Source organism: Hypanus sabinus, chromosome 10 (genome assembly GCF_030144855.1).
Source record: "Hypanus sabinus isolate sHypSab1 chromosome 10, sHypSab1.hap1, whole genome shotgun sequence".
Taxonomy (NCBI): domain Eukaryota; kingdom Metazoa; phylum Chordata; class Chondrichthyes; order Myliobatiformes; family Dasyatidae; genus Hypanus; species Hypanus sabinus.
In genome coordinates this window covers 57,387,368-57,675,725 of record NC_082715.1, presented here as the reverse complement: position 1 = coordinate 57,675,725, position 288,358 = coordinate 57,387,368, and the positions used below count along the sequence as shown (strand labels likewise).

The 288,358-nt window shown below is 39.7% G+C and overlaps 3 protein-coding genes across 5 annotated transcripts in view; 1 reads left to right on the top strand and 2 right to left on the bottom strand.

The window, feature by feature from the left end:
* odc1 (ornithine decarboxylase 1) overlaps positions 1 to 8,359 on the bottom strand; it is an 8,547-nt gene extending 188 nt beyond the window's left edge. Inside the window, exons 1-12 of the mRNA XM_059981889.1 lie at positions 8,203 to 8,359; positions 7,376 to 7,522; positions 7,151 to 7,287; positions 6,805 to 6,978; positions 6,546 to 6,718; positions 5,642 to 5,776; positions 5,198 to 5,279; positions 4,983 to 5,066; positions 4,746 to 4,908; positions 3,198 to 3,313; positions 1,017 to 1,231; positions 1 to 219 (exon numbers count right to left, since the gene is read on the bottom strand). The exon at positions 1 to 219 is cut by the window's left edge and continues 188 nt beyond it. Coding sequence (XP_059837872.1) covers positions 75 to 219; positions 1,017 to 1,231; positions 3,198 to 3,313; positions 4,746 to 4,908; positions 4,983 to 5,066; positions 5,198 to 5,279; positions 5,642 to 5,776; positions 6,546 to 6,718; positions 6,805 to 6,978; positions 7,151 to 7,252 — 1,389 coding nt within the window. The 5' untranslated portion in view covers positions 7,253 to 7,287; positions 7,376 to 7,522; positions 8,203 to 8,359 and the 3' untranslated portion in view covers positions 1 to 74. The remainder of the gene's footprint in view (positions 220 to 1,016; positions 1,232 to 3,197; positions 3,314 to 4,745; positions 4,909 to 4,982; positions 5,067 to 5,197; positions 5,280 to 5,641; positions 5,777 to 6,545; positions 6,719 to 6,804; positions 6,979 to 7,150; positions 7,288 to 7,375; positions 7,523 to 8,202) is intronic.
* A 41,869-nt stretch (positions 8,360 to 50,228) lies between these two features.
* Positions 50,229 to 167,468, bottom strand: nol10 (nucleolar protein 10). The gene is made up of 21 exons (XM_059981885.1): positions 167,331 to 167,468; positions 156,353 to 156,398; positions 146,229 to 146,327; positions 143,592 to 143,669; positions 135,741 to 135,778; positions 135,228 to 135,364; positions 130,763 to 130,828; positions 127,892 to 127,952; positions 118,949 to 119,034; positions 97,669 to 97,747; positions 93,120 to 93,269; positions 83,322 to 83,388; positions 77,227 to 77,279; positions 76,433 to 76,559; positions 74,376 to 74,455; positions 74,028 to 74,126; positions 73,461 to 73,541; positions 66,258 to 66,431; positions 64,118 to 64,353; positions 60,739 to 60,841; positions 50,229 to 50,631 (listed from the first exon to the last, which is right to left on the bottom strand). The coding sequence occupies exons 1-21, from the start codon at positions 167,394 to 167,396 to the stop codon at positions 50,521 to 50,523; spliced, it is 2,037 nt and encodes a 678-aa protein (XP_059837868.1). The 5' UTR covers positions 167,397 to 167,468; the 3' UTR covers positions 50,229 to 50,520.
* A 49-nt stretch (positions 167,469 to 167,517) lies between these two features.
* Positions 167,518 to 237,787, top strand: LOC132400671 (V-type proton ATPase subunit C 1-A-like). 3 transcript variants are annotated; one of them, XM_059981886.1, is made up of 14 exons: positions 167,518 to 167,654; positions 167,897 to 168,061; positions 168,620 to 168,782; positions 169,056 to 169,123; positions 174,564 to 174,649; positions 180,382 to 180,476; positions 185,687 to 185,778; positions 190,611 to 190,709; positions 190,807 to 190,875; positions 207,399 to 207,491; positions 208,850 to 208,943; positions 211,805 to 211,902; positions 214,138 to 214,267; positions 237,240 to 237,787. In XM_059981886.1, exons 3-14 carry the CDS (start codon positions 168,654 to 168,656, stop codon positions 237,333 to 237,335), a joined length of 1,149 nt encoding a protein of 382 aa, XP_059837869.1. In that variant the 5' UTR covers positions 167,518 to 167,654; positions 167,897 to 168,061; positions 168,620 to 168,653; the 3' UTR covers positions 237,336 to 237,787. The 3 variants fall into 3 exon arrangements, with proteins under 3 accessions (XP_059837869.1, XP_059837871.1, XP_059837870.1); XM_059981888.1 differs by lacking the exon at positions 214,138 to 214,267; XM_059981887.1 differs by lacking the exon at positions 167,897 to 168,061 and having other exon boundaries at positions 167,522 to 167,654.
* The last annotated feature ends 50,571 nt before the right edge of the window (positions 237,788 to 288,358 follow it).

Sequence of the window (288,358 nt, the reverse complement as noted above, 5' to 3'; positions counted from 1 at the left end):
GCCAGTCATTTAATATTTTACCCCACCCTTCTTGTACAGTTGCCAATGGCCTGAGTAACCCTTATATCAATAGTTCAGACATTAATTCTTGCTGATGTAGAACAGGAACAAATCAGCTCTAAACCACTTTCCCAGGCACAGGATGCCATTCGAGTATTAGCAGCATGATCCTCAGCTTGATTGGGAAAACCATTCTCCTCAATCTGCTGCATTAACTGCCTATAAAAGAAAAGCAGATTAGACCAAAGTATATTCAACAATTCACTGAAAACAACAAAAGCAATTTCATATATGGAGGATGCACTTGGCTTGAGGGTTCTAACACTTGTCAGTATCTCTGAAGATCTATCCTGGACTCAACATTCTGATGCAATTACAATTAAAGCACACCTATATTTCCATTAGGAGTTTTAGATTAGGCATATCACCAAAGACTAGCAAATTTCTACAGATGTTCTGTTCAGATTATTCTAACTGGTTGCTTCATTGTCTGGAATGGAGGGCCCACTGCACAGGAGTAGAAAAATTATGGGCTCGATCATGGGCAGAGGTCTCTCCAAACGTACATGACACTTTCAAAAATCAGTGCTTCAAAAAGGTGGCATTCATCATTAAGGACCCATCATCTAGTACATGCCCTCTTCTGATTGCTACCAAAGAGGTGGTGCAGGAGCCTGAAGACATGCTTGATGTTTTAGGACAATGAACAAACAAACACATGAACACCACCTCACTATTTTTGGCTGATTTTACACTAAGATATTGAGACATGAACTTTTGTATTGCACTGTACTGCTGCAGCAAAACAAATTTCACACCATACCAATGATATTAAAACTGACTCTATAAATCAAATTTGACTTTCGCTCACAAGTTGACTTTTTTTGTTCAGGACTGCCATTTGAAGTAAGCAGTGAATTATAAGGGTGATTACAACAACAGATAATGAATATCAATCTATACAAATCTTCACACTTAAACTGATCGACTAAAGTTTCAAAACTCAAATACTGTACCAGGCTGGCCTTGACATAACATAGTAGACTTGGGGCCTTTGAAATCCATTGAATGTTGAAGCAGCAGCAACTGTGTAAGCTCCCATATTCTCATACACCATCCAGTCACCAACTTGCAACTCTGGCATACTACAACGTTCAACAATACGATCAAGACCATCACAAGTTGGACCCCAAATACTAGTGGAGTACAGCCTCTCATCAGATTTTTGTTTCTGGAATGGAAAAAAAGGCCATTTAGGAATGAAATTTAAATTTGGAAGATACCAGGCAAATGAAAAGTTACGGTGTGTATTTAAATTTTCCATAAGGATGTAAAACAAAAAAAATACACCAAATTACAGACAGCCAAGACGACCAAAATAGCACAGGTATAGTTCTAAATAATTGCTTCTAAATTAAACAATTTAAATGAAATTATATTTTTAAATGAATCCTACCAGAGATCAGTGTGCTGCTTTAAAAAGGAACAGATTGATTACTTAGAAGCTAGCTAGATAAAGTAAGTTATTTAGCCAGCTAGAATGAATGTGTTATGAAAGTGTGTCTGATGACTGAACTGAGGCAGTGGCAAGGCCAAGTGTATTTGATACAGTCTACATACAATTTTACAAAGCACTTGACAAAGTTGGAATGTTATATAAGCAACAATCTGTTGGAACAACTGGGGGTGAAGAGGAATTAATGTTTCAAGTCAAAGTCATCAGTGCCGAGTTCCTCCAGCAGATTGTTTGTTGCTCCAGATTCCAGCATCTAGATAATCTGTGTCTCCACAAAGTTTTGTAAGACTGATTAAAAAGCAAAACTGACAAAGGGAAATTTGGATCCTAACATTATTCATGAGATAAAGAATATTTGACTAAAGGCCAAATGCAAAGGAGTTCTTTGGCCCATCAGACCACGCTGTTGATACCATTTATATGCATCATATTTACAAATTCTATCTGCAGTCTTGCACAGCATGGCAATTCAAGTGTACACACAGATACCCTAATGTTGGGACTTGTTGCTGCCACCATCTTTCCTACCCAGACTGCAATAACCTTCTGGGTGTGGGGGGGGGGGGGGTAAATTTTAAAAAAATGTCCCCTCACATCCCCAGTATGGCTTCCAGGAGCCTAGTCAAAGGCCAATACTTCAGATGAAAATACAGGACTTAGAAAAGTAGTTTGCAAACAATCCCAAAAAAATGCCAGTATAATTAAAGGGTGGGAACAATCTGTTTCAAGTCATATCAAAGTAAAAGGCAAAAAAAAGGCAAACAAATTGAACTCCAAGGTGAAGTTGCATATTTGAATGGAAATACAAGGACCTGGCATTACACAATGTGGGATACTGAATAGTGCAGAAGTCTCAGGGGTAAGTATTTACAGGGACTATACAGTGAACAAGTGTATTTTTCTTCAAAATTACTCAATTGCTTCAAATATAGTTAGGTACAGCCAGAGCCTAGGTCATTACATTATCGGTATTTCCAGGAATCTCTCAACCTGCAGTATTTAAGAATGTTAGCCAAGTGAAATTAACACTGGCATTCTAGTTATTAAAGCAACAAAAAAGTGAAGATCTAAAATCAAGGTGAAAGGAATTATCTCCCGCACCCCCCCCCCCCCCCACAACTCCCAGGCCAAAACTAAGAAATATATTTAAATAAATTAATAAAGGAGTTACTTGAGTTATTAATTTGGGACAGAAAGAAAGCGTAGAAACAAACCGATGAAGAGTTTGGATATGGAAACTGCTAAAATTGTGTGAAATGAAAGAGAGCCAAATAACCTTGTGGTCCGTTCACTACAAGAAATACAATTTGTAAATGATACTGCAGTCATTTTTAAGACCATAAGGTATAGGAGCAGAATTAGGCCTTTTGGCACAGAGTCTACTCCGCCATATTTTCCTCTCAGCTCCAATCTCCTGCCTTCTCCCTATATTCCCTCATGCCCTGACCAATCAAGAATACAGAATTTTTAAGTGTCATGAGGACTTCTTTTTAATAAAGCGCAGAAGCAACAGGAAGTCTTAATTAAAGAAATTACAAGGCCTAAACAGAGTAAATTGGAAAGATATACATCTCTTAGAAGGAGTCAACAGACTAAATGATCTGTCATAAATTTACAAAAGATATACAATTCCAGTTAGCTGATATTTGAAATAAGCATTAGCAGCTTATTAAAAACTCACCCTAAGGAGAAGTGGCTTTACATGAGCATGATCATACAGTATGCAGTTGAATGATCCATAGACCCCATCATTTATGTAGTACATAATGGTTCTGTCATTTTCACCCTCATCTTCACCTTAAAGAAGATAAAGTACATGTTACTCACAAGTCAGTCAGTCTGTTATCTTGATATTTCTTAAATGTCAACCCAGCTTCAACAACCCTCTAAATCAGTGGTTTCCCATCTGGGGTCCATGGACCCCTCAGTTAATGGTAAAGGTCCATGGCATAAAAAATAGATTTGGAACCCCTGTTCTAAATGGATTGCAGGTGCCGGCTACTCTTCACATATCCCTCTGAACCTCTTTAACAACCACTCCCCCCCCGCCCCCATAGACAGCACTTCCTCTAGTTTCATCCATCTCTTATATCAGGAAAAGGTTTCTAGCAGTCCACCCTAAATATATTCATTAACCTTATATACCCCAATCCACTCCAGCAACTGTCCCTAATAAGCCCTAGTTGCTCTTTTGTCTTCAGATTGACACTTAATATCCTATATTGTCTCTGTCATCTCACTCTGACATCTCAAACAATGACGAGGTGGCCTACAGCGAAGTCATCTCTCTGACAATTGACAGCATCCTAACTGGCTGCATCATTGCCTGGTAATGGGTACTGAACTTCCCTCAATTGCAGGATTCTACAGAGAATGGCGCAGACAGCCCAGTGCATCTGTAGTTGTGAACTTCCCATGGTTCGGGACATTTACAAGAACAGGTTTAAAGGACATTTAAAGGGCTCATAGGATCATTGGGGATCCGAGTCACCCTAACCACAATCTATTCCAGCTGCCACCATCCAGGACAACGGTACTGCAGGACCAACAGGCTCCAGGACAGCTTCTTCCACCAGGCCATCAGACTGCTGAACTTGGGCTGATTTGAGTTTGCTCTATATTACATTGACTGTTCCATTTATTATAAATTACTATCATTGCACATTTAGAAAGTGATGTAACGCAAAGATTTTTACTCCTCATGTGTGTGAAGGATGTAAGAAATAAAAGTCAATTCAATCCTTTGTATCTCTTTGATTTCCAAATCTCTATCTTAAGCACCTCCCTAGACAGGCCTTCCTCATCATTTCTTTTCTTCCTTTTCATCCAACCTTCAACATCCACCAATCGAGGGTTCCTTACAGTTGTTACTCCTAGCTTTTATTCCCTAGAGCTTGTTGGCCTTAAACACTTCCGTAGTGGAAAGGATTCAGAAAAAAATTACAAGTGTGGATCTAACCTGCACGTACGTGTTCCCAATCTACTTTGCCAGGTCCTCTCAAAAGAGAGAAAATGAAACTGAATTGGCCTTTCTCATTCCAATACTCCCCCACTATTCTTTCAAATCAATATTCTATATTTCCATGTTAAGCATTAATTTTAATCTATATAAAATTATACATACATCACATTACAAAAAGCTCCAATTAAGCTTTAAATTCCTGTGATGCTTACTAACTTGTCTGCCTGCCAGACTTGAAAATTTTTTTATCAAGGCGCATGTACCTACCATCAGAGCTGTGCTGTTCTGTAGAGACCACCTTTTTGGCAATGATGTTTGCACAAAGTGTGTAGGCAGATGCTACATAAAAACGTCCAGGCTCAGCAATGATGCTTACTCCACAGTCAGTTGGGAAATACTTATCCAGTGCAGAATTGACAACAGCTCCAATCTAAAACAGAATTACATTATTTACCTCCTACTTTAAGCAAATTCACTTTGAAACCAAATTGATACATATCTCACCTCTTCAAATTTGAGCTTTGTGTCCTCTGAACCAGGAAATCCACCACCAATATCAAGCAAGTACATCTTGAAACCAAACTCTACCTAGAAAAATAATAACGAACTTAAATAGCAAGCATACAAACCAAATTACAATTTGTATCAAATGACATTGAACAAACACTCAATTCCAGTACAATGAAGACAGCATAAATTGGTGAAATTAAAATACCTACCCCTATATCAAAAACAAAGCGAGCATCCGCAATAGCCTGGGCATATGTTTGTGCGTCTGTACAGCCGCTTCCCACATGAAAGCTTTCACAGGGGAGAGAAAAAAAAAGTCCATGCAAGTCAGTACCTAACAAAGGCAATAGATTACAATAATGTGATAGGATGCATTTTTAATCCCAATGCAATAATGGAATGAAGTTACCTGGTTTATTACTTTAAAAGTTTAACTGCATACTCTAGGTGTAAAATGTCTTCAGATGCTAAACGTACACTGTACTAAATACACTTACTGTTATTTGGCCAGATTAAAGGTTTTTATTCACTGTTAAAACATTCCACATTCATAGGGCCACATACTTACAAGATATTAAAATTTGCAATTCTAGAAGTGCTGCATCCATGCAATGTAAATTTTACCAACCAGTACAATGCAAGATCCAATTTACCTTACTCCAATAACATCAATATTCAGTTCTTTGGCACGTTCAAGAAGCAGTCTACTCGTTTTAAGTGTCGCTCCAAACTTCACACTCAAGCGGCAGATAGCCTTGGAATCGTCAGTGGCAATGCGCAGAACTAGCCTAAGGAAAGAGGTGGTAGATAAATTTTTATGCCAGGACTTTGTCATTTTTTTTTATTAGCAATGACAATGTAACAGACTAAGGAAAATTCAATACTCAGCAAGGGCAATCAAAGAAAACCTAAAATTGAACAACTTGCTCAGAAAATATTCCAAGTATTAAAACTGTCAGCAAAAACAAAATACATTTAAGTTTTTCTGTAAAAAACCAAGCTAAGTTTAAAAATAAGCACTTTTTTCTTCAACAAAAATGTCTTATGCAGTGTTCCCAAAAAATTTAATTCACTCATTTGAAGTCAAGTGGTTTTCAGGCAATAAACTGAATTCTAACGCAAAGATCATCACATATAATATGTTCAACAATATTTGTCATTCCACATAATTCCACCAAGTTATATCTCCTCAATAATTCCTCCAAGATCAAATTTTGGACTTGGGATGAGTAGTACAGCAAATAGTAATAATTAGCATAAACAACAGTTATTGGAACATTTACAAGGTTTTGTATTTGCATTTTAAAAATACAACTTTTACACATCTCTCCTACCCAAGCCGATTTAACAGCAATTTCAGCTGTGCCTGCACAATATTCCATTTTTAAAGTAAACCTCATTAACGCTGTTTGTCCTTGTCATATTCACTTCAGTATTTCCAAAATTCATGAAAACAAGATTGTTAAAAATTATTTAAGCATTTAAATCCATCAATTTTCACCCATTTACCCAGAAATGTGAACCAAATAAGATTTATGAAGTATGTAATTAACCTACTTTGCACTTGGATGACATCTTGCTACTTTCATCAGTTCTACTTCACTGTCAAATGTCATCTTTTGTACTCCATGTGTGGCAGCATATTTGATCTGAGACAATTGCTTGCATGGATTTGCATAGATTATTTTCTCCACTGGAACACCAAGGCTCTGTATCAATTGAATTTCCATCTGTAAAGTACAGATCTTACTTTAATGAACTGAACATAATCAAGGCAGCAACTAAACTAGAATAACGTACATTAGTACTTGCATACCTTACTAGCACAATCAAATCCAGCACCTAAAGTGGCAAGAGTTTTAACTACAGCCTTATCATCATTGCATTTGACAGCATAAAATGGAGTCACACGAGGAAGAACTCTGTGCCATCGTAGGTGCTTCTTAACAATGTCACCCAAGTCCGCAACATAAAAAGCATCTTTGTCATCCTAGAAAGATTAAAGATACATGGTCACATTATTATACTAATCAAAAAACAAGGGAACATCAAATTGAGAGAAAAAAAATTGTTAGGATGTCAAACCACAAGAATAGTTCTGGCATTTACAAAGAACCCAAATAGGTAAAATATCATGAACTGGTGGTGACTGTAATACTTACAGACTGTGAAACTTCATTTATCTTGCTTTCCAAAATGTCTCTGGCACTGAATCCTTCTTCAAGGAAGGCAAAGTCAAATTCAGCATTACTGAAGTCATTCATTGTGAGATGTGCAGGATTTCACAATATGCAACAAACTAAAATCAAATCAGAAACGAGATAAATTAGGTAAATTAACAAAATTTAACATTCCATAAAATACAACCGCCACGCACTTATACTTACATGGACAAGTAAGAGATGGAATCTATTTAAAAGTACTACTCAGCTGTCTCGCCAAGGTGGCTTTCCAACCGAATTAAATCCTCGAAGATACAACGCAAGGTCTGGGCTCTCTGGGTAGCCGTGGAATACCTTTGTGCCTTGTTCGCTCTGAAACAAAATTATGTTAAGATGGTCACCAAGTAAATTCAAATCCAGGCGACGTTCACGTCCTTCTTTGTGCACTGCGTTAGTGCACTCCCATACACAAATTCAGAGCTGCACTTGTGTGCCACAATCACAAAAAGTCGCAACTGCAGCAACACGTACAACACTGCACCAGTGCATGCGGCAATATCGGCCAAAAAGCAATTTGTTCATCAGAACCGCACACCACCCTCCCCCCCAACCAGCCGCCAGAGCGGCTCTCTGTCCCCCGCCGCGCACAACCATCCGGGCCACCGCCTCACTGACACATCCGTGGACTCATGAAGCGAAGCCGCGACTCCACGTAGGCCACAGGGGCCCGAGAACACCCAGCACCACCACTTCCCGTCCGTCCAAGCAGCGCTGCTGAGGCCGCTTACTGCCTTTCTCAAACATAGAGCGCAAACGATACCTCAGGCCGGGATCGGCGGGCAGCTCCCCAACTCCCAGCGGCTACTTCATCAACTCTTCTCGAACAACTCGGAATTTTAAATAAGATATTCCCGGTCATTATTTTTGAAGCGCACTTTTTATCCTAAAAAGGCTTTTTTCCGCCCAGCTTGTTGTAACACGTGGCAGCTGACAGATTTACATTAAAAACACGGATAAACGGGAAAAAAACATTAAAAAGTGGGAAGAAATACCTTAAAAAACATTTACGAAGACTGTGTCCATCGAAGAAAATAATTTGAAAAAAAAAGGAAGTTTCCCTCCCTAACCGTGCCACACGTCACGAAGAGAGAGAATAAAGCCGGCTGTACCCGGCCGGCCCCTTTTATACGGAGACCGTTGCTAGGCGACAAGTCCAGCGCAAACCGGTCCTGATCGGTTTGCGCTTGTCGGCACTTAATGGAGCATGTGCGAGACTTACAGGCGAAAGATGACGTGTCACCGTGATTGACATTTCCCTGCAACAAAGATGGATCCGCAATGTCACCTGAAACCGGTTCTCCGGTTTCGTCACGAAAGTTACAATTACATATTGGGCCATTTAAGTCAGCTGTTGAAATGATAGCGGGCTCTGGGTGGTGACGAGAATGAACGAAAGGTTTCAGCAGTCATTGTATTCCAATATAGATACACACTACATGTATCTTGATCATAATTTGCATATAATTGCCGAAATCTCCATCGCAAATACCAATCGTCAGCCAATTTAAGAAACAGTTGAGAGTGGATAATACTGAAGAGCTCCAAAATTAGCTGTACCTGTGGCCTAGTTGTATCAGTACAGCAAAAATACACACCTACCCAACAAAGTGGTAAGTTGTCCTGTTCACAAAAATCAGGACAATTCCACTCTGGCTAATCATTGCCAAGTTAATATACGCTCAATCATCAGTGAAATCAGAATCAGTCTTTAATCACCAAGTACCTGTACACATACAAGGAATTTACTTCTGGCAGATGTTGTCTCTCTGCTCATAACAGATGATAAATATAAATGTCAGAAACTTTCACTGAGATAAATTATTCCAATTCTTATTGCTAGAATTCCTTAGGGTAGTGTCCTAGGCCTAACTACCTTCAGTTGTTTCATCAAAGATGATTGCAACAGTGGTTCACAACTCAGCAAATGGTCACAATGGCCTCAAGCAATAACTATCCCCAACAGAGAATAACATTATGACGTCCCACCCCTTGTTATTCAGTGGCATTGCTGTCACTGCAAACAAGAAAGGTGACATGGAGCAAACACGAGGTAATCTGCAGATGCTGGAAATTCAAACAACACACACAAAATGCTGGTGGAACACAGCAGGCCAGGCAGCATCTCTAAGGAGAAGCACTGTCGACGTTTCAGGCCAAGACCCTTCGTTCTTATAGATGCTGCCTGGCCTGCTGTGTTCCTCCAGCATTTTTTGAAGGTGACATGGAGTTGTTGTCCAAACAACATGAGATTTATTGAAACTGGTGTGCACACAGAGACTATGTCTCCAATTACCTGATTACTTAAACACAAATTATGTCACCTCTCGGCATACATGGTTATACAAAGACTTAGTTAGCTAAGTTTTGACTGTGATGTTTTTTCAGATTACATCACTGCACAGATGTAATTAACAGGAAAATTAGGTGTCCATTGCAGAATAAAGCACTTGCAGTGTCACTGCAAATCTAAATTTTGTCCACAACAATAGTGGTATGTTGTAACATAATCATCACATGTCTGCACCTTGGTGTAGTTATAGCTGTATCCCATCTCTCTAGTGTTGAACCTTATCAGAGGTTCATCAGCACAAGCTACCTTCTATTTTACAAACACAAGAGATTCTGCAGATGCTGGAAATCCTTAACCAGCACACACACAATGCTGGAGGAACTCAGTAAATCAAGTAGGATCCATGGAGGGGAATAAACATTTATGTTTGAGGCAGAAAAGAGTCCCTCACATTATTGACCCTCAAGCAACGCAAGAGAAAAATCAGACACACCCTTGGCATTGTCACTCCTGAATTAGTCAAAATCAGATGTAAATACTTTTAAGAATGCAGATTTTTTTGGTTAATGAGATGAGTTTGACCTATAAATAGAACCCCTGAATTAAATCTGCAAGTTAAAAATTTCCATGGTATGTCACAGGGACCCTGATTAGATTTTGATAAATACCCAGAAAACAGATTTCATACAATAGAGGGCTATATAATTATTTTTCATATATACCAAAGGTAATAAAGTTCAACTCAATCCCATTACTTAAGTTACTAAATCGTACTGAATAGTCTCAAATGGACAGGTAACTGGTTCTAAGAAATGGCATTGGGCCTCCTCTATTGTTGTGATAAGGCCTCGCTCAGGAGGGAAGAGCAACAGCTTATAACACCTCTGGGTAGCCTCCAACCCAAAGGCATGAACTTTGATTTCTCAAACTTCTGGTAATGACCCCCCACCCATTCCCCATTTCCATTCCCCCTTCTCACCTTATCTCCTTACCTGCCCATCACCTCCCACTGGTGCTCCATACCCTTCCCTTTCCTCCATGGCCTCTGTGCTCTCCTATTAGATTCCTCTTTCTCCAGCCCTGTATCTCGTTCACCAATTGTCTTCCCAGCTCTTTACTTTGCTCCTCCCCCCTCCTCGTTTCACCTATCACCTACTAGCTTGTACTTCTTCTTCCCCTCCCCACAACTTCTTGCTCTGACCTCTTTTTGTGTCTGTACAACTACATATCAAATAAATAAGAGCAGTCACTCAGAGGGGACATAAACATGTATATTCACTTTGCAGAGAGAGCAAAAGTTCAATGTGCATGGATAAGTTATCAGTCAACAAGTAGTGCTAAGTGGAGTCACTGCACCAAAAGAAATAGATCCAAACATTACACTTCCTTCCCCTTTAGATTAATATAACATAAAACTGTATGTGTACAAAGCATTCAATTTCCCTTTAACAAACCATATTCAAATGAACATACTTTCACAATAACAGTGTTTTGTGATTTTTCTCTTTGTAAATAATAGTCCATAACTAACTTCACTATACTAAAGATTTGCATGATATTCTGTTTCTTTCAGGATAGCGCCTTCAGACCTGTCACACATCAGTGATCTTGAAGCAAAATGCAATCGGACATTCAAATCTATCTTTCATAGGTGTGACAAAATGCCGTAAGGGGACGCATCACATGCCAATCTGATGGGCAGAGATGAGACATAATAGGTAAGCAATTCATCAGATGTTATTACTTGCAAACACAAGGAAATCTGCAAATGCTGGAAATTCAAGCAACATACACAAAATGCTGGTGGAACACAGCAGGCCAGGTAGCATCTATAGCGAGAAGCACTGTTGACGTTTTGGGCCAAGATCCTTCGTCAGGACTAACTGAAAGGAAAGGTAGTAAGAGATTTGAAAGTAGGAGGGGGAGGGGGAAATGCAAAATGATAGGAGAAGACTGGAGGGGGTGGGGTGAAGCTGAGAGCTGGAAAGGTGATTGGCAAAAGGGATACAGAGCTGGAGAAGGGAAAGGATCATGGGATGGGAGGCCTAGGGAGAAAGAAAGGGGGAGGGGAGAATGAGAGGGAGATGGAGAACAGGCAGAGTGATGGTCAGAGAGAGAGAGAGAGAGAGAAAAAGAGGGAGGGAAACTAAATATATCAGGGATGGGATAAGAAGGGGAGGAGGGGCATTAACGGAAGTTAGAGAAGTCAATGTTCATGCCATCAGGTTAGAGGCTACCTAGCCGGTATATAAGGTGTTGTTCCTCCAACCTGAGTGTGGCTTCATCTTGACAGTAGAGGAGGCCATGGATAGACATATCAGAATGGGAATGGGACGAGGAATTAAATGTGGGGCCACTGGGAGATCCTGCTTTCTCTGGCGGACAGAGTGTAGGTGTTCAGCGAAACGGTCTCCCAGTCTGTGTCGAGTCTCACCAATATATAAAAGGCCACACCGGGAGCACTGGACGCAGTATACTACACCAGCCGACTCACAGGTGAAGTGTCCCATTCCCATTCTGAGATGTCTATCCATGGCCTCCTCTACTGTCAAGATTCAGGTTCGTCCTTGGTGCCAATTTGTTGCGTCTGTGCTTGTGTATGTTGTGCCCGCATATCATATAAATTAAAAGGCATACACACAGAGGAGAAATTAACCACTATATTCACTTTGTAGAGAGACTGACAAAACAATGCACACGCGTAAGTTATCAGTCAATAATTATTGATAAGGGGGAGTCATTGCGTTCAAAGAAATAGATCCATACATTACATTTCTCGACTCTCTTTTTCAGTCCTGATGAAAGGTCTTGACCCAAAACATCGACTGTTTTCCATGGATGCTGCCTGGCCTGCTGAGTTCCTCCAGCAATTTATGCGCGTTACTTGGATTTCCAGCATCTGCAGATTTTCTCTTGTTTGGAAACAACTTTCTTATATTCAAATCTCATTTTTTTATTCCCATAAAGAAGGAGGTCATTCAGTCTATTGCATCTATGCTGGCTCTCAGCAGAATCCCATCACTCCTGTTCACTGACTTTTCTGCTGATCATCTAGTCTCTCCTACATTGCTATTGACTCCATTCTGATTCTCCTACTACACATCTACACTATTTAACTTACCAGCCAGCTCCTCTATGGGATGTGGGAACAAAGTGGTACGGTATATCTAAGGGGAATATACACAGTCACAGAGAAACTGTGCAAACTCCTCACAGGAAGTATATTGAAACTTATGCATTTTAAAAGTTAATTTCTTTCTGCTTTCTAGGAGCAATAATTATATTTTTTTGTAATATAATAACATGTTCGACATTTACTAACAAAACACATTTAAAAGGGGCAAAGCATAGGCATTAATGAAATTGAAAGATTAAAGTCAGAAGGATGTTGAAAACTGGTATAATAGATAAAATTACATAAATGCAAATGTCAAAGTAAATGTTATGATCAAGGTACAGATAACGTCACCATATGCAGCCCTGACATTCATTTTCTTGCGGGCATACTCAACAAATCCATACTCAATAAAACTGACAGAACCAATGAAAGACTGCACCAACGTAGGTGCTCAACCAGTGTACAATAGATAACAAATGACAAATACAGAAAGATATTAATAATAGTAATAAATAAACAATAAATATTGAGAACATAAGGTGAAGAATCCTTGAAAGTGAGTCCATAGGGAAAATTTCAATGATGGGCAAGCGAAGTTGAGTGAAGTTGTCCCTTCTGATTCAAGGGCCTGTTGTCTGAGGGATTCCCTGAACCTAGTGGTTTGAGTTCTGAGGCTCTTGTACCTTTTTCCTGATGGCAGCAGTGAGAAGAGAGCATGTCTTGTGGGGTGGGTGTCCCTGATGATGGATGCTGCTTTCCTGCAACAACGCTTCATGTAGATGTACTCAGTGGTGAAAAGAGCTTTACCTGTGATGGACTGGGCTGTCTTCATTACATTTTGTAGGATTTTCCATTCAAGGGCATTGGTGTTTCCATACTAAGCTGTGATGTAGGCAGACAATATACTCTCCACTACACATCTATAGAAGTTTGTTTACGTTTTAGACGTCATGCCAAATCTTCACAAATTCCTAAGGAAGTAGAGACACTGCTGTGCTTTCTTCATAATTTCACTTACTTGCTGCGCCCAGGACAGGTCCTCCAAAATAATAACACTGCGGAATTTAAAGTTGTTGATCCTCTCCATCTCTGATTGTCCAATGAGCACTGGCTCATGGACCTCTGATTTCCTCCTCCTGAAGTCAATGATCAGCTCCTTGCTCTTGTTGACATTGAGTAAGAGGTTGAGCAGAAATTTAAAAAATACTATAAAAACAGAAATTGCAAAGTAATGTCAGATGCTTTAGATGTAACCTCCTGAGATAAATTGTCTAGAGCACAGCAAGACGTTTGGAATGACATTCAAGTAGTTCTGAGGACATAGATAATGATGAATCTGAATAAGTTACACTCTTTTAAAGAAGCTTTAATCTGTAATGAATATACTAGTCATTGATTCTACAATAGTATAGTGTTGATATATACACTATATAAAATAGGTAGTTTAAAAGTCATCTACTTTCATGAGCCTGCAATTAACAAATGTACAGTGAAGGAAAATCAAAGCATCCCTGATGTTGTGAATCTGAAATAGATTTAGTACTGAAAATAGATCTGGTGAAATGACATTGACCTGAGCTATTGAAACAGTTTGATGATGCCTGACCTTTTTGGAGGTGACAATTCTTTAGAACACGGTTGTGCCCTTTGGCCTAAGGAGTGGTCAGCTGTGAAACAGCAGAATGGTGTTCCTTACTTAGATTCTCTGTAATTACATTTTTATTGGATGGACTTAGATCCTTGTTCTGTCTGTGAGGGTGACTAAGGAAGTGAGTCATACCATGTAATCTGAATCCTGTGTTTCCATTGGCTGCCTCACTGGGTGCTACCTGGCTTTGGGAGGACTATCTTCTCTCTCTCTGGCTCTCCCTGATCAGCAATACATTGCTGCTGTCTTGAGCAGCCCCTCAATGTGTTAACTGGCTACAAAGGTCATTCACATCTTCATATAATCTTACTAAATAGGCTCCAGTAATTTCTATTCAATTTCTGTCGTCTCGTGTTCTACTGCTCTCCTTGCCCTGTGTCTATATTCCTTTGATTAATAATCCAAATAAAATGGGTGAAGTAAGACATACTAAATGCAATTTCTCATGCAAAAAAATTACATCTCTTTGAAAAAGTCTCAAACCCCAGTTGAAACCAAACTGTTGTGTCTCAATCTCACGAGTTTGGCGGGACCAGAGAGTGTCTTCCCGAGACTTGTGCAGCCAAGGAAACCAGGGGACTTCATAGTAAAGCAAAACCCACCATCTAGAACACTGTGTCCAAAACCTGTCACAGAAGCTCTCATGCATTACATTTAGATAGGTAAATTTGGAACAGAAAATTAATACCAGCAATGGTGACCATGAAACAAACTTCTGGATTGTTGTAAAAAGTCTATCTGGTTATCTTCTAAGCTTTAGAGAAAAAAAATCCACCATTCTTACCCAATTTGCGACAACCAACCTACAGAAAAATGATTAACCATTGATTGTCTTCTAAAATGGCTCACTAAGGGCTCATAGTTGTAGTAGAAAGTTGTACCATGCGCTACAACAGTTATAGACAGATTAACATCACATCTCCGAAGCAATTAAGCAATTAACGTTGACTTTGTCAGTGATATTCGCAACCTGTGAATGAATGAAAACAAACCATCGAGAGCCGTTTTATCAATGAGTCTTTGTGAAGTGAGTTTGATGATATGCTAAATAAATTTTTGTCTGAGTAAATTGTCATCTGCCCTAGCATGAGAAATTGGCACCAAGAATTCTTTTTTGGCATTGGAGCATTTGGTTGTTAACAACAAATCTAAGGACAGACCCAAATTAACTTCTCTTCTTAGTGAAAATGCTCCTGCGCCAGAAAGCACTACATAAAAACTATAAGAACTAAGAGAAAGCCACTTAGTTTCTTGCTCTTGCTCCGCAATTCAATAAGATCATGGCTGATTTGCATTTTACCTCAAAGCCACTTTCCTGTATTAAGCCCATGTCCCTCAATTTCTTTAAAACCAAAAATTGCCAGCTTCTTCCTTAAGTCATAATTAAAATCATAATATTCAAGTCAAGTCATGTTTCACAATTGGTGAGTAGAGTTCGATCCTTTTCTTCTCTCCCAATGGTTACAAGGAATCACTACATCCATTCACTGATTATTTTGGTGCAATGGGTTAAGTATGTTTCTGCTTTGCCAATTGAGTGTTAAGTATTTGGTAGTTAAGTATGCTAAGATATTTACTCCATTGAACCAAATTGCCTTGTGAATATCTCCTGCAAGTTGCCTCATATGTGGAAGCTGGATAGTCTTGTTTTTAATTGAAGTTTTGTGAATGGGACACCCTTTCTTGTTTTGCAGACTGTTTGCACATATTCACTGAGTTAAAGAAATCTATGAGGCACAGGAAGCCTGGTTATTTCATAAATCAATTAATTAAGTGGCATCATACCAAAGCAAAACAAAAAAAAATAGAGTGATTTTAAATGTAGAAGTTAAAGTCAAATGTTGTTGTTGTTCAGAGGGACCTGGATATCCTTGTAAATATATCGTAGAAAGTTAAATCAAATATTAAAATGAGGCAGAACCTGCAATTAGGGAAGCAAATAGTATGTTGGAATTTTTGGCAAAATGGTGAAAGTGTTTTACTGAAATCATATTTTTCTGAAATTATTGAAATCACTCTTTTTTTCCAGTCCTGCAGAAAGGTCTCATCCCAAACCATCAAGTGTTTACTTTTTTCCACAGATGCTGCCTGGTCTGCTGAGTTCCTCCAGCTTTGTGTGTGTGTGTTGTTTTGGATTTCCAGCATCTCCAGATGTTCTCGTCATATAGTAAGCACCCTGATGACACTGCACTTAGCATGTTTGTAGAGGACTTCTACCTCTCTAAGGAAAAGTATCCCTCAATTGAGGGAATGGAACAGTTCACCAAGGTGGTTCCTGGGAGGAAGGAGAGGAATTATAATACAAGCAGAAAATAGGGGCCATACTGTCAAGAAAATGTACTGTAGAGAGCATTCTGACAGGCTGCATCACTGTCTGGTATGGGGTTAGGGGGGGGGCTAATGCACAGGACCGAAAGAAGTTGCAGAAGGTCATAAATTTAGTTGGCTCCATCTTGGGTACTAGCCTAGAAAGTACCCAGGACATTTTCAGGGAGCGGTGTCTCAGAAATGCAGCATCCATTATTAAGGACCCCCAGCACCCAGGACATGCCCTTTTCTCACTGTCACCATCAGGTAGGGGGTACAGAAGCCCGAAGCGATTCAGGAACAGGTTGCTCCCCTCTGCCATCTGATTCCTAAATGGATATTGAACCTGTGAACATTACCTCATTTTTTAAAATATATATTATTTCTGTTTTTGCACAATTTAAATCTCTTTGATATATGTATGCTGTAATTGATTTACTTAATTATTTTTACTTTTTCCCTTTCTATATTATCATGTATTGCATTGAATTGCTGCTGCTATGTTAACAAAGTTCACAACACATGACATTGATAATAAACCTGATTCTGAAATTCGAAGAATGATAATACAAAAGGGTTTAAAAGGGTACATACAGGGATGATGTTTCCTCTGGCTGGAGTGGCCAGAATAAATGTCCAAAAATAAACGGTTGGCCATTTAGAATTGAAAAGGAAAGACTTTTTTCACCCAGAGGAGAATGAACTTTTGAAAAGTATTTTGGAGGTTCAGTTGCTACCAAAAGGAGATTGATAGATTTTTGGATATTAATAGTTTCAAGGAATATGGGAATAATGCAGGAGATTGAAGATTAGATACAAGATCTGCCTTGCTGATTTGAATAGCCAACTCCTGCTTTTACTTCTTATGCTCTTCTGCACCTTTGGTTCTGGCCATTTGAAAGCCATTAATACAAAGAAAGTAATGAGGAGTTGAAATTGTGACAGTCTGATAGTGCTCAGTACGATAGGTAGTTATTCTGTATGACTTACATGGATGATACAAATCCATAAGAGATTTTGCTTTTGTTTCTTCACAGAGTTGCAACTTGAACAATGTCTAATTCCAATTACTGAACAATTTTTAGCTTACTGACATCTACTTACTCTGTAGAGTATCATAAAAGTGACAGTAAATGCAACATCATTCAATTCAGGGAGCAGGTACAGGAGTCTGAAGACCCACACTCAACAATTTAGGAACAGTTTCATCTCCTCTGCCATCAGAGACCTGAATGGCCCATTAACACCATCTTTTATTCTGGTTGTTTTTACATTATTTTTGTAATCTATAGATTTTTATGACTTTGCACTGTACTACCGTTTTACAATTTTCACGTCATATGTCAACGATAAGTCTGATTTTGATTCACGATGTTTTTGAAGAGATGGACTAAAATTTCATTCTAGCTGCATCTGGAATGTTATTTTTACATAAACTAGTCTCTCTAGGGTATGCAAAGCTTTAAATTGACTAATTTAGAAGCGGGGACAAACACGGAGTTTTGCTTCAGTGATTGCCTCAATTTAGCACCTTTGTTCTCACTCTTGCTTGTTTGAAGCAGAGATTCATTTAGGGACAATCTTCAGCATATCCCGAGTGCTGAAGTAAGAGTTTCTTACAGCACATTTTTTTTTTATAGCTGTGTTACATTTTCACACTGTGGGTAATAGTTAAAGATCAAACTTCCAACATGATCATTCACCAGTTTTAGGTAGATATCTGAATTAAGGCCATTATCTACAAATAAACTTTTCAGCAGTTTATATCTGACTAGTGCTATGAAATGTTTGTTGAAAATGACTTAAAGGCAAGACTTTCAGCTTTGGGGCAGGCATATACTAGATGATAGTACATTAGCCTTCACATTCAGATTCATTTACTTATCACATGTAGTTCAAAACATACAGTGAGATAAGTTGTTTGTGTTAAACCTAAGGATGTGCTAGGGGCAGCCTGCAAGTTTTGCCAACAATTAGGCATCAATGTAGCATGCTTGCAATGATCAACAGAACAACACAATGTTCAACAACAACAAAACAACAAGCAAAACAAGCCCCTATCCTCCCTCCCACCCACTCACACACATAGACAAGCCTCCACCCCGAGGACAGGCAGTCTCCACACAGCCTCTAATTGACTCATTGACATTGAGCTTCCAGCTTCCCCAGTGGACCCACAGACCTATGGTTTTGGCCATTGAACCTTGACTTCTGGACTTGCCGACTTCAGTCTTTGACCTTTGAGCTTCGATCTTTGGTCATCAATCCCAGGACTTGTTGATGACAATGTCCAATGGAATAACAATAAATGCTTATAATGGGCATTATAATAACATAGTATATTTTGTATTCGAAAGATAACCAATTGATATTTTTGGATGCTTTTCACAGACATTAAAAAAAACACTTTTCCTTAAATATTTTGCTTCTCTCCTTTGATGTAATCCTTTTTACTTTCACCTCTTTATGCTTGTCTTTTTCTTTCCTTCCCTTTGTCTGTTTGTCTCTAGTAAACTTGGGCTACTATACATTTTTATCCCAAATTGTTGCCATGGACGCAGCTCAGAACTGATAATTTTAGTAGCAGGAAGAATCAAAGAACAAAGACTGGATTTATTACAGGCCCCACTGGGGCTGGTGCTCATGTTGGAACAAGAGGACAGAATACCAAAGTCTATGTTGTTGGGTTCTAAAGGACGTTAATTTGAGAATTGAGATCAGCAGTGGAGAGCAAGTATCCCCAGAGGAAGTGAAAAATCACAGGTAGGAGATCAGAACTGGCTGAAATGTCATCATATCACCATCCAAATGAACTGCAGGTATGATATTGTGGCCATTACTGAGACGTGGCTGAAGGATGCATGTCTCTGGGAGCTGAACGTCCAAGGATACACGGAGTATCGGAAGGATAGGCAGGTAGGTAGAGGGAATGGCACGGCTTTAATGGTAAGAAATGATATTAAATCATTAGAAAGAGTTGACATGGGATCAGAAGGTTCAGAATCTTTATGGGTTGAGCTAAGAAATCGCAGGAGTAAAAGGACCCTAATGGCAGTTATATACAGGCCTCCAAACAGCTACAGTGGTGTGGACTACACATTACAACAGGAAATAGAAAAAGCTTGCCAGAAGGGCTGTGTTACGATAATTGTAGGGGATTTTAACATGTGAGTGGATTGGGAAAATCAGGTCGGCACTGGATCTCAAGAGAGAGAATTTGTAGAATGTCTATGAGATGGCTTTTTAGAACAGTTTGTTGTTGAGCCCACTAGGGGATCGGCTGTACTGGATTGGGTATTGTGTAATGAACCAGAGGTGATTAGAGAGATTAACATGAAGGAACCCTGAGGAGAGTGATCACAACATGATTGAGTTCACTGTGAAATTTGAGAAAGAGAGGCCGAAATCCGATGTGTCATTATTTCAGTGGAGTAAAGGAAATTACAGTGGCATGAGAGAGGAACTGGCCAAGGTTGACTGGAAAGGGACACTAGCGGGAAGGATGGCAGAGCAGCAGTGGCTGGAGTTTATGCGAGAAGTGAGGAAGGTGCAAGACAGATATATTCCAAAAGAGAAGAAATTTTCGAATGGAAAAAGGATGCAACCATGGCTGGCAAGAGAAGTCAAAGCCGAAGTAAAAGCAAAGCAGAGGGCATACAAGGAAGCAAAAATTAGTGGGAAGACAGAGGATTAGGAAGTTTTTAAAAGCTTACAAAAGGAAACTAAGGTGGTCATTAAGAGGGAAAAGATGAACTATGAAAGGAAGCTAGCAAATAATATCAAGGAGGACACTAAAAGCTTTTCCATGTATACAAAGAGTAAAAGACAGGTGAGAGTAGATATAGGACCAATAGAAAATGATGCTGGAGAAATTGTAATGGGAGATAAGGAGATGGCGGAGGAACTGAACGAGTATTTTGTATCAGTCTTCACTGAGGAAGACATCAGCAATATACCAGACATTCAAGGGTGTCAGGGAAGAGAAATATGCACAGTCACAATTACAACAGAGAAAGTACTCAGGAAGCTGAATAGTCTAAGGGTACATAAATCTCTTGGACCAGATGGAATGCACCCTCGTGTTCTGAAGGAAGTAGCAGTGGAGATTGCGGGGGCATCTTTCAAAAGTCGATAGATTCTGGCCTGGTTCCAGAGGACTGGAAGATTGCAAATATCACTCTGCTATTTAAGAAGGGGGCAAGGAAGCAAAAAGGATATTATAGACCTGTTAGCTTGACATCAGTGGTTGGGAAGTTGTTGGAGTCGATTGTCAAGGATGAGGTTACGGAGTACCCGGAGGCATATGACAAGATAGGCAGAACTCAGCATAGTTTCCTTAAAGGAAAATCCTGCCTGAGAAAACCTAGTGCAATTTTTTGAGGAAATTACAACTAGGCTAGACAAGGGAGATGCAGTGGATGTTGTGTATTTGGATTTTCAGAAGGCCTTTGACAAGGTGCTGCACATAAACAAGATAAGAGCCCATGGAAGTATGGGAAAGTTACATACGTGGATAGAGCATTGGTTGATTGGCAGGAAACAGAGAGTGGGAATAAAGGATCCCATTCTGGTTGGCTGCTGGTTACCAGTGGTGTTCCACAGGGGTCCGTGTTGGGGCCACTTCTTTTTACGTTGTATATCAACGATTTGGATTATGGAATAGAAGGCTTTGTGGCTAAGTTTGCTGATGATATAAAGATAGGTGAAGGGGCCGTTAGTGCTGAGGAAACCGAGTCTGCAGAGAGACTTGGATAGATTGGAGGAATGGGCAAAGAAGTGGCAAATGAATTACAATGTCGGAAAGTGTACGGTCATGCACTTTGGTAGAAGAAATAAAAGGCAGACTATTATCTAAATGGGGAGAGAATTCAAAGTACTCGTGCAGGATACTCTTAAGGTTAACCTCCAGGTTGAGTCAGTGGTGAAGAAGGCGAATGCAATGTTGGCATTCATTTCTACAGAAATAGAGTATAGGAGCAGGGATGTGATGTTGAGGCTCTATAAGGCACTGGTAAGACCTCACTTGGAATACTGTGAGCAGTTTTGGGCTCCTTATTTAAGAAAGGATGTGCTGACATTGGAGAGGGTTCAGAGAAGATCCACTAGAATGATTCCGGGAATGAGAGGGTTAACATATGAGGAATGTTTGCCCGCTCTTGGACTGTACTCCTTGGAGTTTAGAAGAATGAGGGGGGAACCTCATATAAACATTTCGAATGTTGAACGGCATGGACAGAGTGGATGTGGAAAAGTTGTTTCCCATGGTGGGGGAGTCTAGTACGAGAGGGCATGACTTGAGGATTGCAGGGCACCCATTCAGAACAGAAATGCGAAAAAATTTTTTTAGTCAGAGGGTGGTGAATCTATGGAATTTGTTGCCACGGGCAGCAGTGGAGGCCAAGCCATTGGGTGTATTTAAGGCGGAGATTGATAGATATCTAAGTAGTCAGGGCATCAAAGGTTATGGTGAGAAGGTGGGGGAATGGGACTTAAGGGGAGATTGGATCAGCTCATGATGAAATGGCGGAGCAGACTCCATGGGCCAAATGGCCGACTTCTGCTCCTTTGTCTTATGGTCTAAATCTCGCAATGAATTATTCCCTACTTATCATCTGGTAAGTACTAAACTAATGGTTATGTGGTTATCTGTTGTCAGGACATGGATTGAGAAACGTACTTATACATCCTAAAGTGAGGCCAAGAGAAAGACAGAGATGCCCTGGCATTTCCTAGTGCCAAAAAAAAGTGTAACATTATGCATTTGGGGCACAGACTCTGAGCTACAGATGACTTGTTCTGTTTCCTGAAGATAATGATTAATCACCGCTTCCTGGACAAAGATTGTAGACCATGATAAAGACATTTAATGAAATGAGTTTTGATCACATAAAATTTTTAACGTCACCCAACTCCCATCTGGCTTTGCCCATCTGGTAGGTAGAAATCCACAACCATTGATATTTCTATATTATTTGATGCCTTTTCAATCCCTGACCTACTTTAGAATCGTCCCTCTTTCATTTCTACCATCCTATACATTCCTGATTTTAACTTTCTCCAGTTAGTTTCAGTAGCTTTCGTGTCAAGTTGTTGAATTATATTTATAAACCTCTACCTCTGAATCCGTCTGCCTTTCCTCAAGAGTACCCCTTACCTAAAGTTTTTGCTCATCTTCCTGATATTTTTTCTGTATTTTAATATCAAAACACTCTTGTTAAGCACCCTGGGATGTGGTACGACATGAAAGATGGAAGGAGAAAATTAACTACTTGTGGTTTTTGTTCCAGACTTTTACCTTGTCATTGTCGGAACCATCTGATGAGAAAGCAACAATGCAAGAAGTATGGTAGGAAAGGCAGATAATAATGCTAAAGATGAGGTAGCTGGTTTACAAAGGGAGGCAACGCGTAGTGAGGAGAGGTTGCTGACAGGGCTAAATTGCAGTCAACAGGATGAGTTGCAATGGAAAAGGTGGGCAAAATTGAAAAGCAAGAATACAGGACTGAAGGCATATTTGAATGCACATAGTATACAGAATAAGGTAGAGGAACTTGCAGCACAGTTGCAGATTGGCAGGTATGATGTTGTCATCATCACTTAATTATGGCTGAAAAATGATTGTAGTTGAGAGTTTAATGTCTGAGGATACACACTGTATCCAAAGGATAGGCAGGAAGGCAGTGTTGCTCTGTTGGTGAAAAATGAAATCAAATTATTAGAAAGAGGTGACAGAGGAACAGAAGGTATTGAATCATTGTAGAGCTAAGGAACAAGAAGGATAAAAAGACCATCGATCCCAGGGGGTCACGGGTTTGTGCCTCTGGTGGTCTGTGTCCTCTCCAGGGTGCAAGCCTGGATGGGAAGATTTGAAGAACCGGCTGTTGCCCATGCAGTGGGTTCCCCCTCTCCATGTCACTGATGTAGTCCAAGGGAAGGGCAAGGGCTGTTACAGCTTGGAACCAGTGTCATCGCAGAGGTTGCCAGAGTGAAGTTGTAAACAACATCAAACTGCCTTAGGGACCCCAGCTCCGGATCTCTTCCTCGGGGTTTACTCCCGAAGCCTTTCCCATGGGTGGGTATGGCCACAGGGCAGCGGAGGTTTAAAATCAGAGTTTTCCTTTTCTTAGATGTGCTGCCGTTCAAGGCTGACGACCCCCACTGCCCGAAGCAACTAGTTTTGAGGCACCAGTTGTCCACCTTTTTCCCTTCTCTTGTCAGTAGGAACAGTTCCGCCAAGCCTGGTAGCTGAGACACACGTGAAGGTCAAGAGTTGCACTTGCCTGTCAGAGGCTGTTAGAGTCACACGCCATTTGGAGCACTTTGTAGGTAGTGAGAGCTTATCCCCACTACCACCCCCTGGCTATGACAACCTTAGGAACCAACAGGAGACAGGAAATGCATACCAAAAGGGCAATGTTACAATTGTCACGGGGGATTTTATTAAGCACTACCCACTACACTACCACACTAGATGCGTCGCAACAACCATTTTGACAACATGTATATAATGTTAATAGAAATGAGACATCCTCGAACCAGGGTACAAAGCACAGCAGTACACATAATACACATAGCATATGATAACTTATGAAGGTAAGGATACCATCTTCAGGTGAATCACACATAAATAACAAACTAAACTGTATTAATATTAAATATTGTAAGGTACAGAACAGATTAACCAGTGACACTTCGAAGAGAGTTCAGAAGACTAATGGTCTGGCGGAGGCAACTGTTTCTCATTCTAATTATTCTTGTTTTCATGCCGAGTCTCTTACCTGATGGTAGAAAGTCAAAGAGGATGCTGAATGGATGGGTGGGATACTAAGGACCCACATATGTTCCTGATAAATGTCCCCAGTGGATGGTAGGGAGACCCTTATGGTTCACTCTGTTGTTCTCACTGTGCTTGGTAGGGACCTCTGGTCCAATGCTCAACTGCTCCCATACCAGATGTAAAGGCCAAGTCTTTATGTGCATTTTAGGCAGTGATTGATGGATTCTTGATTGGTCATGTCATGAAGGGTACAGAGAGAAGGCAGAAGATTGGGGCTGAGAGGAAAATTGGATCAGCCATGACGAGCAGACTCGATGGGCCAAATGGCCTAATTCTGCTCCTATATTTTATAGTTTTGTCGTTTAAGACTTCAGGAGGTAGAAAGCCGCTTGTCCATGTTGGTTCCCATAACAGCTGAACTGCAAACCATGTTCCGTTCTGAGGCCTACACAAAACTACAGGAAGAACAGCATCTACATCTACAGCATCACTGAGTTTTAACCCACAGAAAAGAACTAATCAGGAAGTAAATTAAGAATATTATTCTGGGATGTGAGGGGCACAACGGGGTATGGTAAACATGACATGTTAGGAAACCTTTAGAAACACTGCTTGACATAGACCTTAATTGTTTAATCTGCTCCGTGGTGCAAAGAGTACTAGTACTGTTAATTGAGACTAGTATGATATTCTCCCAAGGATTATTTCCTTAATGGAGAACGTCTATGTGTGACTTTGTTTAACGTGGGGAAGTTGATGCATGGGCAGCCGCCACGTGGCCTGGACAGGTTGGGGTCAGGATCCAGCAGCATGGCATGCGAGACGACTGGGGACCCTTCACCGATGCAGTCTTCCTCCGCTTTCACTGTCATTCTGATGCGTCATCATCTTTTGCCAGCTCCACCTTGGTCCTGATTGAATCACTCTGTGTGGATCCTCCTCCTTGACCTTATCACCATGGGTGACCCAACCAGAAGTTAAGCATCGTTCTCGGGATCTCAGGAACTCACAAGCCTCTCCACTATGACGGGATGACAATCCTTCAGAAGGTGCAAACAGTAAAGGCTGATTTATACTTGTGCGTATGGGCTACGCCGCAGCCCTGATTTTCACTTCTGCATCATTCTATGCTGTAGCAAGCATGCATTGGTGTGCGCCAGAATGCTAGTTGGCAGTGGGGATTCAATGCCACTGTGTTGAGTTTCTTCGCATTTCAAACGTTTTTGCATGTCGGCAGGTAGATTTGATGATTTAGTTAATCTACTTCGTATTGGTATATGCACGGCCTACAGACAGGGCGGAGAAGAAGCAACCAGAAATGCGTAGGAGGAAATGTGATGCTACCGAGCGGACCAATCACAGCTGCTGCGGCCTGCGTCACCATGACGTGTGAATAACTTTTCTAGAGAGGTGCATGTCACCCTACAGCGTAGGGTACAGCGTAGGTATGGCATAGGATATGCAATACTTATGGCGTAGATGTGACGCACAAGTATAAATCAGCCTTTAGCAACCTGAGACTTCTCATACAATTATGGGAACAATCAGATTTGATCACAATCAGTTCATTCTAAATTGAAATCCAATTTGTAGGAGAGTATTTCTCATTAACTGCAGTTAAGCACATAACCAAATATGTTAACAATTCTTGGAAAAATAAACTGATTATTTCCAGAATACAATTACAAATCAGCAACATTTTTTCAGATGATACATTTAAAATGTCCGGACCCCTTGCTTACAAAATGTAGATTAACCAGGACAACTGGATCTTTTAGGAATAGGATCAATAACAATTATTAAGTTAGTTTACCAAAATATGGGTTGAAGGAAAGACAATTGAAATGAAGTGTCAATTACCCATATATCTACCTGAATGGAGAGTGAGGTTTTAGGTGTTGTCTGAATTACTTGCTATCCTTAATATATTCAAACTAGAATATTTCTTTTAAGTCTCGCTCATTCAAGCAAAGAAATTTGTCACAAATTATTATTTGTCTGTCAACCTGTGGGAACAAGAGGAAGAGTCAAGCAGAAACTTCTGAACCATCATTATTGGCTTTATAGATTGTGGCTCATCAAGTATATATTGAAGTCCTTTCTTAATTGTTATTTAATTGTTATACTCTCTACTGCTCTTTCAAGCAGTCAGCTTTAGACTCTTGCTATCATCTGGAAAAAAAAAGTAATTTTTCAGCTATCATTTAATTGCTCTGAATTACTTTAGATTAATGACCTAATTATTAACTTCTCTGGTGAAGGAAGTAGGTTTTTAATAGCTTCTCTGCCTATGCTTCTTTACTTTTATGTACTCAGTTCAGTATCCAATTGTTCTTTGTTCCAAAGAAAACCACTTCAACGCATGTAACCTGTTCCTTCTCTCCAGTAATAAATCTCCTCACATCATGCGTGTTAAACCATAAAACCTGTATCCCAACTAGAACTACATGCAGCATTCTACTTATGGTCTGAACAGTATCTAAAATACCCTCTATGCCATGATTAATAATCTCATTTGCTCAATTAAGAATTCTCTTAAGCCCCTCAAAAAAAAATCAATTATATAGCAAAGACAAATCTTTCTTCAACAAATACACACTGAATTTCCTTGTTTAAACCCCTCCTTTATAAAGTAAGATCCTCCAAGAGGACCACAACCTTGTCACGGTGTAGAGGCTTGCGTGCCTCAGTGACCTGGAGAAATGTGTTGGTTGGACTCAGGGATTTATGTTTTGGCTCATGGTAAGGTCACCCATGCCAAACAGGTCAAAGAGTAGAAGACAGACCCCTGGTCCTCCAGGGTTGAGGGTTCAGCTCGGGGCTAACAACTCTGACTGTTCAAACAAAACTGTTACGGAAAGCGTAATGACGAATCCTTCAACATTTGTGTGTGACAGTATTCCCGAGTCTCCACCCGGGACTTGCACGGCTGACAGGAGAGAAAACAGAGAGGAAGCTACTGGCACAACGAAGGAAGCCCTAAACAGCAGCCAAGATGGAGGAATTTTCATTGCTGCCCTACACAGCAGTGATGTAACATGAAGTAAGTAAGTTGTAAACGAAGACTGGTATCACTTCAAAATTATTTTCGAATAATTCCGTGAAAATCTTGGTGATTCTCTGCCCAGGGAAGCAGTTGAGGCTTCTTCACTAAATACATTTAAGATACAGTTAGATAAGTTTTTACATAGTAGGGGAATTAAGGGTTATGGGGAAAAGGCAGGTAGATGGAGCTGAGTTTACAGACAGATCAGCCATAATCTTATTGAATGGCTGGGCAGGCTCAATGGGCCAGATGGCCTACTCCTGCTCCTATTTCTTATGTTCTTATGTTAGAATTATCCAGCAACTCCGTAATCTCTTTTTAAACAAAGTTAGCAATCCACTAGCTCTCCAGTCCCAGATCGAAACAGGACTGGAAAATAATGATCAGAGAGAAAAAAAGTTATTTACTCCTTTGTCTTAGGATACATATCACCTAGACCTAGAGATTTATCCACATTCAAAGATTCAAGTGCCTTTTATATTTCCTCTTCGCTTTCGTGTTCTTCAATATTTTATATTCCAATAGCTACAGACTTATTCCCCTTTTGACTTCAGCAGGGATTGCAAAGCTTGCTGGAAAGTAGGGATGAAAGTACAGTAATTACATAATTTTAAAATGATTTTGATTTTCTTTGATGATTTGAATTATTTGGATTTAAGTGACATTGATAAAAAAGCATTTTAAAATATTTTGTAATGTATCTAAAGGTTAGAGACTGTTGCAAACCTTTACACTTTAACAATTGGATGCTAATATATTTGATGTCCTTTCTTTGTTGTTCTCATTTTAGTTTTACTATTTCACTGGTTATACTCCTATACGCTTTGTGCAATACTGACCTCTAACAAAGACTGCAGATGCTAAAATCCAGAGAAAGAACAATCTGCTGGAGGAACTCATTATTCAAATAGTAACTCAATACTATTTGATTCAATCTGTCATGGAAAGAACTTTCAGAGTTTGTCCCCTAGAAATTCCAGCAAGCTTTGCAATCCCTGCTGAAGTCAAAAGGGAAATCATATAGTGAATTCTTGGAAAATGAGCATAACACAATGGTACTTTGTCAACATAAATCTTAACATGAAACACAATAGATTCTATTACTCACCAAGACACGTTAGGCATCTTTTGAAGCTCACTGAATGCTCCTCTGCAGTAACACTGAATGCCAACAATGAGAAGTAATGGTTGTTACACCTTTGCAGTTGGCCCAGGACCTAAACAAGTTTGACCAAGAGCTTGCAAAATCCAGACTGCTGAGCTGCAGGCTCCTACTATGGATTCCTTACTTACTTGTCAGTAACATGAAAAATGAATGCTGGGTTACTATCTTGCTGGCTGATCTCTTGGATCCTGGAAAGGGAAGTAAGAACATCAAGAGTGGTCATGCAGGACTATTAGGAGCCAGAAAGATCCTTCAGATCCTCCCAGTTTCACACAGAGGTGAGGAAATATTTAAAATGGCTTTGATGGAGTCTTCTGTGGTTAGGATAAGGTCAGTTAGGCTGCTAAGTAACCACCCAATCAAGAGGATTTGGCATCACTTTTCTGCAGGGATAACAGATGAAGAAAAACGGAGTTAAAGTTTCAATTTGACAACCTATCATCTGTAGTCTGGGCAGCATCTATAGAGATAGAGCTACAGAGTATTTTCGGCATTTTCTGTTTTGGCTTCAATTTTCTACAATGTCTATTTTTTTACTTCAGAAACTGAATTCTCAAATGCTTGTAAAACAGGCATAATACCTCTGATTTAGAGAATACAAAGGGGACCAACACCTGTTCTAAAGTATTACTGATCACTTTTATAGAGATCTGTATGACAAATGGTCTGAAAGGATTGAATGCGGAGGGTAGACTTTTCATGGACTCTCATTAGTGGAAGATAAAAACTGGTAGGTTTAAGGTATTCTTCAAGAGCAACCTACCATTGGGGGCATTGTCGAAGGCCATGTAGAGAACATCTACTGCACCGCCCTCATCTACCCTTTTTGATACATCTTCAAAAAAACTCAAAGCCTCATCAAGCACAACTCTCCCCCAGCAAAGCCACTCTGAATCATGTTTGCTAATGACACAGGAGGAAGCCATTTGCCTCATTGAGTATATGCCAGTTCCTAGCACATCCTATCTCCTGCAGGCTATTTTCTCTCACATATCCAATAACGCCACTCTGAATCCACTGCCACCCACTTACAGTAGTTGTAAGTTAGAGTTGCCAATTAACCTATCACTGCATCTTTGGGATGTTGGAGGAAACTGGATCACCTACAAGAAACAGATATTGGGAGAGCGTGTACACAGCATCCAAGATCAGGAAGCCATGAAGCAGCAGTAGCACCAACTCATACATCAACCATTGGTCATATATTGGAATCATTTTAGTGATTCTAATTATAAATTTTATTGACTCCTATCTGGAAGTATTTTATACAACCCCTCTGCCTGCTCCCTCAACCCTCTGCTCTTCAGTACCTCAGTCATATGACCTCTCTGTGTGAGCTAAAGAGTACCTATGCAGCCAATGAAAGTGCCCACAGTGTGCGGCTGAATAATTACCTCCAAGAAGGACAAACACAAGCAAATCTGCAGATGCTGGAAAACCAAGCAACACACACAAAATGCTGGAGGAACTTAGCAGGCCAGGCAGCATCTGAGGAAAAGAGTAAACAGTTAACATTTTGGGCCGAGACCCTTCATCAGGACTGGAAAAAAAGATAAGTCAGAGCAAGACTTAGGTGGGGGGAAGTGAGGAAGAAGTACAAGGTGGTAGGTGATAGGTAAAACTGGGAGGGGGGAGAGATGAAGTAAAGAGCTGGGAATTTGATTTGTGAAAGAGATAAAGGACCGGAGAAGGCAGAATCTGAAAGGAGAGGGTAGAGGCCATGGAAGAAAGGGAATGGAGAAGACCACCGGAGGGAGGTGATGGATAGGTAAGGAGATAAGGTGAGAAAGGGAAATGGAAATGGGGTAATGATGAAAGGCGTTGCAATTACAGAAGTTTGAGAAATCAATCCTCATGCCATCAGGCTGGAGGATACTCAGATGAAATAGAAGGCGTTGCTCCTCCAACTGGAGATGGCCTCATCACGGCACTCCGAGAAGGCCCTGCTATTTTGTTGGTGTCCCTTGTAATTGTAATAAAACACACAGCTCCAAGTGGAACACATCGTTTGAAGCTGATACATTGCATTGCATATACAACCAGGGAAAGAAGTCTGAAATGAACATAGTCTACACTGAAATGTAAATTTGAGGTTGGATCAACACATACAAAATGCTGGTGGAACACAGCAGACCAGGCAGCATCTATAAGGAGAAGCACTGTTGACGTTTCGGGCTGAGACCCTTCGTCAGGACTAACTGAAAGGAAAGATGGTAAGAGATTTGAAAGTAGCAGGGGGAGGGGAAAATGCAAAATGATAGGAGAAGACCGGAGGGGGTGGGGTGAAGCTGAGAGCTGGAAAGGTGATTGCAAAAGGGATACAGAGCTGGAGAAGGGAAAGGATCATGGGACGGGAGGCCTAGGAAGAAAGAAAGGGGGAGGGGAGCACCAGAGGGAGATGGAGAACCGGCAGAGTGATGGGCAGAGAGAGAGAGAAAAAAAAGGAGGGGAAACCCCCCCAACAAAACCTAAATATATCAGGGATGGGGTAAGAAGGGAGGAGGTTATAATTAATAATAATAATAATAATTTATAATTAAAATCACCGCCATTCAGGTCTATACCTGCCCTTACACTTCCTCCCTCGCTACCACTCAGCGCCCCAGGCAGTCCTTCCAGGTGAGGCGACACTTCACTTGTGATTCGGCCGGTGTGGCCTTTTATATATTGGTGAGACTCGACACAGACTGGGAGACCTTTTCGCTGAACACTTACGCTCTGTCCACCAGAGAAAGCAGGATCTCCCAGTGGCCACACATTTCAATTCCATGTCCCATTCCCATTCTGATATGTCTATCCATGGCCTCCTCTACTGTCAAGATGAAGCCTCACTCAGGTTGGAGGAACAATACCTTATATACTGGCTGGGTAGCCTCCAACCTGATGGCATGAACATTGACTTCTCTAACTTCCGTTAATGCCCCTCCTCCCCTTCTTACCCCATCCCTGATGTATTTTGTTTTTTTTCTCCCCCTCCTTTTTTTTTCTCTCTTTCTGCCCATCACTCTGCCTGTTCTCCATCTCCCTCTGGTGCTCCCCTCCCCCTTTCTTTCTCCCTAGGCCTCCCGTCCCATGATCCTTTCCCTTCTCCAGCTCTGAATCCCTTTTGCAAATCATCTTTCCAGCTTTCAGCATCACCCCACCCCCTCCGGTCTTCTCCTATCATTTCACATTTTCTCCTCCCCCGCTACTTTCAAATCCCTTACAGTTATCCCTTACAGTAGTTTCCTTTCAGTTAGTCCTGACGAAGGGCTTTGGCCCGAAACATTGACAATGCTTCTCCCTATAGATGCTGCCTGGCCTGCTGCATTCCACCAGCATTTTGTGTGTGTTGCTTGAATTTCCAGCATCTGCAGATTTCCTCGTGTTTGAGGTTGGATGGTTGACTCTATGTCTGAGAGTGTGCCTGGAGAAGAAAGATTCAATTTTAGTGTCATGTTACTACCAGAACAATTTTACAAAGGGCTTCTGTGCATGACCTGAAATGAACTCCCATTGGAGTCCTTTGTTTAAATACTCTTTGTACTGCACTAATTATACTGTAAAATGTATAATCCTCAGCATCAACAAGTGAACATTTGCTGTCTTAGATTTCAGTTTGTTCTCATTTCATAAATACAATCTCATTTTCATGACTTTCTGTGAACTGTCAAGCTTACCCAAAATAGTTCATGCAGTATTTTTTACTAAAATAGTTTTAACAGTCTCCTTTGATGATGTGATCTTTAGGGTACTTTTAAAACAATGGTCATAAAACATCAGACAAAATGTCAGAGGCTAATTACAAAATGGAGATGCAAATAACTCCAGGGTAAGTTGCAATAAGTCATTTGTTTTCAGATCACAAGTTTCGGATGAATTGTTTAGAGTCTAAGTTAACTTTAACTAAATACCATTTACAATTAAAAGTGAATGGCTTCCCCCGCCAAACATGCAGAAGTTGCAGAGCAAATTTTCTGAACAAGGAAGCAAAACAAAACATTTTAAAGTATAGTTGCTCCAGGAATGAGTTATTCTGGGAAAGGACAAAAGGAAGCTTTGTAGGTACTATGGTACTAAAACATTCTAATTTAAAAGTAAGGTTTTAGCCTGCAATCTGGGAGGCTAATTGCTGATTACATTACAAGTTGAACATTTCTATGAGTCTTAAAATGGAATCCTACACATTTAAGTCTGGGAGCACTGACTGGGAGCAATTTTCTGGGCATGATAAATGCAGCCTGCATTTACCACAAAAGTATAGAATCCACTAATTGATCAGTAGCAAGCAATCTGCTGGAGGAATTCAACAGATCAAGCAGAAATGGAAGGGAGGGGTGGGGGAGAGAAGTGGGAGAAGAAATTGTCAATATTTCAGGTCGAACCCCTAAGTCACATTTTTTCCTTTCCCAAAAGTGGTTTATTCATTGGTTGCAGTATCACATCATTACAGATCTGCAGCATTCCATGATTTAGACTGTTTACTATAAACAGTTTCAAATTATAATTCAGGGTCATCTTTACCCTGAATGAACTGGAGGCCCTGAAATTCATGGTCCCAGAGATTCATCCCTGTAACAGTGGATATACCACATGCTCCTTCGCCAGGGACACACGGGCACAAACAGAACCCTAGAGTAGGAATCAATGAGCTTGGGCAGAACCCTCGACTACCTGCTGCCCAGACCCATGAATAACCACCATGGGCCAGCCCAAGAGCAAGGTGACCAGAAAACCTCCCACTGAACCACTTACTTCTGAACGCAGTCAGGAAGCTTGGGCTAAAGTGCAGACAAAACCTGAAGAGCAGCCCGCTCAGATACTCAAATAGAGGCTGCACCTTCTCATACTCCATACATGCATGGTATACTGCATCAGGTTTGTCTCTCCACTGATTGACCATGTTTCTGGGAAAAATAAGGAAGATGCAGGACATGTGTATTCCAAAAGTGAAGAAATACTTGAAAGGCAAAATAGTATAACCATGGCTGATGAGGGAAGTCAAAGCTAATGTAAAAACAAAAGAGATGGCATGCAACAAAGCAAAAATTAGTGGGAAGATAGAGGATTGGAAAGTTTTTAAAAACCTACAGAGAGCAACTAAAAGAATCATTAGAACAGAAAAGATGAAATATGAACGCAAGCTAGCAAATAATATCAAAGTGGATAGTAAAAGCTTTTTCAAGTATGTAAAAAATAAAAAAAGAGATGAGAGTGGATATGGGACTGCAAGAAAATGAGGAAGGAGAAATAATAACTGGGGACAAGGAGATAGCAGATGAATTAAATGAGTATTTTGCATCAGTCTTCACTGTGGAAGACACTAGCAGTGTGCCAGTTGTTGTAGTGTGTGAAGTAAGTGAAGTGGGTGCAGTTACTATTACAAGAGAGAAGGTACTCAAAAAGCTGAAAGACTAAGAGGTACATAAGTCACATGACCAGATGAACTGCACTCTAGGGTTCTCAAAGAGGAAGCGTTAGATATTGTGGAGGCATTAGAAATGATCTTTCAAAAATCATTAGACTCTGGCCTGGTGCTAGAGGATTGGAAAATTGCAAATATCACCACTCTTTAAGAAAGAAGGAAGGCAGCAGAAAGGAAATTATAGACCACTTAGCTTGACCTCAGTGGTTGGTAAGACGTTAGAGTCAATTGTTAAAGACAAGGTGACACAGGACAAGATAGTACAAAATCAGCATGGCTTCCTTCAGAGAAAATCTTGCCTGATGAACCTGTTGGAATGTTTTGAGGAGATTTCAAGTAGGATAGATAAAGGGGATGCAGTGGATGTTGTATATTTGGACTTTCAGAAGGCCTTTGACAAGGTGCCACACATGAGGCTGCTTACTAACTTAAGAGCCTGAGGTATTACAGGGAAGTTACTAATATGGTTAGAACATTGGCTGATTGTTAGGATGCAGTGAGTGGGAATAAAAGGATAAAAACACAAAATGCTGGCAGAACTCAGCAGGCCAAACAGCATCTATGGGAGGAGGTAGTGATGATGTTTTGGGCCGAAACCCTTCATCAGGAGGGTTATTCCGACGGGAATAAAAGGATCCTTGTCTGGTTGGCTGGCAGTGACTAGTGGTGTTCTGTAGAGGTCGGTGTTGGGACCACTTCTTTTTATGCTTTATATAAATGATTTAGATGATTAAATAAATGGCTTTGTTGCCAAGTTTGCAGATGATACGAAGATTGGTGGAAGGGCAGGTAGTGTTGAGGAAACAGGTAGGATGCAGGACTTAGATTAGGAGAATATGCAAGAAAATGGCAAATGAAATACAATGTTGAAAAATACATGGTCATACACTTTGGTAGTAGAAATAAATGTGCAAACTATTTTCTAAATGGGGAGAAAATCCAAAAATCTGAGATGCATAAGGGACTAGGGAGTCCTTGTGCAGAACACCTTAACTTGCAGGTTGAGTCGGTGGTGAGGAAGGCAAATGCAATGTTAGAATTCACTTCAAGAGGTCTAGAATACAGGAGCAGGAGTCTGATGCTGAGGCTTTATAAGGCACTGGTGAGGCCTTGCATTGAGTATTGTGTACAATCTGGGCTCCTCATCTTAGAAGAAATGTACTGGCATTGGAGCGGGGCCAAAGGAGGTTCACAAGGATGATTCCAGGAATGAAAGGGTTATCATACGAGGAACATTTGATGGCTCTGGGTCTGTACTCGCTGGAATTTAGAAGGATGAGGGAAGATCTCAGTGAAACCTTTCGGATGTTGAATGGACTAGACTGAGTAGATGTGGAAAGGATGCTTCCCATGATGGGAGAATCTAGGACAAGAGGGCACAGATTCAGGAGAGATGGGCATCCATTCAAAACAGAGGTGCGGAGAAATGTCTTTAGCCAGAGGCTGGTGAATTTGTAGAATTTGTTGCCACATGCATTTGTGGAGGTCAGGTCGTTAGGTGTATTTAAGGCAGAGATTGATAGGTTCTTGATTGGATATGGCATTAAAAGTTGTGGGGAGAAGGCCGGTAAATGGGGTTGAGGAGGAGAAAAAAGGATCAGCCATGATTAAATGGCAGAGCAGACTCTATGGGCGTAATGGCCTATTTCTGTTCTTATGTCTTATGTTTCAGTTTGTTTCAAGGACTGAGACACCAAAGAAGCTACTGGAGGGATTTCCATGTGGCAAAGCACAAATCTCTCAATGAATTGCTTAAAGTATTTAAAACAATAACCAGACTCAGCAATAGTCCAAAATAATGTATAATGTAGTTTTTAATCTACAGTAAGCCCAATGGCACCAACGTGACAAATTTGCCTAATCCGTGTGTCTTTGGAATGAGGGCGGAAACTGGAGCACCCAAAGGAAATTCATGGAGTCACGTAGAGAACGTACAAGATCCTTACAGAGAGTGGTGGAATTGAACCTGGGTCACTGGCGTTATGAGAGCACTACGTTAACTGCTATACTACTGTGCCACCATTTAGTTTTGCAACACTGTCAAAAATATTACAATATTGTAATTCCCTTCATTGATCTAACTGGTTCTCTGAAGATTCATATATGGGACCAGAGTCACTATATTTAGCTAATTTTTAGACATCAATACACCACTAAATAATTAAAGCCCTATTGGTTTCTGCTGCTATCTGGCAAAATAGAATCCGCCACTTTCATTTACAACTACCAATCTGCAGTTTTCTTGATCCATTTTCTAATGAGCAACCAATATCTCCAATTTTTCCCTATATTTGTTGATGCTATTAACAACTCTCCCCTCTCAGTACTCTTTTCAAACCTGCCATCATTCATATTCTCAAGAAAGCAACCCTTGAAACTTGCATACTTTGTAAATCCATCCCATGCCTCTCCTTCCTCTCTGGAGTCCTTAAATGTATCACAGCCTCGAAAACTTGTGCTCATTTTTGTTGGACTTCCTTGTTTGAATCCTTTCAAGTAGGTTTACTGCCTCTTATGTGGCATCCAAACACATCTTGTCAAGGTCACCGTTTAGATCCTGGGTGACTGCATTTAATGTCCCTTTCTTCCTGTGAGACAATGGCCTGGTCTCTGGTGCTTCCCCAAGACTATCTGACTAGTGAGACCACACACATCTGGCTCTGGACTGAGCCAGAGAACCATTATGCATGGCTTCCCACTGTTCCTTCTCGACACCCGCATAAACATCGTTACCTCTGGTGAATGTCCAAAGATCTGCCATCTAAAAGCTGCTTACAGTAACTTTATCCAAAACCACATCTCCAGTTTCCATAGAAACACTGATACACAACCCAGCAATAGTTTGCATCAGATCTTGTTAACCTGGTTGCTCTATCTGGTTGCTTGTGGTTTCTCCATGCATCTAAAGTGAAATCAGAGGGTTTAATTTGCAAGACTGCGGTATTAAAGACAATGGCAGCACTGTCTAGCTGGCAATGGGACCTTTGGCAGCACAGTAAAGAGGCATCATCCTGAAATGCCTTTGAAAGCTATTTAAACTGACACAACCCATTCTCAGTTGAGTCAACTACAAAAGTTGTTGAATAACTTTTACTCATTTTTTAATATCTTTTCTCCAAAAATCCATTGTTTCAAAACAAATACAAGTCTTATTGGGATGTGAGAGACTATTCTACAAGATTTGGACTATTCATGAGCAATATTGTTTAAATGAGTAAGCTCCAGCAGTTCCATCTGGAACAAGCCAGCGAGATCGGATCCAGTGTCGATTTCCTCATGTACACTTAGAAAAGCGAACACCATGTCTCTTGCTGTATCCAAGTAGCCTGAAAATATCCATTACAGGAAGAACAGAGATTCTTTTGTTTCTCTGTTGGCAAGATCACAGCTATCACTTTCAGCCCTTTTGCCTCAAACTCCGTTCCTCAATCATTTCTCATATGGAAAATAATCTGAAAATGAACAATTTGACAATCATACCAATGGGATATGACATTCAGACTAGATCTTTATCATTACAGCCTGTTTCCAACGCTAGCATTTCCTGATCTTCACGATTGCTTCCGTTCATTTGCTGATCATCATCTTGTCAGACCTTTGGTACCTATAAATGATTATTCCAAAGCACCTCTGGGTAACTCCCTTTTTTTTTCAGCAAAACTCTTATCAGATATTTTTCACTATGACTCCTGCATTGGATCACAGTTAAATAAACCTGTGAATTTAAAATTCTCATCTTTGCTTTCAAATTCCTTTGTGGCTTGGCTTCTCTTTATGTCTAATCCCCTTTAGCTTTAACCTTCTATGTTACCTGCCCTTTACCCTTGCCCTCTTAAACATCCCCATACTTGATCATTTTTATCAATAGCTGTTACATAATCAGCAGCCAAGCTCTGGATATCCGCATACTATTAAGTGCTTTTCCTCCACTAAAATAGTACATAACCTCTCTTTTTGAATAAGATGCTGATCAGCTACTGTACCTTAATCTCTTATATAGCTTGAAATCAAACTTTGCCATACAATGTCACTGTAAAACACTTGGAGAGTTTTATTACCTTAAAGTTACTGCACAATCAAAAATTGTGATCAAGGTGGAAGCAGCATCTGGACCCAATCATAACATAGTAATGAAGTGTCCAGTCATGACCTCTTTACAAACGATGACTCATACAAGGTTAATTCTTCTAGATTTTCTTTTAAAAAAAAACCCGGTCAGATCTATCAAACAAAATGATTATCAACAGATCATGGAGAGAAATACTGTACCTCACTAAATATATCCTCTTATGAAGACGAAACTCCATTTCTGTTGGCTCCCCTTTTGAGCCACGGTTTTTGGCCAAGATTCTTTCTCCAGGTCTTCTCTTCCTATAACCTTGAAAATTCTACCTGGATTCCTCCTTCAGCTCTCTTTTGCTGGAAGCAGATAGTCTGACATGGACTGTCTCGAAACTTCAACTCCTCTCAGACTGCTCAGGCATACAGGAGTGAGATAGATCGGGTAGTTGAGTGGTGTCAACAGCAGCAACCTTGCACTCGATATCAATAAGACCTAAGCACTGATTGTGGACTTCAGATGAGGGAACACCCACCAGTCCTCAACAAGGGATCAGAAGTGGAAAGGGTGAGCAATTTCAAGTTTCTAGGTGTCAACATTTCTGAGCATCTATACTGGGGCTAACATATTGATGCAGTTACAAATAAGGCACGACACCAGGTATATTTCATTAGGAGCTTGAAAAGATTTAGTGTGTCACCAATGACATTCGCAAATTTCTACAGATGTTCAAAGGAGAGGATTCTAACTGGCTGCATCACCATCTGGTATGGAAGAGCCACTGTGCAGGATCAAAATATGGTATAAACTCAGTCAGCACTAGCCTTCCCAGCATCCAGGACACCTTCAGGGAGAGATGCCTCAAAAAAAAAGGCGGGATCCTTTTTTTAAAAAATAACTCACCTCATTCTACCTAGGCCACAAACTTATCAATCACCTCTGCTGAGAACACTTTCTGGAGGTCCAAGATCTGTATGCTCCACAACTGTTGGACCAAGTGTGTAAATGTAGGAGGGGACTATGTTGAAAAATAAATGTGCTAGGTTTTCTAAAATTGACTCCTTCTATCTTAGGCCACAAACTTATCAATCACCCCTCGTACATATTGTAATTTAGTTTTTTATTATGTATCGCAATGTACTGTTGCCATGTAACAATGCATTTCATGACATTTGCCAGTGATTAAACCTGATTCTGATTCCCTCGAGACTCACGGATCTAAACCCAAATTTGTCTTTGAAGTTGCTGATTAAGCGTCATTTGGCGATCTGATTACAATACAAGCAGAGGAAAACACAAAACACAAAGGCTCTTAAAACTTTGTCTCTTTTTGATTCCAATATCACTATTTCCTAACTCAGTAATAAGTTCTTCTCACCTCACTATGTTTCCTTTTCTGCTTTCTACCTCCCAGATCCACTGCTATGTTGTGCCAATGCTTCACAAGAAGGGTTTGCCTTCTGGACTCCTTTTTTGGGTCTTTTCTTACACTAACAATTTTTCCTATTTGAATCCTTTTTTCACCCCTAGTCTCTTCCCACACACATTCATGACATGCTACTTTTCTGCTTTTGGGCTGGATTATTTTGATAAAGGACATCTAAATTCTGCATTTCACCAGAAAGGCCTGATACTGCTTGGCCTCTTTCATCCACCACTTCTCCACCGGAGTGTGTTTGTTGTTACAACAAACAAGTTTGATGTTTGCCTCCTCTGAAAAGTTGCTCCTGTGAGAGCATGTATAGTTATGTCTTATTTTTGTTGGATATGAAACATCCTTTGTACATTGTTATCCAAATTACTTCCTTTGCATGCTGAAGTTCAAGGTCATTGTCATACATACCCAGATGTACCCCAAGCCCTCCTTGGTCAGGATCGAACATAGATGTTGCTGTCTAGGTGTGCAAGCCTGGGCAGTACAATATGGAGAGCAAGCTCACCCTCTCCAAGCATCCAATGAACCCAAAGGAACAGCAAAGACTGATAGAGTTCTGCACCAGCTACACACAAATTGCCAGTCAGCATTGAACTCAATGTTAGGACTCCAGCTCTGATGTTTTTCCCTTGGGGTTTACTCCTGAAGCCTACCGCTTGAGTGTGTGTAGCCACAAGGCAGCGGAGATTTGAGATCAAAATTTTCCTTCTTGAGCTGCCAGCCATGGCTGATGAACCCCATCTGCACGAAGCGACTAGTTTTAAGGTGCCAGTAACCCACTTTTTCCCATTCTCCTATCAGTCAAAATAGTTCCACTGGGCTTAGTGGCTAAGCCACGTGTGAAGACCAGGAGCTGGACTTGGTTGTCAGAGGCTATTTGAGGTGCACACTATTGGGAGCACCTCTGGTTATAACAATCTTATTGAACCTCCCAGTGTATAAATGATATGAAAATTATAACTTTTCAGCAGCATCACAACACATTACAATCATGACAAACATATATTAACAAACTAAAATTATTATAAATTATACATATTTACACAACAAGTAACATATTGGCATTAGCCCAAGTTGAGAAAGAGAGGAAAAAATACAGACCAAAGTAGTGTTAGGGGTTTTCGGGCCAGTTCAAGAACCTGATGAAAGTGGGGAAGAAACTTTTGTTGATTGTTTGGGGTATGGGACTGCAAACTCCTCAACCTCTTTCCTGATAGCAGTATTGAGAAGAGCGCATGGTTTGGTTGACAGGGGTCCCTGATGATGGGAGTCACTATCTGAGACATTGCCTCTTGTAAATATCCTCGATGATGAGGAGAGCTGTACCTATGATAGAACTAGTCAAGTCCACCACTTTCTATACCCTCTTGGATCCCTGTGCATTGGAGTTGACCTGCCTGGATACACCAGTCAGATGCTTTCCATCTGTAGAACTTTGTCAGGGTCTTAGAGCATAATAAGAACACTTGGCCTTGTCAAGCCTGATCTACCATTCAATAAGATCATGGCTGATCTGGCAATGGACTCATCTCCACCTGCTTACCTTTACCCCATAACCTTTAATCCCCCTACTATGCAAAAATCTATCTAACCTTGTCTTATTTATATTTACTGCAGTAGCCTCCACTGCTGCCTTAGGCAGAGACTTCCACAGATTCACCACTCTCAGAGTTCCTCCTCATCTCTGTCCTAAATCTACTTCTCTGAATCTTGAGACCACGTGTCCTAGTTCTAGTCTCACCTACCAGTGGAAACAACTTTCCTGCCTCTATCTTATCTATTCCTTTCATAATTTTATGTTTCTTTAAGATCTCCTCTCATTCTTCTGAATTCCAGTGAGTACAGTCCCAGGTGATTCAATCTTCTCTCCTCATAGTCTAACTCTCTCATCTCTGGAATCAAACTGGTGAACCTCCTCTGCATCGCCTTCACAGCCAGTATATCCTTCCTCAAGTAAGGAGACCAAAACTGCAAACAGTACTCCAGGTGTGGCCTCACCAGTACCCTGTACAGTTGCAACATAACCTTCCTGCACAAATCCCTCTGCAATAGCATATTGCAATTTTTAATGATTTAAATAATAATCTGCTCTTTCATTTTTCCTTCCAAAGTGGATGACCTTGCATTTACCAACATTGTACACCATCTGCCAAATCCTTGCCCACTCACCTAACCTATCTATATCTCTCTGCACACTCTCCATATCTTCTGTAAAATTTTCTTTTCCACTTAATTTAGTATCATCAAACTTAGATACACTACACTTGGTCCCCCTTCCAGATCGTTAATGTATATTGTGAACAGTTGCAGGCCCATCACCAACCCTTACGGCACACCGCTCACCAATAATTGCCAACCAGAGTAACACCCATATATCCCAACTCTCTGCTTTCTATTAGTTAATTCTTATACATCATCCCCAACTCTATGAATCCTTATCTTATGGATAAGTCTTTTATACAATACCTTATTATTGAATGCCTTCTGGAAATCCAAGTAAATAATGTCCATCTGTTCCCCTCTATCCATTGCGCTCATTATATCTTCAAAGAACTCCAGTAAGCTTGTCAAACAGGACCTGCCTTTGCTGAATCCATACTGTGTCTGCCTCATGGATCTATTTCTTTCCAGATGCCTCGCTATTTATTCTTTAATGATAGCTTCAAGCATTTTCCCAATTACAGATGTTAAACTAACTGGCCTATAGTTACCTACCTTTTGCCTACATCCTGTTTTGAACAGTGGTTTTTCATTCGTTGTCTTGTAATCCACTGGGACCTGCCCAGAGTCCAGAGAATTTTGTAAATTATCACCAAAGCCTCTACTATAGCTTCTGCCATTTCTTTTGGTACCCTGACGTGCATTCCATCAGAATGAGGGGACTTACCTATCTTCAGGCCCAAAAATTTGTTCAGCACTATCTCTTTAAATGAAAGCTATTGTATCATGGTCCTCACCTCCCACCGCATCTATAACATCTCTCTTTGGTATGGTAGACGTGTCCTCCACCATTACAAAATAATCAAAGTCTCTGCCGGTTCCTCATTACCCAATATCAATACCCCCTCCTCATCCTCCAAGGGACCTACGTTCAGTTTAGTCACCCTTTTCCACTTTATATAATTGTAAAAACTTCTACAATCCATTTTTATATTTTGTGCTAGTTTATTTTTATAATCTACCCTCCCTTTCTTCAGTGACATGTTAAAACTGCTCAAACTTCTAATGAAGTAGAGATGCTGGGCCAGCTTCTTCATGGTTGAACCTATTGCTGGGCCAGGATAGAACCTCAGATGTTGACACCAAGAGTTTGAAGTTGCTCACCCTATTTTACTGCAAAACTTTCAATGAAGACTGCTACTTGGTACTTGCCTTCCTTTTCCTAAAGTGCCCAAGCATTTTCTTGGTTTTGCTGACATTGAACACAAGTTGTTGTTCCAACATCATTTGTTCAGCTGACCCCCTATCGTACATCTATCAGCTTCATCATCACGATCTGTGATTTTGCCAACAACAGTGATCCATGAATTTGTGATTAGTGTTGAGTTGATCTAATATAAATTTCATTTTGGTTTAAATTTCTATCCCCTTAAAGATGGGCGCCATGGAAGTGTACCAGCTAGCATGACACTATAACAGCTTGGGGTGTTGGAGTTCAAAGTCCAATTCCGAAGTTCTGTGTAAGAAATTTGTATAACCGTTAGACATAGGAGCAGAATTGCATCGATCATGGCTGATCCATGTTTGTTAAATCCCCATTCTCATGACTTCTCCCCATAAGCTTTCACACCCTGGCTAATCAAGAACTTATCAACTTCCGCCTTAAATATACCCAGTGACCTGACATCCACAGCTGCCAGTGGCAAAGAATTTCACAGATTCACCACCATCTGGCGAAAGGAATTACTCATCTTCTATCTAAATGGATATCCCTCTATTCTTAGACACCCCACCACAGGAAAAATCCTCTTCAATCCACTCTATCTAGACCTTTAAACATTTAATCAGTTCCATTGGGATCTCCCCTCATTCTTCTAAACTCTACAGAGTACAGACACAGAGACATCAATCAACATATGATGGGCCTTTTATTCCAGGAATCATTCACGTGAACCACCTCTGAATCCTTGCCAATGTCAGCACATACTTTCTTAAGGGGCCCAAAATTTCACAATACTCCAAGTGAGGCCTCATCAGTGCGTTATAAAGTCTCAACATCATATCTTTGCTTTTGTATTCTAGTTCCCACGAAACAAATGCTAACATTGCATTTGCCTTCCTCATGACCAAGTCAACCTGCAAATAAGCCCTTAGGAAATCCTGCATGAGGATTCCAAGTAGCTTTGCACTTTGGATTTTTGTATTTTCTCTCCACTTAGAAAATGGTTTATGCTTTTGTTCTATCAACCAAAGTGCATGACCATACACTCACCAATACTGTATTCATCAGAGGAGCAGAGGTGGAGAGGGTCAATAACTTTAAACTCCTGTGTGTCACTTGGTCATGGGATGCCAAAACCTCTTCAACATCATCTTCATCAACGTCCACAAACCCAGCCTCCTTAGCCAAACTCACTATGTCCTTACTTCATTCACCACAATCAAAATGCTTAATTATGTCTAGTTTTACTAGTGTAACACCCTGACGCGCTCTTTTAGGCTTTTCTGATACCTTAGAATTCATCTTGTTAACGGGTGCACAAAATAAATCGACATAAAGCACAGATGCTCACAGGTACGTGTTTAAGCAATGCCGGCTAGAATGCAGTTCCGGGAGAGGAGCTTGGCTGCTTGGCAAGCAAGCTGCCTTTATTCACGTGCTGCCTTTTCTCGCGCACTGCCTTTTTTTTTGTAACAATGAAAACACCTTGTTAGTGAACACAGGAAACTAATGTAGGTCTTTTGTAACAGCGAGGTGTTGTAAAGCAAACATTCGAAAAACTGGGGACACCTGTACTCATACTTTTTCTGGAGTCCTCACAGCAAATGATGTCACTTTAAGGACTCTTTATCTTGTTATTTCATAATCTCATTATTTATTGCTATTTATTTTTGCATTTGCACATTTTGTTGTTCATTGAACCTGGCTCTAGTTCAATAGACTTGCTGAGGAAAAATAATCTCAGGGTTTTATGTGGTGACATGTTTGTACTCTGATAATAAATTTTACTTTGAATTTTAAGTGCCATTTGCAATTTTTCGGTTGTTCAGAACCACTATCCTTATTCAGTTTGTCTGCCACTTCATTGTTCCCCCAAAACTACCTCTCCAGCACCATTTTCCAGTGGTCCAGTATCTACTCTCACTTCTCTTTTACTCTTTATATATCTGGTAAAAATGTTGGTATCCACTTTGATATTGTTCAGTCACTTACCTCCAAATTTAATCTTTTCCCTTCCTATGGCTTCTGCTGGTTTTTAAAAAGTTTTCCAATCCTTTAACTTCCTAGTAATATTTACTGTATTATATGTACTCCCTTTTGCTTTTATGGTGGCTTTGACTTCACTTGTGGGCCACAGTTGTGCCATCCTGCCTGTAGAATACTGCTTCTTCTTTGGGCTGTATCTATTTTGTGCCTTCTGAATTGCTCCCAGAAACTCATGCCATTACTATTCTGCAGTCATCGCTGCTAGTTTCCCCTATCAACTTTATCAACTCCTCTCTCATGCCTCTGTAATTCCCTTTACTCTGCTGTAATACTGATACATCTGACTTCAACTCGCGCTCAAATTGCAGGATGAATTTTATCATATTATAATCACTGGCTCCTGAGGGTTCCTTCACCTTAAGCTCCCTAATCAAATCTGGTTCATTGCACAAAACCCAATCCTAAATAGTCTTTCTCCTAGTGAGCTCAACCACAAGCTGCTCTATAAAGCAATCTTGTAGCATTCTACACATTCCCTCTCTTGGGATCCAGCACCAATCTGATATTCCTATTTTACATGCATGTTGAAATCTCCTATTACTATCTTAACATTGCACTTTTGAATGCATTTTCTATCTCCCGTTGTAATTTGTAATCCTCATTCCGGTTACTTTTTGGAAGCCTGTATATAACACCCATCAGAGTCTTTTCACCCTTGCAGTTTCTTAACTCAACCCAAAAGGATTCTACATTTCCGATCCTATGTCATCTCCTAATTTGATTTCATTTTCTTACAGAGCCATGCCATTCCCTGTCCTTAACTATCTGTCCTTTTGATACAATGTGTATCCATAGATGTTATACTCACAACTATACTCTTCTTTCAGTCATGACTCAGTGAAGTCCACATCATACCTACCAATCGCTAACTGCACTACAAGATCATCCACTTTATTCTGTATACTGTGTGCATTCAAATACGCCTTTAGTTCTGCATCCGTCACAATTTTCGATTTTGTCCTGTTTTTACACTACAACTCATCCCACTGGTTGCAATTTTGCCCTATCATTTGTCTGTCCTCCTTCAGTCTCAAGACACACTCCCTCAGCCTGTAAACCAACAGACATATCACCCCAGTTCCTCTACCAAACTGGTTTAAGCTCTCTCCAACATCTCTAGCAAACCTGCCCATGTTCCTCCCCATGAATGCTCAAGTTTCCCTTGGGTCTACTGCTTTCCTCCCAGATTCCAAAATGCTCTGGATAGCAGCATCCATCATCAAGGACTCCCAAGAGCCAGACTATGCTCACTTCTTCACTGCGGCCATTGGGAAGCAAGTACAGGAGCCTTAGATCCCACACCACCATGTTCAGGAAGAGTTATTATCCTTCAATAATCAGGCTCCTGCACCAGTGGGGATAACTTCACTCACCTCAAAACAGAACTATTCCATAACCTAAGGCCTTACTTGTTTATTTTTATTTTTGCAATTGCATAGTTTGTATTCTTATGCACATTGATTGTTTAGCCATCTTCCTTTGTGTGCTGTTTTTAATTTATTTATTGACATCTACTGTGAATGCCATAAAAGAAATTGAATCACAGAGCACTATATGGTGACATATAGCTACTCTGGTAATAAATTTAACTTTGAACTTGTACTGCTGTTAGAAACAAAATGTTAGTTAGGGAGAGGGAAAGGCAACTTGAGAACAAAGTAGAGAATTTGTGTTTGGAGGTAGCTCAAGTGGGCGAGATACTAAATGACTGCTTATATTGGTATTCACAAAGACATGGAGAATAGTGAAATCAGGGAGAGGTATGCTTACGCATGCTGATATCAAGGTGATGGTGTTGGTTCTCTTGAAGAACATTAAGCTGGATGTCCCTAGGGCTGCTGGGATATATCAAATCTACTGTGCGAGGTTCATGTTTTAAGATATATCTATCCATTCTCTTTAGCCACATTGCGTACTGGAGAATTAACTAACCAGTTCCTTTGTTTAAAAAGGGAAAAATGGATAGCACAAAATTACATCAACAGTATGAAAAATACTGGTGAAAATCGGGTATCGGATGTCCCCTAACCTGGAAAAAGATAGACTTATTCAGGATCGTCAGGATGACATTTATGCAGGAGAGGTCATATCTTACAAAATCGATTTGAGGAAGTGACAGTGATGATTGATGAGTAAGGCACTGGATGTTGGATCTTACCGAAGGCCCTTCAAATGGTAGGCTGATCGCTTATAGAATATAGGATCTGTGGTGACTTCATAGATTGGATTTGAAATAGGTTTGACTAGAAATCAAGAAGGTAGTGGTGGAAGGGTGTTATTCTGATTGGAGGTCGGCAACTAGTGATGCTCCACTGCTGTAACGCATGGTTATTTGAGTTAGTTACCTTCCTGTCAGCTTGAATGAGTCTGGCCATTCTCCTATGAGCTCTCTCATTTTTACCCACAGAACTGTCAATCACTGGATTTTTGTTTGTTTTTCCACACTATTGTCTATAAAAACTGGAGACTGTTGTGCATAAAAATACCAGGACATCAGCAGTTGCTGAGGAACTGAAAAATGCATGGTCATGCACTTTGGCAGTAAAAATAAATGGGCAGACTGTTTTCTAAATGGGGGAAAAATCCTAAAGGTTGACTTGCAGGTTGAGTCGGTGGTGAGGAAGGAAAATGCAATTTTAGCATTAATTTCCAGAAGTCTGGAGCATAAGAGCAGGGATATGATGCTGAGGCTTTATAAGGCTCAGATGAGGCCTCACTTCGAGTATTGTGAACCATTTTGGGCTCCTTACCTAAGAAAAGCTGGGCTGGCATTACAGAGGGTTCAGAGGAGACTCACAAGGCTGATTCCAGAATGAAAGGGTTATCGTATGAAGAATGTTTGATGGTTTTAAGCCTGTACTTACTGGAATTTAGAAGGATTGGGGGTGGGGGGGGGGGGGGTCCTCATTGAAACCTTTCAAATGTTGGAAGGCCTAGACAGAGTGGATGTGGAAAGGATGTTTCCCATGGTGGGGAGTCTAAGACAGGAGGGCACAATCTCAGGATATAGAGGCATCCATTTTAAACAAATATGGAGAAATTTCTTTAGCCACAGAGTGGTGAATTTGTGGAAACTGTTACCACAGGCAGCTGTGGAGGCCAGGTCGCTGGGTATATTTAAGGTGGAGATTGATAAATTCTTGATTGACCACAGCAAAAGTTATAGGGAGAAGGCTGGGGAATGTGGCTTAGGCGGGGAAAAAGGATCAGCCATGACTGAATGGCAGAGCAGACTCAATGGGCCAAAAGCCCTAATTTTGCTATGTCCTATGGTTTTATGGAAACCACCCTGTCTGGCACCAACAATCACTCCATGGTCAAAGTCACTTAGATCATATTTCTTTCTCATTTTGATATTTGGTCTGAACAACAACTGAACCATGCCTGCATCCTTTTGGCTTTGAGTTGTTGCCATGTGATTGGCTGATTAGACCTTATCGGAATGCTTGGGGCTATAAGTGTTTTGGTTTTCAGAATATACAACTAGATAGCTTGGGATTGCCATCATTTCTGGCTCTCAATTTATGTGCTACTGGTAAGCAGTCTTTATCTTAACACCTGTTCTTCACACATATGTACTCAGCAGTAAAAATTATTACATACTATTAATATAATGTGTGCAGGGTAACAAAAGCAGTACGGCAGCATCAGGAGAATACCCGAATTAGCCGTTGATCAACAGCAAACTACAGCAAGCTTTCAGTCATCACCTGCGATGCCATGTTTTGATTAAAAGGTTACAGTACCCTGTATTTGTATTTTACTTTTTTTAAAAAAAAGGTTTTATTAAGGTTTAAAATTAATCAGCATATTTTGGTTTTAGATTTTTATCAGCAACGATCTTGGCAAACTCAATGAATTTCTCTGCTGCCTCATGAACACCCCAGAAACTTAAAAATAGCACGTCTTTTCTTAAATTTCTGTAACCAGTGTCAGAATACAAGGATGACACTTTGGAACAGAGATGAGGAGGAACTTCTTTAATCAGAGGGTGGTGAATCTGTGGAATTCATTGCCACAGACCATTATGGAAGCCAAGTCGTTGGGTATATTTAAAGCAGAGAATAGGGTTGAGAAGGATAATAAATCACCATGATAGAATGATGGAGCAGACTTGATGGGCCAAATGGCCTAATTTTGCTACTATGTCTTATTGACTTATGGTCAAATAAACAAGAGGGAAGTTGTTTTTAAAATTCAGGAACAGATTATGGGCAAGCAAAAGATTCAGCCGACAACCAGTAAAAGATTTGGTCAGGGAAAGTTTAGACATCATATACACACTGAGTAACACCAATGCATGTTACGAAAGCTATGCAAACCATGCAAGAGGTGGCCCAGACTAGGCTGCCACTTTGCCCCAAAGAGAGCACTTCTGACTAACAGGAAATACAGCTTTGCCATCAGTTCCTATCTCAGGGACATAATAGGTTACAGATTAGTATTGGTATACAGAGCTATTGCCAGTGTTCAGTATTGCAGTTACTAATAAAATTACTCATAGAGCACATCAGGAACTGTAGGATTATAAAAAACAAACTGCAACCACTTAAGTTTTCTAATTCTGCCTACCAGCATGAAGTGGACAGAAGGGCAAAAAGTAGAAAGTAATATAGAAACAATAAAAAAGGGACAAAAAACATTTAAATGGCTCCTTCAACAACTCAGTTTCCCCTGCACCCATCTTTGCCCTGCCTATAGCTCCATTCACCCAGCTAACACACAGAGTTTACCTAGTTTCCCCACCCTCCCCACTCTGCAATATAGCTGTAACTGCTGATCACATCTCACTTAATGGTTTCCATTCTTAAGTCTCTTGATTAACCCATTCCAGCACCAGCTTTGTGTTCCTGCTTATCTTTTTCAACAACAGTCTCCAGTCTTTACACATTTCCCTCCCCATCTTGCTCCATTTGCACCCCCCACCCCGCTGTGTTTGCCTCCATCTATCGTTCAGTTGTCAATGTCTCCTGACTCTACTCTGTCCCTCCCCTATTTGGCACAACCCACTGAACATCTTAATACTCCTCCTCAATTCACCAAACACCTTAAAATCCTTTCTCATCGCTTGGATCACTCATGACAAGATCACTCATCCTGTCTCATCTTTAGACAGGCCACCATTGAGAATTCCTTTCCTCACAAAGGTGCTGTTTGACCTGCTGGGGTCCTCCAGAAGATTGTTCGTTGCTCCTGAATTTCTATACATATAAATTTATTTCCCTAGAACAAAAAACACTTAACTTAAAATAATGCTGAACAATGAAACACCAGTTACCATTTGCTTGTGGAAAATACTGATGTAGAGGGGAAAAGCACACACTGCTGAATAATCAAACGTAGACAAATATTCTGTATTTTTGTTAGAAAATCCTCTTCTGATAAATATACACAGTAGTCTGTATAATACAGAATGTTATGCAAAAATACAAATGTCCAAAGTCCCACACACAAGTTCCTTCAAGTTGTCTAATCTGAAGTAGCAGATGGAACAAATTCTTGCCCAGTCACTGGAAACATCTCTAGTTGCTGTTTTCTGTTTCACTGATGCTTTGAATACAGTTTTTAGAAACACCTGGAACTCAGTTACTTTGAGGGGAATAAAATGAAAATACAATGCTGTTTAGAAGAATTACTTCCTTTTCAATGCTTTGCCTCGAAGATGTCCTGCTGAACGCCTCAGCCGTCTTCTCTCTTCACGATGCTGCTTCTCAGCCTCATGTCGCTTCTTTTGTTGTTCAGACTATAAAGTAAAGGTTGAGAAATTTAAATAACTTGCATATCTACAGCCTATGCAGAAAAGCTTCAAAAATAATTTCATGCTGAGGATAGAACAGATAGAATAGAAAGAAAAGCAAGAGGATTAAACTGAAGCAACTTGCATATTGGTGAGGTTTTTGTAAATACACTCCATCTACCTCTGGCAGCTAATAAAGTGACCATTGAGTGTATGTCTGTGGTCTTCTGCTGCTATGACCCATCCACTTCAAGGATAGAAGTGTTGTGCATTCAGAGATGCTCTTCTACATACCATTGTTGTAACTAGTGGTCATTTGAGTTACTGTTACCTTTCTGTTGAATCAGTCTGGCTATTCTCCTCTGACCTCTCATTAACAAGGTGTTTTTGCCCATAGAACTATTGCTCATTGGACATGTTTTGTTTTTGCACCATTCTCTGTAAAATTTGGGGACTCCTGTGCATGAAAAATCACAGGAGATCAAAAGTTTCTAAGGTACTAAAACCACCTTGTCTGCACCAACAATTATTTCATGGTCAAAGTCATTTAGATCATATTTCTTCCCCATTCTGATGTTTAGTTTGAAGAACAACTAAACCTCTTGACCATGTCTACATAGCTTTTTTTTAAAAAACTTTTTTTATTGTTTTCAAATAATTACAGAAATAAAAGAAAAAAAAATATATATATACACACCCTTCCCCCCTCCCCCCTAACATCCCTATAGAAAAAAAAGAGTGCCTGGATATCGGAAGATCCCCACATGCTCCAAGGAGTTCATAGTAACTTTAGTATATATATTTATTTCTTTCCCCAAATAACCAAATATTTCATCTTCGGAGCACCTATATATTTAATCCTGTCTTTTGTAAATAAGGGCGCCAAATTTTCAAAAATGTTTCATATTTATCTCTTAAATTATAAATAATTTTTTCAAGTGGAATATAGCCATAAGTTTCCTTCTTCCAACGATCTATACTTAAGTATGTATCCGATTTCCAAGTAACTGCAATAGCCTTTTTGGCTACTGCCAGTGCAATTTTTATAAATTCTTTCTGATACTTATTCAATTTGGGTTTCGGTTTTATCCCTTCAATATTGCCTAGTAAAAATAATATTGGATTATGTGGAAGTTGTGTTCCAATAATTATTTCCAAAAAAACTCTTAAATTTGTCCAAAAAGGTTGAATTTTAGAACAAGACCAAGTAGAATGTAAAAAAGTACTGATTTCTTGGTTACATCGGAAACATTGATCGGATAAATTTGGGTTTAATTAATTTATTTTTTGTGGTGTAATATATCATTGATGTAAAAAATTATTTTGCACTAATCTTAACCGGACATTTATTGTATTTGTCATACTATCAAGACATAGTCTTGACCAATTTATTTCTTCAATTTTAATATTCAAGTCACTTTCCCATTTTTGTCTTGACTTATGGACTCCTTGTTTTATTGCCCGTTTTTGAATCAAGTTATACATACAAGAGATAAATTTTTTAATCTTTCCTTTTTGAATTAAAGTTTCTATTTCATTAGATTTCTGCAATAACATTGTTTGACCTAATTTTTCTCTTAAATAAGCCCTTAGTTGGAAGTAACAAAAGAGAGTGTTGTTTGATACTTCATATTTTTTCTTTAATTGATCAAATGACATTAATATACCTCCTTCAAAACAATCTCCTATATATCTAATCCCTGTTTGAAACCAATTATATAAAAGTTGATTATCCATTGTAAAAGGAATGTCTATTTTGAGTTAAAGACCTCTTTGCTAATAAAGAGTTCTTTGTCTCATCATCAACATTTATCTTATTCCATAAGTCAATCAAATGTTTTAATATAGGAGATTCTTTCTTTTCCCGTATCCATTTAGTTTCCCATTTATATATAAAATCTTCCGGTGTATTTTCTCCTATTTTATCTAGTTCTATTCTAATCCATGCCGGTCTATCTTTCTCAAAAAAATGATGCAATAAATCTAAGTTGATTTGCTTTATAATAATTCTTAAAATTTTGCAAGTTGTAACCCTCCTAGATCAAATTTCCATTCAATTTTTCCAACGATATTCTTGACATCTTACCTTTCCAAAGAAACTTCCTCACATATTTGTTTAACTCTTGAAAAAACTTCTGGGGTAGTTGTATTGGTAGTGATTGAAATAAGTATTGTAGCCTAGGGAATATATTCATTTTTATGGTATTTACTCTACCTACTAATGCTATTGATAATACCATCCATTTATCAAGATCTTCTTGAATTTTTTTCAGTAATGGTAAGTAATCTAATTTATATAAGTTCTTTATATCATTATCAACTCTTATACCTAAATATTTTATACCATTTGCCGGCCATCCAAATTGAGTTATTAATCGACATTGACTATAATCTCCTTTAGTAAGAGGTAAAATTTCACTTTTATCCCAATTTATTTTATAACCTGATATTTTCCCATATTCTAATCTATAGGATAATTTACACAATGAGTGCAATGGGTTTGTTAAATAAAGCAGAACATCAGCAGCAAATAAGTTAATCTTGTATTCTTCCTGATTAACTGAAACCCTTAATATCTGGGTCCATTCTAATTAATTCAGCTAATGCTTCTATCGCCAACACGAATAAAGCAGATGATAATGGACAACCTTGACTAGTTGACCTTGTTAACTGAAATGGTGTTGAAATTTGACCATTTGTCACTACTTTAGCTTTGGGATTAGTATTTAAGGTTTTAATCCATTTTATAAAAGATACTCCTAATCCATATTTTTCCAATACTTTAAATAAAAAATCCCATTCCAATCTATCAAATGCTTTTTCTGCATCTAAATCAACTGCCACACTCATTTCCTCCCTCTTTTGCGCCAAATGAATTATACTAAATAACTGAGTTACATTATCTGCCGATTGTCTATTTTTAATAAATCCTGTTTGATCCATATGTACTAATTTTGGTAAGTATTTAGATAATCTGTTAGATAAGATTTTTGCTATTATTTTATAATCAGTGTTTAATAAAGAAATAGGTCTATATGATGCTGGCTTTAAAAGATCTCTATCTTTTTTTGGCAATACTATTAAAATAGCTGTCGAAAAAGATTCTGGAAGTTTATGCGTTCTTTCTGCTTGATGTATTAACTCCATAAAAGGAGGAATTAATAAATCTTTAGACTTTTTATAAAAGTCAGACGGAAAACCATCTTCTCCTGGAGATTTATTACTTTGAAGTGATCCTAGGGCTTCTTCGACCTCTTTCAATGTAAAAGGCATATCTAATCCCTTCTGTTCTTCCGTATTTAATTTTGGAAGAGTTATTTGTGATAAAAACCTTTCTATCTTGACATTATCATTTTGTGATTCTGATTTATACAACTCAGAATAAAAATTTCATTCATTTCTAAAGGTTTATAAGTAATTTTATTTACTCTTGTTCGAATTGCATTTAGTGTTTTATAAGTCTGGTCTGTTTTTAACTGCCATGCAAGGACCTTATGTGATCTTTCACCTAGTTCATAATATCTCTGTTTAGTTCTCATAATTGCTTTTTCTGTTCGATATGTCTGGAGTGTATTATATTGTAACTTCTTATTAATAAGTTGTCTTCGTTTTTCTTCTGTCATATTTCTTTTTCTTTTTCTAATTTTGTAATCTCTTTTTCCAATTGATCTATTTTTATCATTTATTCCTTCTTAATTTTAGAAGTATAACTTATTATCTGACCTCTCAAATATGCCTTCATTTCTTCCCACAATATAAATTTATCATCAACTGAATGTGAATTTGTATCTAAAAAGAACTGAATCTACTTTTTCATAAAATCACAAAAATCTTGACGTTTTAGTAATATTGAATTAAATCTCCATCTATAAATTGATTCCTCTTTATCTGTCATTGTCATTATCAAAGGAGAATGATCTGACAATAATCTCACTTTATATTCCACATTTTTCACTCTATCTTGAATATTCGTTGATAATAGGAAAAAAATCTATCCTTGAATATGTTTTATGTCTATTTGAATAAAATGAATAATCTCTTTCTTTTGGATTAATTCTTCTCCATATATCAATCAAATTTAAGTCTTTCATCAATGAGAGAGTTAATTTTACTACTTTTGATTTTATGACAACCTTTGTTGATCTATCTAAAACTGGATCTAGACAAAAGTTAAAATCTCCACCTATTAGTATTTTGTCATGTGCGTTAGCCAAATTCAAAAAGACCTCTTGTATAAATTTTACATAATTTTCATTTGGTGCATAAATATTCATAAGAGTCCATAGTTCTGAAAAAATTTGACAATGTATAATTACATATCTCCCTGCTGAATCAATTAATCCATTTTGTATTTTAATTGGTAAATTTTTATTAACCAAAATTGCAACTCCTCTCGCCTTTGAATTAAATGAAGCTGCAATAACATTTCCAACTCAGTCTCTTTTTAATTTCTGATGTTCTATGTCTGTTAAATGTGTTTCTTGTAAAAAAGCTATATCTGTTTTCACTTTTTTAATGTATGTTAAAATTCTTTTTCTTTATACAGGTCCATTAAGCCCATTAACATTAAAACTTAAAAAATTCAGTAAATTAGCCATTATTTTTAATTATGTTACTCCAATCTATAATAATACCTAATCTTTCAACTTTCGTGGTATCTTGGGAAATCTTTTTAAAATTCTCCATGTTGCTATGTGTCCCCACCGATCATCCAGGCAGAAAGATAGAAGAAAAATAGAGTATAAAGAAAAAAACAAAATACCCCCCTACTAATGTTGTGAAAAAAGAGAACACAACATTACCCCCCTCTGTTGTACGGGTCATGGCGATCGCCATGATTACACATGCGAATCCCGCAGTAACCGATCCAAAGCTCCCCAGCCCCCCCCCCGCAACATAAAAAAGTATATATGTAAAAAAAGAAAAAAAAATACTATTCTCAATTAGTATTTCTGAAATTTTGCTTTTCTCCCCTGTATCATCCTTAAATGTCCATCACTTCTGTTCACTGTCTCTATCTTCATCTTTAATCCATTACGCTTGGAAGTCTCTATGTGTAATTAGTGAATAAATGGAAGTTTTTGTGTGAACTCCTCTGCTTCTTGATAATCGGTAAAAAATCTTCTTTTTCCCTCCTCCAAAAAAATTATCAGTGTTGCTGGGTGACACATTATAAATTTATAACCCTTTTCTCATAAGACTTTTTTCGCTGGGTTAAATTCCTTCTTTCTCTTCAAAAGGTTATAACTTATATCAGGATAAAAAAGAACTGCCTTTCCTGCTATCATCAATGGCTCGTTTCTCTTTTGGGCAGCCGCTTTCAGGATCTTTTCTTTATCTTGGTATCTTAAGCATTTTATCAAAATTGATCGTGGATTTTGATCAGCTTGAGGTCTTGACCTTAAGGCTCTATGAGCCCTTTCAATCTCAATTAGAGTTTCTCCTTCCATTTCCAATTTTTCAGGGATCCATTCTTGAAAAAAATTTATTGGATCTTCTCCTTCTATATCTTCTTTAAGTCCAACGATTTTAATATTGTTTCGTCTACTAAAATTTTCAAGCTTATCAATTTTTTCCATAAACTGTTTTCTTTCTGATGTCCAGGCAGTAGTATCATCTTCCATTTTGTTCATTCTTTCACCCATGTCTTCCGTTGTAGTTTCCAAATCTATAATTCTCTTTTCCATTTTTTCCTGTCTTTTTGTCATTTTATCAAACCTAATCTCCAAATGTCATTTTTCTTTTCTTTTAATGCGCCCAATTTACGCATTATTTGCATCAAAGTCTTTTCTATATTTCCAGAAAAACTTTTACCCCCATCTTTGTCTGATTTTTCCAGAGAATCTAACTCTTTCAGTCGTAACTGGGATTTGTAGTTCTGGTTGCTCTCGTTTGCGCATGCTCCTTCCTTCATGTTTGCGCAGTTCTCATTGGTCTTTTTCTTTAGGATTGATCGATGTTGCCGCAGTTTCCTGTTCTGTATCACCGGAGGTGAAATGTACCTGAGCCCGCTGTTCTTTGGCAGAAGTGGGCCTTCATTCTGTTCCAACTTGCATTGACTTCACGGTAGTAGCTTTCTTCATCTTCTGTTTGTGAGGCATAACTTGAAACAATCCGGAGTAGTTTATAAGTAACTTTTAGAAAGTATTGACTAACTTTTCTTCACTTAAACATTAATTTATTGATTTTTTACAGGAGAGCTAGGTTCCAGCGTCTTGATCCTACGTCATCACGTGACGTCCCCTGTCTACATAGCTTTAAGCATTGAATTGCTGCCACATGATTGGCTAATTAAATATTTGCATTAATGAGGTGCACAGATGTAACTTAAAAAAAAGTGGTCAGAGTTAACTAAGAAAGCTTTCTTGGGGATAGAAATAGTGATCAAGTGACCTCCAAAAATGAACAGTGTACAATGCAAACTACTGTGGATGCCAAAAGTTTGGATTAAGAATGAAAAATGCCAGAAATGTTCAGCAAATCCAATTCCACTACAATCTATGCAAGTTTTGAGGAGCAATCTTAATCCAATTAACAATCCAATTTTGTTGATATTATGCACACTGCTTTTACTAAGTAGCATCTATGGCAAATGAAAGAGAATGTTCCAGCAAATTTGATAGTTAAGTTTACAATTACCCAATATTCAATTATAATTTAATTGACACCAAATAGAAAATTTCTGTTTATAGCATTTAACCTTGCTAGATACATATCCATTTTACTTCTCAGCTGATGATTTCCACAACTTCTGCTGTTGAAAATTTAACTTTTTCAACCTGGTACTTTAAGCAAACTTTTATCATTTTTTCATGCAGGATAGCAAATAAAAAAAAAGGATGCACACTTTCATTATCAAACTGTTAAGGTGGTTTTTGTCCAAAAGATCTGGGGAAAAAAATCCTTCATTCAAATAGGGATCAAAAATTCCTTCACACAATGTACTTTGTGTACTACATGGCCAAATTTTCATTTGAAATATAGTAATACCTTTACCTCCCCACCCCTCTGTTTTCTGCAGGATCGCCCACCCCCCCCATAATTTCCTTATCTATTCATCTCTCCCCAACAATCTCCTTCTTGGCACTTGTCTCTGCAAGCGCTCTAAGTGCTACATCTACTCATTGAGCTCCTTGCTCATTAGAGGTCGACGTGGTAGGGAAATTCTAGGCAGTTTCTAGAGTAGGTTACATGGTCGGCACAACATTGTGGGCCGAAGGGCCTGTAATGTGTTGTAGATTCCTATGTTTCCATTCAGAGCTCCAAACAGTTCTTCCAGGTATGGCAAAACTTCCCCTCCAAGTCTGCTGGGGTAATCTATTATGTCCAGTACTCTCAATGCGGCGTCTTCCATATTGGTGAGACCTGTTGCAAACTGGGGCGACTGCTTTGCCAAGCACCTCCACTCCATCTGCCACAAGCAGAACTTCCTGGTGGCCAAGCCATTTAATTCCAATTCCCATTCCAACATGTCCGTCCTTGGCCTCCTCTCGTGCCAAGATTGTGCTCAGGGTGGAGGAGCAACACCCTATATTCTGTCTGGGTAGGCTCCAACCTAATGGCATGAATAAAGATTTTTCCTTCCAGTTAAAAAAAACACCTCCTATATTCCCCATTCTAACCTTTTACTTCTCCTCACCTGCCTATCACTTTCCTCAGGTTGTCTCCTCCTTCCCTTTCTCCTGTGATCCACCCTCCTCTCCTATCAGATTCCTTCTTCTCCAGCCCTTGACCTTTCCCTTCCACTGGTCTTCACTTATCACCTTCCAGCTAGCCTCCTTCCCCTCCCCCCACCTTTTCCTTCTGGAGTCTTCCGCTTTCCTTCTTAGCCCTGAAGAAGGGTCTCAGCCCAAAATGCCAACTGTTTATTCATTTCCATAGGTCAGGTTGCCTGACCTGCTGAGTCCCTCAAGCATTTTGTGTGTATTGCTTATAATAATATTGATGCCTGGTGACTTTCATGAAGCACAGTGTTTTGTTATTGGTGCAGCATTCTTTTGCACAAAGTCTTGGTCCCATTCGCAAAGCAGGTGTCAACTAGGAAGTGAAGATCTGGATGCATTTCAATTGTAATTAAAATAAACCAACACGGATGTCACAGAACTGTGCTGTATTTCAAGTAGGTCCTAATTTCAACACACTAATTACCTTCTCCACTACCCTGCACCTTTCTGTTGTCCTGAATATTCCTGCATGTGTGAGGCCTCCCTTTTCTTCTACTCATCCCTATGTTCTGAAGTTTTAATTAACGATGAAATGCCAACTAATTTGTAGTCTGATACTAACTTGTAACCTGATCATGTCTTGAGAGCAATTTAATTTTTTTTTAAGACAACATTCTCCATATTTAAGAAGAAAGCCAAGATGAAATTAAACCAAGTCCCTATATCTATATACAACTAGAAAGCTCAGGACTTTTATTTTTAGAATAAGACTACTTAACACATAGTCTATTTTGCACTTTCACTCATGCCTGAAGAAATCTAATGAAATTAAATTCAAAGTTCTAGCTTTGAAACAATCTCAAATCATACAGGTACTTTTCTCATTCTCAAACCTCTGTAGAATTATAAATGGAAATGAAAATCTAGCATTTGCAGTTTACAACCAGCTTTCAATCACTAGCTACAAATACAATTACTCTCAAACTTAGGACATCTTTCTTCATGTTCAATATTTTTCAAATAGTCTATTTTAGAAGATGGCCTTAACTTAATTAGAATAATTGATATTCAAAGTTTTAATTAAAAAAAAAACTGCCCAACAGAATGTTTGCTTCTTTGCTGTATAGCATCAGGACCAAATGTCAAACATGCAACAAACCTTCACTGCTATCCAATATGGCAAATCATTTTAACCATTCTTCCATTGGTCTAGTCCAATTGTACTTCCCATTTCTACACCAGCTATAGATTTTATGCTATTCTGATAAGCATTGTAACTCTTCAAACTGTAAAATTGATGTAACCTGGATTAGGGAACTCAATATTACTTGGGTTGCTTTAAAGATACGTTCGAACATTTAACAGGTTTGTCTCCAATGCTGAAGCAGTAATCATGCAGACTACCTGGATCTCCCATTGGAGATTCGAGATTCCTCCAAAGGTGTTATACAAACCATTTAATCATCCCGCTGCTCTATCAGGCATGGCAACAGGTTACCTACAAGAACTTCATTAGAGTACTGAACCAAAACTTAAAACAAATAGAACATGTGCCAAAAAGCACAAACATTTCCCCAATTTCCAAATAACCATTCTGGAATCTGAGGATGTTGAGTTTGGATGGTGCTCTTGAGATGTGTTTTGTAGATGCAAACATAATGCACCCATGCAGGTAGGAATAGTTTATAATGATTTTTTTTGAGATGTCAGGGCTCTGATGAATGGAGGAGTTTACCAGATGTTGGGAGAGGAGTCTTAAAAGGTTACAAAAGCTTAAGAAACATGGTAGATTATTGTTAAGTGTTTTAGAAATCACATACAAGAGTCTAAGAGGTAGAAATTAATCCCCAAACTGAAACAAAGTACAAAGCGCAGTTGTTACTTAGTTGAATGTTTAACAGAAGCAAACAAGGATCTTGTTATTGTTCAGTGAGACAGTACCAAGGGATTACAAATTAACATGATTGAAGAATAAAAATGTGGTATGATTAGTTTTCTAAACAGATTTTTAACAATTGGGATTCCAGGTCATAATCAATGGAAGCAGTATGCATAATCTCAAAGAATAATAGAAGCAGTCTATGACAGAATTAGACTCGGTGGTTTATTTGAAGAACATATACCTAGGCTTGGTAATATTGCATACATGGTAATTCTGTATCAACAGGGATTGACCACTGTACAGAGTACAGTCACTGAAATTTTCAAAATGGACCGATTAAATAAAATGCACATATTAAGAAAATTACAACTAAATCATAGTATTTCTCTCTGTGAATAAACACTACCTCATCTATTTAAGAGTTTTCCAGGTGAAGATTGTAACTTGAGTGCCACGCAACAGGATACAAGTTTCCAATAATCTCAAAAGTTTTTTTATCCATATTGATTCACTTTATACACCCACAAGTATTCCAAATTTATAATAAAGACGCTGGAATTAACTTACCTTTTTAAGGGCAAATGTTAACTGTTTACTGCCTACAGTGGTGTCAGACAAATGGAGTGTTCCAGACTTTTCTTCCTGTTTCAACCGATCTTCAAGAGTCGTTCTGTACAGTAAAATACATAAAAATGGTGATACTGCAGATGTGTTATTGAATTACAAAACCCTTGCTCCTGACATTGCCCAACAACTATTGCTCAATTTTAATTTCCTTTGGGAATGTACTACTTTCTTAAACTGTTGCATTCCTCAGTGAAGTAACTCTAACAGCCCAATGCAATTTACTACAATGACTGGCTTGTTGAATCATTTCAGAAAACATCATAATCAGGCTAGAAAGGATAATGACCCTAACAGTAATTTTATTCTGTTACTGATACTTAGTTCTTAAGCAAAATTCATATAATTAGCATATTGAAATAAAACCTTAAACCACCCTCTCCCATACTGTAGTAACATTAGTTCAGTGTGACAGAGCACTTGGTTTATGCACTCTTTACACACGCACATTATCTCAAACATTGCCTTGTTGTTCAGCTGTCATTGCAGTGAGCGTACGCACTTCAACGTCTTCCCCAATATACCCACTGCTTTCCATCCACATTGCTACATACAGAGTCAGACATCCATGTTTAGTTCAATTCTAAACTGAGCTGATGCGCTCTGTTTGGCTTAATGGTGCCTCTTCCACCATACACGGTGGAATACTCTATTTCTTTAGTAATGGGGATGTATAAATGTATATATGTTGTTTGTACACTGTATTTAAGGTAGGTACTTATGTTGATTTTGTAATATGATTGTAACTACATTGTGGGGTGCATCACATTATATAATTCATGGGGAGTTTTAAGTTCACTTTGTCCTCAGTAAGGGAGAGAGATGGGGGGCTACAAAGAGTTCACACTGGACAACAGTAAGTATGGAGCTATTATGTTTTGCTGTAGATATATTTTTGTAAATATTGGCATTTTTCTTTTCACTATTTTCTCTAAATTTTGCAAGTTTCATTTTTGACACACCTAATATACACACTGGCAGTAAAGTGCTAAGTGATCCCAGCTACTTTTTACTTTGGTCATAACCCATGTATTTAACATTCATATCATAATTGCAAAGGGACTGAACTACCATCTTGTAGTCTCCTCTTCTGCCACGATGAGGCCACTCTTGGTGGATGAGCAATACTTTATATTCCGTCTGGGTAGCCTCCAGCCTGATGACATGAATATCCACTTCCTTCTGGTTAACCCTCCCCCTTTCTTCTTCACTATTCTCATCTATCACCTCCCCTAGTGCCTCTTCTCCTTCCCCTTCTCTTATGGTCCACTCCCTCCCATCTTGGATCCTTCATCTACCTTTCCCACCCAGCTTCACCCATTACTTTCTAGCTATCCTTATTCCTCTCCCCCCCCCCCCCCCCACCTTTTTATTCTGGTATCTTCCCCTTTCTTTTCCAGTCCTGAAGGAAGGATTTGGCCCAAAACATCGACTGTTTGTTCATTTCCATGGATTCATTTCCTTGACCTGCTGAGTTTCTCCAGTATTTTGTGTATGTTACCTTGTGTAGAACAGCTATGATGAGGATGACCAACAGTGTTCATGACCAACATATCTTCACAAATGCTTCTGTCTCTGTCATTACGGATCAGCTCTGAAAGCAGTGGCTCATGATGAGACAGACCAACACTGCAGATGCTACATAAAGTCACTTTGCAGTAAAGTCAAGAAACTGAGCAATATGGCTTTTTCATCAAAACAAAAATTCATAAGTGTACACTTCCTGAGAGTGTAATGGAACCTTTGAGAAATGAGATCCCTTGCCTTTCGACATGGCAAACAGTTGCTCTTATAGAAGACTGGTCTGAAATCAACAAACCAGGAGTGATTAAGTATTTGCACCCATGTCGTTTAAAACCACACTAACCACACAGAGAAAGGGTAGACACTGACATACCACAATTGAAAGTAGATTATATTACTTGATTTTTTCAAAGTAATTAAAATGGCAAGGGAATTGGCTGGGATCATGGTAGTCCACTATAATTTTAATTGTTCATTTCACAAACTTCAAATTACAAAAACAAACTTTCTTAGAGCAGCATCTTCCACGTGCTCATCATTCAAGTCAACAAGTTAACTCAAAGTCTTATAGGCAAATTGGCTGCAAGATTTCACAAAGCAAGGGCCAACAATCAGGAAAAGAGATGAAGAACAATTTGTTACTTACCAGGCCATAAGATTTTAACATTGCTTGGACAGATAAAGTGCTCATCAAAAAATAACATCTGATGAAACAAGTCACCTCAATCCTAACTAATCAGCATAGCCAAAACAATTCAAATAACTTAGCAAAAATGATATTCTTTTAACTGCTTAAAGTACTGAAATGCAACTTTTAAATGAGAGAATTTTTGTCTACTTGTCCCATACTTGGGAAAGGGAGATTAACATGCCTCACAGGAAAATAGTTAGACTTTAAAATCTTGGCCTATTCAATAGGATCCTTGTTAACTTTATTTCAGATTTTCAATAATTGCAGCTATTTGATACTTATGTCCAATTTTGTGACACGCTCCCCTACTTTGTCACTCAAACCTTGTTATCCCAGACACACACAATTAAAAATAAAATTACAACCAACCTTATCAATTCTTTCAAAGCTCTAAAATCAGATTTCAATAACCTTCCATTTTCCAATGATTACCAAGAAAGCTTATGTAACTAGATTTCTAAGGCTAAAAAATGGCTTTGCTGTAATGGGTTTCTGTAGCTGGAATGTTTGGGTTATAACTGCAGATAAGGGGGGAATTAACCAATAGAGAATTGTTATGCTATCCTGTATATGTGAGCTGAGCTGGAACTTGCGGTCTTTTTGTTGGAGGCGAGTGAAGAAGACGGACGTGTGTGGAGTGGACAGCAGACCCAGGGCAGCAGATACTGGGCGGTTCGTATGGTGGACGAAGGCTCGGAAGGTTGTTGTGGATGGAACAGGAGGCGTGAGCTCCAATGTATTAAATATTATGTGCACAAGATTGATAAACTTACTGGTTTGGTGCCTTTATTTTATCTGTTTCTACTAACCCATCACTAAGAAATCATTATAAAGTTGTAATCATTTACTCGCCTTTGGTGTGTTGTTTGATATTTCGTGTTGCCAGCTTGTACTGGGGTGCATCACACCGTATCTACACTGAAAATGTTAGCGGGGTTGATGGGGGTTCACCCTAGGCGAATGTGAGTGAATTAGGGGCATACCCTCTCCTCAATGAAACCCCAGTAACATTCTATCAAATTTCATAAATCGAATACCAGAGAAATGGGTATTATGCATGCCATCAGAAAGGTCAAAGTTATTTAGTGAAATAGACGCAACACTCACTTGAGCAGCTTTTGTTTACGGGCAGTGTCTTGAAAACTTCTGAACTCTTCTCCAGCTTTGATCTCAAAGAATTTTGGTTTTGAATGAACTTGCTGATTACTTTCCATTAGTCTCAATTTTTGCTCTTCGCGCAACAATCTGTGCTGTTTCTGGACCTCTTCAACCCAGCCACGGTCATCATCGGAACTTTCAGAACTATCTGCATCACTGGGTTTTCCTTCCAGCTCTTCGTCTTCCTATAATATCATAATACCACAATAAAACTTCTGAAAATGTCCAAGATGATTATTCTTATTCTTTGAAGAATTGGCACAATTACTGTAATTGTGAATAATTAAAAGTATTCACAGATTTTAACTGGTAGAGGATGGGGACAATTACATTCAACACAGGTCAAGGCTTTGATTTTCTAGATATAAATTTAAATGTGTATTCTAATGAATACTTAATAGAAAACAAGGTCCTTGTACTCAGTTTGGAATGTGCTTCCTCAAAAGGAGAGTTCAAATAGTTGTTGAATGATCTAAATACGGAGATAAATAGGCATTTGATACAGGGTTAAAGCTATTGTTGGCAAATGGCATTTGAACAAACCATGATATTATTAATTGGCAGTACAGACTTGGGGGCATGTTGCTAGTCTTGCTTCTATGTTTTTAGATTTTTTTTTATATAGTTTCAAAACTTGCAGACAGTACATGTTGGTAGCAACCCTGGAAAATGTAACTTAATAATGAGAAGTATAAAGTAACATTTTATTCCGAAGAATGATAAAAAGCAATACGATTTTAAGGACATAATTCAAAAAGGAGCAGAACAGAAAACTAGACAACTGCATGAATGAATTGAAGGCAGCAGGTTAGACTAAGAAAGCATTATTAAAACCATACTAATTCCTAAGCTCATATTATAAGTAAAGGGTACAAAAATGAGGTATATATGAAGAGCATTGGTTTCACCGCAACTGGAGTACTTTATCCATTTCCCTCCTCCAAGAATGACACAAACATTTTGGAGAGGGCACACAAAAGATTTTCCTGAATGATTTCATGAGTAAGGGAGTCACATTATAAGAAAAGGCCTGGAAAAATAGCAGTTTTCCCTACAGCGGTGAAGTTTGAAAGAAATAAAATCAGGTATTCAGAAGAATAGCAGGTCTGAACAGAAACAGACAGGAAGATACTATTCCAACTGGAAAGGCTGAGAACTAAAGGACACAGAATTAAGTGGCTGGAAGTAAGAACCTAAGGTAGTTTATGGAATATATACTATATGCAGTGTGTAATCAGCATCTGGTACGTATTGAATAAAGGGACAATGGAGACAAATTCAACAGTGACTTTGAAAAGGAATTGAGTGAGCACCAAAGGAAAAAATAGCAAGGGCCATAAAGAATGGATAGGTCAGTGATACCACCTCTATTACTCTTGCTGAGAGATGGCACAGGATCAATGACTAAATGGCTTCCTTAATTGCGGGATATATTCGTAATCATAAATATTTCTTTGGTTTTGCTCAAAAAGCTGACGTTTTTCTCCCTCTTCACAGTTTAATAATTGGTGAATTGATAACACATTCCCCATCTCCATTCAAGGTTCACCTTCAGCATTTTTTGCACTTGACCCAATAACAAAAAAGCATCAAATAAATGCAAGATTTAAAAATTATCTGCTGTCTGGACAGTAAATCTAACGTATTAACTAGTTAGATAACCCCGCTTAACTAAATATAGTTTTAAATACAAAAGTCATAAAATATGTACAAAACTTAACTTCAGATAAATTAAAACATGTCAAAATTTGAAGTAATTACCAAGTTCTTTTTTTGAAAACTGATGTATTTGTACTAATTAATGTATGTTGGATAAAGACAATTTTTTGCACCTTCTTCGGGCTTTTAGAAAAACATTGCTGATTTCACACAATTATAACTGACAACAAGCTGGTTTTCAACTGTACTGACACTCAGCAATGTACTTTCATTTCAAAAAGGGATGAAACTTCTGCCTCAGAAAAAAACCTCTGTCCCAGCCACCTTCCATAATGCATTTTTGTCACTGCAACCATTTAAAGGCACGCTTTAACATACTTTTAGAGCTCTGTAGCACAAGGTATTGCCCTTATTTCAATCAATATATTACCTGCACTGTCTCCATATGCTCCTGTAGCCGCTTAAGTTTTTTCTTTCTTTTTTCAGAGGCTTTGGACACAATTGGATTTATGAGCCTGAATTCTTCACTGGTTTCATCCACTTGAAAGTCTGGATTTTCAAACATGACTGTGAATCGGTCATCCCGCAGAATGTTAGGTAGATTCTAACAAATAAAAAGGGGGAAAGATGAAGTTTTTCTTGCAAACCATAACACATCATTTTAAAAAAAGGTAAATGACAAATCTATATATATTTATGTTGCTGGAAAATAAATCAGCATTCCCCATGTTGTTTAAAATCATGTATCAAAATAACAAAATGACAGACATACTTATTGATCCCGAGGGAAATTGGGTTTCATTACAGTCGCACCAACCAAGAATAGGTAGAAATACAGCAACATAAAAACCACAAATAATTAAATAATAAGTAAATTATGCCAAGTGGAAATTAGTCCAGGACCAGTCTATTGGCTCAGGGCGTCTGACACTCCAAGGGAGGAGTTGTAAAGTTTGATGGCCACAGGCAGAAATTCAAGCAATAGCTTGAAAAATCCATCATACAGAAATGACAATGAGTGTATTTCAAAGTTAATTCTGTAATTTCTTTCAAATTACTGCCTCTGTTTTGCTGATCAGATAGGTCTGTTCCTTACTATTTAGCTGAAATCAGAAATGAATCATCCATTTTAACACAATTGCCAAACTTTTACCTTTTTGTTTGAAGGACATATTGCACATAAATGTGTTCTATAGTTTCCATATATTTGTTCCAATTTAACCTAAGATTCATGTACTCAAAATACTTGATTTATAAACCAAAGTATGAATTCAGGAAGTCATACTGAAATTCAATGTTCAACTACAGTTCAGTTTGTAAAACAGGCCTCATTCTTTCAACTTTAAGAGACAATTGTACATTTTAGAAGTAACTGCAAATTACTTGTTCTGCTTATTTATGTAGGGAGAATTTTGAAATGTAGGAAGCTCTTTGAAGGATGGCATATTTATTGAGGTTAATTGCTAATCACATTATTGAATAGGTAACACGATTCTTTCACACAAGTAATAATGTATGTTAACTGATAATTGAAAACCATTAAAACTTTTACATTTAAAAAGGATGATCTACCAGTTCACTGGAAACTTGCTCTGCAGCCTTTTGCTCAGTTCCTACTATATTTGCATGAATTTGAAATTTACCAGGGATTGAAACATAACCTGGTAGGCCGGTGAGCCTTATGAAATTATTGGAGAGGCAGGAACTGATTAGGATAGTTAGCATGACCTTGGGAAGGGGAAAGCTTGCTCACTAATTGTATTTATTTTTTGGGAAGGTCACAAAGGAGATTGATGAAGGTAGGATGATAGTGCAATATGTACTACAGAATGCCATTTGAGAACTTCCTGCATTCATCACCCAGTTATTCAGAAACCCTGATGGTTGGCATCTGGCTAACCAGGTGCTACTTGTTGCACTCCCTTCAATCATCATCCTCCACCATCCACTTCTCCACCATCATCATCCTGAATGCAGTCTACATCTCACCTCCAAGCAGATATCAAGTGAGCACTTGAGGAACTAAGTGCTGTGATAAACAAGAATGAAACAGCATAATCCAATCCCTTTAACATAATGGCAGGAAGATTTAATTAAGCTAGCCTAAAGAGAATATGGAGAGCTAGGCAGAAAGCTGAGAAACAGGACCTCCAGGGTAGTAATTTCTGGAATGCTACCTGGGCCTCGTGCCAGTGAGAGTAGGCACAGAATGATTTGGCAGATATATGTGTGGTCCTAAAGTTGGTGCAAGGGGCAGGGCTTGGGGTTCTTGGATCATTGGGATCTCTTCTAGGGGAGGCATGACCTGTACAAAAGTGATGGGTTGCACCTGAACCCAAGGGGGACCAATATTCTTGTGGGCAGGTTTGTTAGAGCCGTTTGGGAGGGTTTAAACTAATTTGGCAGAGGAGGGAACTGGAGTGAAGGGACTAAGGATAGGAGGGATGGTTTAAAAAAAAAATCAAAGATAGTGTTCAGTCAAACTGTCAGGAAGGCAAGCAGATGCTAGGACAAAATTGCAGCCAGCAGGGGTGAGTATCAGTGCATTAGGGATGCAGAATCAAAAAGGGTAGCAAATACAGTACACAATGTGTTATATCTCAATACACAGAGTACAAGAAATAAGGTGGATGATCTGAATCATGGCTGAAGGATGGCTGTAATTGGGAGCTGAACGTCCAAGGTTATACATTGTATCGGAGGTACAGGAAAGTAGGTAGAGGAGGTGGGGTGGCTCTGCTGGTAAAGGATGGTTAAAAAAAAAATCAGTAGAAAGATGTGACATATGATCAGATGTTGAATCCTTGTGTGTTGAGTTAAGAAACTGCAAGGGTAAAGGACCATGATGGTAATTATATACAGGTCTCTGAACAGTAACTGGGAAGTGGGCCACAGATTACAATGGGAAATAGAACAGTCAAAAGGGCAATGTTATAATCGTCCTGGGAGATTTTAAACATGCAGGTCAACTGGGATAATCAATTTGGTAATGGATCTCAAATAGAGTCAGTTATGTTGAATGCCTATAAGATGGCTTTTTAAAGCAGCTCGTTATTCAGCCTACTGGGGGATCTGCTATACTGGATTGGGTGTTATGCAATGAACTGAAAGGAGCTTAAAATAAAAATCCCTTAAGAGGCAGTAATCACAATATGATTGAGTTCAACTTGAAATTAGACAGGGAGAAAGTAAAGTCTGACATAGCAGTATTTCAGAGGAGTAAAGGAAATTACAATGCAAATTGGAAGGAGATGCTGGCAATGATGACAGTGGAGCAACAATGGTGTGAGTTTCTGGGAAAAATGAAGGTGTAGGATAGATGTATTCCAAAACTGAAGAAACAATCAAATGGCCAAATAGTACAATCTTGGCTGATAAGGGAAGTCAAAGCTAATGTAAAAGCAAAAGAGAGGGCATACATCAAAGCAAAAATTAGCAGGATAAAGGATTGGGAAGCTTTTAAAAACCTACAGAAAGCAACTTGAAAAGCTTCTTCAAGCTTTTACAGCTTTTAAACTGTAAAAAAAAAAGAGCTATGATAGTGGATATAGGACCACTAGAAAATGAGGCTGGAGAAATAATAACAGGGGCTAAGGAAATGGCAGAGGAACTAAATTGACTATTTTGCATCTGTCTTCAACATGGAAGACACTAGCAGTGAGCCAAGGGTTCTGAAAGAGGTAGAGGTCGAGACTGTGGAGGCATTAGTAATGATCCTTCAAAAATCACTGGACTCTGCCATGGTGCCAGAGGATTGTTAAACTGCCAATGTCACTCCACTCTTTAAGAAAGGAGGAAGGCAGCAGAAAGGAAATTATAGACAAGTTAGCCTGACTTCAGTGGTTGGGAAGATGTTGGGAGTCAATTGTTAAGGATGAGATTATGGAGTACTTGGTGATACAGGACAAGATAGGACAAAGTCAGCATAGTTTCCTTAAGAGAAAATGTTGCCTGATGAACCTGTTGGAATTCAAATAGGTTAGATGAAGGAAATGCAGATGTTCTATATTTGGATTTTCAGAAGACCTTTGACAAGGTGCCACACATGAGGCTGCTTACCAAGTTAAGAGCCCATGGTATTACAGAAAAGTTACTGGCATGGTCAGAGCATCAGCTGATTGGTAGGAGGCAATGAGTGCCAATGACTAGAGGTGTTCCACAGGGGTCGGTGTTGGGACCACTTCTTTTTATGCTATATATCAATGATTTAGATGATGGAATAAGTGGCTTTGTTGCCAACTTCACAGATAATGTGAAGATTGGTGGAGGGGCAGGTTGTGTTGAAGAAACAGGAAGAATGCGGAAGGACTTAGACAAATTAGGAGAATGGGCAAGAAAGTGTCAAATGAAATACAATGTTGGAAAAAGCATTGTCATGCACTTTGGTAGAAGAAATAAATGTGCAGACTATTTTCCTAAGCAGAGAGAAGAAAAACAAAAATCATTATGAAAAACACCCAAAGGGTTCACTTGCAAGTAGAGTTGGTAGTGAGGAAGGCAAGTGCAATGTTAATATTCATTTTGAGAGGTCTAGAATACAAGAGCAGGGATGTGATGCTGAGGCTTTATAAGACACTGGTGAGGCCTCACCTTGAGTATTGTGAACAGTTTTGGGCTTCTCATCGAAGATGGGCTGGCATTGGAGAGGGTTCAGATGAGGTCCACAAGGATGATTCCAGGAATGAAAGGGTTATCATACAATGAACTTTTGATGGCTCTATCTCTGTACTCGCTTCAATTTAAAAGGACGGGGGGGGGGTGGTGGCAGGGGGAATCTCATTTAAATCTTTTGAATGTTGAGAAACCTAGACAGAATTGATGTAGAAAGGATGTTTCCCATGGTGTGGGTGTATAGGACAAGAGGGCATGGCCTCAGGATAGAAGGGCATCCAGTTAAAACAGAGATGTGGAGAAATTCTTTCAGTCAGAGGGTGGTGAACTTGTCAATTTTTTTTTTAACCACAGGCAGCTGTGGAGGCCAGATTGTTGGGCGTATTTGAGATGGAAATTGATAGGTTCTTGATTGGAAACGGCATCAAAGGTTACAAAGAGAAGGCTGGAGAGTGTGGCTGAGGAGGGGAAAAATGGATCAGTCATAATTGAATGGTGGAGTAGACTTGATGGGCCAAATGCCCTAATTCTCCTCCTGTGTCTTATGGTCTAAATTCTCTGCCTGGCATCACATCACCTGCAATATTAGAGGACTCTACATAATAGACCACTGCTGTAACATCATCAAGAATGCCTACCACTTTATTCACCACTCACACAGGCCAGGGAGCATCTATGGAAAAAGAGTGAACAGTTGACATTTTGGGTTAAGACCCTTCATCAGGACTGGATAAAAAGATGAGAAGTCAGACAGGGATGTGTAACAGGGCGGTGGGGAGTGGAGGAAGTAAAAGGTGGTAGGTGATAGGTGTATGGGACGGGGAGGAGGGATGAAGTAAAGAGCTAGGAAGTTACTTGGTGAAAGAGATAAGGGCTGAAGGGGGAATCTGATACGAGATGGTAAAAGACAATGGAAGAAAGGGCAGGGGGAGGAGCACCAGTGGGGAAGTGATGGGCAAGTAAAGAGATAAGGTGAGAGAGGGAAACAGGAACTGGAAACTGATGACCAGCTAACTTATTTTGTTGTGACATCAATTACAAGTGAAACTTTTCGTAATCTCATATAGGGTGATAACAGTTTTTGAAATGGGTCATTGTAAGACTTCAAAAGCTCGCACAAAATGCTGGAGGCAACATCTATGAAAGAGGCCCTATCCCTAAACACATCTTTACCTCACCACACCCGCTGTCCTGCTTTCTGTAGGGATCACTCTCTCTGAGATTTCCTTGTCCATTCGTCCCTCCCCACTAATCTCCCTACAGGCTCTTATCCATGCAAGCGGCCTAAGTGCCCACACATCTCCTTTCAGGGCCCCAGACAGTCCTTCTACGTGAGGCAACATTTCACCTGTGAATCTGCTGGGGTAATTTATTTTTGTGCTCTATTGTGTCATGTGCTTCCGATGTAGCATCCTCTACATTAGTGTGATCTGTTGTAAATTCGGGGACCGCTTTGTAGTTTTGTAGAGCATCTCTGCATCATCCACCACAAGTGGGACCTCCTGGTGGCTAAACATTTTAATTCCCATTCTGATATGTCAATCCATGGTCTTCTCTTGGGCCAAGCTGAGGCCACGCTCAGGGTGGAGGAGCAACACTTTATATTCTATCTGGGTACCTTCTGACCTGATGGCATGAAGTAAAATACCCACCCACCCCACTCTATTTTCCACTCTGATCTTTTACTTTTTCTCATCTGCCTATTACTTCCCTCTGGGAGGTCCTCCCCTCCTTCCTTTTCTCCTATTGTCCACTCTCCTCTATCAGATTTGTTCTTCTCCCAGCCCTTGACCTTTCCCACCCATCTGGTTTCACCTTACTACTTCCAGCTAGCCTCTTTCCCCTCCCCCTACCTTCGAATTCAAGCTTCTCGCCTCCTCTCTCTGAGTTATGAAGAAGGGTGTCGGCCCAAAATATCGACTATTTACTCTTCCATAGATGCTGCCTGACCTGCTGAGTTCCTCCAGCATTTTGTGTGTTGCTTTGGATTTCCAGCATCTGCAGGTTTTCTCTTGTTTGTTTAAAAACTCCCATACTGTTGATAATCACTTTCATCAAAAGGAAATGATGGAAATAAGAACATTGTGATAAAAAGATCAATACAGCTGCAAATAACACTAGGAATTTGGGAATTAAGTAAGTAGAAAGCAATGGTGCTTGCAACTTACTCAAAAGAGAACTTTTATAAAGCAAACTCTGAAAAGGACACCTTGTTATCAATACCCATCAAGTACCAGTTCATAGAAATCCTTCTGCATCTAACAGCTGTAACATTAGCAAACTGTGTGGCCATAGAAAAGATCTGCTACAGCATAACGATGCAAAATGTCTAACTTTCTGAAAATATTGTACAGATTGCTAAGTAGACATTGGACCACTGCCTTTTAATTTTTCCATAACTATCAGGTTTTTGAACCAACCTGCACAACCCTAACTCCACCTCAGCACTGGAACACAACAGACCACCTCTTGCACTACCATGAACTTTTCTTTGATTTGCTCTAAGGTCTTGCTTTGGCATCCAGTTTTTTATATCCCTTTTTCTTCAACGTTTTGTACAATTTATATTCTACTTAATTTATAAACTTGACTTGACAAATATGAATTATAAATGGCAAGCTGAAAGTTTGAAAGTAAATTTTCTTCACCTCTTGAAATGTTTGTGTGAGAGAATCATAATACACAAAGTTAATTTTTTCAGGTCGTGCATTTTGCCAAGCAGTAAAGATAGCTATTCAAAACTGACCAAGACGTCATGCAACAAAGGAAAGATTATTAGGGCAGTTAACATTGGGAAGCTTGTGACAAGTTTATATATTCTCAAAAGTTTTTTTTTACCAGTACAGTACTAAAGTCTGCAAATAATAGATTTAGATCAACTGAAAGCTTAAAAAAATACTTGGACCACTCAACCAAACTCCACAGGAAATTGAACTCATTGCAGCAGACGAGGCCATCCTTTTCTACCAGTACTTAACTGGTAGATCAGATTGCTCAACAATTAATAGTTAATAACTGTTACCTTTCCCTTTTTTCTTTGTACTTGTTCTTTTTCTTCTTCCATGAGCTTCATTGCCAGCTCTTTATTTACTTTTGGCAGTTGCTGTATATTGGAATATTAAAAATGAAATTAACATTTATACAAAATGCAGGCATAGACTAAAAATGATAAAGGATCTCTCTGTGTAGATACTTATTAAACACTTGCTATTACTGTATGCAACTGTTAGGGAAAACTCAAAGCATCAATACTGAATACGCCTCCAGATTTAGTTAATTTGAATTATAGTGCAGTGTTACAAAAATTTCACTCTTCAACTGCATTCCTCAGATTCAAACAGTAATTTAAAAAAAAGCAACATCGAACAAATCACTTTAAAATATAAATCAATACTAAATTGTTCAATGTGAATTGAAACCAGAGAAAATTTTTCAGTGTGATTCATTTGAATTTTTATTATCAAAAATTTATAATTCATTTAAAAATATTTTCTAGTGTAATAACAGATCCTACTCATAAGTATCTGGGTACTTGGCTTCAAAGCAAAAATCAATACTGTACCATTTACACTGAACAGCAGCTTCATACCTTAACTTGGACTCTTTGAACACGGGTTTCCTCTATTTTCTGTCTGATCTTATCTTTTCGATATTCCTCATAAGCAAATGGATTTGTCATAGCTTTCACCTTTTAAATTATACAATTCAAGAATTAGAAATCTTCTATGGTAAATTGTATGAAAGATTATATTCCAATAGACCATTTCAAACTGGGATTTAATTGAAATAAATGCAAAATAACTAAGTTTATAACCTAGTCATTTTCATGCAGTACAGGGTTATATTTAATACTAAAAGATACAGTAGGGATGGTTCATTGTAAAACAGGATTTAGGACCCAACCCTGAATGCAATTGTATAGGCAATATTTGGATACCTTATGATATAGTCGAATGTCCATAAAGAATCCGTGCATGTATGCCCGCAGCAATGGAGTGCCAATAAGGTGAACAAGACCTATAGTTAAAAAAAAGAACACAGCATAAAACACTTATAACATTTAGAAAAAAAGTACTGCTGTAAAGAAACATTTACTTTTGTACAGTTTTTTTAAAAATCACTCTCCCAAAACTGTTGTTCACTAAACTGTCTTTTTAAATGAAATGAGGGGAGATCCAGTAAGCATCTTCAAAATGCGCTTGTAAAATCGATACATTCTTTTAGTTCTCTTTTGAACTCCCAGGATAAACTGCAGGTTTAAAAATCCCCATCCAATTTACACCATCACAACACCAGAAATTGTACTCTGTAACACAATATGCCAGATTTAGTATCTGAAATTAGGAAGGAATATTTTCTCATGACATGGAATAATAAGAGTCTGACATGATGTTATTGCTGATGCTTTAACTTTGAGCAAAAGCTGAGATAATGGGAGAACTCAGCAGTTCAGGCATTACCTGCAAAAGGCAATAGAAGATTTTGGACAGAATGAAGGAGAAATTATTTCTAGTAGAAGGAAATATATTCTCTTGATGACTCTCCTCTCTCTTCAGGCCACTTGTTTTGGCATAATCAGGCAATGCCAAGTCCATTTAGATCAATAATTTTGCTCAAATGCCTTTTAACACCTAACTCCTTTACTAACATCCTCACACTATTAACATAAAACCAATAAGATAATTATATTGTTCTCAAGATATTCACATGCCCACACTTTCCTTACGTGCCTCATAGTCTGCACCATCTATCCATTCCCTATCAACCAAAAAACAAAACCCGAATTATATATGCTGGCCAGCAAAAGGCTAAAAGGACACCTGAGGTTAAATTATGGTTGCTGTCCTAAGAACTCTGTCAGTCAATTTCTTTGCAAGTCAAATGTCTATTTTTTACAGTAAATTGGGCATATTAGTCTATACACAAGTTATTCCTTCATTTCATCGAAACAAAGACATTACCCATAATTAAACTAATAGAAAATATATTGTATCCAGTCAAAAAATGAGTAAAATATTTTTCAAGCTTATAATAATAAAATGCTTCAAAACTGTATCCCAGAATTTGCATGAAGTTGGATTTCTGCAAGTGAGGCCATTGATAACCAAGTGCCCTATTCAAATTCATCAGTTTCAGTCATTAGTCTCCCAGGACATTTTGCTTATGTCCTCACCGCTGTCCTTTAAGTTCCTCCATGGCATTTTATAATTTCAACTTTAGCACTATAGCTCTTGCCTCTTTATAGGCTTTGTAGATTCCTGTTTTCTTCTATTTCTGGAAAACAATCATCTTTTCATCAAGTTTTTCTTTAATCATCCTACTAAGACTTAAGACATTTCAAATTTTCCCTAATACTCTCCCCATTCCCAACCCTTGATGTCCTCCCAGTGGTATATTTTCTATGCCAAAAGCATAGAAAGTATGAGATACTGTTGAGATACAAGTAGCACACTACACAATTAAACACTAAACTACTGCTGAATATGCAAGGATTCTTTTCTGCAACTATTTCCAAACATTATTATATTCAAAGCATCTTCCAGAGGATGGCCTTGAATCAACACCAAAAGGCAGTCATCGTGAACTTTATGACTATAATATACAATTAAAAATTAAATGGATAAAATAATACACCAGGGCCATATTCCAAGCAGAAGGAAAATGACAAATATGCTAATATTGCTGAACAGATATTCTGTAACTAGCTTATTTGAAATATTTTATTTTCTTTATCTGATAACTTGTGCATGCACCAAGAAATGGCTAGAAGTAGGATCAGATACATTTTAAACACAATAAATATCAAGATTACTGAGTTTAATAACACTGAAGATAGAAGTCTGGATTATGTGTGAAATGTTGTCTGGTCTATCCAAAGGTCTGCTCTGACATTACAAAATACAAGCTTTATGAAGTTATGTTACTTGATACAATCAACTTCATAAAAAAGAGTTATACGGTCAAATGTACAAATAAATGACTAACACAACTTACCTAGGTTTTCTAAATCCTTCTTGGTGACAAATTTATAATCATCATACACTGTAGATTCTGGGTTTTCTTCTAACTCCTCTGTTAGGTTATCCAGGAATGAACACCAGCGGGGTGCAGGCCCCAATGCCTATGTTCCAATTGAAAAATAATAAACAGCCAAAATTACTCTTTTTATCTTCAGCATTAAAATTAGCACAAAACAATAAATTGATTTATACAGTACAAGGTTTATTCTGCTCATACTCAGGAGATTCACATTTTTTTAAGCTAGACAAATACGTAAACTCCAGTCCTGGCATAGTTGTAATTTGAAGGCAGTTCTATTATTCACCAATATGTTACAGTACAGAAGAAGCCGAGTAAAAATGAGAGTAATGAGAGTGTTATCACAAACAATAGGCTCCCTGGACTTCCAACAAAATGCTTCTGATAGTGACTAAATGAAATGTACACACGATATAAAATGGCTGACCTGAGGGCAAAAGCCTAACAATGCGATATTAAGTCATCAACAACAGCTGTGGACTTACGACTAAGCAGTGAGAGCTGGGCATTAGAAAATAACAAACCACATCAGGTAGAACATATCAAGCTTAAAAGATTCAATTTATGACTTTTTTGCCTTCATGTTTCAGGAGTGAACTGAGGTAGGCAGATTGCAAAACATGTATGATGAGCAGGGTGAGGGGATATGAGCAAATCCAGAAAAGTAACAGTTTATGATCCAAATTGTTCCAGCTTCCGCCCTCTACCTGGTGTCCATTAAAAGAAAATACAGGAAAAATTGTACTTACTGGAACATAAAATGTATTTATCTTAGGTGATTCATTGGCAAGAAAAAACATTCCTGCGAAAGTAAAAAAATCAAATTTATTAAATTCAGAGAAATACTGTAGATTGGTTCAATAAAACATGGAAAAGCTTTCATAAAGTGTGTTGGATCTTTTTCTGTATTAACACCATTCTCATAAACCTTCATTAAATCAGCTAACATTGTAGCAATAAAGGCATAATGAATATATAACTGAGCAGCAGCAAATTGAAAATCAGAAGCCTGAAAAGATGTAGCTAACGCACATTCGCCGTTTATTTGTTATATATACTGGAAAAGCACTAGACTTTTTTTAAAGATGGGATAGAGTTTGTCAAGTGTGTTCAGGAAAGTTTCTTTGATCAGTACACAAATGTCCCAATGAGAGAGTATGTGATACTTGATCTGATAATAGGGAATGAGACAGGACAGGCGACAGAAGTTTGCACAGGGGAACACGTTGTATCTAGAGATCACAATTCCATTAATTTCAAAGTAAACATGCAAAGAGATTCAAAGGAAGAAGGCTGTGAGTGGAACAGCTAAGGATTTTTGGAGAGATGGCATTTTACTACTCGGGGTAAAGAGGCAAGACTGTGCAGGTGCATGACGTCAGTCACAAGAGCGGGAAAAAGACCACCATATGCAGTGGGCAGCGGAGTGAGAGGGTAGCAGAGTGATAGGGCTTTGGCTCAACAGGCTTAGGTGGTAACGAGGCAAGATAGGTTTACCTGTGTTAATTGCAGAAAGGAAGTATGTGTGTGAGGCCGGTTTTCTGTGCTCAGTGTCAGATGTGGGAAGTCCTGAAGTCTCCCAGCCTCCCGGATGGCCATATCTGCACCCGATGTATCAAGCTGCAGCTCCTAAGGGACCGCATTAGGGAACTAGAATTGCAGCTTGATGACCTTCGTCTGGTCAGGGAGAGCGAGGAGGTGATAGAAAGGAGTTCACACAGGAGCCACGGGAGACAGACAAGTGGGTAACAGTCAGGAGAGGGAAAGGGAAGAGTCAGGTACTAGAGAGTAACCCTGTTGCTGTTCCCATGAAGAATAAGTACTCCTGTTTGAGTACTGTTGGGGGAAACAGCCTACCTGTGAGAAGCAACAATGGTCATGCCAGTGGCACAGAGTCTGCCCTGTGGCTCAGAAGGGTAGGGAGAGGAAGAGATAGTCAGTATTGATAGGGGACTCTATAGTTAGGGGATCAGACAGGCAATTCTGTAGACACAGGAAAGAAACTCGGATGGTAGTTTGCCTCCCAGGTGTCAGGATCTGGTATGTTTCAGATCGCGTCCAAGATATCCTGCAGTGGGAGGGAGAACAGCCAGAGGTTGTGGCACATATTGGTACCAATGACATGGGTAGGAAAAGGGAAGAGGTCCTGAAAACAGACTATAGGAAGTTAGGAAGGAAGTTGAGAAGCAGGACCGCAATTGTAGTCATCTCGGGGTTACTGCCTGTGCCATGTGATAGTGAGTATAGGAATAGAATGAGGTGGAGGATAAATGTGTGGCTGAGAGATTGGAGCAGGGGGCAGGGATTCAGATTTCTGGATCACTGGGACCTCTTTTGGGGCAGATGTGACCTGTACAAAAAGGACGGGTTGCACTTGAATCCCAGGGGGATCAATATCCTGGCAGGGAGGTTTGCCAAGGCTACTGGGGAGAGCTTAAACTACAATTGTTGTGGGATGGGAACCGAACTGAAGAGACTAGGGAAGAGGTGGCTGGCTCACAAATAGAGAGAGCTTGGAGACAGTGTCTGAGGGAGGATAGGCAGGTGATAGAGAAGGGACGCACTCAGACTGACGGTTTGAGATGTGTCTATTTTAACACAAGGAGTATTGTGAACAAAGCGGATGAGCTTAGAGCGCAGATCAGTACTTGGATCTATGATATGTGGCCATTACAGAGATCGCTCGGGGACAGGAATGGTTATTTCAAGTGCTGGGTTTTAGATGTTTCAGAAAGAACAGGGAGGGACGCAATAGAGGTGGGGGCGTGGCACTGTTGATCAGAGATAGTATCATGGCTACAGAAAAGGTGGACATCATGGAGGGATTGTCTGCAGAGTCCCTGTGAATGGAAGTTAGGAACAGGAAGGGGTCAATAAATTTACTGGGTGATTTTTTTATAGGTCGCCAATAGTAACAGGGATATCGAGGAGCAGATAGGGAAACAGATCCTGGAAAAGTGTAATAATAACAGAGTTGTTGTGATGGGAGATTTTAACTTCCCAAATGTTGATTGGCATCTCCCTAGAGCAAGGGGTTTAGGTGGGGTGGAGTTTGTTAGGTGTGTTCATGAAGGTTTCCTGACAAAATATGTAGATAAGCCAACAAGAGGAGAGGCCGTATTTTATTTGGTATTGGGAAATAAACCTGGTCAGGTGTCAGATCTCTCAGTGGGAGAGCATTTTGGAGACAGTGATCATAGTTTTATCTCCTTTAAAATAGCATTAGAGAGAGATAGGAACAGATAAGTTAGAAAAACATTTAATTGGAGTAAGAGGAATTATGAGGCTATCAGGCTGGAACTTGGAAGCTTAAACTGGGCATAGATGTTCTCAGGGAAAGGTATGGAAGAAATGTGGTAAATGTTCATGGGATATTTGTGTGGAGTTCTAGTCAAGAAGAATCTAGTCAATCCAGTCAAGAAGAAAAGAAAAGCTTACGAAAGGTTCAGAGAGCTAGGCAATGTTAGAGATCTAGAAAATTATAAGGGTAACAGGAAGGAGCTTAAGAAGGAAATTAGAGGAGAGCCAGAAGGGGCCATGAGAAGGCCTTGGCAGGCAGGAATAAGGAAAAACCCAAGGCGTTCTACAAGTATGTGAAGAGCAAGAGGATAAGACATGAAAGAATAGGACCTATTGAGTGTGAGAGTGGGAAAGTGTGTATGGAACCGGTGCAAATAGCAGAGGTACTTAATGAACACTTTATTCACTATGGAAAAGGGTCTTGGTGATTGTAGTGATGACTTGCATCAGACCGAAAAGCTTGAGCATGTATATATTAAGAAAGAGGATGTGCTGGAGCTTTTGGAAAGCATCAAGTTGGATAAGTTGCTGGGACCGGATGAGATGTACTACAGGCTACTGTGGGAGGTGAGGGAGGAGATTTCTGAGCCTCTGGAGATGATCTTTGCATCATCAATGGGGATGGGAGAGGTTCTGGAGAATTGGAAGGGTGCGGATGTTGTTCCCTTATTCAAGAAAGGGAGTAGAGATAGCCCAGGAAATCAGTAGTGAGAGTTATAGGGAGGTATTCTATGAGTCCAGATATATGAGTATTTGATAGACATGCACTGTTTAAGGAGAGTCAGCATGGCTTCATACATCACACTCAAAATGCTAGTGGAACACAGCAGGCCAGGCAGCATCTATAGGAAGAAGTACAGTCGACGTCTCAGGCCGAGACCCTTCATCAGTCCTGTATTTTGTGTGCGTTGCTTGAATTTCCAGCATCTGCAAATTTCCTCGTGTTTATGGCTTTGTGCATGGTAGGTCATATCTAATCAATCTTAGAGTTTTTTTTCCAAAGGAAGTTACTACGAAAGTGGATGAAGGAAGGCAGGGGATGTTAGCAAGGCATTTGACAAGGTCCCTCATGGGAGCTTGGTCAAAAAGGTTCAGTCGATTAGCGTTCAAAATGAGGTAGAAAATTGGATTAGACATTGGCTTTGTGAAAGCAGCTAGAGTGGTAGTAGATGATTGCCTCTCTGACGGGATACCTGTGACTAGTGGAGTGCTGAAATGATCAGTGCTGGGTCTGTTGTTGTTTGTCATCCATATCAATGATCTGAATGATAATGTGGTTAGCTGGATCAGACTTGCAGGTGACACAAGGATTGGGGGGTGACTTTGACAGCAAGAAAGTCATGGCTTGCAGTTGAATCTGGACTAATTGGAAAAATGGAGTGAAAAACAGCAGATGGAATTTAATGCAGACAAGTGTGAAGAGTTGCACTTCAGTTGGACCAACCAGAATAGGTCTTACACAGTGAACAGTTGGGCACTGAGGAGTGCTGTAGAGCAAAGGAATCTTGGAATACAGGTTTGTAATTCATTGAAAGTAACATCACAAGTAGATAGGGCCCTCAAGAAAGCTCTTGGCACATTGGCCTTCAGAAATCGAGGGTTGGCCAAAGGAATATAAAAGCAGCAGTTCCACAGCATATATTTTAATTTCTCTGAAAAGAAATTAATGAGGAGATTCACCAGGATGTTGTCGAGATCAGAGGACTTTAGATAAGGGGAGAGTCCAGACAGACTACAGGTATTTTACTGTGAAGTGATGAGGGCTGAGAGGTAACCTCAGGAGGCATGTAAAATAAGAGGCATGGATAGGATCGAATCCTTTCACCATGGTAGGGACATCCAAGGGTATAAATTTAAGATAGGGAAAATGTTTTAACAGGGAGTTGAGGGGACAGGTTTTACTTTCATCTATGCAGAGTAATTATATTTACAACTCTCTCAGATTTGGTGGAATGAGATAAAATTTTCATATTAGTAAGACAAAGGAGATGGTGATAGACTTTAGGAAGACCAAGCCTCCATTGCTTCCTGTTACTATTGATGGTGAGAACCTACAAATATCTGGGGGTGTTCCTGGATGACAGACTTGAGTGGAGCATCAACACAGAGGCCACGTCCAAGAAAGGTCAGAGTTGCCCCTACTTCCTGAGCAGACTGAGGTACAGTCAGCCCTCCTTATCCATAGGTTCCGCATGTGCGGATTCAACCAACTGCGGATTGGGAAAACCCAGAAGTTCTCTCAACTTGTTGTTTGAGCATGTAGACTTTTTTTGTCATTATTCCCTAAACAATACAGAACAACAACTTTTACATAGCATTTACATTGTATTAGGTATTATAAGTAATCTAGAGATGATTTAAAGTATATGGGAGGATGTGCATAGGTTACCGCAGATCGGGAATCGAAATAAAAACTTAAGTTCTCTAAGCTGGAACAGGTACATCCGGTATTGTCCAGCATTTGTCTTAGTATACAGTATATATTTTACCTTTCTATGCATATAAAACACTTAAGAAACGTATGTATTATAATAACTAAACCACTGCGTTGCTTAGTAATAATTGTAGCCTTCATCCAGGCAGGGCCTTCACACGCTCCATTATTCTCACTTTATCCTTTAAAATTGTTCCGATCATTGACCAACTGTAGCCTAACACTTTTCAATGACCGATGGTGTTTCACCTCTTTCCGATCACTTTATTATTTCCACTTTATTTTCAATCGTGATTGTTTTCCATCAACGGAACAGAAACAGTGTGTAATTTCCTTTGGAATCAATAAAGTATCTATCTATATTCAAGAGCCATGTACTTAAACATGCAAAGTATAGATCGATACAGTCATAGTGCAGACAAAAGTGAATACTGTAGATGGATGAAGGATAGGATGGATATGGTGGGCTGAAGAAACAGACTCACAACAGGAATCTGATGTCTTCCAGTTATAGAATATGAAAACAGAATAGTTACTGAATCAATGCAAGGCAATCTACACACAGAAATGAGAATTAATTGTATACAGCTTTCAGTACTTCAACAGTTTAGAGCAAGTTATTTTTAGGACCAACTATTCACATTTCATTTGTACTAGAATTGTACACTATTCTACAAACTACAGAACTGGAGAATGTCTGTTTGAAAGAAAACACACTGAAAAGTTGGCTTGGACATCAGTAATAGATTACATATTTGAATGCCATGGAAAGAATTAATTATAAGATTACAGAACCAAAATATTCTTTACCTCCCACAAGTCTTCCAAGATGAGTAAAAATGATAAACATTTAATAAATGAAGATAAGAAGATAAATATTTCACAAAACAATGCATTTGCTTCTTGAAAGCATGAAATATAAAATGCTAAGGATACAGTCAGTTTATATGACAATGTACTCCCAGTTAAATTCAATGAGTCTGAAGCTTCAGAGTCCATATCAAAACACATTGAATAATAAGTGCCTTTCTGGTTGACGCTGAATTTATAAACTAGATCCTGTAAGATTCACAGGTAGCAATCTTCCTACACAAATGAAATTGAACTTACCAGAGTTAGGATAAAGGCAAAGGCCATTGATTTCATGCTGCAATTCAATTGAAGTGAATATTTTTCCCTGAAAAAAAAAACACATTAAAAATTTCTGGTCACTAAAACATTAATATATTTTGACATTTCTCAGGTCACATTGATCTTCTATACTTCCTCTCTATATACCAATCTCCGGCCCCAAACAATTTTATTGATCTCATTTTATCTTCACCTCATCTTTATAACGCTGCTTGAAACAAAGATGACTACATAGGTAACTTGACTCATCAGTTGTGCAACTGTTGGATAGGAACTTTTGTTTAACCAGTTTTATCTAAATGAGGAGAGATTCAAACAACAAAGGTGCAGAGGGACTTAGGAGTCCTTGTGCAAGACTCCCAGAAGGTTAATTTACAGGCTGAGTCTGTGGTAAAGAAGGCAAATACAATGTTGGAATTTATTTCATGGGGAATGGAATATAAAACCAAGGAGATAATGCTGAGCCTTTATAAGGCACTAGTCAGGCCGCACTTGGTGTAATGTTAAGTTTTCGGCCCCATATCTCAGAAAGGATGTATTGTCATTAGAAAATAGTCCAGACAAAGTTCACAAGAATGAATCCAGGAATGAAGGGGTTAACATATCAGGAGCATTTGACAGCCTTGGTCATGTACTCACTGGAATTTAGAAGAATGCGTGGGGATTTCACCGAATGTTGAAAAGACTAGATAAGATGGATGTGGTGAGACTTTTTAAGAACAGAGGTAAGGAGGAATTTTGTTTTAGCTAAAGAATGGTGAATATGTGGAATGATCTGCCACAAACCGGTAGAGGCAAAGTCCGTGGGGAAATTCAAAGCGGAAGTTATCGATTCCTGATTGGTCAGGGCATCAAGGGATATGGTGAGAGGGCAGGTGTATGGGGTTGAGTGGATCCGGGATCAGCTGTGATGGACTCGACAGGATGAATGGCCTAATTCTGCTTGTGTCTTATGGTAATGGATTGCTATAATTAAAGCTTTAATGATTCTTCTGATACTGATTCTATAAGTGCTTATGTTCTGAACACGCAAGGTATCAGTGATGCACAAAACTGAAATTTCTAAACAGTACTAAAACTGGAGACGTGGTATCAGTCAGAATAAAAATAGGTAGACTAGCAGAATGGCCAGATGATGCCTAACACAGTGACATGAAATATCTGTTAGAAATAACTTGCAGAGATAATGGACATTAAATAAGCAACTTCATAGCTTATGCAGGAGCAGAAGGGTCTGGGTGCACACATGTAAACACCTTTCAATGTGGAATGATAAGTGGAAAGAAGGGTTAGTGAAGTAGGAGATTCAGGCAAATCAGCTGAAAAAAAAACAAAATCACAGTAAGTTACATAAATCTTTGAGACATTAGTTAGCCTGCAACGAAATTACTGTTTCAATTCTGGTCAGCACACTTTGGGAAGGATACAATGATTCTAGAGAATTCAGATATGAAGACATAAGTTATAACCAGACCAGAAAGGCAGTCACCCATTTGTAACAATGCAGCTGAGAAATTCAATGAGGTATACAAGATCAAGATGGGATGAAGCAGAGTAACAGACAGTTTAAGGACCAGTGGTGAGAACTTTAAAGTGATGGGCTAAGGACACAGGTGGAATGCAAAGAAAGAGTGAAAGGTTATGACCTGCAGCACAGTGCTTGCAAGAGGATGTCAAGCGCGATAATGGGTTGAGGCGAAGTAAGTTACCTGTGAGGAATAGAATATTTGTGTGTGAGGCTGGAGTTCTGTATTGGGTGTCAGATGTGGGAAGTCTTGGGGACTCCCAGCCTCCCGGACAGCCACATCTGCACCAGGTGTGTCAAGCTGCAGCTCCTTAGGGACTGGGATAGGGAACTAGAGATGCAGCTCAATGACCTTCATCTGATCAGGGTAAGTGAGAGTACCCCTGTGGCTTTCTCCTTTAACAATAAGTACTCTTGAGTATTGTTGGGGGTGGGGTGGGGAAGCAACAGTGGCCATGTCTCTGACACAGTGTCTGGCTCTGTGGCTCAGAGGGCAAGGAAAGGAAGAAGGACACAGTAATAAGGAACCCTATAGTTAGGGGATCAGACAGGTGTTTCTGTGGATGCAGGAAACATGGAAGGTAGATTGCCTCCCAGGGTCCATGATGCTTCTGGTCATGTCCACGATATCCTGAAGTGAGGAGGTGAACATCCAGAGGTCGTGGTACATATTGGTACCAACGACATAGTTAGGAAAGGGGAGGAGGTCCTGAAAATAGACTATAGGGAGTTAGGAAGTTGAGAAACAGGATCTTGAAGGTAGTAATCTTGGGATTACTGCCCGTGCCATGCAAGAGAATAGAGGGAGGTGGAGGATAAATGTGTGGCTGAGGGATTGGAGCAGGGGACAGGGATTCAGATTTAGAACCATAGAACATTACAGCACAGAACAGGCCTTTTGGCCCTTCTTGGCTGTGCCGAACCATTTTTCTGCCTAGTCCCACTGACCTGCACCAGGCCCATATCCCTCCATACACCTCACATCCATGTACCTGTCCAAGTTTTTTTTAAATGTTAAAAGTGAGCCCGCATTTACCACTTCATCTGGCAGCTCATTCCACACTCCCACCACTCTGTGTGAAGAAGCCTCCCCTTTAAACCTTTCCCCCTTCACCCTTAACCTAGGTCCTCTGGTTTTTTCTCCCTAGCCTCAGTGGAAAAAGCCTGTTTGCATTCACCCTATCTGTACCCATCATAATTTTATATACCTCTATCAAGTCTATCAATATGACCTACCACGCACAAAGCCGTGTTGACTCTCCCTATTAAGTCCCTGTCTATTTAGATACTTGTAGATCCTATCTCTTAGTACTCCTTCCAATAATTTACCTACTACCGACATCAAACTTACTGGCCTATAATTTCCCGGATCACTTTTAGAGCCTTTTTTAAACAACGGAACAACATGAGCTATCCTCCAATCCTCCGGTACCTCAGCCATAGATACTGACATTTTAAATACATCTGCCAGGGCCCCTGCAATTTCAACACTAGTCTCCTTCAGGGTCAGAGGGAACACCCTGTCGGTCCTGGGGATTTATCTACTCAGATTTGCATCAAGATAGCAAGCACCTCCTCTTCGATCTATATAGGTTCCATGAACTCGCTACCTGTTTGCCTTATTTCTATTGACTCCATGTCAGTTTCCTTAGTAAATACAGATGCAAAAAACCCATTTAAGATCTCCCCCATTTCTTTTGATTCCATACACAGCTGGCCACTCCGATCTTCAAAAGGACCAATTTTATCCCTTACTATCCTTTTGTTCTTAATATACCTCTGGAAGCTCCTTGGATCATCTTTCACCTTGACAGCCAAAGCTACGTCATGTCTTCTTTTAGCTCTCCTGATTTCTTTCTTAAGTTTTTTTTGCACTTTTTATACTCCTCAAGGACCTTATTTGCTCCCTGTTTTCTATACATGTCATACATCTCTCTCTTCTTTTTCAGAGTTCCAGTATCCCGAGAGAACCAAGGTTCCTTATTCTTATCCACTTTACCTTTAATCCTGACAGGAACATACAAACTCTGCACTCTCAAAATTTCTCCTTTGAAGGTCTCCCACTTACCAACAACAACCTTGCCAGAGAACAACCTGTCCCAATCCACACTTTTTAGATCCTTTCTCATTTCTTCAAATTTGGCTTTTTTTTAACAGTTTAGAACCTCAGCCTGAGGACCAGATCTATCTTTATCCATGATCAAATTGAAACTAATTTTGTTATGATCACTGGAACCAAAGTGTTCCCTTACACACACTTCCATCACCTGTTCTAACTCAATTCCTAATAGGAGATCAAATATTGCATCCTCTCTAGTCGATACCTCTATATATTGATTTAGGAAACTTTTCTGAACACATTTTACAAACTCTAACCTGTCTAGACATATAACAGTATGGGAGTCCCATTCAATACATGGAAAATTAAAATCCACTACTATCACAACTTTGTTTCCTGAAGTTGTTTACTATCTCTCTGCAGATTTGCTCCTCCAATTCTCGCTATTGGGTGGTTTATAATACAACCCCATTAATGTGGTCATACCTTTCCTGTTTTTCAGCTCCACCCTTATGGCCTCGGTAGACAAGCCCTCTAAATCTATCCTGCCTGAGCACTGCTATAACATTTTCCCTGACTAGCAATGCCACCCCACCCCCACACCCTTCAACCCTATGCCTCTATCACGTCTGAAACATCGGAACCCTGGAACATTGAGCTGCCAGTCCTGCCCCTCCTGTAGCAAATTTCACTAATGGCTACAATGTCACAATTCCACATGTCAATCCACACCCTCAGCTTGTCAGCCTTCTCCACAATACTCCTTGCATTGAAATAGACACACCTCAGAAGATTATTACCACTACACACAACCCTTCTATTTGTGACTTTGTATGAAACTTTAACATCATTTATTTTCAACCCAGCTCCACTATCTGCTCTGGCGCTCTGGTTCCCATCCCCCTGCAAATCTAGTTTAAATCCTGCCCCCAATCACACTAACAAACTTCACTGCAAGGATATTGGTCACCCTGTAGTTCAGGTGTAACCCATCTCTCTTGTACAGGTCCCACCTGCCCCAGAAGAGATCCCAATGAACCTGAAATCTGAAACCCGGCCCCCTACACCAGTTCCTCAGCCACGCATTCATCCTCCAGAGTATCCTATTCTTACCCTCACCGGCATGTGGCACAGTAGCAATCCTGAGATTACCGCCCTCAAGGTCCCGTTTTTTAACTTCCTACCAGGCTCTCTGTACTCACTCTTCAGGACCTCCTCACTCTTTCTTCCTACGTCATTTCTGGATCATTGGGACCTCTTTTGGGGCAGGATGTAAAAAAAAGATGGGTTGTACTTGAACCTGAGGGGGGTTCAATATCCTGGCAGGGAGCTTTGCTAAGGCTATTGGGGAAAATTTAAAGTAGAATTGCTGAGGGGTGGCAACTGCACTGAAGAGATGGAGGAAGGGGCAGTTGGCTCACGAATAGAGAAAGCTTGGAGATAGAGCAAGAGGAAGGATAGGTAGGTGATAGAGAAGGGAAACGCTCAGACTGAAGGTCTGAGATGTGTCTATTTTAATGCAAGCATCATGAACAAAGCAGATGAGATGAGAGTGTGGATCAGTACTTGAAGCTATGATATTAAGGCCATTGCAGAGGCTCAGGGGCAGGAACGGCTACTTACAGTGCCAGGCTTTAGATGTTTCAGAAAGGACGGGAGGGGGGCAGAAGAGGTGGGAGTGAGGCACTGATGATCAGAGATAGTGTCACGGCTGTAGAAAAGGAGGAATTCATGGAGGAATTGTCTACTGAGTTTCTGTGAGCTGAAGTTCAAAAAAGGAAGGGGTCACTAACTACTGGGGTCATCAAAGAGAAGATAAGACGACAGATTCTGGAAAGGTGTCATGGTGGGAGATTTTAATTTCTCAAATATTGATTGGTCTCTCCCTAGGACAAGGGGTTTAGATGGGGTGGAGTTTATTAAGTGTGTTCAGGAAAGTTTCCTGACACAATATGTAGATAATCCCACAAGATGAGAGGCTGTACTGATCTGGTATCTGAGAGCATATTGGAGATAGTGATCACAATTCTATCTCCTTTAGAGGGATAGGAACAAACAGGTTAGGAAAATGTTTAATTGGAGTAAGGGGAAATATGAGGCTATCAGGCAGGAACTTGGAAGCATAAATTGGAACAGATGTACTCAGGGAAATGTATGGCAGAAATGTGGCAAATATTTAGGGGATATTTGCATGGCGTTCTGCATAGCTACATTCCAATGAGACAGGGGAAGGATGGTAGGGTACAGGAACCATGGTGTACAAAGGCTGTTGAAAATCTAGTCAAGAAGAAAATAAAAGCTTACAAAAGGTTCAAAAACTAGGTAATGATAGAGATCTAGAGGATTATAAGGCTAGCAGGAAGGAGCTTAAGAATGAAATTAGAAGAGCCAGAAGGGGCCATGAGAAGGCCTTGGCGAACAGGATTAAGGAATACCCCAAGGCATTCTACAAGTACGTGAAGAGCAAGAGGATAAGACGAAAGAGAATAGGACCAATCAAGTGTGACAGTGGAAAAGTGTATGGAACCAGAGGTACTTAATGAATAATTTGCTTCAGTATTCACTATGGAAGAAGATCTCGGTGATTGTAGGCATGACTTACAGTGGATTGAAAAGCTTGAGAATATAGACATTAAGAAAGAGGATGTGCTGGAGCTTTTGGAAAGCATCAAGTTGGATAAGTCTCCCCGGACCAGACAGTATGTACCAAAGGCTACTATGGGAGGTGAGAGGTTCTGAACGATTAGAAGGTTGCGGATGTTATTCCCTTATTCAAGAAAGGGAGTAGAGATAGCCTAGGAAATTATAGACCAGTGAGTCCTACTTCAGTGGTTGATAAGTTGATGGAAAAGATCCTGAGAGGCAGGATTTATGAACATTTGGAGAGGCATAATATGATTAGGAATAGTCAGCATGGCTTTGTCAAAGGCAGGTCTTGCCTTACAAGCCTGAATGAATTTTTTTGAGGATGTGACTAAACACGTGGATGAAGGTAGAGCAGCAGATGTAATACATGGATTTCAGTGAGGCATTTGATAAAGTACCCTATGCAAGGCTTATTGAGAAAGTAAGGAAGCATGGGATCCAAGGGGTCATTGCTTTGTGGATCCAGAATCGGCTTGACAAAGGCGGCAAAGAGTGGTTGTAGACAAGTCATATTCTGCATGGATGTCAGTGACCAGTGGTGTGCCTCAGGGATCGATTCTGGGACCCCTTCTCTTCTTGATATTTATAAATGGCTTGGATGAGGAAGTGGGGGGATGGGTTAGTAAATTTGCTGATGACACAAAAGTTGGGTATGTTGTGGATAGTGTGGAGGGCAGTTAAGAGGTTACAGCAAGACATTGATAGGATGCAATACTGGGCTAAGAAGTGGCAGATGGAGTTCAACCCAGATAAATGTGAATTGGTTCATTTTGGTAGGTAAAATATAATGGCAGAATATAGTATTAATGGTAAGACTCTTGGTAGTGTGGAGGATCAGAGGGATCTTGGGGTCTGAGTCAATACGACACTCAAAACTGCTGCACAGGTTGACTCTGTGGTTCAGAAGGCATACAGTACATTGGCCTTCATCAACCATGGGATTGAATTTAAAAGCTGAGAGGTAATGTTACAGGTATACAAGACCATGGTCAGACCCCAATTGGAGTAATGTGCTCAGTTCTGGTTGCCTTACTACAGGAAGTATGTGAAAACTATAGAAAGGGTGCAGAGGAGATTTACAAGGACGTTGCCTGGACTGGGGAGCATGCCTTATGAGAACAGGTTGAGTGAACTTGGTCTTTTCTCCTTGGAGCGATGGAAGATGAGAGGTGACCTGATAGAGGTGTATAAGATGATGAGAGGCATTGATCATGTGGATAGTCAGAGGCTTTTTCCCAGGGCTGAAATGGCTATCATGAGAGGTCACAGTTTTAAAGTGCCTGGAAGTAGGTACAGAGGAGATGTCAGGGCTAAGTTGTTTTTTTTTAAAAACGCAGAGAATGGTGAGTGCATGGAATGGGCTGCTGGCAATGGTGCTGGAGGCGGATATGATAGGGTCTTTTAAGAGACTCCTGGATAAGTACATGGAGCTTAGAAAAATAGGAGGGCTATGGGTAACCCTAGGTAACTTCTGAACTAAGTACATGTTTGGCACAATATTGTGGGCTGAAGGGACTGTATTATGTTTCTAGGGCTTCAACAAGGGAACTGGATAGGTACCTGAAAAATTATCTGCTGCTCTTAGAATAGGATTAACAGGACACAGAACAATTTAGTTTCACTGAATAGTCTCTTCCAGTAATTTGAACATTTGCACATGAAAACTCACAATACGATGAACACTACAGTTCAAAACTTTGACAGTATACGAAGTTTCCCAAAAGCCTAAAGTTGAGTACAGGTTCCCCCACCATCCGAAGGTAGAACGTTCCTATGAAACCATTTGTAATCTGAAATGTTGTAAAGCGAAGAAGCAACTACCATTAATTTATACAGGAAAATTTTTTGAACGTTCCAAGACCCAAAAAAAAACCTACCAAATCAAAGCAAATAATACATAAAACCTAAAATAACAGTAACATATAGTAAAAGCAGGAATGATATGATAAGTATACACCCTATATAGAGTAGAAATATTGTAGGTACAGTGTAGTTGCACTTATCAAACTCGAGAAGGCAGCCAGATAAAATCAATTTGGAGGGGAAAAAAAATAGGCATGTACGTGTATATGTGCGCATGTCAGATTCAGATTCAGTTTATTGTCATTTAGAAACCAGAAATGCAATGCAGTTAAAAATGAGACAACCTTCCTCCAGAATGATATCACAAAAGGATATGACAAAACAGACTACCCTAGAAAATCCACATAACTTTGGCAATCCTCAATCCAGAGTCTGGAGAGGCTGCTGCATATTAATATCACGCTACCGTCTTAGCACATTCCCCGGAAAGGAGCTCCAATCCACCAAACAAGACCAAAAACTAAAGCTACAAGACCTGCACAAAACCACATAGTTACAACAGTGCAAACAATAGCATAATTGATAAAAAAAAAGATTATGGGCACAGTAAAAATAGTCCAAAGATGTTAGAGGACTATAAGTTCAAAAGAAATCACCACACAGTTTCCACAAGACTCCAGGGTCCTGACAGACTCGCCATCCCATGCCGGCAGCAGAAGGGAATACCCCTGCAATGGACTTCCACAGCGCCGCCTGACTCAGCCTCGCAGATGCAGCACACAATGAAAGCTCCGTCGAACCCAGCTTTGCAGACGCAGCACACACTGAAAGCGACCTGACCGCAGCGGACTCCGAACCTCCGACCATCCCCTCTGGCGCAGCTTCTCCAAGCACCATCCTCTGCCAAGAGTATTAAGACGGCCCCGCCAACGGCCATTGGCAACGCGACCCCGAGGACTGGGGGCCTGTTCTTCCCAGCAGAGTCTCGGACCTCACAGCAGCAGCAGCAACGAAGGTGGTCTTCCTGGAGATTTCCCGATGTTCCTCCGTGCTCCCACGTCCCTTTTCATGATCATGATTATGATGGTGCACAGCACCCCACTTCACAAATAACAGATAATCAGCTCCGGAGTGGCCACTGCAAGCTGCGTCGCGCCACCATCTTGGAATTTCAAACGTACATACATGCGCAAACAACTGCCTGCACAAGGCTTCACGGTCATTGTAGTCTTTCTCAGGATAAACACACGTATAAAGTAGGCGTCTTTTTCGTAAAAGCAAATATCCTCTTTGGTTAGCGAAAATGGGTACTAATGTAAGTCTTTCGTAACAGTGAGTTGTCGTAAAGTGAACGTTCGAAAAGCGGGGGCCACCTGTATTCAATTCGGCCATGGTATTATTAAAATGGTAATGGGTTGAGCAGAATACTCTTAATTTTCAAAAGGACAATTAAAAACATTTCTATGTACTATAAACCAAAACTTACATCAATTTGAAGACATTCATGTTTTACAACTGAATTTAAGATCATGTAGATATTTGGCAAAACACTGATAACAACACAAATTTCATTAACTATTAAATTACAACTGCCACTGCACTTAAACTTGGACTATGGTTCCTCAGATACTGAGAAAATCAAATAGGTAGAACATAAAAAACTGCAACCAAGGTATTTCTGGCTGCAAGATATGCATAAAATTAATTTCTGCATTAGTGTATTACCATATCATTCAATACCTACCGTATTATGATTCCACATTTTTACAATCCTCGAATCTGCTGAAATTACCAAATCCAGCTGATCCTGGAATTCAACTGACTTAATTGGCAGCCCATAGCGATGGTCCTTGATGATCAGTGGACGATTTGAGCGAAGATCATATAACAAAACCTTTTGTTGAAAAATTAATAAAGTGGATTTTGATTAATATGTCATGAAAATCAAATGCATGACATCATTCTCTAAAATGCAAATGAAGCTCATATCTATGAAACGCATTTGATTACAGGCAAAGGGTGGAAATAAAAGGAGCCTATTCTGGTTAGCTGCCAGTGACTAGTGGAGTTCCATAGGGGTCTGTGTTGAGAACAATACTTTTAAAGTTATATGTCAATGACTTGGATGACAGAATTGATGGCTGTGCGTCAAGTTCGAGGATGATACAAAGATAGGCAGAGGCGCAGTTAGTTTTATAGGAAGTAGAGAGGCTACAGAAGGACTAAGATTAGGAAAATAAACAAAGTAGCAGGAGATGGAATACAGTGTTGGGAAGTGTATGGACATGCACTTTGGTAGAAGAAATAAAAGGGTAAATTATTTTCTAAAAGGAGAGAAAAATACAAAAATCTAAGGTGAAAAGGGACTTAGGAGTTCCTGTGCAGGATTCCTTAAAGGTTAATTTGCAGGTTGAGCCGATGGTGAGGAAGGAAACTGCGAGGTTAGCATTCATTTCGAGAGACTAGAATATAAAAGCAAGGATATAATGTTGAGGCTTTCTAAAGCACCAGTGAGGCCTCACTTGGAGTACTATGAGCAGTTTTGGACTCCTTATTTAAGGAAGAATGTGTTGACATTGGAGAGGGTTCAAAGGAAGTTCATGAAAACCATTCTGGGATTAAAAGGCTTATATGTTTGACTGTTTTAGGCCTCTACTCAGTGGAATTCAGAAGAACAAGGGGTGACCTAATTGAGTGTTAAAAGGCCTCGACACAGTAATATGGATAGCATACTTCCTATGGATGGGGAGCCTAAGACCAGAAGGCAGCCTCAGAATAGAGGAGTGTCCTTATAGAACAGAGATGGGTAATTTCTTTACTCAGAGGGTGATGAATCTGGAATTTGCTGTCACAGGTGGCTGTGGAGGCCAAGTCATTGGGTCTGTTTAGATTCTTGGTTTGTCAGGGCATGAAGGAAATGGAAAGAAGGTAGATGATTGGGGCTGAGGGGGAAAATGGATTAGCCATGATGAAATGGCATTGTAGACATGATGGCCCAAATGTTTTAATTCTGTTCCTGTATCTTATGGTAAATGGTAAGCAGCCACAAACTACTCAGAATGGAATATCATGATAATGTTACCAGAAGTTAAGAAAACTCATTCTTTTAATTGATATTTTATTTATATATATACACACACACGGATATATCACACAGGAAAAGGACATTCAGTTTAACCAATTAGACAGGGCTCGAGAGTTATAAGCTAGCTGGGAAGAAGTTCAAGAGACTTAGCAGCGCTAGACGGTGACACGTGAAGGCTTTGACAAGTAAGATTAAGGAAAACCCCAAGGCATTCTAAGTGTACATAAAGAGCAGGAGGATGACTAGACTGAGGGTAGGTTCTTTATGAATACCTTGTTTTAGTGCTCACCAGGGAGAAACTTTTAACAAATATGAAAACAGTGTAAAACAAAAAAAAAATTGTAGGAGCACACCAAGCTTAAGAAAGGGGCACTGTTCTGAAAAACATTAGTTACTGGGGCCGAAATGGATACAACACATTACTATGGAAGCAAGGGAAGAGAGTGCTGAGGTGTTGACAATGATCTTAGCATCCTTCCTGGTCACAGCAGTAGTACCAGAGGTCCTGGATGATGGCAATTGTTGTTCCTTTAAGAAAAGTAATGGAGATAATCCTGGAAATTACAGACCAGTGAGTCTTATAGTGGTGGGCAAACTAATGAAGATGATTCTTAGAAAAGGGACTTAAGAGAACTTGTAGAAGTGTAGTTTTATTAGGCATAGACAGTGACTTTGTGAGGGGTGGGTCATGCCCCATAATCCTGATTGAGCTTTTGGTGATAAAATAAATTGATGTCTAGTTGAATCTGGAAAAATGTTAAGTGATACACTTTGGAAGGTCAAATTTGAAGGCAAAGTGCAACATTAATGTCAGGATTCTTAGTATTATGGAGGAACAGAGGGCTCACAGGCCCAATCCCACAGACTCCTCAAAGTTGCTATGCAAGCTGATAAGGTGGTAAAGAAAACATACGGTATGCTGTCCCTCATTATGCATTGGATTGAGTTCAGGAACTGCAAGCTAATGTTGCAACTCTACGAGGATGCAGAAGCTTTAGAGAAGGTGCAAAGATTTACCAGGGTGTTGCCTGGATTAGAGAACATGTCTTATGAGGAAAGGTTGAGTGAGCTAGGGCTTTTTCATTGAAGCAAAGGAGGATGAGATTGATAACGGTGTATAAGATTATGAGGGGCACAGATAGAGTGGACAGTAAATGCCTTTTTCCAGAGTGGCATAGGCCAATACCAGTGAACATCTTTTTAAGGTGAGTGGAGAAAAGTTTAGGGGAAATATCAGAGGTAGATTTGTGTTTTAATTAGAGTGTGGTAGTTGCCTTGAATGCAATGTCAGGGGTGTTTGTAGAGGCTGATACAATCGGATATTTAAGAGAGTCTTTGACAGGCACATGATGTAAGAAAATGATGGGTTATAGGTTGTGTAGAAGGAAGGATGAGATCGATTGTGGAGTTGGCTAATATAGTTTAGCACAACATCATACGCCAAAGAGACCATACTGTAGAATTCGTGACAGCATTTATGTTCTACTTGAGGCTCCTTCAAATCAACATTACTCTCTATTTCCATGCTTGATTGCCTAGTCCCCCTTTAATACATTTGTACAATGCATCTCTCTGAGATGCATGGGCTGTCCAGCGAGGGTGGCGCCTCTGGAGAAGGGGCTTATCGTGTCCATTCCAGGGCAGCTGACTCTTTTTGGTCCCCATTGGACACTCATCTGTCACCTGCTGTGTTGAGAATAGCCATATCCTGGTGGGATAGGGACATGCCTGTCCCAGCAAGCAAAGTCAGCTCCAGTGGACTGGGAAAATGAGATCAACACTGAGATCTAACGGCCAGGAAGGTGGTATTACACACTCCATGGAGAGTGAAAGGCATGACAAGTCATGGTCATCCACTGCAAAAAGGAACACCCCAGTTTGTGATGCTCGTTGACACACTGGACACAGAATTCTGAGGTTGAGTGGGTGAAACTGCCTCAATGCAACCACTCTTCCAGTTTAAAAACTCTCCTGCACAGGTTTCCTGTCATCGTTGGACACAATGGACATCCACTACAATGCATCTCAATCAATCTAGGCAAAAGAGTTCCACATCACAACACTTTAATTATAATTTATTTTTTACGATTTCCTTTAGTAACCATCTCATATTACTGGCTGCAAACATTGTCTGTATCCACTTGATCAAAATCTTTCATTAATTTAACGATATCTTTTGGGAAAACATCATTGTTATTGATTTCTCTGCTCAGCCAATTCTCAATTGATTTTTCAAGATATTAGCATCCTTGGAAAGGGTTTTGCCAATATCCCCTGCAGAAGATGATGGTGATTTACCATCTTGAGCCACAGTAAGTTTCACTGTCTGGCAAAACTACTCCCAAATGCTGTTGGGTAGTGAAGTTAATGACTTAGATTGAGCAAAGGAAGTAACAAATTTTATGCTTAGAAAGTATGTAACCTGGAGGGAAACTTGCAATGGTTGTGCTCCCACAGTCTTTTTTCTGAGGTAGACATCACAGATTTGGCAGATGCCACTGGAGCAACCTAAAGTGAGTAACTACTATGCATTATGGAGATGATGCATACTGCAATAGTGAGTCAGTGATGGAAAGTGTGTAGTTCAGTTGCTGGATACTTTGCTTTGTTCTGGTGGGTACTGCATTTCTTAAATCTTGCTGCAACTGCACTCATCAAAGCAAGTGGAGCGTACTCAATCTTGCTTCAATGAATGATGTCAGAAAATGCCAAATGTCTGCAAAATTCCTCGTCCTTGAGCTGGTCTTGTAGCACCAGTAAATATATTCAGAGTGATACTGGTCAATTGCAATTGTAAATTCTCATGGTCAGATTCATAGAGGCATCATCATCACTATCTACCATGTCACAGCTGGGTGATCATGGTCTCCATGAACTTGATTGATCTCGGCAAATTTTTCTACAGAAGTTGTTTGCAGTTGCCTTCTGGGCAGTGTCTTTACAAGACAGGTGACCCCAGCCATTACAAATACTCTTCAGAGATTGTCTACCTGGTGTCATAGAGACTATGACTAAAAGTGTTAATTTGCTGCACTGGCATGGAACCAATCAGGTGAATGTCCTCTTTCGGTGGGTACAAGTAAACAATTTCCAAAAAATAATCAATCCTCCTGAATGAAATTGCACATTCTACAGCATGACAAGTCTATATATATTAATTTAGAAAGATCTAATGAGGAAAGCACTTATTTTGAACACTGATACACACCTGACCCGTGGTAGTGCCAACAACCATGTGTAATGCTCCTTTGAACTTTAACGCAGAAATAGAAGGCAAGCCATCAATCCTATAATTAAAAGCACAATAAATAGTATGTACATCAAGAATAGTACATGCATTAATTGGATAAAACCTTAGTTTTATTTACCAAATTTCTCCAATGTGAAAAGGTGATCTACATTTGCTGCATTAAATGCTCGAATAATATTCAACCATTTGTAAGATGATAAATCAAACCATGATAAAGTAACCGATTTGTGTTTCAGTCTCAATTCCTTCTGTTATTTTCATTAACAACTAGACTTAGAAGGTTAGCTCCATGTTTGGAGCATTCTAATCTACAGCTCTAGAACTACTCTTAAAAAAACATATACATGTCATTTACATCCTACGGTGAAGGATGAGGACAAGCAGCACATAATATCATAAAGTACACAAAGAACATAAGCCTTAATACAGAAATACAAGAGTAAGCTGATGCAAGAATTTGGATCAATGATCTGCTGAAGAAATTCAGCAAGTTATTCAGCAAGTTGAACAGCATCTGTTGGGAGTGGTGGGAGACGAATTGTTGATTTTGACAGCTGAAACCTGAACTGACCAGTCAAAGTCAGTGTATTGTAAAAGGCTAATCTTTGCGTTGTCGAATTGTCGAGGGTCTCCCCATGAAACTGGTGGGACTTGTGAAGGGTGGCGACAAGTGATGATTGGTTCTTGCTTGGTGGTTTGAGCTGGTATTGGTTCACTTATTGTATCATTTCATATCACTGGAAAGGGTCTAAAAGCAGAGTTTTCGGGGGGGGGGCTCAGGGTTAGTTCTTTGAGGTTCTTTGGGCTGGTCATGAACGGCACTGAGGGCTGGCAAAACAGAAGGTGTGCTGCAATGATAGGGGCCCGCGCATAGCTATACAAGTATTTTGTCCTAGTAAACTAAATTTTGCAGTTTTAAGTAAATAATTGGAGTTTGAATCTTTCTGCCTTATCTGAGCCACCTTTGGTGGCAACAAAACATTTTGCAGTAGTTGACTAAGGATCTGGCAAGTGCACCAATAACTCTGCAGGATTTGGCAGCATGGTGGACTATGGTGTTTTGATGGATTGGAGAGACAAGCTGGATCCCCAAAGGATAAAGATGGGACATCATCTTGTGTCGATACTAAAGGGTTAAAGGTTCCTTAGAAAGAGGGGGGAGCTAGAAAGGAACTTTTTGGCCACTAGAAGCCATCATAAACAAGATAATCTTTTGGAAAGATGAGAATCTTAAACACAAGATGGAGATACGGAATCAGCACTGCATGACTATGATGAAGGCCGCCAGTCAGTGCAGATCTGGGCTCAAGAGAGTGAGCAAGAGTGTCAACGTCGCCCAAGTCCAGCAGCAGGAAACGGTGTAAAGGGCTAATTGGCAATAGGACCCAGAGTAGGTCTGGTGATATTTGGTTTGATGGCAAGGATCAGGAAGAGAGAATGGAATGTCACCGTCCTTCGTACACACCACCACCACTCCCCAAAGCCACTGAAAGCACAGCCAACTAGGATTACTACATCCAGAGAAACAGTCTGACCAATCTCCCTCTCCAAGTACCCCTCAACTTGTGGAGTCTCCTTGCACAATCCCACACCTCTTGTCATCCATCTGGAGGAAGAATGGAGTGGTGGCCCAAAATGGTGATTACCCTGGTAGTGACTAAAGGACTATTCAAAGGAATTAGTGGAGCCAGGGTATCAGTACAGACTGAAAAGGGTGGGGGGGGGGGGGGGGGGAAGAAAGAACTATTAGCAGAGTGGTTGTTAAGGACATGGGGGGCAGGAATGATCTTATCCAACCAAAATGGGTAGCTTGGGAGGATCATTATCAAACAATGGGATCAACAATGCCCGATAGGGGATGCTCAGAGAGGAAAGGTCTTCGCAGTAAAGGTTGAGCAACACTCCCTATTAGATTGGGATTTAAAATCTGGAGGAGTGCAGCACAGTGGAGGAGGGGACTAAGGCTCTTTGTCAGTGGGCCCTGAATATTGGGATTTATAAGGGTGAGGACTGCCTGCCAGAGGATCGAAAGTTCATCTCGATCATGGTAGGGTACCTGGGAAAAACGGCAGCCCCACATCTGAAGAAAATAATACTTCACATTTCAGGGCAGGCAGAAGGGAGGACTATGGCAATAGCTGTAGGATAGCCAATCGGGCTCTTAGAGAGTTTGGAACATGTAAGTGGAGCTTGTAGTTAGGTGAAGAAGATAAGAAAGCAGAAAAAAAAAGCAGAAAAGGGGAGGGGGGGGGGGGGGAGATCAGGCCAACCTGCCTGACCTGTAAGATGTTCTTGGAGGTCTCAAGATGGTGCTTACGGAGTGAAGCGATTTTAGGCTTTGCTCCAAACCTTTCACTTTTTTTTAAACCTACAAACACCCCTAATTGATCTTTTTATACCTATTCTAAAGGGGTTTAAACATATAAAATTTTTTTCAACTGTTTGAATCATTTTCAACTCGCTGAAATGTCTAAAGCAAAGGAATCGAAACAGACGAAAGAACCGGTAACTTCAGAAGCAATTGCGAATCTTATGGATGACAGACTTGGAAAACTGGAGAGTAAATTAACCGCAAAGCTTTCTACGTTTGATGAAATTTTAAAGGCGTTTGACGTAAAACTTCAAGCACTTACACTGGAGTCACAAAAACAAGCAAGTATTTTAGTTCTTGAAGAAGCCGCTCGTAAGAGAGATCGTGTAATTGAAACTTTGCAACAACAGCAAACTTCGACTTCTCAACAGATGGATCATTATAAGTCTAAAATTACTGATCTTGAAACCGCTCTCGAAGACAAAATCTTCGGTTAATTGGGATTCCGGAAAAATTTGAGAATGGCGATCTCACTGTTTTTATCTCCTAATTTTTAATGGATGTCTTTGGCTCAGAAGTACTGGATTCCCCTCTAATAATCGACCGTGCACATCGCATTTCTCGTTTTCATTCAGATTCAAATTTGAAACCGCGACAAGTAATTCTCCGGATCCATTATCCTCATACCAAAGAGCGTCTGATTCGGGCAGCACGGAAAAAGGGTATGTTCAGCTTTCAAGATTTTAAATTCCGTATTCTGGAAGACTACAGTCCCGAAGTTTTAAGGGCAAGAATGGCTTTTAAATCGGTCATGTCGGAAATTCATCAGAAAGGCTACAAGCAAGCATTGTTATTTCCAGCACATTTGAGAGTTTCTCTCGAAGACGGAACTTATCGGCTGTTTAAATCTCCAGCGGATGCTCAAAGTTTTCTGGAAGAATAACATTTTATCGGGTTGACTACTGTAATAATTAGTTTATAAGATTTAAACTGTTGTTTAAACCCTTCGATGGATAGATCCAAGCCCACCCAAGTTCTTCCGAATAAATCGGCCTCTCTTATCAACTCCTTTATGACTGATTCAGCAATTTTTGAAAAGTGTCTATTTACATCCTTTCCCAATTTGAATCAGTACAGACAGATAATGGGTGGAGATTTTGTATACACTTTTTTCATATTTTTCTCATGTTTATCACAATTATTCAAGAATTGATTACTTTTTCATTGATCACCGTTTACTTACAGATGTTATCGATTGTAAATATGACTATTACCATTTCTGATCATGCACCTTTGAAGTTATTTATTAAGATAATGAATTCATCTATTAATGCTAAATTTTGGAGGTTCAACTCTATTTTATTGCAGGACTTAGACTTTGTCAATTTTATCAAACAACAAATTGATTTGAATTCTACAGCAGAGATCTCTAGTGAAATTTTATGGGACACTTTTAAAGCATTTATTCGTGGACAGATTATTTCATACTCGGCTGGAGTTAGGAAACAGACTAATTCTAAAATAATAACATTGGTTGATAAAATCAAAGCAATTGATAAGATTTATTCAGTGACCCCCAGCAAAGAACTCTATAAAGAAAGAGTGGAACTTCAAATGGAGCATTGTTTGTTATTATCCTCTTCGATTGAAAATCAGTTATTTAAATCTAGAACCCAGTTTTATGTATATGGAGATAAGTCTGGTAAATTATTGGCTAATCAATTGAAAACTGCTTCGGCTAAACGACAGATTACTAGAATTTGTAAACAAGATAGCACTTTGACGATTGACCATAAAGAGATAAATAAAGCCTTTCAAGGTTTTTATAATTCCGTATATCAATCAGAATTTGCTGAGGATTCTTCTATAATAAATGATTTTTAAGGAAATTGAATATTCCAAAATTAACAGTAGAGGATAGTGTATTCTTAGATACACCTATCACAGAAACTGAAATAAAAAGGCTACTTTTTCAATGAATTCCGGTAAAGCTTCTGGTCCAGATGGTTATTCTGCAGAATTTTAAAAATCTTTTTCTTCTATACTTTCTCCTTGGCTTTTTAAAGATGCGTTAATTATAGGCAAATTGCCACAATCTTTTTATGAAGCTTCTATTTCTTTAATTCTTAAAAAAGATAAAGACTCTATTGAATGTGCATCCTATCGGCCTATATCCTTGCTGAATACGGATTTTAAGATTTTTAGTAAAATTTTGGCTACTAGATTAGAAAATATATTACCTCGAACCATTTCTGAAGATCAGACCGGATTTATTAAAAATCGCTATTCATCTTTTAACATTAGAAAATTAATTAATATTATTTATACTCCTTCACCCAAAATACCAGAATGTGTCATTTCTTTAGATGCTGAAAAAGCATTTGATAGAGTTGAATGACCATATTTATTTAATACGTTGCAGCATTTTAATTTTAGTTCAAAATTTATATCATGGATTAAATTAATATACCATAAACCCTTGGCTTTGGTTTTTACCAATAATCAAAGATCTCCTGTTTTTCAGTTATTCCGTGGTACAAGGCAAGGTTGTCCTTTAAGTCCTTTACTATTTGACATTGCTTTAGAACCTTTGGCTATAGCCATTCGTGAATCACCTAATATTTTGGGTATTACTCGTGGGGAGGGGATGTATAAGTTATCATTATATGCTGATGATTTGTTATTATACATATCTGACCCTGAAAGATCTATTCCTGCTATTTCGTCCTTGCTTGCTCAGTTTAGTAACTTTTCTGGTTATAAATTAAATTTGAATAACAGTGAATTATTTCCATTAAATATGCAAGTTCCAATTTATAAATATTTACCATTTAAGGTTATTACAGATTATTTTACTTATTTAGGTATTAAAATTACTGAAAAACAAAGATTTATTTAAAGCTAACTTTTTACCCTTAATTGACCAGATTAAGCAACTTGCTATCAGGTGGTCTCCACTATCTTTGTCATTGGTTGGTAGAATTAATGCTATTAAGATGATGGTATTACCCAAATGCTTATATTTATTTCAAGCATTACCAATTTTTATTCCTAAATCTTTTTTTGATATTATTGACTCCAAAATATCTTCTTATCTGTGGCAGAATAAAAATCCTAGACTAGGCAAAAAATATTTACAGAAGCCTAAGAAGGAGGGTGGTTTGGCTTTGCCAAACTTGAGATTTTACCATTGGGCAGTTAATATACGATATTTAATATTTTAGACAAGAATTGATTACAGCTGCTTGCCCACAATGGGTAAATTTGGAATGTAAATCTGTACAAGACTTTTCATTGTTTTCAATCTTAGGATTTTCACTTCCTTTTTCTTTATCTAAATTGAATAAACAAATAACTAATCCTATAGTCAAATACACATTGCGAATTTGGTTTCAATTTCGTAAATTTTTTGGTTTGAATAAGTTTATTTTATCATGCCCTATAATATCTAACAATTTCTTTCAGCCCTCGTTTATGGATGATAGTGTTATGTCCTTTGAACAGCTATCTAATAAATATAATTTACCTAAAACCCATTTTTTTTTTTAGATATTTGCAAATTAGAAATTTTTTGTATAATGAGTTACAGTCTTTTCCGAAACTATGTCCATTGGACATTACGGATAAAATTTTAGCCCTGAATCCTTGTCAAAAGGGTTTAGTAGCTGTCATTTATAATATGATCATGAAAATACAGCCAGATGTATCAGAGAAAATTAAGAAGGAATGGGAAGAACTTCATTGTCTTATATCCACTGAGCAGTGGGAGAAAATTTTACTATTAGTCAATTCGTCCTCTATTTGTGTTAAACATGCTCGAATACAATTTAAGGTTGTACATAGAGCTCATATGTCTAAGGATAAACTTGCTCAATTTTATTCTCATGTTAATCCAACCTGTGACAGATGTCATTCTGATGTTGCCTCATTGGCAAGATATTTTCAGTATTATTTCAAATGCTCTGAATATCAATTTCCAACCACATCCCTTTACTGCAATTTTTGGTTTACCAATGGTGGATAATAGTCGTTTATCCTCTTCATCTCAACAAATGCAATCATTTGTCACATAAATGGCTAGAAGATCTATTTTATTGAATTGGAAAGAAATTAATCCTCCAACTATATTTCAGTGGTTTTCTCAAACTATCTCTTGTTAGAGCTTAGAAAAAATTAGAAGTGTTGTTTTTGATCCTTCAGTTAAATATGAAGAAACTTGGAGACCATTTATTCAACATTTTCATATGAATTAAATTGTCTTTTCCTAAACCTTACTTTTATTAACCTTAATTATTTGGATGGAGGTTCGGAGTTATTGGCACTACTGTACGTACTTAACATTATGCAACGGCCCATGTTGGTTAGTGTTTTTTTTTCTTCTCTTTTTTTGGGGTTTTTTTTTCTTTTTGTTTCTTTTGTTCATAAATACTATGAGTTTGGGAGGCTATATATATTTATTATTATATATTTGAATGTTTACTTAAACTATCAATTATGTACTCTCAAACACTTTGTATTCATGTTTCATTTATGTTTGCTTAAAAATTAATAAAAAGATTTAAAAAGAAAGAAAAGATGTTCTTAGCCCTGCTCAAGGTGGACACCTCAAAGGAACAGATGGATGATATATCCACCACCGCTGTCTTGTATGCTTTATGGAAAGACCACTGTCAAAATAAGATGGGAGATGAGTTGCGGGGTAGGGGGCGTGGGTTTGAGGAGACAAGGGGGCTGATTTCAAACCAATGAGGAGAAGGATTGTTCCTTGTTTCCACCCTTAAGGTACTACAGAAAGTCCTTCGGGACTTGCAGCAGCAAGACTCCAACAGCGGGTGGCACCTTCTCGCCCCACTTCTGTAGGGGTGTGGCCAGGGAACCCAGTGTATATGCTCAGTAACCCTTTCCCAGCCAAAGGACTCAAGGCCTTACAGTACATTTGGGAAAAGAAAACATACAATGATGGATGGCACCAATTGGAACACTATTATGCCAGGTACCCCAACAGGTAAAGAGGTCCCCAGCTGATGATAGGACTGGGAGGGTCACTCATTCTGGCCCATGTGGTTACAGTAAGGGCAGGTATTGGCTCAGAACAGCATTGCACCATCCCCCAAGTGCATTTGGGTATAAATGTGCTGAAAGGTTGGTCGCTGCAGACCAATAGGGGTTGTTTACTTTTAGGGTGGGCTTGAGGAATGGTATTGGTGAGATGATCAAGTGGAAGCCCCTCGTAATCCCGCTTCCAGCTGCTGGTGAACATCAAGCAGTACCACATCTCAGATGGCATAAAAGTTGGAAGCACTGATGAAGGAAGGGGTTATTCAGACAACATCATACTCCTAAAACAGCCCAAGGTGGCCAGTAAGGAAGAGGGATGGATCATGGTGAATGACAGACCTTAGGCAATTTACAAGCATTCCCCATCCCTCACTGTGGCTGTCCTGTATGGCTTATTTGCCGCTAAAAAGTTGCTTCTGCCGTGTCGGTCATTGATTGGCATGTTTAAAGGTTGCAGCCATTCTGTCCCATTGGTTAACCTGCACGCCATGGCACTGGTGTCTGGTTTCAGGCACATCAGGGGTACAAGAACAGCATGTGCGGAAGTCATGGCCTCTCTCCTTTTATCCCCAAGCACGTTTCATACTGAGGTCATGGCCAGTGCTGAAGAACCATTGGGAAGGTATGTTCCAGACTTAAGGCCCAGCCACACTGTTAGCTAAGTATCTGTTTGTTGAATATTTAGTTTTGTAGTTTGTGCAACTTGGGAGACTTTGGATGCTTGGTTGAATCTTTTACTGCCTGTAAATGAATGATTAATATGTTTAATCATAATCAGTGTCTTCTGTCTCACTCACCAAATCTGTGAACCTATATCCAGGATAACTTGGAAGCAATGACAGTGGGGGAGGCATTAGACAAGGGAGTTACCTTCCTGAGGATGAGAGGATGGACAATTAATCCCGAAAAGATTAAGAGCCCCAGCAAGAAGGTTTTGTTCCTGGGAATACAATGGTATTCTGGACAAACAGGAAATAACAGCAAAGGTCAAACAAAAAATACTGCAAGCAACGGTCTCCAGTTCTAAAGAGGCCCAGCATTTGTGGGGCTACTTCGGTATTGGCAACAACATATTCCCCACTAATGATGATACTAAGATTATCTCAGCTATCATGGAAAAAAAAGACTCCTTTCTAGTGGGGTCCTGATCAGCATGCCACCTTTGAGACAGCCAAATAAGCTGCTGCACAGGCCCTCCCCCTGGCCCCAAGACAATATGGAGTACTTTTTGAACTGCAGGTCACTGCCACCTTTCAAATGGTTGGAGTCTGTCTCAGCTAATGTAAGGACATCAAGTCCCCTTGGGGTTTTGGACTAAGTCCCTTCCTGGGGCGCAACCAGATATACCACTTTTGAAAGACAGCTCTTAGCCTGTTATTGGACCCTCTGAGCCACCAAGCAGATGGGCTCAGAGACTGTGGTCTTGTGACTCCACCTAACTATTATGCATTAAGTGTAATCTGACCACGTGACACACAAAGAAGGTCAAGTTCAGCACAGAACTGGTACTTAGCAGATCAGATGAAGGCTCCAATGGGGTGAGCCAACTCTATGAGCTAGTTATGATCCTAGCTACCATTGACTACAGCACCTCTGACTGAAGTTGCCACCCCAAAACCCTTGCCTATACAATGGGGCAAACTGTATGATGACCAAACCCCAGAAGGGAAAAAGCATGTGGTTCACTGACGGCTCCAACTGTTGGCATGGTGGCAAAGTGTTGGAAGGGTAGTGCAACAAGGAAATTGGTAACAGTTGAGCAGGAGGGAGGGTACAGCCAGCTGGAAGAACTGGTGGCCTCAACTCTGGCCCTACATGAGGTCACAGGGCCAGTGCGAAGATACATCGACTCCTGGGCTGTGGCAAAAGGGATGGCTATATGGATGTCCCAATGGCATGGGCTGAACTGGGAGATACATGAATGGCCTCCTTGAGAACAATCCTATTAGAGAGCAATATGGAATGATGCCCAGCAGTGACAGATCACAGTATGCCATGTAGATGCCCACACTTCTCATGACACAACAGAAGCAGTACACAGTACTACTGTTGTTAGAACTACTCTGACAATGACAGCCATGGCGATCTCAGAGGAGGAAGATCGAGGTTGTTTGGCTGTGAAGAGTCAGCATCTAGAAGAAGTAAGGGAATTGGCAGATAACCAAAGAGTGGCACTGACACCCCAAAAACGTGACAGTGAATTATTTAGCATGCCAGTTGAAGCCAAGGGGATGGCTGGTAGGACCCTGGGGGCAACTCCGGAGAGGTACAGGTACAGGTCAGATTTGACAAGTGATCAACTTGAACTCCAGACTTGCGGAGATCAGAGAGGGTCCTGACATTGCCAGTGTCTGATCCCCAAAAAGAGAACAGGTTTAATTAGAAGAGGAGTTGGGGAAGGCATGGGTACAACAACTAACTAGATCACAGGAGAGGAGGGAGATAGTGACTTGAAGGCTGGGTAAGTGGGTGGCAGCTCCGAGAGAATAAGGAATTGTTGTCTAGACATCCAATGATTAACTAAAAGGAAGTGATAACATGCTTCCCTACAGTGCTGCTGTTCCTCACCGCAACAGTGATAGTGATCTCAATTAATAGTTTCCTCAGAACGTGGCAGGAACACAAAATACTGAATATGCTCCTGGATTTCAATGCACTCAGGCATGGAAACACTGATCCCTGTCCATCTGAATGACACCAAATACTGGGCATGGATTGAATCCATCATGAACTTGTCAGCCATGATTGTTGATGGGACTGTAAACAAAATACTTAAGGAATAGTATATACAGGCATATGATCAAATAAGACCAATGTGGCAAAATGAATGTAATACCTCAATCCTAGAATAATTGCCAGTGCTGCTATGATGGACAAGTTCTGATGAGGAATAGCTCATGTACCCCTATGCACTTTAATGGTACAGAGCAATATGGCACTACTATGGTAGGAACGTACTGTTAGGAGGCCAGTGTGTTCCACACTAAATGGCACTTGTGTGCTACCCTTGGCTTCCCATGGGTTGGTCTGATTGTTGTTACCACCTGGGGTATGTTGTGTCATTTGTGATGATCTGACTGATTATCTGACCCACAAGCCAAAATGCCAGAAAAAGAGGTTGAGTGGGTCTGGATGATGGCTTTTCCCCTATATGGTACTGCTATGTTTTGAAGCGAAGTTATTCTGATGGTCTCAGCCAGAACAGAATGGTGCTGGATTATATCCTGGCACATGAAGGAAGTGCCTGTGCCGTAATAGGCCAGGAGTGTTGTTCATCCTTAATGAATCAAAGAATATATATTTGGCTGACCATATCCAATAATCACTAGATATCAGTTCCATAACTATTAGGTGCCGGGAAGGAGATGGTGACCCTTTGGCAAGCCAGGTGGGCTACTGTAGTGCCTGGGATATGCTATAGCCCTGTTGCTAAATGCTTAGTAGTTTTGCAATTTGCATGTACAGTCGGCCCTCCTTATCCATGAGGGATTGGTTCCGGGATCCCCCACGGATACCAAAATTCGCAGATGCTCAAGTCCCTTATTCAACTTGTCTCAATGCAGTGGATATTAGGACCCAGCGGCAGAGATCCGAATCCGCAGTGTTTCTGTTCACAAAAATAATCACGATAACGATTGAAAATAAAGCGGAAATAATAAAGCGATTGGAAAGAGGTGAAACGCCATCAGTTATTGGAAAAGTGTTAGGATACGTCGGTCCACGATCGGACAATTTTGAAGGATAAAGTGAGAAAGGCTGTGCCCCAATTAAAGTTACAATTATTACCAAGCAACGGAGTAGTTTAATTATTGGGTTTTGGGATTTTGATCCTCCACATCAACCCGGCCTGGTGGAGAGCGCACTTGGGAACAATCTATCACTAGATCGAATTCGGAAACTTCCCGAGCCCAGCGCTGAAACATACATTCTTAAGTGTTTTATATTCATAGAAAGGTAAAATATATACTATATACAAAGACAAACGTTTGACTAACTGACACTAAATAATACCGGATGTACCCGTTCCGACTTACTTAGTAAGAGAACTTCCGATTTTTTTCGATCCCAATCCACGATAACCCACGCAAATCCTCCCATATACTTTAAATCATCTCTAGATTACTTATAATACCTAATACAATGTAAATGCTATGTAAAATAGTTGTTATACTGCATTGTTTAGGGAATAATGACAAGAAAAAAAAGTCTGCACATGCTCGAACAAGTGCTGGAAGAGCACTTCCAGGTTTTCGTGATTCGCAGTTGGTTGAATTCACGCCTGTGGAATTCGTGGATAAGGAGGGCCGACTGTAATATGGTAGGGCCCCCGTGGGGGTTGAATGAAGGTCTGTAGGCCGGATGCAATGGGCTGTGACAATCAAGGGATCTAAAGGGTTAATCTTTGCGCTTGTTGAATGTCTTACCAGTGGCCTCGGACATACGTGAACTAGCTGCAGAAGCTATGATTACAACCATGGGATAAAAATGTAAGAATGCAAGACTGTGAGAATACAACTGTGGGAACATGAAAGTTAGGAGCATAGAGGTGGGACTTATGAAGAGTAGTGACAATTGATGACTGGTTCAGTGGTTTGCGCTAGTGTTAATGTATTGGTCAACTTACTGCAACATTCTTATCAATGGAAAGGGTATAAAAGTAGAGCAAGAACATTCAGGAGGTTTGGGGATAGTTCTTCAAGGTCTCACGTATGGGCTGGTCATAAATGCAGCGGAAATTAGCAGAACGGGAGGTGCGCTGCAATGAGCGGGCCTGTGCATGTCTAGTTAAGTACTTAATGCTTGCTTTGTTCTGTCATAATAATAGTTTTGCAGTTCCAAGTAAATAATTTGTGATTGTGTCTTTCTGCCTATCCGATCCAGATCAGAGAACCTTTGTTTTAATGAAATCGTCACGAACCTCCACCATATTGAATTTGTTCCATAATTTGATCATAGCTGATTTATTATCCCTCTCGATCCCACCCTCCTGCCATCTCTCTAACTTTTGATGCCCTTACTAATTTAGAATTTATCAAACTCCTCTTTGAATAAACTCAATGGTTTGGTCTCCACAGCCAAATGTGGCAATCAATTCCACAGATTAAAACACACCACTCCCTCCACACCCAGATTAATGAATAATGAAGGACGATGGTGTGCCTGGTAGGGCACTCCTCTCCAGGGTCCTGCCACCTTGTCATGATGGAGAGGCTCATGTGATCCTGGGAACCTGGCAGCAATGCCTCCTGGAACTTTGTTCCTGGTAGGGTCACCCACGGTAGTAAGGTGAAGGGGGAGGATCCAAATGAAGTTTGACTCAACAAAAACCTCAATGGCAGAGCAGGCAGAAAATGGTGGTAAATTACAGTTCTGAGATTCCGGAGACCACCACAACTGCTACGAAGGCGGAGAAAGGTTGCAGCAGAAGAGGGCCCCCAATCATCTTTGTCTCCATGCCATTGGATTCTGGCCTTTTCTCTGTCAAGGACCATGTGGTGGCTTCTTGTGCACCAGTCTCCCTCATGCACAGGCATTTCTCCTGGTTTGGTAATCTGATCGACTAGCTTGGACGAAGTCCCGTGGCGATCAGGAAGTGTTGACAGGATCAGGAAAACGAAGTCTGTGAACTCCCAGCCACAACCAGGCACAGAGGCAGTGAGTGTTAGATACAGTCGTCTTGCTCTTGGACTGAGACAGATAGAGCTTTTTGGACTGAGCAGCCCTATTTAGGACCCACTCTGCTCACCCCACAGAGGAAAGGGACTAGTAAAGGTGCCTATATAAAAAAAAGCCTTCCTCCACAGTCCTGACTGGATTACTACATCCAATGGTATCACCAAAATGCAGTCTGGAACAAAAGCATATGAATTTTGGAGCCTGGAATGTGTGGATACTTATGGACCATGAAACCACTGATCACCTCAAAAGAGATGAGAAGGTTCCAAATTGATCCTGCCATTCTCTTGGAATCATGATTGGCCGAGGAAGGAGAACTGAAGGAGAAGGATGAATACACCTTTTTCTGGAAGGGTAAGTCAGCAGATGAATCCAGAATCAACAGATTTGGATTCTCCATAAAGAACAGCACCATCAGCCACTTCTCCGAATTGCCAGTTGGCATCAATGAACACCTCATGACTATTTGCCTTAAGCTCACTAACAACCAAATGGCTATAGCCGTGAGTGCCTATGTTCCAACTGCACTCACCAGGCATTAAGGAGTCCTCCTAATCACTAACCTAAACTGCAAACTATCAGATATTCCCAAGGAAGATGAGGTAATTCTTCTTGGAGACTTCAATTCTAGAATTGGCAAAAACAGTGACTCCAGGAAAGGCACAATTGGGAAGGAAGGTGTTGGCAACATCAACTCCAATTGAGTGTTTTTACTCTCCAAGTGTACTGAACATGACCTGACCAATTACCAACACCCTGTTCCACCAGAAAAATAAGGTGAAAATTTCATGGATGATCCCCATTCAAAGACTTGGTATCTTATAGATTATGTCATTGATCGGAGGAAGGACAGACCATCAGCTTATTTGTTCACAAATGACCATCAAAATCATGTGGAGAGTAGAATGCAAAAGAAGCTGAGCCATTCCAGGCCCAAAAAGGACAGCCTAAAAGACACGGCAAAGGTGCACATCTTTAAATTGCCCTCTCTGAAAGACTCCCAAAGCTGCATTTCAGAGGACAATGAAGCACACTGGAACTCCATCCTTGATACATCATTGGATACAAGACCATGAAAAACAAAGTTTGGTTTGATGAAAATGACAATGAAGTAGAAGAGCTAATCAACAACAAAAGGAAAGCTTTCTGGGCCTGGCAGGACATCAATTGCAAGGTAAATTGAGAAGCTCACTCCAAAGCTAAGGCAACAGTTCAGCTTAGCCAGGGAAATAAAGAAAGAGCAGTAGACTGAGGGGGCCCTAGAAATATAGCAGCTTACTGTCTCTGGTGATAGCAGGGATTTCTTTATTGCCACCAAGGCAGAGTATGGTCCAAACCATTGTCGTTTAAACCCCTTTGCTCCAAAGAAATACAAAGGCTGCTAAAGGATAATAATGCCATCAATTCTCAATGGAAGGAACACTTTCAGGAGCTACTTTGTCATAATACCACTGTTGACATTGAAATCATCAACCAGCTCCCACAACGATCCATGAAGGAAGACACAAATAAGCATCCTTGCATCAAAGAGGTGCAGACGGCTTGCAAGAAATTGAGGAACAAGAAGGCCACTGGGGCTGATGCAATTCCAGGAGAAATCCTCAAGGAAGGTGGCACAGAACTTTTAAATCATATTCATGACCTGCTTGTCAAGATCTGGGACCAAGACAGGATTCCGGCTGATCTCAGGTAGACACTTCAAAAATTAGAGAGGCATCTCCCTCCTCTCTACAACAGGAGAGGTACTCACCTGAATTTTATGTGACCAGCTTTCATCTCTGGGAGGTGACCTCTTGCCCAAGTCTCAGTGCGAGGAACATCTGACATGATTTTTTACAGCATGTCAATTGTTCTTTTGCCCAAGAACAAAATCTCCAACTTTATATGGCCTTCATAGACCTTACAAAAGCACTTGACTATAAATTGTTCTGCCTTTTGGCAGGTACCATCCAAAATCAGGTGCCTGGAGAAATACCTGAAGAACCTGCAGCTCTTACACAATGATATGAGGGCAACAGTGGCTCTGAAACAGCACCTTTTAGGGTTGAGGTGGAGTCAAACAGGGGTGCATCATTGCCCCAACTCCGTTTGCCATTGATATTCCTACCATTCTTTACCTCACAGGCCAAGACTTCCCACAAGGAGTCCAGATTCTCTATAGACAGATTGGGGGGAGGGGGGGGTCTTTAATCTTAACAGGTTCAAGGCAAAGAGGAAGGTGTCAACTACTTCCATTGTGGAGCTCCAATATGCAGATGACAACATCATCACAGCTCCCTCAAAGGAGGATCTGCAGTGCATAAAGGATGCTTTTTCTAGAGCATACAAACGCCTAAACATCAAGAAAACCCAATCCCTGCACCAACTTGTTCCAGATCAAGCTCCTAACCCTCCAACCATCCGGTTGACAACATCCCTCTGAAGAACACTTATCTTGGCATCCTTCTTCCATTAAGAGTCAACACTGACCTTGAAATAAGTCACAGTGTGAATCACAGTAAATCACAGCTAAATCGCTGTGAGAGTGGAGTTTTTGCCAGATTGAGAGAGTGTTTTTTTTTGAAGATTTGGACATCAAGACCAACACTAAGCTTTTGTTATATAAAGCTATAGTCTTCCTCTCCTTGCTATATGGAGTGGAACATACCATTAAAGATGGTAAAAATTCTGAGAGTTAGCTGGAAGAACAGGCATACTAATTCCAGCATCCTGGAAGAAGCTAACATTAACTCCATAGCCACAATGATGACTCAACACCAATTGTGATGGGTCAGTTACACCATCCGTACGCCTGACTCCCGCTTCTCTAAACAACTGCTGTTTGGCCAATTCAAGGATACAAAGCGCACTCCCAGAGTTCAAGGACGAGATTGAGACCCACCTGAGGAAGTGCCACATCAAACTGAATGGATGAGTGAAATTAGCACAGGATAGGAAAAGCTGGAAAAGGACTGTCTATGAGGGGAGCACACAGCTCAAAGAATACATCCACAATGCCACTGAGACTAAGCAGTTTCAATATAAGGAGGGACTGGGAAAGGCCCAACCAGCTACATCCACCACCACTTCAAAGACCTACAGCAACCAACACTACAATAGGACTTGTGAATTATAGATCGGTCTCTTCAGTCATCTAAAGACCCACAAGTGACCAGATCAACCACCAGGAGACAAATCATACTAGGCTACAAGTGATCGCTGATGATGGGGGTAGGGCTCTGAAAACCTGTGCCAACAATCTGTTCACAGACATTTTCAATCCCTCATTGTTAGTTGGAAGTTCCTACCTGCTACAAAAGGGAATCTATCAGAGCACAGTGAGCTATCTTAACAACTATCGTTCAGTAGCATCCACATCGACAATGATGAAGTGCTTTAAGAGGCTGGTTACGGCTAAAACCAACTCCTGCCTCAGAAAACACCTGGACCCACTGCAATTTGCTCATCACAATTGTTCTACATCAGGTGTGATCTCTTTGGTGTTTAACACGGCCTTGGATCACCTGGACAATACTAATATTTATGTCGGCCTGCTGTTTATTGACTACAGCTCAGCGTTTAACACAGTAATACAGGTCCAAAACCTCCGCCACTGTACCTTCATCTGCAACTGGATTAGAAGTAACATATCCACCTTGCTAATAATTGACACTGGCGCACATTAAGGATGTGTGCTTAGCCCACGGCTCTACTCTCTCTATACTGATGACTGTGTGGCTAGGCACAGCTCAAATGTCATCTATAAATTTGCTGTCAATACAAATATTATTGGTAGTACTTCAGATGATGATGAGAAGACATACAGGAGTAAGAGAAATTAGCTAATTGAGTGGTGTTACAGCAATAACCTTTCACTCAATGTCAGTAAGACTGAAGAAATGACTGTGGACTCCAGAAAGGGTAAACCAATGGAACGTACACCAGTCTTCATCGAGGGATCAGAAGTGGACAGGGACAGCAATTTCAAGTTCCTGGGTGTCAACATATCTGAGGATCTATCCCAGGCCCAACATGTCGATGCAGTTACCAAGAAAGTACGACAGGCAGGTCTATTTCATTAGGAGTTTGAGGAGATTTGGCATGTCAACAAAGACACTAACAGATTTCTCAGAAGTACTGTGGAGAGCATTCTAACTGGCTACATCACCATCTGGTATGGGGCGGGGGGGGGGAGATGGGGAGGGCATTGCAGAGGATAGAAATAAGCTGCAGAAAGTAGTGAAATCAGTCAGCTCCATTATGGGTCTCTAGCCTCCCTAATAAAAACACGGGCTTGTTTTATTGGACAACCTCATTTTCCCCAACATTGACTGGGGTTTCCTTCGTGCCAGTGGCTTAGATGGGGGCAGAATATATTTGGTACTTCCAGGAATGATCCTTAAAAATCAAGGAAGGGGCCATACTAGACCTAGCATTGAGCAATGAGCCTTTTCAGGTGATAATTTTCAGTGGCAGAACATTTTGGGGAGTGACCATAACTAAGTTTTCAGATCGTTGGACAAAGATAAATCGAATGTCAGGGACAGTACTGAATAAGGGGAAGACAATTACAACAATTTTGTAAAAGAACTCACGACTGCCTGTCATTTGTCAAGTCCAAATATGTTGCGGGATTTGTTTAAAGGTTAGATAGGCAAAATTAACCATCAATATGTGCCTGTGAGGAAGAATGATAAGGATAGCCTGGTTTAGGAACCTTGAATGACAAGATGTTGCAAATTTAAGGAAGTATATGTAAGATTTAAGAAGCTAAAATTAGATAGGTTGTTTGAGGAATACAAGGCAAATAGAACTTAAACAGGGGTCCATGAGGATTAAAAGGGACCAAGAATTGTTTTTGACAATTAAGGTGAATAAAGGCATTTAATACATTCATTAAAAATAAGAAGGGAGAGGACAAGACTTCAAGAACAAAGGAGCGAATTTATTTCTGGAACCAGAGAAAGTGGGCAAGATACTGAATAAATACTTGGCATCCATATTCTCCAACAAGAAGGACATGAAGTATAGCTCAGGGAAGAATATGCTCATATTCTAGAGCAAATATTATTTTACCAAAGAAAATTGTGGTATTGGGCCTTTTTAAGAATACTAAGAGGGCCCTTGCCTTTCCCTTGGGCAACATCTGTGGTGTGGAGAGGGGAGAGGGGCAATTGCCGATCTCCCATACAACCCTGCCCAGGTGGATGCCTATGTGACCACCTCTATATGTGATCCCTAGGGCTTGACTGGATCTATCCCAAGTTACTGAGAGATAAGGGAGGAGATTTCTGGGGATAAAGACCTTTATGCCCTGATTAGCCAAAGGAGAGTTTTGAAAGAACTGGAGAATGTCCCAACATTGTTCCTTTCTTTAAAAAGGGCCACAGGCTCAAACTAGGCAATTATAGGTGGTAGGTAATTTTGTGAAGCTTCTCAGGGATTACTATTTGCTCATATCTGGAAAACCCACAGATATGTCAGGTATATTCAGTATGCCCTTGTGTGTGGGACTATAGTCTTGCAAAATTGAATGAGTTTGTTTTGAAGAGGTGATGAAGATGGTTGAAAAGGACATCAGGGAAATGGATGTTGTCTACATGGACTCTACAGAAGCTTTCAACTAAGTTCCTCCTGGGAGGCTGATTTATAAGATTAAGGCACAAGGCATCTATGGAGACTTGGTAGATTATACTACAATGGGCTTAACCATAGAGACACAGGGCAGTAATGGAAGAATGTTATTCTGTCTGGATATTTGCAGTGGTGTTCCATAGGGATCAATCTTGGGACCCATTGTGATAATACAAATGATCTGGACAAACATTAGGTGGGCTTACTTGTAAGTTTCTAAATTACATGAAAATTGGCAGAGGTATGGGATCATCAAAGAATATAGCAGGATATAGGTCAGTTGGAAATATAGGCATAAAAATGTCAGACTGCTTAACCTGGTAAAATGCAATGAGTTGTGATTTGCGAGGTCAAGTGCAAATGGAAAATGTACAGTAAGTGCCAAGATCCTTAGGACCATTTATCTTGGGAGTGCAAACCCATAGCTCCCTGAAAGTGGCAACACAAGACAAATCAGTTGACAAAACAGGCAACAGTTAGTAGACAACACAGGCAACAGTATAGTAGGAAGCACTAAAAGGCACCTGGATTACAATGCATTTATTTCTAAAGCTAGACAAATTTGGATTGTTTTCTCTGGAGCAGAGGGAGAGGGACAATCTACAGAATTATAATATTATGAGGGACAGATAATGTATATACATCATGTGCAGGCAAATGGACTTAGCATAAATTGGCATCATGAGCTGAGGGGCCCTTTCCTCTGCAGTACTGCTCAATGTTCATTGTCTTTATAAGGAAGTAAAAATTGCAGAGACAAAATGCCAGAAGAGCATGATTATGGTTCCTTGGAGTTTTATGAGAAAAGGTAACTGGAGAAGAAATGGTCACAGGGAGAGGAGAAGATCCAACCTGTGCAACATGTTTTTTTTACTTTGTTGCCTGTAGAATATTAGCCACTTTAGGCCACAAAATAGCAGTAACTTAAAAGAGATTGGCTGCAAAATGTTATGAGATGCTCCAAGATCATAAGTTCATTTCTGATCACTGTTAATTTTTCAACAGTCCACTGACGCATCCAAGGTACAACATCCTATAGATGAGTCACTGAGACACAGATGCTGAAAAAAGGAGCTAAATAAAATGCTGGAAGAATTTAGCAGGATAAACAGCATTTGTGGAGGCTAAAAGATAGTTGACATTTTGGGTCAGAACTGTGCAGAAGTTAGAGGGAGGGGCAAGACAAGCAGACAATAGATGAAACCAGATCTTTGGTTGGAATTGGTGGTGGGGTGGGAAGAGCTGGTTTGCAGACAAGCTGTGATGAACAGATGGATCTAGGCAGAGTTTTATGAAAGGCTCATGGGAGATGGGTGCAAACATAAAAGAAAAAGGCAGTTGTGGGAGGGGAGAGAAGGGTGAAGACAGAGGCCGGAGGGCAACAAGTGGAATTAGACAAGGGAGGAAAGATGTACACTTTTTCCTTGTACAAGTACACCACCCCTTAAAAAACAATTTATTTTTCTACGGTGTCTGTTCAAGATATAACTGAAATGTCCTCCTCCCCAGGAAACATGGCTCACCCCCTACCATAGTTGAAAAAGCCCTCACTCAGATTTCCTCCATTTCCCATCAGCTTCTCTTCAGACAGAACAGTGCTCACCTTTCACACCAACCCTATGCTTCCCAAAGCCCATGCACCCAGCACATTTGCCTTAACCCCTTTATGAGATCCCTGGCCTGTTCATCCCCTCCCACTCATCCCCTTTCCTGGTACTATAGAAGACACAGCACTTTTCCATACACCACCTTCTAGAGACCCAAACAAACCCAAAATGAGGCAAACACCCACATGCACTTCCTGTGTTTTGGTCTACAGTTCATAATGTGGCTCATCTACATCACTGAGACCAAATGTTGCCAAGGCAACTATTTGCAGATCACTTACATTCCATCTGGAATGGTTAACCTGAGTTTCCATTTGCATGCAATTTAACTTCCTTTGCACATACTGACCCATTGTTCACAGCCTTCTTGACAGTTATAGCAGGGCTAAATGCAAACTAGGACAGGGCCCATCTGCCTGTCATCCTTCCCTTAGAGTTCCATCCACTACTACCAGTCTGTTTCACCTCTCACTCTCATTTTTATATACTCATTTTCTTTCTTCTAGGCACTCTACATTAATAACTGACCTGCTGAGGTCTTCCTGCAGTTTAGTTTTTGCATCCTCTAGCTTGGGTGTGCATCTTAAAAACTGGGTCGAGGTCAACTATTAGCAAATGGGATAACTGGATAGACAAGCAATATTATTTAAGAAAATAGTTGGAAAGAAATTAAGAGAATGTGGAGAACATTTCAGTTTGTATTAGTTCACTTGGGACTTTTTCATGTGATGGTATTCTGATAACTGCTTTCCCCTTCTACTGCATGAATCCTCTCTTTCTCGCTTTTTGGCTGATTGGTGCATTGTTGCACAAAAAGCTAAATCAACTGAAAAGCAAGCATTTTTCACTGAAAATGTGTCAGCCCTCACACAAACTTATGGATTCATATTTTGCAGTCCCAGTAGCACCTTTCATGTTGTCTTCATAACCTGACAATGCATCACACAAATAAATGAAACGTTACATTTCTTACTCTGTATCAGCTGTCACACTGCTTAGGGCACAGTCAAGCATTCCTACTCGATTTCTTGTTCGTGGATCCCAGCACTCCACTTTACCCTGAAAGTGACAATTACATATAGAAAGTTAAATATTTATTCATTTGCAATATCTTACAAGTCTAAATCACAGCATCCATTCACACAATAATACCACATAGCTTAACTACAAAAGTTTTTAAGATTGCATTGTTTTTGCCACAATATGTTTATTTGCATTTTAAAACCACGAAATATAGCTTTTACCTTCCTATACTTTCTTGTATTATTCAGAAAATACATAAGTTGCTGTATTAACACAACAAACAAGACAATACACACACAAAAAAAGATGCTTCTATTTCAACAAGCGGTAATCTATATATAAAAATATGTAAAATTTAACAGGTAATTATAATACAATTAAAAATCAATAAATAAATAATATAAATTTTCTACAAATTTTGGAAGCTGCATTGTCTAGAAGGTAATGCTCTTTTAATCTTCTGTAAAGTCTAAATCCTTAACATAGTTAAAGAAGGGTCTCCATATATTCTCAAATATCTGCTGTTTAGACCTTAATAGAGAGGTTATCCTTTCCAATGGGAGACTTGATAGCATCTGCCTTATCCATTGAGTAGTGCTTGGTCTATGAGTACTTTTCCCATAATTGTGCAATACATTTTTTTATCATGAAGCTGAGCTTGTTCATTTTTACTGTAATTATGTTTCTCTAGGTACAAACCCAACAGAAAGAGTTTAGGGTCCAGTGAAACTTGTTTTGAAATAATTTTCTCAATTATAGCTCGTACCTTAGCTGGAGGTATTTCTATAAATATCTCCAGCTAAGAAGTTTTGTTAAGGTAAACCAAAACAACACACTTACCAGACCCCTACATTCACACTTGGAAAAAATTATGATAAAGGACAGTTTGAGAAAGGGTATCATTTTGGAATTTTATAATTTGCTGGTATCTTGCTCATCTGAAAATTCAAAATACCAAGTGATAACTTGGGTGGAAAATTTGCAGCTTAACGTTTCTGATGAAGAGTGGAAAACAGCTTCTACCAATGCTCATACTAAGTCAATAAACACTCGCCTTAAATTGATACAGTACAAATGGTTAATGTTGACATGTCACACCAGTGGAATTAAACCCATACAACAAAACATATCAGACATATACACAAAATGTAGAGGGACTAGAGCATTCTGGGAAGAGGTACGAGCTGTAAGATTGCATTGTTACTCTGAACAGGATTTTTTCAGTGTACTTGGCAAAGATTTTGAACAGTTTTAAACTGCTAAAGGAATGCATTTATTTAAAAAAAGGATTATTTTAAGGGATTAAGGAGTTGACCATTTAATAGAGATGAAGCAAAATATTTTCTTTTAGGAAGTCATGAGTTTATGGGTTGCTCTTCCTCAATGTGGAAAGGAAGCAACTTGATTAAAATTAAGCCATGGCAGTTAATTCTCAATAAGGGTGGAAGATTACACTGTGTAGTCAGAAAGCAAAGCTAAAGTTATAATCAGGTCAGCTATACTTTAATGAACAGAGGACAGGGCTCAGGAGGTTCAATGACCAACTCATAGCCCTAATTTGTATGCAATGACACGTATAATTCCAAAACCTTTCCCCAAAAACATAGGATTTACTAGGAGTTACTATTGTTTTTTTTTCAAATTGCCAATCCAAATCTTCAAGAAATTATTTGATTATAGATACAAATATGTTAGTCATGTACATTGAAATGCCATTAACACCCATTTAAGTGACAGATAAAGAACCATTTAACATAATCAGAATAAGGTATACCTCTAATTTGAGTTACATATCAAACCCAAGAATTATGGTCCTAAGAAAGCAACACAGGCTTAGTGATTCACACTCCTGGCTGCAAAGGACAGTAAATATCCCTCAAGTGTAATATCCCATTATACTACCATTTAATAAAACTACCATCTTTAATGCCATGGTCAGTTTTGCTTGTTCTCCCTAAATGTCTTGCTCTCTTCAAACATAGCTCTATGTCCAAATAGCATCCAAAGAGGCAGATACTATATGGACACAGAAATAGAGGGCATCTTCTGGATTCCCTGTATCTGTGTAACATGCTGTAAAGTTGCACTGATAATGTGATGGTTTCTCTGTAGCCGCAATGTTTGGGTTATGACTAGAGATAATGGGGTTTGGAATGCTGCTGTTCTTTCTAATGGGTCTGGAAGACAGACTTTCGCAGTCTTTTACAGGGGAGAGATTTGGAGAGAAGACGTGAATAGGGAGAATTGGCAGACCGCCAGATGGAGTGGTTTTGGAGTGAGGGTCTGAAGGGCAGCAATGATTGGAGAAGGTCGATGGTCGACGACTGGCTTATCAGTGAGCTCCAACATAGCACAGTAGGCTGCTTCATCAGAATGGACCCTTTTTTCTTTTTTTATCATTTTCTTTACTAACCATAGTCAAAGAAAGAATTATAAAGCTGAATCGTTTAATCCCATGTTGTGTACTGCCTTTTATTTTGGGGTACTGATTTGTAATGGGACACATCGTGCAGCATCCAACCAAATGAGTTTGGCTGGGCCAGGGGCTAACATCCCCTACATTAAGCTGCTAGCCAAAGCGAGAGTTACATCTGTTTAATTCTAATCACAGCTTGATACCAGATCACACAGCAAAATTTTAACTCTTTAGCCCACTATGTGCCAAAGCCACCATGGCCAAGGTGTTCAGGAAACCTCCCTTTCTGATATATTGGAATGTCTGAAGTTTAGCTGTTTCCACTTACTGCTTAGGTGGCAGCTATGGATCAATGCACACAAGGTAAAAGAACCCTTAGGGGAACTTGATCACAATATAATCCAGTATCCAGGCAGTGGGAGAATCATCCCTCTCATGCTTTTTAATCTCGTCACTTGAGATTCAGTGTCACACAACCCCACCACTTTGATCTGGCCCATGCCTTTATTGGATCTTGCTCCTCCTTACACAAGTCATCAAGTTTGTGGGGGTGAGGTCAGGGTTAATCAGGTTGCCCCCTTGAACCTTCAGATTAGGTTTGAGGGTAGGGCTGGTGAATGTGGGGCTGGGAGACATAATTTTGTGGAGTTTAGTGTGGTGAAGTATGTTGTGTTGTGGAGCCACTTTAATCTGGTTGATGTCTTTCTCAGCAAACACCTGGACCCACTGCAATTTGCCTATTGCCACAACAGGTCAACAGCAGATGCAATCTCAATGGCTCTAGACCAGGGGTCACCAACCTTTTCTGCACCATGAACTGGTTTAATATTGAGAACATTCTTCATAAGATTTTAAATAACGTTTGGATAGTAAACACACAGTACAGATTTTCCTCATATGACCATATAAAATCATTGCAACACACCAATATCGCTGAATCAGTGGGAGCCCTGGGCTTGTTTCCATGCAACAAGACGGTCCCATCGAGGGGTGATGGGAGACAGCGATATTCAAAGGGGGTTCCTAATGTCCAGTCTATTCCACAATTTAGTTTTTGTTGCATTCATTGCAGAAAACCTTGCTTCGCAGAGATATGATGTTGCAAATAGAAGCAATGTTTTCAGTGCTTTCATGGCTATCTCAGGATATTCAACCTTGACTTTGATCCAGAATGCCAGCAGAGATGTTATGTCAGCAGAGCACACAACATACCCTCGTGCACATCGTCTTGAAATATATATTGCACATAAACCAGCAGTATTGCCTGGTTGTTAACATCAGTAGACTCGTCAACCTGGATAGCATAGCATGGTGACTCGTTAAGTCGTTCCAACAGCTTTGCTGCGATGTCCTCCGCTAGGTCATTGCTTCTCCTTGAAACTGTGGTAGCTGAAAGAGAAACCTGTGCCATCTTGTTAGCTGCAGCTTCTCCCAACAGCTCACGGCACGTGTCCTTGGCAGCAGGCAGAATCAATTCTTCACCAACAGTGAAGAATTAGCAATTAGAATTGCTAAGAATTAGCCTTAGCAATACAGCTAGCTACTAAGTACGACGCTCTCAGAGTAGCAGCATTTATGGAGGTGGTGGCTCTCAGCAGTTGCTTCTGTCCCGCTTGCTCATGTTTTTTCTGCTCAAAAAACTCAACAGGTTTGTAAGTGCAGGGTGCTTGGACTAAAAATGCCAGAACAGATTTGAGGGCTTCATTGCCTCATTAGACAGCTTGTCCCCACATATTAGACACAGGGGGCTTGAAGGAAGCTTTCTTTTTTTTTTGCAATCTTGGCCTCAGCTGTCTCTGTGTTACCACCATCGTTAGGCCTTCTATGTCCCCTACCACCTCTTCCAAAGAAACTCTCAAGCAACGTTTGTTTTTTACTCATCGAGTAGTTGTAGGTTAATGACTGACTGATGACCTCGAGTACGTTCAAGTTCAACAGTGGGTATGACAGGGAATGAGGAAAGGTGCAGCTGGCTTATATCATTTCATACTGCCAAATCATATCGCATTAGGGTGTGGAGAAGTGGAGAGAATGAGCAGTTTTAAGTTCCTGGGCGTCAGATCTCTGAGGATCTAACCTGGTCCCAACGTATTGATGCAGTTATAAAAAAGGCAAAACAGCAGCTATACTTTATTAGGAGTTTGAAGAGATTTGTTTGGTATGTCAACAAATACACTCAAAAACTTCTATAGATATACTGTGGAGAGAATTTTGACAGGTCGCATCACTGTCTGGTATGGGGGTGGGGGTGCTGCTGTACAGGACCAAAAGCTGCAGAAAGTTGTAAATTTAGTCGGCTCCATCTTGGCTTACCAAGTACCCAGGACATTTTCAAGAAGCGGTGTCTTGGAAGGGCAGCATCCATTATTAAAGATCTCCAGCACCCAGGGCATGCCCTTTTCTCACTGTTACCATCAAGCAGAAGGTACAGAAGCCGGAAAGCACACTCAGTGATTCAGGAACAGCTTCTTCCCCTCTGCCATCCGACATTGAATGCTTGAACACTATCTCACTTTGTTTTTTAGCATGATTTTTAATTTGTTCAATATACATATACTGTAATAGATTTATTTATTTTTTATTATTTTTTTCCTTCTACATAATGTTTTGCATTGAACTGCTGCTGCCAAGTTAACAATTTTCACAACATATGCTGGTGATAATAAACCCGATTCTGATTTCACCCTGAAATTTCAGAAGGAGAAGCTAAAGTCAGTAAAAGGGAATTAGAGGCATGACAGAGGAGTTGGTCAGAATTGATTGGAAAAGAACACTGGCAGAGATGATGACAGAACAGCAATGGCTGGAATTTCTAGAAGCAATTCAGAAGGCACAGGTTATAAGTATCTCAAAGGAGAAGGAATATTCTAAAGGAAAGATGACACAACCACGGCTAACAAGAGAAGTCAAAGCCAAAATAAGAGCCAAACAGAGGGCATATAATAGAGCAAAGATTAGTGCAAAGTTATAAGATTGGGATGCTTTTAAAAAAAAACTAAAAAATTGATGCTGAAGAGTAGCGATGGGGGGTGGGGAAATGGCAACAAAATAGCTGATGAACTAAGTACTTTGCATCAGTCTTCACTGTGGAAGATACTAGCAATATGATGGAAGCTCCAGGTGTCCTGGGGCATGAAGTGTGTGAAGTTACCATGACTAGACAGAAGGTTCTTGGGAAAGTGAATGGTCTGAAGGTAGGTAAGTCACCTGGACCAGATGAACCAGATAACACCCCAGGGTTCTGAAAGAGGAGGCTGAAGAGATTGTGGAGGCACTAGTAATGATCTTTCAAGAATCACTAGAATGGTTCTGGAAGACTGGAAAATTGGAAATGTCACTCCACTCTTCGGGAAGGGAGAGGGGCAAAAGAACAGAAACTATTGACCAGTTAGTCTGACCACACCAGTTGGGAAAATGTTGGAGTCAATTATTAAGGATGAGGCCTCAGGGTACTTGAAGGCACATAATAAAATAGGCTGTAGTCAGCATGGTTTCCTCAAAGGAATATCTTGCCTGACAAATCTGTTGGAATTATTTAAAGAAGTATCAAACAGGATAGACAAAGGAGAATCGGTTGATGTTGTGTACATGGATTCTCAGAAGGCCGTTGACAAGGTGCCACATGAGACTGTTTAACAAGCTATGAACCCATGGTTTTACAGTAAAGATTCTAGCATGGATTCTAGTGGCTGATTGGCAGGAGGCAAAGAGTAGGAATAAAGGAAGTCTTTTCTGAATGGCTGCCAGTGACTAGCAGTGTTCCACAGGGGTCTGTGTTGGGATCAATTCATTTTACATAATATGTCAACGATTTGGATGATGGAATTGACGGCTTTGTTGCAAAGTTTGTAGACAATATGAAGACAGTGGAGGGGCAAGTAGCTTTGAAGAAGTACAAAGGCTACAGAAGGACTTAGATTAGCAGAATGGGCAAAGAAATGAAAGGGTTGAACATTTTCTAAATGGAAAAAAAATACAAAAAAAACTGAGATGCAAAGCGGCTTGGGAATCTTTGTGCAGGATTCCCTAAAGGTTAATTTGCAGGTTGAGTCTGTAATGAAGGTGGCAAATGCAATGTTACCACTCATTTCAAGAAGACTAGGATATAAAAGCTAGGATGTAATGTTGAGACTTTATAAAGCACTGGAGAGCCTCATTTGGTGTACTGTGAGCAGTTTTGGGTGCCTTATCTTTAAAAGGATGTGCTGAAACTGGAGAGGATTCAAAGGAGGTTCATAAACATGATTCCAGGATTGAATTGTTTATCATATGAAGAATGTTTGATAACTCTGGGACTGTATTCACTAGAATTCAGAAGAATGAAGGGTGACTTCATTGAAACCTATCAAATTGTGAAAGGCTTTGATAAAGAGGAAGCAGAGAGGAGGTTTCCTATGGTGGGAGAGTCCAAGGCCAGAGTACACAGCTGCAGAATAGAAGCGAGTCCTTTTAGAAGGGAGACAAGGAGGAATTTCTTTAGCCAGAGACTGGTGAATCTGTGGAATTCATTGTCACAGGCAGCAGGAGGTATTTATGTATATTTAAGGCAGAGGTTGATAAACTCTCAACTGGTCAAGGCACAAAGTGATACGGGGAAAAGGCAGGAGATTGGGGCTGAGAGGAAAGTTGGATCAGCCGTGGTGAATGGCAGGGCAGACTCAATGGGCCAAATGGTCTAATTCTGTTTCTATCTTATGGTCTTATTACCCTCTGTAATTATTTTTTTAATCTAATCATCTTAGAAAATTTCTTTACCAGTTACATCTTAGGTCCAAATGCTGTGACTACTTCTTCATTACACAAGGAATCCAACTCACTGGGCAATTATAAGCAAGCATTTCCATTTACTGAGTCTTTGATTTGGTGGAATGGAGTTTGTATGAGAAAATCACTGATGAAGCTGCTAAAGATAGTTAGACAAAAGCAACTGCTTAAAGGAACAATTGTAGCAAAATCCTAATGCTGAAATTTTTGGTTCCAGCAACAGTATTCTTTTGAGCTAATTCCAACTTCAGCAAATGAGAAATAAATGGTTCATTACAGAAGATACAAGTGATTGGCACATTGTCTAATTTTGCAAACCTACTGGAAGATAAACCAGCATTAAAACCAACCCAAAAGCAGCCTACATTTGCAAAACTAATTCCTGGAAAGACATTCTTAATCCAAAAATAAATGGAAGGGAACAAAAGAACTGATGAAAGTTAATAATTAATAGGGAAACTACAGAAAGCTAAATCAGACAAATCCTCTTAACTCAATAGCCTATCCAGGAGCCTAAAAGTTGACTGTAAAAGATAGTGAATGCATTTGCAATGACTTTCCAAAATTCTTCAGGTTCTGCAAGCAGTATTTAGGAATGAGTGAAAGAGAAAACAGGGAACTATGGGACCAATATACAACAATGTTGGAAATCAGAGGACATAACAGGTGATTCAAAGACGTTTTCCCCTTGACGAATCTGCTCAATCATATTGTGATTTTTTTCTCTCAGGATAAACTTACAGCAGGCAAGAAAATAAGTGCATGGTACATATTTGGATCTTATTACATAAAAAGTTTTCTGGGCTAGAAAAAATGTTAGCAAGGATTGAAGATTGGTCAAAAGGACAAAAGAAAAATAGTAGAAATAAACAGGTAATTTATAAACTGGATTGAAATCAGTAGGGTGCAATAGGAAACAGCACACTACTTATTTCTTTTCATTTCTGTTAATACAAATATCAGATTTTTTTAAAACAAAGGTGTACAGAAAAGTGAGGATGACATAAAATTCTAAAATGTCTGAGTGAGTTAAGCAAGCAGGTACAATGTTGTCATATTTAGTACAATGTACAGTATCTGTGGTTGTACCTTATTTAGCAAGGAACTAAAAGAAAGGAAAACGAATTACAGCTGAAATTCAGAGAAATTTTGTTGCCCTGGTTCATAGGATACTAAAAATGTTACAGCAATCGACTAGGCAGCAAATCATTCATTATCAGTCATAACAAGATTGAAGTACAGAAATAAGCAAATCTTGCTGCAATATTACAGGATTTGGTAAAATTTTATTTTGAATATGGTGGACAGTCTAGATCCTTGTCCTGCACTGGGATATAATTGTATTGGAGTCAGCCTGAAGGCACTGAGAAGTCAAACAACTAATTCATGGGGTGATGGACTTGATTTACAAAAAAGAATAAGTATGATTTATGCTCAGAATTTACAGCTATGAAAAGTAATTTCACTCTTACACTGAATGTCAAGTTTGTTGGTTTAGCTGAAACAGAGAAGCAAAGCTTCAATATAAATGTGACTTTGGGAGGTATGGAGTGGTGTGGTAGGATAAAAGAGAACTGACCATTTTAGGCAGATAAAATTTCCTTATTCTACAGAGTGAATGATCTTATACTATCATTTAAGTATAGCCATTACATGGAGTTCTAGGCATCCAATTAGAATCAACAAGAAAAATAAAATCAGTGTTTGTATTACCTCAGTTGATCCAGCAGCAAACAGGTAGTGTGCAGGGTTAATATCACAAACATTGTTCTGGCTGAGAACAAAATAGTTAATAAATAATAAATTTTAAATTCATATCTTCCTATAAACATGTAACAATCAGATTCAAATTAAAATAGGTGAATATAAATGGTTAAAATCAAGATTAAAATGTTATCAAAATAACAGAGCATATAATGATTCTTTTGTTCATAAATTTTCTTTTCAATACTTAATCAAGCCCTGCATATTTTGTCATTCAAATGGCAACCTCGCTTTATAGCTGTTTTCCTTCTAATGACTGTATTGGTTTTCAATGTAAAACACTACCCTGTTCTTTCTATAAATGCATACAAATCTTAAGAATGTAAGAGTTAAGAAAAGGCATTTTTGCCTACCAAGCCTTACACCTTAGTGAAGCAAAAGTAATTTTTATAAAATGAATCATTTAATTTTATAGTCAATATTCACTACTTGCTTTTGTCTAAATATTATTTAGGCTGCAGATGTTCTGGCATTTTGCAAAAAAGATATCCCTATCTTAGTGGGCCAATAGCTCCTCCAAGTGGTAGATACACAAAATAAATATCCATGTTAAAATTGCAATGGTTCCAACATATGAGCTGCATTTAAAATGAAATACCCAATCCTACACATTTCAACGTCTGTACCATGGGCCTCTCAGTTTCTACACATACCAATATTTAAAATCTCCAGCCAATTATTCCAAAGTTGGCTTTGTTCTTCTCTCCAGAGTACAACTTTCAAAACACCACAATTTACATACCATAAATTCCGGACTATAAGCTGCTACTTTTTTCCCACGCTTTGAACACTGTGGCAACACTGCGGCCTATACTACGGTGCGGCTAATGCATGTTTTTTTTTCATGCCGCCAAAAACATTTTGCCTCGTAACAGTAGACCAATAAAATTGATGAGTAGTTCACAGAGGTCCAATGAAATTGTACGATAAATCAAGCGCACGTTCACAATTAAATTATTGTAAAACAGTCATTTGTACTCACCCTCATCAACATGGAAAACACTCGAAGAAAAGCATATGGTGCAGCTTTTAAGTTAAAGGCGATCAATCTGGCGGTTGAAGAAGGAAATCGAGCTGCTGCACATAATCTTGGCATAAATGAATCGATGGTGAGACGGTGGAGACGCCAGCGTCAAGAACTGAGTCAATGCAAAAAGACGACAAAAGCTTTCAGAGGTAATCATAGCAGATGGCCCGAACTTGAAAACTTTCTTGAAGACTGGGTTAACACACAGAGAGCAGGCGGCCGCAGTGTTTCCACCGTGCAGATCAGACTGAAGGCTAAAGCAATCACCACCAAACTGAAAATCGAAGATTTTAGAGGTGGGCCATCGTGGTGTTTTAGATTTATGAGATGAAAAGGCCTGTCCGTCAGGGTATACACGACTCTGTGTCAGCAGCTCCCTCCCGACCACGAGGAACAACTTGCTAACTTCCGACATTCACTCAAACAAAGATAGCAGAGAATTCCATCGGGCCAGATGATATCATAAATATGGATGAAGTGCCTTTGACGTTTGACCTGCCTCTCACTCGGACTGTTAATAAAAAAGGTGACTCGTCCATCACACTGAAAACAAGTGGCCATGAGAGAAAGCATTTTACTTGTGTTCTGAGCTGCACAGCATCTGGACTAAAGCTTCCACTGATGGTGATTTTTAAGCGGCTGACAATGAAAGTACAGTGAAAGCTGCCATCAAGAGTACAAACTCAATTCCAGCTGTGATTCCTGGGGGCACCACGAAGTATTTGCAGCCACTGGACATCAGCCTGAACCGGGCATTTAAAGTGGCGCTGCGCGTTGAGTGGGAGGCTTGGATGACGAGCGGCGAGAAATCCTTTACCAAAACAGGACGCATGCGAAGAGCATCTTTAACTCAAGTCTGCCAGTGGATCCTAAATGGATGGAGCCGTGTCACAACATCCACCATCACCAACGGGTTTTGAAAGGCTGGACTGCTGCGTGATGAAGAGGACCGCGTGCGCTCAAGTGAGAGCGACAACGAAGAGGCTGAAGTGAGTGACGAGATCCCGAGGTTGTTCAATTCGGACACTGAAGGACTTTAATGGTTTTAGTGCGCAGGAGGAAGATGAAGAAGGCGATCAATAACTTTTCCTGGTAGGCTGCAGTATATATATATTTTTTTACCAGTCGTTAGGAGATATTGGAATGTTGTTGGTGCACTGTTCAGTAAAAAAGTATACGCAACGTAATTTGTGTGTTACCGATACTATGTATATTTAAAAGTAGCTGTGTTACAGGCACTGTTCGAAAAAAAGCATTTGCAGTATGTATTTGTTTATGTTACCATACGGATTTAATTAAAAGTTAAAAAATCCTCACGTGTAATATCTTTCTGTGTAAATATCTCATATTACAACGTGGGACACCTGCAGCTTAAAATCCAGTGCGGCCTGTACAAGTACAAAATTGATTTTCTTTCTAAAATTAGAGCGTGCGGCTTTTAATCAGGTGCGCTCTGTAGTCCGGAATCTACGGTAATAATCCTTAATTCAAAGATTTCAAAGCTCTCCACAAATCTCTTTATATTTTTATCTTGTGCAGACTTCATAGCAGGCATATCTTTGCTTATTCACTCTATAATCTGCATTTTGAGCTTCACATCAACCCTATTTTTAACATTATTGACTTCAAAAACACCACTGTATATTTTGCAATGAACTTACTTCCTGCCATCTTGAAAGCCCACTCAGCACTAACCTTGCCTTCCCTCACTCCAGTGCCGAGTCGAGTTATTTTTGACTCCTAAAAAAAGATTAATCATCTTTGGCATAATATGTACCAATTAAGATACTTACAAAGCATCTGTTTGTAGGGAATTTAAGAATCGTCCTTGTTCCAAATTTAATCTGTAAACTTCAGAACTATAAAGAAGAAAATAGATAACAGAATTTAATTGAAGTGGTAAAATTAGTGAACACTAGAGTTTTTCACTATAGCAGCAATTCCTCCACACAGGTGCTATTTTCTATCCAGATACAACTCAGTTAATTCTTCTAACATCCAGCCATGAGTCATTACAATTCCATCAAGGTATCTAATTCAATGCCCTGAAATCTATCAAATCTAAAGGTGAAAGCTATACCATAAATGTCATGGTCTGCAATCATACTGGTAATGTAACAAAGAAAATGCAGACATGTTAGGATCTGCCTGAAGAATGTAACAGAACATTCATCATTACTTTATTTTGTACAATAATAGACAAATGAGCTCCTCCAGGATTAAAGCAGTATTATAAGCCAATGCACAGCCAAACACCATCAGCAAATACTCGTGGAAACTTGAATTTATCTCTTTTACAACTGAATGAAATCTAATGCCCCCCACAGAATAGAGATAATAAGCAAAGTGTATCTGAGAATTATATACTAATCACTTGGTTTTACCATTAATTCCACCAGTGGTGCCAAATATTTTGCATTTCAATACAAGATATTACACTGAAACAAATGATAAAATTCTGAAATAAATGCCTGGGTTCAGGACGTCTCATCTGACCGGCAGAGGAATTTGATCCAGTTGTCATGGTCTATGTGATTACCAATGACAGAGGAAGAACAGGGAATGAAGTTATGTTGAGGGAATCTGAGCAGCTCAGGACTGCAGTACCAAAAAGGTAATAATGTCCAAACTGTTACCTGAGCCTCAAGGAAATTGTTACCTGAGCCTCAAGGAAATTGGCACAGGGTTAATAAGCTCAGAGAGCTAAATGTGTGCCTCAAAGATTGATATGGGAGAAGTGGGTTTGAATCTGTGGAATATTGTCACCACTATTGGGGAAGAAGAGAGCTGTTCTGATGGGGAGGGCACTACCTGAACCATGTTGTTACCAGGGTTCTGGCAAATCCCATAACTAGGGCTGTGGATAGAGCTATAAACTAAGTAGTAAGGGGTGGGGGGGGGGGGGGGTGAGTTCAACAGCTTGGAAAAGTGTGGATAAAGGGAAGGAGAATGCAGAAGTTAAGGAAGTCTCCAGAATGAAGAACGTAAAAAGTTTAGAAAATGATGAGAAATTCCAGTAACATGGAGACAAAATAGTAAAGCGTGGTGAATACAGGACTGTAGTATATGTAATAAGGTAGTTGATCTTGCATCGCAGTTACAAATGGGCAAATATGAGCATCGCTGTAACAGTTGAAAGAAGATCACTGCTGGGAGCTTAACATTGAAGAATACACATCATATCAAAAGGATAGGCAAGTGAACAGAGGGGGTGGAGTGCCTCTGTTGGTTAAAAAACATGAAAACAAATCCTTAGAAAAAAGTGACATGGGATCATAAAATGTGAAATCCTTGTGGGTAGAGTTAAGAAACTGCAAGGATAAAAATAAACTGATGAGTACAATATACAGGTCCCCAAACAACACAATTTACCAAAGGAATTACAAAGGACAATGCTTATGAGGAATTAAGTACGCAGGTAGTTTGGGAAAGGTCAGTTTGGTGCTGGATCCCATAGTTAGGAATTTGTAGAATGCCTATGAAATGGCTTTTTAGAGTAGTTTGTGGTCGAGCCCACTAGGGAAAAAACCAATTCAGGTTTGGGGACTATACAATGAACCACATTTGATTTGGGAGTTTAAGGTGAAGGAATCCTAAGGAGTCAGTGATCCGAATAGGATAGAATTCACTCCAATGGAGAGATACAGAGAGACTGAAATTGGATGGACTGATATTACAGTGGAGTAAAGAGAACTAGAGAGGCAGAAGAGAAGAGCTGGCAAGTTTGTTTGGAAGAGGTCTCTAGCAGGGATGATAGTTCAGCAGCAACAGCAATTTGGAAGATGCAGGATCAGTTCATCCCAAATAAGCAGCATTCTGAAGGAAGGATCAGGTAACTGTGGCTAAGAAGTGGAGTCAAAGACAGCATAAAAGCAAAATTGAGAACATTTTTGAAGATTGGGAAGCTTCAAACCAACAGAAGGCAACAAAAAAGCAACAAGGAGAGAAAAGATGAAATATTAAGATACAAAAACTTTGTCATTCTAACCGTACATCAGCTCTGCAAGGCAGAATGAGACAGCGTTTCCCAGGAGCAGTGCGATCATAATATAACAAATGCAACACTAAATAATAAACATAACAATAAATAGTAAAACACAACAGCCACATGTCAGTTAAAAACAGGTTATAAGTGTCCAGTGCAAGTTAAAAGTGTCTAAAGCAGAGTCAGGTAGAGCAGCTATTTAGCAGTCTGACTGCCTGTGGGAGGAAGCTGTTTAGTAGCCTTGTGGTATGAAGGCAAGGTAGCAAATAATACAAAAAGAGGATAAAAAAGTATTTTTTAAATACATAAAGAGTAAAAGAGAGACAGGAGTGGACACTGGACTGCTGGAAAATGATGGACAGGTAATAATGAAAAACAAAAGAAATGCAGACAAACTGAATAAGTATTTTGCTCTAATTTCAGGAGGCAGAAATGAGTATAGTCACTATTACAAAGGCGGCACTTGGAAACCTGAAAAGTGTTAAAATAAAGTTACCTGGACCAGATGGACTACACCTCAGGGTTCTTAAAGAGGTAGCTGAAGATATTGTAGAGGTATTAGTATTCATTTTTCAATAATCACAAGATCCTGGAATGGCTCCAAAGGACTGAAAAGTTGCAAATGTCACTCCACTCTTTGAGGGGGTTAAAAAGCAGGAAATTATAAGCTAGTTAGCCTGATCTCAGTGGTTGGCAAAATATTAAGAGCCATTATTAAGGATGAAGGTTTGGGGTACTTGGAGGCAGATGATAAAACTGGCCAAGTCAGCATGGTTTTCTTAAGGGGAAACCTTGCCTGGCATATCTGTTCAAATTCTTTGGGTAAGTAACAGGCAGGATAGACAAAGGAGAGTCACTGGAAGTTGTTTACTTGAACTTTCAGAAGGCCTTTGACAAGGTAAGACACAAGGCTGCTAAGCAAGCTAAAAGCCCCCGTAGTATTACAAGAAAGATAGTAGCATGCATAGAGGATTGGCTGATTGGCAGAATGGGAATAAAGGGGCTCTGTACTGGTTGGCTGTTGATGATTACTGGTGTTAAAACAGGGTTCAGTGTTGTGTTTGTTACTTTTCATGTTATATGTTAATGATTTGAATGATGAAAGTTTGCAAGACAATACAGAGATAGATGGAGGGGCTGGTAGTGTTGAGGAAGTAGGGAGTCTGCAGAAGGACTTGGACAAGTTAGAAAAATGGGAAAAGAGTCAGATGGAATAGTGTAGATAAGTGTATGGTCATACAGTCTGGTTTGTGGCAGAAACAACAAAAGTATAGACTATTTTCTAAATGGATGGTGAATTGAGAAATTGGCAGTGCAAAGAGACTTGGTAGTTTAGTGCAGGATGCTCTAAAAGTTAACCTGTAGGTTGAGTTGGTAGACTAATGTACTGCTAGCATTCATTTTGAGGGGACTACAATATAAAAACAAGGATGTAATGCTGAGGCTTAATAAAGCATTGGTCAAGACCACATTTGGAGCATTGCATTGTGAGCAGTTTTATGCCCTATTATCTTAGAAAGGATGTACTGGCAAAGTATAGGGCCCAGAAGAGTTTCACAAGAATGATCCCAGGAAGAAAAGTGTTAACATACGAGGAATGTTTGACGGCCTGAGCCTGTATTCACTAGAATTTAGAAGAATGAGGTAGTTTGGTGGGGAGGGGGGGGGGGAAGAATCTTATTAAAACCTACCAAATATTGAAAGACCTAGTCAGAATGGACATGGAGAGGATTTTTCCAAAAGTGGGAAGTCTAGGCCTAGAGGGCAGTCTAAAAAGTACATGTCTCTTTCGCACAGAGGTGCCAGTGGGTGGTGAATCTGTGAAATTCATTGTTACAGATGGCTGTGGAGGCCAAATCATTGGATATATTTAAAGCAGAGATTGACAAATTCTTCATTAGTAAGGGTGTCCAAGGTTATTGGGGGTGGGGGGGGGGGGAAGGGTAAGGCAGAAGAATGATGTTGAGAGAAAACAAGTCAGCCATGATTGAATGGCAGAGCAGACTCAATGGGCCAAATGGCCTGATTCTGCTCCTGTCTTATGTTCTTCAAAGTAACTGAAAAGCTAAAAATCTGTTGAGGACTAGACTGAAAAACCTGATCACTTTTCTATCTGTAAACCTTAAATGACCAAAACTCATTCAGCATTTTAGCTAATATTTCAAATTCCAAAATATTTCAAAATCATATTCATCATACATTCATACAATTGTGTTAACATCAATCTTCATACTTCATACTTAATTACATATTTAAAGATCACATTTGCACACCTTGTTCCAACAAAATAGAGATCACATGAAGGATAATGGTAAGAGAAGTCTCTACCAAACTTGGGGATGCGTGTCCTATAATAGTGGCCATGTTGTGAATGAAACTCCACGTAACGGTCACACTGCAGAAAAACCAGCTGCAAAAAATGGAAAAGCAACTGTTAAAAATAAGAACAGGAGCATGATTTGCATACAGGTTCCCCCTGAATTACAAATGTCTGACTTATACATAGCTCAGACACAAATGAGTGTTTGGGAGAGCAACAGGATGGATCGGCTGGTTGCTGTGGAGCTGTAGGCATCTTGCAGTGCTTGGGAACTCTGTTCACAGCCACAGTTCTAACTTGTAAACTGGAAAGTTTGCAAACAGGAACTGAACCCTGCCAGAAACAGCGGAGGACATGTATATTCAATGTGCCTGGAGTAGTCTCTCAAAGGCTTTATAGCATTAGAACAATATAAGTTTTAAAATATTTAAAAATTTAAGAACTATGAAAGACATGAGATACGTACCTTTGAATAATCATCTGATAAAATCTCAAACGTAACAACTGTAAAAGAAAATTAACAATTTTGAAACTGAAGACACTGGTAAATAAAAATTCAACATTAATCTGAAAAAGCATTGTGGTTCAATTAATGCTGAAACATTGAAATATAAAAAAAAAGTAGGGTATTTTACTATCTTCAAAATCAAATAAAAATTCAGAAGCTGCCAAATTTGTCCCCCAAATCAAATCAACAAATTGGTGAGCAGCACTAAGGAAATTCCAGGCCTGCTTCCATGCTGCACAATTAATATTGGAAGGCCACAACTATAATTCAATCTCTGATATCCATGTCCTGAATCTCCAGTGTTCTTACAGACATGTAGGTATGTAAAATAACCAACAAGTGAAAAGCAGCACACCTAAATCACACAAGCAATTTTTAAAAAAAAAAGGTACTGGGTGAGGTGGGGGGGGGGGGGGGGTAAGAGAAAGAGGTGGTTTAAGCTTGGCAATACGCTCCTTTTCTCAATTATCTCACCAACCATGTCTTGACTTAACATTCCAAATGAATTCAATAACATAGCCTTGGGAAAAAAATTCTAAGTTGAAACTGTCTTATTCTTACTCTGCCACTTCTACCACTGTCATCCCTACCCAAAAATTTGTGGTAGTGATCTACACCTTCCTCAACAACCTACTTTATATACATCAGATTCTTATTAATTGATCATAACTCTGCCTTCAATACCATAATTCCAAACAAATTCATCACCAAACTTCTTGATCTAGAGTCTTGCCACCCCCACCCCCTTGCAACTGAATCCTTGAGTTCCCAATCAAAAAACCTCAATCAGCAAGCTTAGACAACACCTTTTCCTGTAATTATCATCAACACTGGTGCCCCAACAAGACTACTTTCTCATCCCCTTATTGTACACCCAAAACACTTATGATTGTGTGGCTAGATTTTGCTCTAACTCTATTTAGAAGTTTGCAAATGTCACCACTGTAGTGGACCAGATCGCAAAAAACCATAAGATAGATTATAGGAAGGACATAGCCAAGTGATGTGGAGTTAAGACAACTTTTCTTTCAATGTTAGCGACACAAAAGGGTGGAATAGGTAGTGATGGACACACCCGTCTGCATTAATAGTCCTGAGTTGGAGATAGTGAAATGCTTCAAGTTCCTGGATGTATGGCCAATTAAACCACACCAGCACCACTTCCTCAGTAGGTCAAGAAAATTCAGCATTTCCCTAAATACCCTCACCATGATGCACCATGCAAAGCTTCCAAGCCAGATGCATCACAGCTTGGTATAGCAAGTGCTCTGGCCAAGAAATTGCAGGGAGTTGTCAATACAGGCCCAGTGATCAAGCAGACTAGTGTCCATCAACTTGTGAAAGCAGCCAACATAATCAAGAACCCAACTACACTGGGCACCTCTTCTCCCCTTGGGCAGAAGATACAAGAGCTTGAGAACACATACTATCAGACTCAAGGACAGCTTCAATCCCACTTTTATAACTCTTAAACAGACCTCTTACATGAAAAGATGAACTCTTAATCTGTCAATCTCTTGTGATGGCCCTTGCACTTTTTGTCTACTTGTATTGCACTGTCTCTAACTGTAAAACAATGTTCTACATTGTTTTTCCTTTTTTGAAATATCATTATGTACTGACACATGGAATGATCCGTCTGGATGCCATGGAAACAAAAACTTCTCATTGTAACCCAAGTACACGTGACAATAAACCCTTTACCAATCACTCCTTGATGCACAATATTCAATTCCCTTCATAATTTTTCATCAAATTAAACAGTTCATGTTGCATGCAAGGCTAAAAGGCATTCAAACATGGGCTGTTAAGTGGCAAGTAACATCTATATCATTGCCTAGCACTCTGTAACTGTGCTTAACTAGAAAGCTTTACAATCTACCTAATGTTCAAAGGAGATACAAGGATGACTCAGTTTCTAGCTGCTTTTCACTTTAATTATCTTACTCCCATTCTACACTTCAGACTCTTGAAGTCAAATGTACACGTGGGAAACAGCATTTCTATGCATGTAGCCCTCAGCCCTCAATAATGAATACAACAATTCCAAATAATCAGCCTTTCCAGTCTGTCAGAACTAGTTCCAATATTGGGTCAACCAACAGAAATTTTGGCTTGCATTTTCTCTCACCACAGCAGTGTCATGACCCATAGACTATTTATTCAGTAGTTTCAGATTTCCAGCGGCTGTTACATTCAACAGAGTTCCAGCATACCCCCCCCCCCCACCTTTGATTCCATCTCCAAATATTCACCTCCTAATTAAACTTCCTCCAGACAGATCAGCTAGCAACAAACCTTAACCAGTCTAAAATGACACAAACACTGTCATCTGGATCTTGGTCATCACTATCAATGACAATTTATTTCTCCTTCAGTCAATTTTTCCTCTTCAGTTTACAAATCTCACTTCTCCCAATGCTGATATAAGTTATTGACCAATGGACCTTTGGCAGCAATTACAGCATTGAGTCAGCTTTGTACATCTGGACATTTCAATTTTCCCCATTCTTCGTTACAAAACTGTTCAAGCTCTGTCAGATCGCATGGGGATCAAGAGTGAACAGCCCATTCCATGTCCAACCACAAATTCTCAATTGGATTGTGTATGGACTCTGACTTGGCCACTCCAGGACATTAATTTTAATTGTTTTTAAAGCCATTCCTGTGTAGCTTTGGCCTTATGCTTAGGGTCATTGTCTTGCTGGAAGACAAATCTCTCCCGAGTCACAATTCCCTTGCAGACTGCATCAGATTTTCCTCCAGGATTCCTCTGTATTTTGCTGCATTCATTTTGCCCTCTACCTTCACAAGGCCCTTCCAGGGCCTGCTGCTGTGAAGCATCCACTATGCTTCATGGTGGGATGGTGTGTTTTTGATGATGCACAGTGTTTCAAATTACACCAAATATAGTGTTTAATTTGATGGCCAACAAGCTCAATTTAGGTTTCATCAGACCATAGAACCTTCTTCCTGCTGACTTCAGAGTCTCCCATACACTTCCTGGAAAACTCTAGCTGAGATTTCATGTGAGTTCTCCCCACCCTGCCAACAGTGGCTTTCTTTTTGCCTCTCTCCCATAAAGCTGTGACTGGCGAAGTACCCAGGCATCAATTGTTGTATGCCCAGTTTCTCCTGTCTCAGCCACTAAAACTTGTAACTCCTCCAGAGTTGTCATAGGTCCCTTGGTAGCCTCCCTCACTCGTCCACTTCTTTCACGGTCACTCAGTTTGAGGACAGCCTGCTCTAGGCAGATTTACAGGTGTGCCATATTCTTTCCATTTCTTGCTGATTGACCTAACTATACTCCAAGGGATATTCAGTGACTTTGAAATTTTCTTGTATCCATCTCCTGACTAGTGCTTTTCAATAACCTTTACATTGAGTTGCTTGGAGTGTTCTTCTGTCTCCATGGTGTAGTTTTTGCTAGGATACTGACTCACCAGCAGTTGGACCTTCCTTGATTGCATGCCAGTGATCTCCATTTAACTAATTACGTGACTTTTAACTCTCGGCTTTTGTCAAAGTGAGCAAGTCAGCATTTTCATTCAACCTTTGCCGCCAAAGCTGGGGGGGGGTCTCCATCCTTATTAACTCAAATATTCCTTGTGAACTCCATAATAAGATATCTGATACAAATGGCCGTTTTATTATTGTTTCTGGTAAATTATATAATACTAAAGTTGTACTAGCAAACCTGTATGCCCCCAATTTTGATGATGTTAATTTTTTTGAACGTTTTTTCTCCTCACTACCAGACTTAAACACATACTTTCTTATACTGGGTGGCGATTTCAACTGTTGGTTAGATCCTAATTTGGATCGATCGTCCTCTGTTACTAGACTACCTACTAAGCTATTAGTAGGTAGTAGGTATTAATAGCCTTAGCTATTCAATCGTTTCTCTCTAATTATAGTATCTCTGATATATGGCGTTTCTTCATCCTAGTGAGAGAGATTATTCTTTTTTTTCCTCCACATGTTCACCATACCTTTACTGGAATTGACTACTTCTTACTCGATAATCAACTTATTCCATTTGTCTATTCTTGTGATTATCAGAGTAAACTGATTTCTGACCATACCCCAATTACTCTGTCTTTAAATTTTCCTGGTCTCCCTCAGAGGAATAAACACTGGGGGTTTGATTCGACTTTATTATCAGATGATGATTTTCTAAAATTTATTAAGGATCAGATAACCTTTTATTTTAACACCAATACATCATCTGAAGTGTCATCCCAGATTGTCTGGGATGCCATGAAAGCATATTTGAGGGGTCAAATAATCTCCTATACAGCAAATCTTAATAGAAAGTCCTGTGCAGATCGATTAGACCTCATTAATCAGATTAAAGAATTGGATCAACTGTATGCTCAAACTAAGAATCCTGAATTATACAAGAAGCGTGTAGAACTTCAAACTAAATTTAATCTTCTGTCTACTCAACCTGTTGAACGCCAACTTCTTGAAAGTAAGAGTCACTTTTATATTCATGGTGACAAATCTGGTAAATTTCTAGCCAATCAGCTGAGGCGTTCCAAAGCCAAACAACATATTACAAAGATCCGGAAGGAGAATGGAGACTTTACATCGGATCACTTAGAAATCAATGACGCATTTAAAAATTGTTATTCTCAACTTTATTCCTCTGAATCTCTGAATGAGAATATCTCTGTTGATCATTTTTAAAATAATCTGACCATTCCTTCGCGTTCATCTGATTTTAAGCTAAACTTAATGCGCCTATATCATCAGAAGAAATATCTTTTGCAATTTCTGCATTGTCTTCAGGGAAATCGCCTGGACCTGATGGGTTCCCCGTAGAATTCTATAAATCATTCTCTTCACTTCTTTCTCCTCAGTTATTCTCAGTATTATCTGATTCGTTTAATTACAATAAATTGCCACCCTCTTTTAATGAGGCATCTATTATTCTTTTATTAAAAAAGGGTAAAGACCCAACAGAGTGTTCCTCGTATAGGCCGATTTCTTTGCTTAATGTTGATGTTAAAATCTTGGCCAAAGTTTTGGCTTATAGATTAGAAACTGTTTTCCCTCTATTACTTCTGAGGATCAAACTGGTTTTATTAAAAACCGTCTTCCCTTTTTTAAACATTCGGCATTTATTTAACATTTTATATTCACCTCCAACTGGGATTCCTGAATGTGTTATTTCCCTCGATGTGGAGAAAACATTCGATCATATAGAGTGGAACTAACTTTTTTCAGTTATAGAAAAATTTGACCTCGGTCAAAGTTTTATCTCTTGGATCAAATTGCTGTATCTGTGTCCCACTGCCTCCGTTTTGACTAATTTTCAGAAATCCCAGTTATTTAACCTCAAACATGGCACCCATCAGGGATGCCCTTTTTAGTCCCTTTCTCTTTGATTTGGCTATAGAACCTTTGGCGATAGCATTTCGAAATTGTCCTGAATTGACCGGGATTTGGAGAGGGGGTGTTGAGCATAAAGTTTCTCTTTATGCTGATGACTTATTACTTTTCCTTTCAAATCCATCTACATCCTTACCTCCAATGTTTTCACTTCTTGATCAGTTTAGCCAGATCTCTGGCTATAAACTTAATTTACATAAGAGTGAACTTTTCCCAATTAATAAAGAAGCACAAGAATTAACATTCCGTGATCTCCCTTTTAAAGCAGTTCATAATCAATTTACTTATCTTGGGATTATAGTCACAAGGAAGTTTAAAGATCTTTTTCATGAAAACTTTGCCAATCTTCATATACTATAAAACAGAGTCTGTTACAATGGTCACCTCTATCTATGTCTTTGGTAGGTCGTATTAATGTTGTTAAAATGTTTGTTCTCCCCAAACTTTTATATTTATTTCAATCAATCCCAATTTTTATTCCTAAATCTTTTTTTGATTCCTTAGACTCTATTATTTTGTCATATCCGTGGAAGAATAAGCGCTCTAGAATTAATAAAGTTTATCTCCAAAAATCTAAAAAAGAGGGTGGCATGGCTTTACCTAACTTTCGTTTATATTATTGGGCAGCCAAGATATGTTGTGCTACCTTTTGGTCTTTTTTCCACGGCCAACCCAAGTGCCCTAATTGGGTGGCAATGGAGTTGAGCTCCACTAAAGAATTATCTATCTCTGCACTTCTTGGCTCTGTACTCCCTAGTAGTTTGTCCAGAATAGTTAATCCTCTTGTTAGACTTTGTGTATATGGGCTCAGTTTAGGAAATTTTATGGTTTCCATGGTTTTTCTTTTCCTAGCCCTATCTTACATAATCACATTTTTTTTTTTACCTACTACGTATGATTCAGCATTCCATGATTGGTACAGGAAGGGCATTAGACATTTTGAAGATCTTTTTATTGATAATCACTTCGTTTCTTTTCAACAGCTCTCTGCTAAGTTCAATTTGCCCAATGCTTATTTTTTTAGATATCTCCAAATTAGACACTTTATTAATCCTTTAATTCCTAACTTCCCTGAAATGCCCGAGAAAAATGTTATGGATTTCTTTCTATTAATCCACTAGGTAAAGGTTTAATATCATTTATTCATGATAAATTAGCAGCCTTACGACGTGCCCCTGTGGATAAAATTAAAATGGCATGGGAGCATGATTTAAATACCTCCTTATCTGATGAGACTTGGGACTCTATTCTCAAATCGGTTAATTCAACCTCTCTTTGTGATCGCCATTGCCTTTTACAGTTTAAGATTGTTCATGGAGCCCATATGTCTAAATCTAAATTATCTCGATTTTACCCTAACATTAGTCCGCTTTGAGGTAAATGCAAAAGGGGTGAGGCCTCTCTCATTCATATGTACTGGTTTTGTCCTAGCTTGGAGAAATTTTGTAAAGATGTCTTCATAACGTTATCGCATATTCTAAATCACCACCTAGAACCTAACCCTTTAATTGCTTTGTTCGTTTTCTGGGGTGAGACAGATTTACGTCTGAGTTCAACTAAGTGTCGAATAGTATCTTTTGCTTCTCTCCTGGCTAGACGCTTAATCCTCCTTAGATGGAGAGATGTTGCCCCGCCCACGCATGCTCAACGGCTTAACGATATTATGGCCTGCTTAGACCTTGAAAAAATTCATTATTCAGTTCTTAATTCAGATATAAAGTTCCATAAGGTCTGGGGACCCTTTATTGAGTACTTTCATAATCTTCCTCTTAACTAAGGTTTTTTTCCCAGTCCCTTGCTTTCAGCTCCTTTTTTTTGGTAGTAGGCATTAATATCTTCTGTTGCTAAGTGTATTTACAGTTTTGGGGGTTTGATTGTCCTGATTTATATTCTCTATATTGTGTTGTGGTTGGTCTGGAGTTCTTTTTTTTTTGTTGCGGGGCTTGGGGAGGATACTAATTTTACACGTCTTCAATTTGGGTGCTTTCTCAATTATCTTTTTTTGTACCATATTATTATTGTATGTTTATTTTTGCACTGTATCAATGTTCTTCATTTTGATCTGGGTTTTTTTATTAGAAAATGTATAAAAAAACTAATTACGTGACTTCTAAAACCAATGGCTGCACTAGAGATGATTTGGTATATCTTAAAGGGGGGGGGGGCAATCAATTATTTTGTGCTTTACACTTGTACATAATTTAGATCACTTTGTAGAGATCCATTTTCACTTTGACACAAAAGAGCCTTATGGCTAGCATTCATAATATTTAATTCCTTGATTACTGTTTCTTTCTTTTCCTAAAACAAATGCCATTCATCAACTCATTGACTCCAACACACCACCATCTCTGTAAGTTTTTAAATCTTCTTTGTATAACAGTGCAAAAGAGAGAAAGAAAATTCTCCAACCTTCTGAATCCAAGCAGCGTTCAAACTTCATTGACAACTGGTAGGTATCATAGCATCGAATCCGAGGTTTGTAGGTGCCTTCAAAAGACAAATAATTACTAGAAACTAAAAAATATTATATTCATTCTAAAAAAAATTGTTTCCGTAATACTAGCAGAACAAAAGTAAATCTTGAGAATCTATTCAGCATTTATTTGATAATTTATATCTTTCATTTTCAAACCTGGCAATTCATAGCAGCAGAAATTTAAAGTAATAGTACATATACAATTTCAATTTTACTTGTAGATCACTCGATACTCTATTTAGTTGGTTATAAAAAACAGCACAAACAGGCCTTTTGGCCCATCTAGTCTGTGCAGAACCATTTAAACTGCTTCATTCCATTGTTCTACCCTCCATAACCCTGCCATCTATATACCTATCTGAACTTCTCTTAAATGTTGAAATCAAGCTCGCATGCACCACTTGTCGTGGCAGCTTGTTCCACACTCTTCACTGAGTGAAGTTTCCTCTCATGGTCCTCTTAAACTTTTCACCTTTAATCCTTGACCCAAGCCCTCTAATTGTACTCCCACCCAATCTCTGTGGAAAAAGCCAGCAAAAGGAGACCAATGGGTCTGTTGGCTGTTAATGCAAACAACGCATTTCACTGTATATTTCCATGGACACGTGATAAATCTGAATCCCAAATATTAGAATGCAATGAAGACCAAGTCTGTTGTTGCCTCTTGAAAAATTACACTTTCTGAATGAGCACCATGGCAGCCCATTTTTTTTTAAACACTCAATGTCAATCATGGACTAATTATTCTTCTTTGTCAAGGCCACAAACTTTAGCCCCATCCTTCCTTTAGAATTCATAGACACTCCTGAAAATTTGTTGATTTGTAATCTTCCAAAGAAAATGGTAGTGTGTTTGTGTTTGAAGAACATTTGTTCTACCTCACTAGAAGACAAAGGAAGAAACAGAGATTGCCATTTCTTTTTGTAATGCAGACTAAAAAAAAGCATTGAGAATGAGAGAGACAAGATGTAATAATCCATATATGAATTATTACATCTTGTCTTTTTCATTCTCAATGCTTTTCTATATATAAAAAAATATAAAAATAACTGCAGAAATGTGGCAAATGTTCAGGGGATATTTGCATGACGTTCTGCATAGGTGCATTCCATTGAGACAGGGAAAGGATGATAGGGTACAGTAACCATGGTGCACAAAGGCAGTTGAAAATCTAGTCAAGAGAAGAAAAGCTTACAAAAGGTTAAAAAACTATGTAATAATAAGAGATCTAGAAAATTATATGGCTAGCAGAAAGCATGAAATCAGGCGAGCCAGAAGGAGCCATGAGAAGGCCTTGGCAAGTTCGATTAAGGAAAACCCCAAGGCATTCTACAAGTATGTGAAGAGCAAGAGGATAAGACGTGAAAGAATAGAACATATCAAGTGTGATAGTGGAAAAGCGTGTATGGAACTGGAGGAAGTAGTAGAGGTACTTAATGAATACTTCGCTTCAGTATTCACTACGGAAAAGGACCTTGGTGATTGTAGGGATGACTTACCGCAGACTGAAAACCTTGAGCATACAGACATTAAGAGGATGTGCTGGAGCTTTTGGAAAGCATTAAGTTGATAAGTAACCAGGACCAGATGGGATAAACCCCAGGCTACAGTGGGAAATGAGGGAAGAGATTGCTGAGCTTCTGGCAATGATCTTTGCATCACCAATGAGGACAGGTAAGGTTCTAGAGGAGTGGAGGGTTGCAGATGCTGTTCTCTTACTCAAAAAAGGGAGTAGAGATAGCCCAGAAAATTATAGACCAGTGAGTCTTACTTCAGTGGTTGGTGAGTTAATGGAGAAGATCCTGAGGCAGGATTTATGAACATTTGGAGAGGCATAATATGATTAGGAATAGTCAGCATGGCTTTGTCAAGGGCAGGTCGTGTCTTACGAGCCTGATTAAATTTTTTGAGGATATGACTAAACACATTGGTGAAGGAAGAGCAGTAGATGTAGTGTATATGGATTTCAGCAAGGCATTTGATAAGGTACCCCATGCAAGGCTTATTGAGAAAGTAAGGAGGCATGGGATCCAAGGGCACCTTGCTTTGTGGATCCAGAATTGACTTGCCCACCGAAGGCAAAGAGTGCTTGTAGACGGAAAATATAGAAAGGGTGCAGAGGAGATTTACAGGGATGTTGCCTGGACTGGGAAGCATGCCTTATAAGAATTGGTTGTGTGAACTCAGCCTTTTTTCCTTGGAGCAACAGAGGATGAGAGGTGACCTGATAGAGGTGTATAAGATGATGAGAGGCATTGATCATGTGGATAGTCAGAGGCTTTTTCCCAGGGCTGAAATGGCTATCACAAGAGGGCACAATCTTAAGGTGCTTGGAAGTACATACAGAGGAGATGTCAGGGGCAAGTTTGTTTGTTGTTTTTTCTTAAAAAAACGCAGAGAGTGGTGAGTGCATAGAATGGGCTGCCAGCAACAGTGTAGGAAAATAGAGGGCTATGGGTAACCTGAGGTAATTTCTAAAGTACGTACATGTTTGACACAGCATTGTGGGCCGAAGGGCCTGTATTGTGCTGTAGGCTTTCTTTGTTCCTAAAAATGGTATTTTATCTTACCTGTTGCAATAATATACTGGCCATCTCGTGAAACTTTAATAGTGGTACTAACTGCAGGCATCTCAAAGTCCTGGATGAGTTCAATTCTTCGACGAACATCTAAGAGAACAAAAAGTAATTTGCTTAGAGCCCCATCTCCCAGTATCAATCAGCTGTCTCTGTCACCAGTGCTTCTTATGAAAAGTTATATCATACAGCAAAATAATGAACCTTAGTGCTTTCTTTTAAGTTGTGAATGGGTGGCGTAGACCTAGTGAATATATATCTCTCCCTCTCCCATCACTAGGTCCAAATCACATTAACAAACATAAGTGGCCTGTTTATCAAACGTTCGCTTTACGGCAACTTGCTATTATGAAAGACCTACATTGGTACCTGTTTTCACTAACCAAAGAGGACTTTCACTTCTACAAAAAAGACGCCCGCTTTATACATGTTTTTACCCGAGAAAGACTACCATGACCATGAAACCTTGTGCGGGCAGTTGTTTGCGCATGCATGTACGTGCGTATGCATAAATGTACGTAGGCGTGTATGTGCCGATTTTTCCCTCCAAATCGATTTTGGTTCGCTGCCTTCCCAATTTTGATTAGTGAAACTACACCATACATATAATATTTCTACTTTATATAGGCTGTATATTTATCATATAATTCCTGCTTTTACTATATGTTAGTGTTATTTTAGGTTTCATGTGTTTTTTAGTATGACCTGGTAGGTTATTTTTTGGGTCTGGGAATGCTCAACAATTTTTATCATATAAATTAATGGTAATTGCCTCTTCACTTTACGATGTTTTGGCGTATAAACGGTTTCATAGGAACGCTCTACCTTCGGATAGCGGTGGATACTTGTACACTTTGAAGGCAATACTTTTGCCATATTCAAGGATTCACCTCTGGATCTGAATTATCTCATGTTCATTACCAGCTTCATCAACACCTACATCAATGAGTGTTCAAGTAGATACAGAACACAACTAAAACAAGCAATGGATGAACAAGATTTGCAGTTTGCCAATGGCTAGATCTGTGGCACTCAAGACTATAGATCTAGAACCCCACAAGTTGTCCACGTATAACCTATGAAAGGCTTTTATGAGAGCAAAAAGGTGATTCCGTGTGAAGCTAGAGACAATTGGAAGCACAGCAGCAATAGCAGGGCTTGCAGGTCATTACCTCCAGCAAAGGGAAAACCTAACAGCATAAGTGGCTGTGATGCTTCATTCTCCAATGCCTTTTATGCACAATTTGAAAGACGGAATAAAACTAGTACCCACAACATCTGGCAACCATGTGTAAGAGGTCAACATCAGAACATCGTTCAAGAGTCTGAACCTTTCCAAGGCATTAGACCCAATGATATACCTGGCAGGGTAACAAACACCTGTGCCAATCAACTGGCTGGAGTATTCAGATACCTTCAACCTCCTACTGCTTGAACAAAAGTTAGCACTTGCTTCAAAAAGTCATCAATAACACCAATGCCCAAGAGCAGGGGGAGCTGCCTCAACAACTATCACCTAGTAGTACATTCATTGTGATGAAGTGCTTTCAGCGGTTGGTCATGGCTAGAATTAACTCCTGCCTGAACAAGGACCGGGACCTGCTACAATTTGCCTACTATCACAATAGGTTCTCATTGGACACAACCTTACTGGCTCTCCACACAACACACACAAAATGCTGGTGGAACACAGCAGGCCAGGCAGCATCTATAGGGAGAAGCACTGTTGACATTTTGGGCCCAGACCCTTCGTCAGGACTAATTGAAAGGAAAGGTACTAAGATTTGAAAGTAGGAGGGGGAAATGCGAAATGATAGGAGAAGACCGGAGGGGGTGGGATGAAGCTAAGAGCTGGAAAGATGATTTGCAAAAGTGATACAGAGCTGGAGCAGGGAAGGATCATGGGACGGAAGGATCATGGGACGGGAGGCCTAGGGAGAAAGCAAGGGGGAGGGAAGCACCAGAGGGAGATGGAGAACAGGCAGAGAGAGAGAAAAAAAACAAATAAATATGTCAGGGATGGGGCAAGAAGGGGAGGACGGGCATTAACAGAAGTTAGAGAAGTCGATGTTTATGCCGTAAGGTTGGAGGCTACCCAGCCAGTATATAAGGTGTTGTTCCTCTAACCTGAGTGTGGCTTCATCTTGACAGTAGAGGAGGCCATGGGATAGACATATCCGAATGGGAATGGGACGTGGAATTAAAATGTGGGGCCACAGGGAGATCCTGCTTTCTCTGGCGGACCGAGCGTAGGTGTTCAGCAAAACGGTCTCCCAGTCTGCATCGGGTCTCACCAATATATAAAGGGCCACACCAGGAGCACCAGACACAGTATACCACACCAGCTGACTCACAGGCGAAGTGTCACCTAACCTGGAAGGACTGGTTGGGGCCCTGAATGGTGGTGAGGGAGGAAGTGTAAGGGTAGGTGTAGCACTTGTTCCGTTTACAAGGTTAAGTGCCAGGAGGGAGATCGGTGGGAAGGGATGGGGGACAGACGAGTGGACAAGGGAGTCACATAGGGAGCAATCCCTGCAGAAAGCAGAAAGTGGGGGGAGGGAAAGACGTGCTTGGTAGTGGTTTAGACCATCTTGCTGAACACCTACGCTCTGTCCGCCAGAGAAAGCAGGATCTCCCAGTGGCCACACGTTTTAATTCCACATCCCATTCCCATTCGGATATGTCTATCCATGGCCTCCTCTACTGTCAAGATGAAGCCACACTCAGGTTGGAGGAACAACACCTTATATACCGGCTGGGTAGCCTCCAACCTTATGGCATGAACATTGACTTCTCTAACTTCTGTTAATGCCCCTTCTCCCCTTCTTACCCCATCCCTGCTATTTATTTGTTTATTTTTTTCTCTCTCTGCCCATCACTCTGCCTGTTCTCCATCTCCCTCTGGTGCTCCCCTCCCCCTTGCTTTCTCCCTAGGCCTCCCGTCCCATGGTCCTTTCCCTTCTCCAGCTCTGTATCACTTTGCCAATCACCTTTCCAGCTCTTAGCTTCATCCCACCCACTCTGGTCTTCTCCTATCATTTGGCATTTCCCCCTCCCCCTTCTACTTTCAAATCTTTTATTATCTTTCCTTTCCGTTAGTCCTGACGAAGGGCCTCGGCCTGAAACGTTGACAGTGCTTCTCCCTATAGATGCTGCCTGGCCTGCTGTGTTCCACCAGCATTTTGTGTGTGTTATTGTTTGAATTTCCAGCATCTGCAGACTTCCTCTTGCTTACTGGCACTCCACTTGGATTTAGAGCATCTGGACACAGTAATACATTCATCTGCCAGACTGCTGTTTATCAAATACAGCTCAACATTCAACACCATCACCCCATCAGTACTAATCAATAATCAACAAATTTCAAAGTCTGAGCCTCTGTTTCTACCTCTGCAACTGGATTCTTGACTTCCTCATCAGGAGACTACAGTCAGTGTAGAACAGTCATTACATCCCCTCCTCACTGACAATCAACATAGGATCATGTCCACTGCTCTACTCTCTTTGCACTCATGACTTGTGGCTAGGCACAGCTCAAACACCATGTATAAATAAATTTACTGACACCAATGTTGCTGGCAGAATCTCAGATGCTGACAAGGAAGCATACTGGAATGAGATACATCCGTTGGTTGGGTTGTGTTGCAACACAAACACCTTGCACTCAACATCAGCAAGACCAAAAAATTGATCATGGACCTCAGAAAGAGGAAGTCAGGAGAACCCACACCAATCCTCATTGAGGGTCAGCAGTGGTAGATAGAACTTCATTGTCACTGCAGTGCTACTCCATTCAGTGCAAAACAGCACATTAGCAATTCAATTACTAAAAACACAATAACTACATTTAATATAATGTCTGAGTTACTTAGAATGACAGCTAAGTTACAACCGAATCAACAACTCTAAAATTAAAAGAAACAGTGACTGCTCCATTCAAGTATAGCACTTATCCATGTTAAAAACTAGCAAAGCTTTACAGTTATACTGTGGAGTGCATTCTGACCAGTTACTTGGTATGGAGGCTCCAATGCACAAAATCAAAAGAGACTGCAAAGGGTTGTAGACTCAGCTAGCTCCATCATGGGTACAAGTCTCCCTATAAGGACATCTTCAAAATGTAGTGCCTCAAAAAGATGTCATCCATCATTAAAAACCTTCATCGTCTAGACATGCCTTCTTCTCACTGCTACCATGACAGATGTGGTATAGGAACCTGAAGACTTTTGCTCAATGTTTTAGGAACACCCTCTTGTCCTCTGCCATCAGATTTCTGAATGATCCATAAACATTACCTCACTATTCCTCTTTCACACTACATATTTTTTATTGATTTTTTAAAAAAAGTTTCTACACTACAACAGAAAAAACCCATCAACATGGAGATTTATACTGTGCTAAACAAATATGTCTAATAAACAATTCATAACAATATAGAAAAAACACCCAAAATTGAATCATAATGTTAGTGCCCTCCCCACCCTCCCACTACAAAACTCCAAGCCAACCATTACAATGTAAAGAAAAGTTAATCAGAGCTTTCGTCACCACAGAGCTGATTTTTTTTAAATTGTAACTTATAGTTTTTTTTATCTTGCACTCTACAGCTGGCACACAGCAAATTTCTCATTTGTCAGTGATAATTAACCTAATTCTGATGCACTAATACATCTTCAAGTCCTCATTAAAGTAGATAAAATGCACCAGGTATCAACATACAGCCGGCCCTCCTTATCCGCGAATTCAACCAACCGCGAATCGCAAAAACCCGGAAGTGCTCTTCCAGCACTTGTTGTTCGAGCTTGTACAGATTTTTTTTCTTGTCATTATTCCCTAAACAATGCAGTATAACAACTATTTTACATAGTATTTACATTGTATTAGCTATTATAAGCAATCTAGAGATGATTTAAAGTATACCGGAGGATGTGCGTGGGTTATCATGGATTGGGATTGAAAAAAATCGCAAGTTCTCTTACTAAGTAAGTCAGAACAGGTACATCCAGTATTACTTAGCGTCAGTTAGTCAAACATTTGTCTTAGTATATAGATTATATTTTACCTTTCTATGGGTATAAAACACTTAAGAACGTATGTTTCAGCGCTGGGCTCAGGAATGGAAGTTCCCAAGTTCGATCTAGTGATAGATCGCTCCCTAGTGCGCTCTCCACTGCGCCAGGTTGATGTGAAGGTTCAAAAACCCAAAACCCCAAAAGCCAATAATTACACCACTGTGTTGCTTAGTAATAATTGTAGCTTTCATTGGGGCCAAGCCTTTCTCACTTTATCTTAAAAATTTTGCCGATCATTGACTGACGTAGCCTAACGTTTTTCCAATGATCGATGGCGTTTCATCTCTTTCTGATCGCTTTATTATTTCCACTTTATTTTCAATCGTGATCGTGATTATTTTTGTGAACAGAAACACTGTGGATTCAGAGCTCTGGAGCCGGGTCCTAATGTCCACTGCACTGAGACAGGTTAAATAAGTTCTGGGGTTCCACTGGGTCCTAAGGTCCACCGATTTAGACAGGGTGAATAAGGAACTTGAGCATCTGCGAATTTTGGTATCCGCGAGGGGTCCCGGAACCAATCCCTTACGGATAAGGAGGGCCAACTGTATAGTTAGGCTCATCTAAGATTTGCTTAAAATCATAAAGCATATGCAACTCCCCCAGTAAGAGCCAAAGTAGGAAGAAAAAGACCAGTAGGTATATATTTTGACTATAATTGATAGCTTCCACATGCAGTAGATTAACATACAGTATTGAGCTGTTGGCATCCTCTTAGCAGAGATTCATCTTGCAACAAATTTATAAGAATGGGCATGGTAACAATTGAAGGATTGTGCCAGAAATAATAAGTTCTTGCCACATTAAGATCTGGATCTGAAATAGTTCATCTTAAAAGATCGTTCAGCATCTTCTAATATAAGGTAAGTACACCGGTGCAGGATTTACAGTTGCTGTCTTATACTTTTGAGTGTTCGGTTTCAATCCTGAATTTGGCTATTATTTACATAGAGTTCATTTGTTCTCTATGGATATCCTGTAATATCCCCAAAAAAATGGACAATGGGTTAACTGGCTGAATTATCCCTTAGGGTAATGCTAAAAATAATCAAAGGAGAGTTGCAAATCATAAACTTAAGATTTTGCAGATGCTGGAAATCTTCAGCAAATCATGAAATACTGAAGGAATTCAGCAAGTCAGGAGGCATCTCTGGAGGGGAACAAACATTGACACTTGGGCCAAGATGCTTCATTAAAACCTTGGGGTGTTGTTGGCTATGAGAGAGAGAAAAAAATAGGTGGAAATGGTTCTAATGGACTGGTCTGTTGAGAGTTGGTATTGAACCAATGAACAAAATGCCCTCTTTCTATATCATAAGATAAGAATAAAAGACACAAGTATTCTTTTTAGACTTTGATTCAATAGTGTGTCAGTCGTATTGCATGAGGTGTCTGAATCACTGCTGTATAAATCGATTTCAAACATTTGGTTGGAACTTGCTAAAATACACTAGTAGCTCAAAGCCGCATTTTATTCTCCATAAGCATCAGGGAATACAGCACTCTTGCACAAAGTGGGCATCAGCTTTACTTCTTGAGCCACCCTGATGTGGCATAGGGTTCATTATTCTGAACTGGACCTCGCTCATCAGGATTTTATTTGGATATTAGCAACAGGCAAGCATAAAAGCTTTTTGTATAAACATTAGAAAGGTTGAAAATGCTGAAAATACAAAGGAACACACACAAAATGCTGGAGGTCAGGCAGCAACTATGGAAATAAATACACAGGCAACATTTCAGGCTGAGATCCTTCTTCAGGACTGAAAAGAAGGGAGAAGATGCCAGAATAAAAAGGTAGGGGGAGGGGAAGGAAGATAGCTAGGTGACAGGTGAAGCCAGATGGATAGAAAAGGAATCCTGTAAGGAGAGAGTGGATCATAGGAGAAAGGGAAGAAGGGTGTTCGAGGGGCAGGTATGAGGCCAGAGTGGGAATAAACGGGGGGGTGGGGGGGTGGGTGAGGGAATAACGCAAGGAGAAATCGATATTAAATTGTTGCTCCCCCACCTGAGTGTGGCCTCATCATGAAACAAGAGGCAGCCATGGATCAACACACTGTAACAGGCATAGGAATTGGAATTAAAATGTTTGGCCACTCGGAAGTTCCACATGTGGTGGATGGAGCAGAGGTGGTTGACGAAGTGCTCCCGAATTTACGACAGAGCTCTCCAATGTATGGGAGGCTGCATTGACTGCACAATAGACAACCCAGCAGATTCATAGATGTTGCCTCACCTGGAAGGACTGCTTGGGACCCAGAATGGAGGTCAAGGAGGAGGTGAATGGTCAGTTGTAGCACTTACACCTCTTCTAGGGATAAATGGCAGGAGAGAGATTAGTGGGAAGGGATGAATGGAGAGAAGAATCACAGAGGGAGCAATCCCTGTGGAAAGCGGGTGGGGGGGGGGGGGGAGAGGGTAAAAGTGTTTTGTGGTAGGATCCCTATCACAAAAGGGACTGAGAGACGAAGGAACTGAGGAAAAGGAATAGCATTTTTATACTGGTTGGGAAGAGATAGTGAAAATAACTGTGGGAAAGATGCTGATCAAGAGATTGTCTCCAGATATGGAGACAGGTTGAGAAAGTGGGGGGGGAGGGAGAGAGGTGTCCTTAATGGACCAAAATTAAATTTAAGGGCAGGGTGGAAGCTAGATGCAAAGGTCAATGCAACAGATGAAGAGTTGGGGGATCATTACTGGGGAAGGCTTAGAACATGGGTTGTTGTATGATTCCAACAAAGAGGCAGGCATAGCTGAGGCCCATGTGGGTGCCCATGGCTACCCTCAAGTCTAGAGAAAGTGGGAGCAGCCAAAGAAAAAAAATGTTGAGGGTGAGAACAAGTTCTGCCAGCTGAAAGAGGATGGCGCTGGTGGAGAGAACCTGGTTGGTTCTTTTATAGAGAAAGAAGCGGAGAGGTCAAAGGCCTTCTTTTTGAGGGATAGAAGTTTATAGGGACTGGACATCCATAGTAAAAAATTATAGACAGTCAGGGCCAGGAAACTGAAATCTACGAGGAGATCAAGAGCATGAGAAATGCCGCGGATGTAGCTGGTAAGGGACTGAACCAAGGGGGGATAGAATGGAGTCAAGGTATGAGGACACAGGTTCAGTGGGGTAGGAGCAGGCAGAGACAAAAGGTCTACTCAGACAGACAGGTTTGCGGATCTTGGGTAAGAGATAGAAGGGAGCAATATGGGATAAGGGAACTATGAGTTTTGTGGCAGTGGATGAGTTTTCCCAGAGTTGATGAGATCAGTGATGGTGTCAGACATTTTTCTGATGTCCAGAGTGGGGCTGCCTTCAAGGGGTAGTACGAGAAGGTGACTGAGAGCTGTCGCCCAGAGTGGGGTGTCGAAGAAAAGGGTCGGAGACAGGGGACAGGGTCATCAGTGTGGGGTGTGAAATTCTCGTCAAAGAAGTGGGCTCGGAGATGGAGGCGACAGAAGAATAGTTTGTTGGCGTGGAAGGCATGCAACTCACTAAGGTGAAGGCAAAGGGGGACAGAGGCAAGTCCCTTGCTGAGGATAGAACATTCTGCCATAGAGAGGGAAAGGTCAGAGGGAATGGTGAAGGGATGGTATGGATTAGAGCTGGGATCAGAGGGACAAAGAGAGCTGGTGGTGTCAGAGGAAAGAGGAGGTGTTCAGGTAAGGTGGGGTGGGAAGAAAATGGAGGCTCCTTGGACTCAAAATGTGACAGTGAAGCATGAGACACAGAGCTGGAGAGTGGTGGTAGAAGAGGTGGAGCCTGGAGGCCTAGAGGCAGCAAAGGAAGTCTTGGCTTGGAGCTGCTAGCAGTCAAGGTCTAGGCTGGAGCCAGAGGCCACACAATTTGCAGTCCAAAGGCACTCAGAGTTGTAAGAATCGGGATTGGTGTTGGTGGAATCTGGTGACTGGTTTTTGCATGCCAGTAGCAAGCGTGAGTAACACGTCATAGAGAAAGGCTGAACCACAGAACAAAGTGTTTCTCACCCAGGTACTCTGATCTGTTAATTAATATCAGCAATTAACTGTACAAATCCTGTATAATCCATTTTCAGTACTGTAAAAACGAGAAAATACGACAATACTCCAATACAAGTGAATATGCGCAGATACTATTTTGCTTTTACAGAAGTGACAATTTGCGTCACCTCTAATACTGAAGATGCTCCAGAGGGCTTCACAGAAAGAGATAAAGAAGATTCTTGATCTATTCTACTCCCAAAGTATAATGCATTGTAGGGGGAGATGGGGGTATTTCAAGCCCAGAAAATGGTCCGTATCACGATTTTCTGTCCATCAAGAAATGCAAGTTGAAAAAAAAATCCTTTGTTGCCCCCACACCCCACATAAACTTTGGAAAAGTGATTTTTTATGCCCCAGAATTATTTTTTTTAAATAGAGATTTGCAAATTCCAGAAGGGCAAATGTGTTATCTCAACTGCTGTAACGTGGAGTTGCAACCTGTATTTGTAATTGTTGCAACCTGCATATACTGTAATTGCAACCTCCAAACCATGTTACATTGTTTTTTTTTTGTTTCTCCCAGTTGCTTGCTATATGCTGCAAAGTAGTAGGAGTGCCACACTCCCCCAGCTTTGCATTTTACTAAAAGACTAAGTCAAAATGTAAGGACAAACTATGTAGTGGATAATGAAAACCTTATAGCTTTGCAACTTGATACAAATGTACTCCTTCCACCATGTTGAATGCAGCCTTAATCTTGTTCTGGACTTCAACTTTGTAAATACTCACCTAGCACATTAATGAGAAAGCACTGCACCTCATAATAAAAATGACTTACTTCGATTTCCAAAACTGTCCAATTACATATCTCAAGCACCACCAACCCACCTACCCAGAGAATTTAGATAGTTCTTCCACAAAGGAAGCTCTGAGCAATAGCCTAGGCGAAGCTCAGCCCCAAACTGCAAATAGAATCGTGCTCTCTCTGACCCGATACTCCAATGGCATTCACTGGAAGTAGATCTAAACACAGTTGTTTAAAAGCAATAATACATGTAATGGACAACTAGAAATATTTTGTTTGTATCTTGTACTCACCAACATCATTCTTCTGTAATGACCTCTTTTTTCTATCTGAAAGCCACTGAAAAGTAAAGAAACATTTGACTAAATCCCTCTGCAATTTAATTCATACAATAGATGTTTGGAATCTGAGGGAACAGATGAAAATTTGACCACAGATCACATTACAGAAGTGAATACTTCAGACACTTACAGAAAAACTTGAGATTGCATCCAATATTTCAAAGTGTTTTTGAGAAATTTAAGTAAAGCTCTTAATGTTGCAGCAACTCTTTATACCTCCACATACACATCAAGACTGATTAATCCATGTCCATGTGCCAATTGACTCAAATTAAGCAACAACTATTTCAAATTGCTTAGCTGCAATCTCAAGCCATTCCAAAGTCTCTAACCCATCTACTCCTTTCTTATAATGTTCCTTAGAACCACTCACCAATGACACACTTAGGTTGTAGATTTAATCATTTCAAACTTACCAACTCCATCATTGTTTACTATTATTTCAGTTACCAAGATTGCAAACTTTGGAACTTACTCCTCAAACATCCCTTCTTTTCTTCTTAAAACCTACTCTACCATGCTTTGAGCTGCTGAAAGGATAGATGGCTCAGATTTTGATGCTCCACTGCCTGCTATGGAAGCTCAGAATTATTTTATTGGTCAACAGTTCTGTGGATGACCAAGTCATTATGATTGGTTAAACACACTCGATAATTCAAAGTTAAGGTAGTTTCCAAACTGGGTCAGGGGCAATTTACACTGTCGACTTAACCTACAAACCTCCATGTTTTTGCTTGCAAGAGGAAATGAGATCACCAATGGAAACCCACACAGTTGGGGGTAGGGGAAGGGGAGGAATTTACAAACTCCAAAAGGGCAACACCTACACTCATAGAGCTTGCAGGGCATCGGATTTGAAGCAACAGCTCCAGCTACTACCATCATAGTTTGTACTGTGTGTATTTAATGCTGGAAGTAGCAAAGAGGTAAAGCTAGCAGGAAGTGCTTAAATGGCTTCCTCCTGTTTTTTTAAGTTCTTAGTGTACTATTGGATAAATCTACGATGATCAAACAGTTAATCAGACAGAAATACAAAGCATAAAAACAAGTCTTTCAAACTTAGGTTGTGTTCTGAATCTGTAGAGACAACAGAACTATTCACACATTTTAGAGAAATTGAGAACAATTAAATATTTGAAACTTCAAATAAGATTCATAGAACATAGAATAGTACAGCACATTACAGGCCCTTCGGCCCACAATGCTGTGCTGACCCGCAAACCCTGCCTCCCATATAACCCCTCACAAAAATAAAATTCGCCACTTCAGTGACCAGAGAGGAGCAACTGACACAAACAGCAACTTGCCCGAACAGCAACTCTGCTCCCTCTTCCCACAGTTGGCATGTGATTCAATTGTGATCTGAAAGCAGAACCTGAATTTGGTGACTTCTGTGCAAGATGTTTATTACCTTTCTTTGTGTCCTTCCCAGCAAGATCTTTGCCCTCCACTCTCATCACCTTCAGAGAAAGGAGACGTCAGACAGTCTTTCTTTGGGAATTATTATTCACCCTAAGAATGACTGATTTAGGAATTCTTTCTCTGCAGCCCCTTCACATACAAGCATCTTTCCCCCTATGCACCATATAGCATCTGCATCTTGGTTTCTCTACCCAGGTCACAGTGCAGCAGAAGCAAATATAGTCAAGAAAAACGAGGCAATTGGATTAGTGCTTTAAACATTTTGAGTAACCTTATTCCTTTATTTTTTAATGGAAGTTGTGGCTGTATGGTAATTGAAAGGTATTGTTAACATGATTCTAGCATGTGTTTTATTTAAACTGGCTATCCAAACTTGGAGGAAACAACAATGTAGGAAACATGAAATAAAGCAAAATCAATACTCTGATGCCCTGTTAAGGTATTTGGTGTCAGTGAAAGGAAATAGTAGAGCAGCTAGCTACTTCAAAGGTTCTTCTATGGCCAATGAAAATTTGACACCATCCTGAGTGTTCCAAGGAAACCATACATTCGTCAGATCAAGTTGTATTGAAACAAACATTTAGTAGAATGAGCAAAGTAGTCACTCATATTTTAAATTGTTTCAGGAATCTACACAACCTCAGTAGTAAATTGAAGAAGATCCTGACAGGCAGGATTTATGAACTTTTGGAAAGGTATAATATGATTAGGAATAGTCAGCACGGCTTTGTCAAGGGCAGGTCGATTCTTACTAGCCCGACTGAATTTTTTGAGGATGTGACTAAACACATTGATGAAGGAAGAGCAATAGATGTAGTGTATATGGATTTCAGCAAGGCATTTGATAAGGTACCCCATGCGAGGCTTATTGAGAATGGAAGGAGGCATGGGATCCAAGGGGACATTGCTTTGTGGATTGAGAACTGGCTTGCCCACAGAAGGCAAAAAGTGGTTGCAGATGGGTCATATTCTGCATGGAGGTCGGTCACTAGTGGAGTGACTCAGGGATCTGTTCTGGGACCCTTACTCTTCGTGATTTTTATAAATGACCTGGATGAGAAAGTGGAGGGTGGGTTAGTAAGTCTGCTGATGACACTAAGGTTAGAGGTGTTGTGGACAGTATGGAGGGCTGTCAGAGGTTTCAGATAGGATGCAAAACTGGGCTGAGAAGTGAAAGATGGATTTCAACCTAGATAACTGTGAAGTGGTTCATTTTGGTAGGTCAAATATCATAGCAGAATATAGTATTAATGGTAAGACTCTTGGCAGTGTGGAGGATCAGAGGGATATTGGGGTCTGAGTCCATAGGACGCTCAAAGCAGCTGCGCAGGTTGACTCAGTGGTTAAGAAGGTGTACAGTGTATTGGCCTTCATCAATCGTGGGACTGAATTTAGGAGACAAGTGGTAATGTTGCAGCTATATAGGACCCTGGTCAGACCCCACTTGGAGTACTGTGCTCAGTTCTGGTCGCCTCACTACAGGAAGGATGTGGAAGCCATAGAAAGGGTGCAAAGGAGATTTACAAGGATGTTCCCTGGATTGGGGAGTATGCTTTATGAGAATAGGTTGAGTGAACTCAGCTTTTTCTCCTTGGAGCGACGGAGGATCAGAGGTGATCTGATCGAGGTGTACAAGATGTTGAGAGGTGTTGATTGTGTAGATAGTCATAGGCTTTTTCCCCAAGGCTGAAATGGTTGCCACAAAAGGACACAGGTTTAAGGTGCTTGGGAGTAGGTACTGAGGAGATGTCAGGGGTAAGTTTTTTTACTCAGAGCGTGGTGAGTGCATGAAATGGGCTGCCAGCAAAGGTGGGGGATACGATAGGGTCTTTTAAGAGACTTTTGGATAGGTACATGGAGCTAAGAAAAATAGAGGGCTATAGGTAAGCCTAGTAATTTCTAGGGGACATGCTCGGCCCAACCTTGTGGGCCGAAGGGCCTGTATTGTGTTGTAAGTTTTCTATGTTTCTAAGTCAAACTTGGAAAGAAAAGGATATAGAAAGATAAACTCATCTCAGAGAGAATATTTCCCGCTTCTCAAAAAAACTACTTCCAAAGAAACACAAAATGAAACTAGGTTGTAAGCAGCAACAAATAAAATGATTGCTGAATACATTTTATTACCTTTAATATTGAATTGTCATTAGGTGAAATTATAAATACTGATTCAGAATGAGGGAAAATAACAGAAGATTAAAACATAATTACAAAATTAAAATCAAGCCTTTTCTTTTGTTAAGATTACTTGGAAGTCCAAGAATGATTTAAATCTAATTTGTTTCCAAGGTACTAAACAGGATTACTGGACCACAAAAAAACGAACTTGTTATCAGAGAATGTGCACAGGTAATTGTTTATACTTAGAAGCACCTAATATACATGGAAGTGCACAGTTAAATTGCATTGAAATATGCGTGTAGAGTGCAGCACAATGTGTGAAGAGGTTAAAGTCAGTAGAGCTATCAACACATCGAGCAACCAACTATTTCATTTGTTCAACTACTGAGACTTGACAGAGGGATTAAAAATGAAATCAAAGTGGAGTTGGGCATATATTTGGAATTTAGTTAACGAGAAACAGATGAGCAAAAGATATCCATCAAACAAATGCAGTTAAAAGGGAGAAAAGGAACGTCTTTTAAGATTATAGTGTCTTGATTAAATGTTTAGTTGGTGTACTATTAGTCATTGTTTTAAATATGGATATTTGATATGCTAATACTTAATTATTCCCTTTCAGGAAAATAAGATTTAGTAAATCTTGTACACAAACTGGTTGTCATGTTTCCTATGTCACAGCAGTGGCTCGATGGAAAATACAGCTGTGGCATTGAAAAATGCTATTTAGGTGTAAACTTTTTAAAAAACTGAATGGTTCTGATCAAGAATATACATCCTTCACCATTTTACTCTGTTGGCAGGGACAAACTGTAGTACAAACTATTTAGCATGAATCCTCACCACAAATAGGTAATTTCGATTAATCTAGAAATTCAATGCACCACAAAATGATTTCTTCCTATAAACAATTGTAGCATGGCAGACATACTACTTGTATTTATTTTCTTAGGCAGTGCCTTAAGGTCAAGAATGATTTATTTCCTCTCTAGTTCTCTAGATTCTTCTAGCTTGGCCATTGAAGCAATGGACGTTCCACAGATTGTCACAGCAACCTTCCTACTGACACCCAAGTCCTGCAACCCCATGCCCTCCAAACCAAGACTGAATTTCCTGTAAGCATTTTCTCTATCTTCCTGGGGAAAAAAAAAACATCGCTATACAAAAGCCATGAAAAAAAAAACTCACTGGCTTGATGAATCAGGTGTCAGATATACTAGAAGTTCTACTTGGTAGAAACTGCCCTTCAACCAGTTTTTTCTAAAACATTAAATCACCCAAAGTATTTACTTACAAGAAATGGAGTTATATTCTGTTTGAAAAGCACATCTTGAAAGTAATTTAGACCATGATATTTGGCAACCTTTGATCTGGCCTACAACATTTTTCTGAGCATGTCTTGCTTAGTTGGGAAGAGCAAGCTCCTAACCAAGCAACAGAAAGGAGGTGTTTCCAGAGAACAACAGCAGTGGCAAGAAGATGTAGAGGTAGTCAAAGGTGATGACTGCACCACTATCTGCAGTTTCTTGTGGTCACAGACAAAATAGTTGCTATACCAAGACATGATGCACCAAAAAAAATAAATTTTTTAATGGTGCATTGATAAAAATTGGTTAGGATTTAAGCGGACATGCTATCTTTCATTAACCTCCTTAAAAGCTTTCCTGGCCACAGTGTTAACATGGTTGGATCAGGACAGGCTATTGGTGATGTTCACTCAGAGTCATGGAACACTACAGCATAGAAACAGGCCCTTCAGCCTATTTAGCCCATACTGAACTATTAATTTGACTAATCCTATTGACCTGCACCCAGACTATAGCCCTCCATTCCATGTACATATCCAAATTTATCTTAAATATTGAAATAAAGCCTACATCCCTCACTGGTGCCGGAAGCTTGTTCCACACTCACCACTCTCTATGGGACAAAGTTACATTTAATGTTCTCCTTAAACATTTCACCTTTCAGCCTTACCCATGACCTCTAGCTACAGTCTCATCCAACCTCCGTGGAAAAAGCCTACTTGCATTTACCTCATCTATATCCCTCATAATTTTGTATAACTCAATCAAATCTCCCCTCATTGCCCTATGCTCAAGGGAATAAAGTTCTAACCCATTCCACCTTTCCCTATAACTCAGGTCCTCAAGTCCTGGCAACATCCTTGTAAATTTTCCCTGCACTCGCTACCTTATTAATATCTTTCTGGTAGGTGACCAGAAATGAACACAATATTCCAAATTAGGCCACCATAAAACCAAAAGAGATTGCAGAATTAAGCTATTCAGCCTATTAAGCCTACTCCACTATTTCATCATGGCTGATCCATTTTTCCTCAACCCCATACTCCTGCCTTCTCCTCATAATCTTTCATACCCTGACTAATCAAGAACCCATCAACCTCTGCCTTAAATGCACCCAATTAACTGGCCTCCACAGCTACCTGTAGCAACAAATTCCACAGATTCATCACTTTGGCTAAAAAAAAAGTTGCCTCATCTCCATTCTAAATGAACATCCCTCTGTTCCAAGGTTGTGGCCTCTGGTCCTAGATTCCCCCACTATAGGAAATATCCTCTCCACATTCATTCTATCTAGGCCTTTCAAAGGATTTCAATGAGATTCCCCTCATTCTTCTAAACTCCAGCGAGTACAGGCCGAGCCACAAAACATTCTTCATGGGATAACCCTTTCATTCCCAGAATTACTCTCATGATCCTCTGAACTCTCTCCAACATTGACAAATCCTTTTAGATAAAGGGCCCAAAAACTGCTTACAGTACCCCAAATGAGACCTCACCAGCACCTTATGAAACCTCTTCATTACATTCTTGTTTCTATATTCTAGCCCTCTTGAAATTAAAGTAACATTGCACTTGCTTTCCTCACCGCTGAAGCAACCTGAAAGTTAACCTTTAGGGAGTCGAGCACAAAGACTCCCAAGTCTCTTTGCATCTCAGATTTTTGAATTTTCTGTCAGTATAGAAAATAGTCTACTTTTGTTCCTTCTACCAGTTCATGACCATCCCTTTCCCAACAGTATTCCATCTGCCATCTCTTTACTTATTCTCCTAATCCAAGTCCTTCTGCAGCCCCTACGCTTCCTTAACACTATCTGCCCCTCCATCCATCTTCATATCATCCACAAATTTGCCCACAAAGCTATGGATCCATCATCTAAATCACTGGCATGTAATGTAAAAAGATGTGGTCCCAATACCTCACTTCCAAGAACCCTTCATCTTATCATCTCAATATTTATTTTTCTTTCTTCTGTATTTGCAGCTTGTTGTCTTTTGCACACTGGTTGCCTACCCTGTTGGCGCAGTCTTTCTATTATCATTATTGGATTTAATGAGTATGCCTGCAAGAAAATGAATCTCAGGTGCGTACATGATGACAAATGTACTTTGAACACCACTAGTCACCAGCAGCCAACCAGAAAAGGCTTCCTTTATTCCCACTCGTTGCCTCCTGCCTGTCAGCCACTGCTCGATCTATGCTAGTACATCATTCCTGCAATACCATAGCTTTTCTCTTGTTAAACAGCCTCATGTGTGGCACCTTGTCAAAGTCCTGAAAATCCAAGTCCACAACATCCATTGATTCTCCTTTGTCTATTTTAATCATTATTTCCTCAAAGAATTCCAACAGATCTGCCAGGCAAGATTTCCCTTTAAAATAAACGATGGTGACCAGCTTACTTTATCATGTGCCTCCAAGTAGCCTGAAACCTCAGCCTTAACAATCAACTCCATCTTCTCAAAATCTCAAGTCAGGTTAATTGGTTTATAATTTCCTTTCTTCTGTCCCTATCCCTCCTTTGAAATTTTTCAGTCCTCTGGAAACATGATTCTTGAAAGATCATTATCTGTGCCTCCACAATCTCCCCAGTCACCTTGTTCAGAACCCTGGAGTACGGTCTAACTGGCCCAGGTGACTTATCCATCTTCAGACCTTTCAGCTTCTCAAGCACCTCTCTAGTAATAACAATTGCATTCACACTTCTGCCCGACAGTCTCAAACCTCCAGCATATTACTAGCGTCTTCCACAGTGAAGATGGGTACAAAATACTGAATTAGTTTGTCTGTCTGTCTGTTTACTTATTTATTGAGATACAGCACAGAATAGGTCCTTCCATACTTTACCAGTAACCCCCAATTTAATCCCAGTCTAATCACAGGCCAATTTACAATGAACAATTAACCTACTAACTGGTACGTTTTTGAACTGTAGGAGGAAACCAGAGCACCTGGAGGAAATCTAGGCCACAGCGAGAACATACAAACTCCTTACAGGAAGCTGTGGTTGCTGGAATGTAAATCATTGTACTGTGCCACCTCATTCCTACCTCTCCAGCATCATTTTCCAGCAGTCTGATATCTACTGTAGTCTCTCTTTCACTCTTTACATATCTGAAAAACCTTTTGGTGTCTTTTATATTATTGGCTAGCTACCTTCATGTTTCACCTTATCCCCCTTATGGCTTTTTTTAGTTACCTTCGGTTGGTTTTTAATAGCTTTCCAATCCTCTAACTTCCCACGAATTCTTGCTTTCTTATATGTCCTCTCTTCCTTTTATATTGTTTTTGACTTTCCTTGTCAGTCACAGATGCATCATCCTGCCTTTAGAATGCTACTTCTTTGGGACGTATCTAACCTGCGCCTTTCAAATTTCTCTGAGAAACTTCAGACACTGCTGCTCTGTCACCATCCCAGCATATAATTTCCTTTCTAATTCTTACAGCCTTTATCTTGAAACTAATGGTATTATGGTTACTGCGTGGAAAATGTTTCTCTACACATATTTATTTTTTCCAATTTAGCTGACTTAAGCACTAAGCCCAATTTGAAAGGCTGGGTATGAGCTGAATCAAGCCACAGGGCCCAGGCCCAAGAGTGCATCAAAGCAGCAGGACCCAGGTCCAAGACCCACGAGGTTTGACCAATTTAAGCGCTGGGCCAGATCGGAAAGATTGGTTACAGGCCAGATTGAGATTGTGGGCCCAGGGCCCTGGCCCCAGGCCCAAGTGCAAGGAATGACCGAAGGTTTGGTTGATTTAAGCACAGGCCAGATTGAAAAGGTCAGGATGTCAGGGCCAGTGTTCAGCTCACTGCGTCGTGAAGTTTACTCATCTCTGTGCTGAACTGAGGCCACAACCAGCAACTAATGGGCTCCTGGATCAGTTGTGACGGGCTTAAAGGCTGTGGACTCACTTTTGCGAACTTCAGATCTGAATATTATTTGCTTACTTTTATTGCTTTTTATTGCTTTCACAATTTGGATTTTTTTCCAGCACACTGGATGTTTCACAGCTTTTTTTTTAAAAATGGGTTCTTTAGGATTTCTTTGTTTTGTAGCTGTATGGAGACAAATCTCAAGGTTGTGTATAGTATTCATACTTTGATAATTAATGTACTTTGAACTTTGTCACCTGCCCCGTCTCATGCCCTAACAGGAGATCTAGCATTGCACTCTCTAGTTGGGACCGCTATGTATTGATTACGGAAACATTTCCGAACACATTTGACAAACTCTATCCCATCCAGCCCTTTTACAGTATGGGAATCCCAGTCAAAATGTGGAAAGTTAAAATCACCTAGTGTCACAACTTAATGTTTCTTGCAACAGTCTGAGATCTCTTTACAAACTTGCTCCTCTAGATCTCGCCAACTATTTGTTGGTCTATCACATAATCGCACTAACATGATCATACCTTTCTTATTCCTCAGTTCCACCCATAATGCCCCATAACTCCTAAGAACTTGAAACACTCAACTCTCTCAACCTTAATATTTAGCAGCAAGTATTCTGGCAAATTACTGTGGGTCGTGATTGTCTGGGAGGCTGAAGTTAATGAACAGCCTGTAGAAGCACTTCACGATTGTCTTAAGTTCCAGATGGTAGTCACTAAAGAACATTAACTTACTTGTCTTAGTTACCAGGATAACAGTGATAGTCTTAAGCAGATCAAAGGACAGAGGTTAAAAATGTATGCTCCCCTACTACTGATGTGAGACTAACTAGCCTATAATTTCCTGGATGATCCTCTTTTTCTTTCTTGAATGAAAGAACAACCCTGGCTACTCTGTACTGTGCTAGGACCTCACCTGTTGCAATTGTGGATACAAAGATCTTCAAGGCCCCAGTAATCTCTTCCTTGCAATGATCTCCCAGATTTCATTAACCTGGGATTTATCCCATCAGGCATTCAGGATTTACCCACCTCAAAGACCAAGCATTTTCTCCTCCTCAATCTCAAAATGCCCAAACATACCCCACTCACAACCAAATCAGTAACACAAATAACAGACATTAAGGCTCCAAGCACTAAACAAGCTACGCCATTACTCACAAGGCTTCTAATCACAGAAACCCTTCATCATCATCCACCAACTTCCATAACCAAGTCAACTTTAGATCCCATTTGTAAACTTGTCCTGTATCTCACGTCTTCTATCTTTCTGGACTAGTTTTCCCCCACTTCAAACCTTGTCAAAAGCCTTAATGATATCCATGTAGACCAAATCAAATACACTGTACTCACCATACATTTTACTTGTTTAAAAAAAATCAATTTATCAAACCTGTTAGTTACCTTTGAAAATCCCTACCTGCCCAAGTGCAGATTGTATTTTCCCCCCAATAACTTTGCCACTGACTCAAGTGGCCTGCAACTGCCTGGCTCCTTGCTTGGGGCTACTCAAAGTTCAAAATACAGTATTTTTTAAAACTGTCAGCATATACAAACCACCCTGAGATTCATTTTCCTGTGGGCATACTCAGCAAATCTATAGAATAGTAACTAAATCAAGATCAATGAACGACCAACCAGAGTGCAGAAAACAAACTGCAAAAGTAAATACAAATAAACAGCAATAAATAACAAGAACATGAGATAATGAGATGAAGAGTCCTTAAAATGAGATCATTGGTTGTGGGAACAATTCAAATGATGAGACAATGTGTAGTTATTTAAGAACTTGGAAGGCTGAGGGGTAGTAACTGTTCTTGAACCTGGTGGTGGAAGTCCTGAGGTACTTTGTCTTCTACCTAATAGCAGCAGCGAGAAGAGAGCATGACCTGGGTGGTGGCGATCTCTATTGAAGAGTACTGCTTTACTATCACAACGTTTCATGCTTAGCGGTTGGCAGGGCTCTTGTACCGGGCCAAATCCACTAGCGGCTGTAGGATTTCTTCCAGCCTGATTTCATACCAGTGAGTATCGGGCTCCACGACAGCCGTGCCCGAGGGCGGCAGCAGGATACCGAGCTCCGGTGCCCGGTGCCGCTGCTACCCGGCCTGACGTTGAACGGAGCGAGACCCGGGGCCCGAGCCGGTGCTGACCGGGCCACGCGCGAGCCCAACCGCCGCAACGCACGCACCTCCGGCAACGACCTGCCATAACTCAGGTTGTAGATCTTCACGTCGTTCACGCTGGACACCTGCATTCCGCCACCGCGGCCGGTCCGCTCCGGTCAGTAGCCGCCGCGAACGCGCTTCACCGGCACCTCGTGCAACTCGCCGTGCCGGCCCGGGGCTCCACAGCGTCGCGTCTCCGGCGTAGGCAGGAAATAGGTTTATGCAAATACAATGAGGAGTAGGGGCAGGGTTTATGCGCTCAAGGAGACAAAGTGTGGGGCTCACTTTGCACCACTTCTCCTGCTGCCCTGAGGAGGAAGACTGTAAGCAACTCAGAGAGCACAGAGGTGAGGGGCTTTTGGTGTCAATATTCTCTCATTCAGTCATGCTAATTAAAACTAATCAGAGCACTTATTCATAACTAATCAGCGAATTTAATACCTTGATATAAAATGATTTTAAGTTTGAGACAGATATTTTCTAAAAATTCCCACAGCACAACCAAATCCAGTAAATCTGAGGTAATATGAATGACGTTGCTTTTTATTTCACAATTCAGTATTTTTTTATTTGTATGTAACACTTCCAGGAGTAGGCTGCATCAAGCTGACCTTAACTTTGATTTCATGCGTCGTTAGTGAACAATCAAGTTCTGAAACGCAAGCAAATTATTTAAAGAGAAAGTATATAAATTACAAATAAGGAACAAGAATTGTGAACGGTGGATCAGATCTGGCTGGCTACAACCGTGAAAGTACAGTACATTATTTATTTCGCTTCCATATAGATATGATTGTTCGTTTGATGACGAACAGAAGTCACATTCTTTGGAGTGTTCTAATTTATATTTATAATGTAACTTTCCTAATAGTTGTGATGTAGTAGTAAATATATTTAAATACACCTGGTCAAGTTGTCATTTTATTATGACTTTTGAAAGCTAATCCGCTACCATTTTTATGATAGTTTAATCGTTCACATATTGTACTATAAACTGTGATAAAGAGAAGGTAATATAAATTTAGCGTGCGCAACATTAACCAGATTTTACGGCAGGGAAATCGGTGAAACGAACTCTTGGTCTGATGAAAATATCGACCCGAGAACCCTGAGGTAACGAATTTCAATGAGACTTGCTTTGGCTAAAAATGAACCTTGCTTGGGGCTGTTCGTTCCACTGTGTCTCGTAGTCCGTCTTCCTAGTTTGAGTTGAAGTTCTAATAACTAGTTCAGTGTTGACGTTGATAGCAGATGTTCGGTAACTTCGAGGTTCATTCTCCTCCTCAAAAATTCTGATTTATTTTATATTTAGGTGGAACTTGAGCTCCAAAGCATCACGGGACAACATGAGCGAGTACTGGTTAATTTCGGCTCCTGTGGACAAATCGAACCAACAAATATGGGAAAGAATGAACACTGTAACCGAAAAAGCCAGCTTATCGAATAACTTTAAATTCCCGATCCCAGAACTCAAGGTAGTTTCTGTTCCTACTCGGAGCCCATTTGGAAACATTTTTAGCTGAAAGTTTAGGCACTGAATTTCTGTATCGCGAGAAATATGATGATACAGTGATAGGGATATAGCTTCTCAAAAGTTAAATATCTCAAGGGAAGAGCCATTCAGCTCTTAAAGTATTTGATTTTTTTCCCAAATAATTTCAGTTTCCGAACAATTTCAGAGGGTGCTTTTTCACTGCCAGAAATAAGCGATTACACGCAACCAATGCCCTGATGCTCTTTTCTCCCAGGTGGGGACTTTGGATTCATTGGTTGGGCTCTCGGATGAACTAGGAAAACTCGATACGTTTGTTGAAGGGTAAAGTACTCGTTATTTACTGTATACACATAAGTTAAAGCAAATTTGAATCATCCTTAGCAATCCTACCTGAAACTGTTCTTTAGTCCTAAAGTGATGCAGATTTAACTCGGTTGAAGCAGATTTATCCAATCTGGTGCCAGTGCATAGCAATGAGATCTGAAAAGCTCTGGTTTCATCTAAGATCTAAGTACTGAAATCCTCAAAATCCAGCATTCAAGGTGACACAAAAAGAAAAACATAAACTGATATTAAGAACGGTTAAAGGGGCAAGCAGTTTTATAATCTGACGCCCTTTTATGCCGAAGTGTATCAGAAACGCAGGGTAAAATTGTTGTCGGAGCATTTTGACCATAGTTTCCATATTTATTAATTTATCATGTTAACAGTTTCACGGAGGAAAAGGATGTACAAATTTATTATTTTTATGCGAAACAAAAACATTTTCAATAACTTAATGGCAAAATGCTGTTATTGAGACTTCCAGATTATAATTAATGTCAACCTCGTTTTGATTCTTACCTTTGAGTCAGTTAGTTACTAATTAAATGCACCCTCCCCCCAAGAGGGACGCAAGTAACAGAAGATTACTTAAATTAAAATACTGTCCTATTGCTGGTCTTTTACTACTCTCCTTTAGAGTTACGCATACTACCACTTTTTTTTTCACCCGACTACAATCTACTTTTAGTACTCTGGAGAGTTATTTGCTTCTTACAGCATTCTAGGCCACTGAATGGTGTGGCTTCATTTATTACTACCTAAAAAGAAGTATATATGGCAACAGTGAGCAACGGATACAGTATTGCCTCTTTTCTTATGTTTGTTGAAAATAAGATGTATCCCCCCCATACAAGCTCATGTCTTGTAGGAAAGTTTAATAATCATAAAATATTCAGAGATTTAATTATTTTTCATTTGTTATTGATTAACATGAAGCATTCTCTTTGCCATCAATGATTATATTGCATGCTGGACAAAGTGCAGTAAAATACATGGGAAATATATTATGATTGCTGCATGGTGCAGTTTTTCAGCAGCAGGGTTTAATCTGAAATATTTTGATGCAAATTAATCAATTCTTAAGATTAACTATTATAAACAAGATATTCTAATACTGTACTCAGATGCATCACTTTCTGCATCATTTGACATTTATTTCAAAATTAATATTTTAAATAATAGTAGGAAACTGGGTGGCATGGAGAATTAATGCATATAGGAACAGGAGTAGTCTATTCAGTCTCTGGTGCCTTTCCATCTATTCAATTAGATCAAGAACACTCTGTATTACAACTATCTTATTGGTTTGGTTCCAACAAGTATATTCATTTATAAAATTCATGTGTTTTAGTTTTGAAATTTTCACTTGACTAAACCGCAATTGTTTTTTAAGCAGAGAATTCCAGATTTCTATTTCCTGCTAAGTGAACAGATGCTTTCTGTCACCTTCACTTTCTCAAGCACTCTCTTGGTTTGCTACAGATACTATCAATCTTTAGCTGTGAGAATCGTAGTCAAGCCAATGTGGCCTCATCCGATTTCTGATAGTCATGAATTCCTGTCATTTAGTGGGATTAATTCAGAAAGCCTTTAGGATACAGGGTTTGGGAAATGAAAATTTAACTTTAAAATATTACTTGTGAAATAAGACACCAAAAAAAATGCGAACAAGTGTAACATTTAGCCGTAGACCATAACTTGCTTTTGTTTTAGTACAGTTGTAAATTTTCTGATGCTTTATCAATGATACTTAAATTCTCAAAGTACTATTTTCAAGTGATTGGTTGACTGTACTTTAACTTTTCCACTTTGCACTAGTATACAGGAATGGGTGAGAAAGACCATAAGACATAGGAGTATAACAGGTTATTTGGCCCATTGAGTCTGCTCCACCATTCAATCATTCCTGATCCTTTCTTTCTCCCCCTCCTCAACTCCATTCCCAAGCCTTCTCCCCATAACCTTTGATGCTATGTCCAATTAACCTATTAAGCTCTGCCTTAAATACACCCAATGATCTGGCCTCCACAGCTGCCTGTGGTAATAAATTCCATAAATTCATTACCCTTTGGCTAAAGAAATTTCTCCACATCTCAGTTTCCCCATGGGAAACATCTTTTCCACATCTACCTTGCCTAAGCCTTTCAACATTCAAAAGGTTTCAGTGAAATTTCACACCCCCTCCAATCCTTCTAAATTCCAGCGAGTATAGACCCAAAGCTATCAAACTTTTCTCGTATGATAATTCTTTCATTCCTAGAATCATCCTTGTGAACCTCCTCTGGATCTTCTCCAATGCCAGCAAATCTTTGCGTAGATGAGGAGCCCAAAACTATTCACAATACTCAAGCTGAGGCCTCACCAGTGCCTGATAAGGCCTCAGCATCACATTCCTACTCTTGTATTTTAAACCTCTTGAAATGAATGCTAACATTGCATTTGCCTTCCTCACTACTGGCTCTACCTGCAAGTTAACCTTTAGCGTGTTCTGCACAAGGACTCCCAAGCCCCCTTGCATCTCAGAATTTTGGATTTTCTCTCCGTTTAGAAAATAGTCTGCACATTTTATTTCTACTACCAAATTGCATGACCTTGCACTTTGCAACATTGTATTTCATTTGCCATTCTCTTAATCTATGTCCTTCTGCAGCCTACCACTTCCTTCAACACTACCTGTCCCTCCACCAACCTTCATGTCATCAGCAAAGTTGGCAACAAAGCCATCTATTCCATCATCTAAATTATTGATATGCAGCATAAAAAGAAGTGGTCCCAACACTAACATCTGCAGAACACCACTAGTCACTGGCAGCCAACCAGAAAAGGATCATTTTATTCAAACTCACTGCCTCCTACCAATTAGCCAATGCTCTAACCATGCCAGTAATTTTCCTGTCATGCTATGGGCTCTTAACTTAGTGAGCAGTCTCATGTGTGTTACCTTGTTAAAAAGCCTTCTGAAAGTCCAAATATACTACACCCACTATATCCCCTTTATCTATCTTACATGTAATCTCTTCAAAGAGTTCCAACAGGTTAATCAGGCAAGATTTTCCCTTAAGGAAACCATGCTGACTTTGTCCTATCTTGTCCCGTGTCACCAAGTGCTTCATCATCTCATCCTTAACAATTGACTCCAACATCTTCACAACCACTGAGGTCAGGCTAACTGGTCTATCATTTCCTTTCTGCTGCCTTTCCCTTTTCTTAATTTGCAACTTTCCAGTCCTCTGGCACCATGCCAGAGTCCAATCAGTTTTTTGAAAAATCATTTCTAATGTCTGCACAATCACTACCACTACATCTTTCAGAGCCCTAGGGTGCAGTTCATCTGGCCCAGCTGACTTATGTACCCTTAGGTCTTTCAGATATTTGTGCTCCTTCTCCCTTGCAATAGTAACTGCACTCACTTTTCTTCCCTCACACCCTTCAACATCTGGCACACTGCTAGTGTCTTCCACGGTGAAGATTGATGTAAGATGCTCATTTAGTTCATCTGCCATCTCCTTGTCCCCGTTATTATTTCTCTGGCCTAATTTTCTAGTGGTCCTATATCCCTTCTCATCTCTCTTATTTTTTATGTACTTCAAAAAGCTTTTAATATCCACTTTGATATTGTTTGCTAGCTTGCTTTCATATTTCATCTTTTCCCTCCTAATGATTCTTTTAATTGCTCTCGGTAGGGTTTTAAAAGTTTTCCAATCCTGTCTTCCCACTAATTTTTGCTTTGTTATATGCCCTTTCTTTTGCTTTTAGATTAGCTTTGACTTCCCTCGTCAGCCACAGTTGTACTATTTTGCCATTTGAGTATTTCTTTGTTTTTGGAATGCATCCATCATGCACCTTCCTCATTTTCCCCAGAAACTTGTACTATTGCTGCTCTGCTGGCATCCCTGCCAGCATCTCCTTCCTATTCACTTTGGCCAACTCCTCTCTCATACCACCGTAATTTCCTTTACTCCACTGAAATACTGCTATGTCAGACTTGACTTACTCTCTAACTAATTTCAAGTTGAACTCAATCATATTGTGATTACTGCCTCCAAAGGGTTTTTTACCTTAAGCTCCCTAATCACTTCAGGTTCATTACATAACACCTAATCCAGTATAGCTGATCCCCTAGTAGGCTCAATGACAAACTGTTCTAAAAAGCCATCTCGTAGGCATTCAACTAAGTCACTCTCAGAATCAGAATCAGGTTTATTATCACCTGCATGTGACGTGAAATTTGTTAACTTAGCAGCAGCAGTTCAATGCAGTACATAATCTAGCAGAGAGAGAGAAAAAAATAAACAAGTCAATCAACTACATATATTGAATGGATTTTAAAAAGTGCAAAAACAGAAATACTGTACATTTTTAAAATAAAGTGAGTTAGTGTCCAAAGATTCAATGTCCATTTAGGAATCAGATGGCAGAGGGGAAGAAGCTGTTCCTGAATTGTTAAGTGTGTGCCTCTCTTGAAATCCATTACCTTTCTCCTCTCTTGAAATCCATTACCTTTCTGAGTTTCCTAATCTCCCTGCACATTGAAATCTCCCATGACCATCATAAAATTATTTTTTTGAGATGTCTTTTCTATTTCCCTGTTGTAATCTGTGGTCTACATCCCAACTACCATTAGGAGGCCTGTATATAAATCCCAACAGGGTCCTTTTACCCCTACAGTTTCTTAACTCAACCCACAAGGATTCAACATTTTCTGATCCTATGTCACATCTTTCTACTGATTTGATGCCATTGACTACCAGTAGAGCTACGCCACAGCATGTGCTGACCTTCCTATTTCTCCAATACAGGAATTCCTTGGAATTCAGCTCCGAACTACAATCATTCTTCAGCCATCAATCAGTGATGTCAGAGTGCAACAGGATCACCTTGTTCCTTGTACTCCGTGCAATGAGATATAACACCTAGCTGGATTTGCTACCCTTTTTGATTCTGCATCCCTAATGCACTGATACTCACCCTGCTGGCAGCAATTATGTCCTATCATCTGCCTGCCCTTCCTGACAGTCTGACTGCATGCTATTTTTGTTTTTTTTTAACCATCCTTTCTATCCTAAGTCCCTTCATTCCGGTTCCTATCCCCTCCCCTGCCAAATTAGTTTAAACCCTCCCCAACAGCTCTAACAAACTTGCCCACGAGATTATTGGTTCCCCTTGGGTTTCTTTTGAACAGGTCATACCTCTCCCAGAAGAGATTCCAATGATCCAAGAACCTGAACCTGAAGAAAGAGCCAGGGGAGGGATGGTAGGGGAAAACAAGATAAACAGTGCCAGATATGCTCTATTTAGCAAATGACAGATCAGTGAATCACAGGGTTTTTTTTAACAACACAAATTTCCCAAGAGTTACTTTTTTTCATTAACTCAAATGTTATCTTATTTGCAATAGCTTAGTTACTCGTTTCTAATCATTTATGTTTAATTGAAGCATTGTGAAGAAACTGGCACAGTATACAGCAGATATCATGGAGGATTCCAAGGAGAAAGCTCAAGAAAACTTATTAGCCAATGGGGGTGAGACTGTAAAAAATAATGTTTACTTTACATGATAGCATAGTTTTGAAAAATGTGTTGGCATAATTTCAAAAACAATGCTTTAAATTAATTGTGTCTCCTGTTGTAAAGATGATGAGTATATTTTATGCAATCATAGTTCAGATGGCCATGTCTTTAAGCCCTAACTCCTATTTCTAATGTATGGCTTCAAATGTAGTTCACTTTATTTATTTCAGTCAGTATCCAATTTTATAATGAGGCATCTATGAATCAGCTATTGATGTTGAAGTACAGAATCTTGTTTTTATGGTCTAAAATTAATATTTGATTGGGGAAAAAACTTGATTAGATGAACTTGGATATAAATTTCAAACAATTGTAAACAGCATTATCTTCTATTCTCTATATTGTCTTATGATTCGGTATTTTCTTATGAAGTCAGTGACCATTCAGTTCCTTGAATTAACAAGGTTCTCAGAGAAATCTCTGAGATAAGTGGTATGAAATATCATTTTGGAACATTCACTACTTCCCAACTTCCTCTCCATACGTGTCTAGGCTCTCCTGCTTTCTTTGATGCTTCCTTCTCCTCCACAGAAAGGTAGGCCCATTAAACTTACCACAAATTTTTGCAAGGCAGGAAAACAGTGCACCAACAAGTCAGGATTACTTGTGGAGTGGAGAAAATAGCTAAATGAAGGTGAATATCTAGCAGTCTAAGAAGACAAGCCTAGTGGTATTGTGGCCATACCCTTCAAGTACTATTCCTGTGAGGTCTTTACTCAATATGCTTATTAGTTAAGTGCTTTCTGTAGAGTAGGTGAAACTACACTCGTAATTGTTAACCTGACTCCCATTGCGTTGAAGATAAAAAAAAATTATTGAAACATTCTGAGCCTCCCTTCTGTTGTTTACAGTACTGTATTTCAAAATATCCTTTTTAATGATTAGTGACTTCTGCTGAATGTTCAGCTTTAGTGGAAATTAGACATCTCCTCTGGTTACTTTGAATGAACTCTGGATTGTTTCAATGTTCTTATCATTGGTGTCGATCCTCCTCCTGCATGACTTAGCTGGCATGGAACACAATGCATTCTTTTCTTAACTAAGAATACATAATTCATTCCAAGACTTTTTTGGTACATAGGACAGGAAAAAAATTATCATCCTACTTCAAACTTTGTGTTTCAAATTTTTATTGCAAAATTTCTTGTTCTGCAACTGTTATTCATCTTCCCTTCTAGTGTTATAACACACACTTTTTGGTACACTTCTTGTTCATTTTTGTTACATGATCCTTGGAATTACTATTGAAGTAGCCTCTAAAGTTAGCAAAGTTGTTCATCTTTAAAAGCAACGTGCTACCAATACCAGAAGTCAGAATGAAATCACGACAAGTGTTCCTTATACTTTCTGCACATTATACTTGCTGCTGTTTATGGCAGCAATGAAGGTCCTCCATCTCTCTCTGTCCTTCATACCATTGCATAGTACTGTGCAAAATTCTTAGGCATGTGTAAAAAGAAATTCTGTAAAGAGAAGATGTTTTCAAAAATAAAAGATCCTAATTATCAAAAAATTACTATAAAGCAGTAAACAGTTAAAAAAAAACTAAAGCAGAACAATATTTGGTGTGACCACCTTTTGCCTTTAAAACAGCATCAGTTCTCTCGGGTACATTGTCATGCAGTTTTATAAGAAAAGCAGTTGGTAGATTGTTCCAAGCATCTTGCAGAACTTGCCACAGTTCTTTTGCAGACTTTGGCTGAATCACTTGGTTCTGTCACTCCAGATAATCCCTGACGGCCTCAATGATGTTGAGATCAGGGCTCTGTAGAGGTCATACAATCTGTTGTAGAATTTGTTCTTTCTGAGGATAGTTCTTTATGACATTGGCCATGTGTTTGAGGTCATTGTCCTGCTGCAGAATAAAGTTGGGATTGATTAGATGGCTCCCTGATGGTATTGTGTGTTGGACGAAAACCTCCCTATACCTCTCAGTGTTAATTTTGACCAGATTACCAATTCCATTTGTAGAAATGCAGCCTCTAACCTGGAGGGAATCTCCACTGTGCTTCACTGATGTCTGCAGACAAGCATCCATGTAGTGCTTTCCAGCTCTTCTACAGACAAACTGTTTGAGCTGATAATTTCAAATTTTCACTTAGCAGTCCAAACACTTGCTGCCATTTGTACAGCACCCCAGTCCTTGTATATTTTGCATAGGTGAGTCCCTTGTGTTTGTTTCCATTTCAGAGGAATGTATTTTAGGCAGCAACTCTTCCATGAAGACTACTCTAGACTATAGAATGGTGTACTTGGTTCCAGTAATTTCTGTGAGTTCAGAGCTGATAGCAGTGCTGGACATTTTCCAATTTAGAAGGGACTTTAGTTTGATGTATTTCTCACTCAGTTTGTGTGACTGGCCACAGCACTTCTGGTGTTAACCTTGCCTGTTTCTTTGTGCTTCTTTGGAAGAGTTTGGACAGCACATCTTGACACTCCTGTCTGCTGTGAAATTTCTGTTTGGGAGAGACCTTGCTGATGCAGGATGACCACCTTGTGTCTTGTTGCTATGCTTATGCTTTCCATTGTGTAAGAAATGAAGATTTGAAGGTTGAACCATCACATCTGCCACATCCTCACCTATTAGTTTGGTTGTTCTTCACTCAGTTTGATTCTTTCTACACTCATTTCTGTTTCAGTTAATCAGTTTAGTTTGTTCAACTTATTATGTCATTGATGATCAGCACCTGTTTGTTATCTTTGTTTAATAACGCACTGGACTACGTATCTACAAAGCAATCAAGTTTTCATTTGTTCTTTTCTACTGATGCACCAAAGCAGAAGACAAAAATAAACATCTAAAACAAAATTGATATCAACAATTTGGGGTGCCTAGGACTTTTGCACAGTACAGAATAGGTCTTCATTGCTGTTTCCATAACAGTATTGTTTGACTAGTCGGGGTGTTGGCCCTGAGCTGAACCCCCGAATCTGGAGGACTGGTTATTCTGACATCTACACTTTGACCTGTTTGAAATGGGTAACCCTATCAACAGCCAAAGCGTAAAGCCCTTACTCCAGCCAGCATAGCTGTCTGGATCGTTGTGGCATGCAAGCCTCCAAAACATGACAAGGTTGTGGATCTCTTGCAGGAAGTAGAAGATTAGTATTAATTATAAATTAATGGGTCTGTACTAGCTGGAATTCAGAAGTTGAGGGATGTGAGAGGATCTCACTGAAACCTTCTGAATGTTGAAAGGCCTAGACAGAGTAGATGTGGAAAAGATGTTTCCCATGGTGGGAGAGTCTAGGACAGGGGTGGGCAAACTTTTTGACTTGAGGGCCACAAAGGGTTCTAAAATTTGACAGGGGGGCCGGACCAGGAGCAGATGGACGGAGTGTTTTGGTAATACACCTCATAAGAGAAAACAAAATATCATGGGATATGTAGAAAACATGTGCTTTAATTTCAATTGAAAATGAACAAATGCATTACAACAAAATATCTGTCTTTGAAGTCCCCTGGTATTTAGCTATTTATTGAAATGACTTTTAAAACACTGAAAATTAAATGAATAAAATACAGCTTTTTTAAATAGTAACTTATTATTTTAAAGCACTGAAAATTCTGTTATCCTTCAAGATATTATCATCATCACTCTCCTCCTGACTGTCTTTATTTCAAAAACGGTAGGAGATGCAGGTCTACTTGTCCTGCTCCTTATTCAATTGTCGCCTGTGCCAAAACTCAACAACGACCTGCACAATGACAGAACAGTGAGAGCGCGCCAGTATGCGGAGCTCTGTGCTCGCAAATCCCCGCAGGCTATCTCCCTTAGCCGGAATGCTGGCTAATTGTGAGCCGGTTCAGATGTGCCAGCAAATGGGTCGCCACAAGGTCACAAAGTAAAGCGCAAATGTGGAGTAATACGCTGCACCTCAACAAAGGTCAATGTATATAGAGTGCGTCATCTATTGGGAAAATGCCAGAATTGCGGGGAAAAAACGTTAACAAGGTTTATTAATATAATTTCATCAAGTTCTGCGGGCCGGATTAAAAAGCTTAATGTGCCGCATATGGCCCGCGGGCCGTAGTTTGCCCATGCCTGGTCTAGGACAAGAGGGCACAGCCTCAGGACAGAGGGGCACCCTTTCAAAGCAGAGATGCGGAGACATTTCTTTAGCCAGTGGGTGGTGAATTTGTTGCCACATACAGCTGTGGAGGCCAGGTCTTTGGGTGTATTTAAGGCAGAGATTGATAGGTTGGTGATTGGGCATGGCATCAAAGGTTATGGGGAGAAGGCTGGAATGTGTTGAGGAGGAGATTTTTTTAAAAAAAGGATCAGTCATGATGGAATGGTGAAGCAGACTCGATGGGCCAGATGGCTAATTCTTCTCCTATGTCTTATGGTCTTATGGTCTAAATCATTTCCATTAAGGTAGACACATAAGAGATCTCACAGTTATGAGGATGCATATTTTATCCAAAAGGTTTTTCAATAAAATAAGAGATACTGCAGATACAGAAAATCTTGAGCAACAGACACAAAGTGCCGGAGATACTCAGCAAGTCAGGCAAAATCTATGAAGGGGAATAAACAGTCAATGTATCAGGCCAAGATTCTTTATCAGCTCTGGAAAGAAAGGGGAAAAGAAGCAAAATTAAGAAGATTGGGATGGGGAAGAAGTACAAGCTGGCAGGTGAGGGGAAAGGTGGCTGGGTGGGGAAAAAGGGTGAATTAAGAAGCTGGGAGGTCATAGATGGAAGAGACAAAGGGCATAAGCAGAAGGAATCTGATTGGAGAGGACATTAGACAACAGGGGGTGGGCACCGAGAGGGGTGATAGACAGGTGAAGAGAAGAGAGGTGTGAGAGGGGAACCGGAGTAGGGACTAGGAAGAAAAACAGAAGGGGAAGGGTGAGAAATTGATGTTTATGTCATTAGATTGGAGGCTACTCAGATGGAATATGAAGTGTTGTGTTCCAGCCTGAGTGTAGCTTCATCATGATTGACATGTAAGAATGGAAATAGGAAGATTAATTTGAATGGCTGGCAAACAGGAAATCCCATTTTTTGTGGTGGGCAGAGCGAAGGTGCTTGACAAAGTGGTTCCTAATCTATGTTGGTCCTCACCAATGTAAAGGGGGCCCTCACTGATGTATATGTGACAAATGTGCAGGTTTTTTTGATAATAGTGTTACATAGGCAGGGTTGGTTAACATCTATAAGCAATTGTTTTGAAAATTCTTCCTTAATATTTGCTACTTTGCTGCTGGTCTTTCTGAACAAGCCAACCAATCAACTGTCAAATACGTGAAAGCCCTTTGGGGAGTCTTAATTGCATTTTATGATAAAAGTGGAAATAAAATAACTTTCTTCAGGTAGTAGTATAATGGTGAAAAGGATCAAGAGATATTTTGGAATAATTTCCCCTACTCTTTGATATTTTAGTTGAAAATGAGGATCCCTATTGGTCTGTTCCAGTTGGGTTTTAAGTGGATTGTTCTGATGTAAAGATACACTTGGAAATCATTTGGGATATGGAGGGAAATAGCAGGATTTTGGGCAGGTGATAACATTGTTCTCCTTCTTCATCTCTGGCATGGTCACAATTGATTGTGGTGGGAGACCAAGCCATGAATTGTGTTTTCAAGTTGTTGCATTTGTTTGTGACACTATAATGATTTGTGAATGAAGAAACATCTATCATATCAATATTTTCATTGTTGCTGTTTATCTTTAGTTGACCTTCATAGATATGTGACACATTTTCAGTGGGACATGGCTAAATATCCTATAAAACAGTCACTTCAAAACATATCAGAAGTCATTAACAAGGTGAGCTTCAATATCAAGTGAAATTTATAAATACTTATTAGTCAATTTTTAGAAAAAATCAATAAAATTCATAATTCAAATGTGTTCACTACATTTATATGAGAATTTATATGTAAACCATCTAATTCAGGATCTTGGTTCTTATTTGCTGAAGTATTGTACTACTTTTGCTGAAGTATTGATATCTGCATAGATAGACGATGTCAAGTGAATGGTGATAAAATTAAACACTGTCAGGAGTACATGACAGCAATTCAAAAACACACAATATATCTTGACTGGGAAAATGAAAATTAACTAGATGTAATATCTTCTGCTACCCATTTGTGCATCAATCAAAATTGAATTATGTCCCCATAATTAAGTGTAATTTTAAATTATTTCACATCATGATATATTTTCTTGCCCCCTTGCCATTATCATAATTGGTAGTCATTTGCCCCTTTCCTTATACTATTGTCTAAATGCTACTTCATCACATGCATTTCTTTTTCTGTTCTTCCATTCCTATGTGAACATTTTGTACATCCTGTTCCATTTGTTTATTCTACCTTGTATCCTGTTTCAGCCATTAACCTAGTTATTTGTGCTATTTCTGTGCTCCCTCAGTCTTATCTGGTGTTCTTTACAGTCTCTGGTCAACTTCACCTGTTTTCCCCTCAATCATTCTCTGCTCAAAAACATAATCTAGTATCACTTTGCAGCTTGAAGTCTCTTGAGTCATTTCTCCTGTTGTCAGCTGTAAGTTTTAAATTTCATACTTCCCTGTCAGCAAGATCCTACCAGTTTGTAAGGAAAGCTACAAAATGAGACAATTTTAGTAGATACATGTTTTGCCATTCATTTGTTGATTTAGTTTTGGCTGTTTGCAGTACTGATGTTTTGATTTTCTAATGGCAAGTCTTTTACTCATTAATAATCGTCTTCTTAAAAATCTTGTGTTTCCAATAAATCATTTAATGAAGGGAACATTGTTTTTCATTGAATTATTAGTTTGTCTGATAATTAATTCATTTGATGCAGTGTTCTCCGATAATAAATTAGTTTGAAACTGTCCGCTGCTTTGGCGGTGGTGCTTTATTATTTTTTTTTATTTTGCTAATCCCTATACTGTATTGTTTATTTGTAACCCACTGTTATGATTGAGTACTCATGCACATGGTTTTTCTGAGTTGAAATTTCCTGCTACAATAGTATGCGGAACATACTTTGCTGGAATTTAAATTCTGAACTTTGTTAATCTTTAATTTGTCTGTTATTGTTGTGGCAACTTTTCTCTGTTTCTTTAGACATTGTACTGATTACTATCTTTAGGAACACATAAATATTTTTTTCCAGCACAAACAGATCTTAACTTTCTATGTGCAATGCACAGAAAATCAACAATCCAAATGTTATAGATTGCAATTGCTGAAAAGGGCAGTTTGGTAGCTTGTCCAGCTATTATCATTCTGAAACGACCTGTTATAAAATGCACATTTAGTGTGGTACGTCCTCATAACTTTACTCTGTCTGTAAGCTATGTGTGCAAACCTGATCCACATCATCTCATTAATCAAACTACCAAGCAGCTTCAAGTATAGCAACGTATATAACATACTGATCTTTACACAGATTCATTTATTTTTTCCATGAATTTTATCTACATGAATGACAAGTAATAATTTAGAAATTTCCACTACCAATACTAGTCCATAAATATAGTTGTGTTGGTTAGATATTCTCTATATAAAAAGAAATGTTATTCTATTTAAGCTGCATATTAATTAAGAGACATAAAAATGTTACTGTAATGCAGCCTTTTTGCCTGGAGGAACCCTTGAAATTATTTTCAGGTCTCAGGGAATCCCTGTATAAAAATTATTGTATCTACAGCTCATGATACATTAGTGTGATCAGCAAGTTGTAGGTATAATAATCCAAAAATAATTGTCAATGCTCTTTTGGGTAGAGAATGAATTTTTAGCTTACCTTTCTTTCCCTTTCAGAAATTTAAAAAAACTCATAAGGTAAACATAATAAATTTCTCAATTTTGGGTCGAACTGAGATAAGCACACATGGATTTTACCTTCAACTGAAATGAGAGAATTTCTGTCCTTGCTCTTGATGCTCATCAAACAAGAAAAAGCTTGCACACACATGTAGGAAGTTGAAAACTGATGCAAAATGTTCATTGTATTCCTATAAATGGCAAGATGCTCTTCTTTCACAGAAATCCAGAACTTGTCCAGGGGCAATTCAATAAATCTCATCTTGAGTGCATGATCAAATTGCAGTTCATAAAGTTCTTCCTCTTCACTCAAAGTCAAGTTCTCTGAATCTTCTGCATAGCTTGAGAAAGGGTCCCTCACCCAGTCATGCACATGTTGAAGGGGAGAAAAATACTGTTCAATTTTGTTCAGCAATTCTTCTAGGTAGTTTTCGATAAAACTCAAGACTTTCTGATATCCTTCCTCACTTTCAAGCCCAAACAGCAGTGGAAAGATTTCAAGATTTCCATTTGCCACATGATTTTTCCAAAAATCCAATTTAAATCCAAGAATCTTGTCACTTGAAGTCAAAACATTTTCTCCAGGGCCTTGCAGAGACTTGTTCAACCAGTTCATATGATGAAAAAATGTCTGTTAAGTAGGCTATTTTCTGCAGCTATTCTTCATCTTCAAAGCACTCAGTAAAGTCTGGCCTAATATTTTCCTGAAAGTACTCTTGTAATTCACTTTTCAGCTCAATAACCATGTTGAGAACTCTTCCTCTGCTAAGCCACTGGATTTCTGTATGTAGCAGGAGATTGGTGTGCTCTTTGTCCAGGTTTTCACACAGTTTTTTAAACACTCTCTAGTGAACTGGTCTTAAAACTACTAAATAACTTGCTTCCCGAACTCTTTTTACAGGCTGTGACTTTATTTTCAAAGGCTTTAATCTGTTTTGAGATTCCAATATTCATTTAAAATAGTCAGCACTTTTATGTGTCACATGGCTGTGATTTGTAGTTAAGTGTCTTTTTAATTTTTCTGGAGCCATTGCTACATTTGCAAGTTGTTTGCTATAGACTAGGCACAATGGAATAGGATAATTTGGATCACCAGTCCGAGCAAAACCTATTGATAAGTAGTTTTCAATGTAAAGGTGTACTTTTTTTTTGTCTGTTTTTGCACTTGTGCAGTGATATGATGCAGAAGGTTGTAATTCTTCATCATTAACATCAGAATTGTCCGTAGGCCTAGACCTAGAATCCTCCTCTTCTATCTCACACCTTATCTTCAAAACTCACCACATTGGACTGTCTTTAGAATGAAAAACTCCCCCTAATTTTCTACTACATAAGTCAACTGGCAGTGCGTAAGGGGAAGTTGAGGGAGAAACTGACATCACAGCCCAAGTTGGGCGAGTTCATTCAATGCTAGAAAAATGTACTTCATGCTCCTCATCATCCTACTGTCCTCTCCTCAGTACAATAAGCACTCACCATTATCAGCCTACTGTCCTCTCAGTGCAATACAGCACTCACCAATTATCAGCTTACCATTCTTCCCTCCATGCAATACAGCACTCACCAATTCTCAATGGCCTCCCCTGTCTCACGTCAAAAACTGAGAATGGATTCAACCCAATAAACATGGTCCTACTCCACACTACCACACTGGGCTGAGATTGCTAATGAGGCTGCTCAGTCACTGCCCACCACTGCAAGCACAAGAATCCCACATTGCGCAAAGTTTAAAAAAAACTAGGGATTCGCGGGAACCCAGTTGAGAAACCCTGCTGTAATGTATTAAGAAGCTGTACTTTAAAATGGACAATATTTTTGATGTGTATGTTTATGTTTCAATGTTTATGTCAATTTAACCACTGGTACCTAGGTATTTTTCCTTCTAATTGCAAAGTGCTGTAGATGTAGCTAAACTGGAGCTAAATAATTGTTAGTTAAAGTGATTTTAAAAGGATGGCAGAAGGCCAAAGATTTTTAGTCAAAGAATTGTTCTTATGACACAAACGTATATGATGCTCATATCAGAATTAAAAATACATACCATTCTGTCTCTAGTTTTCATCATAATATGATCTGCCATGTTGGCCAATAAAAATCATTCTAATTATTTGCTAGCTAGAATCAAAATAGTTGATGAGAGGCTATGTTGGCTGGAAATTGAGCTAAACTGCTCTATGCTACCAACCATTAACACCATTACCAATTAAACTCCTGAGAATGCCTCCACCTATCATGGTCCCAGAATACATTATGTACGGTCAAGAAAGCTTACCAACGCCTCTTCTTTCTGAGGAAACTAAATAGAGCTGGACTTTGCACATCCATATTCACGTCATTCTACAGATATGCAGTGAGAGCATCCCAACAAGCTGCTTCACTGCCTAGTACAGAAGCTACACTGTGGTGGACAGTACAGCTCTATAATAGGTAGTCAAAACTACCCAATGCAACACCGGCAGCAGCCTACTCACATTCATATACATTCGTATACTCATAACTTTGTCCCACTCCCATCAGGGAGGAGGCTATGTAGCAACCACACCAGGGCCATCAGACTCAAAAACAGTTACTTTCCCCAAGCAGGAAGACTGATCAACACCCACACCCACTAACTTCACCACTACTTTATTATTTCCCATCAGTCACCTTAGGTACATCCTAGCATCATGTCATGGACATATAATCAGTCTGTGTATACAAGCTATCTAATATATTTATATTTATTGTGTATGTGTAGTTTTTTTTGTATTATTATGTTCTTTTTTGTGGAGTTTCTTGTGCTTCATTGGATCTGGAGTAACATTTATTTTGTTCTCCTTATTCTCATGTACAGGAAATTACATTAAACAATCCTGAATTTCATCCACCACATTCATACACCAGTCACAATCACTAAGTTTCTGTCAAAATTATTCCCTATTTTGCTTCAATTCAATGGACATGGATAATGCCCAAGTAAAAGATATAAGAACAGATCTGAGTTGCTTCATTACAGTGTCATGAGGTGCAATGGTGTTTTTAATATAGAGCGATCAGTTGAGTCGAGTAGGATGTTTTCCTAAAGGGTTGTCTTTTGGTGGTTCTCAGGTGGCTGTAGAGGCCAGTCCAGGAATACCACATATTGGTTTACCATCTGTTTCTTGTATAATCTAATATAGTTAAATTTAATTGCATAATTGTTTTTAAAAAATAACCATCCATTATATTTCTTATTTTCAGCAAATTTCACAGATTGATACTGACTTAAAGTCTCGTGCAATGATGTATAATAACACAAAGGGAAACCTGCAAAATCTGGAAAGAAAAGCAGTGTATGTAAACTGATGTAATTTCTTAATAAATCTATGTGTCTAGGGCAAAAGTATAAATCTAGGGCAAAACAAAAGTACAAATGTAATTTCTATTATTATAAATTCTTGAGACTGGGAAAAACAATGCACTGTACAAGTTTTATTCTTAAGTATGGATACAGGCAGTTTGCCAAATTACTTCATTACCTAAAGCTGGAAAGAAAAGTTGTGCAGAATGTATAACATATGAGCAAATCAAAACTCTGCAATCTCCTTCTTCCCACTAAGGTACAAAATTAATCTTGCATATGCTATAAAGTTCTTAATTTAGGTGAATCATATTTCAAGAAATTCTATGAATGTTGTTTCCAAAAACAAATTATTGATGGTTTTCAGTCAAAGCTGCAGCATTTTAATCTGAATTATAATATAATATTATGTATGATATAATATACTTATTATAAATTATGTGTGTGTATATATAATATATACATTATATATTTCATATAATGTGTGTGTGTGTGTGTGTTGTATAAAATACCAAAACTGGGACATCAATAACCAGTTGAAAGAAAAAGTTTGTGAACTCTCTGCAATTAACTGGTTACTCATAAAATATGGTCTGATCTTCATTTAAGTCACAATAATAGATACGCAGTCTATCTAAACTAATAACACACAAACAATTATACTACTTCTCGTCAATACTGAGTATGTCATTTAAACAATCACAGTCTAGGTTCAAAACAGTATGTGAACCTCTGGAATCATGCCTTCTACAAAAAACTATTGGAGTCAGGTGTTCCAATCAATGAGATAAGATTGGAGTTGTGTGTTGTAGAGGTACCCTGACCAAGAAAAAAGATATACAAGGTCAGGTTACTGATAAAGCCTGCTCTTCTCAAGAAAGATCTGTTTATATGCACCTTGCCTCGATCAAAACAACTGTCAGAGGACCTTAGGAGAATTATAGAGATGCACGAAGCTGGAAGAGGCTACAAAAGCATTTCTAAATACCTGAGTGTTCAACAGTCCCTGTAAGAGAAATTGTCTACAAATGGAGGAAACTAAGTACTGTTGCTACTCTCCCGAGGAGTGGGCAGCCTGCTAAGATCACACTAAGAGCATAGCGAGCAATGCTGAAGGAAGTGAAAAACAACCCTGGGGTAACAGCAAAAGACCTGCAGTAATTGCTAGAACTTGGCAAAATCTCTGTTTGTGTGTCCACTATAAGAAAAACACCAAACAAGAATGGTGTTCATGGAAGGGTACCATGGAGGAAACCACTGTTCTCCAAAAAAAAAATGCTGCACATCTCAAATTTGCAAAAAGACCACTGAAATGTCCCACAGTACTTCTGAAGCTATATTCTGTGGACAGATCAGACAAAAGTTGAACTTTTTGACAGAAGTGCCACTGCTATGTTTAGAGAAAAAAAGGGCTCTGCACATCAACACCAAAACCTTATCCCAACTGTGAAGCATAGCAGAAGGAGCATCATGGTTTCGGGCTGCTTTGCTGCCTCAGGGCCTGGACAGCTTGCAATCGTTGAGGGAACAATGAACTCAGAATTATACCAAGACATTATACAGGAGATTGTTAGTTTAGCAGTCCGTTACCTGAAGCTGAATAGAAGGTGGATGATGCAACAAGTTTAAGGAACAACAGAACTTAACTAAAAAGGCAATATGGGGAGAAAAAATGAGGTATGAACGCAAGCTAGCCAGGAATATAAAGGAAGATAGCAAAAGCTTTTTTAGGTATGTGAAGAGAAAGAAGATAGTTAAGAACAATGTTGGGCCCTTGGAAGAATGAATTGGGTGAAATTGTTATGGGAAACAGAGAAATGGCAGAAGAATTTAATGAGTACTTTAGATCTGTTTTCATTAAGGAAGACACAAGCAATCTCCCAGATGTATGGATGGGCCAAGGACATAGGGTAACAGAGGAAATGAAACAGATTGACATTAGGAAGGAAACGGTGATGAGAAGACTGATGGGACTGAAGGCTGACAAATCCCCAGGTCCAGATGGTCTGCATCCTAGGGTACTAAAGGAGGTGGCCCTGGAAATTGCGGATGCATTGGTAATCATTTTCCAATGTTCCTTAGATTCAGGATCAGTTCCTGAGGATTGGAGAATGGCTAATGTTATCCCACTTTTTAAGAAAGAAGGGAGGGAGAAATCAGAAAACTATCGACCTGTCAGCCTGACATCGGTGGTGGGGAAAATGCTAGAGTCCATTATTAAGGATGAAATAGTGGCATATCTAGATAGCAGTGATAGGATTGGGCCGAGCCAGCATGGATTTACCAAGGGTAAATCATGCTTGACTAATCTGTTGGAGTTTTTCGAGGATGTAACCAGGAAGTTAGATGGGGGAGATCCAGTGGATGTAGTGTACCTCGATTTTCAGAAGGCATTTGATAAGGTCCCACATTGGAGATTGGTGGGTAAAATCAAAGCTCAGGGCATCGGAGGGAAGACATTGACATGGATAGAAAACTGGTTGGCAGATAGAAAGCAAAGGGTAGCGGTGAATGGGTGTTTCTCAGAATAGCAGGTGGTGACAAGTGGGGTGCCACAGGGCTCGGTATTGGGACCACAGCTGTTTACAATTTATGTCAACGATTTAGATGAAGGCATTGAGAATAACATCAGCAAATTTGCTGATGATACTAAGCAGGGTGGCAGTGTGATATGTGATGAGGATGTTAGGAGAATTCAGGGTGACTTGGATAGGCTGGGTGAGTGGGCAGATACTTGGCAGATTACATTTAATGTGAATTAGTGTGAGGTTATCCACTTTGGGAGTAAGAAATTATTATCTGAATGGTGTAGAGTTAGGTAAGGGAGAAATACAAAGAGATCTAGCAGTCCTTGTTCATCAGTCACTGAAGGTGAATGAGCAAGTGCAGCAGGCAGTGAAGAAGGCTAATGGAATGTTGGCCGTTATTACAAAGGGAATTGAGTACAAGAGCAAGGAAATCCTCTTGCATTTGTACAGAGGCCTGGTGAGACCACACCTGGAGTATTGTGTACAGTTTTGGTCTCCAGGGTTAAGAAAGGACATCCTGGCTGTAGAGGAAGTGCAGCGTAGATTCACGAGTTTAATTCCTGGGATGTCTGGACTGTCTTACACAGAGAGGTTAGAGAGACTGGGCTTGTACACGCTGGAATTAAGGAGATTGAGAGGGGATCTGATTGAAACATATAAGATTATTAAGGGATTGGACACGATAGAGGCAGGAAATATGTTCCAGATGCTGGGAGAGTCCAGTACCAGAGGGCATGGTTTGAGAATAAGGGGTAGGTCATTTAGGACAGAGTTAAGGAAAAACTTCTCCTAGAGAGTTGTGGGGGTGTGGAATGCACTGCCTCGGAAAGCAGTGGAGGCCAATTCTCTGGATGCTTTCAAGAAGGAGCTAGATAGGTATCTTATGGATAGGGGAATCAAGGGATATGGGGACAAGGCAGGAACCGGGTATTGATAGTAGATGATCAGCCATGATCTCAAAATGGCGGTGCAGGCTCGAAGGGCCGAATGGTCTACTTCTGCGTCTATTGTCTATAATGATCGGAAAGATGAGAGTAAATCAACAATAAAATGGTTTAAAAAGAAGAAAGTTTGTGTTCTGGAATGTTTTGTGTTTTCAGAGTCCAGACCTTAACCCAATTGAGTTGCTGTGGCATGACCTGAAGAGGAATGTTCATGCAAGGATTCCCAGAAATATTGATGAACTGAAAAAGTTTTGTATGGAGGAATGGTCTAAAATTTCTTCTCGCCATTGTGGAAGTCTGATCAGCAGCTACAGGAAATGTTTGGTGGAGGTTATTGCTGCTAAAGGAGGTTCTATCAGTTATTAAATGCAAGGGTTAAATACATGGCTGGATTTTTCAGCCTGGACTGTGAATGATTAAGCAGTGTGTTCAATAAAGACATGAACAGTACAATTGTTTGTGTGTTATTAGTTTAGGCAGATTGTGTTTGTCTGTTATTCTGACTTAGATGATCAGATCACATTTTATGAGAAATTAATGCAGAAAACCGGGTAATTGCAAAGGGTTCACAAACTTTTTCTTGCAACTGTAGCTCTGATCTGTAATATGAGATGTTAGAAAATAGACTTTCAGACAAAGTACATCTCTCACTGTATTTAATAATAATATAAAGAAGTATACCAAAACCTGGGACATCAATAATGCACCATATATAGATTTAGTGGAGATGTCAATTTGTCTGGTGTTGAAGAATGGGTTTTCATGATTAAAGAGGAATAGTATGTTATATTTTAAAGAGAATATTATTAAATGTAAAATTGGTTATTGCTTTATCTAATACGTTTTGAATGGGCTAGATACCAGTTGCGAGTTAACAATGTCCTTGATGTACCCAATTTAAGTGTTTAAAACAAAGATTTGCTTACTTTTCCAATGTATTAGCGGCTGCATTTTTCCTCATTTCTCCTATATTTTTTATTTCTTCCACCTGTTAAAATATTATGCAAAAATCCAGAGTTCACTAGATGGTGGGGGAACAGGGCAAAGTGTCCTACCTCCAACAACAATGTAGGGGGGCAAAAGTGGTCAATTTCTGCAGAACTAGGTAGGCTGATAATTAATATCTGAATGAAGAAAAGCTAATAGTAAAGAGAATATGGTTATGTGTGAAATGGGCTGTTGATATTCTATTTAAAAGCATGATACCAAGAGTAAGAAGGAGATTGAAGTTAAATTCTCTGGAATCTAGTTTGTTTATCTGAAGTAAGCAATGTTATAGATAATGTCAATGTGTTTAAATTAAATAAACCTATTTTCCTGTTACTGTATTTTCTCCTTCTATGTTTTTCTAGGGGTAGTCTTTTGACCCGTACCTTAGCAGACATTGTAAATAAAGACGACTTTGTATTAGATTCAGAATATCTCACAACTCTTCTGGCTTTTGTCCCAAAGTAAGTCTCCATATGGTTAGTGAAGTTAAGATTGCATGGTGCTATTAAAATTCTTTTATAACCAATTATGGTTTGTATTGTTTTCAATATCCATTAGGTCCAATTATGTTTCCTGGCAAAAGACATACGAGTCCCTGTCTGACATGGTGGTGCCTCGATCTACAAAGTAAGGATAATTATACCATAAGGAAGTTTATTAATCAAACTACATTTAATTTAGTTTTATTTCAACTGAATAGTAATTTATGATTATTGTAAAAACATAGGCCAACATGAGTGTCGATGCCCCATCTGTTCTTGTGTGTGGCTATGACACTGGTACTTGTGGAGAGAGAGTGGTAACGTGGCATTGTGATGGAACTTCTTTTTTTATTCAGACATCATGTGAAACTTAATATAGGAGCTCATTTTAAAAGTTTTGACACTTAAATTGATTTTGGTTGGCAGGAGACAAGAATTAAGACCCATGGAACTAGACTGTAGCTAGAAAATGCAGAGGAGAAAGGGGGAGACATTGTGCAGGGAGAAAGCGCTGTAGTGAATATTGATAGTGGAGAAGGGCTGGAGATCTAGAGAAAAAAGGATTAGAGATTTGGGAGAGGGGATGAAAGTAGTGTGGAATTGTGAAGAAGAGTGAGGGTAAGATTCTGAAAGAATTGACAGAGTGGGGAATACGATCATGAGGGAAGGCAAAGCTGAGATTGGGCCACAAGAGGAGACCTGGAAGGAGTTTGGAGGATGAATGAGAAGTTGGAGGGTGTTTCGGGTTGAGCTACCTGAATTTAAAGGAGATTTAGGGTGATATGTTGGTCTGTGGGTGACTAGGCCTCTTTCTGTGTTTTCTCTAAGCTTGGAAAAATTAATGGGATGTTGATTGTGGAGGGTTGATGATATAGTCAGTGGAGGAGAGATAGTTTATGGAAAAATCCCATCATGGTAAGGGAGCACTAATTAAGCTGGTAGGCATTTTTGGTGGTAAGGGTGTTGAAGTGGGTGGAGAATGGGAAGTTCATAATGGAGAAATAAGGAAGGAAATGGTGCAAACTTGTATTTACAAAGAAAACTCAAACCCAGGTCCAAGCTTTCTTGGGTAATTATATTTTTGAATGAGTTTCTATTGAGCAACAGAACAGCAAATGGCCTGTTGTATTATTATTTAGTGTAAATCGTGAGCTAGAATTGGAGTTGTATTTGATAATTCAGCATGGAAATTACATACTTGGCTTTGGATTTTTATGTCCTTAATGAGGTCAAAAAATGGCTAAAAACCCAGTGAAATTAAGGATGTGGGGATCAAGTCCTAGGTGATGCCAGGGTTGCATTAACATCTAGTATTTCACACATTCATGCATGAGCTGGCCAAATAGTAGGTGGTAGCATATTCTAAGGCAAAGAACAACAGCTTGCTTCCTTGACATCAGGAGGGAAGAGGCCAATGGGTGGAGGCTGGTAATCAGAGGATAAGATTGGCCTCTTGTGTGAGAGTGCTGGTTGGGGTGGAGTTGGGCTTGTTATAGTTGGGTATTAGATATACATGTTGGATATTATACTTGGAGAGAGATCAGAATCTTTCCATGAGGGCTTAGCCCACTAAGTATACTAAAAGAGTTGTTTATTTTAAAGAGATGGTTATGGAGCTTTGATGGAGCTTAGGCCTTCCTGTTAATTACAAGTCACAGCAATGCTGATGTTATTATGATCACAAGAAAATCTGCAGATGCTGGAAATCCAAGCAACACACACAAAATGCTGGAGGAACTCTGCAGGCCAGGGAGCATCTATGGAAAAGAGTAAAGAGTTGATGTTTTGGGTGAATCCCTTCATCAGGTTTGGATGAGGGGTCTCGGCACAAAACATTGACTTTTCTGAAAATGCTGTCTAGCCTGCTGAGGTTCTCCAGCATTTTGTGGATGCTATTATGATACTATGGTGGAATACAGGGGAACCCACATTACAGCCATTTGGGTAACAGATGCTTGTCCTTATAGAAATCACGTATTACTACTTAAAATTTGAGATGGAGAATAAAGAATTTGAGGAAAAATGTAAACAGACAATTTAATCTAATTGCATTTCCTGACATATCTGCATATAATTCAGCTTCATGTTATGGAAAGTCAAGTTGTGGATCATTTTCTAGATACACAACCTCCCTCGTTACATTGGGTCACCTGTAATTAGTCCTGAACAAACATAATCCTGAACTCCTCCTTTCATAGCATGTGGATATCCCAACACCTCAAGTACTGCATGGGTTCATCCCTACTTTCTCAAAGGCAATTAGGCATTGGCAATGCTGGCTCAGTCAATGAAGGCCATATACCTTGAACAAATAACAAGAAATTAAAAGTCTGCTAACACACAACAAATGCTGGAGGAACTCAGTAGGCCAGGAAGTATCTATGGAAAAGCGTACAGTCAATGTTTCGAGCTGAGACCCTTCATCAGGACTGGAGAAAAAAAGATGAGGAACCAGAGTAAGAAACTGGAAGGGGGAGGGGTGAAGTAAAGAGCTGGGAAGTTGCTTGATGAAAGAGGTACATGGCTGGAGAAGGGGGAATCTGATAAGAGAGGACAGAAAGCCGTGGAAGAAAGAAAAGAGGGGAGGAGCACCAGGGAGAGGTAATAGGCAGATAAGGAGATAAGGTGAGAGAAGAAAATGGGAATGGGAAATGGTGGGGGTGGTGGTGAGCATTACCAGAAGTTCAAGAAATAGATGTTCATGCCATCAGGTTGGAGGCTAGCCGGATGGAACATGAGGTGTTGCTCCTCCAACCTGAGTGTAGCCTCATTGTGGCAGTAGAGGAAGCCATGAACTGACATGTCGGAATGGGAAGTGGAATTTAGATTGGAGGCCTCTGGGAGATCCCGCTTTTTCTGCAAATGGAGCGTAGGTGTGCATGTCGGAATGGAAATGGGAAGTGGAGAAGCAACACCTTGTATTCTGTCTGGGTAGCCTCCAACTGGATGGCATGAACATCGATTTCTCAAACTTCCAGTAATACCTCCCCTCCTCTCCTTCATCATTTCCCATTCCCATTTCCTTCTCCCACCTATCTCCTTACCTGCCCATCACCTCCCTCTGGTGCTCCTCCCCTTCTTTATTCGATGGCCTTCTGTCCTGTCCTATTAGATTCAGCCTTCTCTAGCTGTATATCTCTTTCACCTATCAACTTCCCAGCTCTTTACTTCACCCATTCCCACTCCTGGTTTCACCTATCACCTTGTGTTTCTTCCTCCCCTTCCCTCCCACTTTATTACTCTGACTCCTAATCTCCTTTTCTCCAGTCTTGATGAGGGGTCTTGGTCTGAAACATTGACTGTATTCTTTTCCATAGATGCTGCCTGGCCTGCTGAATTCCTCCAGCATTTTGTGTGTGTTGCTTGGATTTCCAGCATCTGCAGATTTTCTCCTGTTTGTGATTCAAGGTCTGCCATTAGCATTGTGTGCCATATCTGATACTTTAAGACTTATTCATCTGCAGTTAATACTTTGTGAGGTGAGAGAACTCATGGATAGTAATGTGGAAGGTAAAATAGGACCTCTGTTATCCATTGTAAAAATAACATTGGGCTACGTGCAGGTATATTTTTATAATAGTCTTGCGTCTTTTCAACATAACTGGGACCAGCTCGCTCACCATGATGCTCTTATACACTCAGGGGTTCCTTATTTATATACCTCACTAACGCAAATATTTAATCAGGCAATCATGTGGCAACAACTCAATGTGTAACATCATACAGGCATGGTCAAGAGGTTCAGTTGTTCAGACTAAAATCAAAATGAGGAAGAAACATTATCTAGGTGACTTTGACCTTGAAATGATTGTTGGTGACTTGACTATCTTGGATACTGTTGATCTCTGGGATTTTCATGCACAACAGTCTCCAGAGTTTACAGAGAATGAAGTGAAAAACAAAAAAAAAATCCGGTGAATGAAAACACTTTGTTATTGATGAAGGTCAGAGGAGACTCGCCAGTCTCATTCAAGCTGACAGGAAGGCAACAGTAACTCGGATAACTCTGTTACAACAGTGTTGTGCAACAGACCAACTCTGCACACACAACACATTGAAACCTTGAAACTGATGGGCTACAGCAGCAGAAGACCATGAACATACACTCAGTAGCCACTTTATTAGGTATAGGACATTCCTAATAGAGTGGCCACTGGGTGTATATATAACTCAGAAAAGGGGAGGTTAAAGGCAATAAATTGAAACTCAGCTACTGTTAACCATTGACTACTAGTAATCTGTCTTTTCTTAATTATTACTTCAGTCTAAACTAAATGGAACAAGTGCACTCTGCAGGGCAGCAGTTTGTATTTCACTCTGCCAGAGGCGAAGGATGCTGAGTCATTTAGAATAATTTATTTGATTGTAGAACTTAAGTTTGAGCAGTTAGAGCCAAAGGTATAACAAATTTACTGAGTGGAGGCTGAGTAATTGACCTAAATGAATGCAAAATTCAAAAGTTGTTGGAGAGATTAGAACATGTTAACTTTTACTTTCTTGTTTGTAAATCCTTAGTCCTTAATTAGATGGAAACAGGATGGTAGTTACAGTGGAATGCTCTTCCTGTAAGATATAGGATTTCCTCTGACTACATCTGCAGGAAATGCATGCAGCTTCAGCAGCTGACTGACCAAGTTAAGGAAATAGAGCTAGAGCTTATGTACTCAGGCCCATCCAGCAGCTGAAAACCTCATAGTTGAATCTGTTAACGAGGTGGCCATGCCCAGATTGCAGGTTTCATATAGAAGATGGCCATCAGGGAACTAAAGGGAGTAAGCAGTCAGTGCAGGGCTTCCCTGTAGACATTACTCTTAGCCACAAGTAAACTCCTTTTGATACTGCTGGGAGATGACCTATCAGGAACATCCAGTGCCACTGTGGTCGACTTTGGTGCTCAATAGGGAAGTGTAAAGTTAGGCAGAGCGATAGGAAATCTGATCGCTAGGGAGGCACACTGGAGATTCTGTGGCCATGAAAGAAATGCCAGGATTGTGTGTTACCTTCCAGATACTAGAGTTCAGAATGTCTCAGAGTGGATACAGAATATTCTCAAGAGGGAGGGTGAGCAGTTAGAGGTCATGATGCATATTGACACCAATGACATAGGAAGAAAGGGAGAAGAGGTCCTACACTTTGAGGATAGGGAGTTAGGAAAAAAACAGGGCCTTCAAGGTTGTAATCTGGATTACTTCTAGTGCCACATAAGAGTGAGAGCGGGAATAGGATGAGAATACAGATGAGTGAGTGGCTGAGGAAAATCAAAAGACATAGGAACAAAATTAGGCCATTTGGCCTGTTGAGTCTGCTCTGCCATTCAATCATGGCTGATTCTTTTCCCACCTCCTCAGCCCTACTCCCTGGCCTTCTCCCTGTAACCATGTCCAATCAAGAACCTATCAAACTCTGCCTTAAATACACCCAATGGCCTGGCATCCACAGCTGTATGTGGTAATAAGTTCCACAAATTCTCCACCTTCTGGGTAAAGAAATTTCTCCGCATCTCTGTTCTAAATAAACACTCCTCTATCCTGAGGTTGTGCCCTCTTGTCCTAGATTCTCCCACCATGAGAAACATCCTTTCCACATTTACTCTGTTGCGGCCTTTCAATTTTCAAAAGGTTTCAATGAGATCTCCCCTCATCCTTCTAAATTCCAGCAAGTATGGACCCAGACCTATCATATGCTTCTCATATGATAACCCTCTTATTCCTGGAATCATCTTTGTGAACCTCCTGTAAACCCTCTTCAATGTCAGCACACTGAGTAGCCCAAAACTGTTTCTCAATACTGAAGGTGAGACCCCACCACTGCCTTATAAAGCCCCAGCATCACATCCCTGCTCTTGTGTTCTAGACCTCTTGAAATGTATGCCAACATTGCATTTGCCTTCCTCACCACCGACTCTATCTGCAAGTCAACCTTTAGGGTGTTCTACACAAGGACACCCAAGTCCCCTTGTAACACAGATTTTTGGATTTTTACCCCGTTTAGAAAATAGTTTGCACATTTATTTCTGCTATTAAAGTGCATGACCATGTATTTTTCGACATTGTATTTCACTTGCCATTTTCTTACCCATTCTCTGAATCTAAGTTCTTCTGCATCCTACCTGTTTCCTCAACACTGTCTGCCCATCCACCAATCTTTGTATCATCTGCAAATTTGGCAACAAAGCCATCTATTTCAATATCTAAGTCATCTCTGTACAGCATAAAAAGAAGTGATCCCAACCCCAACCCCTACGGAACACCACTAGTCACAGGCAGCCAATCAGAAAAGGATACTTTTATTCCCACTCGCTGCCTCTTACCAATCAGCCAATGGTCTAACCATGCCAGTAACTTTCCTGTAATACCATGGGCTCATAACTTGGTATACAACTTCATGTGTGGCACCTTGTCAAAGGCCTTCTGAAAATCCAAATATACAAAATCCACTGCATCCCTTTTTTATCAATCCTATGTGTAATCTCCTCAAAGAATTCCAGCAGTTCATCAGGCAAGATTTTTCTTTAAAGAAACCATGCTGACTTTGTCTTTGCTTGTCTTGTGTCTCCACGTGCTCCATAACTTTATCCTTAACAATTGACTCCAACATCTTCCCAACCACTGAAGCATAGAAGCATAGAAAATAGATGCAGGAGTAGGCCATTTGGCCCTTTGAGCCTGCACCGCCATTCAGTATGATCATGGTTGATCATCCTACTCAGAACCCTGTACCTGCTTTCTCTCCATACCCCCTGATCCCTTTAGCCACAAGGGCCATATCTAACTTCCTGACACTGAAGTCAGGCTAATTGGTCTATAATTTCCATTCTACTGCCTTCCTCCTGTTTCTCAGCCTTCTACCTTGCTCTCTAAATTCTCTTTTCAAGACCTCTTTGTTTTTCCTTCCTATATCATTGGTACCAATATGTACCAGAACATCTGGGTGCTCTCCCTCCCTCTCCAAAATGTTGTAGACATGATTCGAGACATCCCTGACCCTGGCACCTGGGAGGCAACATACCATCTGGGTGTCCCATTCACATACACAGAATTTCCTGTCTGTCCCCCTGATTATTGAGTCTCCTATCACTACTACTACCCTCTTCTCCCTCTTTCCCTTGTGGACCACGGATCTATGCTCAGTGCTAGTAACTAGGACTCTGTGGCATTTCCTTGGGAGGTCATCCTCCACAACAGTAGCCAAAGTACTATACTCTTTTGAGGGGCATGGCCACAGGGGTGCTCTGCGCTAACTGTCTATTCACATTTCCATCTCTCCTGGCAGACACCTAGCTACTTGCCTCCGGCAACTTTGGGGAACCGGTGCAAGGGCATGGTTTCAGGTTCTTGGATCACTGGGACCTTTTCTCAGGCAGGGATGACCTGGGAGTTTCAAGAGCATTTGTCCACTGTGCGTGGCCTATCAGCAGCTATAATCGGAGCACCAATCATGAGTTAAATAGCAGGGAAGTTTCAGGCATAAAAGGGAGACACTGCCTAGCAGAGCAGTCATCAAAGGAGCGGAATGATCTGAGACAGAGTGGTAGGGCCTTGGCAATAACGGGTTGAGGCGAGGTAGGTTACTTGTGAGGAATAGAAACAGGAAGTATGTCTGTGAGTCCTGTGTTGTGTACTAGGTATCAGATGTGGAAATTCCGGGAGAATCCCAGCCTCCCAGACAGCCACATCTGCACCAGGTGCATTGAGCTGCAGCTACTTAGGGGCCAGCTTAGGGGACTGGAGATGCAGCTCCATGACCTTCATCTGGTCAGGGAAAGTGGGGAGGTGATAGAGAGGAGCTATAGGCAAGTAGTCACACTGGGGCTTTGGGAGACAGGAAAATGGTTAACAGGAGAGGGAAGGGCAAGAGTTAGATATTAGAGAGTACTCCTGTGGCTGTCCCCCTTAACAATAAGTACTCCTATTTGAGTACTGTTTGGGGGGGATGCCCTACTGGGGGAAACAACAGTGGCCATGCCTCTGGCACAGAGTCTGGCCCTGTGGCTCAGAAGGGTAGGGAAAGGAGGAAGGCAACAGTAATAGGGGACTCGATAGTTAGGGGGGTCAGACAGGTGATTCTGTGGACACAGGAAAGAAACAAAGATGGTAGTTTGCCTCCCTTTTGCCAGGGTCTGGGATATTTATGATTGCATCCACAATATCCTGAAGTGGGAAGGTGAACAGTCAGAAGTTGTGGTACATATTGGTACCAACAACATAGGTAGGAAAATAGAGGAGGTCTTGATAACTGACTACAGGGAGTTAGGAAGGAAGCTGAGAAGCAGGACATCAAAGGTAGTAATCTCAGGATTACTGCCTGTGCCGCACAAAACTGAGTATAGAAATGGAGATGGAGGATAAATGCATGTCTGAGGGATTGGAGCAGGGGGCAGGAATTCAGATTTTCAGATCATTGGGACCTCTTTTGGGGCAGGCGTGACCTGCACAAAAAGCATGGATTGCACTTGAATCCAAGTGGGATCAATGTCCTGGCAGAGAGATTTGCTAAGGCTTTTGGGGAGAATTTAAACTAGAATTGCTGGGGGTTGGGAACCGAACTGAAGAGATGGAGGCAAGGGTGGTTGGCTCACAAATAGAGAAAGCTTGTAGACAAGAGGGAGGATAGGCAGGCGATAGAGAAAAGATGAGCTCAGACTGATGGTTTGAAATGTGTCTATTTTAATGCAAGAAGCATCATGAACAAAGCAGATGAACTTAGAGTGGATCAGTACTTGGAGCTATGATATTGTGGCAATTTCGGAGACTTGGATGGCTCAGGGACAGGAATGGCTGCTTAGAGTGCCAGGCTTTAGATGTTTCAGAAAGGACAGGGAGGGAGGCAAAAGAGGTGGGGGCGTAGCACTGCTGATCAGAGATAGTGTCACGGCTGCAGAAAAAGAGGAAGTCATGGAGGGATTGTCTACTGAGTCTCTGTGGGTGGAAGTTAGAAACAGGATGGTTTTTTATAGACCACCCAGTAGTACCAGGGGCATCAAAGAGCAGATAGGGAGACTGATTCTGGAAAGGTGTAATAATAACAGGGTTGCTGTGGTGGGAGATTTTAATTTCTCAAATATTGATTGGTATCTCCCTAGAGCAAGGGGTATAGATGGGGTAGTGTTTGTTAGGTGTGTTCAGGTAGGCTTCCTGACACAATATGTAGACAAGCCTACAAGAGGAGAGGCTGTACTTGATCTGGTATTGGGAAATGTACCTGGTCAGGTGTCAGGTCTCTCAGTGGAAGAGCATTTTGGAGATGGTGATCACAATTCTATCTCCTTTACCACAGCATTGGAGAGGCAAGTTAGGGAATTGTTTAGTTGGAGTAAAGGGAAATATGAAGCTATCAGACAGGAACTTAGAAGCATAAATTGGCAATAGATGTTCTCAGGGAAATATATAGCAATAATGTGGCAAATGTTCAGGGGATATTTGTGTGGTGTTCTGCATAGATACACTCCAGTGAGACAGGGAAAGGATGGTAGGGTACGGGAACTGTGGTGTACAAAGGTTGTTGAAAATCTAGTCAAGAAGAAAAGCTTACAAAAAGGTTAAAAAACTAGGTAATGATAGAGATCTAGAAGATTATAAGGCTAGCAGGAAGATGCTTATGAATGAAATTAGGAGAGCCAGAAGGGGCCATGAGAAGGCCTTGGTGAGCAAGATTAAGGAAAATCACAAGGCATTCTACAGGTATGTGAAGAGCAAGAAGATAAGACGTGGGAGAATAGGACCAATCAAGTGTGACAGTGGAAAGGTGTGTGTGGAAATGGAGGAGATAGCAGAGGTACTTAATGAATACTTTGCTTCAGTATTCACTATGGAAAAGGATCCTGGGAATTGTAGGGATTACTTACAGCAGACTGAAAAGCTTGAGGATATAAACATTAGAGAAGGAGGGTGTGCTGGAGTTTTTGGAAAGCATCAAGATCGAAAAGTCTCCGGGACTGGATGAGATGTACCCCAGGCTACTGTGGGAAGTGAGGGAGGAGATTGCTGATTCTCTGGCAATGATCTTTGCATCATCAATGGGGACAGGAGAGGTTCTGGAGGATTGGAGGGTTGCAGATGTTGCTCCCTTATTGAAGAAAAGAAGTAGAGATAACCCAGGAAATTATAGACCCGTGAGTCTTACTTCAGTGGTTGGTAAGTTGATGGAAAAAAGAGGCAGGATTTATGAACATTTGGAGAGGCATAATATGATTAGGAATAGTCAGCATGGCTTTGTAAAAGGCAGGTTGTGCTTTATAAGCCTGACTGAATTTTTTTGAGTATATGGCTAAACACATTGATGAAGGTTGAGCAGTAGATGTAGTGTATATGGATTTCAGCAAAGCATTTGATAAGGTACCTCACACAAGGCTTATTGAGAAAGTAAGGAGGCATGGGATCCAAGGGCACCTTGCTTTGTGGATCCAGAATTGAATTGCCCACCAAAGGCAAAGAGTGGTTGTAGACGGGTCATATTTTGCATGGAGGTTGGTGACCAGTGGAGTGCCTCAGGGATTTGTTATGGGATCCCTTCTCTTTGCAATTTTTATAAATGACCTGGATGAGGAAGTGGAGAGATGGGTTGGTAAGTTTGCTGATGACACAAAGGTTGGGGGTGTTGTGGATAGTGTGGAGGACTGTCAGAGGTTTTAGCTGGACATTGATAGGATGCAAAATTGGGCTGAGAAGTGGCAGATGGTGTTCAACCCAGGTAAGTGTGAAGTGGTTCATTTTGGTAGGTCAAATATGATGACAGAATATAGTATTAGTGGTAAGAGTCTTGGCAATGTGGAGGATCAGATGGATCTTGGGGCCTGTGTCCATAGGACACTCAAAGCTGCTGCACAGGTTGACTGTGGTTTTAAGAAGGCATACAGTGTATTGGCTCACATCAACTATGGGATTGAGTTTAAGAGCCAATAGGTAATGTTACAACTATATAGGACTCTGGTCAGACCCCACTTGGAGTACTGTGCTTAGTTCTGGTCACCTCACTACAGGAAGGATGCAGAGGAGATTTACAAGGATGTTGCCTGGATTGGGGAACATACCTTATGAGAACAGGTTGAGTGAATTTGGCCTTTTCTCCTAGGAGTGACGGAGGATGAGAGGTGACCTGACAGAGGTGTGTAAGATGATGAGAGGCATTGATCGTGTGGATAGTCAGAGGCTTTTTCCCAGGCTGAAATGGTTAACATGAGGGGGCACAGTTTTAAGGTGCTTGGAAGTAGGTACAGAGGAGATGTCAGGAGTAAGTTTTTTTACACAGAGAGTAGTGAGTGTGTGGAATAGGCTGCTGGTGACGGTGGTGGAGGTCGATACAATAGGGTCTTTGAAGAGACTCTTGGATAGGTACCTGGAGCTTAGGAAAATAGAGGGCTATGGGTGACCCTAGGTAATTTATAAAGTAAGTACATGTTTGGCATAGCATTGTGGGCCAAAGGGCCTGTATTGCGCTGTAGTTATTCTATGTTTCTATATGGGTAGAACTCAAAAATAGGAAGGATGCAATCTACGATGGAATTGTATGACAAACCCCAAAATAGTCACGATGACATTGAGGAACAGATAAGCAGGCAGATTAAGGAAAGATATAAAAACAATATGGTTGTTGTCATGGGGTCTTCATCTTCCCTAATACAAACTGGTGTCATCTTAGTGAAACATTTTAGATAGAGCAGAATTTGTTAGTTACATCCAGGAGTGTTTCTTAAATCAAAATGTAATTTGTCCAAAAAGAGGAGGGGGTTGTACTGGATCTAGAGTTAGGTTATGAGCCTGACCAGGTGACTGAACTTTCAGTGGTTGAGCAGTCAGGGAACAGTGACCTCCTGGGTTTTAAGATAGCTGTAGATAAGGAGAAGTATGGACCTTGAGGGAGAGACTTTTAAATTAGAGCAAGGCAAATTATGAAAGCATTAAGCAGGAACTAGGGAGAGAATTTGTGAAGCTGTTTTTAGGCAAGTCAACATGTGATGAGAGGACCAACTACACAGAGTACAGGACAGGTATGCTCCAGCCTGTAGGAAGAGCAAGGATGGCAAGGTAAGAGACTCTTGCATGTCGAGAGAGGGGATGAATTCAGTCAAGAAGAAAAAGGAAAAGTATGTAAAGCTTAGGAAGCTAGAATCCAATAGAGTCCTTAAGTATTACAAAGAAGCCAGAAAAAAAAACTCAAGAAGGGAATTAGGAAAACAAGAGGGGCCAAGAAAAATCCTTGACAGGTAGGATTAAAGAGAACCCCAAGGTATTGTATATGCACATCAAGAGAAAGAGGATAACTAGGGTCAGGGTAGGACCACTCAAAGACCCCCAGGTTCGGAAGGCGGTGTTAGTCTAGGGAAGACAGTTTCTGGCCCCACCAAATGTGTGAAATCTGAGGTGCAACACCTCTTGTTTGTGTGGATGCTGTGTGATGTTCCCGTTATAAATCAGTACCACGAAATAACAGACAGTACACCATATGCAATTAAATTAATTAGCTTTATAAATTAATAAAATCAAATTAAGAATTATCTTTAGTAAAGATAAACAAAAAAGGCCCATTTTAATGAAACAGTTTAATGTGCACAAGTTGGAGCTTATGGTTTCCCCTCCGTTGTTCCTCTACCGATTTTGCCAGGCCTCATTGACTCCTGGCCCCACTCCAAGTCCACTCTGTCCTGATGTCTAAGACCTCGCCTTTCAGGCATCTTCTCTCTTCATCTCTTGCTGAACAAAAGTCTCAAATCACCTCATTCTCAGGTACACAAAAAGAAAAAAGCACTCTCTTCGTTGAACTGTGCACATTCCAAAGCACCACTATCTCTAGCCATAACTCAAACACTGCTGCTACAGAAAAGCCATTACATTAGCAGTGAAACCTTTCCCTGGGTTTTACAGGGGGAGCATTTGTTTGGATGCGGAGGATGTAAGTGAGGTCCTTAATGAGTACTTTATATCAGTACTAACCAAGGAGAAGGACGTGGAGGATTGGGAAATTATTGCCGAGCGTATTAATATGCTTGAGCATTTTGAGGTAAAGGAGGTAGTGTTAGGTCTCTTAAAAAGAATTAAGATGCATAAGATCCCAAGCCTGATGGTACATACCCCACAGTTTATTGAGAGAGACAAGGGATAAGATTGCTGGGACCTTGAACAATATCTTCACATCCTCTCTAGTCACAAGCAAGGTCAAGAAGGGAACCTGGGATAATCCTGGAAACTATAGACCAGTGAGTCTTATGTTTGTGGTAGGGAAGTTACTGGAGTCAATCCTCAAGGATAGGAATTATGAGCATTTGGAAAACCATTGCATAATTAGGGAGAGCCAACATAACTTTGTGTGGGGCAAGCCATGTCTTACTAATGTGATTTAGTTGTTTGAGAGGTGACAAGGGTGACTGATGAAGGTAAAGTTGTGAATGTTGACTACATGGAATCCAGTAAGGTGTTTGGCAAGGTCCTTTATGGGAAGCTCATCTAGAAGATTAAGATGCATGGGATTTATGGTGAATTGGCCAGTATGGATTCCGAACTACCTTGCCCATAGAAGACAGGGGGGTAGTGGTTGAAAGGACTTACTCTAGCTAGAGATCTGTGACTACTGGTGTTCTGCAGGGATCTGTACTGGGACCCGGGCTGTTTCTGATGTATATAAATGACCTAGATGACAATGTAGATGGGCAAGTTAGTAAGTTTGCAGATGTTGGTAGGTCAAATATGATGACAGAATGTAGTATTAATGGTGAAACTCTTGGCACTGTGGAGGATCAGAGGGATCTTGGGGTCCGAGTCTATAGGACACTCAAAGCTGATGCACAGGTAGGTTGTTTGGTTAAGAAGGCATACGGTGTATTGGCCTTCATCAACCATGGGATTTAGTTTAAGAGCCGATAGGTAATGTTACAGGTTTATAGGACCCTGGTCAGACCTCACTTGCAGTACTGTGCTCAGGTCTGGTCATCTCAGTACAGGAAGGATATGGAAACTATTAGAAAGGATGCAGAGAAGATTTACAAGGATGTTGCCTGGATTGGGGAGCATGCCCTATGAGAACAGGTTGAGTGAACTTGGCCTTTTCTCCTTAGAGCGACGGAGGATGAGAGGTGACCAGATAGAGGTGTATAAGATAATGAGAGGCATTGATTGTGTGGATAGTCAGAGGCTTTTTCCCAGGGCTGAGATGGCTAACACAAGGGGACACAGTTTTAAGGTGCTTGGAAGTAGGTACAGAGGAGATGTCAGGAGCAAGTTTTTTATGCAGAGGGTGGTGAGTGCGTGGAATGGGCTGCCGGCAACAATGGTGGAGGCGGAAGTGATAGGGTCTTTTTAGAGACTCCTGGATAGGTACATGGAACTTAGAAAAATAGAGGGCTATGGGTAACCCTAGGTAATATCTAAAGTTAGTGCATGTTTGGCACAGCATCATGGGCTGAAGGGCCTGTATTGTGCTGTAGGGTTTCTATGTTATGAATATTGGTGTTGTTGTGGATAGCAGAGACAGGCAAGGAATACAGCAAGGTATAAATCAGTTGCAGATATGAGCAGAGAAATGGCAGATGGAGCTTAACCTGGAAAAATGTGAAGTATTGTACTTTGATAGGTCAAATGTAAAGAGACCATACACTGTTAATTGCATGACCCTTAAAAGTGTTGATAAGCAGAAGGATTTGAGGGTCCAAGTTCATAGTTACCTGGAAGTGGCTACACGGTGATAGGGTGGATAAGAAGGCATATGGAATGCTTGCCTTAATTATCGAGGCATTGAGTTCAAAAGCCAGGAAGTTATGTTGCAGATTTTTAAAACTCTAGTTAAGACACATCTGAGGTGCTGCATACAGTTCTGGTCACCCCATTATAGGAAGGATATTAAGGCTTTGGAGAAGGTGCATAAGTGGTTTACTAGGATTAGAGGGCATGTGTTTTAATGAGAGGCTGGACAAAATTATGTTGTTTTCTCTAGGAGCAGCAGAGGCTGAGGGAAGATCTGATGGAGATTTATAAGTTTATGAGAGGCACAGATAGAGTAGATGGACAGTATCTTTTTCCCATGTTTGAAATTTCTAACACTAGAGAGCATGCACTCAAGGTGAGAGGGGTTAAGTTCTAAAAAGATGTGGGAGACATTTTTTTGCACAGAGTGGTGGTTGTGGTGCCTGGGGAGGTGGTAGAGGCAGATACATTAGAGACTTTTAAGAGATGTTTAGATAGGCACATAAATATGAGGGAAATAAAAGGATATGGACATTGTGTAGGCGGAAGGGATTAGTTTAGTTGGTTATTTGATTGCTAATAAATTGGTTTGGCACAATATTGTGGGCCGCAGGACCTGTTCCTGTGCTGTACTCTTCTATATTCTACAGGTTTTTCTGGGGGCAAAGAATCATCAAATAATTGTTAGGCAGATTAACTATTGGTGATAATTCAAGATTGTTGGGGGAAATCTTGATGCAAAGTTTAAAATGACACATGATGCTGCATTTTACTTATTTATTTAAGAGGAAAATCTTGAACCTTTTAATTTTTATTGAAAATAAATTGTGCAAATATAATCAAAATGACTCTTCCTGAACTATAACTTATTTAAGAATGCTGAAATGACAACATGTAGGAATAATTAACTTTGACTGTTGCATTATAGCACGTACTTCAGGACTGGGCTACAGGCAAAAGAGTACAGTGGAATTTTACCTTAGTGCACTGTAAATGGATGGAAAATTCCAATAAAGTTGCATATATTGTGCAGCATTTTCTATTTCCTTAAACCTTCTACAGAACATTATTAGGAGTGCAAGTAATTGATTTTTACTTTCATTGAATATTCTGTTAAAATCACTAATTAAAACATCAAAAGTCAGCTGTTTCTTTATAATACACTAGGTCGTACTTGCAAAATAGCACTGAAGCTAATGATGAACACTGTTCATAGGTGAATGGTTCAGCAAGTTTAAGTAAATAGCAAGTCATATGTTAAATGATATTACCCATGCGTTTCATCATTAAACTCATGAAAATAGCATTTTGTTCTGTGCTTCAACATTGAAATGCATCAAAAGACATAAAATTGCCTTATTTTCACTTAATACACCACAGAACACGAGGATCATCATTCCCACCATAAGTAAAATAGAGTTCAAAGCTCAGTCATTTTATTATCATAGTATATATATGTCACCATTTACTACCCTGAGTTTCATTTTCTTGTTTGCATTCACAGTAGAACAAAGAAATATAATAGAATCAATGAAAAACTATACACAAAAGATTGACAATGTGCAAAATAAGACAAGCTGCAAATACAAAAACAAACAAATAATTTTGTGAACATGAGTTATAGGATCCTTGAAATTGAGTCCATGGGTTAAAGAATCAGTTCATTATTGAGGTGAGTGAAGTTATCCACAGTGGTTCAGGAGACTAATGGTTGACAGGTAATAACTGATCCTAAACTTGGTGGTTCGAGCCCCAAGACTCCTGTATCTCCTTTGCTGTGTCAGCAACGAAAAGAGGCATGGCATTTTATCATTTTAGTATTGTCATTTCATTTACCATATTGAAGTGCAGATTGTAAACGTTGTTAGAGATTTTATCAGAACTATTCCTGGCAAACTTCTTCCCACTTTTTTTCCATGTAGTCATCTTTTAAGACAAACTAGTTTCCAAACCTGTGGAACTTCTTTAAATTAAAATAGACATCTCTGATTTGCAGAATGATCATTGAGGATATGGAGGGTGCCCTCTTTACAGTAACTCTTTTCAAAAAAACTGTGGATGAATTCAAAATCAGAGCCCGAGAAAACAAGTAAGTTTTGCAAGTATTTTGAAATAGTTTTATTGTTAATTTCATTCCTTTGCCTTTAGAAGTCCAAACAGACTGAACTGTAAGTTTGTGACTGGGAGCTCTAAGAAGTCAGCATTTTATCCTTGTAGCAGTTTTTGGCTCTTTTGATGCCTCTGTGGTTAAAGTATTTTTAGTTTTTGATTTTAAAAAAAGAGTAATGATTATTTTTGTCCAAATTAGAACAATCTGATAAATGGCATTTTCATACATCTTTCAAATTATATATGTCCCATGCCAGATATCAGAAAAGAACAGATGAAGAGATAGTAGCTGGATCTTAAACTAATGAACTGGAGCAAAATTCATTTAGAATGCTATTGGAATTAATATTTCAATGTAATAGTTTTAAATATTTTAATTGTCCAGCAGCAACAATAATTACCCTGTATTAGATATTGGGAGATGGGTGTTGGAATAGGCAATATTTCACCAGAGAATGCAATTCCTACCTTCAAAATTAAAGGACACTATGACACAAGACAATTTCCCTCGGGATCAATAAAGTATGTCTGTCAAAAAGAACTTTTCCGGTGGTTTTAATCTGTCTTGCGAACAAATGTACAGCATCTGTTACAATCTTACAATTAACCAGCAAAATTTATTGTTTATAATTTACTGAATATGCATTGTTTAGAATGTATATTTTTATACCATATGAACACATACTGTCATATTCTTTGACAGTAAATAATGTTATTTTAATGTTGTGTTATGTGACTCTATTTTAGTCTTCTTAGAAACCTCCAATTACTCTATGCCTTCACGAAACCATTTGAACTTTTCTCTCAGACTCCCAAACTGTGATTTAAAAAAACATAGTTAAGTGATGCTTGACTGAAAGAAAGTAGGAATAATTCATCCATATTTATCTATGACACTCTATAAGGGCATTTTAACTCTGTGGGAGAAATTCACTCAAGGAATTTTCATTGTTAAGCTCACCTGAGTATGTCTACTTAGAATAAAGAACATTTGAAATGGAGAATTCTGTAGAATGGCTTGGAAGTCAAGAATTCCAGTAACAAAGTGTTGTAGGGCCCTGTGATTAATATATTGCTGAGATACAGTATGATCTTCTTTAAAAGTCAAATGAAGTCGATTTTTATTTTGATGGCATGGGTAATAATCTGACAACAAATTTCTCCTCTCCTTTATCTACTGTGCCTGATTTTCATTTTAGTAGTTTCAGTTGTAACATCAATATATTGGGCTGTGTAGTAGATGGGCAAATTACTACCTGGGTGGTGGAGATGACTGTCAATTAAGCACTTGTGAACTCATACAGGTAGCAGCAGGTATTAAAATCTGTTCTGTTCTAGGTTTATGGTGCGAGAATTTAACTACAGTGAAGAGGAATTGCATGCTGAAAAGGAGGAAATTACACGATTAAGTGCAGACAAGAAACAACAGTATGTGAGTATTTTAGTCTTGACATCAAATACTTTTAAATGTTATACATTGTAGTGATCTATAGCACGTGACAATGAAGTGTCACCATTCATGAAATATTATGTGCTAATTTCATCAAATTACAGTCAAGAGAAATAAGATCTTCACTCTCCTATGATTATACTGTATGTTGTATATCCTATAGAGAAAAAGTAGCATGGAATAAATGGAAATTAAACAGATCTGTATTGGAATGTTGTTTGGAATGAGAAAGTACTTCAGAGCCATAATCTTCATAGGATACGATATGAAAAAAATACTTTATATGCTTGAAGTCTGAAATGAAAGAAATGAAAATGCTGAAAGCAGTAGATTAAGCAGTATCTGGAGGCCAAAATTGAATTAATGTTTTTGGTAGTGTTACGAACCCCGTAAATGGGTCACTTACCAGCAAAGATAGAGAGGTCCGTTGAAGTCTGATGGTACTATTTTTAACAGTATTTATTGATAAAGATACACAAAAATAATATCAATGCAAACATACAGATAATACACGTCGTCAATACCAAATCTAAAAGCGCGGGTATAATAATAATCAATAAGAAATAGCTCTATCGTTGTCTAGGGGATAATGTATTGTCTGATGGAAATATAAAAGTCACTGTCAGTTCGTTCAAGCTGCAGCGTTTTGTTTTGAGAGAAAGACGGGTTAAACTTGCCCAGCCCTTTTATGATGCCAATCCTTCGAGAGTCTTTGGGATTTGGTTTCCCCGTGGTTAGCTAAAAGCCGTTCTTCCGTGGTAAAAGCCACCGGTTCCGGGGCAAAGTGGAACCGAACGCATGTGGCCTCCTCCCATCGGCTTCCGCTATTACGGGATCGCTAACATTTCTTCTGGTGCGTCTGAAGGGGCTGTTCCCACAGACCCTCTTTTATCCTGACTCATAGGGTCTCAGATGTCAATCAGGTTGGGGTGAGGCAATCCCTCCTCAACCAGCCCCCTTTGCCTGAGGGCTTCCACGTAGCACAGTATTGCAATACACAAGTCTGTCTCCCAGAGACAATGGCTGTTTCCCTTAGCTTTATATCGGCCGGGGGGGGGGGGGGGGGGGAACAAGACATTCCGCACGTCTCTCTCTCATTTCCTGGGTCTCCTGACCCAAATCAATAGTGATCTTGCTATTTCCACAAAGGAGGGGGCTACCCCGCACCCTTCGGCCCCTCAGAGCTGTGGTGCATTTGTAACAGTAGAATACTGTTCATCAGAATTGGGAAAAAGAAAATAAAGTTAGTTTTAACTTGCATGGAGAATTGTAGAGGAATAGGACAAAGGGAACATCTCTGATATGATTAGGATTGTTGTGATAAGCTATGGATGGAACAACAACCTATGATTGATAGTTTAATGAGGCCAGTTAGGAAGAAAAGGAAAAAAAAAACAAAGGAACATGTAAAACTGTGAAATGCTGGACATTATTTAATTTTCTTACAGCATGGAAAGGCCATTTCAGCCCATGAAGTCTAAACTGGCTTACAGAGATGCATATCCCTTCACTAATTTTCCATGAACTTCATACATTTCTAATAGCATCTATAGATTCTACCATTTATCTAGATAACATGGGCAATTTACAGTGGCTGACAACCAAAGAGCTTCCACATCCTTGGGATGTGGTAAGAAACGGAAAGATCGAGAGAAACATACATAGTTATTACTGACATGTAAACTCCACACACAGCACTGGAAGTCAAGATTGAACTTGGGTTGCTACAGCTGTCAGGCAGCAATTCTAGTAACTGATGTGACTGAGTGATGTGGCACAGTGGACCAGAGTTGTAGAAAATGCTATTGAGAAATAAAAATAAATTATTATCAACGATGGAAAATTTACAGCAGAACTGGTCTGTTCTGAGACAATCAGGGAATTCAAGTTATCTGAAACTGTTGAATTTCAAAATGTTCTAATGTGCAGGGTAGATAGATGAGGGGCTGTTTTTCAAGCTCATATTACACCTCATTAGAAAAGTGCAGGAGCCAGAAATGGATAGAGTCATAGAGCAAGGCAGCACGTTCGGCCCCTAGTTCATGACAGCTACTGTGGCCACCCAGCTAGTCCCAATTTCCTGTATTCCACTCTTCTCTCTCTAAGCCTCACTCTTTTAAGTGCTTCTTAAATTATACTATTGTACTTATCTGCCTTAACCACTTCCTCTGCAGCTTGTTCCACATGTTCTTGCCCTCTGTTTGAAGAAGTTGCCTTTCAGCTCCCTTTTCTCTCTTAGATTGACCTATGTCCTCTAGTTTTGAACTTCCCTACCTTGGGGAAAAGACTGTTACTATCCACCTTATCTATGCCTCCTATAATTTTGAATATTCTAATAAAGTTGCCCCGTTTTTCTTCTTGTGTTTCAAGAAATAAAGACTTGTATTGGCCAACCTCTCCCTATAATTCAGGCCTTCTAGTCCTGGCAGCTGATAGGGCAGAGTTGAAATGGCTGAGAGAATTAAAGGGATAAAGGGATAAATCTTTTTCTTCAGCAGGCAATTATGGCAGAATAGAATCTAGTCAACTTGTTAAAGCTAATAAGGTTTGATCACCCCCCCCCCCCCCCCAAATTCTGTATCATCATTAAAAAAAATATTGTTATATTCTCCAAATGTTGGGTGTTTTGGATCTAAAGTGAAAGAAAATGGATTTTTTTGAAAAGCAGAGATCAGATAAAGGAGCTTGATTAGTTGTTTGGCTGTTTGTCTTTGTACCAATTATGAGTACATTAATTTTTTGGACCAGGTAGAACGGAATCAAAATCAGAATTGATGCAAGAATACTTATGGTTTCAAGAAAACATGACTACTTGAATTAATTTGCTTTACTTCCATTTTCAGGGTCCTTTACTGCGTTGGTTAAAGGTAAATTTTAGTGAAGCATACATAGCCTGGATTCACATAAAGGCTTTAAGAGTTTTTGTTGAATCTGTTCTTCGGTAAGCAGTATTTTGTTTTCTCACTACAACTAATTGAAAGCACTAGGAATTCAAGTACCATTTACCTGTAAAGTAACCCATTCACTGTTGGCTCCAAATTATGATGATTCCTTAATAAGATGCAGAACTGCTGAAGAGTAAAATTGTGTCAGGGAGTTTTGCACTGAAGGCTTGAGAGAAATTCTGGATTTTTTTCTTCAGCTTAGTGGCTTACAGAAAGTATAGATTATTTTAAAGATCACATCTAAAACACAAGTAGAGACTTGAGAACCCAATGAAGTTCTGCTGCAGATGATAGCTTACAGATTCTTTAATAAACTGCGATCTGTTGTTAAATTTTAGTTGAAACCTTTGGGTAATAGGAAGACAGCCAGAGGAAGAAAGGGCTAACTGTAAATCTGGTCCCCTTAATGCTCCATCATTAAGTTCCATCTGTATCAGAGCAAACCTACTGTTTTAAACAGCTCCATGTGAATACACCTCATGAGGCTAAGAGTATCACAAAATCAGTAATAAAGTTTGCCGTCTATTCTTAGGATATCTCCACTACGTTAATAGCTATAAAAGTCATACACTTTTAATGTGAGTTTTCTCTAGTACTAAGGAGATCGGGAGTATTGATTAGATTGAAGTGCCAAATATTGCAGATGCTGGAAACTTGAACTGAATTTCAAAGTAAATTTATTATTAAAGTACATATCTGTCACCCTGAGGTTTGTTTTTTTTGCGGGCATACTCAGTAAATCAAAGAACCATAATATAATCAATTAAGGACTGCACCCAATGGAATGGACAAGCAACTAATGTGCAAAAAACACCTAACTGTGCAAATATAAAAGAAAATAATAAGGAATAAATCTCAACAAAATGAGATGATTTTAGCTTAATATTTTTCCCGTCTGTTTATTGCAGTTTGAACTTGCCTCTGCAGTTTTACCACTGTTGAGTAGTTCAGAACCTCATCAAACTCTAAATTGGGATGGAATTCAACCAATGTAGGGACATGCATTCATATGTATTTATTTTGCCTTTCTGTCAAATTGTGGACAGTCAAATGACAAAGTTGCAATGAATTCCCACTTACCCACACCTTTGCTTTTGTCTTAGTTTTGTCTGCAATACAGTATCCAGTCTGTTTAGCACCTTGGACTCGAGGAGAGACACAACTCAAGAACAGATCACTTAGCCACTAGGTTCATGCTGACCATCAAGCACCCATTTATACTAATCCTCTGCCGTTTCATGTTTCAGCATGTTCCCTCTGTTGCTTTCCTTTAATTAATCTGTACATGGAACATTTTACGGTGAGACCTTACACTATTGCATTATTTCCTGGCCTCCACTGTGGGACAGAAGGCCCACCTTTGCATCAAAAAATCATCTGGGTTTCAGTGACAAGAATATTACCACTGGTCTGACTAGGAAGTCATTCATGGGTCTGATTCAGGAGTTTGGCAGGCTCACCAACTGACCACTTGGCAGGTGGACATGGTTGGATGATGACACTGTTGTTCTTTGAAACATTTATTACATTATTTCTGAGTTACTACATTTGAATTCTGGTTATCATCTTTTTTGGTAACATCTCTGACAGGCTATGCTTGATTGTTGAAATTGTTCCCTTACACTTCCCAGAAACTGAATATATTGTATATCATTACCATTTTCTTTTATAGCTTAGTCCTCCATCCTACTTGCTCATGGCCAACAATAAACAAAAGCAAAATGCTGTAGATTTTGGAAATGAAATAAAAATAGAAATCATTGAAAATGCTCAGCAGGCTAGATACCATCTACAGAGAAAGAAGCAGAGCTGATTGTCCAGAACCTGTGATCAGCAGTGAATTACTTTGATTAAAAGAAAAGTTTTTGCTTATCGTGCAGAGCTCTCCCAAATGGACTTTGCTTGCACTTACATTAATAAACCAGGCCAATTCAGTTATTGTTAGAACTAACAAAATTACAAGTATATCAGGTTTTAGGAAATAGAGAGGCAGAGAAGTGGAGGGACTAATGAAGTGAATAAACATAGTTGGTTAAATGAGAAAAATTAATTCATCATTGTAGTTCTGCATTATTTAAAATATAAATGAATGGGATTACCTTGGAGCTGGTACCACATCTGTGTCTAATTTGATGTGATATTATCCAAGTTTGCTTTATGAAAATATGGGAGTTATTCAACTCCTATGTTTAATAGATTGTATCATTCTATACACAAATTGAATTTTTCAGGTACGGGCTTCCAGTCAATTTTCAAGCCATGCTTCTTCAGCCAAATAAAAAGACCATGAAAAGACTAAGAGATGTGCTCAATGCACTTTTTAAACATCTAGATGAAGTTGCTGCTGCAAGCACTGTTGATGTAAGTATGTGCAACAGTGAGCTCATAATAAACCATTAGCCATCTTTTTAAAAAAAATAAAAACACAAAATGCTGGCAGAACTCAGCAGGCCAGACAGTATCTATGGGAGGAGGTAGTGACAACGTTTCGGGCAGATTCACTCGTGAAGCCATCACGATCGATGATTGAACTTGATGCTTCCTGCAGGCTGAACTAAACAGCTATTCTGTTTTTTTTCTCAACCCCCCTTCTCAACACCACTCCAGTTCCATTGATCTGAGGGAAACCTGACAAGAGATCCAGCATTTCTCTTCACCTCTCTTCCATGAGTAATGGAACAACAGGCTCTATGACATCATTCCCCTTGCTTGAGTGCTTGCAGTAACTCTGAGAGCTTTTTGGTGACACAAATAGTTCTGCACTAAAGGTTGATGACAGCACTTCTAAAATCTTCTCCATGCAATGACTATTAAACCACAACAGTTGTGTTCGGTAACCATTTTTTCTGGTCAGTTAAATTACATTTTCAAGTTAACCATGCTTAAGAGTCCTCAAGCTACCCTGTTGAATACACAAGTTGAATTTCTAGATTCCTATAGTGAAGTGCGATTTGTTGGCAATAAGTTTAAATAACTGCTATGAGGCAAAGTCTTAAAGCTTGGTGTGAGAGGTGGTACTAGGAAGCATTGGTAATTTTCTGCCACTATGCGCAAAAATACATCAATATTCGATTTAAAGCAAATCAGTTTCAAAGTAATTGCCTTTCATACAAGTGTTACAAGTTTGTCCCAGCCTCTTCATGTCTACTTTCATTCCTCAAAGACCTAGATCTAGGTTTAGACTAGGTCTGGCAGAAATATCTCACCATTTATTCAAATACCCCACCCCTGTCCCCACTCCCATTCATTTTAATGTCTCAATAAATTCAGTCATCATCACTTAACCTTCTGAATTCTAAGGAACACAGTTCTAGTAACTTCTCATCATAACTTCATCCTTGGAATCGAGATAGTATTGTGGTCTATGCAGAACTTGCTTGGAGGCCAAAGTGGAATGCCGAGAGCTGTTCACATTATTCCAGGTGTAGTGTAAATAGCAGAATCCTTAGCAGCATTGATGCAAAGGGATCTTAGGATGCAAGTCCATAGCTCCCTGAAAGTAGCAACATAAGTAGATGGGGTGGCTAAGAAGGCATAGGACACTTAATTTTATCAAAGTACAAAGTAAATGTATTATCAAAGTATGTACATGTCACCATATAGAACGCTAAGATTTGTTTTCTTGTGGGCATGCTCAATAAATCCAAAAAACATAATAGAATCAATTAAAGACCACGCCCAACTGGAAGGACAAACAATAAACTGTGCAAATACAAAAGAAAGAAAGATAAATAAATAAGCAATAAATAATTGCAAACATGAGATGAAGAGTCCTTGAAAGTGAGTTCATATATTGTGGGAACAGTTCAGCGATGGAACAAGTGAAGTTATTCCCTCTGGTTCAAAACCCTGATGGTTGAGGGGTAACAACTGTTCCTGAACCTGGATGTGAGGGTCCTAAGACTCCAGTACCTTCTTTTTGATGGCAGCAGCAAGAAGAGAGCATGACCTGGATAGTGAGAGTCCTTGATAGTGGATGCTACTTTCCTGTGACAGCACACCATGTAGATGTGCTCAATAGTGGGGAGGGTTTAACCTGTGATGAACTGGGCTGTATCCACTACTTTTTGTAGGATTTTCCCTTTAAGGGCATTGGTGTTTCCATACCAAGCATGGTGCAACCACTCCATCACAAAAGTTTGTCAAAATTTCAGATGTCATGCAAAATCTTCACAAACTTCTAAGTAGAGGCACTGTAATGCTTTCTTTGTAATTTAACATACATGCTGGCCCAGGACAGGTCCTCTGTAATGATAAAACTGATCTACCTCTGATCCCAATGAACCTCCAGGAGTCAGCTCCTTGGTCTTGCTAACATTGAGTGAGAGATAATTGATTTGACAGCACTTAGCCAGATTTTCAATATCCCTCCTAAATGCTCATTCGTCACCACTGATGACAATGGTGTCGTCATCAAACTTAAGTATGGCACTGGAGCTCACAGTCACAAATATAGAGTGAGTAGAGTAGGGGGGCAAACACACAGCCTTGAGGTGCACCTGTGCTGATGGAGATTGTAATTTATCAGTCATGTCAATGAATTTAAAAAGTGGCAAGACATTTTGCTAATGTATAAACTTTGATTTGGCTATTTCGGGTGGCTGCATTAGTGGAAAGATGTAGAATCTTTGGAGAGGGTGCAAAAGTACACTAGAATGTTGCCTTGGATTTGAGTATATTAGGTATAAGGATAGGCTGAACAAACTTGTACTGTTTTCTCTCGAATATCAGAAACTGACTGATGACCTGGTAAAAGCATATATAATTATAAGAGGCATAAATGGGGTAGATAAGCAGTCTTTTTCTTAGGGTGGAAATGTCAAATACTAGAGGATGCAGATTTAAGTTGACTAGTGAGGTTGGCCGGTGACTTTTGGTGTTCCTCGGGGCCAGTATTGGGACCGCTGCTTTTCATATTGTTTGGCAGTGTTTTAGGCAATGGACTTGATGGCTTTGTGGCAAAGTTTGCAGATGAAATGAAGATAGTTGGAGGGGCAGGTAATGCTGAGGAATAATGCGATTGCTGTAGGACTTAGATTGAAAGAATGGACAAAAAAGTGGTAGATGGAATACAGTGTTGGGAAATGAAGGATGGATGTATTTTGGTAAAAAAAATAATAGTGCAGACTATTATCTAAATGGGGAGAAGGTTCAAACATCAGAGGTGCAGGGGAACTTCGGAATCCTTGTGCAAGACTCCCAGAAGGTTAATTTACAGGTTGAGACTGTGGTAAAGAAGGCGAATGCAATGTTGGCATTCACTTCAAGGGGAATAGAATAAAACCAGGATAGAATAAAACCTGTACCTAGAGATAGCGAGGAGTAGATTGGGAGGCAGATTTTGGAAAGGTGCAAAAATAACAGGGTTGTTATCATGGGCGACTTTAACATCCCTAATATTGATTGGCACCTGATTAGTTCCAATGGTTTAGATGGGGCAGAGTTCGTTAAGTGTGTCCAGGATGGGTTCCTGTCACAGTATGTATACAAAGGAACACAGCCTTATACAGTGGGCAGCAGAGTGAGCCGGGAGTAGAGTGAAGGCTTAAGGGCTTGGGCTCAACAGACTGAGGTAGAAACAGGTGAGGCAAGGTAGGTTTAGGTTTCAGTTTTTCCTGTTACTTGAGGAAAGGGGGAAGTACGAGTGTGAGAACAGCTTGTTCTCCAGTGTCAGATGTGGGAGGTCCTGGAGTCTCCTCGCCTCCCGGATGTCCTCATCTGCGCCAGGTGCGCCGAGCTGCAGCTCCTAAGGGACCGTATTAGGGAACTGGAGCTGCAGCTCGATGACCTTCATCTGGTCAGGGAGAGTGAGGAGTTGATAGGGAGGAGTTACAGGCAGCTGGTCACAGCGGGGCCACGGGAGGCAGACAAGTGGGTCATGGTTAGGAGGGGGAAGGGAAAGAGTCAGGTACTAGAGAGTACCCCAGTGGCTGTACCCCTTGACAATAAGAACTCCTGTTTGGGTACTGTTGGTGGGGGGGGGGGAAACAGCCTACATGGGGCAAGCACAGAGTCCAGGAAAGGAAGAGGACGGCAGTAGTAATAGGGGACTCAATAGTTAGGGGTCAGATAGGCAATTCTGTGGACACAGTCAGGAGACCCAGATGGTAGTTTGCCTCCCTGGTGCCAGGGTCCAGGATGTTTCTGATTGTGTCCAAGATATCCTGAAGGGGGAGGGGGAGGAGCCAGAGGTCATGGTACATATAGGTACCAATGACATAGGTAGGAAAAGGGATGGGGTCCTGAAAAGAGAATATAGGGAGTTAGGAAGGCAGTTGAGAAAAAGGACCACAAAGGTAGTAATCTCGGGATTACTGCCTGTGCCACGCGACAGTGGGAGTAGGAATGAAATGAGGTGGAGGATAAATGCGTGGCTGAGGGATTGGACCAGGGGGCAGGGATTCAAGTTTCTGGATCATTGGGACCTCTTTTGGGGCAGGTGTGACCTGTACAAAAAGGACGGGTTGCACTTGAATCCTAGGGGGACCAATATCCTGGCGGGGAGATTGCAAAGGCTACTGGGGCGACTTTAAACTAGAATGGTTGGGGGGTAGGAATCAAATTGAAGAGACTAGGAGACAGGAGGTTCACAAATAGAGAAAGCTAGTAGACAGTATGTAAGGGAGGACAGGCAGTTGACAAAAGGGGGAGCACTCAGACCGAAGATGTATGGGAGAAGGAAGAAAAAGATAATAAAGTTGTTTGCACTGTTAGGGATAAACAGAGAGTAAGAGGTGGAGAGTTTCTTAAATGCATCTATTTTAACGCTAGGAGCATTGTAAGAAAGGTGGATGAGCTTAGAGCATGGATTGATACCTGGAAATATGATGTTGTAGCTATTAGTGGAACGGTTGCAGGAGGGGTGTGATTGGCAACTAAATATTACTGGATTTCGTTGCTTCAGGTGTGATAGGATTGGAGGGGCAAGAGGGGGAGGTGTTGCATTGCTTGTCAGAGAAAATATTACAGTGGTGCTTTAGCAGGATAGATTAGAGGGCCCGTATAGTGAGGCTATTTGGGTGAAATTGAGGAATGGAAAAGGTGTAGTAACACTTACAGGGGTGTATTATAGACCGCCTAATGGGGAGCGAGAATTGGAGGAGCAAATTCGTAGGGAGATGGCAGATATTTGTAGTAAGCACAAGGTTGTGATTGTGAGAAATTTTAATTTTCCACACATAGACTGGGAAGCCCATTCTGTAAAAGGGCTGGATAGTTTGGAGTTTGTAATATCTGTGCAGGATAGTTTTTTGCAGCAATACATAGAGGTACCAACTAGAGAAGGGGCAGTGTTGGATCTCCTGTCAGGGAATGAGATAGGTCAGGGGATGGAGGTATGTGTTGGGGAGCACTTCGGGTCCAGTGATCACAATACCATTGGTTTCAATATAATTATGGAGAAGGATAGGACTGGACCTAGGGTTAAGATTTTTGATTGGAGAAAGGCTAACTTTGAGGAGATGTGAAAGGATTTAGAAGGAGTGGATTGGGACAATTTGTTATATGGGAATGATGTAATAGAGAAATGGAGGTCATTTAAAGGTGGAACACAGCAGGCCAGGCAGCATCTATAGGGAGAAGCGCTGTCGACGTTTCGGGCCGAGACCCTTCGTCAGGACTAACTGAAAAGAAAGATAGTAAGAGGTTAGTCCTGACAAAGGGTCTTGGCCCGAAACGTCGGCAGCACTTCTCCCTATAGATGCTGCCTGGCCTGCTGTGTTCCACCAGCATTTTGTGTGTGTTGTTGTTTGAATTTCCAGCATCTGCATATTTCCTCGTGTTTGTCATTTAAAGGTGATATTTTGAAGGTACAGAATCTTTATGTTCCTGTTAGGTTGAAAGGAAAGGTTAAAAGTTTGAGAGAGCCATGGTTTTCAAGGGATATTGGAAACTTGGTTTGGAAAAAGAGTGAGATCTACAATAAATATAGGCAGCATAGAGTAAATGAGGTGCTCAAGGAATATAAAGAATGTAAAAAGAATCTTAAAAAAGAAATTAGGAAAGCCAAAAGATGAGGTTGTTTTGGCAAGTAAGGTGAAAATAAATCCAAAGGGTTTCTATAGTTATATTAATAGCAAAAGGATAGTGAGGGATAAAATTGGTCCCTTAGCGAATCAAAGTGGACAGCTATGTGCGGAGCCAAAAGAGTTGGGGGAGATTTTGAACAATTTCTTTTCTTCGGTATTCACTAAGGAGAAGGATATTGAATTGTGTAAGGGAAACAAGTAGGGTAGCTATGGAAACTATGATGATTAAAGGAGAGGAAGCACTGGCGCTTTTAAAGAATATAAAAGTGGATAAATCTCTGGGTCCTGACAGGATATTCCCTAGGATCTTGAGGGAATTTAGTGTAGAAATAGCAGGGCCTCTCTCAGAAATATTTCAAATGTCATTAGAGATGGGGATGGTGCCGGAGGATTGGCGTATTGCTCATGTGGTTCCATTGTTTAAAAAGGGTTCTAAGAGTAAATCTAGCAATTATTGGCCTAAGTTTGATGTCAGTGGTGGGTAAACTAATGGAAAGTATTCTTAGAGATGGTGTATATATAATTATCTGGATAGACAGGGTCTGATTAGGAACAGTCAACATGGATTTGTGCATGGAAGGTGATGTTTGACAGATCTAATTGAATTTTTTGAAGAAGTTACGAGGAAAGTTGATGAGGGTAAAGCAGTGGATGATGTCTATATGGACTTCAGTAAGGCCTTTGACAAGGTTCCACACACTAGGTTAGTTAGGAAGGTTCAATCGTTAGGTATTAATATTGAAGTAGTAAAATGGATTCAACAGTGGCTGGATGGGAGATGCCAGAGAGTAGTGGTGGATAACTGTTTGTCAGCTTGGAGGCCAGTGACTAGTAGTGTGCCTCAGGGATCTGTACTGGGTCCAATGTTGTTTGTCATATACATTAATGATCTGGATGATTACTAAATTGGATTAGTAAGTATGCAGATGATACTAAGATAGGTGGCGTTGTGGATAATGAAGTAGGTTTTCAAAGCTTGCAGAGAGATTTAGGCCAGTTAGAAGAGTGGGCTGAAAGATGGAATTTAATGCTGATAAGTGTGAGGTGCTACATTTTGGTAGGACTAATCAAAATAGGACATACATGGTAAATGGTAGGGCATTGAAGAATGCAGTAGAACAGAGTGATCTAGGAAAAATGGTGCATAGTTCCCTGAAGGTAGAATCTCATCTGGATAGGGTGGTGAAGAAAGCTTTTGATATGCTGGCCTTTATAAATCAGAACATAGGAGTTGGGATGTAATGTTAAAATTGTACAAGGCATTGGTGAGGCCAAATTTGGAGTACTGTGTACAGTTCTGGTCACCAAATTATAGGAAAGATGTCAACAAAATAGAGAAAGTACAGAGGAGATTTACTAGAATGTTACCTGGGTTTCAGCACCTAAGTTATAGAGAAAGGTTGAACAAGTTAGGTCTTTATTCTTTGGAGCGTAGAAGGTTGAGGGCGTACTTGGTAGAAGTATTTAAAATTATGAAGGGGATAGATAGAGTTGACATGGATAGGCTTTTTCCATTGAGAGTAGGGGAGATTCAAACAAGAGGACATGAGTTGAGAGTTAAGGGGCAAAAGTTTGGGGTAACACAAGGGGAAACTTTACTCAGAGAGTGGTAGCTGTGTGGAACGAGCTTCCAGTAGAAGTGGTAGAGGCAGGTTCGTTTTTGTAATTTAAAAAAAAAACTTGGATAGGTATATGGACAGGAAAGGAATGGAGGGTAATGGGCTGAGTGCAGGTAGGTGGGACTAGGTGAGAGTAAGTGTTCAGCACGGACTAGAAGGGTCGCGATGGCCTATTTCCATGCTGTAATTGTTATATGGTTATACGTTGATAGGCCGACTAGAGGGATTGCCATACTAGATCTAGTATTAGGTAACGAACCGGGTCAGGTCTGTTACGAACCCCGTAACTGGGTCACTTACCAGCAAAAATGGAGAGGTCCGTTGAGGTCTGATGGTACTATTTTTAACCGTATTTATTAGTAAAAATACACGAAAATAATATCAATGCAAACACACAGATAACATACGTTGTCAATACTAAATCTAAAAGTGCGGGTATAATAATAATCAATAAGAAATAAGCTCTATCATTGTCTAGGGGATAAATGTATTGTCCAATGGAAATATAAAAGTCATTCAGTTCATGCAGGCTGCAGCCTTTGGTTGGAGAGAGAGAGATTTTTAGAAACTTGCTGGCTTTCCTTTTTAAGATTTCGATCCGTCAGAGTCTCGTTGGTGTGGCCATTCACTTGTGTCCTCTTCTTTAGCTAAAGCCGTTCTTCCGTGGTGAGGCTGCCAATCCCAGGCAAGGGAAGGATGCACACGAGCCCCCCACTGCCTGTCGCTATTAAATGCTGTCACGGGATTTCTAGCGTTTCTCCTGGTGCATCTAAAGGGGTTGTTCCCCCAGATCCTCTTTTATCCTTACTCACGGGGTCTCAGATGTCAATCAGGTTGGGATGATGCAATCCCTCAACCAGCCCACTCTAGTCATCCCCTGAGGGGCTTCAATGAATAGTACAGTACTCAATACACAATTCCATCTCCAAGAGACAATAGCCGTTATCAGGGGTTTTTGCTTCGCTGAGGTCAGGACACATTCCAACCCTTGTGGATTCTGCGTGTCTTTCTCTCATTCCCTGGGTCCCAGACCAGAATTAATAGTGATCTTGTGATTCTCGAAAAGACTTTGTACCCTTCGGCTCCTCTGAGTTGTGGCACATTCGTAACAGGTAACATTCGTAACAGATCTCTCAGTGGGTGGGCATCTGGGGGACAGTGACCACTGCTCCCTGGCCTTTCACATCATCATGGAAAAGGATAGAATCAGAGAAGACAGGAAAATTTTTAATTGGGGAAGGGCAAATTATGAGGATATAAGGCTAGTACTTGCAGGTGTGAATTGGGATGATGTTCTTGCAGGGAAATGTACTATGGATATGTGGTTGATATTTAAGGATCTCTTGCAGGATGTTGGGGATAAATTTGTCCCGGTGAGGAAGATAAAGAAAGGTGGGGTGAAGGAACCATGGGTGACAAATGAGGTGGAGAATCTAGTCAGCTGAAAGAAGGCAGCATACGTGAGGTTTAGGAAGCAAGGATCAGATGAGTCTATTGAAGAGTATAGGGTAGCAAGAAAGGAGCTTAAGAAGGGGCTGAGGAAAGCAAGAAGGGGGCATGAGAAGGCCTTGGGGAGTAGAGTAAAGGAAAACCCTAAGGCATTCTTCAGTTATGTGAAGAACAAAAGGTTGACAGGAGTGAAGATAGGACCGATTAGAGATAAAGGTGGGAAGATGTGCCTGGAGGCTGTGAGCGAGGTCCTCAATGAATGCTTCTCTTTGGTATTCACCAATGAGAGGGAGCGATGATGGTGAGGACAATATGAGTGAGGTTGATGTTCTGGAGCATGTTGATATTAAGGGAGAAGATGTGTTGGAGTTGTTAAAATACATTAGGACAGATAAGTCCCCGGGGCCTGACGGAATATTCCCCAGGCTGCTCCACGAGGCGAGTGAAGAGATTGCTGAGCCTCTGGCTAGGATCTTTATGTCCTCGTTGTCCATGGGAATGGTACCGGAGGATTGGAGGGAGGCAAATGTTGTCCCCTTGTTCAAAGAAGGTAGTAGGGATAGTCCAGGTAATTATAGACCAATGAGCCTTATGTCTGTGGTGGGAAAGCTGTTGGAAAAGATTCTTAGAGATAAAATCTATGGGCATTTACAGTATCATGGTCTGATCAGGGGCAGTCAGCATGGCTTTGTGAAGGGCAGATCATGTCTAACAAGCCTGATAGAGTTCTTTGAGGAGGTGACCAGGCATATAGATGAGGGTAGTGCAGTGGATGTGATCTACATGGATTTTAGTAAGGAATTTGACAAGGTAGGCTTATTCAGAAAGTCAGAAGGCATAGGATCCAGGGATGTTTGGACAGGTGGATTCAGAATTGGTTTGCCTGCAGAAAGCAGAGGGTCGTGGTGAAGAGAGTACATTCGGATTGGAGGGTTGTGACTAGTGGTGTCCCACAAGGATCGGTTCTGGGATCTCTACTTTTCGTGATTTTTATTAACGACCTGGATGTGAGGGTAGAAGGGTGGGTTGGCAAGTTTGCAGATGACACAAAGGTTGGTGGTGGTGTGGATAGTGTTGAGGAATGTCGAAGATTGCAGAGAGACATTGATAAGATGCAGAAGTGGGCTGAGAAGTGGTAGATGGAGTTCAACCACGAGAAGTGTGAGGTGGTACACGTTGGAAGGACAAACTCCAAGGCAGAGTACAAAGTAAATGGCAGGATACTTGGTAGTGTGGAGGAGCAGAGGGATCTGGGGTACATGTCCACAGATCCCTGGAAGTTGCCTCACAGGTAGATAGGGTAGTTAAGAAAGCTTATGGAGTGTTAGCTTTCATAAGTTGAGGGATAGAGTTTAAAAGTTGTAATGAAGGGGTAATGATGCAGTTCTATAAAACACTGGTTAGGCCACACTTGGAGTACTGTGTCCAGTTCTGGTCGCCTCACTATAGGAAGGATGTGAAAGCATTGAAAAGGATACAGAGGAGATTTACCAGGATGCTGCCTGGTTTAGAGAGTATGCATTATGATCAGAGATTAAGGGAGCTTGGACTTTACTCTCTGGAGAGTAGGAGGATGAAAGGAGACATGGTAGAGGTGTACAAGATATTTAGAGGAATAGATAGAGTGGACAGCCAGCGCCTCTTCCCCAGGGCACCTCTGCTCAATACAAGAGGACATGGCTTTAAGGTAAGGGGTGGAGAGTTCAAGGGGGATATTAGAGGGAAGTTTTTTTACTCAGAGTGGATGGTATGTGGAATACACTGCCTGAGTCAACAGTGGAGGCAGATACACTAGTGAAATTTAAGAGACTACTAGACAGGTATATGGAGGAATTTAAGGTGGAGGGTTATATGACAGGCAGGGTTTAGGGTCGGCACAACATTGTGGGCCGAAAGAACTGTACTGTGCTCTATTGTTCTATGTTCTATAATGCTGACCCTTTATAAGATACTAATCAGGCCACACTTAAGAGTACTGTCAACAGTTTAGGGGCTCTATATCTCAGAAAGGATATGTGGTCATTGTAGAGAATCCAGAGGAGGTTCATGAGGATGATTCCGAGAATGAAGGAATATGAGGAGCATTTGGCAGCTTTGGGTCTGTACTTAACACTGGAATTCAAAAGAATGCAGGCCAATCTCATTGAAACCTACTGAATGTTGAAAGGACTAGATAGGGTGGATGTGGAGAGGATGTTTCCTCTGGTGGGGATATCCAGAACTAAAGGGCACTGCCTCAAATTTGAGGGGTGACCCTATAGAACAGAGTTAAGGCAGAATTTTTTTTAGCCAGAGAGTAGTACATCTGTGGAATGCTCTACCACAGACAGAGGTGGAGGCCAATTCCATGGGTGTATTTAAGGCAGTTGATTGTCTCCTGATCAGTCAGGGCATCAAAGGATATGGTGAGAATGCAGGAGTATGTGGTCAAGTGGGTTCTGGGATCAACCATGATGGAACAGTGGAGCAGACTTGATGGGCTGAATGGCTTAATTCTGCTTCTATGACTTATGATCCAAGTTGAGAGGTGGGAAAACTTGAAAGATTCGTAAGGAGTTTTTAAAAAAGTGGTAGCTTAGAACACACACTGCCTATGGAAGTGGTGAAGCAGCGGTATTACAGAGCAATTTAGACAGGCATGTGAACAAGCAGGGAATGGAGGTATATGGCCTATGTGCAGGCAGATGGAATTAATTAAAATTGGCATCATGGTCAGTACAGACACTGTAGGCTGAAGGGTCTGCTCCAATGTTGTACAGATTTCCCCCGCCATCTAAAGGTAGAGCACTCCTATGAAACAGTTCGTAAGCCGGAATGTCGTAAAGTGAAACATCAATTACCATTTATTCATAGGGGAAAAATTTGTGAGCATTCGCAGACCCAAAAAAACCCTACCAAATCATGCCAAGTAACACACAAAACCTAAAATAACAGTGACATATAGTAAAAGCAGGAATGATATGATAAATACATAGCCTATATAATGTAGGAATACTCTTCTGCAATTATTGCAGCACTGTCCACCGCAGTGAAAATCTCACACAAGTGCTCTTGGCAGAAACACTCGGCGCAGGTGCTCTCGGTAGGAACACTCTCTCCAGTAACCTTTAAGCTATGAAGCTGCCAAATTATACTAAATAACAAATCATACCAGGTAACACATAAAAATACACAGCCTATGCAAAATAATGTACAGTGTAGTATCACTTACTGGAATCGGGAAGACAGCGAGCACACTGAAGATGGTGTGTTAGGCTGAGTCAGAGGTTGGGGTGGTGGGATACTGGGGTGTCATCTCATCATCGTCTGTTTCTATCAGGGCAGGCAGGTCATCTTCTATGCCTGCCTGCCTTGATGTCAAAGGCCGAGGTTCATCATCTGCTGTGGCAGGCTTGAAAAATGACAGTATGCTTGACTGTTTAGCCTCGTGTATTTTTCTATCATACAGTTCTTTGTAAGCACACAAATCATCCTGCAAATATGCCCTAAACCTGCGTACCCTTTCAAAATTAAAGTCATACTTTTCTGCAATCATTGCAGCGTTGTCAATCGCAGTGAAAATCTCACGCAATTGCTTCACGTTCAGTTCCTGGACGACTTCACTTTCAGTCCGTTCGCTACTGAGTTCGGTTTCGATTGTTACCTTTCCTCTTGTGAGTGCATCAGCTCTTCATCTGTCAGTTCTTGGTCATGGGATGCCAAAACCTTTTCAACATCATCTTCGTCAACTTCCATAAGCCAAACTCACTTTGTCCTTACTTTGTTCACCACAATCGAAATGGTTAATTATGTCCAGTTTTACGCTAAGTGTAACACCCTTATGCGCTCTTTTAGGCTTTTCTGATACCTTAGACTGCACCTTGCTAACGGATGCACAAAATAAATTGAGATAAAGCACAGATGCTCACAGGCACGTGTTTAAGCAATGCTGGCTGGAATGCAGTTCTGGGGGAGGAGCTTGGCTGCTCGGCGTGCGCTGCCTTTTTTCGTAACAGTGAAAACACCTTATGTTAGCAAAAACAGGTAACTAATGGGTAGGTCTTTCGTAACAGCGAGGTGTCATAAAGCGAATGTTCGAAAAATAAGACACCTGTACTTGTTGTGTTCTTTATATTTATACATACCATGGGTTACTAGTAAAGAAACATCTTCTGGAAGAAATAGAACTTTTATTTAACAACAATCACACCACCATGTTTTCTCGATCTTTCTATCATTCCCACGCATGCTCAGAACACTCTCTAATCACGTTCTTACACGTCATATCACCATATCTTCCTTTCCTTAAAATGAAAAACAATTAGCAACATTGACCAGAGCAAATGCATAATTTAACATATCTCTATCAGTCTCTGTGGGGGTTTATGAACATGAGTAGACCTTCTAAGTGGTTCACACAGTTCTTGTGTTTTGTTGTTATTTCCATGTTTTGTCTGGTCTGCATCAGTTAACTGAAACTCTGACATTGGCTCTTTCTTGAGGTCTTCGTGATTTCTTCTCAACACTCCTCCATCTTCTGTTTGGACCATGTATGATCTGGGTTGTATTTCTTCAAGTACTGTAGCTTTCTGTGTCCATGTGTTCATTTTGTCTTGTACCCTTACTTAATCTCCTTGGTGCAGTTCAGGTAATGGACGAGAACATCTGTCAAAGTATATTTTCTGTTTTGCTTTGTGTTCATCTTTCCATCTTTTCACTCGTTCACCTCCCTCTATTCTCAGAAGGCTCTCATCCATTGGCAAGCTGGATCTCAAACAGCGTTGCATCAAGAGTTGAGCTGGTGAAAATCCACATTCAAGTGGAGTACTGCGATAGGCTAATAAAGCTTTATAAAAATCACCTCCACTATCTTTTGCTTTATGCATCAGTTTCTTGATAATTCCTACCAACATCTCAACTAATCCATTGGACTGAGGGAAAAATGGACTAGATGTTGTATGAACAAAGCCTCATTCATGAGCAAAATGTCTCAAGCATTCACTATTGAATGGTGGACCATTGTCTGAAAACTCCATCAGGTACACCATGTCTGGAAAAAACTGATCTCATGCATGTAAGTACATTCTCTGCAGTTGTTCTGCTCAGACCACACACTTCAGGATACAATGAGTAGTAATCTGTTATTAATAGATAATCTTTCTTGTCAGTTACAAAAAGATCAACACCTACCTTCTGATAAGGTCTCTGAGGACTAGGATGTGGAAGCAGTGGCTCCTTAGGGTTGCTAGGTTGGTAGTTAAGGCACATTTGACAAGAAGACACCAATTCTGCAATTTCTTGATTCATCCTGGGCCAAAACACGCCCTTCTCTTACACTTTTCAATACCTAGGTGGCCTTCATGTATTTTCCCAAGCATTTCTTTTCAGAGACTTTTAGGAATCACAATTCTGCTACCTTTGTACAATATCCCGTCCACAACAGAAAGTTCTGATCTGTGGTTCCAATATTCTTGCATTTCTGAGATACTGTCATGCTTATTATCTGGCCATCCATCCATCACCACTTGTATTACCTGAGTGATAATTTTGTCCCTCTCTGTCTCAAGACTTAACAGTTTCAACTTTTCATGAGCAACAGGCTCCATGATCATATCAACAAATGCTTGAACCTCAACAGTGTCCCTGTGCCTGCCTTTTGTTGTTGGATCCACAGCTCTGGAAAGTGTGTCAGCCATGTACAAGAATTTTCCAGGTGTGTATGACATAATCAGTGCATATCTTTGCAATTTGATCATCATTCGCTGAATTCACAAAGGACAGTTTCTTAAAGGTTTGCGAAACAATGCAATCAGCGGCTTATGATCAGTTTCAACATCAATAGATTGCCCTGACACAAACTGATGAAATCTCTCGCAAGCAAACATTCTTTTTCAATTTGGGCATACCTTGTTTCTGGATCAGATAATAAACGAGATGCATATGCCACTGGTAGCCATTCCTTATCATGTTTCTGGAATAATACTGCCCCTATGCCTGCTTGAGATGCATCACATGAAATTTTGATGGGTCTCTCAGTATCATAGAATTTCAACATAGGTTCTTTAGTGAGCACTTTCTTGAGATTTTGCCATGCCTTCTCCTGTTCATGATTCCAGCTCCATTCGTTTTTCTTTCTGTTAGCTGCCTCAATGGAGCAAGCTGTTCCGAAAGATTGGGTATGAATTTTCCCATGTAATTGACCATTCCCATGAACCTTTGAACATCCTTTTTACATTGCGGTCTTGGCATGTTCTCAATAGCAGAAACCTTCAATGGATCAGGACGCACACCCTCATTGCTGATGAGATCACCCACAAAGGTAAGTTCAGTCACTCCTAGCTGACATTTTTCTTTATTCAATTTCAGGTTAGCTTTGTTTGTTGCCTTAAAGACTTGTCTGACTCTGGCGTCATGCTCTTGTTTAGATAATCCCCAAACAATAATATTGTCCATGGAAGTATCCATGCCCTCAATGTGCTCATATAACATAAGAATGGTTTTTTGGTACACTTCAGGAGCTGATGCAATTCCAAACCGAAGCTGAAGAAAACAATATCTGGCAAAAGGAGTGTTAAAGGTACACAACTTTGAACTCAGTTCATCAAGTTCATTAGGTTCAGTTCATTAAGTTGCCAGAATCCAGAGGATGCATCTAATTTCCTAAAGAACTTTGCATTAGCAAACTGTGACATAATTTCTTCATGAGTCGGCAATTTGAAATGCTCTCTTTTAATGGCTCGATTCAAGTCTCTTGGATCTAAGCAAGTCCTCAGTTTTCCATTTTTCTTATCAACAATGACAAACGAATTGACCCATTTAGTGGGTTCATCAATCTTTCTTATGACTCCTAGCCATTCCATTCTGTCAAGCTCTGTTTTCAGTTGATGACATAATGCAAAAGGCACTTTTCTACATGGATGTACTGTCGTGTGCTCTCCTGGAAAATAACCAAGGCCTTTGAACAAGTCTTCATATTCTTTCATCAAGTCACTGTATTCTGACTCTGTCACTGTCCAGGACTAAAACTCTTTTCACCAAATTCAGTCTCTAACAGGCAGATAAATGACCACAAATGAAGGTGTGTGCACAATATTTTTTGTGTGATACTTTTGCCACACATTCTTTTAACTGGAATGTCTGCACCTGAATACCCAGTCACTTTTATATTTGTCTTATGTAACTTTGGTCTTGGCTTTAACGCATTAAACTCAGATTTTGCAAGGACATTTACTCGTGCTCCTGTATCAAGTTTAAACAGAATATTGTTTTGGTTCACTTGCAATGGAATAGTCCAGTCATTCTTACTTTGTTTGTTTTCACAAAGCACATTTATATAAAACTCAAGTTCATTTTCAAGCATTGCATTTACTTGTTTAATTTTCTTTCTACTTCTGCAACTGTGTGAAAAATGATTACTCTTACCACAGTCGTTGCACATTTTTCCATACGCAGGACACTGTTTTGGCCGATGCTGCTACCCACAGCAATCACATAGCTTCTTTCTGTCAGATAACGTCTTGCTGTCTGTTGGTTTTGTTGTTGTTTTATTATTTATTCTAATATGCTCATGCTTGCTCACAGCATCTACGTTGCAGTTCTCCATGAAAAGTTCTTTAGCCTGTGAAGTCATGGTTTCCAAAGCTTTGCAGAGCATCAAAGCTTCTCCCAAGTCTAAGTATTGTTCTCTTAACAATTTTTCTCTCAGACTATTATCCAGAATGCCACAAACAATTATGTCTTTAATGAGAGAGTCTGTCAGTTCTCCAAACTTGCATGTTTTACTCTGGTGTCTCAACTCAGTGACATATTGATCAATAGTTTCACCAGCTCTCTGAGTCCATGTAAAAAATTTATACCGCTCATACGTCACATTACACTTCAGTGTACAAAATGCTTCAAATTTGTCCATTATTGATTTTAACTTTAAATTATCTCCATTTTCAAAAATAAAATGATTATATACCTCAATTGCATCACCACCTATTATGTGGAGTAGAAGCGCAGCTTTCGTTTTTTCCGGTTTTTAATCCGCTTCAATCGCCGATAGGTACAATTCAAAACGTCGCTTAAATTTTCTCTAGTTCTCAGCTACGTTATCAGACAATTGAAGTGTCAGTAAGGCTGCAAACCTTCCATTTGTAAAATTGTTAATAAACACCAAAACAGTTCAAACTTATTTTTCAGAAAATTATCTTCGATTCTCCCATGTTAGGAAATGTTCGGTCTTCCAGACCGACTTCTAACACCATGTCGTGTTCTTTATATTTATACGTACCGTGGGTTACTAATAAAGAAACATCTTCTGGAAGAAATATAACTTTTATTTAACAACAACCACAATGAGCTTACAACACCATGTTTTCTCGATCTTTCAATCATTCCCATGCATGCTCAGAACTCTCTCCAATCACGTTCTTACACATCATATCACCATAGTACTGTTCAGTTATCTAGTTATATATAGTTGTAGAAACACGTGCTTCAGTCCTCTAGATTAAAAAGCCATCATTCTACGACCATTTTAAGATATTTTCTGTGCTCTGTAATATTTGGATTATCTATATCCATGGATACCTCCCAGCCAGACTTCTCAGACCTCAGTGTTTCTAGCACTTAAGCCTTTCAAAAATGTTGTCTATTCATTTTTAGTTTTAAACCACATGATTATGTTTGCCCGCATTGAAATTAATTTGCCCAATTTTACTTGTTTTCTTAATCAATTAATGTCTCATTTGTAATTTAATGCTTCCATCTGCACAGCTTGTAATGGTCACCCAGCTTTGTGTTATTGGCTAACTTGAGGTGCATAGCTTTCTATTCCATCATCTAAATCAATTGTAAGTTAAGCTGAATACTTTTATTCTGCTTAACAATGTTAGTAATTTGTCTTTAACACACAGACACTAGCTTTATTTAACAGACTCAATCCTGTGTTAGTACAGAATGCTTTTTGGAAGTCAATGTTCATAATCTTTAGAGTTATTTCTTTGTCTAATTTACTCACCTCTTCAAAATTATTCATTTATAAATCATGCAGTATTGCTTTGATCATGCAAAAATTCCAAGCAATCCTTAGCTATTGACCATCTAATTCCAGATCACAGATTTCAAAATAACTTGCTTGTAATTTCCCTGCTTTACTTGAAAAGCAAAGTGGCATAATATTATCAGGTGAAACTTATGCTCTTTGGCAATGCTTTCACAAGTTTCTTCTAAAAGCCTCAGATGAAATCCACTTGGCTTTCAAGTTTTTTTTAAATCATTAGAACTATTATTTTCTTCATTATAATCATTTTGATATTCAGAGTCCACAACCTCATATAATATTAGTTCATTCAGGAAACATGAGACATTCTCCCTTCAGAAAAGTGGTCGTGATGGAAATCTCAATTTCTGCAGCCAGAAGAGTCAAAGACAGAATCACTGCAGTGCTCTCACTTAACTTTTATATATCTTTCTTCTTACAAACTGCAAAAATGACAACATAACACTTTACACTTCACAGTGCACTAATATACAAGGCAGCTTGCAGAGATTCTCCATGCACAGACAAACAAAAAAATAGCATTAGAAGCAGGCTCTTTGCCCTTTTAATTTGGTTCTGTCATTCAATTCGAACATAGCAGAGTATCTGCCATTGCATTTTGCTTTATAAAGAGACAAGCACAAACATTTTAAACTCAAGAAATTTTGCATATACTTGAAATCTCGAGCACTACACAGAGTTTTGCATTATGCATTGTTTGCACATAATGTGAACTTAACCATTTTCATGAAGCAAAGTTGAATTCACATTCTGGCAAAATTAAAAATGCTTTGGATGTAATTTGAGAATATTTATAAAGCTTTATCATAAAATCCTGTAGATTCTTTCTTACTGTTCTGATTATTTGACCAATATTTTTAAATAACTTCACTACATTTAGACATTGAAAGTCCATGACATTTCCATTATAATCCTTAAATCGCTAGAAATAAAAATGTACTCCATGCCTCATTTTCCCCCTCGGTTAGACATTGTTTCCAAATATTTACCACAATATCCATCCTGTTTGTGATCACTCTGAATAAAGTTGTGATGTGCCCACAGGAAATTAGTAGGAGGCAGGGAAAGGTAAAGTCTGCCAAATATTGAAGAGAGTTAACAAGGACATTCCTAAAAGAAAATTGGGGCGAAGTGCAAGGCAGACAATTCTGTTGCCCATTTGAGCTTTCAAGAGCAATTTCCCTCTCAAAGTTCAAAAAGAGAATTAAGTGAGTGGTTAGAGAGGATAACTTGCATTCAGAGGCAGAAAAGTAATGGTTTTAATGATAAATCTGAAAGAAACCCCATTTGTGTTTTTTAAACTTAAGACTTCAAATTTACTTAATGCTTTACACAAAGAGAAATTCCAACATGGAAGGGATCTGATCTACTGCATCCATTATCCCAATGTGGCCTCCTCTACATCGGTGAGACCCAACATAGACTGGGGGACTGCTTTGTCAAGCACCCCAGCTAGTTCTGAAAAAAGTGGTATTTCTAAAAGGCCATCCATTTCGACTCTGCTTCCTGAACTTATTTACATTTGCAATAACAAATGAAGCCTGATTCTGGTTTGAATTAATATCTGCTATATTTACATAACTCCAGAATACTCCCTAACATCCCCATTCCCATTCAATGTTGGTCCATGGCCTCTTCTGTCACAAAGAGGCAACTCTCAGGTTGGAAAAGTTGCATCTCATATTCTATCTAGGTAGCCTCGAACATGATAGTATGAACATCAACTTTTTGAACTTACAGTAATTTTTTTCCTCATCCCCCCTCTTCTTAATTTTGCCACTCTGGCCTCTTACCTCTTTTTCTCACCTGCTTATCACCACCCCCTGCTGTCCCTCCTCCTTCTCTTTCTCCCATGATCCACTATCCTCTTCTATCAGATTCTTCCTTTGTCTTCTCCACTTATCACCTCCCAGCTTCTTCCTTCAACCTCTCTTGCCCCACCCACCTGGCCTCAACCATCCGCTTTAGCTCATCCTCCTTCCCCTTCCCCAACTTCTAATTCTGGCATCTTTCCACTTCCTTTCCAGTCCTGATAAAGCATCTCAGTCTGAAATGTCAACTGTTTATTCATTTCTATAGATGCTGCCTGATCTGCTGAGTTAGTCCAGCATTTTTTGTGTGTAGCTCTGCACTTCCAGCATCTGCAGGATCCCTTGATTTTTATGGAAGAGATCCTCCATGTGGCTCTGCAGAGATACCGAGTGGTTACATCATATAACTAGTTGCAGGTTGACGAAGTTGGAGTTCCCTCTGATGATCAATTGATGAGACAACTTTATATCTTTTTCTATGACAAGGGACCGGGACATCTGGAAATCTGTCAAACTTATATTAAAAAAGAGCCAAGTTTATTATCTTAGTAACACTGTATACACTTCCCTTTCCCTCCAGCTGTAGGTAGGCAATGAGCGGCATTTCTGTGGGCATGAGGTAAGAAGTGGTCAGTTTTGTCCAAAGCAGTTATGGCCATTTTCCAGAACTAATAAAGTGCCCTCCAATTACATTGTACTGTAGAACTTAGGAACTTTGCAAATGTCTGGAAGATGGTGATATATTGTGAAATGAGTCCCAGTTTTTAGTTAAATCAAGCAAAGGTTAGTGCAAGAATCAAACAGCACAGAACCAGGTCCTTCTACTCAACTTGTCCATAACAACCAAGATGTGTATCCTAGCTAGTGCCATTTGTCCGTGTTTGATCCAAATCCCTCTAAACCTTTTCTATCCATGTACATATCCTGTATAGGAAAGCTTGAGCTTACTACAATATTACCATAGTGATATTGGTGATGACAGATACCAGAATGAGGCTACTGCAATGGATAAAGACAAAGCCCACAATCTTTTCAGGTTACTGAGCAGAATATGAGAATATTGAACTTTGAAATTCTTTAAGTAATTGGCTATGATTCTATGTAGTATGCAGCAATGAAAGGACTAGAGTTTATCCACTGAAAATTAGTTTTCAGCATTTGCAATTATGTAACTGCAGTTCACAAAGTCAGTCCATTCACCATCTATACAATGAACATTATTATTCAAAGAGCTTTCACTGTGAGAGCCAGATTAACAACTAAATTAATACATTACTTCCTACTTAATAACATTACAGAGTGTCCTGTGTAACTGGTCTGCTTGTATATTAAAATTATATTCCTTTCATTAAGTACCATGATATAGGTTATTAAAAGGCAAGTAAGAAAGTAATTTTAAAGACAGAATAGCATAAACATATGTAGGCTTGTTGATCTTGTCCACTATGTCTCTCCTTTCCTCTCACCCCTCTCAACCATTTTCCCTTGACCCCTCATACAGGCAATACTGCATGTATCCAAATCCCTTCATTCAGGAGTTCCTCTACCTACCCCTCCACTAATCTCTTCCTGACTTTCCAACACACCCTCCATTCAGCTCTTGCTTCCACTTTCTCTGGGCATGCATACAGATATTGACTGCATTCCAGGCCCAGCTGCACACCTAATCTTGTTCCACTTGGTTATCAGTCCACACACTTAGTCCCCATCCCCCACTGCCACCTGCACATGCTGCCATTCCTTGCCATGGTATCTGCACTATTTTCTACATTCCTACTTGTACTCCATAGGCAAATTTGTCCTCGTGCCCTTGTCCACAGTCCCAACCAGAGCCTTGCCCCCAATTTACAATTCAGCCCCATTCCCCCAGTGCCCCATCTACAAACCTCATCTCTTTCCCATTGTGCCCCATCCACATACTTGATCTATTCCTGGTAATGCCCCATCTGCATATGTGCCTCACGTCCTGGTCACATCTTTGCCTCCAGTCTCATGTTTTCTGCCATGCATTCAGCTTTCAAGGGCAAAGACTGTTCCATGTATTCTAGAGAAAGGCAGACAAAATTTGGGCATGTGAGTTGGGCCATACCTTTTATCCTGGCATGCCCTATACTCTTGACCTGCTTTTCACAACTTCTGATTGCTTGTTATCAATCAGACAGCTTCATCAATAGTTCACCAAGTCAATCCTATCGAATATATTTCTATTGTTTTATTTAACACTCCCCATCTTATCTACTAAAAACTCTTTTTCATTTTCCCAGTTATGATGAAAAATATTGAGACCAAAAAATGATGGAAACAAATATCAGTGGCAAGAAGTTAATGTTTCATAGAACATAGAAGATTACAGTACAGTCCTTTGACCCACTTACCTTTTAACCTGTTCTAAGACAGAACTAACCCTTCCCTCCCACATTGCCCTCAAATTTCTATCACCCATGTGCCTATCTAAGTCTCTCAAAAGTCCCTAATGTATTTTCCTCCACCATCACCCTCAACAGCACATTCCACACAGCCCCCACTATGTAAAAGAAAACTTGCCTCTGACATCTGACACCCCCCCCACCAATACTTTCCTCCAGTCATCTTAACATCATGTTCCCTCGTATTAGCCATCTCTGGCTGTTCACTCAATCCATGCCTCTTGTACACCTCTATCAAATTTCCTATCATCCTCTAATTGGACATGGGCTGCTGCTCTCTGAAAAAATGCCCTAAATTAAGGGTTTCCAACCTTTTTAATGCCATCGACCAATGCCATTAAGTAAGGGGTCAGTGGACCCCAGGTTGGGAAGCCCTGCCCCAAATAGGTATGAAAGAACCACCTTGATTTGCAACTATCAAGTGATACATAAAACTGATAAATCAAAATAAATTTAATTATCTAAGTACACATATGTCACCATATACAACCCTAAGTTTTATTTTCCTGTGGGCATACTCAGCAAACCTATAGACTAGTAACTATAACAGGATCAATGAAAAATCAACCAGAATGCAGAAGACAACAAACTATCCAAATGCAAATGTAAATGAGTGGCAATAAATAATGAGAACAAGATAGTGAGATAAAGAGTCCTTAAAATGAGATCATTGGTTGTGGGAACATCTCAGTGGATGGGCAAGTGATGTAGTTATCTCCCTTTGTTCAAGAGCCAAATGGTTGAGGGATAGTAATTGTTCTTGAACCTGGTGGTGCGAGTCTTGAGGCTCCTGTAGCTTCTACCTGATGGCAGCAAGAAGAGCCTGGGTCATGGCAATTTCTGATGATGGATGCTGCTTTCCTACAACAGTGTTTCATATAGGTGTGCTCAATGGCTGGGAGGGCTTTACCAGTGATGTACTGGACCGAATCTGCAATATTGTTTCTAATGTACTGGTATTTAATTTTTACAATAGGCCAACATGGATATCCCTGGACTGAATGTCAGCCAACAAGATTACTATGCCTATGTCTACTTCAAAATTGACATTGACTTGTTTAACTTTAAGTAAATCATTGGCTACAATGTGAAAAAAATGAAAGTTACTTGTTTTCTGTATCAAATGAGTTTTATATATATATATTTTACATGAACATACATATGGAAGTGGGTCCTCAGTAATTTTTAAAGGATGTTTATCTGAAAAACATATAAAAACATAATGCTTGTTAATTTTTTTGTAGAAAATATTTACTGAAAATCTATACAATAATCTATTAGAAAACATTGGTTGATAACCAATAAAACCTTGGTGAGGAGACTACATTCATTCCATAAAACTTACTGTGTTTTATTTCAATCAACTTATTCAAAATTTCAATCATTTGGGAACAATTATGATGTTTTCATTGATGTTAGGAACTGACTGTATCCACATTAATTTTGTCATCTTTGATTAGAAACTACAAACTGTGTCCTAATTTTATTTTACTTAGAATAAACTGAGCGCTTTCTTGGAGTTGATCAGTGATCTCAAAAGGTACTTCTGTTGTTTTTCTTTGAATCTTTGTCCCCATTTGCCTGTACTTACATGCAACTCAATTGTTCTTATTTGACAGCAGCACCATTTACTTGTGAATGACACAAACATATTAGAATCAGAACTTCACATAGCTGGACAGCAGGCCAAATACCAGAAGTGACCATAACCAGTTGCAATTTCATTATCCACATGGGGATAGCAATCTCTGTTAGGTTAGACAATTTGAAGGAGTAGGATATTTACTTGCAGCTCAGGGTCACACACACACAAACAAAAAACTCTTGGTGGCCCTTTTTCATCCGAAGTGTTTTTATCAATGTGAAGGTAACATGGCATGCCAAGTAAAGCCAGTTGCCAAGCTTGTTAGGTGCAGGCATAGGTTCTATCCTTGGGGCTCTGCACCACATCCAAGCTCTTACGGACATCCAATTTATCAGTTTAAGTACGGATGCCTAATAGAATTATAGAAATCTCTGAAACTGGAAAATCCCACCATTGACTGGGAAAACAAATCACATTTAGGTCAGAAATTGTATTCCACCACTGTTCAAAAAAAATATTTTCAGCATCAATAATTCTAATTTAAGTTAATTTTAATGAGTAGCTCAAAATATATTTTATCAAAAATAAGTTTTAACGTGAAGTACAAGCATTTTCAAAAAATATAGAAAGGAGCAGCTTTTCTTGTTTACATGTTGAATAAAATCCTTTACTCTGAACAAACTCACAATGACACTGAAAAACAAAATACCTTTGGATTTTTACTCTGAGATGTGTTTAACATACTGTAAAAGGTTTCATTAAAAATAAACAGAAGATGAGAAATTTGAACAGACTCATGACATGGAGTTGTATGTAAATATGATGGTTGGCAAAACCATTGAATAAGGAAATTATAAACACATACTAAAAAGGCAATAACAGAGCCTATGCAATACAGCATTAATTTCCTCCGGAAGCTGAAAGCCATAAAGCAGTTAAATGTGGACTCATAACTCATTATTTTCTAACTCTTGAAAACTTGGGCCACTTGGGATAACAGGATCTTCTTTAGGCAACTTTAAAGCAAAAATATGGATATATTACTCAAAATTTTAAAATAAAAAATGGCAAACTATATATACTAATGGGTATTTCACTCATCATTCATCAGTAACTCAGAAAAAAAAATGATGAGTATTTTTTTCCAGTTCCTTACTACATTTACTGTGGAAGATGTTAACTTCCGCAGAACTCTAAATAATTGTTAATTTAAATTTATGTTAACTTATAGAGTCAAGAGCACAACAACAGGGAAACAGGCCCTTTGGCACATCTAGACCATGCCAAACTGTTACTCTGCCCAGTCCCATCAACCCGCACCTGGATCACAGTCCTTCATACCACTCCCATCCATGTACTTATCAAAATGTCTCTTAACTGTTGCAGCTGAAACCAGATCCACTACTTCCACTGGTAGTTGTTCCACACTAACACCATCCCCTAAGTAAAGAAGATACCCTTAAGTATTTCACCTTTATCCTATCATCTCGAGTTCTAGTCTTACCCAATCAGGGTAAAAAGCCTGTGCACTTTTATACCATCTATAGCCTTCAATTTTCTATATCCTTATCAAATCTCCACTCATTCTTCCACACTCCAGTGAATGAACTGCTAACCTACTGAATCTTCCTATAACTCAGGTTGCCAATTCCTGGCAACATCCTTGTAAATTTTCTCCTCATTCTTTCAAGCTTATTGATATCTTTCTGTAGGTAGGTGACCAGAAATGCACACAATACTCCAAATTTGGCCTTGCCAAATTATATAACTTCAATATAGCATCCCAACTGCATTTCTCAATGTTCTGATTTACAAAGGCCAATGTCCTGTATGTACGTTATGTGTAATTAACTGTGCTTCTGCTGCTACAGGCTAATTTTTACTGTTCACTCTCTCTCCATTAGATTAAGGCAAAGCATGATTATGTAACTATACTCATTTGCTTCTACCATGCCCCAACCCAAGTCACCACAAAATACAATACAGGCAGAAAATAGATAAATGGCTCCTAAACACTGTTTAAAAATAACAACTCACCCATTTAAGAAAGGCGTCAGGAAAGTCAGTATGGGAATTAGAAATGTCACAGATGGTTTGGAGGTTTTTCTGAGCATGGATCAAGTAGAAAGGATTGTATTCAATATCTAACTGCATTATGACTAACTTAGGAGCTGTTAGATATCATAGCAAAGACATACTTCTGTTCCTTAGCATTAACATTTTTTGCAATTATTCTTATTACATATATTTTCTCAAATCATAATTACTCAAAACCAGAAACCAGTAATTTTAACAGTGGGAAAAAAATCAAGCATTATGAAGTCTCTACCTGCCATCCAATTCCCATGTCAATATTCTTTCCATTCATTGATACTACGATGCATCTTAAAGTGCCTATTAGTAACAAAATATGAAAAAGCTCCAAATTTAGGACCATTATATCAATTCAAAATCTGCATTTCTTCTTACAACTATGTTATTAAACATTTTAAGGATGTCCTAAAGAATTTCACAGATAAAGAATTAATTCTAGATTTTTAATTTTCTAGCCAGTTTACACAACTCAGTAAAGGAGTGACTAATTAATGGGCTAGAAATTACTCTACGCTCAAAACGTTTATTATAATGGTTTTGCACACTGCCCCCTCTTCCACAGCAATATTTTATTGTAGATAAAACTGAAGGATTTTTTGTGGTATAAATACACCCAATCTAAGCAAAGGCTTCTCTCCAGATTAGAACTTCATTTGGGTAGTGGATAAAATGTGGTTGGACAAAGGCATTTCAAGTGAAGCAGAATAACAATATTAGTTTTTTTTGGGGAGGGGCTTGTGCTGAGGAATGATTAGACCGATACTCTTGCTTAGAAGAATCTGAGGTAATCTTACCGAACCTTGAGCTTCTGAAGAGACATAAATGCAGAATGAAATGTTACCCATTTGAGAGGTAAGCATTACTTTTTCTTTCAGCATGTCATGATTCTTGGAATCTTGTAATCCAGAGAACTGTAGAGATACAATCACTGAATATATTCATGATTGAGATTTTTAAAAAACCTATTAAATAGAAGTCAAGAATTGAGAACCCGAAGGAAGAGTCAGCTCCAAAGTCATCACATACGGGAAGAATCATGGACATAAACAGGAATTGTACAGCAGATAACATCAGCATTGCTTATTACCTGACCCATTTCACGCACTGAGTCACACACTCAGAAAGCTGCCACTATTGAATCTTGTAAGCGACCTACTGCATTAACTAGGGGTAGGGCGTCATCAGATGCCCCCAGTTGGTCCACTGCACGATCTGGCCTCTCCTTTTCCTCGGCCTTCACAGTGATAGCAAATTGACACATGGCCTTCTCCCCAGATGCAGGAATGCTCTCCCACTCCTCATCCCCCTCCAGGTCCTCATGCCTTCGTCGGGCAGAGTGTCCGAATCGATGTTCCAGTTCCCTGGCCGGTACTTCAGGCTGAAATCATATACAGACAGAGCAGCCAACCACTGATGACTGGTGGCATCCAGTTTCGCCAAGGTTAGGATGTAAGTAAGTGGGTTGTTGTCCGTCCATACCTCGAACTTGGCCCTCTAGAGATAATCACTCATCTTATCCACCACCGCCCTTTTCAGTGCCAGGAACTCCAACTTGTGGGTGGGATAATTACTCTCGGAGGGTGACAAACTCTGGCTGACAAGCACTACCGGCCTCAGCCCAGCGCCCTGATCCTGATAAAAGACGGCCCCTAATCCCTCCTGGCTGGCATCAATGTGTAGCACATAGGGCAATCGTGGGTCCACAAAAGCCAGCACTGGCGCCTGAGTCAGCACCTCCTTCAGTGACTGAAAAGCCGCTTCACATTGGTCATCCCATCTCTGTCACAAGGGCTCTGACTGGTTCAAATATTCTCCAGCCTATTTCCTCCTCTCCCTTTCCCTTTCTGTCCCAGAGGAGGGTAGCCACACAGAAGCTGGTTCTAGGGATGGCCCACCTTGGTGTAGCCCTTCATTTATCTCCAGTAATATCCACAGAACCCGAAGAACGAGCGCAGAGCGGTCACAGTCTGGGGCCTCGGCCAGGTGGTCACCGCTTCGATCTTAGTCAAGTCTGTAGCTACTCCATTCTGTGAGATTATATGTCCAACATAGCTAACAGACATCTGACAAAACTGGCACCTATCCAGGGAAAGTTTTAACCCTTCATCCGGTTGAGCACCTTCATTCGCCTCGCTTCGTGTTCTTCCAAGGTGGATCCAAATACTATCAGGTCGTCCAAATATACCGGCACTTCAAGCAAGTTCATATCCCCCACGGTCTTCTCCATGACCCTCTGGAAGGTGGCAGGGGCCCCCGATATGCCCTGGGGCATCCTTTCGAACTGGTAAAATCCCAGAAGGCATATAAAGGCTGTCTTCTCCTTATCCACCTCACTCATCAGGATCTGGTAATATCCACTCCTCAAATCCAATACGCTGAACCACTTTGCCCCACTCAGACAGGCCAATGCATCTTCGACTCTGGGAACTGTATACTGGTCAGGGACGGTGCGCCTATTCAGGGTCCCAGAGTCCACACACATATGAATCTTCCCCTTTTTCTTCCTGGCCATGACTATTGGGGGTGCATAAGGGCTGTGAGACTCTGTAATGATCCCAGTTTCCTTCAACTTACACAAATGCGGCCGCACATCCTCCACGTCTGCAGGGGCCAGTCACCGCGACCTTTCTCAAAACGGGGTGTGCTCAGTCACCCAGATGATGTGGCGAGTGTTCCTAGAGCAGCCCACGTCAAACTCGTCTAAGGAAAAAACATCTTTCAGCGTCAACATCTTCTCCACCATCCTCTGCTTCCAACTCTCCAGCACAGGCGAGGCCCCAAAGTTAAACGCCCCAGTGGTCAACTTATCCATGTTTTCCAATGGCCCCCCAGCGAGCCTCACGGGGGAACTATGCATCACCGTCACCGGGAACAAATGCGCCAGGGGCATCCCTCATTTAAAAGTGACCTCCTGTTGCGTGGTATTCCTGACGATCACCACCATCCAGTGTGCCTGTACCACCGAGATCTTCTGCAGCTCGGGTCTCACCAGCACCCTAGCCGGGAATCTCAAGATCTTACGGGGTGTCCAACAAAAAGGCTTCACCCTCAGGCGCTCCGGAGTATCTGGGGATCACCATCACTTCACCAGGTCATACCACCCATATTCAAAAAGTACTTCATTGTATGTAACAAACTTGAAGATCCTTTTATCCTCTGCAATATTCAATTACTAAAGGAATTAATTTCCATTATCTCAGAGTTCTGATACCTTCTGCTATTAACATAAACTTATTATTGCATTCCTGCAACAAGAGTATAAGGATCTTTCATTTAATCATCTACTACCACTACCAAGTCTCACGTAATAGCACCTACCCAAATCCGTACCTAACCCTTTCAGTACAACCACAGGGACTTAATTCATATATTTTAAGAATGCAATGGCTTAAATTTTATGTGATGTTTCAGACCTACATGTTTCAGAGAAATGAGTATATTATTGATGGAAAAGTCTATTTTACTATTTTTATCAAACAGCTTGTTTAATCTTTTAGGCCCAATATAGTACTTCAACTGAATCCTGCATTTTTTAATGTGGTATTGGATTGTATAGTAAAATTAAATGTTAAAACCATTTTGATCTGAAACTTTGGATTGTAAGCTTTCATGTGCATACTATGTTGGTTGTCAGTAGTTTCTGGTGATGATGTGACCTGTGTGGGAGGAGTTTTATAATGAAAAAGCCATTGCACTGAGGAAATTCCACTTTCTCGGCCTCAAAAATTTTGGTCCAATGGTATGAAAAATCATCACAACTGGAGACTTCCTCAGATGCAATGGGTAGCCATGATGCCTTCTGTGCTCTGTCATGCCCTTCGCTCTCCATGAACGTTGCAGCACTGCCTTCTTGGCTGTTGGATATTGTAGATGATCTCATCTGCCCAGTCTGCCGGAACTGGCTTTGCACGCTGGGGTAGGTATATCTCTATTTCACCAGGGTTGGAGGTTCCTGGCTACCATTACTTGGTTTCACCCACCTATCGAAGCAGTGTACTGGGGTGTAGCCACTGTTGCATGCAAACAGTTTCAGTGCGTACTGTACCACTGCATAAATGAAAGATTCACCACCCCTGGCTTAAGAAATTCTTTCTAATATCTGTTCTAAAGGGATGATTTCTTTGTTGAGTCTGTGCCCTCTAGAACTAGACTCTCCCACTATTTGAAACATTCCATGCCCACTCTATCTTGAAAGCAAGTACGAGCAAAAGGCATTTGGCTTGCTGTGTGCTACTTAAAGGAGCATACTGATATTTTCTGACAATCCCTTATAGTAGACATCAAAGCATCAAATTAATTGCAACGATAAATTGCATTTCAAATTATTATACAGGTGAGGCCTTGTAAATTTTCTGAAGTGCTTGAGTTCTATTCAGTTTTCAGATGTCCAACTCTGCCACAATGATCTCTGTATCAGTATCAGAGGGCAGGGTCCATCTGCTGCCACGTCCATCCTGGCAATCTTCAAAAACCAGTTGCAGTTGAACATGGGTGCTTTAAGAACTCCAGCCAAAACATAATCTGGTGCAGGTTCAGTTACAAACTTATGCACAGTTAATGCGCATGGTGCACATTATAAATCATGCTTCTGCACATTAAATCTTGCCCAGTAAGTATTGATTAATTAATTCATTTGTGACGTCTGAATTAATCAGACCATATCCTATACACAACACCTTGCATGCCTTCTTGCAAGTAAGGATTTTTATGCCTTATGTTGGAATGAGGGAGAAAAACTTCAATTGAGAATTCATGGCAGGGGTATTTAGTGAAATGGTGCAGATAGGTACAGAAAGAGAAATTCAAATCCAAGATCAGCTGCGATTACAACAACAGGATAATTCACCTTTATTTTATTGGCAGTTGAGATTGAATGCTCATGAGTCTGTTGATATCGTTTTCTTTGTAATTGTTAATAATTGCCCACATATGAATAGATTAGAGTCATAGTTACAGAACACTACAGCACAGAGACAGGCCATTTGGCCCATCTAGACAGTGTCAAAATATTAATCTGCCTAGTTCCATCGACCTGCACCTGGACCATAGCCCTCCCATCCACGTACCTATCCAAATTTCTCTTAAGTGTTGAAATCAATCCTGCATCCACCACTTGCACTGAAAACTTACTCCACACTCTCATCATCCTGAGTGAAGAAATTCCTCCTCATGTTCCCCTTAAGCATTAACCTTTTACCCTTAATCCATGACCTTTAGTTGTAGTCTCAACCAACCTCAGTGGAAAATGCCTGCTTTCATTTACCCTATCTATACCCCTCACAATTTTGTATACCTTTATCAAATTTCCCCTCAAACTTCTACATTCTAGGGAATGAAGTCCTAACCTATTCAATCATTCCCTATAGCTGAGGTCCTTAAGTCTTGGCAACATTCTTGTAAATTTTCTCTGTACTCTCTCAATCTTACTTACATCTTTCCTGTAGGTAGGTGACCAAAACTGGACACAATACTCCAAGTTAGGCCTCACCAATGTCTTATACACTTCCAACGTAACATCCCAACTCCCCTGGACTCAATACATTGATTTATGAAGGCTAATATGCCAAAAGCTTTCTTTACCACCCTGGCTACCTGTAACACTACTTTCAATTATGGATCTATATTCCCAGACCCCTCTGTTCAATCACACTCCTTAGTGCTCTACCACTCATTGTATAAGACCCACCTTGGTTGGTCCTCCCAAAGAGCAATACCTCACACTTATCTGCATTGAATTCCATATTCCATTTTTCAGTCAATTTTTCCAGCTGGCCCAGATTCCACTCCAAACTTTAATAGGCTTCCTCGCTGTCCACAACACCCCCAATTTTGGTGACATCTGTAAATTTGTTGATCCAGTTTAACACATTATCATTCAGATTATTGATAAAGATGACAAACAATAATGGATCCAGCACCAATCCCCATGGCATACCATTAGTCACAGGCCTCCAGAAAGGCAACCATCTACAACCACTTTGGCTTCTTCCACAAAACCTATGTCAAATGCAACATACTACCTCATGTGTTGCCAAGCAAGTGAACCTTTTTGCCAACTTAAATCCTTACTAAAGTCGATGAAGACAATATCCACTGTCAGGTTGGTTAGACGCAACGTACCATGCACGAAGCCATGTTGACTATCATTTATCAGTCCTTGCCTATCCAGATACTTGTATGTCTCGACCCTGAGAATACCTTTCAATAACTTTTCCACTACTGATGTCAGGCTCACCGGCCTATAATTTCCTGGCTTATTCTTAGAGCCTTTCTTAAACAATGGAATAACACTAGCTATCCTTCAGACCTCTGGCATCTCACCCGTGTTTTAAAATCTCTCCCAGGGTCCCTGCAGTTTCTGCATTCACCTCTCACAGGGTCTGAGGGAACATAATATCATGACCTAGGGACTTAACCACCCCAATTTGCTTCAAGACAAGCAACACCTGCTCCTCTAATACGTAAAGGGTCCATAACCTCATTGCTGTATTGCCTTACATAAATTCTGTGTCCATCTCCCAAGTAAATACAGATGCAAAAAAATCTATTTTAAGATCTCCTCCATCTCTTTTGGCTCCTTACACAGATGACCACTCTGATCCTCCTGAATACCAGTTTTGTCCCTTGCTATCCTTTTGCTCTTAAAAATCTGTAGAAGCCCTCATAATTCTCCTTTATCTTGTCTGCTAGAACAAGGTCAAGTCTTTTTTTTAAAACCTCCTGATTTCCTTCTGCGTTCTCTTGCATTTCTATAAGATTGCATCAGTCATATTGTTAGGAATGTAACTAAATTTCGTCCTTTTAATTATGAAGATTCAGCAGGGACTAGAAGGGCCGAGATGGCCTGTTTCCGTGCTGTAATTGTTATGGGTATATAAGATGAACATGACAAATAATACATCATAAACACGAGAAAGTCTGCAAATGTTGAAAATCCATAGCAACACACACAAAATGTTGGAGGAACTCAGCATTTCAGGCAACATCTATGGAAATGAAAAAATAGACGACAATTTGGGCCAAGACCCTTCCTCGGGGCTGGAAAACAAGGGGGAAGATACCAGAATAAAAATGTGGGGCTAAGAAGGGGTAGGAGGCTAGCTGGAAGGTAATAGATAAAGCCAGGTGAGTGGGAATGATAAAGGGCTGCAGAACAAGGAATCTAATAGGACTGGAGAATGGACCATAGGAGAAAGGGAAGTGATAGACAGGCAAGAAGAGGTAAGAGACCAGAGTGGGGAATAGAAGAAGAGAGGAGGGGGAGGGGAATTTTTTAAACTGGAAAGAGAAATTGATATTAATGCTATCAGGTTTGAGGCTACCCAGATGAAATATAAGGTGTTGCTCCTCCACCCTGAGAGTGGCTTCATCTTGGCACAAAAGGAGGCCATGGAGTGACATGTTGGAATGAGAATGGACATTAAAATAATTTATCTGCATATTTAAGTGCAGGTAGATACAGGAAACTTACTTTTCCCTCTTTGCTATCCCTGCATTTCACCATTTTGACTTTTGGGAAATCATCACTCATTCGTATTCTGGATAAATGTGATAGTTTTCTATTGATTAGGAATAATTAAAACATGAAGGCTACTTCAGTAAATTGTAGGAAAACGTCTTCACAATTAAATTTACTTCTATTTCATTATTAATGTGAATACATCACAGATTTTACTATTATATTCTTACAAAATATTCATGCTGTTTAGCATGCAATGCATCTGATTTGAATCAATTATCTTGTATAAAATCAATTATTTTACAATTTATGACAAAATTTTACAAGATCTTTAAGATTTTGTTTCTAAAATGTTTTACTAAAAAGACAAAATTTAGGCCCCTACATGTCAATTTTGGGTGTCATGCAATGTCAATTTGAAGTTATCATCATCATTTCTGAACATTTGCTCAAAGTAACACCTCCTAATTTTGCTAAGTTGATCATCCAATCATAATTGTTAGGGAGGCCTTTAAGTCATAGGAATTCTTCAAGGAAGCAATGCAAAGGTGTATTTGTGGCAATGCAATGATGTAGGTACCAAAGGTAGCATCCATTTCTGAATCAACACTTAAGAAAAATAATATATTTAATATTATAAATTTGGTGTTAAATATATATATATATATATATTCATTCAGTGGTAATTTGTGGTGACAGGGCATCAAATAGTCTCTGCAATTAATTGATCTGTTTTTAAAATGGTAGCCTTTTAAAATTTGTGTGTAAAGTAGAAGGAAAGGCATCCCTGCAAAAAATACTTGGAACCCAAGATATGAATGAAGGAAAGCAATCAATTAAGTCTTTAAATCATGCTGAGTGTTTGTGAAATTAACTGTACAAGATATGGTGGTTCAGAAGGCCAAGGCACAAAGTCTCTGAGGCATGTTGGCAAACGGATCCAAAATTGGCTTGGTGATAGGAGGCAGAGGGTAGTGGTGGAAATCTGTAACAAATGGTGTACTGCAGGAATTAGTGCTGGGTCCACTGTTGTTTATAATATACATAAATGAGTTGGATGAGAATGTGGGTGGTCTGATTAATAAGTTTGCAGATGACACAAAAACTGCAGTCATCATGGATAGCGAAGTTGATCATCAAATATACAACAGGAATATTAGGTGAAATACTGGGCAGAACAGTAATAGGTCAGATTTAATCCAGCCAAATGTGCATTAACACAATCTGAAAAGTAAAGTTCTGGAATGACATAGAGAAAATGCCAGAGATCTTAGAAGCACTGATGTAAAGAGGGGCTTTGGGGTACAATCCATAGCTCATTGGATATGCCAACACAAGTGGACAGGGTAATGAAGAAGGCATTTGGTATGCTGCTTCCTTTTATGGGCTGAGCACTGAGTAAACAAGTTGTGGTGCCATTTTACAAATCATTACACTAATTATATCACATGGAGTATTGTGTACAATATTAATCAACTAAAGGAAGGACCTGGTAACAATAGAGAATGTGAGATGAGATCCACCAGGATACTGCCTGAATAGAGGGCTATAGTTACAAGGTGAGATTGGAGAGGCTAGATTTATTCTCATTGGAATAAATAAAATTGAGGCATGTCCTTGTATCGCCCTATAAAATTATGAGGGGATTAGATAGGGTAGAATCATTTTTCCTAGGGCAGGAGAGTCTAGAACTAACAGGTACAGGTTTAAGCTGAGAAGGCAAAAATTTGAAGGACATCTGCGGGGTAAGTTTTTCCACACCAAGTGGTGTGGTTATTTAGACTTCTCCCATAGTTGACAGGGCCCTCAAATATGTTTCCTCTATTTCCCACACCTGCTCTTACCTTTCCTCCTTCTCCTAGCAAGAACACTAATAGAATTACCCTTGTCCAGCAGCCTCCATATTCAACAAATTACCCTTTAAAAGTTCTATTATTTCCAACAGCATTCCACCACCAAACACATTGTCCCCTCCTATTCATTTTCAGCACTCAGAGGGATTGTTTCTTCAGTGACTTTTGGTCAGCTATTCAATTTCCTTCTATCACTACCCTCATAACACCTTCTCAAGTACCTATGTGAAATGCAATATTTGTCCCATGTCTATCATCCACTTGCACTTCCTCCAATCTAATCCTGGCACTAAATGACTCAGGATAAACCAATCAACAAATTAGGGTTATGCCCAGCAAATGTTCTAAGCGGGCAGTGGATGGCTCTGTATTTTTCTTTCACCAATTATACTCACAATACGCAGGCTACTGAAAATATAAGCTTTCAGCCATCTTAAATTTCAGTAGATTAGCGCCTAAATAATATATAGGTCTAAATGTTAAAAACAGTGTTACAAAATAAAACCTGGCACTTTGTTTTGATAATTATCCCTTTGGTCGCTGATTTCACTATTTCTCATTTCTAGTACCATCTTAACAAATATATTCTGCATGTTTCAAAGAACACTAAAAATTGCACAAAACTATGACCAAAATCCAAAAAATAATTTGACAGTTAAGCTTAGCTTTAAATTATTACCTAAAGAATTTTGTTATTCCACGTTCACTAAATGACCTCTTCAAGAGTATGTATTTTCTCCTCCTTGGATCAATAGATATTATGTTAGGATATGCAAGACCACTAATTCCCAATACATTTTCCAACTTCGGCTGAGCTCCAGATTCTGTCCACAGCCAGCTAAAATGAGAACAATAACATTGCATATTAAAGTCTCAGAATAAAAGTGAGTTATAGTTTATTATTCATAGTCAGATGAACGTAGCTTCAAATTTAATTTAAAATGGAAGTTTTAAGAAAAAAAACAGAAGAGTTAATCATTTTACACTTCAAGCCTGCTCTGCAATTCAATTAAAGCATAGCTAATTTTGTACTTCTTAAGAACATAATAAACAGGTGAAATAAGCTACTTGCCCTTCATTGATCAAGATTATGCCTGATCCACTATATCACTATTTTCCTTCAATATCTCCATTTTTCTTGATTTCCCTAATATCCACTAAGCCAATCTCCATATCCCTATTCTTTCATGCTCATACATCTATCAGTTTCATCCTTGAATATACTCAAAGCGTGAACATTCACAGTTCTCCAGATCACTTTGCATCAGCCTTGTCAAAATAGGGCTTCTGGATACATGTATTAGCTTATAGTGATCTCCAGTTACTCTACAACTTGTGTCAAGACTGTAGCCTGGCAGCAGCTGGTACACCTCCCCATGAAATGCATTCCCCTAAACATATTTGTGCATCTCAAACGTTATCAATCTTAGGTAGCACTCTGGCATGTGCTTTTCTTTTCTTCCAAAACATGTAGTATGTGTTTTTTAAAAATGTGATCCTTTTCTAGTTTGCCCTTGTTCTTTATTTCTCCTCTGCTGGTGACAGCCTGTCTTGAGAGTCTGGAAAGCAAGACAGTGGAACGTTTTATTTATTTATTTGTTTATTTATTGAGTTTGAGTGTGGCATAGGTCCTTCCAGCTCTTTGAGCCGCGCGGCCCAGAAAACCCCTGATTTAACCATATCCTACTCATGGGAAAATCTATAATGACCAATCTACTAACTGGTACATTTTTAGACTGGGAAGAAACCTGAGCACCTAGAGAAAATCCATGCATTCCACAGGGAGGACATACGAACTCCTACAGATGACATCAGAATTGAACACCAAACAGTGATGTCCTGAGCGGTCATGCTCAAAACTACTCTACCATGGTGATGAAGGACAACGATCAACCTTTACAAAATTATCCAGAGTTGAAGTGTTGGTGCAGGTCAGGATTTGGGGTATGATACAAAAGAAGATGGGTAGTATTGCGTTGGAAAGGATAGGGTGCAGGGTGATGGAGAGGGTGAGTGCCATGGCTGGAGTCACAGACAATGTAACCAAATGCCATACAACACCTCTCCCCTTGTTTTTTATATCTATTCTCTAGCACTCAGATGTCCATCTGAAAATTATGGGACTTCCTCCCTTTCTCTCCTCCATGGCACTATTAATGTGTATCGCTCATGTCTGTTTGAAGTGTGGAATGCACCTTTAAAGACTGCCCCTCTACTAGTATGGATGTACGTTAAAGTATTTCAAGCTGCATTATGTTCTAAGAGATTCTACCTCAAACTGTGCTGAAGTTAATGACCACTACGAAAGCCACTGTCATAGATCCTGCCCCAAGATGTGGTATATTACTTTGAGGACTTCTTCAGAGAAGCAATTTAGGCTCCAGTGTTAATTCTTACTGAAGTGCCACAAAGAGAACTGATTTAAGGGATGGACAACCTGCTTAACTACCTCTAACAACCCCCTACTTGCCTTTTCTAAAAGACAGACCTCCTCAGTAGTCCCCCTCTTCATTCTACCACACAGAGCATTGAGATAAAGCCCAGGTGATCAGTAACAATGTGATTTTGGCTGAAGCTTAGAAATCAGATCAGATTTTCATTACTATCAGACCATTTATTGTGTCAGGAATCTGTACTGCTTGTTAACTACTCTACTGTACAAATCAAATGCTACTAGATCTATAAGAAATTGATGATCCCTTTAATGGAAGCTACTGTTATCTTGCTTGTTCTGGACTTTAACAAGTTGTGCTTCTCAGTTACTGCACCAGGCAATGGTATCAATTCTTCAGTACTAGTTTAAATAACTGAAATTAAAAAAAAGTAAGCTGCCACATTACTCAAAATATCACCAATAGGATAGGTAACTACAGTAGAAAAGAGAATATTTTGGTTGCTTTGATGACCACAGTAACCTTGCATGTTAGCACAAGAGTACACTTTGCCTGTGGTTGTATTTGTCGCTATTTGTTTAATGCAAAACTGCAACATGAAATGATGAATACAAGGGTATTCTAACTGGTTGCTTGGCTACTCCATTATTGTTTCTTTGATAATCATGACACTGTAATTGGTGAAACTGCAACAAGCTAACATATTAATCAAATAAATTAGTATTTTTGCCAACTTGACCGGCCCAAACCCATCTGGGAGCCTTTCATGTGTATCCCCTCCAAACATACAACACCTCAAGACAAAGTCACCTTTAGATGAATACATTGCAACATGGAACAGGCACTTACTCAATGGATCAAATCTCAGAAGTTGGACTTCTGGTCAAGATGGTGATGGTTTAGTCACTAAAAGCTATCGCTCCGTTTTATTTCTCATCTCTGCACTCCTTCTCTCCCTTTTTCTCACTCCAAACTGTTAAACTTTTTATTCTCCATTCTGCCTGCGAATACACCTCTTTTACGATGGCTTCAAAGACCACCAAATTGGGGAAGAAAGAAGTCCCTGCTGTCGGCTCCTCGGGCGAAAATATTATTTCAATTTTGGAGCAGCACCGACAGGAGATAATAGCTGAACTTAAGTCTTCTATCAGTTCAGTGAATTTGAAATTGGATCAAATTAAGTCCATAGTGGAGGATTATGCCCAACTCTTATCACATCTCAAGTCTGCCACGGATATATTTGACCGCCGTTTTAAAGATTTGGAAAACATTTGTTCTGACTTGAAGGATCATAACAGCAAGCTATTATCTAAGTTACTGATTTATAAAGTCGGAGCAGACATCAAAATCTACATATTCTGGCTTTACCAGAGTTTATCGAACATGGATCTCCCATCGAATTTTTCTCTGCTCTGCTATGTGAGGTTTTTGGGAATGATACACTTTCAACCCTGCCTGAGATAGACAGAGCTCATCGCAATTTAGGGCCTATCCTGGAGTTGGGACACAGGCCACGTCCAGTAATTATTTGTTTCCATCATTACCAGACTAAAGATCTCATTAGGGAAGCTCGTCAGGGAGGGAAGTTGGAATATAAGGGTCAACCAATTCGTGTTGTTGAGTACTATGCCCCCCAAGTTCTGAGTCTCTGAGCTGAGTTTAAAGGAGTCATGAAAGAATAATATAATTATGGATTCAGGCCTTCCCTTCGAGTTCCAGCTTGCCTCCAAATAATTCTTACTAGTGGAGGCAAAAAGTGGTTTAACTCAGCTTCAGAAGCCCAGAAATTCATCGATGGTCTCCCTGGGGCTTTGACTCCCTCTGGTTCAGTCAGATTACTTATATTGGTGAAGTACTTATTTTTTCTGACCTTTCTTAAGTCAGTAAATTTTTTTTCATAGTTTTTCGTGGGTAGGTTATTCGGTAAAATCTGTTTGCTTGTTCTTACATTTTCTCTTAAACACTAGTTCATACCTTTCTTTTGGGATTATTACCTAGAGTTAAGATTAACAAATTCTGGTGGAATGGTTTTTCTTTTCATTAAGTATAACTTTAGTTTGTACAGCTAAAGGTTTCCTTTTTTTAAATTGATGCAAAGTGGAGCTGATGATGATGTTAAGAAACAGGAAGTGGGATTATGGGGTGATTGCTTTTTTGAAGAGCTTGCTGCTGCTTTTCAGTAGCTTTCTTGTTGTAGGGTATAGGGGGAGGGAACTCTAACGCCAATATTATTCATAGAACCTTTAGACAATTGTATTATTCAGGACATATTTCTATCCTGTTTTTCTTGTTTTATACTTTTGCCCCAAAGCTGTTACTCGAATTTCTGACAATGATTATGCCTACTATCCTCTATGTTTTTTTTAAAAGGACAATGGTTAGTCCGTTGAATTTTATAAGCTGGAATGTTAAGGGATTGAACCATCCTGTTTAAAGAAGGAAGGTGTTTTCACATCTTAAACAGCTTAACACAATTGCTTTTTTGCAAGAAACACACATTCGTAGTTTTGGTAACTCTCATCTTATGTCAAGATGGATGGGGCAGCACTTCCATTCTACTTTTCAGGCTGAAGCCAGGGGGGTTTCAGTTCTTATAAATCAAAATGTTCCCTTTGTGCTTCATAACAAAGTGTCTGATAAAATGGCCGTTTTATTATTGTCTTGGGGAAATTATACAGCATACTGGCAGTCTTGGCTAATTTATATGCCCCCAATTCGGATGATGTGGAGTTTTTTGGATCATCTCTTCTCTTTATTGCCTGAGCTGAGTTCTCTTATATTGGGGTGGTGATTTTAATTGGTGGTTAGATCCAGTTTTGGATCGATTATCCCCTATTCCTAGATTACCAAGTAAATCTGCTTTATCAATTCAGTCTTTCCTTTCTAATGATGGTATCTCCAATGTATGGCATTTTCTCCATCCAAATGCGAGAGATTATTCTTTTTTTCCCCACATATTCATCATACTTTTACTTGAATTGATTATTTTTAATTGATAATCAGATGATTCCATCTGTTCGCTCTTGTGATTATCAGAGTATATTGATTTCTGATCACACCCCAGTCACCCTGTCAATAACTCTTCCTCGTTTCCACCAAATGAATAAATATTGGCATTTTAATCCCACCTTGTTGTTGGATAATGATTTTGTAAAATTTATGGAGGACCAGAAAACTTTAAAAAAAATACTAACACGTCATCTGAAACCTCAAGTCAGGTTGTTTGCAATGCTATGAAAGCATACCTAAGGGGTCAAATAATTTTATATACCGTGAATTTGAATAGAAAGACCCATAAAGAGAGATTAGACCTGATCCATCAAATTAAAGCAACAGAGCAACTATATGCCCAGACTAAAAATCAGGAGCTGTATAAGAAACAACTGGAACTTCAAACTAAGTTTGAAATTATTTCCTCTCACCCAAATGAATGCCAACTTTTGGAAAATATGAGCCAGTTTTATATACATGGTTATAAATCCAGTAAATTTTCAGTCAATCAACTAAGACACTCTAAAGTTAAACAACATATTACAAAAATTCAAATGGAAAATGGGAACATCACCTTGAATCATTCTGAAATTAATGACATTGCAGAAGTACTGTTCTCAACTCTATATTTCTGAATCTCTAAATGATAATATTTCTGTTGAGCATTTCTTAAATAGTTTAAATATTCTTACACTCTCTCCTGATCTTAAAGCAAAATTGAATGAACCATTATCACTAGAGGAAATATCCTCAACTATTTTTGTAGAGCAGTCTGGGAAATCTCCTGGACCTGATGGGTTCTCTGCAGAATTTTATAAATAATTTTCCTCACTGCATTTGCCTCAACTAATGTTAGTTTTAACTGACACATTTAAACATGGTAAATTGCCAGCATCATTTAATGAGGCATGTATAATTTTTTTTTTAAGTGAAAAAAGGCAAAGATCCAATAGAGTGTTCCTCATACAGGCCAATTTCTTTGCTAAATGTTGATGTTAAAATTTTGGCTAAAGTTTTGGCCTGTAGATTGGAGAACTTTATACCCTTAATTATTTCTGAAGACCAAACTGGCTTTATTAAAAATCATCTCCTTTTTTTAAATATACAGCATCTATTTAATATTTTTATACTCCCCTTCAGCTGGGATTCCTGAATGTGTCTTTTCTCTAGATGTGGAGAAAGTGTTTGATCATGCGGAGTGGAATTATCTTTTTGCGGTTTTAGAAAAAATTGATTTTGGACAAAGTTTTTTTTACAAGGATTAAATTGTTGTATTCACACCCCACTGCTTCTGTCTTGACTAATTCTCAGCAATCCCAACCTTTCAATCTTAAATGTGGGCACCCAGCAAGGATGCCCTTTAAGACCCTTACTACTCGATCTGGCCATAAAGCCATTGGTGACTGCGTTTTGCAGTTGGCCTGAATTAATGGGGATTTGGAGAGGGGGTGCTGAGCACAAAGTTTCTCTTTATGTTGATGATCTTTTCTTAAGAAACATATAAATTAGCAAAAAAAAAAAGTGGCACACTTGACTGGGAGAAATTCAGAGACCAGCAGAGGAGGACAAAGGGCTTAATTAGGAAAGGGAAAAAATACTAAGAGAGAAAGCTGGCAGGGAACATAAAAACTGACTGTAAAAGCTTTTATAGATAAGTGAAAAGAGAAAGATTGGTCAAGACAAATGTAGGTCCTTTACAGTCAGAAACAGGTGAATTGATCATAGGGAACAAAGACATGGCAGATCAATTGAATAACTACTTTGGTTCTGTCTTCACTAAGGAGGACATAAATAATCTTCCGGAAGTAGTAAGGGGCCGAGGGTCTAGCGAGATGGAGGAACTAAGGGAAATACATGTGAGTAGGGAAGTGGTGTTAGGTAAATTGAAGGGATTAAAGGCAGATAAATCCCCAGGGCCAGATGGTCTGCATCCCAGAGTGCTTAAGGAAGTAGCCCAAGAAATAGTGGATGCATTAGTAATAATTTTTCAAAACTCCTTAGATTCTGGATTAGTTCCTGAGAATTGGAGGGTGGCTAATGTAACCCCACTTTTTAAAAAAGGAGGGAGAGAGAAACCGGGGAATTACAGACCGGTTAGTCTGAAATCGGTGGTGGGAAAAATGCTAGAGTCGGTTATCAAAGATGTGATAACAGCACATTTGGAAAGAGGTGAAATCATCGGACAAAGTCAGCATGGATTTGTGAAAGGAAAATCATGTCTGACGAATCTTATAGAATTTTTTGAAGATGTAACTAGTAGAGTGGATAGGGGAGAGCCAGTGGATGTGATTTTCAAAAGGCTTTTGACAAGGTCCCACACAGGAGATTAGTGTGCAAACTTAAAGCACACAGTATTGGGGGTATGGTATTGATGTGGATAGAGAACTGGCTGGCAGACAGGAAGCAAAGAGTGGGAGTAAACGGGACCTTTTCGGAATGGCAGGCAGTGACTAGTGGGGTACCACAAGGCTCAGTGCTGGGACCCCAGTTGTTTACAATATATATTAATGATTTAGACAAGGGAATTAAATGCAGCATCTCCAAGTTTGCAGATGACACGAAGCTGGGCGGCGGTGTTAGCTGTGAGGAGGATGCTAAGAGGATGCAGGGTGACTTGGATAGGTTAGGTGAGTGGGCAAATTCATGGCAGATGCAATTTAGTGGATAAATGTGAGGTTATCCACTTTGGTTGCAAGAACAGGAAAAGAGATTATTATCTGAACGGTGGCCGATTAGGAAAAGGGGAGATGCAACGAGACCTGGGTGTCATTGTAAACCAGTCATTGAAGGAGGGCATGCAGGTACAGCAGGCGGTGAAAAAGGCAAATTGTATGTTGGCATTCATAGCAAAATGATTTGAGTACAGGAGCAGGGAGGTTCTACTGCAGTTGTACAAGGCCTTGGTGAGACCGCACCTAGAATATTGTGAGCAGTTTTGGTCCTCTAATCTGAGGAAAGACATTCTTGCCATAGAGGGAGTACAGAGAAGGCTCACCAAATTGATTCCTGGGATGGCAGGACTTTCATATGAAGAAAGACTGGATCGACTAGGCTTATACTCACTGGAATTTAGAAGATTGAGGGGTGATCTTATTGAAACATATAAAATTCTAAAGGGACTGGACAGGCTAAATGCAGGAAGATTGTTTCCAATGTTGGGGAAGTCCAGAATTAGGGGTCACAGTTTAAGGGTAAAGGGGAAACCTTTTAGGACCGAGATGAGGAAAAACTTCTTCACACAGAGAGTGGTGAATCTGTGGAATTCTCTGCCACAGGAAACAGTTGAGGCCGGTTCATTGGCTATATTTAAGAGGAAGTTAGATATGGCCCTTGTGGCTAAAGGGATCAGGGGGTATGGAGAGAAAGCAGGTACAGGGTTCTGAGTTGGATGATCAGCCATGATCATACTGAATGGCGGTGCAGGCTCAAAGGGCCGAATGGCCTACTCCTGCACCTATTTTCTATGTTTCTATGTTTTAGTTTTTATATCAAACCCGACTACCTCCTTATTCCCAATGTTTTCATTCCTGAACAAATTTAGCCAGCTTTCCACATACAGACTTAATTTACATAAGAGAGAACTCTTTCCAATAAATAGAGAAGCACAATTATTAGAATTTCATAACCTCCCTTTTAAAGTACTAACTAATCAATTTACTCACCTTGTCATTACAGTAACAAGAAATTGTAAGTGTCTTTTTGCAGAAAATTTCACTAATCTTTTAAATCATACAAAACAGAGTTTAGCACAGTGGTCACCCTTGTTCATGTCTCTGATAGGTCAAATTAACATTGTCAAAATGTATATCCTTCCTAAATTTTTATACTTATTTCAATCTTTACCAGTTTTTATTTCCAAAACGTTTTTTGACTCATTAGATTCTATTATTTCATGCTATCGGGCAAACGTCCCAGACTAAATAAAGGTTACCTTCAAAAGCCTAAAAAGGTAGGTGGTATGGCCATATATTGTCTTATCTTTTGCTCTTACTTTTATAATCAGTCTGACTGCCCAATATGGGTGGCAATGGAGTTGAACTCTAATAAGAATCTCTCCACCTCCACACTTCTGGAATCCACACTTTCTTGCCATTTGCCTAAATCAATTGTTAATCCAGTTATCAGACACACTCTGAAAATATGGGCTCAGTTCAGAAAACATAATGGGCTTCACGGTTTCTCTCTCTAGTCCTATTCTACATAATCATCTTTTTCAGCCTTTTATGCAGGACTTAACATTTCTAGACTGGCACAGAAAGGGCATTAGGTGCTTTAAAGATCTTTTCATAGATAAGCACTTTGCAACTTTTGAACAACTGTCTGTAAAATTTGGCATACCTAACACTCATTTCTTTAGATATCTCCAAATTAGACATTTTATCAACCCTTTAATACCAAGCTTTCCTGAGGCGCCCGATAAAAATGTTGTGGATTTCTTTCTTCGTATGAATCCATTTGGTAAAGGCTTAATTTCTACTATTCGAGATAATGTTAGTGATGTTGAGCCGAGCCCCCTTAGACAAAATTAAAACGGCCTGGGAGCATGATTTAAATTTTCCTTTGTCCAACGAGATTTGGGATTCAATTCTCAAGTCAGTTATTTCAACTTCTCTATGTGCTTGCCACTGCCTTTTACAGTTCAAGGTTGTACACAGGGCTCATACGTCTAAAACAAAATTGTCGCGGTTCTATCCTGAATTAATCCCTGTTGCGCTAAGTGTAAAAGGGGCAAGGCTTCCCTTATTCATATGTATTGGGCTTGGAGAAATTCTGGAGAGATGTTTTTTTAACTTTATCTCAAATACATAATTGCTATTTGGAACTTAACCCTTTGATTGCTCTTTTCGGTACTTTGGGAGAAGTTGACACAGATCTGACTCCAACTAAGCGTCCTACATTGTCTTTGGCCTCTCTTTTGGCCAGACATGCAGTCCTTCTTAGGCGGAGAGATGCTGCCCCACCCGCTCATGCTCAATGGCTCAGAGACATTATGTCCTGCTTAGACCTTGAAAAGATTCATTATTCACTTCTTAATTCAGACATAAAGTTCCAAAAGGTGTGGGGACCTTTCCTTGAGTATTTTCATAATTCCTGTTCAGATTAAGGGTGCATTCCTCCCTTTTTTTCTTTTGTATTTAAATCCCTTACTTCCAGCTTCTTACAGTTGAGATTTATGTTTTTTTAAATGTGTAAACATATTATAGTTCAGGTAGTAGGCAATATATCTTCTTTTTACAAATACAGCTCTGTGGTGATAAAAGTTCTGGTTAACTTTTTTATATATCGCAAGGTTGGCTTGGCTTTGGGTAGTGGGAGGGTGGGTGGTATCTAACTTTATATGATTCAACTATGGGTGCTTTTCCTTAATTGTTCTGATCTGTACATTTGATATGGTTGTTTTGCACTGTATAAACCTCTTTTTATTGTGTTTTTTTGTTTTGTCGCATTGTAGAAACTCATAAAAATAATAATATTAAAAAACTCTCAGAAGTTTACTCAAATAATCCAAGTGGTGAAAAGGGATGGAGAAAGGAGATGGCTTTCCCAACTGATAAAATGAATCACAAGGCAGTTTGAATTTACTAACTATATTGCTAGTATTGGAGTCACATAAAAAACACTGATTTTTCATTTTGCTTACTTTTCATACTTTCCATATGTGGAACATTGCATATACAATCAAACATCCCAAATTTAAAGCAAATTAGCATCCATATTGCCCAAATAACAAAAAGTGATCTATCTGAAAGTATTCAAAGAGGCACTTACTGGAAGGCAAGCTTACTTGGCAATGAGTCTTTCCAACTTGCAGGAAATCAGCATTATTATTCTTCTCACTGATCACTCATACTAAGTGTCAATTCAACAAAAAAAAACACCGAATGCAAGTCACTTACCCCCATTTTTTCTTCTTGTACTTGAATGCTATTTTCATCAACAAACTCAGATAATCACTTCTGCCACTAGGTCCTGATAACAGAGAGGTTTCATTGAAAAACAATGAAAAGCATACAAGAATTCTGGAACATATAATGTGTATCATTCAACTGAATACAATACCTGTGTCAGAAATGGGAGGCAATACAGCAATAATACAGAATACCCGGAGACCACAGACCGTCTTTACAACTTCTTCACTGACCATTTGCTAAAAGAAATTAAAATAAATTGTAAAGCAATTTTAGGTTATGATGTTATAAAGACCATAAAATATAGGAGAAGTAGGCCATGTGGCCCATCAAGTCTGCTCCACCATTCAGTCATGGGCTGATCTAATTCTTCCAGTCATCCCCTCTCTCCTGCCTTCTCCCCATACCCCTTGATGCCCTGGCTAATCAAGAACCTATCTATCTCTGCCTTAAATGCACCCAATGACTTGCCCCCCCACAGCCGCTCGTAGCATCATTTCATTCATCTGACAGAAGTAATTTATCTAGCACAAATAAATTATCTGGCAGTGATAATGACATCAATCTAAATTTGAAATAATGTGACAAATTAATCCAGCCTTTCTCAACCTCTTTACCCTGGAGTAACCATTAAAATCATTTTCAGGTCTCAGGGAACCCCTGCATAAAAAATATTACATCTACACCTCAGTTACGTTAGCATGATCAGCAAGTTGTAGATATAATAATACAAAAATAATTATCAATGCTCTTTTGAGTAGATTATCAATTTTTAGCGAACCTTTCTTGAAAAAATATAGGCAGTTAAGCTTAACTTACCTTTCTTGAAACTACTCTCTTTCTTTCCCTTTCATAAATTTTAAAAACTGGCTTAAGCCAAAAATGGAATTTAATTTTTCTATAGGTAGGCTCGGTAGATTTAATATAAATAAAGGTTGGAAATTGATTTTAATTAATGCTATTTACAACATGAAAATTTATTGACAATGTTGAATAGTAAAGTTACTAAAAACCATAAGTCAAAGCAATTTGAATGAAAAAAAATAGTCCAAGACACAATTTTACACAAGACTTTGAAAAACCATTTTCTTACTAAGTGACATGATCAGGTTCAAATATAGGGCTAACATGTGAAACCTGTGCTTGTTTTTTTGCTGCACCAATACTCAGTTCTGGGACAAACTTGAGATAAGCACACACAGATCTCAGCTTCAACTGAAATGAGATGATCTCTATCCTTGCTCTTGATGCTTGTCAAACAAGATAAAGCTTGCTCACACACGCAGCAATAAGTTGAAAACTGCATCAAAATGTTTATTGCTTTCCTATGAATGACAGGATACTCTTCTTTCACAGAAATCCAGAACATGTCTAAGGGCAGGTCAGTAAATCTCATCTTCTCAGGCTCCCAGGCTGAGCAGAAGACTCAGAGAATCCCTCACCCAGTCATACACTTGTGTTCAAAGGGAGGAAAAAATTTTGTTCTGCAGTTCTTCCAGGTGGTTTTCAGTAAGACTCGAGACTTTCTGATCCTTCCTCACTCTCAAGCCCATGCTGCAGTGGAAACATCTCGAGATTTCCTTTTGCTACTTGATTTTTCCGAAGTTCAGTTTCCAAGAATTTTGTCACTTGAAGTCAAAACTTTTTCTCCAGGGCCTTGCAGAGACTTGTTCAACTGGTACATATGATGAAAATTGCCTGCCAACTAGGATCGTTTCTGCAGCCAATCTTCATCCTCAAAGCACTCAGCAAAACCTGACCTACGATTTTCTGCAATTTACCTTTCAGCTCAAACACCCTGTTGAGAACTCTTCCTCTGCTAAGCCACTGGATTTCTGTGTGTAGCAGGAGACTGGTGTGCTCTTTGTCTGGGTTTTCACACAGTTTTTTAAAACATTCTCGGTGAACATGTCTTCATTTAATAAAGTTAACCATTTTTGTAGCAACATCCAGAACTTTTTTGCATTTCACGAGTTTTTGACATCAGCACCTCTCTGTGAAGTAAGCAGTACATGGTGATGTCAGGATTTTCTTTTATTTTTTAAAAGAAACAAAACCTCTCATAGAGCCAACCATTGATGGAGCACCATCAGTACAGGTGCCAAAACAGTTTCTCCAAGACAGACCTTTCGTTTCCCGACAAGAAGACTAAATATTAAATACATCTTGGCCTTTGTTTTGGGCAGCACTTTACAACAGAAAAAAGTTCTCTTAATTTCACCATCATTTACAAATCTTACAAATGCTGCAACATGACATTTATTGGTGAAATCTGTTGACTCATCAACCTGGATAGACAGGCTTATCGTATTGTTTGAAAGTGGTCTCCTTCTTGCCCAAACAAAAACCATGCAAGAGCCCATTCTTGAGCTAATATATGCTGATGACTGTGCTCTTCTCATGCACACAGAGGATGCGCTACAGGCAGCAGTCACTATTAACCAAGGCTGCAAGGAAACAATGATCCTCCATCAAAAACCCCTCAACAGCGTTTACAACATTGAGAACCACCCTCTCACCATGGTTAAGCAGTTCACCCACCTGGGCAGCATCATCTCCAACGATGCTACGATAGTAAGGGACATTGGTAATCGACTCACCAATTAGCAGTACCTTCAGGCACCTCCAGAAACGTGTGGAAGAACTACCAGTGGTGTCTGCCAACACAAATCCAGGTGTACAAGGCGGTTGTCATCACAACACTGCAATACAGCTCCAAAGTCTTTGCCTGTATGTCAAGCAAATCTAATTGCTTGAGCACTTCCATCAGCACTGCCCCTGTTCCATCATGGATATCAGCTGGCAGGATCGAGCTTCCAACAATGAGATCCTGGTGCAGACTCATCTTCCAAGCATTGAAGCCACTTAGCTGCTCAGACAGCTTCACTGGCCAGGCCACGTGTCTCGCATGGACAACTCCAGGTTACCGAATGCAGTACTCTACAGAGAACTCTCTCAGGGCAAGAGAGATCATGGCGTCCTGCATGAAAGGTACAAAGACCAACTTAAGCTCTGTCAGGCAAACATCAAGGTCAATGACTGTTAGCAGCTGAATTGTGACAGAGACCGCTGATCCACGTGCAGCCAGAAATTTTGAGGGATCCAGAAGAGTGACTGATGAAGAGGAGACACAGGATGTGCCCACATCTCAGCTGGTTCCTGTGTCCCTATTGCTCCAGAGTCTGCAGATCCAGAATTAGCCTCTACAGTCACAAGCAAAGAATCAACCATCGTCATTGAGTGTGAAACCTTATCAATTTCACGTACTGCATCTTATCCTAGCATTTTACCCACTATAATTTTACATACTGACATTATTGAGTTCTCACCAAATGTGAGACTTTTCCTTTTCTGGGTAATAACTTCTGCTACTAAACAACTTACTTCCTGATCTTTTTACTGACTGTGACTTTATTAACAAAAGCTTTCCTCTGTTTGTTTTGCGAATAGCCATTTAAAATTATCAGCACGTTTATGTGTCATATGGCTGTGATTTGTAGTTAAATGTCTTTTCAATTTTGCTGGAGCCATTGCTGTATTAGTAAGTTGTTTGCTACAGACTAGGCACAACGGAAGAGGACAATTTGGATCACTAGTCCGTATAAAACCCATTGGTAAATAGCTTTCATTATAAAGATGAACTTTTTGTCCATTGTTGCACCAGTGCAATGAAATGACTCAGAAGACAGTAATTCAAAAATCACCATGTTGGACCATCAGATATGTCCATAAAGCCCACTGGTTAATAAAATATAAAAATGGGCAAGTCCATTCAATGCTCAGAAAACACACTTCACGTTCCTCATCAGCCTACCATCCTCCTCTCCATGTAACACAACGCTCACCAATTATCAGCCTACTGTCCTCCCCTCTGTATAATACAACACTCACCAATTATCAACGGTCTCCCCTATCTCACATCAAAAACTGAGAATGGACTCAACCAAATAAACAAGGTCCTACTGTGCACTACAACACTGGGCTGAAAGACTTCACTGCGAGCACTACGTTGCGCAAAGTTCAAAAAAATGTTTTTTAAAATCACGATCTCTCATGAAACCTTGTTTGAAAAGCCCTGGATTAATGACTAAGAGTCTGTGAAACCCTCTTAATCAGAGATCCCAATCATAAGCTGCAGTTTCAAAATTTTTCCAGGCAAATATCATTTGTTTATCTTGCTTTTTCAAATAAATATACAGTACATATAATTTTCAGGAAAGATTCAAACCCTTATTTTTGATAGACATCAAATCCAAATAGCCCTAAAATCTCTATTTACTTGGATTATGTACAATAAGAATTGCTTTATCTAGTAGATTGCTTAACAGCATTCTACATTCCAATATATGAATTAGGAGCAGGATTAGTTCACTTGCCTCTGTTCTGCTCTTTGACAAGATCATGGCTGACCCAATAGTAACCTCAATTCTGAATACCCATTTATTTATCAAATACCTATTTACTTCTTTGAAATATGCAACCCCTTTATTTTTAAATAGCCCACCATTCTAATTTTTCCACAAGGAGAAATATCCTTTCAACATCTACCCTGTTATCATAATATACCTGTCAGATATACTTAGTCATTAAGTGCACAGGTCCTCCATGGATTATGAATGCTCAACAGATAGAATCAGAATCAGCTTTTATCATTGATGTACACTCAGTGGCCACTTTATTAGGTGCGTTAAAGCAAATATCTCATCAGCCAATCATGTGGCAGCAACTCAATGGATAAAAGCATGCAGACGTGGTCAAGAGGTTCAATTATTGTTCACACCAAACATCAGTATGGGGAACAAATATGATCTAAGTGACTTTGATCATAGAATGACTGTTGGTGCCAGACAGAGTAGTTTGAGTGTTTCAGATACCACCGTTCTCCTGGGATTTTGACACACAACAGTTTCAAGAGTTTACAGAGAATTGTGCAAAAAACAAGAAGCATCCAAAGAGTAACACACACAAACTGCCAGAGGAACTCAGTAGGCCAGGCAGCATTATGCAAAAGAGTACAGTCAACATTTCAGACTCAGACTCTTCATCAGGAATATCCTCAAGAAGGGTCTTGACCAAAAATGTCCATTGTTTTCTCTTTTCCTTAGGCACTGCCAGGCCTATTGTGTTCCTTGTTAATGAGAGAGGTCAGGGGAGAATGGCCAGACTGGTTCAAGCTGACAGGAAGGTGACAGTACTCAAATAACCATGCTTTACAAAAGGGGTGTACAGAAAAATATCGCTGAACACACATCAAATCTTGAAGTGGATGGGTTACAGCAGCAGAAAATCATGATCATACCGACACTTAGATACAAGAGGTACCTAATAAAGTGACCACTGTATATATCATGAATTTTTTTTTGTTAGAAATAAGCATTTGGGATAGGTTGTGAGAGATTTGCCAGCTGCGGGGGGGGGGGGGGGGGAGGGTTCTGGTATCTTTTGCAGCGCGAGAATGGGGTCATACACGTCTTCTCTCTTCATCCACTCCAAGCAGCAATAATCTGCGTCTGGGTGGAGCTAAGCAGATATGAAAGTGCCGAGCTATTTCACTAATTTTCTGAGTCAATGAGGTCGGCTGGCAGCCACTCTTCCCACACCTGATCACTCTTCTATCAAATCCACTTCTGTGATTCTCTCTCATGCAAAGTTTTCGTTCATTTCCAACTTACAAACAATTTGAGATTTGGACAGTTTCCTGGATTGGAACCCTGTCATAACCTGGGAAAGCCATATCCTTTCTTCCTGTAATAGTTTTTGCTATCAATACATACAAGGAAAGAAACTTAAAAATAAACTCCAAAAAAGTGCTGTAGTCAAAGAATGTTTGACACTGTAGGTGTTCTTTTTCACTTGATCTGATCTCTATTGGGTATACTGGGCAAAACGTATAACAGAAGAATCTCAATACATGAGTACACTGTTCATTGCTTCACAGTATAATTTAAATTTTCCAATTATACGTCATCTGTACCTGCCTTACTATTGTGGTATTTGAAAATCTTCACCAACATTTTGAAATGCAGAAATACTTCTTTCCAAGCCTAATTCTTACCTCAAATGGCTTAAATAGTGACATCTTAGAATACAGCTCAAGTCCTGCAGCAATAATGCTGGGTACAGATTTCTCACCAGTATAGTCAACAACTTTGTTTGTTTGAAATATCTTAATCATTGGTACTTCTTGTATCTAGGAAATAACAATAATTCCTTTAGGCTTATTTTGAATAAACAGTAATTTTGTTCTCAGCAAAATCAGCAAGAATAAAAAGTGAAAATGTAGCAAAGACCAAGATTAAAATACTGACAATTTACTGTTCATCAAATTAGTGAACCTGAAACAAGGAAACTATTACAGCAAAATCCTTAGATTTACAATGAGCGTCTTTAGAAGAGATCAAGAAAAACGAATGCTGACAGAATAAATAGGCAATGGCCTTAAATGGAAAGAATGGATAAATGTTAAATTAAAAATTGTTACATTGGCCATTTACTGGAATTTTGAACAACATGGCTTTTACAAATATAATGTTTTTGCTTGAATTAGCGTTTGTTAGATTCAAAGGATTTAAATACATTGATGAAAGCAAATCAGACTGCATAAAGCCGGTGAGTACAAAGACAATTGAATGAATCAAAGGGACAAAGATATTGAATGAACTCAGATGATTAGCAAAGTTGAGCAAGAGTTGTAGTTGCTTCATTATACAAGGAAAAATAAATTACAAAGAGCACATATTACAGGAAGGAATCTAGAGAAGAACAATGATAAAGTCAGATCAAATAAAGCGATGAACTTCTTGACAGCTGAAATGGTCTGAAAGACATCTGCTGACTTATGCTGCAGTGATGCAACTGAAAGGACAGAAATTGAGAAGAAACATACACGCAAGTAAACACGGTGCAAAGGAGATTGAAGTGTGGGAAAATTTTAAATAGCGAAAAGCCTATTTCCTGATTTGTTAGACTGAAAGTCTTGAATGACTGCCATCCAGTGGCTCTGACCTCGCACATCATAAAGACCCTAGAGAGGCTGGTCCTGGCTCACATCCGACCCTGGTCAGATCAGCCCTCGATCCCCTGCAGGTTGTCTACCAGGAGCACATGGGAGTCGACAATGCTGGCATCTACCTGCTGAACAGACCCTACTCCTATTTGAATAAGCAGGGCAGCACTGTGAGGATCACGTTTTTTTATTTCTCAAGTGCTTCAATACCTCTTTGCTTGGGAAAAAGGTTGGCAGTTTCATTGCATTCTGGATAACGGACTACCAGACCGGCAGACCACAGATTGAGTGGCTTCAGAGCTGTGTGTCAGACATGGCTTTGACAACACTGAGGCTCCTCAGGACACTGTACTGGCCCCCTTCCTGTTTACCATGTGTACCTGGGACTCTAGACATAACAGAGTCAAATCATCTGCAGAATTTCTCAGATGACTCAGCAATAGTTAGGTGTATAAAGGGAGGACAGAAGGATGAATACAGGTCCTGGTGGAGGCCTAGGTGGATGTGCAAGTTGAATTATCTGCAGCTCAACATCAGTAAGACCAAGGAAATGGGGATGGACTTTAGGAAGACCAAGCCTGCACTGCTCCCTGTTACTACTGATGGTGAGGACGTGGATGTGATGAGGACCTACAAGTCCCTGGGGGTGCACCTAGATGACAGATCTGAGTGGAGCACCAGTGGAGGGCCAGAGTCACCTCTACTTCCTGAGGAGTCTGAGGTCCTTTGGAGTATACAGGCCTTTGCTTCATATGTTCTACCAGTCTGTTGTTGCCAGAACAATCTTCTATGTGGTGGTATGCTGGGGCAATGGCATCAACATGGGTGATGCCCACAGGCTCAATAAACTGATTAGAAAGGCTGGCTTTGTTATAGGATTCAAAATGGACACGCCGGAGGCTGTGGTAGGACAAAGGACCTATGGAAAATCCTGGCAATTCTCTAGAATGTTTCTCATCCTCCGCATGCCACCTTGGCGGAACAGAGGAGCACTTTTAGCAACAGACTAAAATAACTACATAGCTCCAAAGAGCACTATATAAAGTCATACTTACACTCGGCCATAAGGCTCCATTCTGAGTCAACCTATAGCCAGAGACGTGTTGACCCTGTCTGTCCTGTTAGACTGTTTGTAGTAACTTTTTAAAATTTATTCTTCTTACTCCTCTTCTAATATTTGAATGTCTGTAAACTTGCAATGCTACTGTGACACTGTAATTTCCTTTGAGATCAATAAAGTATCTATCTATTTTCTAATAACTCTATAGTTGCATATTTTCAGATACATGTGATGTTGCCCATTTTGTGTCTATAAACTCTTACAATTATATATATGCTCACCCGAAATCGACTGGCTAACACAAGATTTATTGTAGAGTCCACAGCTGCGAGATTAATCTTCCCCTTAGTCCGCCTTGCTAATTCAACAACTGCATTAGTCCATGCAAGTTCTTGACTAAAAAAATAGCATTTGTTGTCTTAGATACTATATAATAAAATTGTAGGAATAAAACTAGCATGTTGGCACAATATTGATACAGAAATAACTTTTAAGAACTAAAACAATTATTTTACATACTTTTCTTTAATATCCTTTTCTTTAATATCCTTTAGATATTGTCCCTCATTTAACAAGCATTTTCAATATTTTGTTTCAGAAGTTATTTATCCTTTTAGTATAATGTTATATTAACAGCTGAAATACTTTTAAAAGGCTAATGAAAATTTTAAAATTGCAGATGCTGGAAATCTGAAATAAAAACAGAAAATACAGTAGATTTTCATTAACTAGGCTATTGGTTAATCTGGGCAGCCACTTATGTGGGAACACTCTTAAAGGACAAAAATAAATAAAGAAAATAGCTGGGATGCCCTTTGCTTATTTGGGATAATATGCCACTTAAATGGGGCAGGAGACTGTTGCTGAACATTTTCTAACTAGCGTCGGTCACCTGCATGTTGTGTGGCCATTAGACACTACACTGCGCATAGAGCAAAGAGTTTTAAAATAGAGTCAATGTGTGTATTTATGTTCAAAAAGCAGTGATTACTGTCACTGAAAGTTTGTGAGAACTAAGCAGTAAGACAATCTAGAACTGTTTTGCTGACTGTGGCTTCAATCAATCAGATTTGGAAATGCCAGAAATGGCTGGGAGTGAAAATGAAACGATTTCACTACTTCCAACAAGTGACAGCAGCCACACCCCGGAACACTGCTTCAACAGTTGGGCTAAAGCAGCTGAGGGTAGCTGACAGGTCTCATATGCTGATAAGATAGGGACATGCCCGTCAGCTATGGCAGACTGGGTGGATGAAATGAACAATGAGATCCACTGGCCAGGAAGGAGGTTCTGTAATGCTACATGAAAGGCATACCAAGCAAAAAAGTCATCATGGTCATCCACTACAAACTGGGAATGAAATTTACTCATCCTATTGGACTTGGACCTCTGAGGTCGAGAGTGGAACTACCCCAGTGCAACCATTTTCCCACTTTGAAAACTCTCCACACACAGGTTTCCTGTCGTTGTCGAATATGATGGACAACCACCAGTAGTGTTGGTAGTGTTCCAGTTTGTTCGGTATTTCATTTAAATACTTAATTTGTTACTCAGTTAAACAGTAGTTTGTCTTTTTTTTATACATTTTTAATTATTGCCATGAAACTTCAGCTAATTGGGGCAACCACTTAATTGGGCCAAAATGTACTAGCTCCAATTTGTCCCAATTAACTGAAATCCACTGTGCTGACAAACTTCAGCATGTCAGGCAGCACTGGTGGAAAAACAGTGATTCTTTTTAGGTTCAATACCCATTATCAGAACTGGAGAGCAAAAAAAGTTAGTTTAAAGTTGCACGGAGGGTGGTGGAGGGATTGTTAGAACAAAGGGAGCATTTCTGATAGGGTTGGGCTATGATTGTTGTGGGTGAACATTGAGGAAACAATTAGGGAAAAGAAACAAAAGGACATGTAAAGGCTGCAAAATCTAGCTCAAAACTAAAGGGAATGCCAGATCAAGTAATGTCATTGGAGAAGGAAAAACAGTAAATATTACAGGTGAATAACCACTAGCATAAGGTTCATGGCAACTGATACAGAGGAAAAGTAAACAGACTTGAAATAGTTTAATTTGAAGTCCTGAGACCAGCATGCTTACAGATGGAAGTTGATCCTTTAAGATGACATTGGGCATTAAGGCCAATGACTAGTAGGTCAGGGTGAGAGTGGAATGAAGAATTATAAGTGACAAGCAATTGAAAGCTCAGTACTGCCCAGAAGTCTGAATGATGTGCTCGACAAAGCAATTGCCCTATTCGCTTTTGTCATCTTTAAGAATAAAACGTAAATGCAGATTGGAAGAAATGCAATTGACTTACTATTTCATTTGAAGGAACTGTTTGGGTTCCTTAACAGTTGAAAAGAATGAAGAGGTAAAAGAGCATTGGGTGTCCTGTCTGTAGTTAGTTGAGGAAGTACCATAAAAAGGGGAGCAGTTGACAGAGATAAAAATATAAACTAGGGAACCAGGAAGGAAATTGTTCCTTAGTATGTTGAAAGGGGAAGGACAAATGTTTTTGGTGGTAGAATCTCACTGAAGGTGGATAAAATTTTGAAGGAAATTTAAAAATGTTGCTGAAGGGACTTTCCTTTGCATGTTTTTTTTCTTCATAATGATGCTTAACCTTCATTACAAAATAAGCAAGAACTGTTTGCAAATTTCTAATCTGTTACAGGGTTTTGATGATGTTTGATTTATCTTACAGTAGTGTTAAAGCTTTCTAATGGACGAACAATTACAGTAGTTCATGTATGGGAATAGCTGGCTACTCAAAGAAACTCAGCCTAGCAATTAAATCATGCAGCAACTTAAATTTCACATGATTAATTTTGACATAAAACTGATAGCAAAATTGCAGCCGAGAACTAATCACGCACAATGGAAACCTTGTCTGCTTCCTCAGGCGAGCATGCTTTCACCTTCGGGTAGTTCACATTAAATTTCAGTCCCTGTATCAGAGAACCTGATTGCTTTTCAGTCAACATCAGTTAAATCCTCACTCCTGACCAGTTTTCTGTGTTTTGTTTCAGATCACAATGACAACTACAGCCTGGGGATCAACTGGAATCCAATGAACACCATGAAGTTCCATTGGAATCTACTTTGCAATGTTCTCTAGTGGATCTCCTGGTTCACCAACAACTCCTTAATGCTGCATTACAAACACACAGCCCTTCCCTGAACAAACCAAGAGAAAAAAAGAGGATACTAGGAGATGGCAAAGAAGAGAAGCCTCTACTTAAATATGCTGTTATACTGTTTTCAATATGAAATCCTCAACATTTCCATTATACTTCATTAATTGCATGTAAGGAGCATTCTGGGAGACACAGCTGATCAGAAAATGACCTCAACAGTTATTTAATTACTAACACTGCAACAAAATTAGAAAGCTATGAATACAAAGCTAACCTCCTTACCTCAAAATAGCTTAGTATCTTAAGACTTGTCTAGGTTTTGAAGAGATATTGAATGATGCTCTGCATAAGACCATATAGATTCGGAGCCTAAGTGCAGTCCCATCTTACTTCTGTGATTCCAGTAGTGGGAGTGATAGGTAATGAAAATGCACCTTTACCTGGCAGTTTAACTGTACCTGACCAGGTAGTTGATATGGGAAAGTGACAAGGTGTGGCTGCAGTGAATTGTTGGGGACAGCATATACAAGAAACATTCAGATATCCTCAAGGAGCTGTGATTATGTAAAAAAAAGTGGATTACATATGAAAAATGTCAATTTTAAAGACTGTTACCACTAGCTAATGACTAACAGCTGAGACCACAATCACCTACACTCTCCGAAAGCCCGATGCACCGCTTACGTGAAAGAGTTGATGTCAAGTTGCTGTTGCATCTGAAAGTTGTTAAACCCCCCTGGCCTGTGAAAAGTTGTGAAGAGTGATAATGGGTGTATTTCTATGTCTGTCCATAAAATGGTTAAATATCAATAAATATATTATATTGAATTTTATAATATGGTCAAGTATCTGTGAACTGACAGGATTGTTTTTGTTTCCAATTACCTTGAACAGACAATAAACTTATACAGGACCAACCAGATTCCTGGGTCATCATTATGTGACTTGACCTCTCTGACTTCAAGTGGTATGCAGATTCATGTTCCTCCTCTTGAGAGATGAAGTTATTACATCAGCCAGCTTCACAAAAATACTCAGACTCATTCTGTGTTTGTCAAATACCAATAATGGCACCAAAGGACACATTTGCATGTACTATTACGAACAAAACAATTCCTCTCCAGATAGCTATTTACCACTTTGCTTCAAAATATGAACCAAAAGATGTTTTTATTAATCATGTTTTAACAAATTAATTCAAAGCTGGACAACCCTGCAAAGTACACCTCACACGAACAGCACTTGGGGGCGCCATGATAGTGAAGCAGTTAGCGCAATGCTATTACAGCTCAGGGCATCAGAGTTTGTATATCCTCTTTGTGACTGTGTGGGTTTTCTTCTGCTGCTCCGGCTTCCTCCCAAAGGTGTATGAATTGGTAAATTAATTGATCGTTGTAAATTGTCCAGTGATTAGGTTAGGATTAAATATGGGATGCTGCGCAGCACAGATTGTTGCACCAGAAGAGCCTGTTCCATGCTGTCTCTCTAAATAAAAATACATAAAATGAACTGGGCTGTACTTCGTAAGGAAAGTGATCTTGAAAAATTAAAATGTGGAAAATCCCAATGTTGATATCAATTACACAGGGAACTGTTGGCACTTCCTCCACTAAAGTACAATTGAGCACTTGTACAGAAAGGATAACAACAGTGTGATGTTCCGTGCTTTTATGAAGTGAGGAACAATAATTTAACACTCTATGCTATATTGTATATAATGCCAGTTTAAAATAATTTCTAAGCAAAAGCAAGTAGTATTTCTTAAAATTGCAAGGAACTTTATTACTCACCTTAAACAATGCACACACCAAGGCGCATAAAACTCCACAATCCATATTTCATCACCTCCAGCTATCCGGTTATCAAAATTGCTGTCATTCAGTTCAAATGCATCTTTATTCGTTATTCGGCGACACTATTTCAAAAAGAAAATTGCTGTCTACTGTATACATTGAAAGTAGCTAAAGCTTAGAGGACCTTCAGATCTAGTTTTATTTTTCTATTCAGCTCTTGAATCTTCTCTGTCATTTATAAGAACTTCAATGATCCGATGAAGCAACTCTGCATTCCCATCTATTTGGCAGTAAATTTTCAATTCCTTGCTTATTAAGAATGCATCCGGATCTGGTTTAAAAATATTCAGAGAGGCTATTCCTATCAACCTTAGAAGACTAATGACCCTCAGAAGAGAAAAAAATACATCATTTTTCTTAAATGGACAACCTGTTATTTTTAAACAGTGACTTTAACTTCTCCACATTCATCTTTTCAAGACCCTACAGGGTCTTAAACATTTCAATCAAGTTACCTCTCACTTTTCTAAATTTTTTGCATACAAATTTAGCCTGTTATCACTTCCTTGTAAACAGCTCATTTCAGGTAAGTCCAGTAAACCTTTGCTTAATTGCTGCCATTGCATTAACATTCGTTAAATAAGGAGGCCAGTACTATACACCTATACACAGCACTCCAAATGTATCTTACTATCAATCTCCCTAAATGTTTCAATTTCTCTGTAGGACATGATACAAACTATCCTTTTGTGAATTATTCTTTACAGCACCCAGTCACATTGACTTTGAGCTCTGAAATCTTTCAGTTTTAATTTTCCTTGCCAGAATGGATAATTTCACCTTCACCATCCCTGATCATACTCTACTTGCCACCTACTTCCATATTATCTGTGATCAACCAACATTCATCTTTCAGCAATGTCCAACTATCAAGAATGAAACCAATCTTTGACAATTTTTGATGGCACTCCACAAAAGTAACTCACTTGATACAAAATATATTTGGAGAAACTAAAACTTTATTCTTGTCAATGTCCCTCAATGTTGCAAAAACAAAGGAGCTGGTTGTAGACTACAGGAGGAATGAGGAAAGGGGACAGACTAGCCCCTATTGCCATTAATGGTGAGGGTGAACAGCTTTAAGTTCCTTGGCATACACATCACCGAGTATGTGTATTTATTTCACATGGTCTGTACATACCAGCTGTGTGGTGAGAAAACCACATCAGTGCCTCACCTCAGATGGTTGAAAAAGTTTGGCATGAGTCCCTAAATCCTAAGGACTTTCTACAGGAGCAGAATTGAGAACATTCTGACTGGCTGTATCATTGCCTGGTATGGGAACTGTACCTCCCTCAATCACAAGACTCTGCAGACAGCCCAGTGCATCTGTAGATTTGAGCTTCCCAATATTCAGGTCATTTACAGTGACAGGTACGTAAAAAGGGCCTAAAGGATCACTGAGGATCCGAGTCACCTCAACCACAAACTGCTCCAGCAGCTACCATCTGGGAAATAGTACCACAGCATAAAAGCCAGGACCAACAGGCTCTGAGACAGCTTCTTCAACCAGGCCATCAGATTGATTAATTCACACTGATACAATTGTATTTCTATGCTATATTCACTGTCCTGTTGTGTATTTATTTCAAATTACTATAAATTGCATGTTCAGATGGAGGCATAACATTACTATTTTTACTCATGTATGTGAAGGATGTAAGAAATAAAGTCATTTCAATTCATTTTCTAAGTCAAAATGTCCATAGTGTTTATTTAGCAAGTAGTATTCATCACCTGTATCATAAAAATAGAATATATTTATATTTTTCCCAAGGGCTTTTTGAATGAAATACACTTAATTCTTGTTATCTGCTGATCTGGTAACAGCAGATCCCCATATTCACAATATTGGCCCTGGGACCCATTTCAAATCTTTTCTAACATACCTACATACATGCACACAAGTAATCATTGTCTGTATAAATGCGGTGATTGTTATTCAGACCAGTTATGTCAAGTTGCTCCCTGCTGTGCTCTATTCTACTAAAGAGTATCTTCTGTTTGCAAAATTACATTATGTGATTTCAAAATTAATCACTGCTTACAAGTAGCAATAGTAGTTCATTATCTGATATCAGTTTCATTTTGGGCATTTAAACATTTTAATGTGCTTATTTATGTTTATTAAAGCTTTTAGAAAATTTATACAGCATACTTATGTCTACTTGGTGAAATATTGAACACATAGAGCAGTAATGATAGTCATAGTTTTTGTTTTTCTGTAGGAAGTTTATGCCTCTGTTTCTTGTGGCATAAAATCTGATTTTATATATGGCAGATAAATTGAAAATATGTTACTTACCTGTCCTTCAGATCCACAGATGCTGTTTTTTTCAATTAGTCTCTTCTTTACAATGAAGCGAATAGAATTAAAGATTCCATTGGTAATGGCTGCACTTGATCTTCCACCTGATGTATTATATTTGGGGTATTTTAAACCAAATTCTTTTAAATTATTTTAAAAAATATACTGAATGTTATGAAGAAGTTAATTGTATACCATAATATTTCTCTGGCTTGTTCTTATTAACTCCAAAGAACTTGATGGTGGGAAATTCTTCAATTTCATACTGATGTCCTATAGATGCGTATTTAGTCACATCTATTGCACCGACTTTAACAATGCCCTGTTCACAATCAAAAGCAAAGATAACCTTCATCATTAAAGTAATAGGGAAAAAAATGACAAAATTAAATACTTTAAATGACATATTCAAGTTACCTTCAGAATACTAGCTACTTTAATCCACTCTGGAACAAACTGTTCACAATGTTCACACCTGCAATATACATCAAAGTCACCTAGCACTACATCACAAATAATAAAGTACAAAACCAACTAAAATAATATTATTTCACTTACCAATGAACATAAAATTCTACTAGCCATAGTTTGTCGCTCTGAATAACCAGAGTGTTAAAATTTATTGAAGTTAATTTTATCACATTAGTTGATGAGTAGAATGCTTCCACTGTCAAAATGTACGTGAATGCTAAAGTACCTGAAAATTAAAAAAAATAAAGTTTTTCATTAATTACAACCTGTATATACATCTTCAGTCATGTAGCAAAACTACATTTCCAATATTGAGCCAGATAAATATGAAGCCTGCATTCCAATCAACCTGAAGAGTGCACAGGATTGTTTGAGAAATGTATAGTCAATGATGAAAGTATAATTATAAGCAAGGACATTATGACTGATTGCAAGGGCATTGACTATCAGCAGGAAGTAGGATGGTAACAATAACGAATTTTAGAACTAATTGAGTCACCCCCCCCAATACATGTTAACTAAATACCTTCTGATTTTCTCCTCCTTTAACCTCTTTAAGTTGTTAAGTGTCATTCAGGTTTCTTATCAAAATAAGAAAGCTACCAATAATGCTCTCACCATTATTACTAAACATTTCCAAAAATTATGATAAAGCATGCACTCTTAAAAAAAGTCAGGCTTAAGTGATACTCCATCATCTTTAAGTTTTTATCCAAGTGAAAATCTTGGCATAGCTGGCCTACCTTACAAATAAGCAAATAATAAACTAGTGACATTGTTCATGGATTTGTTTCATGTCTGCATTTGGGTACTGCATTATTCCCACACTCATTGCTGCACTTCGTGTTTACTTTTTCTGTACACCATTTCTTGACTCTTCACCCCTTGAGTTTTGGTTGGTTTAAATATATTTTGAGGTTCTCTTCAACCCTTCAAAATACGTGACCATTACAAAAATCTGCTTGAATTACAGTATTTCCATCTTATTTAAATCTTACACACATCAGATTTTCAAGTTCTACCACTAGAGTGCTCCCTTTACCCATCTGAACCTGAGGGTTCACCATAAATAATAAACAAATATAGGCAAATTGGGTCCAGTTTTTTCCACCTGCTCACTTTTTAAGTTTGTAAGGAAAATACAAGTATTAATTGCAGATTCAAGCACTTCAGAAATGCTTTACTGTTATTTTCTTTCAATTTTTATAAATAACTTGCAAACTTAAAATCAATCATGGTGAGATTTAACCCCTCACATTACAGATTACTAAGCAATAACAAACACTACATTCCGGAATCATCTTCTCTAGCATTCCTTTTGGGGTTGAGCATGATGTGCTTCCACCTGTCTGTAGATGTGAGGGCTCTGCTGCAGGTGATGCAGGGTGTGCTTTCAGAGAGAACAGGTGGGGAGTATATGAAGTGAGATACTCCTTCCACTCTTTTCAGTGGGTTCCACAAGCTCCCAGAATGACTCAAGGTTGTCAGTTATCCAAGACGCTCCTTCTCCATTTCGAGTGGTTCCAGAGTAGAGATTTCCAGGAGTTAGCAGGGATATGAAAATAACTTTCAATTTCTTCATCAGGGACCGGGAACTAAAGGGAATCTGGTTGAGACAGTCCTTTCAGCCCAGTTTGTCCATGCAATCATATTGCCTATCTATGCTAATCCCATATACCTGAATTACACTCATATCCCTTTACTCCTTTCCTAATTACTGTTCAAATTCCTCTTACATGTTGTAATTGTATCTCCCTCTAGCGGATCGATCCAGATAACTATCACCCCCTTTGTGAAAACTTACTCCCAGATCTCCTTTACATTTCATCCCTTACACCTTAAATCTGTTGTGTAATACAACAAAACCAACTGAGTGCAATTAGGATCTCAGTACTGGGAATGTTCATTGGGGGAGAGAAAGCTGACATTAATTCATGTGTCCAGTCAGTGAATCTGGAGGATTTTGCTGAGATCTTACTATTAATGACTCTCTAATACTATGAAGTACCTGCTCAAGTAGACTGCTTTTCAGGAGGACAGAAATCAGCAATACCCCATAGACCATGAGCTTTGTGCCAGAGTTGATGTTTTGATTTTCAAATGCTCTTTTCCTCATATGTGCAAGGGACAATGTACTGAAGGCAAAAAGTTTATGTCTTTTTCAGATTGGGAAGCTTGAACTAGTGGGATTGGTGCTGAAATATGAAATAACAGCAGAAGAGCTGGAAACATTCAGTAGAACATACAGCACGTGGGAAGAGAAACAGAGAATGATCAGTCCAGAAACTCTCATCAGAACTCTCTTCATCCCCAAAATTCATCTTCCTGAAGAACTGCAGAAGCACAATTGTTGGGTACATTCAAGTCAGAGACTGACACGATTTTTAAATATCATGTGATTCAAGGCATATGGAGCTAGTCAATGAAAGTGGAGTTGAGATTTAAGACTGAGCAGTAAATCAGGGAGTTTAAGAGGGAACAGTCCCTTAGTAACGCTACTGGGGTGAAGGCGAGCTTGGTACTGGACATCGCTCTTCCACTCAAGAAATGTAAGATTGGCGACACCCCAATAAGATCTGGCTCCAAATGACCAAAATAGAGTAGAGCAGGGCTCTGGGTATGTTACCAGGACAGGGGGCAACCCAGGCTCTGATTAAAGCCCCGGCTCCATCATCCGGATGAAGCACAGCCCAGGGTTCTGGAGGAACATCCCCGAGCGGCCCTCCATTATCAACACCTTGTCCCGCACCGTTAACCCGATGAGGGCAGCACTGGGGCCGAATCCCGGGAACCACTCACCCACGGCTCCGGCGCTCATGCCTGCCACTGGCGACCACGGCCGCCGCAGGGCCCGTTCAACCGCCTGCTCAGCATAAACGATTCCCGTTATCGGAAAACGGTCGGCAAGCCTCACGTGCCCGGACCAGCGACCCGCGCGAATGGCGGATGGGCTGCGGAGTGAGGTATCCAAACATCGGTTAAAATCAATACCTGTACCCGGCTGGAAGCCCAAGAAGAATTTGTCGTATATGTCTGGAAAGTACAATGTCCTTTTTCTCTTGGTTCTCATCGCCAATGTCAGACTGTCAGCTCCACGTACTTCCTAGAATTGTGTATATTTCCATGAAATCACCTAGTCTAAACCCAAGATAGGATAGACCAGCCTCTCTAAGTACTCCTCATAGGACAGATCGTAACCCCTGTGATCAATCTAGAAAGCTATAGGTCTTTTCTTTGGCATTGATATCAGACCTTTACACAATCACAGATATCTCACCAAGACTGGATACACCTGGACTGCCTATTCCTGTACACTTGAATCCAATCCTCTTACAATAAAGACTCACACCCTGTTGGCTTTCCTAATTATTTGCACATTCACTTCCAATGATTTTTGTATGAACACATCCAGATCTCTCCATACCTTTCACCATTTAATTTTTTTTACCTCCTACTTCATTTTTTCCCTTAATATATGCTAATCATCCTGCCCATATACCTCAGCTTTCTGTATCCTGCTCACAGCACACACCACCAACCAATGATGTACCACTTGCAAATTGGATCTGTTACACTAAATTCCCCTCATCTGAATCATCAACATAGATTGTGATCAGCTGGGAATCAGCCCTGACCCTGTTGCTGGTAGCCTTCCAAACCAAAACTAACTATTTTATTTCTACCCTCAACTTTCTGTTTTCTGTTCTCAATCCATACCAGCGTAATATCCTTAATTCTCTGCTTTTGTTAACCCTTTGTATGGCCCTCACCCTGCTAGTTAAATCCTCAAATAAATACCAGTAGATATGAATACCAGAAGGGTGCCAGGGTCTGTGATATCTCAGATCACATCCTCAGCATTCTTAAGTGGGAGGGTGAACAGCGAGAAGTTGTGGTCCATATAGGACAAGTGACGAGTTTCTGTATAGGGAGTTCAGGGAGTTAGTTGCTAAGTTAAAGAGCAGGACCTCCAGGGTTGTGATCTCAGGATTGCTTCCGTGCCTCATGCTAGACAGGCCAGAACCAGGAAGATAATGCAGATTAATGTGTGGCTAAGGGGTTAGTGTAGGAGGGAGGGCATAAGATTTTGGGATCATTGGGCTCTCTTCAAGTGAAGGTGGGACTTGTACAGATGGGACAGCTTGCACCTTAACAGGAAGGGAGAGTTAAATCCCAATGGAAGGTTTGTTAATGCTGCATGGTAAGATTCAAACTAGAGTTGTAGGGGGATGGAAACCACAGTGCCAGAACAGTTAGTGGTGCAGTTGTAGAGGCAGATGTTGGTAAGACTTAAGACAAAGTTATGAATCAAAAAGGTGAGCACAGTGTGACTGGTGTCATGAGCTGCATATATTTCTATTCAAAAAGTATCATAGGAAAGGCAGATAGTAGTGCTGTAGATAAGGTAACTGGTTTACAAATAGAGACAATGTGTAGTAAGGAGAGGCTGTTGATCGGGAAAATATGCAATCATACAGGACTGAATGTGTGCAGTATACAGAATAAGGTAGATGAACTTGGAGCACAGTGCAGATTGGCAAATATGAAAGAAGCATCACTGAATCATGGCAGAAAGAAGGGTACACATTGAATCAAAAGGATAGGCAGAAAGGCAAAGTGGGTGGCATTGCTCTATTGGTAAAAAAATGAAATCTAATCATTAGGAAGAGGTGACATAGGGTCAGGTGTTGAAACATTATGGATGAAACTAAGGAATTGCAAGGGTAAAACGATGAGAGTTGTATACAGGCCCCCAAACAGTAGTAAGGATGTGGCCTACAAATTACAATGGGTGATAGAAAAAGCTGCCAAAAGGGCAATATTTTGCAAAGGTCATGGGGAACTTCAAGATGCAGGTAGATTCGAAAAATCAGGTTGGTGCTGGATTCCAGGAGGGGGAATTTCTAGAGTGCCTATGAGATAGCTTTTTAGAGCAGCCTGTGTTCAAGCCCACTAGAGAATCAGCTATTCTGGATTGGGTGTGGTGTAATGAACCAGAATTTATTAGAGAATTTAAAATAAAAGAACTCTTGGGGACAAGTGATCATAATATCAAATTTACCCTGAAATTTCAGAAGGAGAAGCTAACATCAGATGTATCAGTATTGCAGTGGAGTTAAGGGAATTACAGAGGTACGAGAGAGGATTTGGCCAGAATTGATTGGAAAAGAACACTGTCAGGATGACAGCAGAGCAGCAATGGCAAGAATTTCTGGAAGCAATTTGCAAGGCACAGGATATATGCAACCAAAGGAGGAAGTATTCTGAAGGAAAGATGACATAACTGTGGCTAACAACAGAAATCAAAGCCAACATAAAAGCCAAAGAGAGGGCATATAATCGAGCAAGAATTTGTGGGAAGTTAGAGGATTGGGCAGCTTTTAAAAACCAACAGAAGGCAACTAAAATAGTCATTAAGAAGGTAAAGGTAGAATATGAAAATAAGCTAGCCAATAATATTAAAGTGGATACCAAAAGTTTCTTCAGATACATAAAGTGTAAAAGAAAGGTGACAATGGATATCAGACCACTGGCAAACAATGCTGGAGAAGTAGTAATGGGGGACAATGGAATGGTGGACAAACTGAATAAGTATGTTGCCTCAATCTTCATGGTGGAAGACACTATTGATATGGTCTAAGTTCCAGGTGTCAGGGGTCATGAAGTGTGTGAAGGTACTATAACCAGAGAAAAGGTTTTTGAGAAACTGAAAAGTCTGAAGGTAAATAGGTCACCTGGACCAGATGGTGTACACCCTAGAGTTTTGAAAGAGGTGGCTGAAGAGATTATTGAAGTATTATTAATGATATTTCAAAAATCACTAGATTCTGGAATGGTTCCAAAAGACTGGAAAATTGCAAATGTCACTCCATTCTTCAAAAAGGGAGAGAGACAGACGAAAGGAAACTATCTGCCAGTTAGTCTGACCTCAGTGGTTAGGAAGATGTTGGTGTCGATCATTAAGGATGAGATCTCAAGGTACTTGGGGAATCATGATAAAATAGGCTGTAGTGGGCATGGTTTCCTCAAGGAAAAGGCTTGCCTGACAAATCTATTGGAATTCTTTGAAGAAGTAACAAGCAGGTTAGAGTATACAGAATCAGTTGATGTTGTGTGCTTGGATTTTCAGAAGGCCTTTATGCAACATGAGGCTGCTTAACAAGCTGTGACCCCATGGTATTACAGGAAATTTCATTCTAGCATGGATAAAGCAGTGGTTGATTAGCAGGAGACAGAGTGGGGAAAAAAGGGAGCCTTTTTTGGCTGGCGGCTGGTGACTAGTGACTAGGGGTCTGTGTTAGAACTGATTACTCTTACGTATATGTCAATGACTTGGATGATGGAATTGATGGCTTTGATGCAAAGTTTGGAGGCGATATGAGGTAAGTGGAGGGGCAGGTAGTTTTGAGAAAGTAGCGAGGCTACAGAAGGACTTAGACAGATTAGGAGAATGGACGAAGAAATGGCAGAATACTATGTCAGGAAGTATATGGTCATGCACTTGGGTAGAAGAAATGACAGGTTTGGCTATTTTCTAAATAGATAGAAAATACAAAAACTGAGGTGCAAATGAACTTGGGAGTCCTTGTGCAGAATTTCCTAAAGGTTAGTTTGCAAGTTGAGTCTGGGGTGAGGAAGTCAAATGTGATGTTAGCATTCATTTCAAGAGGACTAGAATGTAAAAGGAAGGAAGTAATGTTGAGATTTTTTAAAGCACTGGTGAGGCCTCACATGGAAAATTGTGAGCAGTTTTCGGCCCCTTATCTTAGAAAGGATGTGCTGAAACTGGAGAGACTTCAAAAGAGGTTCACAAAAATGATTCCAGGTTGGAATGCTTGTCATATGAAGAGGGTCTGATGGCTCTGGGCCTGCATTCACTGCAATTCAGAAGAATGATGGGTGACCTCATTGATTGGTGAAATACCTTAATAGAGTGGATGTGGAGTGGATATTTCCAATGGTGGGACAGTCTAAGACTATTGCGGATATAATAGGGTCTTTTAAGAGACCACTAGATAAGTACATGGAGCCCATGGAGCTTAGAAAAATAGAGGGCTATGGGTAACCTTAGGTAATTTCTAAGTAAGTACATCTTTGGCACACCATTGTGGGCTGAAAGGCCTGTATTATGCTGTAGTTTTTCTATGTCTTATGGTTTATATGTAAGAGCAAAGGAGACAGCCTCAGAATACAGGGATGTTCTTTTAGAATGGAGATGAGGAATTTCTTTAGCCAGAGAGTGGTGAATCTGTGAAATTCTTTGCCACAGGCAGCTGTGGAGGCCAAGTCTTTATTTATATTTAAGGCATAGGTTGATAGATTCTTGATTGCCCAGGGAAGATAATAGACAATAGACAATAGACAATAGGTGCAGAAGTAGACCATTCGGCCCTTCAAGCCTGCACCGCCATTTTGAGATCATGGCTGATCAATTACTATCAATACCCTGTTCCTGCCTTGTCCCCATATCCCTTGATTCCCCTATCCATAAGATACCTATTTAGCTCCTTCTTGAAAGCATCCAGAGAATTGGCCTCCACTACCTTCCGAGGCAGTGCATTCCAGACCCCCACAATTCTCTGGGAGAAGAAGTTTTTCCTTAACTCTGTCCTAAATGACCTACCCCTTATTCTCAAACCATGCCCTCTGGTACTGTACTCTCCCAGCATCTGGAACATATTTCCTGCCTCTATCTTGTCCAATCCCTTAATAATCTTATATGTTTCAATCAGATCCCCTCTCAAACTCCTTAATTCCAGCGTGTACAAGCCCAGTCTCTCTAACCTTTCTGCATAAGACAGTCCAGACATCCCAGGAATTAACCTCGTAAATCTACTCTGCACTTCCTCTACAGCCAGGATGTCCTTCCTTAACCCTGGAGACCAAAACTGTACACAATACTCCAGGTGTGGTCTCACCAGGGTTCTGTACAAATGCAAGAAGATTTCCTTGCTCTTGTACTCAATTCCCTTTGTAATAAAGGGCAACATTCCATTAGCCTTCTTCACTGCCTGCTGCACTTGCTCATTCACCTTCAGTGACTGATGAACAAGGACTGCTAGATCTCTTTGTATTTCTCCCTTACCTAACTCTACACCGTTCAGATAATAATTTGCCTTCCTGTTCTTACTCCCAAAGTGGATAACCTCAAACTTATTCACATTAAACGCCATCTGCCAAGTATCTGCCCACTCACCCAGCCTATCCAAGTCACCCTGAATTCTCCTAACATCCTCATCACATGTCACACTGCCACCCAGCTTAGTATCATCAGCAAATTTGCTGATGTTATTTTTTATGCCTTCATCCAAATCGTTAACGTAAATGGTAAACAGCTGTGGTCCCAATACCGAACTCTGTGGTACCCCACTAGTCACCACCTGCCATTCTGAGAAACACCCATTCACCGCTACCCTTTGCTTTCTATCTGCCAACCAGTTTTCTATCCATGTCAATATCTTCCCCCCCCCCAATGCCATGAGCTCTGATTTTACCCACCAATCTTCTATGTGGGACCTTATCAAATGCCTTCTGAAAATCGAGGTACACTACATCCACTGGATCTCCCCCATCTAACTTCCTGGTTATATCCTCGAAAAACTCCAACCCTTGGTAAATCCATGCTGGCTTGGCCCAATCCTATCACTGCTATTTAGATATGCCACTATTTCATCCTTAATAATGGACAGGTCGATAGTTCTCTGTTTTCTCCCTCCCTCCTTTTTTAAAAAGTGGGATAACATTAGCCATTCTCCAATCCTCAGGAACTGATCCTGAATCTAAGGAACATTGGAAAATGATTACCAATGCATCCGCAATTTCCAGGGCCACCTCCTTTAGGGTGCAGACCATCTGGACCTGGGGATTTGTCAGCCTTCAGTCCCATCAGTCTTCTCATCACTGCTTCCTTCTGAATGTCAATCTGTTTCATTTCCTCTGTTACCCTATGTCCTTGGCCCATCCATTCATCTGGGAGATTGCTTGTGTCTTCCTTAGTGAAAACAGATCTAAAGTACTCATTAAATTCTTCTGCCATTTCTCTGTTTCCCATAACAATTTCACCCAATTCATTCTTCCAGGGCCCAACATTGTTCTTAACTATCTTCTTTCTCTTCACATACCTAAAAAAGCTTTTGCTATCTTCCTTTATATTTCTGGCTAGCTTGCGTTTGTACCTCATTTTTTCTCCCCGTATTGTCTTTTTAGTTAAGTTCTGTTGTTCCTTAAAAACTTCCCAATCATCTGTCCTCCCACTCACCTTAGCTCTATCATATTTCCTTTTTTTTAATGCTATGCAATCTCTGACTTCCTTTGTCAACCACTGTGGCCCCTTTCCCCCCTTTGAATCCTTCCTTCTCTGGGGGATGAACTGATTTTGCACCTTGTGCGTTATTCCCAAGAATACCTGCCATTGCTGTTCCACTGTTTTTTCTGCTAGGCTATCCATCCAGTCAACTTTGGCCAGCTCCTCCCTCATGGCTCCATAGTTTCCCCTGTTCATCTGCAACACTGACACCTCCGAGCTGCCCTTATCCTTCTCAAATTGCAGATAAAAGCTTATCATATTGTGATCACTACCTCCTAATGGCTCCTTTACTGCGAGATCGCTTATCAAATCCTGTTCAATACATAACACTAAATCCAGAATAGTTTTGTCCCTGGTTGGCTCTCGTACAAGCTGTTCCAAGAATGCATCCCGTAGGCACTCTACAAACTCCCTATCCTGTGGTCCAGCACCAACCAAGATGATGGGATCTGGGGAGAAGGCAGGAGACTGGGGTTGAGAGGGAAGTTGGATCAGCCATAGTGAAATGGCGGAGCAAACTTGATGGGCCAAATGTCCTAATTCTGTTCCTATATCTCATGGTCTTATTTGTCCTTTCATAAATCCATATTGATTTTTGCAGTCCTTTTGTTATTTTCCAAGTTCCCTGATAGTGTTTTCTTAAAACAGATCATAGCATTTTCTGCATTAATCCATTTTCATCATCCCTCTCACTTCATCCAATCTCACAGGTTTTGGACCCCAGTTTTAGATGTTATTATGTCCTCTGCCTTCACTCCTATGCCTCAATTTAATTTGACTGGGGAGCAAAATGTCTTGGCAGGCTTGGATGTCATGGGGAAGAGTCATCAAAGAGTCTGGGTAGCCTTATTTACAGGAAAGAGAGCGAGGGGTTCTGCATTCACTGACCTCAGTGAAGGTGGATGAATGTGGGCGTAGCTGACTCTATACATCCTCCTTCCTGGCTTTTGTGGGATGAGGTTACTTATGATATTTGGAACCCAGGGAGTCTACTCACTCTGTACACCCAGAATTTCAGAATACACATTCACATAAAACACATACTGTACAGAAAATGAGAAGGAACATCAACAACCTAAACATCATTGACAAGCTTGCAAACTCAAAATGGGGAGTGCCACAACCAAAATCAGGGCCTCTGTTCATCCTACACTATTCTAGCATCTAATATGCTTCTTCAGTCTAGGAGTGTCCAGGACATATCAAGAACATAGCCAGTGGATAACCAGACAATTGTGGCCAGTCAAGCAAAGACAAACTGGAGAAGGAAGATCGCCTGTAGGTCTTTAAAGGACAATACTAACTTTCACTCAAGAGCTTCCTCTTTGCAGATAATTTAGTCAACACAACAATTGATCAACTGTGGGGAGATGTGCCAAAGTAACTTAGAAAACTAAGTGTTGGGATCCACATGAGCATCAGAGGAATTGCTCTACTTTATCTTGTGGCAGGAAATACTATCTGAATGCCCTTAAACTGCCTCCACAATTACAAAACTATAAACTTAAGAATAGGAACCATAACAAAAGGCAGACCCCATACATTTTCATTTGCCTATTGATCATTTTTAATGAAAACTTTTGTCAATGGTACAATGGTAACCCATGAGTATTAATATATGTATTTGCTGAATGGGCAAGCAGAAGGACTATGTCCCCTTACCCTCTATCTATGGCTCACTGTTATACTTGTCCTTTGATAATACTCCTGTAAAGTTCCAATGGACATTTTATTATACTGGAAATAATAGACAAATGAAATTAGTTTACTTAAAATTTCAGCCAATTGATTAACTGGTTATGATCAGTAATTATGCTGAAACCAGGCTTTCCAAAGATGATAATCTATGAGCTCCAAATGGATTGGCAACATGGGCATAAAAATTAAGTAACATTCTTAATTTCCTAACAAAATAGAATACGGTCAATCAGCCCATTGTCTATGTGAGCTCTTTTGAGTAATCACTTTCCTGCACGCCTTTTCCTATAATCTCTCACATTCCCATTAATTCCCCTCATTCAACCACACACCTACTGATCAATTTACAACAACCAGTTAACCTATCCACAATCAGACTATGGGATGCATATGAGGGGAATCCACACAGTCACAGGGAGAATGTGCAAACTCCACAGAACAGGACTGGAAGTCAGGATCAAACCCAGATCACTAGAGCAGTCGGTAACACTAATCATGCTGACAGGAATACTAGCATTAGGCTTCAATTTTCACTCATTTTTGGTTATGGATTCAAGCAGTTCTTTTAATGGAATTATTTATAACTGTATTAAGTTGTTTTGTCAGTGATATTTCATATATTTATTATGCAATGGGTTAGAAAATTATTTTAATTATTGCTTGTACTTGAAGCAATACTATATTATAGTTTTGTAATCACATTTCAAATTATCTGATTAATTAGATTATTTATTTGATTCATCTAAATTAAACTTTTAGTTGCATTAGTGAGTCAGGATTAGACATAAGTAGTAGAAAATTAATTTCCCCATTCTTCATCCAAAGCTTAGACTACCAACCAAATATGTCTTAGCTGCATAGGTTAGTTCAGTAAATTATTTCTTATTTTTTTGGGGACTATCTTGTACAGCACACATCCTACCACATCCATGCTGATCTTTTTGCCCATCTACACTAATCCCATCCACCA

Bases quoted from the DNA above. Each gene is read 5' to 3' on its own strand.
- LOC132400671 (XM_059981886.1), top strand. From the start codon at position 168,654: ATGAGCGAGTACTGGTTAATTTCGGCTCCTGTGGACAAATCGAACCAA. The intron at 174,650-180,381 runs GTGAGACTGTAA...GTTTATCTTTAG, and splicing joins AAACTTATTAGCCAATGGGG to TTGACCTTCATAGATATGTG. The intron at 207,492-208,849 runs GTAAGTTTTGCA...GTTCTGTTCTAG, and splicing joins ATCAGAGCCCGAGAAAACAA to GTTTATGGTGCGAGAATTTA.
- nol10 (XM_059981885.1), bottom strand. From the start codon at position 167,396: ATGCAGGTGTCCAGCGTGAACGACGTGAAGATCTACAACCTGAGTTAT. The intron at 127,953-130,762 runs GTAAGTATCTTA...TTTTGTTCTCAG, and splicing joins TCCCTACAAACAGATGCTTT to CCAGAACAATGTTTGTGATA. The intron at 73,542-74,027 runs GTATGAAGCTGC...TCCAATATACAG, and splicing joins TTCAAAGAGTCCAAGTTAAG to CAACTGCCAAAAGTAAATAA.